The 288358-nt window shown below is 40.3% G+C and overlaps 1 protein-coding gene and 1 pseudogene across 3 annotated transcripts; both read right to left on the reverse strand.

Moving 5' to 3' along the window:
* Positions 1–7759: 7759 nt before the first annotated feature.
* On the reverse strand, positions 7760–228093 carry LOC126251704 (uncharacterized). 3 transcript variants are annotated; one of them, XM_049952297.1, is made up of 19 exons: positions 227974–228001; positions 212638–212863; positions 205368–205542; positions 184634–184853; positions 153962–154247; positions 148675–148919; positions 142617–142779; positions 119155–119500; positions 118817–119073; positions 116752–116923; positions 76298–76569; positions 56249–56360; positions 47881–47967; positions 39138–39272; positions 34401–34533; positions 21283–21424; positions 20902–21026; positions 8382–8543; positions 7760–8289 (listed from the first exon to the last, which is right to left on the reverse strand). In XM_049952297.1, the coding sequence occupies exons 1-19, from the start codon at positions 227984–227986 to the stop codon at positions 8207–8209; spliced, it is 3354 nt and encodes a 1117-aa protein (XP_049808254.1). In that variant the 5' UTR covers positions 227987–228001; the 3' UTR covers positions 7760–8206. The 3 variants fall into 3 exon arrangements, with proteins under 3 accessions (XP_049808254.1, XP_049808253.1, XP_049808255.1); XM_049952296.1 differs by having other exon boundaries at positions 7761–8289; positions 227947–228093; XM_049952298.1 differs by lacking the exons at positions 142617–142779; positions 148675–148919 and having other exon boundaries at positions 7761–8289; positions 227947–228093.
* A 52387-nt stretch (positions 228094–280480) lies between these two features.
* Positions 280481–280598, reverse strand: LOC126253886 (5S ribosomal RNA; annotated as a pseudogene).
* Between the last annotated feature and the right edge of the window lie 7760 nt (positions 280599–288358).

Genomic DNA, 288358 nt, shown 5'->3' on the forward strand with positions numbered 1-288358 from the left:
CTGTATGCTAAAATCTGCCACATATGTGTAGAAGAATGACATAAGAAACAAAGAACTCAGAATACTGTTTTTAATAGTAAGTGAAAGCATCAGAACAGTTCATGACCTCAGCAAACAAAATTGTAAGACCACTGAAAATGCTTTAAAAAAAAGTGAAATATGTTTGGTTTTAATAAGACTCTTATTACAGTTGCAAAAGATGTTATTAACGTATATAGCTGGAAAGTATAAAATTTAATTTTCTGAATATATGAAACAGTTCAATTAAAATTTGGTGTCAACTGCATTGCTTCAAAGTTTGAGTGTCATAAATGTTCTGAGATGCCTGAAGCTTCAGACAAAGAGTTTAAAATATGGACACAGTAAACTGCACAGGAAAATAGACTAATGATACCTTCTATATTTATAAATTATGACATAACATGAAGTACATTATAAATGAGTAAATGTATAAACTGCACAAGTATTCCGTTCTTACACAAAAAAATTCCTCTCATTTTACAACCTCCAATTGAAATGTATAGTTAATTGCAAGTTACATATTTAAAGTCATTCTTTCTGGCACTAGTGATAGTGAAATAATTAAAGTCGAATGTTTACCACTTTTACTACGCATTTATCACTGTAGTCCCTGTTATAGTTCACCTCACTTCTAATAACACAATTTCCAGAGTTTGTTCCTGTTATCATGATTCTTTTGTAATGCTGAAGTTTTGAAGGACCAGTTACCAGACTGTTTCAGTAATCTGTAAAATACTTCCTCCTAGTTCATTCCTTGACAGTTCTTTTACCCACCAGACCACATTTTTTTCTCAGATTCCGTTCGTTGAAAACTATCAGGTGTGATGAATGCATTCCCTACTGCAGAAAATAATAGTATTGTTTTATGTAACTAAGGCAGAGGATATTGAGTCAAAAACTAGCAGAGCATGGCGATGATTGTTGTATTCCTGTTCTAGCTGCTGCAATTGGCAATAGGCTTGCCAGAATCATAGTTTCACAGATGTGTGTTTGTGAACCTGTGGAACAGTGCACCATTGCTGTTTGGTAAGCGCTTTTCTTATACATATTCCCAACTCATACATAAGCATACATTTTTGTCTGTTCCCTGCTTGTTCGGGAATTTTTGGAACAGGATGATTCTTCCACCAGTCACATCTTACTGTTATTTCTCTATCAATCATACATGCTCACAGAATGCTTCAGCTATTCTTTTACGAATATTTAGATCAGTCTGTAGGTTTTGCTTCAGTTCTGTGTCACTATAGGATCTACTCTGATGTAATGTTATAATCATCACCAAAAAATGTTGTGAAGGTGAATTTATAGTGCCAGTTTTCAACTTTCCATTCTTAATACTGTAACCAATTGTTTTAATGCTTAGCTCATTTTGAAGTTTTGCTACCCTAGGTACTACCCACACTGACTTTACCCCCCACCCCCCCTCCCCCCTCCTCTCCCCCGCACCCACGGTCGCTCACAAATAAAATGTAAAACTAAAGCTGATGTTCAAGCACTGTAGCCCAACACTGAATGGAGGGTGCCGGTAAAGCTAAAAGTCCGCCGCAGAGTGGCTAAAAGTGGGCAGTCCAGCAAGAGGTGGACGACTGTCATTTGGGAGCCACAGCGACACTGAGGTGGATCCTCGCAACAGAGGAGGTAACCATGTGAGAGCCATGTATGGCCAATGCAGAGCCAACAAAGGACAACTGATTCCCTGTGAGAAGTCCGCAGAGAAGACTTCCACACATTTTGCAGTCTCCTTAATGACACACAGTTTGTTGTGCATACTGCTATGCCACTCTGTCTCCCAAAGCCGAAAAACCTGGCGGCATAAGACAGAAAGCAGAGACGTCCATCTCTGGGAGTGGTTTCCGCGTAGCCCGTTTGACCAGTCTGTCAGCAAGTTCGTTGCCTGGGATTCCGACGTGTCCTGGGGGTGCACAATAACACCACTGAATGAGTGGACTGTTCTAAGACAGAGATGAACTCCTGGATGTTCACTACCAAAGGATGGCGAGAGTAGCACTGGACAATGGAGAGACTCCGGCCTCCACCAGGACACTGGTCACCGGACTCATTCTAAAAGCTCCTGTCACTAGGCGAATGCCACAGTGGTGCACTGGGTCAAGTAAACACAATGCTGAGGGTGCCGCCAAACTGTAAACCAGACTCTCATAATGAAGGTGGGATTGAACAAGGGCTCTGTAGAGCTGCAGCAGTGTAGAGCGATCTGCACCCCAGTTGGTATTGCTCAGGCAGCAGCGAGCATTGAGGTGTTGCCAGCACTCCCACTTAAGCTGATGAAGGTGAGGTAGTCAAGTCAATCAGGCATCGAAAACCAGTCCTACAAATCGATACATCTCCACTACAGTGAGTGGATTGTCATTAAGATAAAGTTCAGGTTCTGGACGTATGGCACGATGTCGACAGAAGTACATGACACATGACTTCACGGCTGAAAACTGGAAGTCGTGGGTTAGAGTCCATGACTGCGCCTTGTGAATGGCTCCCTGTAGGCGCTGCTGCTAGACTGTTAATGGCAACTAAAAATAGAGATACACTCAATACAGAGCCCTGCGGAATACCATTCTCCTGAATATGGGGGGAACTATGGGAGGTACCGACTTGGACACGGAAAGTACAGAGCGACAGGAAGCTTTTGATAAAAATTGGAAGAAGACCCCAGAGATCCCACTCATACAATGTGGCAAGGATATGATGTTGCCTGGTTGTGTCGTATGCTTTACGTAAGTCAAAAAAGACGGCAACCAGATGCTGACGTCTGGAAGAGGCTGTTCGGAAGGCAGACTCGAGGGACACAAGAGTATCAGTGGTAGAGCAACCCTGGCAGAAGCCACCCTGACATGGAGCCAGTAGGCCACATGATTCAGGACCCAACCCAACTGCCGACACACCATACGTTCCAGCAGCTTACAGAGAATTTTGGTGAGGGTGATGGGCCAATAGATATCCACAACAAGTGGATTTTTACCGGGTTTTAGCACTGGAATGATAATGCTCTCCTGCCATTGCAATAGACAGATGTCATCACACCAGATTCGTTTGAAGATGACGAGGATATGTCGCTTGTAGTCAGATGAGAGGTGTTTAATCATCTGACTGTGAATCCGGTCTGGCCCAGGAGCTGTGTCACATCAATGTGCAAGGGCGCTAAAGAGTTCCCACACTGTAAATGGGGCGTTATAGGGTTCACTGTGGTGTCTAGTGAGCAGGAGGACTTTCCTTTCCATCTGCCATTTGAGGGTGCAAAAGGCTGGGGGGTAGTTCTCTGATGCAGAGCCTCGAGCATAGTGCTCAGCAAAGTGCTCGGCAGTCGCATTTGCATCGGTAGAGAGCACGCCATTGATGTTAATGCCAGGGACACCAGTTGTGGTCTGGTACCCAAAAAGACGTCTTATCTTTGTCCAGACTAGGGAAGGTGATGTATGGTACCCAACGGTCGACACGTACCTCTCCCAACACTCCTGTTTCCGTTGTTTTATAAGCAGGCGAACGCGGGCACAGGGCTGCTTAAAGGCTATTTATTAGGCGCTCTAGGGAAGGGTGCCACTTATCTTGCTGTAGAGCTCACCAACACTCTTTAGTTGCCTCAGTGACTTCCTCTGACCACCAAGGGACTGTCTTTTGCTGGGGGCACCTTAGAGAGAACCGGGGATCGCGTTTTCCAACGCAGAAATTATCGTTGTAGTGACCTACTCAACCACAACATCTATGGCACCACGTAGGGGAGATTCAATGTGACAGCAGAGGTGAAGGCTATCCAGTCTGCCTTGTTTAAAGCCCCTCTGGGTAGGCATCCGTGGGCATGATGCAGGACGAGTGACAGGAAGACGGGGAAGTGGTCACTACGACACAGGTCGTCATGTGCTCTCCAGTGGATAGATGGGAGGAGGCCTGGGCTGCAAATTGATAAATCAGTGACTGAGTAACTACCATGAACTGCAATGAAATGTGTGGCAGCCCAAGTATTTAAGAGGCAGAGGTTGAGTTGGGACAGTAGTTTCGACATCTCGGCCTCGGTCAGTAAGCACGGTGCCACCCCATAAGTGGTTATGGGCATTAAAATCTCCCAAAAGTAGGAAAGGTTTAGGGAGTTCATCAATCAGGGTAGCTAATCTATTCAGGGGTACTGCACCATCTGGAGGGGGGTATACATTGCAGACAGTTATTTCCTGCCTCATCCATATCCTGACAGCCACAGCTTCAAGGGGAGTTTGAAGGGGCACAGGTTCACTACATACTGAGTTCAGGACATAAACACAAACTCCACCTGTCGCTCTATTATATTCGCTATGGTTCTTGTAATATCCCCTGCAGCCGCAAAGAGCAGGGGTCTGCATTGCTGGGAACCAGGTTTCCTGGAGGGCAATGCAGAAAGCAGGTGTAAAGCTTAACAGTTACTGTAGCTCAGCCAGGTGGTGGAAAAAACTGCTGCAATTCCACTGGAGTATGACGTGATCGTGAGACTGGGAAGACATGAAACACTCAATGAGGCAGTTTACTAGAAACCAGACCTGCGATGTAGGGTAGTGGGTTTTCGGGTTCCACTTGATAAATTAATAAGAGATGGTACTGATACCTCATGGTACACAAAACAGGTTAGAACACTGTTGAAGCAATGAAATAAGCAGGCCAAATTTAAAACAACAAAAAATTCCCAAGATTGGCAAAGAGTTACAGATGTTTGAAATTTAGTGTGATCTTCAAGCCAAGATGCTTTTAATAGTTCCCACAATGAAACTTTGGCTTGAAACCTAGCAGAAAACCCAAAGACATTCTGGTGCAATGTTAAGTACACTAGCAGTAAGATGCAATCAATACCTCCACTGTGCAATAGTAATGGTAATGTTATTGATGACAGAGCCACTAAAGCAGAGTTATTAAACACAGTTTTCCAAAACGCATTCACCAAAGAAGACAAAGTAAATATTCCAGAATTCAAGTAAAGAACAGCCACCAACACGAGTAATGTAGAAGCAGATATCCTCAGCATTCCATAGCAGCTAAATCACTTAATAAAGTCAAATCTACCTGTCCAGATAGTGTAAAAATTAGGTTCTTTTCAGAATATGCTGATACAATAGCCCCATACTTAGCAATCACAAACAACTACTTGCTCATTGAAAGATCTATTCCTAAAGACTGGAAAGTTGTACAGGTCACACCAATACTCAAGAAATAAAGTAGGAGCAAACTGCTGTAATACAGACCCATATCACTAACCTTGATTTGCAGTGGGATTTTGGAACATATACTGTGAACATCAGGAATTACCTTGAACAAAATGATTTATTGACAAATAGCCAACAAGGCTTCATAAAATATTGTTCTTGTGAAACACTAATAGCTCTTCATTCTTCTGAATATACTGGCGGTAAGGAAGGTATGAATAATGTGGATTATTTTGAGGTGCGTGGCTGGTGATTGCAGGCTGTGGTGCATCCAGGTATCATTTTCAGGATGAATAATTTAAAATGAAAGGAACTGCCTCCCTTTCCAGAAGATGTAGTGTAGAAACTTTTTCACAAATACACATAGCTGTTCGACACACACACAACATGGCAACCCAGAATCATAGATGGGAAGACAGATAGTTGTAGAGTGAAAATCTGATATCAGCTGAAAGAAACATATGAATATAAATATATGTTCATTTTTCCTTTCATACATCCCTCTTTTTGGCATGCGCATGTTTATATTGCATCTTCAGTTCACATAGCATTCCGATACTTCTTAAATGCTTCATGGCTAAAACAAAATAACATCTATTACATGGAATAATGAGCGCCATTGACATGGAATGTCAATCTGATTCCACATTTTTAAATTTCCAGAAGGCTTTTGACACTTTTCTTCACAAGCAACTTCTATTCTGATTGTCTGCGTATGGCGTATCGTCTCAGTTGTGCAACTGGATTCATGGTTTCTTATCAGAAAGTTCACAGAACATAGCAACTGACAGAAACTCATCAAGTAAAACAGAAATAATTATGGTGTTCTTCCAAGAAGTGTTATTGGCCCTCTGATGTTTCTGAACTACATGAATTATTGAGGAGACAATCCAAGCAGTCATCTTAGATTTTTTGCATGTGGTGCTGTCATCAGATGATCAAAACCCATTACAAAATGATTTAGGCAAGTTATCTGTATGGGCAAACAAAGGCAATTGACTTTAAATATTGAAAAGTGTGAAATCATCCACATGAGTACTAAAAGGAATCCACAACATTCCAGCTACACGATAAATTCATCTAAATATTTAGGGATTATAATTATGAATACCTTAAACTGGAACTATCACATAGATAATGTTGAAGGGACAGCAAACCAAAGACTGTGATTTATAGGCAGAACACTTAGAAAATGCAACAGGTCTGCTAAAGAGACTGCCTACACTACACTTGTCTGTCCTCTTCCGGAGTGTTGATGTATGGTGTGAGATACACTTTGACAGAGGACATTAAAAAAATTCAAAGGAAGACAGCTCATTTTGTATTGTCGTGAAATAGTGGAGAGAGTGCCATGGATATGGTATGTGAATTGGGGTGGCAATCATCAAAACAAAGGTGTTTTTTGCTGTGGCAGAATCTTCACATGAAATTTCAATCACCAACTTTCTCCTCCAAATGTGAAAATATTTTGTTGGTGTCCATCTACATAAAGAAAAATGATCATCATAATAAAATAAGAAAAATCAGAGCTTGGACAAAAAAATTTAATGTTAATTTTTCCCACAAGCTATTTCAGAGTGGTACATTACAGAAATAGCTTGAAGGTGGCTCGACAGGCATGCCAGGCACTTAATTGTGAATTGCAGGGTATTCATGTAGACGTAGATGTAGAAGTTATTGAACGGTTACACATTTGCTGCAACAGAAATGCAATTCAAGTTCTTGGAATAGATTCAGAACATACTTGAATACATGTGAGGACTTTTTATCACATTTGTTCTACTAGAAGACATGTGCAATAGAAATCAAAATATGTATCAGTGTTAACAGGTATTTCATACAGCAGCTTGGAATAGGACTGCAATACTCGAAGAAATCAAAATTCTACCATATTCCATAGAATAGCTACACAGTCATTAAAAAGGAGAATTTAATCAAAATATTCATGAATAGTGAGTGAAATGAGTTTGCAACAGTTATCCAATTAAACTGGTGTATTACTATGTATGTCATTTGATTATGATTATGTCATGATTATGTCAATCAGTTGTACATTTCATTTGCTGCTAGGGACACGACATGTTTTGACACATTACAACCACTGGACATGACATGTTCTGCACAGCTCCAGTATTTCAGTGCATTTTATTTTGTCGATTAAATGGTATCTGCACAGTTCTGCACTTTCAAGATGCGCATTTTGACAAACTATAGTCAAGCTGTCATAAGAGAATCCCGATAGGTGTAGTTGTCCAGCCACGCCAGCTTCACGCACCTACCTCAACCAATCACATACCATGATTTTGTAAATGTCACTATTTTTAATGCCTCAGCACTGATGCAGCTATGCAGATGACTGTTGTTTTTGCCCGCAGTTGTTAGTACTATGTAGGTGAAAGCTCATTAATTATCTCAGTTGCTCATATGCACCTGTGTATGTTCTACACCTTCTCTCACAGCCTTCCATATCATCATAATATGTCTTACAATGTTGAAAAACAATTGATTAAGTTCAAAACTGAAGAACCAATCAGTTTTAATAACTATATTATGGTCTTGGTTGACAGTTACAATTTCAAGGTAAGTACAGATCTGGTTTTTTACAAATTTTTATACAGAGCTTTTCACTAATATTATTGTATTTTAAAATAAATAATGAAGTGATGTTTTGAAGTTCTTATTTGGTTGGCACTATAAGAAAACAGATATACAATAGGTATGTGCAACATTTACTAAATTTCCACATCTCTTCTGCAATTTATAAGTTAATTGTATACAATAAAGGCATTAAGTAGTGTGATGATTTTGCACTTGGCACATATAGCCAAAGTAATTACAGCCTGTTTATACGTAAACAGTTGATAAGGGAACTGTACATACTTTTATCTTTTACAGCACTTCATTCTCTTAGTTCTATTTGCTTTCGTCTTCCTTTAACCAGCAGTTACTAAAATATTAATATACAGTAATTTCAGATATAAACAGCCAATAAAAACAATCTGATTGATACGCTAAAATAAACTGAATGATACAAATAAAAGAAGAAAAGTAATACAAATTGTATCCTTGTGTGTCACTCCACTGCTCTTTGATCCTGGAAAAGATAGGACAATGACAACAAATGCATCTATACTCCATTAGACAAAGAGCAATCTATAGATACTATAATATTTTAACATAACATACTTGTTTTATCTAATGGATCACTTGCTCCACATTGGCGGTATGATAGCTGTGTTTTCCTTTTCGAACTTGGTACATAACCAGGAATGTAAAGACTAGGTGCAGCGAGTCTTCCAGTGCCCAAAAGCCTGCTGAAATCCTGCTCTAATTGATTTGCAATAGGACCTGAAAATTTGTATACAATAATTTATGTATTTTTTTTTCTTTTTGTTACAGAATAAATATACTAAGAAAGTTTTGTGCTACCACTAAATGAGAAATGTAAAGGGCTAATGACTTAAATTATCAAATGTAAGGCCCTTCATTTCATAATTTATTTTCTTGTTGGCTTGAAAACTGTGATTTCAGTGACTTATAAATTTTTTCATAGCATGTATGGTCATCAGATATCCTGAAGCTGAAACTGATCTTTACTCTCCCTAGTGGCAGCCTCCTCTTTCTGTTTTTTATATTGCCTCAGCTGGTTATTCTCTAGCATTCCTGTGGTCTTCAACCAAAAATTTGTGGTGTATCTTATTGCAGTATTTCTTTTCCACATTCTTATGGAAGCTACAAAAAACGATATGTGACCTGATGATTAGGGCTTAATGTCTCATTGACAATGAGGCCATTAGAGACAGACCACAAGCTAAGGTTATTTTTTAAGGATGAAGAAGGAAATCAGCTGTGACCTTTAAAAGGATGTATTCCAGTATTTTCAGGGATCAATTTAAGGTAATCTTGGGAAATCTATCTGGATGGTCAGTTATGGATTTGAACCATCATCCTCCAGAATGTGAGTCTAGTGCACCAACCACTATGCCACCCCCAGTTGATGACTGATGAAAGGAAAGGCTGTCAATCTGATAGTAAGACTGGGAATCACTATACAAGGAGGAGTCCAACAAATGTAAACAGCATAAAATTGGACAAACAAGACTGAGGAAGGAATGTACCTATGTTCTGATGGGTCTGTCTTGAGCATTTGTAGTAATAGGATACAATATTTACAATACTGCTTCAGAATCATATTTAAATGATTAAAATTGCAAGATCACAGATTAATGTTAGTGCAAGATAAGCCACTGCAAATGTGAAATGCTGGTACATTAATAACTTGTGTAACCACAAGAATGTTGAATGCAAGCATGCAAACTTGCATGCATTATGTCTTGCAGGTGCTGAAAGTCAGTTTGTGGGATGGAGGTCCATGTCTGTTGCACTTGCTTGGTCAAAACAGGGTCAGTTAATGCTGTTTGTGGATGTCATCCAATAACATCCCTTACGTCTCCCATATGGAGACAAATCTGGTGATCAAGCAGGCCAAGGCAACATTTTGACACTCTGCAGAGCATGTTGGGTTACAACGGCGGTATGTGGTGGAGTGTTATCCTGTCGGAAAACACTCCCTGCAATGCTGTTCATGAATGGCATCACCACAGGTCACATCACCAGACTGATGTACTAATTTGCATTCAGGATCTACATCTACATTTACATTTATACTCCGCAAGCCACCCAACGGTGTTTGGCGGAGGGCACTTTACGTGCCACTGTCATTACCTCCCTTTCCTGTTCCAGTCGCATATGGTTCGCGGGAAGAACGACTGTCTGAAAGCCTCCGTGCACGCTCTAATCTCTCTAATTTTACATTCGTGATCTCCTCGAGAGGTATAAGTAGGGGGAAGCAATATATTCAATACCTCATATTCGATACGCACCCTCTCGAAACCTGGCGAGCAAGCTGCACCACGATGCAGAGCGCCTCTCTTGCAGAGTCTGCCACTTGAGTTTATTAAACATCTCTGTAACGCTATCACGGTTACCAAATAACCCTGTGACGAAATGCGCCGCTCTTCTTTGGATCTTCTCTATCTCCTCCGACAACCCGATCTGGTACGGATCCCACACTGATGAGCAATACTCAAGTATAGGTCGAACGAGTGTTTTGTAAGCCACCTCCTTTGTTGATGGACTACATTTTCTAAGCACTCTCCCAATGAATCTCAACCTGGTACCCGCCTTACCAACAATTAATTTTATATGATCATTCCACTTCAAATCGTTCCGCACGCATACTCCCAGATATTTTACAGAAGTAACTGCTACCAGTGTTTGTTCCACTATCATATAATCATACAATAAAGGATCCTTCTTTCTATGTATTCACAATACATTACATTTGTCTACGTTAAGGGACAGTTGCCACTCCCTGCAACAAGTGCCTATCCACTGCAAATCTTCCTGCAATTCGCTACAATTTTCTAATGCTGCAACTTCTCTGTATACTACAGCATCATCCGCAAAAAGCCGCATGCAACTTCCGACACTATCTTCTAGGTCATTTATATATACTGTGAAAAGCAATGGTCCCATAACACTCCCCTGTGGCACGCCAGAGGTTACCTTAACGTCTGTAGACGTCTCTCCATTGATAACAACATGCTGTGTTCTGTTTGCTAAAAACTCTTCAATCCAGCCACATAGCTGGTCTGATATTCCGTAGGCTCTTACTTTGTTTATCAGGTGACAGTGCGGAACTGTATCGAACGCCTTCCGGAAGTCAAGAAAAATAGCATCTACCTGGGAGCCTGTATCTAATATTTTCTGGGTCTCATGAACAAATAAAGCAAGTTGGGTCTCACACGATCGCTGTTTCCGGAATCCATGTTGATTCCTGGATAGTAGATTCTGGGTTTCCAAAAACGACATGATACTCGAGCAAAAAACATGTTCTAAAATTCTACAACAGATCGAAGTCAGAGATATAGGTCTATAGTTTTGCGCATCTGCTCGATGACCCTTCTTGAAGACTGGGACTACCTGTGCTCTTTTCCAATCATTTGGAACCCTCCGTTCCTCTAGAGACTTGCGGTACACGGCTGTTAGAAGGGGGGTAAGTTCTTTCGCATACTCTGTGTAGAATTGAATTGGTATCCCGTCAGGTCCAGTGGACTTTCCTCTGTTCAGTGATTCCAGTTGCTTTTCTATTCCTTGGACACTTATTTCGATGTCAGCCATTTTTTCGTTTGTGCGAGGATTTAGAGAAGGAACTGCAGTGCGGTCTTCCTCTGTGAAACAGCTTTGGAAAAAGGTGTTTAGTATTTCAGCTTTACGCGTGTCATCCTCTGTTTCTATGCCATCACCATCCCGGAGTGTCTGGATATGCTGTTTCGAGCCACTTACTGATTTAACGTAAGACCAGAACTTCCTAGGATTTTCTGTCAAGTCGGTACATAGAATTTTACTTTCGAATTCACGCATAGCCCTCCTTACACTAACTTTGACATCGTTTAGCTTCTGTTTGTCTGAGAGGTTTTGGCTGCGTTTAAACTTGGAGTGAAGCTCTCTTTGCTTTCGCAGTAGTTTCCTAACTTTGTTGTTGTACCACGGTGGGTTTTTCCCATCCCTCACAGTTTTACTCGGCACGTACCTGTCTAAAATGCATTTTACGATTGCCTTGAACTTTTTCCTTAAACACTCAACATTGTCAGTGTCAGAACAGAAATTTTCATTTTGATCTGTTAGGTAGTCTGAAATCTGCCTTCTATTACTCTTGCTAAACAGATAAACCTTCCTCCCTTTTTTTATATTCCTATTTACTTCCACATTCAGGGATGCTGCAGTGGCCTTATGATCACTGATTCCCTGTTCTGCGCTTACAGAGTCGAAAAGTTGGGATAGTGCACTCAGCAATGAGTGACATTAGTCACACGATGCTCTGTCCCTACCACCCATCCTAAACATCTGAGTGTCCAAGTCTATATCTGGTAAATTGAAATCTCCACCTAAGACTATAACATGCTGAGGATATTTATGTGAAATTTATTCCAGATTTTCTCTCAGTTGTTCTGCCACTAATGCTGCTGAGTCGGGAGGTCGGTAAAAGGAGCCAATTATTAACCTAGCTCGGTTGTTGAGTATAACCTCCACCCATAATAATTCATAGGAACTATCCACTTCTATTTCACTACAGGATAAACTACTACTAACAGCGACAAACACACATGTGATCTATCCTTTCTAAACACCATCTGTGCCTTTGTAAAATTTTCGTAGAATTTATCTCTGGCTTCAGCCAGCTTCCCGTACCTATAACGATTTCAGCTTCGGTGCTTTCTATCAGCACTTGAAGTTCCGGTACTCTACCAATGCAGCTTCGACAGTTTACAATTACAATACCAATTGCTGCTTGGTCCCTGCATGTCTTGACTTTGCCCCGCACCCTTTGAGGCTGTTGCCCTTTCTGTACTTGCCCGAGGCCATCTAACCTAAAAAACCGCCCAGTCCACGCCACACAGCCCCTGCTACCTGTGTAGCCGACTGCTGGGTGTAGTGGACTCCTGACCTATCCAGTGGAACCCGAAACCCCACCACCCTATGGCGCAAGTCGAGGAATTTGCAGCCCACATGGTCGCAGAACCGTCTCAGCCTCTGATTCAGACCCTCCACTTGGCTCTGTACCAAAGGTCCACAGTCAGTCCTGTCGACGATGCTGCAGATGGTGAGCTCTGCTTTCATCCTGCTAGCGAGACTGGCAGTCTTCACCAAATCAGATAGCCGCCGGAAGCCAGAGAGGATTTCCTCCGATCCATAGCGACACACATCATTGGTGCCGACATGAGCGACCACCTGCAGATGGGTGCACCCTGCACCCTTCATGGCATCCGGAAGGACCCTTTCCACATCTGGAATGACTCCCCCCGGTATGCACAGAGAGTGCACATTGGTTTTCTTCCCCTCTCTTGCTGCCATTTCCCTAAGGGGCCCCATTACGCGCCTGACGTTGGAGCTCCAAACTACCAGTAAGCCCACACTCTGCGACCGCCCGGATCTTGCAGACTGAGGGGCAACCTCTGGAACCGGACAAGCAGCCATGTCAGGCCGAAGATCAGTATCAGCCTGAGACAGAGCCTGAAACCGGTTCCTCAGACAAACTGGAGAGGCCTTCCGTTCAGCCCTCCGGAATGTCTTTCGCCCCCTGCCACACCTTGAGACGACCTCCCACTCTACCACAGGTGAGGGATCAGCCTCAATGCGGGCAGTATCCCGGGCAACCACAGTCGTAGTCCGATCGGGGGATGCATGGGACGAGCTGGCCGTCCCCGACAAACACCCATCCGGACCCCCACAGTGATGCCCATTGGCAACAGCCTCAAGCTGTGTGACCGAAGCCAACACTGCCTGAAGCTGAGAGCGAAGGGATGCCAACTCAACCTGCATCTGAACACAGCAGTTGCAGTCCCTATCCACGCTAAAAACTGTTGTGCAAAGAACGTCTGAACTAATCAACAGAGAGCGCAAACAAATCGACACAAAATTTAAACGGTTATTAAAATACAAGATTGCCTAGTAAATGCAGTAATGCTGTTACTTGCGCACTGCTGACACACTGCTCGGCGGCAGAAGGAGACTATGCGATTTTACACTATTCAGGTACTAAAACGCGATGCTACAACTCTCAAATACTATAATACGCCCGAAATTTATGAATTAAGCAATGCAAGTACCAAAAACACACAAAGAAATTAAGAATTAAACTATGTAACAAATGAGTGAGCTAGGAGTATATGACTTGCTGCTGCAGCTGCTTATCCAACGGCGGCAGGGAGCAGGATGTGTGGGATAACAAGAATGCTCATGCTGTCATACAAAGTTGTGCCTTAAATCATAACTCCAGGTGTAGGTCCAGAGAGCGTAGCCCACAGACAGATTGGTTATAGAACTAAAGTGGCCTCCATCTAACCATCACAAGGCCCTCAATGGAACCAAGGCACAACCACCTTTCACCAGAAAACACAACAGACCTCCACCTTGCCCTCCAATGAGTTATCACTTAACACCATTGGAGATGCAAATGACAGTGGTTTCGGGTCAATGGAATGCATGCTACAGGGCACTTGGCTTTAAGCTGTCCTTGAAGTAATTGACTTGTAACAGTTCATTGTGCCACTGTGATGCCAGCTGCTGCTCAAATTCCTGCTGCAGAAACAGCATGATGTGCCAGAGCTAGACACCAAACAAGATAGTCTTCCCTGTCGGTAAGTCATGTGACCATCCAGAGACCAGTCCTTTTGCGACCATACATTCTCGTGATACCTGTTGCCAGTAATCATGTACAGTGGCTACATTCCTGACAACTCTATGTGCAATATTACAGAAAGAATATCCAGCTTGTTGTAGCCCTGTGATACCTGTTGCCAGTAATCATGTACAGTGGCTACATTGCTGCCAACTCTATCTGCAATGTTACAGAAAGAATATCCAGCTTGTTGTAGCCATATTATATGACCTCATTCAAGCTCAATGAGGTGTTGACAAAGGCATCTTTATTGCCTTAAAGGCACTCTTGAATAACATCCACTCACCATGTCCAATCTCGAAGGGAACTAATGCTCACAACTGTTACAACACATTTTTAAAGCAAATCTGATTTTCATCTTCATAGTGGTATTACTGGTTCCACTGTTATGTGACTGGCATGGAATTTGAATAGACATCATCTTTCAGATGTAAAAGAATGCCTACCAACTTTCATTTATGTTGCACAACTCATTCTTGCTGTTGCAATTATTTCTTCCTTCAGTGTGTACTAACTCTGACCTAAGTTTATCTCTCCATAGAAAAGAAAATACTGTTGCTTCAATGGTCTACCTACAACTTTAATGTACTGAGAAGGTGGTCACGTATTTGTATGGCAATATAATTTGATGGTACTAAAGTTCTGAGACGGAAAGTCTCACTCAGTCTACACAGTAATATTTTAATTAAATTTAATTTATTTAGTTATGTATTCAGTGGATAATTTATAAGATTAAGAGTAATGTAAGAGAATACTCTTACATTTAAACAGCCTTATGAGAAAGACAGCAACATGCAATACACGTAAAACATTGAGCAGACGATAGCCACATGAAACAAGGGACTGAGTGGTTTCATTTCCATCCTTACATGTCAGATACACTCTCTGCAGATTCTTTTGAGTGGGGTGACAATATTACCTGGTCATGAGCAGAATCAATGCAGCTGAAAATGTCTGCGTGCCAAAAAGCAAAATTTGATCACTTGCACAAAAAGCTAAAAGATACAGACAGATGTACAGTAATTAATAATTAATCTCACTAACAAACATCTGGACAAAGAAACAGCAAAGTTTCTTGCCAAAGGGCTAAACTTTAAAACTACTCAAAAAATCCTACCAATAGCAGATTATATCAACTCCATGGAGCATATTGTAGCTTCTCTCGGAAGCAGCAGATGATGTCTGCCACGAAACCTATACAGCACTTTCCAAGGTGCCAATGTTAAGCTCCAACATGTCCAAGAGAGAATGAGTAGCACTGAGAAATCTGTGTGGGTACAAGGAAACTACTTTTACCAGCTGACAAGGGTAATGCTTCTGACCTAACGTTACATGTGGACTACAATATGAAGACTTTCAATTTTTTGAATGACAGTGGTTACAGACAGATAGATGTCAATCCTATGAACAAAATCGAGAGGAAGATGATGACACTTCTCACTGAGGTTCTTAACACATGAGCAGCAGTGCCAACTCAAGAATATGGACTTCTTAAGGTACACAAGAAAGAAATTCTTCTTAACACCCATAAGAGTAACATTGGCACACTTACATAGCAGCTGGCAATGTATCTGAAACTCACTCTCCAAGATTATGTGGGGAAGTGCAACCACCACATTCCCAACTCTGCTGACTTTGTACATCACCTCAGTCAACTATGGCTACAGGATATGGATATTATGATCAGTTTTGATGTAATCTCCTTCTTTATGAGAGCTCCACTTTCTGATTCATTGGAACTAATCACAGAAAAGTTCAACAATTGTTCACAGAATTTTTAGGCACATTATGACGTCAGCTTATTTCCTGTTTTAGAGAAAGTATTATGAACAATCCTATGGTGTGGGAATGGGTAGTCTAATATCGCCTGTCATGGTGAACCTATACATGGAACACTTCGAGCCAAAGTTGAAACCAATGTCTTTTTGACAACAAATTTGTGATTTGTTCACATGGTGCAGAAAAGCTTCAAGAGTTCCTGGAACATGTAAATTTTATCCATTGCAATATAAAATTCATGATGGAATTTGAAAAATAAGGCTAACTACATTTTCTCAAATTTCACTTCATTCATCCTTGCTAGAAAGGATGATAGGATGACAGCCAATATTTATACAAGCAGCAATAAATAAATCAACATTTGTATTTTCCTATCTGATTTATTCCAGAGACAACTGGTTTCTGCATTCTATTGTGCCATCATCAGGCAATACAAAGCTCCACGTCAAATGTAATGTGTGCTGTCAAAGCACAGATAATTCTAACTGAATTCAAACAAAAGAACATAACACTTACAAGCAAAAGAACATAACAGTATGTTAACACCCAGTCAAGAAAACCAAAAGCACAAAAACAAATGATGTTACTTCTCTGTTTTGTCAGCATTTGCGTAAGTGTACATATAGATTACTATGTCATGAGGATTGTGTGCTAAACCAACAATAGTTCAGGTTGGTGTATGGTATGTTTTAAAATTAAAAGTGACCTCAGTCTCTTTATAATAAGATGTTAGATATCTCATGGTCCATACAAGGTTTTCTTCAGTAATTTATGTGTTAAAGTGGGCTAATAAACTTATTTCACATCTGTTTATTATCCAATGACAAACACTAAAGTTTATATTTCCATGTCAACTGTGGAATATACGGGGTTATTACAAATTATTGAAGCGATTTCACAGCTCTACAATACCTTTATTATTTGAGATATTTTCACAATGCTTTGCACACACATACAAAAACTCAAAAAGTTTTTTTAGGCATTCACAAATGTTCGATATGTGCCCCTTTAGTGATTCGGCAGACATCAAGCCAATAATCAAGTTCCTCCCACACTCGGCGCAGCATGTCCCCATCAATGAGTTCGAAAGCATCATTGATGTGAGCTCGCAGTTCTGGCACGTTTCTTGGTAGAGGAGGTTTAAATAAACACTGAATCTTTCACATAACCCCACAGAAAGAAATCGCATGGGGTTAAGTCGGGAGAGTGTGGAGGCCATGACATGAATTGCTGATCATGATCTCCACCACGACCGATCCATTGGTTTTCCAATCTCCTGTTTAAGAAATGCCGAACATCATGATGGAAGTGCGGTGGAGCACCATCCTGTTGAAAGATGAAGTTGGCGCTGTCGGTCTCCAGTTGTGGCATGAGCCAATTTTCCAGCATGTCCAGATACACGTGTCCTGTAACGTGTTTTTCGCAGAAGAAAAAAGGGCCGTAAACTTTAAACTGTGAGATTGCACAAAACACGTTAACTTTTGGTGAATTGCGAATTTGCTGCACGAATGCATGAGGATTCTCTACCGCCAATATTCGCACATTGTGTCTGTTCACTTCACCATTAAGAAAAAATGTTGCTTCATCACTGAAAACAAGTTTCGCACTGAACGCATCTCTTCCATGAGCTGTTGCAACCGCGCCGAAAATTCAAAGCGTTTGACTTTGTCATCGGGTGTCAGGGCTTGTAGCAATTGTAAATGGTAAGGTTTCTGCTTTAGCCTTTTCCGTAAGATTTTCCAAACTGTCGGCTGTGGTACGTTTAGCTCCCTGCTTGCTTTATTTGTCGACTTCCGCGGGCTACGCGTGAAACTTGCCGACCCGTTGATTTCCCCTTACAGAGGCATCCAGAAGCTCTAAACTGCGCATACCATCGCCGAATGGAGTTAGCAGTTGGTGGATCTTTGTTGAACTTCGTCCTGAAGTGTCGTTGCACTGTTATGACTGACTGATGTGAGTGCATTTCAAGCACGACATACGCTTTCTCGGCTCCTGTCGCCATTTTGTCTCACTGCGCTCTCGAGTGCTCTAGCGGCAGAAACCTGAAGTGCGGCTTCAGCCGAACAAACCTTTATGAGTTTTTCTACATATCTGTAGTGTGTCGTGACCATATGTCAATGAATGGAGCTACAGTGAATTTATGAAATCGCTTCAATCATTTGTAATAGCCCTGTACATTGGTTACAGTATAATGACATAGCATCAAAGGTTTTGTAGCCTTTGGCAATCTTCATCTTATGTACCCTCAACTAAGATAAAAAGTCTTGTTTGTAATATTAAAGATGATCAGCATCTCTGAAGGGTAAGTACATAACATATTCCATGCAAATGTGGCATGTCTTATGTGGGCCAGACTATTAGAAAAGTTGAGGAGAGATGCAAGGAACATCAGCAACACACCTGACTCAATCAACCAAGCAAATCAGCTGTCACTGAGCACTGATTCAAATATAATCATGAAATGAAATACAATTGCACCAGCATAATGATAAAAACACCAAGTTTCTGGGAAAGCATAATTAAGGAGGCTACTGAAACAAAGATGTTAGAGAACCTAATAAAAGGGAAAGACATTTCAATTTAAGTAATGCTTAACATCTGGCACTCAAGTTATTAAAATTATGCTGGCCATCACATCCACCAGAGTTAGAAAGAGCTGAGAGAATTTGCGTTTCACAGAATCTCTTACAAACGAAGGAGCATAAGGACATAGTGAGCATCAGGAATAAAAATCAGCTATAAAAAGTAGTGTGAGGCCAACAATATTTCACAGTTTGGTCAAAGTACAAGCAACAAGTACACACAGCAGCAAAACTCACAGATCTAAAGAAGTCATCTGTGCCACCTGTCGAAATATTGTGCAGAAACAGAAAACAACAATCCAATGGGCCAGAAGCACATTATCAAGTGACTGAAGATTGTGTGCAGACACACACACACACACACACACACACACACACACACACACACACACACACAGAGAGAGAGAGAGAGAGAGAGAGAGAGAGAGAGAGAGAGAGAGAGAGAGAGAGACCATTGTAGTCTGACTGAGGCAAGTGGCTGTCTGGCACAGATCAGCTGTGGTAAACATAGAAGATATGAGTGGTAGAAGAAATGAAGGTGTTTTAGAAAATCAGAATGAGAACACAGTAAAATACGATAATCACAGGGACATAAACAGTCTCAGGTCAAGTAGGATGTTTGCTATAGCACTTCATGATGCCGTGGAAGGCAGAATATAGAAGACAGTTTGGAATGGGTGCAGATGCCAAGAAATTTAACTTAAATCAAAGGTGCATAATTAGTGTAAAGCCGGAGTTGCGAACCACTCACTGAAGTCAACTATGTTGCGCTAAATAGTACGCTACATGGCCACTTTCCACTTTTTTTTTTGTAAATTATTTTTTTCCTTTTTTCTTGATTGACATCTTTCTTAGAAGTGAAATATTTTATTGAAATAAATATATTATATACTTTTTGGCACTGATAACAGCAGTGGCCATCATGGCAAAGGAGCATTGAGGCCTTGGTATGATGCTGGAGGGAGTTGGTATCACATCTGCACACACAAGTCTCCTAATTCCCATAAATTTTGGCGGGGGGGGGGGGGGGGGGGGGGGGCGGGTGATGAGCTCTGATGCGACATTCAATCTCATCCCAGATGTGTTTGATCAGGCTCAGATATGACGAATTGGGAGACCAGCACATCAATTAGAACTCACCACTGTGTTCCTCGAACCACTCAATCACTCTCCTGACCTCATGATCTGGCACATTATCTTGTTGAAAAATGTCACTGCCATCAGGAAATATGATCTTCACGAAGGGGTGTACGTGGTCTGAAACCGGTGTACGATACTCCTTGGCCATCATGGTGCCTAGCACGACCTCCAATGGACCCATGGAAGCCTACGTGATGCTCCCCATAGCATAATGGAGCTGCCACCTGCTTGTATCTGTCGCATAGTATAGGTGTCAAGGAGCTGTTCCCCTGGAAGACGATGGATTCGTACCCTCACATCAGCATGATGAAGAAGGTGTCAGGATTCATCAGACACTGCAACACTCTGCCACTGTGCCAATACCCAGTGCCAATGGTCACATACCCATTTCAGTCATAGTTGCCAATGTCACAGTGTTAACATTGGCACATGAATGTATTGTCACCTGTGAAAGTCCATTGTTAGGAGTGTTTGGTGCACTGTGTGTTCAGACACACTTGTACTCTGCCCACCATTACAGTCTGATTTTAGTTCTGTCACAGTTCACCACCTGTCCTGTTTTATCAGTTTGCCCAGTCTATGACGTCCGAGATCTGTAATGAGGGGCGACCGCCCAATCCTACGACACCTGGACATGGTTTCAGCTCGGTTTCGCCATGTGTTAAAACACTCACCACAGCACTCCTTAAACACCTGACAAATCATGCACTCACTGACAAGTCACGCTCTCACTGACACTACATGTGTCAAGCATGTGTCTGACTAGCAGTCATTCCTCGCCAGGTGATGCTGCTACCACCTGGATGGGTTTATATTGATAGTAGGTGGGCAGTAACAACAGTATAACAGTCTGAAATCTACTGACAGTCAGTTGTTTAGTAGATGGTGGATCAGCACTTTAAACAGTAGTAATTTAAATTGTATAATTCACTAAGCAGCCATTTAACATGTATTTAGTTACCTTTAAAGTGAAGTAGAAACTGAATGCATGCACCCGAGTGCAGTATTTTAGTCCTACGACTATCTACATTTAACATCCATTCTGGAACTCCCATTACTTCTCGAACATCCTCAATGAACTGTGCCCTGAAATAAATACATATATATCAGGAACAAAAAGAATGTAACTTATTTTGAAAGACTTGAAGTCATACTTTGAAAGAATGTAAATGAAAGTAGCCAAAATGGAAACAGAGCAAATAAATAAATATATCTCATGATAAAAAGTTAAATGAAAACTAGAATATCATTCTAAAACTGTAATTTTTAGTAGGTGGAAAAGATTATACAATGAGAAGTTCTCTCTCTTTTTAGCAAAATATGTTTGCTTTTTGATACCTACAAAACAAATTTTGGTGGTTTTTGTATGTTGGCATATTTTATGATGTCCTTATCTGGTTCTATATTTGCACATGCAAATCTCTCTGAGCCACGATCCTTGTTCATAATTACAATTGATCTTCCTATGGCTGATACATCACCTTCTGCAAAATACAATAGATACATTGATAACCTATTCTACTTCTATAAACACATTTAATTTCCATATAAATTACTTTAAAATATTAAAAATTCTGGGGTCTAGCATAAAACTGGATTATTAGAAAAATGCATAAGATATAAAGACTTGCTTTTGGCTGCAGTATCTTAATCGCTTAAATACTCTGGATATCTGAAATATTGTAGACACCATCAATATCAACAATTGGACATAGTTGTACCATGTGAAAACTAGAAATCTAGGTAGTGTAGCATTACTACAAGTTAAAAAAGGTTTGGTTTTCATTTATATAATATACAGGGCTCTGAAGCTTTCTTAATGATGTGGACAAGAAGATCCCTTTTTAACACATTACATGGTTAGAGAACTCTATGAATCTTGTTACACAAAATGGAAACTGCAAAAGATAGAATATATGTTTAAATATTATATTACCAATATTATTCTTGGTGTTGGGGAAAAAATGTGCTAACAATGTAAAAAATGGGCTTCCTTGTGTCACCTAAGTGCAGTTCCACCTAGTACCCTTGTACTGAAAGGTTGCACTGACAAAAAATGCAAAGACACTTTGCACTTATCAAAAAGGCAAAAAAATTTCATCACACAGAGAATGTAAAAAACATATAAGAAAAAATAGTTTATGAGCCAAGTGCAATTACATGAAAGTAAATGTCAAATTCATCAATTACAATCTTTCCTGGAAGTTCTACAGCTGTTTGCATGCAGAAACAGCCAATCTTGCATTTGCAGTAGATTTCCAAAATTAAATTATTATGTCCTGAAAAAATAATATTGAACATTAAAATTCAAACTGTTGCCTAAGGATACAATACTTTCTCTCAATAAAGAATGATAATTTGGATTCCTTGTCTTAGGTCCAGCAACTGTAGGTACTTCAATAGTGCCTCAAACATAATGAGCCCATGTTGCTGAGGTTATCATTGGCAGTGCAGAACACTTAAAAAGCTCCTCCCCAATAGTGGAAGCACAAGCCCTGTTAATCAAACAGATGCAATTTCCGTACCACAAGTCTGACACACATCCCTACTATCTGTCACCTTTGAACTCCAGACCATGCCAGCCATCACTGGTGAGTCCCACAAGGGTGTGACACCACCATCTGTACACTCTATGCCACTGGTCCTAGTTCTGCTTCGGACATGACTGTTGCTCATCATCATCAGCCACTTGGTATCCACAGAATTATAAATGCACCCTCTTGACTTTTATAAGCTTTACAATCTTCAGTTATATACCTCAACATAGCTCCTGCGTGCTTTTAATGTCACCTATCCATCATCTAACAGAAAACTTTTGTGGTACATTTGCTGTTCCTTATCCTAGTTACATGTCCTACCCACCTCCATTTCATTTTCATTATGGCCTGAATTGCATATTCCACTGCAGTCAAAACTGGTAACAAACACTGACTGTAAGCTTTCCTTTCCAAACAGAGCAGCCACTTACTTGTGGAAACACTATATTGTTTACCAGAAGCACTGCAGGTCAAGTTAGCATGTTTACTACTCTGTTTATTTCTTTTGCTGTCCATGCAGTTGTTATCTACAACTGCTCTAAAGACAATTCAACTAGTTCTGTGTTTCCACTGGTGATCTTTACTATTTTCTTTTAGCATACCAGCTACACCACTAAACTACAACTGCAAACCACTTTTGGAGCTACTTGGAACATGTTTGACAACATGAAAATGATATATTGTTATTCACCATGTGTTGAGTCACAGACAGGCACGTCTCTCTCTCTCTCTCTCTCTCTCTCTCTCACACACACACACACACACACACACAACCTCTGCCTCTGGCCACTGATGCCAGACAGCTGTGCGGCCCTCCATTGCACAATGCATAATTATAAACTTTCTTGTTCGTGAAGAACTTCAAGTGATGGAAATTTTTTAGAGATTGACTGTGCAGTTCAGTGGTCAAATATTGTAAAGGATGCATGTGTTTGTCTGGCAAAAAGAGTTCAAGAAAAGATGAGATTGTGTGTAAAATCAGCAACACAACTGACATCCCCACACTTGCAATGCAGATTAAAACATTTGTGCAGTTTGAGGCATTCTTGAAGGCTATTGGTGGGTGAGAGTATCAGAAATTGCAGAACATGTCAAAATAAGTTAAGGGAGCTTTCAAGCAATCATCATAAATGAACTGCTGCTCCACAAAGTGTGTTCTAAATAGGTTCCTCATCTCGAAAATCAGAAGTTGAGATGTTTGGAGGTCTGTCAGAGGCTTACAACAAGGTTTGTGAAAGAAGGTGATGCATTTTTGAGTTGGACTGTCACCTGCAACAAAAGGTGTGTCCACAAATACACTCTCCAAGTCAAACGAGCCAGTAATGAGTGGCAGAGGAAAGGGAAGGAAGCCCAAGTGAAAGCCAAGACTTGATTGTTAGTTGGCTAGGTAGTTCAACCATTTTTTTTTAACTGGTGGAGGATTTTGCTCACTAATTTTTTGCAGGAGCGATGTACAATCCGTACTGCATACTACTGCAAGCTGATGAATAAGGTGAGGGGTGCATACTACAGTGAAAAATGAGACCAACCAATTAAATAGGTCACCCTCCTCCATGGCAGTGCCAGGTCCCATAATGCAGCTCTGATGGTCTCCATTTGTTTGGACCAGTTAAAGAAGCTCTAGGAGAGCACCAATTTGAAGATGACAAAGGCGTGAATAAATGAATAAATTCATCCACATGTGGCTCTTGACGCAACCAGTTTCATTCTGCGATGCTGTGATAAAAAATATTCTTCTCACTGGGAAAAATGTATTTCTCAAGTGGGAAACTTCATGAAAAAATAAATTGTAGCTGCCCCCCTCCCTCTTCTTTATTTAACACCCTGGTACATCCACTTTACAATATGTAGGGATTCTTCAACCCAAGTTTTCTAAGGTATTGCATTTTTGAGTTGTGTCACTGTCCTTGATGGGATGTGATATATTAACACATTGCGTATGTATTTGTACACATATTTCTCCTGTATCTCTAGCGAGTTTCATTTTCACACAGCTCAATATTTAAGCCATCATACCTCCCAAACTATGTGTTGTGTGATGATATAATTTAGTAGTGGTATATGTAGATATTGTCTGCAAAACGTGCTGTGAATAGAGTTAGTAGTAAAAATGTAATAAATTAAAACTTTATGTATGATATGGCAGTTTCCCTTGCAGCTCAGTGTTTATGATGTTTCATATCCTGAACTATACATCATACAGTGATATAATTTTGCTGGTACATTCAGTGGTATATGTGAATACTTCCTGTAAAACATTTCATAAACAGACTTAATAGCAAAGAAGCAATAAATTAAAATGTCATGCTTCCTATGGCAACTTAACTGCACTGGCAGTGAAAATGTAAACAAACATTTTTTCCCTTTCATCACTTTGTGGGGGTTCTCAGTGAGAAAAAGTTTCATAAATGTTTGAAATTATTTTGAAAGTTAGCTGCAAGTCAGAAAGTTTTCTCATTCTCAAATACTGGATGAATAAAGTATGGGTGTTTGCGCAGTATGGCAGTGGTTCCTATTCCCATAGCAATTCTTTCCAGACAGTATGTGATATGTCTACCAAGTCTGGTTGAAATTGGTCCAATTGTACAAGTGGAACATACGTACATAAATACGTATGTACATCCCTTTTTATAATAGGTATGGACTCTTCACAAATACACCTCATAATATGAAAAGCTAAAAGAGGACATACAGCCCACTTTTTGGTGTGATAAAAAGTTTATCTAAAACTATCGCTACATGCAAATCCTAAAAAGTTAATACTACACACAAAAATTACCTAACAGTACACACACACACACACACACACACACACAAAAAAAACTGCTTTCTTCTGCTACAAAACTACTACTGATCCTCTAATCAAGTACTGTTAGTAATTCTGCATTTGTGACTAAGATTCTCTTCATTCATTCATTAGGGCCATCATTTTCTTGCATAACTAAGGTATCTAATCTATAGAAGGTTATTTCTTGCTACTGTCCACCCTCAAACTATCCTGGACAACAGTGCTGGTTTCTTTCGCCATATGTTAATGTGCCAGCAGCATTTACACTGTGACATCTCATTCCACAATTCACTGTAACTTTGTAGAATCCAGATTTCTGTAATCACTTACAGTAATCTGATGGAAAGTCCTGAAGACCATTTCCTTCCATGGTTGTAAGACTCAGTTGTTTCCTCTCTAACTGTATAGAATGTTGATTTGCAGGGATGGCACTATCCTGGCACAAAGCTTCATGAAGTCCTCCTTGACCTTCCTGTATATTGTAGGTGCAGTACCTTCAAAGACACATCAGATCAACTCGTTCCTAAGTGGTGCCCTGGGATCCAGTGTCCTTAATGCCTGGTGACATTATCTGCTGCATCCACAATGTAAAGTTCCACAATGTATGCTCCACAGTACCCCTACTGCCATAGGTGCAATTATCATTTGCCTGTCTTTTGAATTCAGATACATAGTATAGAAGCCATCACTGAACAGATAATACATGACTGTCCAACAGGTGAAGTAATCTCAATCTCAGTCTGCCTTGATATTAGGAAGAAGTTCATAAGTTTTCTGCATCTGAAGTGTTGCACTCATTTGGCCAATCACAGAATGTGATCTTGCATTAATTTTTTCATATGGAACTCAGTTACAAGTAGTCTTCAGGCTTATGTTTGACTGCCTGTCTTTAGCCAATACAACAGCCACATTCCTACAATTACCAGTACTGCATCATCTGGGATCATATAGTACATGCCCATTAATCTCAGTAGCACACTTCATTGCACTCTTCTGACTGCTGAAGCTGATTTCATATAGATTCGTGGTATTTCCTGACTGTTCTCAATGGAAGCTCAGTTTGTGATTTGTGAAGTTTATAATTTTGTGCATCACATTTGTACCTTTTCTGTCTGTCTCCTCTATGTGATGTGTGAAATTATGACATTCACATGGAATATCCCTTTATATCTCTTTATTATGCTTCTTCTAATCCTTACATTATTTAATTGTTTTTCAGGATTTCTTGGTAGGTTCTCTTTCAGCAGGTGGTATGTAATTTTGTGAGATGCTGGCTACAATTTGACACCTTGGCACATTCCTTAAAGTTCCTGAATTAGAGCATTATACTTATCTTCTGTAATTATTCTTGAGTCACCACTACAGCATTGTTACACAGTACAGGGACCTTCCCTGTAAGAGACACTCATTGCACAGTTCATGCAGTTGGATATCTAATGATCAATTAAGGCTTGTATTACTTCTGCAGCGATTCCACACAGTCCTGGAAATTCTCTCTTTTTCAGTCTTAAAGTGGTTTGCCTAATTTTCTCTTGTGTGAAAGCAAAAAACTCAAAGTGATAAGCCATATTCTCCACTTGATTCTATAATTATATCAAATGAATGTTAATATGAGAAAACTATGAGGCTGAACTGCAGGCCAGCAATTCTGCTTCATTATTTTATTAAGTTTTATAATTATTTTCATGCCTTGCAACAGTTTCATTTTACTATTTCCACTTCTAAATCCAGCTTGTTCTATTATTTTACTTGTTTTGCTGACTTTGTACACCCATTTCTCCCAAATTTTCTCCCCCCCCCCCCCCCCTTTCTCTCATTTTTTCTTCATCTCTCATGTTCAACCATTGTGGCTTTGTGATTGTTATCATAATTAATCCTTAGTTTGCCACTGTTACTGAGAGCCATGTGCCCTTTTTTCTTTTTAACTCTAATAACTTCATATCAACTCATTGCTCCCTTGTCACAGTTTTCACAAATTCCTTCATCCCCCTCCCCAACCTCTACCTAGGGCAACAGCTCATAACCACAGTCACCACAGTTATAGGTGTGTGCATATTTGTGTGTGTGTGTGTGTGTGTGTTACTGGAGAAACAGCAACAGCTTGAAAAGGGGCAACAGGAAAAGTGTATTTGATGCGAAATAAATAAACACTCCAAAATCTAGAATACAAGAGATGTAAGAGACATGTAGTGATTACAAAGTAAAAAGCACTTCTGTTAGATAACTACAGGTGATCAAAAAGTCGAATTTTAAAGAAAATAAATAGTTACAAAGCAAGTGGATAAGGAGAATCAACTAGAGGGAAATACATGAAAAAGAATACATAAGAAACAGGAAAGAAATGCAAGGTGCAACTACAAGTGAAATGCTGTGAGGAACCGAGAACAAAGTAACTAGTGTAAAATAAAACCAAATGTCCATGAGAGCCAATGACAAACAGAGTGTAACAAGTACCAAAGTCTTTAGTTTTATGTTTGCAGCATGCTCCACAATAGGACACTTAGTGTTGCAAATGTAAATATTTTGTGTTCAGAAATTTATCCTGATTCACTGCTTGATATTAGTTATGTCGTATAAAATTATGTACTTACTGCTAAAAGGAAGGAAGGAAGGAAGATAAGGGATTAACAGCTCGTTGACAGTGAGTTCATTAGAAATATGGAACCATTTAGGACTGAAGAATAATGGAGAAAGAAACTGGAATGTCCTATTCAAAGGAATCTTCCGAAAATCTGCTAAAGAAATTGCGGAAAACTATGGAAAACCTAAATCTGGGTGACCTGATAGTTTATTTGAATCCCACTTTTTCTAAATGTGGGTTCCTAGCCATAACCACCTTGCCTGTTCTGTAGGTAGAGCTCATCTATACAGTGTGTTTCCAAATGTTATGCTAGCTGCTTGTGTTTTTCCAGTGGAAAGGTTGGAACATCTGATACTGGCAGAGTACGCAGGGCACCTTTTACAATGGGGTGACTCACGTATGAGCCATGGGCTAGTTTTGGCACAATCAAATGTTGAGTGAATGGCTGAAGATGATCCTGGAGGTCACTGGGAATATTTTAAGAGGCACTGATCTCATTTTAGCGCATATTTCTCTCTTATAAGCTGATTTATAGGTGAGAGTTTTGGGTTGTATTGCAACGAGAAAGGATAACATCTGTATTGTTGTTTTGAGAAACAATCATTCTGCATAATATAACAGTGGACAGTTCTCAATGGAATACAAACCATGTAAGGAGGACACATAAGTACTCACCATATAGTTGAAGTGTTGAATAGTGATAGTTACTTTTATTTCTTCTACTGCTTGTAATAATTATGTTAAGATTGTGTTACAATAGTCCAAGGACATTTATTTCCATACAACTTTGTTAAGGAAGTTTTGGGATGGAAATACATTTACAAGATTGCTGGTAAATTTATTGAAAGACTATATGTTAAAACGGACCCACTTCCCAGAAAATCCCGTTTTGTGTCAGAGAGCAACAGGTAAAATAAAAATACAATTGCTTGGTGTTGTATTTTTTGCATAAAATTATTGTTATTGGCACTTCCAGCAAGAAAAAATATTAAAGTGAAAATTAGTGTGAGCACTGTAACAAACAATATTAAAAAGCTGCTTTACTAAGTCATATGCATAATTGTATTTATACATGAAAAAAACTAAAGCACCCAGAAGACATGGTCAGGTATCAGTGCAACTTCGTACACGTACACATGATCGGCAGCTATCTAATGATAAAGAGATGCAATTCTCTTGACAGAACAGCCACCAGAGTGCACTACAGATGTTCGTGTTTAGAGTTGTTACAAGATCTGGTAGAATATAGAAGGGGTGTGAATAGCATCAAATGTTAATGAATGATCACTGTGAAGGACACACAAACACCATGCATAGTGCAAGCAGAATGCACAAACAGCACGGCACACATGGGGAGAGCGGTAGTGGTGGGGGTTACAGTGAAGTGCTGTAAGGGCAATGCCAATTGCTGGAGGGGAACTGCCATTCTAAACTGAAGCCTACGCTCACATTTTCTGTAAATACTAAGTAGGGCCCCTCCACATCCAAACATGCATTGTGGCCATTCAAAAAGATCTACTGTCACCTCTGCTTTGGTTAGAATTTCGCCACAAAAGCAGCAATTTATTTTTGCCTGGCTTGTTAACCATTTGTAACTTTCAGAGAAGCATCATGCGTGGAGAACTTTGAGTAAAACCTACACATTTCTGTGGTTGCCAAAACACAATGGAGTTTACACAGTCTCACCACACTAGACATGTCGTTCATCAGGTGCAGTTGCAAAAGAATTCTGAAAAAGCAGTTTATTAAGTGGGGAACTTATGAAAAAGCACATTCTCAGTACAAAATAAATGTGTAATGTCTTCACTTATGTTGTTCCAAAACCTATAGCATTTCTCATTTCACCAGCTTTTGATGGTCCTTAAAAATTGCATTCTTTCATCAAAAAAGTCTGTAGTTGGTGGAATAACACGGTAGATAATGAAGTTTTGCATAATAACCATATTGCAAAATACTCTCCTCCTCGTGTCCTATTATTTGCCCAAATCTCATTTTGAAATATCCAACCCTTTTACGAAATATGAAGAATGTTGTGGATATTTCACCCTGGCTTTATCATTGGCACACCGCAAATGAGGGTGCTATGTTATATCAATTTTCTCAATACTGGTGACAGATGGAGACCTCCAGCCAAGTCTAAAGAAAAATTCAATGTGTCAGCTAAATTTCATATGCTGCAACATAGTATGTAATATGCAGAAAATGCAAAATCACAGTGACATCTATATTCATTACAAACTTTTTTGAATTTTGCGCAGTGTCTTACTTTAACAATAATATCACAATAAGTATGGCAATTAACGAAATGATGGGCATGCCATGATGAACCTGACATACAAAGCTATAAGTAAATCAAAAATGATTTTTTTACTGAATAGTTCCTGTAAAATCATATGAGAAAGACTGCAGAGTGTGTGCCTTGATTCTATCATTGCCCGACCAGTTGGAAGGTTTCAGACACTGTCAGTCTTCTCTTCTGAACAAATGAACGAACTTGCCCAGTGCTTTGAATAAAAATTGGTCACTCCACATCGGCCACTGTATTTTGCATGGGCTATACCCCTGTGAGATAGTATTATTGGCACCTGACAGAGTTTGAAAGGGGCACATTGTGGGTCTCCATCTGGCCAGTTCATTGAAGTGTGCGAGATATAGATTTGTAGGCTATTTGGATATGATAGTGGCTCAATGCTGGAATGCATTGAAATGTTAGGGTGGGCATACTCATCATCAAGGTTCTAGTTGACCATGTCTGACCACCACTATGTATTGTGCACCAAGCACATTACAACCCCTTCACATCTAAGCATGCCATCCGAGAACAAGTAATGAACTCCCTGCAACATTTTGTGTTATCCTACACCACTAGTCAGAGACTAGCAGTAACTAGACCATCAGATGCAAAGGCTGGCGTTAACACCACAACACAAACAATTACATTTGGAGTGGGCTACTGACGAATGGCATCACATCGTGTTCAGCAATAAATCACGCTCTGTACTACACTGGATGGTCATTGTCAGTGAGTATAGTGGCAACATGGGGAGAGATCCCATTTTTTCAATGTTTTGAAGAGACACAGTGCTGTTTCTCCTGGTGTTGTTGAGTGCCGAGCCAATGGGTATGGCTTCAGGTTATGTCAGGTAGTGATTGAGGGAACACTGATGCCACAACAGTACGTCATGGACTTCTTACATCAGGGACGGCCAAGAACGTGGCACGCGTGCCAAGGTTTCACACGCATGCGGATCGCTCCCTTCTGATGTCACATGTCCCCCACTACCATACCAGCTGAGTGCACGTGCATGCGTGGAACTACAAACACGCCACATGCGACAGTGCATTCGCTTAAGGAACACCGCCCTGCTCGCATGTGGCTTAGTGTCATATTACGTTATTTGATAATATTAAACTCTGTACAACACGTCATGTTGAGCAATACTGAATCTTTGTTGGCTGTTTGTACACTACCAGAAAAATAACAATAATGCTGGGTTTGAAACTGCATTACAACAACAATATTGTGCTTCTCACATTGTCACTCGTAAAATTCTTACAGCATTTAAGCTGAGATATAGAAACAGACTTGAAAGTAGTCTACAGAATGCAGTATGATGTGGAATAAGTGATTCCAACTACATGTGAAACAAGCAAATTTTATATTCTGGAACTACTGTACAAAATTTGCAATGACTACAATTCTCAACAAAACAGATGACAAATACAACAAAATTATCACCATTAATTTAATTATTTTTGGTTCACTGTAGACATAATAAAGTACATATCCGGCACAAACTGAGGGTACACGCACAAACGCAGACAGTTTCTCATATTTTTGTCACTCAGATTGCCACGTAATCCTGACTTATTTAGTTTCATAATCAAAATAAACCTTTTGCCTACGTATGTTGATCCAAACACTGATATAGCTTTTGCAGCCTCATTGTGGAGATGGGGAAACTCTTCCCGAGGAAAACCTTCATAAAATTCCTGGACAGTTTTTACGTAAAAAAATTTGTCCTATTAACGGCAATTACACCGCAGATCGATCAATTCCATTTGCAAATGCACTGGAGTATTTTCAACTGAAACGGAAAAGGGACTAGAAAATAGTTCAAAAACAGATGTAGTTCCTCCAACACAGAAACAAATTCATCAGAAGTTGCATTCTCTCTGACTTTAGAGAGCGTAGGGCAATGGGTGGTATTCATTTTCATGAATTGTTCCTTCCACAATGCGAGTTTCTTATTAAATGCATCCACTTTTTTCATCAGATCAGAAATAAGCTGCTACTCACCTTGCAAAGTCTTATTGAGAGCGTTCAAGTGTGCAGTCCGATCAACTAAAAAGGCGAGGTCTGCAATCCATTTTGGATCTTCTAATTTTGGCTCTGCCTTTCCCTTTTCCTTCAGGAACTCAACAATAGCGAGTCTAAAATTGAAAAATCTTTCAGAGCATGATCCTCAACTTAACCAGCGTATTTCCCAGTGGTAAATAACATCTCCGTACTCTTCGTTCAGTTCCATGAGAAACTGTTGAAACTGACGGTGTACTAAGCCATGCGACTTCAAAAAATGTACTATGGTGACTACCAACTTCATCACGTGCTCCAAATTTGCATACTTAGCACAAAGAGCTTCTTGGTGTACAAAACAATGAATTCCATACAAATCTTCTGTCGATTGTCCTAGTTATTTACGCAACAATGCTACTAGCCCATTTTGAGCACCTCGAATTGCTGGCGCTCCATCCGTGGTGACCGAAACTAACATTTTCCAATTCAGGCCAACGGCTTCAACTGCCTCTTCAACTGCTTTTAGCAAGTCAGTACCCCTCGTTGTGTGTTTCATTGGTACTAAATCTAACAGTTCTTCCATCACGTGCAAATTTGTGTCGACTCCACCAACATAAATCGCTAGTTGTGCTGTGTCCGAAATGTCGGTCGACTTGTCCAAAGCCATCGAGAATGCAATAAACTTGCAGGCACTATCAATTAACTGCCTGTAGACATCCGCTGCCATACCAGCTATGCGGCGAGCTATTGTCTGTCTGGAAAAACTAATTTCACTAAACTACTTTACTTCCAGTGGCATCAAGAGTTCCGCCGCCTCAACAATACACTCCTTGATGAAATCACCGTCACTGAAAGGCTTATTCTCTCTTGCAATTTTGAGCACTATTTTGTAGCTTGCTCTTAAAGACAGGTTGCTACGTTCGGTTCCAGGCTAAAAACAGGAAACAAAAATTGAGTGAACTCTAAATTTGAATTCTAACGACAAATATGTACAAATACAAACATCAGAAACACAAAGATTTGTAAGTGGTACTCGCGTTTGGTCCGTCTCGCTGCATAACACTACGTCTTCTTAATTCCGCCAACTTGTTTGATCTATCAACCCAACTAAATCATTAAGTCCTTTGTGTGTGGTGTTAAAATGCTGTTCTATTGCAAATTTGTGGTGCCCGGCAAGTATGCGACTGCATAATAGACATTGAAAATTTTCATCCTTCTCTTCGAAAAAATATTGCAATTACCATTCAGCTCTGAAGGCTCGTGACGTTGTGTCACTACCCCTCCTCTTTGTGAGCATGTGTTCCATTGCAACAACCACTTTACAGTACTTATAAACTTCCTTCGAATTGCTAACAAATAGCGAGGAATAAACATGGCTGCCACTACAAATCAACTAATGCACCCTATGACGGATGAAAACATGTCGTATCGCACAGCTAGCCTAATGTCGTGCCGTGCCGAGCAGTGCCGCGAAAGACTGAGGAAAGCCGAGTAGTGGCGAGGCGGACTGATCCCTGGACGGCACGCGTGCAGCACATCTGTACATGCGTGCAGTTTGGCACACCGTGGCCGTCCCTGTCTTACATCCTCATGCATTACCGCTCATGTGACAATTCTCACTGTGCCATTTTTCAACAGGGAACAGCTTGTCTGCATAAGGCATGTGTGTCTACAAACTGTCTACCTGATGTTGCAGTACTCCCATTGCCAGCAAAATCCACAGATCTGTCCTCAATAGAACATGTGTGGGATCAGCTTGTACATCTACTCCGTTCCAATGCCAATATTCAAGTTATCAGGGACCAGTTACAACAGTTGTGGGCTACCTTGCCTCAGAAGGAGATACAACGGCTTTTTGAAATCCTTTCCAACCAAATCATGGCATGCAACATGGCCAAAGATTGATACATGGGCCTGTACTGTCAAGTTCTTTGAACATTTGACTCATTAATGTAATTAATGGAATAACATCACAAACCCAATCAACCAATGAAGTTTCATTTCATTTTCGCCTCCCCTTCTAGGTGTTCAATATTTTTGTCAGGCAGTGTGGATGATTAGTAATGAGCTGCAAAATGCAGTCGTAGGTCACAGAACTATAATATTGTCTTAGACGAACTAGTTTACACAACAGTAAGCTGATAACAGAATACTTTCAATAATGGTGAAACAGTTATATCTTGAAACTAATGATATGTGAAATATATGCGTATAGTAAAATCTAATTAGTTATGCACAAAGATTGTTATTAATTTACCTAGTGGAAAGTTGACATCAGAAAAAACTTTTCTTTTATCGCCTAAATCTATTGTACCCAAGCGTCCTGAAATATCACCTACATAGCAACGTAATGGGTTGTCAGGTCCACACTCTTGACGGTACAGCTCTTCCTGAAAAAGCACAATATTATACATAAGTAACTGAATGGATGTAACCACTAAGATACATAAAACAAGGGAACAATTTTATGAGGTAATTATGATATTTATTTTCAATAAAATGGATACATAAATGTAATTATACTAAGGAAGTTAGCTCTGGATTCCAAGAGATGAGAACAGAACAAGACAATGACATAATGAAAGGTGGGTAGATGACATCAGAAAATATGCAGGAGCAACAGGGATGTATGTAGCCGAAGACTGTAATGCATGGAAAAGTGTAGGGAAGGCATTTTTCCAGCATTTGAGGTCAAATGGCTGTTGCTGTTGCTGATGGTAATGAAGGAGAAGAAATTTGATAAAGTTACAAAAGCTAATAATTCAACATTTCTTAATTTCTAAGCGTATCAATCCTCCTCCTTATGCAACTGAAGGTGTTTGTGAAGTGTCAATGGAACAAATTACTTCTAGGTTTCTTGGCATGTCAGTTCATTGCATATCTGCACTGTTTCTCTAAGTATATCTCTATTTTCTGATGAAGTGTCAGTGTCTGGCAGTCGGCTCCTTATACAGTCACCAGCAATCACTGAATCTCATTCAGCATCTACTCCATAAGCATTAAACCACTGCCTCCACCTCGCTCTTGCTGTCCACTGCATCCTCACAAACACAAACGGAGCATGTTGTCATTTCCTTCTTATTGCTAAGCAGGTTGTCAAACTGTGCTGAGGATGAAACTGCTGATTTTTTTAATGCTCAACATATTTTGATTGCATCCCACTGCTAGATGAGTAACCGACATCTTATTGAAATCAAATGTGTATTCTTCCATTAACCAGTGTTCAGCCTGCAATTGTATCAAGTGAAACAAGTGCCAAGAAATCGCTGCTTCCTGGTATTGTTGTGAAATAGATACATCAATAACTTCAATTCTTGCTAAGGACATGAAATTTTGTTGTGAGTTAATTATTTGTGTCTTTATTTCTGTTTTGTTATTATATATTGTGAATAATATTCATATGTATGTTCCTTGTTTCTTTGTCTTTCCATGATACCATAGTGTTGTAATAGCCACTCTTTATCAGTCTTATTAAGTATGCTACATGAATATGTACTCAATTTAAGTGTTCTTTGTTGGATATTGTGCAAAACTTATCATTAAAGTTAAACAAGGCCACTGCCCATGTTAAAACTCTGCAAGTGATCTTTCTTGGGAACATCAAAAATTTTCACCATTGTATGGCCTCACATCTGTGGAAGGTGAAAATTGGATGTGTAACTACCTGCTAGGAATAACAAAAGCACACAAGGAGGTAAAAAAAAGTTAAATGTTGTTATGTTCATTAATAAGAAATTTTTGTATAATATTGATGGATTCCATTAAATCACTATTGAGTTTTTGTCAGAGGACCCATACAGAAATTTTAATTATGTCTCTTGCTGATTTAAATCAGACCTAACATTAAAGTCAAAGTAAATGTGCTATATTGAATAGCAACTGGACAGTAAGTTAAAATGTCTGGAAGAGAAATTGAACAAGAAGAAAAGTTTTGGGCTGAGAAAGATCTTGAGACAAAAATTGTTGTAGGTTTGTATGTGAACAGCAAAATAGTCAGGGTAAAAGCAAATTGCAAGTCACCTGTAAAATGTTCCAAAATTAGAAATGTCATATGGCAAGAAACCAGATTTAACAATTGAAGGTTTACAGAGAAATTTCTTTAGTTATAAATACAATCAATACTAGTAATTTAAATAAGACAAAATGTCATGTATGAGGTTTGCAACCATATAAAAGTAACAATATTATAAGTCATCCACCCAAACCTATACACTTCAAGAGTAAAAGCAGGATCTGAGTGAGAATGAGGATAACAAAGGTCTTTTTCTTCAGTTAGTCCCAAGCATGCTCAAACAGACTCATCTTAGCAGGTGCTAAAGGCCATTCAATTCAGTTTATTCCTGCCTCCTGTAGAAATTTGTTTATGTGCTTGGTACAGTGTGATCATGCATTATTGTCTCAAAAACGTTGGCTATAATGCTGCATAATGTAGTGGACAATCCTATACCGATATTGCACATCCTTTAAATTACTCTCAACAGTCATGTGAGGTGTCTGATATCTGTAACTGATACTGGCCCAAAATGTCACTGACACATGTCCCATTACATACCAGAAAAATTCTACATCACTGATACAGACAAACTGAAGCCACTGAGCCAGGTTCTATTCCAGGTGTTCCCTTGTTCACTTCTTTTAAGTACAGGGTACCTGTAAGCTATAATTTGTAAGTAACTGTCATCAGGTGAAGCTGCTCACCACAGGCAACCACTACAAGGCAAGTCTTCAATGTTTTGTGTGGTACAATAGTGGCTGAAAGTTTGAATGACATCACTGTTGTGTACACCAATACAGCAGGCAATTTCCCATTCTGATAACATCTTTCTTCTATGAAGTGACAATGTGTAAAGCTCTAAGCTTGATTTCACCCTTTGAGGGAAGTGGACAGGTAGTCAGAACAGTGTATCATTCACAGCTGTGGACATGTTGTGCTCTACTCAACTGTGCTAAGAATGTGGGTTTATTTTCTCTTCCATTAGACAGATGGCTGCGTGTAGATTTTTCCTGTAGTCACAAAGAGTGCTACTGAGAAAGGTGTTTCTGATAGAAGAAACACAAACTGTGCAAATCATGAGGCTGGTGCAAAAGATATTTTGGAAAATTTATGTAACTCATCAATATATGATATAAAATAGTGCTAACTGCATAAATATTCTCCTATAGTGCAGAGGCAGATAACATGAAGACACTGACAATGTAGTGAAACAATAGTAGTCATCATAAGAAGTGCATATTTGTCTGAAACTGGTAACAGCAATGAAATTAAAAAAAAAATTAAAAGTATTTGGAATGGTTGCAGTCTCCCTCAAAATCTTTTAAACCCTCTGTTTTTCCCCTCCAATCTCTCACTATTCCACTTACTTGCATGTATTTGCTCACTATCTCTGCTCCATAATTTTACTGCCCTCTAATCATAACACTAATGTCCATTACTTTCTATTTTCAGAGAAATGAATTTGTTCTTCCTAAACATGTAACCTTTTCCACCATACGCTTCAGCTCCATAACATGTAAAATGTGTTTTATGAATGACTCTCATTTATATGATAAAATGTGTAATACATCAGACAGTAAGTACATAGTTCTATATTATTGGGACCAAAATGAGGCTTTAAGTCAAAGTGAATATGAAAGTACAGGTATGATCATTTGCTAAGTTGTAATATCTACTATGAAACAATAGCAGAAGTCTAGCTATTTGCTCAACTAATCAACCCCACAAAATACTCACTCCTAGAAATAACATTTCTTATAACTCTAGATGAAATCTTTTTGACACATTTCCTCCTGGTCTCTCTTCATGAGAACTATCCACACCACCACTGTCCATACCACGTCTAGCTCTCTTCATTCGCTGAGCTCTTCTATTCTAGTATTCAAGTTCTTTTCCTTTCTTTAAACCTCTGTCTCTCTACTTCTTCTTCCAATTTTTTAGCCCCTTCTTTTAGCTGTACGTGGTTTGTCCCTCTCAGAACTACTTTCATGGCATCCACACACTGAGTTATTAAGTGTCTTGCAGACACTTCATCATGCTATTTGGCTGTCAGTGTAAACAAATGAGAACATAGATTACCTGGGAGGATAGCAGGAGTGTGGGGCAACAAGCCCTGTATCCTTCTCATAGGACTGGGAGCTTATGCCAGTGTCCTGTGATTCTGTGAAAGCAGAACTGACATAATAGCCATATGGACTGTCAATCTGTCCCATGTTGTGAGAGCCAAATTTGAACCTTACAATGGGGCATGATAGTCTCTTTGTTTGTTTCAAAATAAGAAAAGGAAACAACAAGCAATGTAAAAAATAAAGCAAAGCAGAATACACAAAGCATTCTGTAACAGCAACAGCACAATTGTTTACTGAGGTTGGCAGTATTGTAAATGCAGTAGCACAGGCTCCAGCTCTACTGGTATCTTACACAACCAAATATTAACCCCCCGCCCCCCACTGAAATCAAATTGTCCCACACAATACGTACTACTCTGCAATTAAAGATCCACTAAGTAAAATTAGTTGTTACATTGCTTCAAAAAGTAAATTTTGTTTACTTACTTTGTTTTCTATCTATATACAGTCTAAAAGTGAATGTACACTTTTTATCAAAAACATTTATCATTAATGTTGTTAAAGATTCATCATAAATGAAATTTGCAAAGATACGTTACTTGTTACTAAATGTATAAAGGAATACAATTATGATTTCAGTTTTAGTATAACATAAATACCTCTAGTAACACACATATTTCTAAATGAAATCATATGTGCACTATGTACCAGATTGTACAGTTCTTCATTTCTATTTTAACTACATAGCCACAAGAAATATGTATAATTAATACATTATTACATTTAGTGTATGCGTAAAATGCTACACCAAAATGACAACATGAAAACAACTCTTTTTACATTTCATAAAAATTTTATGTACAGTACAATAGTAGTTTGCACATTCATGTGACTAGGTAAGGTGCACAAGAAAATTTCACAATCAACTCACATTCAAAGGATCGGCAAGCTGGGTATAATATGGATTCCACATATATCCTCCCGCTACACATCTAGTGTTAAGAACTTTAACCGAAGCATCCACACCCACAGGGTTTACATATATTGCCCAGTTGTGATTCCTTGTCTGCAAAATGGATATTTGCATACCATTTAAGAAACACAATTATACAACAAAAACACTATATTCAACACATAAATCAGTCATTTTATCACTGAGTGTACTACAAAATCATTCAAAATAATTAAGCAAGTCAGGTAGTAAACAGTAATATTCATACATTCAAGGAAGAAATTTGCTTAAAGCATGTCATTTGAACGTTGGTGCTGTTTAATCAGTTTGATTAAATGTTTTCTGCAAAGAATCTAAAAACTAAATGATTTCTGCTCACAGACAATCAGCGTTCTGAGCTACTTCACATCCTCACTGGTTAGACTGTTTCCTCCAAATTATAATGGTAAGACAGTTGATTGTTTATTCCACAGATATCTATCTTATACTCATGAAGAATGTTGCTCCATACATAGAAAGTATTTGCAAAACAAATGTAGTTTTACCAACACTATTGCTAGCACAGTGCACCATCATTTCCTTATGGGCTATTTCTGTAGGGTTTTGTGTGTCTGTTCAAGAGTTTCTCTTGCCCAACTTAAGGACTTGTAGTAACTATTAAAAGTTTTTGTAAATATGACAGTCTCTGACTGCAAATATTTTTTTATTCACTTACTGCTTCCAATCATTATGGTCACCTTTGCATTGGTCTGTTTTCATGGAGTTAAAAGAGGAAGCAAATAAAGTTTATAGCCAAAATGGCAGATAGATCGATTTGAAGATGATTATAATAACTGAAACCAGTAACTGAATAAACAAATATTTGCAATTGTCATTGTAGATATTTCATAATGTTGGAACACTGTTGCCTTCATAGTAACTATGCCAACCATCATCAAGTAACCATTAATCATGGCAAGTTCCATTTATAACAATCTATTTTTTACCTTCAATTGCAATTTAGAGTATTTTACATTCCATTTCAAGCAATTAGATGCATACTATACATCAGTTGTGTACAGAATTTCATAAAAAGAAACGTGTTCTATACTAAATATCTGAAGCAGTAGGAGAGAATTACTAAAACATCAGAAAAGCAAAATAGTATAACTAATCCAAACTTCAACCAAGCGCATTGTTCAGATCAAAGTGTCAAGATCACATAACAAACAGATACATCATTACATAAAATCATGCCAAAACCACGACAGGATATTATAAAGACAACTTCAAGGAAAGTGTGACCCTAGCAGTACAAAGATAGTATGAACAACCTTCAGCAGTCTATCTTCAGATCTCATGGCTTTATTACGTACATGGATTCTCGCACTAGCCCGTCTCAGGGCTAAATGTCAAAAAATCTCAGATAATTTTCTGATTCTTCCAATTACATGCTGAAGGTCTTAGCAGAGCTAAGAGTGACTGCATATCAAAGCTCTTGCTAGAAACATAGAAGACCATTATCCCAGAAAGCCACATAGCAGATGAAGACAAACAACAGCAAAGAGGCAAAATACACTGGTGTCCAAAATTTAAGGAATATATGGAAATTTTTCAAGATTGCACTTATTTTGCCACAAAACAGTTTAAACAGTTGATAATCAAGCAGAAACAATTTAAAGAATATAGAATGTAAACAAATGCTACATGGAAAACGGTAGACAAAAATGTTGTTCGTTTTTTTCAACTTAAAAGATTTTCATCCACATTCCGACAACTGGTTAATGTGCTTAGTATGGGGTGTGACCATATCTGGCAGCAGTGCAGGCCTCACTATGATGGGACTTGCTGTGAATGATGTCATCAATCTCATGCTGAGCCAATAGTGCCCATTCGTCTGGCAGAGCTGCTCGGAAGTCTTGGAGAGTGATTGATGGATGCTGACATGATGCAGTTTGTCTCCCTAGTGCATCCCAGACAAGCTATACGGAATTCAAATTTGGAGAGCAAGCAGGTCATGTTTTGCATGTAATATCTACCATTTCCAAGGAAGCATCAACCACTCGTGCACTATGAGGTCAAGCATTATTATCCATGAATACCAAGTCTAGGCACACAGTACCTCATAACAACCGCACATGAGATCCAAAGATCTCCTCACGATACCTGACAGTAGTTAAAACTTGCAGATACACTTGTTTAATTTCATAAAGAGGTGTTTGAATGGCCAACATAATCATTGCCTGTGCTATTAGGGTCCTCCTCAATATCAGTTTTTGTCCACAATTTTTGGGTCCCGAAATCATGTTCCACATTACCTCCAGATGGGAATCTGTTGAGAGTCACTCTCCAGGCCAAATCTGTGCTTATCTGTGAAAAGAACATTGGCCCACTATTCGAGCATCCAGGTGGCATTTTGACAACTCCACTGTAGACATTTCCTTGCATGAAGACAAATCATATGTATGCAGCAGGTCTCCGACAATAACAGCCATTCTGCCAAAGCTTTCTGTACACCGTTTGCCTCAATAGAACATGCCCAGTGGATGCTGCGAGATTAGATGCCAGGTGCCATGTGGTATTGAGGTGGTACTGTCTTACCATTACAGTCAAACAACAGTTTTCTCTTTGTGATGCCACACATGTTCGGCCTTGCCAAGGTCTTTGGGATACACTTTTGGTCTCTTTACCCTGTCGTCACATTCAAGAAACAACAGAACGGTTCACACTAAGCCACCAAGTCACATCAGTTTGTGACTGTCCTGCTTCCATTTTTTCTATGGCACACCGTTGCAGAGAGTCTGCTAGGCAACTTCTCTGTGTATACTGAACCATCTGTGATTGTATGCACAGCAATTGTGAATGTAGAACTACCCAGCAAACACTACCCTGATTTATAGGCGCCCTGACACCACTGTTGGCGTGGTTGGCCATTGACTGGAATGTCATCTTCCATTTAGAATACGATCATCCATTTAGAATACGATGGCCTGAGGACTCTCAAAACTCGCCAACTGCAGTTTCAAGGAGAGTTATGGACAATTTTCGGCACAGTCAAAACCATCCCATTATGATCAAAATTGGAATTCAAATCCCCATCATCCATTCTACACCAAACCCTAAGTAGAATTTTGGAAAGGCTCATTGGGATAAAGTTGTTCCACAGCTAGATACAGTCATCTGATGGATCCCTCCAAAAGGCAGCAGTTACCACAGATTTGTCAAAGCCATTACAACAAAACCTGAAATTCATATACTCCTTTGTTTCTAAAGAGAATATTTTCTGGAATGGAATGATGATACAGAGAGGCTTTGCCATGAGTTTCAGAATGGCAGAGACTGAAGTAGTTGATGAGCTCCTCAACTGTCTAGTAGCATAACATCATAAAAAATGGGAACAAAAACCAGTAACATGTACTTCAAAATTCAAGTAGAAAAACTTGGAACCTCCACAAGAAACTAGGTGGCTCTAACACACCTGTATACACCCTTAAGAAATATCAGCAACCCAAATTGCAGCATGAGTTGCAATGCTCTCTAACCATTAAAAAACAACTGAAAATACACCACCAAGCAACAACTGCTCATCCTATATACTCAGGAATATTTACTGTTGATAATGTAAATAAAGCCTTAGAAAACACTAAGCCTGGCAGACCTCTTGGATTTGATGGAATCTACCCCACATTCCTTAAACACTCTGGAAAACATACAAGAAAATGACTATGCCATTTTTCTTTGACATCCTGCTAACAGGATATACTCCCAGGGCCATCGCAATACAAATCAAAGAATCTACCTGAAAGCTACCTTACAAACTCCTAGAAAGAACAATTTTAGAGTGAATTTGCCTATTAATACCAGAACACTTTACCAAAGGACAGCTGAATTCAGACCGCATCACAATTGTGTCAATCATGTATTCAACCTAACAACATATACTGAGGCTGTGTTTGAGAAATGGTTGAGACCTTAGTGGTGTATAATGACTTGACTGTGGCATACAACATGGTTTGGAGGGAAGGTCTTCTTTATAAACTTCGCAGTGTAGTACAATGTGGCCAAATATAATTTTTATTAAATAACATGATCTATGAAAGGCCTTTCCAATTAATAACAGGAAATACTTAGAGTAAAATGAGACATATAAATAATGAGCTGGCTCAAGGCTGTCCTGTTTAACCTGTATATTTCAGATATACCAAATAATACATTTACAAAATTTATCTTGTCCTTTAACACCCACAGTAATTACTTAGAGGAAGGCAACAACATTTTATTGGAAGACCTTACTGTGCTAGGGAGATACTTTGCCAACTAGAGTCTAATTCAATACAAGAACAAAACTGAGGTGTCATGTTTTCATCTCAATAATAAAAACAAGCATAACTAGGGTCCCAAGCATATTTCAGCAACAACTCAGTTTGCTATAATCTTTTCTCAAAATATTTAGGGATAACAACAGACTAACATTATCTTTTAAAAAATAACTAGAAAACACCACAGTAAAATTCAGTGCCAGGAACAACATAATCCATAAATTGTGTCTTGAGAGGTGAATGCAACCATCCACACAACGTCAGCACTTAATCTTGTGTTGCCAAATACTGCAGTCCAGAACAATTAGTGGCTATCTAAAAACCAGTCCCCTACCTTGACCCCATAGCTCCTTCTCATATTCACAGACAGGAAAGATTAATTAAGGAATACAACAAAATTTTAGCCACTCTCCACCTTCTAATGCACAGTGACCTGGCTGATGCTGCTCTGCAGAGGCTAAAGTCTACATCTCGTCCATTACCATTAGCATAACTACCTTTGAGGGGCAATTGCAAAATCAGTGACATGTGAAGAGAACATTGGGCAGTCCTGAAACCGGATCCCGTTCCACCTGTTATTGACCCTTTTTCACCACTACCAGGTATGGAAATGCCTTACCACATACGGAAAACCCTTAACAGAATAATAATTCATGTGGCATCTGTTGTGATTCATTCTATCAGCAGGGAATAACTGAATCACCTACCTGTGACTGTAGAGTACCTTGTCAGGCTGTTCACCACAGTCACCAAATGCCCCCTTACAGCATAGTCAAGAGAAAAATGTGATTTCTTTGAAGTTTCAAACTCTGGATTGAACTGAATTAATGGTCTCAACTGTAAAATTTAAATTTATATATACAGTGGAACCTTGCTTAACGACCATAATTTGTTCCAGAAACTTACTCGTAGTGCAAAACACTTGTTAAGTGATACATCTTATCACATCAATTAACGTAAAATACGATAATGCATTCCCTGCAGAAAAAGTACTAAAGTTTTATCTTATTCACGGCATTTATTCAAAGAAAATTATACATACAGTATTATGTACTTTATATCTAAAAACAAAGATGATGTGACTTACCAAATGAAAGTGCTGGCAGGTCGACAGACACACAAACAAACACAAACATACACACAAAATTCAAGCTTTCGCAACAAACTGTTGCCTCATCAGGAAAGAGGGAAGGAGAGGGAAAGATGAAAGGATGTGGGTTTTAAGGGAGAGGGTAAGGAGTTGTTCCAATCCCGGGAGCGGAAAGACTTACCTTAGGGGGAAAAAAGGACGGGTATACACTCGCACACACACACATATCCATCCACACATATACAGACACAAGCAGACATTATGTACTTTATTATTCATGATACATAACTAATTATTTTTTACTAGGAAGCTATCTACAGGCTCTGCTGATGCTTCAATACTTGGCAAAAATGTGACACACCGTTATCGTCAAATAAATTTGTAGTGTGAGAAGCTACTGCTTTATTGGGGTGATGATTTTCAAGTACAATGCAGCTGATTGGTTCAAATGGTTCAAATGGCTCTGAGCACTATGGGACTCAACATCTTAGGTCATAAGTCCCCTAGAACTTAGAACTACTTAAACCTAACTAACCTAAGGACATCACACACACCTATGCACGAGGCAGGATTCGAACCTGCGACTGTAGCAGTCCCGCGGTTCCGGAGTGCAGTGCCAGAATCGCATGGCCACTGCGGCCGGCAATGCAGCTGATTCCCATGCTTTTAGCATTTCTCTTTTTGCGCCAGAAGATTGCTGCTTTGCTGTTATTGCCTCCTCCTCCTCCTCTGAAGAACTCCTCTCCACAAATTCCTGCTTTGAAACATACTGCAACTCTATAAGCTCTTCAGTGGTAATTTCTTGGTGTGATCTCCCACAAGCTCATCAGTATCATTGTTATCTACTTCTAGTCCACTGCTCTTGGCCAAAGACACAATCTCATTGACTAAAGGCTCCACAGGTACTGACTCAAATGCCTCAGAGTCACATTCGACAAAGCACTCCCACCAAAGCTTCTTCTAAGAAGAAGTGAGAGTTCTCTTGGTAACCCCTTCCTACGCCTTTTCTATCATCTTCATGCAGGCAACAATGTTGAAGTGATATTTCCATAACTCTCTGAGAGTGCGACTGGTAGCTTCAATCAACTCGAAGCAATGCTCAAAGAGCGTTTTGATGTAGAGCTTCTTACAGCTAGAAATAATCTGCTGGTCCATAGGCTGGAGTAATGGAGTGGTGTTGGCACGCTGAAATTAGATACTGATGAATTGAAATTCTTCAAAGAGGTTGTCTTGTAGGCCTGGAAATGGGCAGGAGCGTTTTCAATAACAAGCAAGACATGGAGTGTCAGATTAAACTCATACAAATAGTTTTTTCACTGAAGGATCAAACATTTCATTGGCCCAATCACAAACAAGATCACGTCACCCAAGCCTTGTTGCTGGACCTCCACATCACATTTAACCTGACCTCCTTGACTTTACACTTCTTGAAGGTTCATGGAGTTGCTAATGGTAAGCAAGCAGTGGTTTAATTTTCAAATCACCACTTGCATTGGTACAGAATAGCAGTGTGAAACAGTCTTTCATTGGCTTGTGGCTGTCCAATGGATTCTCCTTTGCTGTTATAAATGTATGCTTCAGAATCTTTTTCCACAGTAGACCCGTCTTGTCAGAATCTACGAGCATCTTGAAGTTGCTGATAAAGTTCTCTTCTGTCTTTGTGTCAGAGCTGGCTGCTTCACTGTGTCCCACAACACTGTGGATGCCGGTTCTTCTCCTAAATTTCTCCAACCACCCACCACTTCCCTTAAACACTTCTTTGGTTGCTCATGATCCTGGCGTCTTCTTAATGAGGTCAGTGAAAATCATTCTCGGCTTCTCACAAATTATGTTCTTGTTAATAGTGTTGCCTTGCAAATGCTTTTCATTTACCCATATGAGGAGCAACCTTGCTACATCATCCAGAAAAAGAAACTATTGTTTAGATACTCTTGTCACTCCCTTGAAGCATCTATCTCTTAAATCTCGTTCTTGTTCTTGAGGATAGTGCAAATAGTTGATGTAGACTGATTGTACGTGTGTGCTAAATCCGCAATGCTCACACAACGTTTCCATTTTTCAATGATTTTACATTTAATTTCTATGGTCATTTTCTTTCTCTTATGGTCATCTTCTTGAGGATTTATATTCAAGGACATTTCTATGAAGGTTATTAAAATTTGCACACAAAAAAACGCTATGTGAACAAAAGTTTAGAAAAATGTGTGATCACAAGTTGCACTAAGATGGTAGCAAAAAGAGTGCTAAGCCCAGACTTTAGTATATACTAAATACATTGTTCATATGCCACTGCTGACAATGTTGTTGAAAGATTCCCCCCGCCATGTGTGAACGGCTGGTGACATCGCACTGAATTGCTGTCACTCATCATGCGGAAATATGCTCATTAAGCAAGTAATATTTTTTGCAATTTGTTTTGCTCATTATGTGAATTGTGCATTATGGGATGTGCTCGTTAAGCAAGGTCCCACTGTACACTCTTTGTGTGTTCCATTTTACCCTTGTGATTACGTTGTTTTATACCTTGTGTTTTCATATATATTATAGCAAACCCATGAAAATCGTACACTAAATAAGTAAATAGTATGAGCAGAGTCAGTGTAGAAGCCCATATGTAATTTATCTTGAACACAACAAAACAGAACAGTATGTCACACATAGATTGATGCAAAGACAAAAAATAAAAAAAATGTGACAGCCTTAAATGGAATAAAGTGCATTAATAATTACACAAAGGCTGTGGACCATCCCACATCAAATAAACCTTTTTTTAATTATTATTATTTTTATTTAGCTGATTCAGAGTCATAGGAGAATGTCTGCACATATCACTGAAAACTGAAACCACATATTAAGCAGATTTGGGACCGATGACCTGGTTGTTTGGTCCCCTCCCCTGAATCAACCAACCAACCACCAACCTAAGCAGATGTGAGAATGGAAATACTGATTAGAAAAAGAAATAATAAATGGGCCACATTGAACAAAAGGGATTGATATGACTTGTTTTTGAGTGGAACAACAGTTTCCATAAGTTCAGACAGCTCTTGAAGTGGTATGGAAGTCTTTTATTAAATATTTTTGTCGTAAAAGTATCAACATTTTTAATAGCAGTCTAAAACAAACACACACACACAGACACACACACACACACACACACACACACACACACACACACACACACACACACACACACAAATAGATCGACAACCTTGAATATGAACTGTATGACAGTTTATACTATCTTTATGGACAATAGATCTCCATTAATATTACACATTATCAGATATTAATAATTAAAAATAAATCTAGAGTTTTAAGTGATATTACATACAACATTCCTATCATTTTTTCCAGGATGTCTTAGATTCACCTCGATCACTGTGTCACTTTTGCTGCCATCATTATATATCAGTTGGGTCTGAAACAAAAACACACAGAAATATATTGTTTCAAAATGTATATAGTAAGAACAGTAAAGTTTATTGTTATGACATGTTCTTTTGGAAACTATAGGGTATCTCTGAACGAACAAGGACTTGCATTTTTGAAATTATTTTGTTTGGTATATTGCAACATTTATATAGATGAAAGGGAAACTAAAAATGTTCATGAGCGTACATTCATATGAGTCTAACAAAGAATGTGGCTGTTTTCTTCAGATAAGTAAATATAGAGAGTCAGAATATTTTCCATTCAGGAGAAACCAAAGTGCTGATTGTAGATGGCCAAAATGAAAGTAGTCAAATGTATTTATTGTCATTTTCAGACTAATAGTGTTAGAGCTCCCCGCTTTTAACAGTATCCTGATTAGAAGCAACACTTTCAGTAGTTTAAAAAGTTTTGAATGTTGGACTCCATAAGGTTCCCTTTCTGTGCAGTGACTGTGGAATATAAAATTATAAAGAATGTAGCAACTAGTCGTGGAAACATAATTTATTTATCTTGTTGTAAATCGATTTCGACTGATATCAGTTATCATCAGTGTATTTTTCTAACCAGTGCATGCCATAAGTAGAAGTACTATCCTTGGCAGACTTCATGACAGAAATCTGCCAAGGACAGTACTTCTACTTATGGCATGCACTGGTTAGAAAAATGCATAAATGATGACTGATATTAGTCGAAATTGATTTGCAACAGGATAAATAAATTATGTTTCCGCAACTGGTTGCAACATTCTTTATAAGTTTAAAAAGTGATGAATCACAATTAGAGGGAGATGTGGTGTTACACACTACAATAATTATTTCTTGACATCATGCTTGTTGATCACACCTATAAGAAACAATTTGTTGGGATTATGTTGCAATGTTTTGGGAGTAGTTTTTCTGTGATATACTCTTCAAATGAGAACGTGTTTTGTATCTGAAGAAAGGTGAACATACATAGTAGCAAAAATTTTTGCGAAAAATATATGCTCTGAATCAGTATAAGGATTTGTGGCAGTTTCTAGTGCTCATTTACATTATGTCACTATATGACTCCTTACCGAGACATTTCCAGAAAAATTGTTTGAGAGAAGTGGTCCTACACCATGGCTTATCACCAGACTTAACTGCACTATACTTCCGTCTGTCAGTATTTGTTACAGAAATAAGGTATCCCACTAATTAGTCAGTATTGGAGTCAGTGTACTGGCATAAGCTGTCAACAGCACACTGGTCGGCAAAGATGTAGCACCAAGATTAATAGTAGGTGCTGGATCAAGCGTGCCTATCATGAGAAAGGCCAGAGAGACACCAACAAGCAATGTGCCGCCAACACCTCTCGACAGCAAGTATTTAGGCTGCCGACACTGACCGGAGGGCCTCAGTCACTAACTCACTGACTTACACTACTGGCCATTAAAATTGCTACACCATGAAGATGACGTGTTACAGACATGAAATTTAACTGACACGAAGAAGATGCTGTGATATGTAAATGATTAGCTTTTCAGAGCATTCACACAAGGTTGGCACCGGTGGCGACACCTACAACATGCTGACATGAGGAAAGTTTCCAACCGATTTCTCATACACAAACAGCAGTTGACCGGTGTTGCCTAGTGAAACGTTGTTGTGATGCCTCATGTAAGGAGGAGAAATGCATACCATCATGTTTCTGACTTGAATAAAGGTCAGATTGTACCCTATCACGATTGCGATTTATCGTATCGTGACATTGCTGCTCACGTTGGTCGAGATCCAATGACTGTTAGCAGAATATGGAATTGGTGGGTTCAGGAGGGTAATACGGAATGCCGTGCTGGATCCTAATGGCCTTGTATCACTAGCAGTCGAGATGGCAGGCATCTTATCCACATGGCTGTAATGTCTCGATCCCAGAGTCAACAGATGGGGACGTTTGCAACACAACAACCATCTGCACGAACAGTTCGATGACGTTTGCAGCAGCATGGACTATTAGCTCGGAGACCATGGCTGCGGTTACCCTTGACGCTGCATCACAGACAGGAGCACCTGTGAAGGTGTACTCAATGACGAACCTGGGTGCACGAATGGCAAAACGTCATTTTTTCGGATGAATCCAGGTTCTGTTTACAGCATCATGATGGTCGCATCCGTGTTTGGCGACATCAAGGTGAACGCACATTGGAAGTGTGTATTCATCATCGCCATACTGGCGTATCACCCAGTGTGATGGTATGGGGTGCCATTGGTTACACGCCTCTGTCACCTCTTGTTCGCGTTGACGGCAATTTGAACAGTGGATGTTACATTTCAGATGTGTTACAACCCGTGGCTCTACCCTTCATTCGATCCCTGCAAAACACGACCGCATGCTGCAGGTCCTGTATGGGCCTTTCTGGATACAGAAAATGTTCAACCGCTGCCCTCAACAGCACATTCTCCAGATCTCTCACCAATTGAAAATGTCTGGTCAATGGTGGCCAACCAACTGGCACATCACAATATGCCCTCACTACTCTTGATGAACTGTGGTATCGTGTTGAAGCTGCATGTGCAGCTGTACCTGTACACGCCATCCAAGCTCTATTTGACTCAATGCCCAGGCGTATCAAGGCCATTATTATGGCCAGAGGTGGTTGTTCTGGGTACTGATTTCTCATAATCTATGCACACAAATTGCATGAAAATGTAATCACATGTCAGTTATAGTATAATATATTTGTCCAATGAATACCCATTTATCATCTGCATTTCTTCTTGGTGTAGCAGTTTTAATGGCCAGTAGTGTAATATTCCAGTTGGCGTCTGTAAGTTGACATCGCAGGTTATGATAGTACATAGTGACCAGAATTGTGACTATGGAAAGATTACCGATATTGTCTGCAGAAGGACTATTACTGATGAGATTGTACCACAGCACATGGACTCAATTCAAGATAAGTAAATACTTTAAGCTGATGTAAATAAAGAACCATATTAATCCACATGTGCATTTGTGTTGCAGAAAGAGGGTACCGGCCACCCTTAACAGCATCCTCACCCTTGCTTCCTTTGTACAAGACTCTACAGTGGTGACAAGGATACTACAGTGCCGATGAGGATAATTCAGTGGCGACTGAAGTTAATCCATTTAGCTGAAGATTTTGCTTGCTTTTCTTGTGGTTTACCTTACAGGGATGTTTGTGTTCAAGCATTTGTAATTCCCAATTTGTTGTTGTGTTCTTCCATGTATTTCAGGAGGGGAGCCACAGAGCTAACCACATTTCTCTTTTCAGAGGCTTTGCTTGCTTTTTGATATGATGTATTTGTGTAAACCATGAATTCCCTGCCCCCTCCAACCCCTGCCCTTGCACCTCAGCTGCAGATGGCCAATGTGATGGATCTAACGTAAATTTGTCAGTTTCAAAACCAACAAACTTCTGCCCTATTGATGACAGTACAACAGCCACTGCTGCACAAGCTGCATCGGCTACACAACCAACCAACCAACCAACCCAACAATTGCCCGCTGACCTGCATACCGAGCGCTGATGACCTCGATGTTGAGCGCCCATAAGCCCCAACCTGCATACCGACATTCTGGCAATTTAGGGGCACAGAGGAACAATGGCTTGCTTATGTGACTCATCTCCAAGCACATAGTCAAGTTCATTGTGTGCAAGATACTACACAGTTACAATACTTCCTTTTGATTGCAGGGTCCCTGGAGTTCAGGTTCATACAAAAACTATTCCCAACTGTGTCTCCTGACAATCTCAGCTATGACCAAGTAATCTCTGCATTAAGTCAATACTATGACCAGCAAGTCCAAGTAGCTGCAGCCAGATATCAGTTCTTTCACTTGCAGAGAAAGCTGGAACAGACATACTGCCAGTGGTACACAGAATTAATGGGCATGAATAGGAAGTGTAAATTTAAGTGTAGTTGTGGCAACTTTAGAGTAATTTAATAATACACAATGCAATAACATTCAGAGTCCCAGATAGTAGAATACGGGAACAGATCTTAAATTACTCTGATCCATCACTTCCCCAAGTATTGCAAATCTTAGAGTGATATGATTTGGGTGCCACAGCAGCCGATAATTTTGACCAGGCCCCAATTTGTCGGGTCAAGTTGCCACTTGCTCGTGACCACCCCAAGCAGCCACAACAAATAGTGTGTGCACAGCCATGCAGACAGCCACGTAGATATGTAAACAGGACTGTGAATGTAATGAAGTGTTGGCCTTGATGTTTTGCTCGCCATAAAAGACAGGATTGCCCATCCAATAATGCAACATGTTACACGCGTGGAAAAAAAAGGCCATGTCCAAATTGTTTGTTTGCAATGTCACAAAAATGCCAATTTTGCCAACTCCACCCAAGATTAGGCTCATGCACATGCAGTGAACACTGTGTTTTCAAAACCTACAACACCTTCTGTGCAACATCATTCTAATGAACTATTTGTATCATTAGGAATTGCTGGCTGTCTAGTGATCTTTCAATTAGACACACATGCCTCAGTAACTTTGCTTAATTGTGTCACATATGAACAATTAGGCTCACCATGTCTTTCTAAATCTAGAAAGCACCTCACAGCTTACAACAGACAAGAAATTCCAGTGCCTGGACAGTGTAGCTTGCCTGCCACTTACAAATCTCACACTAGGACAGTGATTTTTACTATGCTGAAATCAAGACAGAGTGAGAACATATTCGGTTTAGATGCGTTTGACTTGACTGGTCTTGGAATCCATGACAATGAACTTTCAGTGACTGCTTTTAATCCAAAAAACATTGTAGCTAGCTTGCTTTAAGAATTTCTTGAACTACTTTAAGAAGGAATGGGAAAAGCTAATACCTTTTAGCTCATGTTATATTGAAAGACATTGCACAGCCTAAGTTTTTCTGGGCCTGCCCCATTCCAATTGCTTTAAGAGACAAGGTAGTCAGTAAATTGAAAGAATTGCTACATAATGGTATAATTGCTCCTGTTCAAGCTAGTCACTAGGCCAATGGGCAAGTCCTCGCATTTTTTGACTAAGCCTTCTGGTTGCATTCGCATTTGTGTTGACTTCAAGTCCACAGTCAAGCCACAGACAGTAGTTGACACTTATCCATTACCTTGTCCTGAGGAACTCGTAGACAGGCTTGTTGCAGGACGATACTTTCCTAAGATAGATTTGCATGATGTCTGCTTCCAAATTCCATTGGATGAAGAATCACAGAAAGTGTTTGTTGTAAATAGACACTTAGGACTGTTCAGATATTTGTGTTTGCCCTTCAGCAGTGCTTCCGCATCCACCATTTTTCAATGTTACTTGGAACAGGTGATTGCAAAAATTCCATTTTGTTCAAACTACCTTGAGGATATTGTAATCTCAGATCATACACCAGAGGAACACATTGCCAATTTGAGAACACTTTGTGTGTTGTCAGAAGCAGGTCCCAAATGTTGTCTCGAAAAGTGTGACATTTTTTAAACTGAACTACAGTACTTAGGTCATATGATAAACAGTCAGGGTGTGCAGTCCCTCCAATAGCATTTGTTTGCAATCTGTGACCTGACTGTTCCTCACAATTTGTCTGAACTGCAGTCAGTACTAGGCAACATGACATACTACATTCGGTTTGTACCGAATGCCGCTCAGATTGTGGCTCCATGTATCGCTTGTATCACAAAAATGTACTTTTTGGAAGTTAAGTCCCATAGTGCTCAGAGCCATTTTGTACTTTTTGTGTGAACTAACGATTATCAAGATGTATTTCAGGAACTCAAAAACGCTTTGCTTAATGAAGATGATTAGTGCATTTTGACCTTGCCAAGCCAGTAGTTTTGCTTAGTGACAGATGATTAGTGCATTTTGACCCTGCCAAGCCAGTAGTTTCACAGATCGATGCTTCTTCCTACGGAATCGGCACTGTGCTTTCGCGCAGAATTGGTGCACAAGACAGACCCATTGTTTTTGCCTCAAAGTTGCTCACTCAAACTCAGTGCAATTATTCTCAAAGGGAAAAAGAAGCTCTTGTTATTGTGTATGGTGTGACCAAATTGCATCACTATTTGTACAGTCGCAAATTCTTTTTAGTGACAGATCACAAGCCTTATCAGTCCTTGTTTCACCCATCAAAGCCAGTTCCTACATGCACTGCCCAAAAATTGCAACGTTGGGCTTTGCTGCTTTTGCAGTATCAGTATGAAATTGTGTGCAGATCTACAGCAAAGCATGGCAATGCAGGTGCCCTATCTTGCCTTCCAATTGGCCCGACTCTGATTCTGATGCATCTGTCACATCTTGTTGCCAAATCGATGTGCAGGGCTCTGAATTTCTGGAATCTTTTCCCTTGCACTACAGAAAAATTGCGCAGGCCACGGAAGCAGATCCTGATCTCAAGAAACCAGTCTGTTCCGCCTCTGACATTGGAATAGGACTCAATTACTATGGCATCGGGTGCAAATAGACTTTGCAGGACAATTTTGGAACACTCATTGACTCATAGCGGTAGATTCTTATAGCAAGTTCCCATTTGAAGTGCCTATGGCTTCTACTGCATCATGCAGCACCATTCAAGCATTGTCCTCCATATTTTACATAGAGTGTTTTCCAAAAATACATGTGTTGCACAACAGACTACAGTTCGCTGCATGTGATTTTGAACAGTTTTGTGAAAGAAATGGCATTCGTCTTCTCACAAGTGCTTCATTTCACCCCAGTTCAATGGAGAAGGAGAACACTTTGTATGCACTTTTAAACAACAGATGGCCAAGCTTCACACCACCCACACACAGGAGCAGACACTGCAACTCCTTCTTGCCCTCTATTGCTCCCATCTATGAGATGGACCCTCACCAGCAGAACTTCTGCATGGCCACCGCCATCGGACGCTGCTACACTTGGTACACCAACCGCAGCATCCGGCATCGCCAATGGTCCACAAGTACTGCTTTGTGCCGCACGCTTTTGTTCTTTTCGAGGTTTATGGCAACTGTGGCTGCTGGGAAAGAGATGTGATCTAGGAATGAATTGGCTCTTTCATGAACTTAATTGCAGGTCCCGATGGTTTGCAATGCCACCACCACAACCAAATTTGTGCATGTCATTTGCCCCATGATTCTGTTGCTTTTCTTCCCCCAGATTCACGGCCTCATGGGACCGCACAGCTTTCACACAACCCTAGGAGTAGTGGAAGGATGATGTGCCCTTGCCCCCGCCATCCTCACTTGCCTACCTGATGGACATGGACCCACCGTCACCATCACCGTCATCACCTCAGGGCACGCCCTTAGGCCTGGAGGTGTGCCTTGGCAACAGTTTTCTGGAGGATGTTGCTGTTGCCTCACAAGTCAGATGGCGGGGTACTCTCAGGAGTATGCCATCTTCCACAGTCACGGCTCCCAGCTCATCTCTACATCCAGCATCTTTCCTCCTTTCCCATCATCATCCGCATCTTCCCTATAAGACAATGATGTGGCATTTCAGGGGGGAGGAATACTGGCATAAGCTGTTGCCAGCACACCGGTTGGTAAAGATGTAGTGCGAAGTTCGATAGTAGGTGCTGGATCAAGCACACCTATCACAAGAGAGATACCAACAAGCAACATGCCGCCAACACCCTCTCAACTGCAAGTATTAAGGCTGCCGATGCTAACCAAAGGGCCTGAGTCACTAACTCACTGACTCAATATTCCAGTTGGCATCTATCAGTTCAAATCACAGGTTATGACAGTACATAGTGACCAGAACAGAAAACTGTAGCAAGATTATCGATATTGTCTGCAAGAGGACAATTGAGGCTTGTACCACAACACATGGACTCTATTCAAGATAAGTAAATACTTTAAGTTGATGTAAATGAAGAATCATATTAATCCATGTGTGCATCTGTGTTGTGGCAAAAGGATATCGACCACCCATAACAACATCCTCTCCCTTGCTTCCTTGGTACAAGACTCTACAATCAGAATGACAGGTTATGCCAATGATGCTTTCAGTTTTGCAATAGGCTATCACATAATTTCCAGGTGTAACCGTACTATAAATGACGTGCATGTAAAGGTCTCCTGCTGTTCTATAAGCATTCCTTTCCATCTACACGAACTCAAATACAATAAAGGCATTAATTAAGAGATAAAGAGTCCTTATTGAAAAAAGATGATTTTCAGACACAATCTTTTAAGTTTTAGTACTGTAATTGTTAAAAATAGCACAATGTATGAATATTTATTTCTTGGGTAATAATATTTGTTTGATTATGTTAGAAAAGTAATTATGATAAGTAACATATAGATCAGAGGTGGTACCATTCTGATATAACCATATGCAAATCCCAAGGGATGGTGAAATGATGCAATGGCTCTTAGTTCTCGAGCTTCTGAAGGGGAATAGCCACGTTCAATTGATGAACATGCCCACCTAGAAAAAAATAGCACAAAATGGAATCAATTCAAATTAAAATAAAATAAATGATGGGTACTACATTATGTAAACTGGAAATACACAAGGGAATGAACATATTTAATTTATAATGTTTCCACTTCAATTTCTTATACAGTTCCACACTAATGAAACACAGTGAGAATAAGAAGAACAAGATATTCTACCTGCAGTGGTAATGCTGAATACGGGTTTACACAATAAAAGGACACACTAATAAGTAAGCATTTTAAATATCACAGGGTGAAATATAAGTAGCTGGGTCAATTTAAATGTGAGCAGAATGATCATCTCTGGGAAATTGGTTTACCATACCATAAAATTTCAAATTGTATAGGGTATGCAGTTATGACAGTGATGTGGACGTGGAACCTTGAACATAAATGAGGTAGTGAAAATACTTAGGGGAATATAAATAATGGAAGAATAAAGGTAATGAACCTGCCATATACTCATTGCTGAGGCATTGAGTCATTGATAAAATGTCTTGTTTAAGTGCACAGACAATTCTTGTTTACGTGCCTATCACTGACTCAATACTTGAACTATTCACTGAGTTGTTACCTTTACTCTTTCCATTATTTACGAACCAAAAACATAGAAATTCAGAGCATGCTCACTTCCCCTGACAGGATATTTCCAAATTCTTTTATGAATTCTATTTTTGTCATTCATATTGTTTAGAGTAGAATTACACTGTTAACAACCATGAAACAAAAATTCTTTATAGAAACAAGTTTCTTTAATGAAATATTCAATATTTAAGATTTTATATAGGCCTTGACACCTCAAAATTTTGTAAGGTAAAATTTGATAGCCCGAAGAAGCAGCATATATGACTGCATCCTGTGTAAAATGGGACACTGTCATGAAGCAAAATATCCCCTTGGAGAGCTTCCTATAATGCTTTGTTTTGTTAGTCTCCTGTAAACTTGTCAGTAACTTTCATTTATATGCTTGGTAATGGTTAGCCCCTTATGAGCATAATCTATCACTGCCATGTTATGGTAGTCCCAAAAAACACTCAGGATCACTTTGCTCGACGATCAATCAATGTCTTCGTCTTTTTTGCTGGTGGTGACTCCACATGTGTCCACTGCTTCTTTTGCTCCTTTGTCTTTAGATCATAGTGATACAATCCCATTTGCCCATGGTAATTAGGCAGCCAAACATTGCACTGTTAGCTGCTCCAAGGGGGAAGACATGCATTGTTGTGCTCTACATTTTACACCATTTTTGCAAAATATACTGAAACTGCAGTGTTCATCTTTGACACGTTAATGTAAAAGGTGACATGATACCAGTGAGGTGCAAAATCCATCCGGTCTGCATATTTTCTCACTTATATTTACATATGTAAGCACATTTCTGGTACTTTCTTTGTGTCTGAGAAAAATCCCATATGTCAGATGAATTCACCTCAAAAACTTGGAAGTAAAAACTTAATGTAAAATTTAAAAGGGTTTTCCATGCTGAATGTATTAAAAGTTGGTTTTTGTCACATTATGTTGTGTCTTTTTGTATGATGTGTGCCATGAAAAATGTATTTTGTGCTACAGAATGATTGTATTCGACATTTGTGCTTCATACATTTTAAACATTTAATTGGATGGATAAAAAATCTACTCACCAAGCAGCGGCAGAACACATACATAAAAGACTGTTGTGATAGGCAAGTGTTTGAAGCCAGTGGCTCCTTCTTCATGCAGAAGAGTTGAAGGGGAAGGGAGAAGGGTGAAGGAAAAGGACTGGAGAGGTCTAGCAAAAGAGGCAAATTTTGGGAAAGTAAATCAGAACTGCAGGTCAGGGCAGAGTTACCATACAGGACAAGAAGGAAAGACTTTCCTTCTCATCCTGTGCAGTAAGTCTCCCCTGAGCTGCAATTCTGGGTGACTTTCCCAAACATATGCAAAATGTATGTTGGTGGCAATAGAATCATTCTGCAGTCAGATTCAAATCCAATTTCTCTAAATTTTCTCAATAGTGTTCCTCAAAAAGAACATAGCCTTGTCTCCAGGGATTCCCATTTGAATTCCTGCAGCATCTCTGTAATGCTTGCATGTTTTTTGAACCTACTGGTAACAAATCTATCAGCCTGCCTCTGAATTGCTTCAGTGTCATACTTTAATCTGACCTGGTGTGGATCCCAAATGCTCAGAATAGAAGAATATATCTTTCTAGCATTCTATATGCAGCCTCCCTTACGAATGAACAACACTTTCCCAAAATTCTCCCAGATGACCATTCACCTTCCCTACCACAATCCTCACATGCTCATTCCACTTCATATTGTTTTGAAACATTAAGCCCCCAAGAACCATAGACCTTGCTGTTGGTGGGGAGGCTTGCATGCCTCAGTGATACAGAAAGCCGTACCGTAGGTGCAACCACAATGGAGAGGTATCTGTTGAGAGGCCAGACAAATATGTGGTTCCTGAAGAGGGGCAGCAGCCTTTTCAGTAGTTGCAGGGGCAACAGTCTGGATGATTGTCTGATCTGGCCTTGTAACACTAGCCAAAACGGCCTTGCTGTGCTGGTACTGCGAATGGCTGAAAGCAAGGGGGAACTACAGCCGTAATTTTTCCCGAGGGCATGCAGCATTACTGTATGGTTAACTGATGACGGCGTCCTCTTGGGTAAAATATTCCGGAGGTAAAATAGTCCCCCATTTGGATCACCGGGAGGGGGCTACTCAGGAGGGCGTCGTTATCAGGAGAAAGAAAACTGGCGTTCTACGGATCGGAGCGTGGAATGTCAGATCCCTTAATCGAGCAGGTAGGTTAGAAAATTTAAAAAGGGAAATGGATATGTAAGAGTTAGATATGGTAGGAATTAGTGAAGTTCGCTGGCAGGAGGAACAAGACTTTTGGTCAGGCGAATACAGGGTTATAAATACAAAATCAAAAAGGGGTAATGCAGGAGTCAGTTTAATAATAAATAAAAAAATAGGAGTGCGGGTGAGCTACTACAAACAGCATAGTGAACACATTATTGTGGCCAAGATAGACACGAAGCCCACGCCTACTACAGTAGTACAAGTTTATATGCCAACTAGCTTTGCAGATGACAAAGAAATTGAAGAAATGTATGATGAAATAAAAGAAATTATTCAGATAGTGAAGGGAGACGAAAATTTAATAGTCATCGGTGACTGGAATTCGGTAGTAGGAAACTGGAGAGAAGGAAACGTAGTAGGTGAATATGGATTGGGGGTAAGAAATGAAAGAGGAAGCCGCCTGGTAGAATTTTGCACAGAGCACAACTTAATCATAACTAATACTCGGTTCAAGAATCATGAAAGAAGGTTGTATACATGGAAGAACCCTGGAGATACTGACAGGTTTCAGATAGATTATATAATGGTAAGATAGAGATTTAGGAACCAGGTTTTAAACTGTAGGACATTTCCAGGGGCAGATGTGAACTCTGACCACAATCTATTGGTTATGAACTGTAGATTAAAACTGAAGAAACTGCAAAAAGGTGGGAATTTAAGGAGATGGGACCTGGATAAACTGACTAAACCAGAGATTGTACAGAGTTTCAGGGAGAGCATAAGGGAACAATTGCCAGGAATGGGGGAAAGAAATACAGTAGAAGAAGAATGGGCAGCTTTGAGGAATGAAATAGTGAAGGCAGCAGAGGATCATGTAGGTAAAAAGACGAGAGCTAGTAGAAATCCTTGGGTAACAGAAGAAATATTGAATTTAATTGATGAAAGGAGAAAATATAAAAATGCAGTAAATGAAGCAGGCAAAAAGGAATACAAACGTCTCAAAAATGAGATCGACAGGAAGTGCAAAATGGCTAAGCAGGGATGGCTAGAGGACAAATGCAAGGATGTAGAGGCTTATCTCACTAGGCGTAAGATAGATACTGCCTACAGGAAAATTAAAGAGACCTTTGGAGAAAAGAGAACCACTTGTGTGAATATCAAGAGCTCAGATGGGAACCCAGTTCTGAGCAAAGAAGGGAAAGCAAAAAGGTGGAAGGAGGATATAGAGGGTCTATACAAGGGTGATGTACTTGAGGACAATATTATGGAAATGGAAGAGGATGTAGATGAACATGAGATAGGAGATACGATACTGCGTGAAGAGTTTGACAGAGCACTGAAAGACCTGAGTCGAAACAAGGCCCCGGGAGTAGACAACATTCCATTAGAACCACTGACGGCCTTGGGAGAGCCAGTCCTAACAAAAATCTACCATCTGGTAAGCGAGATGTATGAGACAGGCAAAATACCCTCAGACTTCAAGAAGAATATAATAATTCCAATCCTAAAGAAAGCAGGTGTTGACAGATGAGAAAATTACAGAACAATCAGTTTAATAAGTCACAGCTGCAAAATACTAACACGAATTCTTTACAGACAAATGGAAAAACTGGTAGAAGCCGACCTCGGGGAAGATCAGTTTGGATTCTGTAGAAATATAGGAACACGTGAGGCAATACTGACCTTACGACTTATCTTAGAAGCGAGATTAAGGAAAGGCAAACCTACGTTTCTAGCATTTGTAGACTTAGAGAAAGCTTTTGACAATGTTGACTGGAATACTCTCTTTCAAATTCTGAAGGCGGCAGGGGTAAAATACAGGGAGCAAAAGGCTATTTACAATTTGTACAGAAACCAGATGGCAGTTATAAGAGTCGAGGGACATGAAAGGGAAGCAGTGGTTGGGAAGGGAGTGAGACAGGGTTGTAGCCTCTCCCCGATCCTATTCAATCTGTATATTGAGCAAGAAGTGAAGGAAACAAAAGAAAAATTCGGAGTAGGTATTAACATCCATGGAGTAGAAATAAAAACTTTGAGGTTTGCCGATGACACTGTAATTCTGTCAGAGACAGCAAAGGACTTAGAAGAGCAGTTGAATGGAATGGATAGTGTCTTGAAAGGAGGATATAAGATGAACATTAACAAAAGCAAAACAAGGATAATGGAATGTAGTTGAATTAAGACAGGTGATGCTGTGGGAATCAGATTAGGAAATGAGACACTTAAAGTAGCAAAGGAGTTTTGCTATTTGGGGAGCAAAATAACTGATGATGGCCAAAGTAGAGAGGATATAAAATGTAGACTGGCAATGGCAAGGAAAGTGTTTCTGAAGAAGAGAAATTTGTTTACATCGAATATAGATTTAAGTGTCAGGAAGTCATTTCTGAAAGTATTTGTATGGAGTGTAGCCATGTATGAAAGTGAAACATGGACGATTACTAGTATGGACAAAAAGAGCATAGAAGCTTTTGAAATGTGGTCATACAGAAGAATGCTGAAGATTAGATGGGTAGATCACGTAACTAATGAGGAGGTATTGAATAGGATTGGGGAGAAGAGAGTTTGTGGCACAACTTGACTAGAAGAATGGATTAGTTCGTAGGACATGTTCTGAGGCATGAAGGGATCACCAATTTAGTATTGGAGGGCAGCGTGGAGGGTAAAAATCGTAGAGGGAGACCAAGAGATGAATATACTAAGCAAATTCAGAAGGATGTAGATTGCAGTAGGTACTGGGAGATGAAGAGGCTTGCACAGGATAGAGTAGCATGGAGAGCTGCATCAAACAAGTCTCAGGACTGAAGACCACAACAACAACAGGCCCAGATATTTAAATAACATGACTAGATCAAGCAGGCCACTATTAATGCTGTATTCCAACATTATGAGTTTGTCTTTCCTCTTTATCCACATTAACTTACACTATTCTACATTTAGTGCCAACTGCCATTCATCACACCAATTAGAAATGTTGTCCAAGTCATCTTGTATCCTCCTACAATCATTCAACTTTGACAGCTTTCTGCACACCACAGCATCATCAGCAAAAAACAGCAGATTGCTGCCCACCATGTCCACCAGATCATTTATGTATAAAGAAAATAACAGCAGTCCCATCACTCTTCATTGGGCACTCCCGAGGAACACTCACCTCTGAGGACAACATACTGGGTTGTGTTACTTAAGAAGTCCTCAAGCCACTCATGTATCTGGGAACCTTTTTCATTTGCTTGTACTGTCATTAACAGTCTGCAGTGGGGCACATCGTCAAATCCTTTTCAGAAATCTAGAAATATGGTATCTGCCTGTTGCCCTTCATCTATAGTTTGCAATACACCATGTGAGAAAAGGCCATACTGAATTTTGCACAAGTAATGCTTTCTAAAACCATGCTGATTTGTGGATATAAGATTTTTGCTCTCACACAAATATATGATATTCAAACTCGGTATATGTTCAAGAATTCTGCAGCAAACAGATGTTAAGGACATTGGTCCATAATTTTATGGGTCTATTCTTTTATCCTTCTTGTATACAAGAGTCACCTGTGCTTTCTTTTACAGTCACCTGTGACTTTGTGCTTGGTGGGATATTTGCAATAAAATCAAGCCAAGTAAGGGGCCAGTGCCATAGAGTACTGAAATTGGATTTCATCCAGACCTGGTTATTTATTTGTTTTCAACTCTTTCTGTTATTTTTCTATGCCACAGATGCTTATTACTTTATCATTCATACAGGAAGCTTTAAATGACAGTATGTTTGTGCAATTCTCCTGAGTGAACAATTTCTTGAATGTGAAATTTAAAACTGGCTTTCGTTTTGCTATCTTCTAGCATCATGTCAGATTGATCAACAGGAACTGGATGGGAGCCTTAGACCTGCTTAGTGGTTTTACATAAGACCATGGGACCAGGTTTTAGGATGGACTTAAGGCCTTGAGAATCTGTTTGAGGTCATGTTGGACTTCTGTGATGGGACCATGGTAGTAAGGTTTCTACGCATTCCGCCCCCCTCCCCCCCTCTGTCTCCATCCCACCCCCTCTTCCACCTCTGAACCCCTCTCCCTTCTCTCACCCCTCCCTTCCTCCCTCTTCACCTTTCTCTCCTTTTCCCCCTCACTTTGTTTCCCCTCAGTTCCACCTTCTCCCTCTTCCTACATCTCTTGTTGTAGCCTCTGTTCTTTTTTGTCTTGTTGTGTGGCCAGGAAGTCATCTGTCCAAAGACCTGCCCTTCCCGCTACCCCCTGCTTGCGTCCTTCCCTCCTCCTTCCCCACCTCCACCAGCTCAGGCAGCTGCTTTCAATAATCAAGCATAGTATCAATAATTACTCTTGCCATGCCATGGGAGTGTGCATTTAGGTGTCTGTATGGTGCTGTGTGTGAATGTGTGTACTATTGCTGGTAAAAAAGCTAGTGCTCAAAAGCTAGTATGAATGCTGTTTTCTGTTATGTGTTACTGTACTCCACACATCGATTCACTATAGGTGAGTGGTTGCCTTTCCCATATTTTATGAGATTCTGAATGAAATGCATTTGGCTGTCAAGTGGGCAATGTATGAAGCTTTCAATGATTACCATAGCAAAAAAACAAAAGGCCTAAAGAAACACAGGTCATAGCTGATCCCATATTTAGTGTTCAGACACTCATGGACAAGACAGTGGTTGCTAAAGTTGGTTTTCAACTGTTTCTTCAGAAATGAGAATTAGTATCAGTGGTGTTGAGGAACAGTATAACATCAGCAGATGTAGCAGTAAATTCAGATGTGTCCCAGGGATGTGTGTTGGGACCCTTGTTGTTCATGCTGTATATTATTAACCTTACTGACAATATACAAAGTGACCTCAGACTTTTTGCAGATGATGCTGTTATGTGTAATGAAGTACTATCTAAAGAAAAGTGGAATAAATATTCATTCAGATCTTTATAGGATGTCAAAGTGGTGCAAAGATCAGCAACTTGCTTCAAAGCTGTGCACTTCACAAAATGAAAAAACATAGTATCCTATCACTAAAGTACCAACAAGTCACAAGTGGAATCAGCCAACTCATACAAATACCTGGGTGTAACTCTTTGTGGAATATGAAATGGAATGATAGGCTAGGCTCAGATGTAGGTAAAGTAGCTGGCAGACTTAAGTTGATTGGTACAATATTACAGACAGTAAGTATACAAAAGAGATTTCTTACAAATCACTTGTGTGATCCAATCTAGAATACTTCTAAAGTGTGTGGGGCTCCTACAAGACAGAACTAAGAGGGAATACTGAACGTATACAGAGAAGGGCAGCATGAACAGGCACAGGTTTCTTTGACCTTGCGAGACTGTCACAGAGGTGCTGAGGAAACTGGACTGACAGATACTTGAAGATAGAGGTTCTCACGAGAAAGCCTACTTACAAGGTTTTGAGAACCAGATTTTAATGCTGAATCTACAAATATGATACGCTTTCCTTGCCATTGCCAGTCTACATTTTATATCCTCTCTACTTCGACCATCATCAGTTATTTTGCCCCCCAAATAGCAAAACTCCTTTACTACTTTAAGTGTCTCATTTCCTAATCTAATTCCCTCAGCATCACCCGACTTAATTCGACTACATTCCATTATCCTCGTTTTGCTTTTGTTGATGTTCATCTTATATCCTCCTTTAAAGACGCTATCCATTCCATTCAACTGCTCTTCTAAGTCCTTTGCTGTCTCTGACAGAATTACAATGTCATCGGCAAACCTCAAAGTTTTTATTCCTTCTCCATGGATTTTAATATCTACTCCGAATTTTTCTTTTGTTTCCTTTACTGCTTGCTCAATATACAGATTGAATAACATCGGGGAGAGGCTACAACCCTGTCTTACTCCCTTCCCAACAACTGCTTTCCTTTCATGTCCCTCGACTCTTATAACTGCCATCTGGTTTCTGTACAAATTGTAAATAGCCTTTCGCTCCCTGTATTTTACCCCTGCCACCTTTAGAATTTGAAAGAGAGTATTCCAGTCAACATTGTCAAAAGCTTTCTCTAAGTCTACAAATGCTAGAAACATAGGTTTGCCTTACCTTAATCTTTCTTCTAAGATAAGTCGTAAGGTCAGTATTGCCTCACGTGTTCCAGTACTTCCACGGAATCCAAACTGATCTTCCCCGAGGTCGGCTTCTACCAGTTTTTCCATTCGTCTGTAAAGAATTCGTGTTAGTATTTTGCAGCTGTGGCTTATTAAACTGATTGTTCGGTAATTTTCACATCTGTCAACACCTGCTTTCTTTGGGAGTGGAATTATTATATTCTTCTTGAAGTCTGAGGGTATTTTGCCTATTTCATACATCTTGCTCACCAGATGGTAGAGTTTTGTCAGGACTGGCTCTCCCAAGGCCGTCAGTAGTTCCAATGGAATGTTGTCTACTCCGGGGACCTTGTTTCGACTCAAATCTTTCAGTGCTCTGTCAAACTCTTCACGCAGTATCGTATCTCCCATTTCATCTTCATCTACATCCTCTTCCATTTCCATAATATTGTCCTCAAGTACCTCGGCGTTGTATAGACCCTCTATATACTCCTTCCACCTTTCTGCTTTCCCTTCTTTGCTTAGATCTGTGTTTCCATCTGAGCTCTTGATATTCATACAAGTGGTTCTCTTATCTCCAAAGGTCTCTTTAATTTTCCTGTAGGCAGTATCTGTCTTACCCCTAGTGAGATAAGCCTCTACATCTTTACATTTGTCCTCTAGCCATCCCTGCTTAGCCATTTTGCACTTCCTGTCGATCTCATTTTTGAGACGTTTGTATTCCTTTTTGCCTGCTTCATTTACTGCAGTTTTATATTTTCTCCTTTCATCAATTAAATTCAATATTTCTTCCGTTACCCAAGGATTTCTACTAGCCCTCATCTTTTTACCTACTTGATCCTCTGCTGCCTTCACTACTTCATCCCTCAAAGCTACCCATTCTTCTTCTACTGTATTTCTTTCCCCCATTCCTGTCAATTGTTCCCTTATGCTCTCCTTGAAACTCTGTACAACCTCTGGTTCTTTCAGTTTATCCAGGTCCCATCTCCTTAAGTTCCCACCTTTTTGCAGTTTCTTCAGTTTTAATCTACAGGTCATAACCAACAGATTGTGGTCAGAGTCCACATCTGCCCCTGGAAATGTCTTACAATTTAAAACCTGGTTCCTAAATCTCTGTCTTACCAAAACTAAAACCAGCAATTTCTAACATCTCTAAACCAATCTGGAAGTACATAAATGAGAATATTCACAGATATGTCAGTTGAGACAGTGATAAACAGAACATAGCAGTACCAAAGAGCAAGAAAAGCCCAAGAGGATGACAAAGTTTATTAATGATTATAATGAGTCCCATACTTCTTTACAGAGCGTAGGGGAGCGATGCGGGAGACCCACGCCACCTTACTAGGCAAGGTCCTAGTGGAGGTGGTTTGCCATTGCCTTCCTCCGACCATAATGGGGATGAATGATGATAATGAAGACGACACAATAACACCCAGTCATCTCGAGGCAGGAAAAATCCCTGACCCCCATCGGGAATCGAACCCGGGACCCTGTGCTCGGGAAGGGAGAACGCTACCGCGAGACCACGAGCTGTAGAGCAAAGTTTATTAATCTTGTTGTTTTTGTTGTGCTCTTCAATCAGAAGACTACTTTGGTGCAGCTCTCCAATCAAGTCTATTGTTTCCAAGCCTCTTCATTTCTGCATAACTACTGCAACCAACACCCATTTGAATGTACATACTGTATTCATTCCTTAATCTCAGAACATTTAGGCATCCCAATAAAGTTTGATGGAGACAAGGGGACTGGACTCTTGGACATCAGAACTGTCCCAGCCAAATCAGGATGTCTGGTTACTTTAGGCAATTCACATTCTCTTCTACTAACATCCACCCAAAACACTACAAAACGTGTTGTAATGTGTTACGCAAATTAGATGCTTTGTCTGCCTGGTTATCTGAATTAATATTTCAGTTGACCTCATCACAATACGTCAGCACGTTAATAAGTTGGTTGCCATGGCAACGAATGTCAATAGTGATATTCTCTTAACCGCTTTACCCAATTTGATGCATGAATGTGAGAACACAAGCTATTCTTTTAATTTATTATTCTAGGCATTGTATAAGGTTTCTCAAATACTCTTACATAGGAGGTCTGTTCAAAAAAATTCCACGACATTCGTAATTTCGCACCAATGGTGTGTGTCCTTGCACATGTTTATATCTGTTGGTTATTGTTCACTGCTGTATTAAGTAGAACATTGTATCAGACAGTTTGCAAATTTCAAGATTGCAGAGTTAGAGGAACAACATGTGTGTATTAAATTTTGCAAGAAACTCAAGACAACCTTTACAGAGACACACAAAATGATGCAGAAAGCATTCAGTGATGAGTGCTCAGCCATACTCGGTGTTACGAATGGTTCACACAGTTTAAGAATGGCTGGACGAAAGTTAAAGATGACCCTCATTCAGGATGTCCTCAGATGTCTACTGACAATGCTCATTTGAAGAACGCCAACAAAATTGTGTGTGTCAATCAAAGACTGACTGTCTGTGACATTTCAGAAGAATGTAACATTTCAGTTGAATCTTTTCATGAAATCCTGACACAGCATCTTGGAATGCGTTGTTGCCAAGTTCGTCCCACGGCTCATGAGTCAAGACCAGAAAGGCCTTCACCTTGTAATCTGTGAAGAGCTTATGGATTGTGCAGATGAGAATGAGATGTTCCTTAAGAGAGTTATAACTGGTGATGACACATGAGTCTATGGTTATGATGTTGAGACCAATGTTCAGTCTTCACAGAGGGTCTGGAAAGATTCTTCAAGAGAGAGAGAGAGAGAGAGAGAGAGAGAGAGAGAGAGAGAGAGAAATAAGAGCTCATCAGGTCAGGTCAAATGTCAAAGCTATCCTGATATTTTTCTTTAATCGATGGTACTATTGGGATGTGTTGTGATACCTGCAGGAAAATGTGAAAAGGAAATGGCCTGAGATGTGGCAAAACAGTTCTGGCTCTTGCATCACAATAATGCACCCGCACATTCATCCCTGTTGGTGCGTGACTATTGCACAAAAAATGAAATCACTGGGCTGTCTCATCCTCTGTACTCTCCAGACCTGGCCCCTGTGGACTTTTTATTTCCAAAGTTGAAAACCTTGTTGAAAAGACAAAATTTGCATTGATAGATGAGATAAAATAAAATTTAGAGACAGTGCTTCATGTGATCCAGCAAGAGGAATACCGAGACTGTTTCCATAGAAATGGAATTGGGAGGGGTGTATCAATTGTGTAGGAGAATATTTTGAAGGAGACCATGCCAAATAAGTAAATGGTAAGTGTAGAAAAATTTTGTTGAACAAATTTCTGGAATTTTTTTAACAGACCTCATATACTGTGGTGACTGTAACAACTGACAGATTTACACTCGGGGATACTATACACGAATTTTGAGACATTGTCACAATATACTGATATTTCTCAATATAGAATTCAGATTATTCAATTTAAGAATATATAAACATAAACTGTAAGATTTTGGAGAGGAACCAATATTGCTGTGTATGTGTGCTCCACAGGATATACCACATACACAAGTAGATAGACTGTAATAACAAACAGCTGACACAAAATGAGCTTGAACACTGCTTACAAGTGATAGGATGACTGTGAACATTGAATAAGAGGTGTTGTAATGAAAATACATGCAGAAACTCTTCTTTGGACAAAACAAATAACTGTCATCAGTGCTGGGACCTAGTGAGTATACCTTAGGTGTGTGAACTGTTGTTTGTGGGGGCAGAGATCTTTGTTTCACCAGACATTCCAAACTACACAGCAGTTGACTATAGCTACTTTATTCTTTGTATAGACAATATTTATGGTTTTACTCTAGTATTGTCCGCGGTAGCGTTCTCGCTTCCGGAGTGCGGGGTCCCGGGTTCGATTCCCGGCGGGGTCAGGGATTTTTCCTGCCTCGAGATGACTGGGTGTTGTTGTGTCGTCTTCATCATCATCATTCATCCCCATTACGGTCGGAGGAAGGCAACGGCAAACCACCTCCATTAGGACCTTGCCTAGTAAGGCGGTGCGGGTCTCCCGCATCGTTCCCCTACGCTCTGTAAAGAAGCATGGGACTTCATTTCCATTTTCCACTCTAGTATTAACTTGTTTTACAGAAATGTCTGAATTAGAGGAAATTAAGAATACTTTGAATCAGATATTAATTGATAATAAAGGCAGTGATCACAGGAAAGGAAGAGTGGAACCTAAGAGCGCTAAAAGAAAAGGAACAGACGGCAAAAGAAAGAAAAGGGGACTTGGAGTGCTACAAGCAGCAACTACCATTTTTTAAGGAAGAGGTTCAGGCACATATTACACAGAAAATTAATGACAACATGAAAGAGGCTATGACTACTCTAAAGGTGGAATTTTAAAAAAAATCACTTACTTAATATTACTATAAATTTAAAAGACATTACAGCTGTTGTGTCACATCAGATAAGTGAAAGTGAGAAAATTATGAGGGAAAATCACAAGGACAGGGAAGAACTAGAATCTTTAGATAAGACACTGGAAGAACAAAAAACACATGTTCGAACTTGTGCAATTGAGAAATTGTGTGAATGTGATCTGAGTGTAGAAAGTGAGAGTGTCGGTAGTTTAGATGTATGGAGTAATATAAAGAAAAATTCATGGCATATAACTATATGTCCGTAGTCATCCTCAACCTTTCAGGAACATGATGAGAGTGTACAGAACAATGGGATGTGTAAAGCATCAGGGTCAAATATACATTGGAATTCTGGAGAACATGAACATTGTTATTGGAAAGCTAACTTTAGTAAGGACCCAGTAAACCAAACCAATTCATGACTAGTAGATAATAATTAATTCTGGGAACATTTTGGTTTTGAGTTGGGGAAGTGAGTTAAAAATTTCCTGCATATGATCCACAGGGGAAGATACATCCAATATTATTTTTAAAGGCATTCCATGGGACATTATCCAGTACATGGAGTGACCAGAAGCAACCATGTTTTGTAGTGAATCAGCTAGGAGGGAATACACTCTAGTGAGGATTACATAATGGAGACAGATTTATTACATACTGCCAATTTGAAAGCGAATTCAAATCAAAATATTGGTCAGGTGGGGCACAACAGAGGCCGAGGTTCAGGTTTTATAATGATTCATGGAGTGGACTACATAATTTTGTAGAATGGCATCTTGACCTGTCTAGGTATCTAGATAAATCAATTTGTGAATTGAAAATGGTGAAATTACTTATTTACCATACGTGGTAAAGTAGGCAACAACTGTTAGAGTTGCTAGATTAATTTGATTAGTTAAATAAATTATTGGAGTATGGTAATGCTATGGGGGAGCAGGGTTACAGAACTCAGCAGAGATCAAAATCAGAACAGAATTGGGGTAACCATGTACATCAAATAAAATTGTGTTCATGGGGCTGGAAACAATCACAGAGAGCCTGATTTTTATGATTCATCTTACATAAATCAAAATATGTAGTGACAACAACATAACAAACCCAATAAGACTAGAACAGAATAGTATACGGTTGGAAAACTAAGAATTTGACACGAAGATGCAAGGAACAAAAGGAATAATAAGACAAACTGGTGTAGTAAATGTGGGTGGTGCAACAGGGCTTGTTGGACAAAAGAAATCAAGGGCTGTCTCTAGCATGCAAGTCAGTGTGGGTAATGCAGTTGAGAATCCCACTGAGGCTACACATTGAAAGGGGGCTACTTGCACAACAGCATTCATAAGTTGCCAAATTGGGGAACATTTGAGGGATGCACTCCTGGCTGCAAGAATAGTACACAGCAGGAAACAATTACAACCTATGGTTGAGGGCAATATAAGTAGCAGAAATGTACAATTGCTTACTGACACAGGCAGCTAGACAAGTTTAATTAATCAAGAGCTGTGACAAGAAGTAACAGCAAATGGTGAGGCATGTGGTTCCTATCGAGGGAGTGATTTTGCAAGGGAGTACAGGTAATTAATATAAAGAAATCTGGAAATCTGTAAAGAAGTAGCACTTAAATTCAAATACTGGACACGCAGCTTCAACAGAAAATGTTTGTGATACCAAATTTACAATTCGGTATTTTGCTGGGTGTAAACTGGCTTGTGGCCCATAAGTTAAACATTTCACTGAATGACCAGAAAATGAGTCTTCAGTAGTGGGATACTACTATGAATATAGAATTCATTATACATACTAATTTTCCAGTGGAAGTAGTGATGCCATGGCTAATAAAGGGATATAATTTTTTTCCCCTTTCTTTTACTACCTTGTACTCCATAGATGTATTTCTGATGACATAGAATACTTTTCATTTGGTTCTATAGTGTAGAACATGAAGTGTGGTTGGTTGGTTTGGGGAAGGAGACCAGACAGCGAGGTCATCGGTCTCATCGGATTAGGGAAGGATGGGGAAGGAAGTCGGCCGTGCCCTTTGAAAGGAACCATCCCGGCATTTGCCTGGAGCGATTTAGGGAAATCACGGAAAACCTAAATCAGGATGGCCGGACGCGGGATTGAACCGTCATCCTCCCGAATGCGAGTCCAGTGTCTAAAACATGAAGTGTGTATGACTATGTTTACTGTACTATTTTCTATACGAGTTCCTTATGTAAAAACTTGGATTTTTTTTATGGTGGTCTTTACAATAGTTTTATTAAATGTATTGTGTGAAACGGAACCCAGTAGACAGAAGTTTTGTAAGAACTGTGGAGTGAGAGAGGTATCAATAGTTGTCGGGTGAACACGGTGTAGCAGACAGTTGCAGATGGTGCAAGAGCGTGGCAGTACGAAAGCAAGTACTGTGTGTGGTAATGGTGTGCATTTAAAGCGATACTAATACTGGACTTTCTTTTGTTAGGCCAGTTTGAAATTTGTCTTTATGATGGATATTCAAAATGGACATTGTATTACGCAAATGCTGTTGGTTTTTGCAGAATGATGCTTGTGGCAGTGACAATGCACTCATGAACAGACAGTATTGTCGTCAGTTTAGAATTGATCTGCATTACATAAACTGTGAATTTGCTATTGCTCATTTTCTTGACTATGAAATATGATGCTTGCTAAAACACTAACAGCTAATGTGGAAAATGTGAACTGCATTGCTATGTAAGTGACTGTTTTCGTGGGAACAGTGTTATCATGAACCACGAATTTTTACTGTAGATGGACTGTCTAACTTCATAATTGGCAAAGTGTAGCAAATGAAATGTTAATTTAAATACAGTGGATGGACTGTGCCAAACTATTATGTGTGAAAGTTGCAGCTGACCTGAGGCGAACTTCAAGTGCTGCATAAACAGTTACTTTCTTCCGGCCAATGATGAATGGGTACTATGCAACTTATTACTATCGCCAGCTGAAACAGGATGTAAGGAAAAATGATATATTAATGCCAAGGACACAACTGGATGAACGTATAGGATTCATATCAGCAACTTCAAACTGCTTCTACCACCTTCGCCAAATCACGCCAACCCAGAACAGATAAGACTCAAAACCATTCCTCTCTTCGAGAAACTCACAATTGTAAACAATTTAATTTCTTTCTGCTTTGTAATAGACTATCTCTTAATGTTTCTCTCTGAAAATAAAAGTGTAACAGTGTATTGTAAAGACTGTTCACCTTCAGTCATTGTTGATCCCACCACTAACAGTAGTTATTGATATCATTCATTTGTTTTTGCTTTTCAGTGAATTTTATGTGTTGTACTGTGAAACTTGGCCAGACATGTAAGTTGAGGCATCTGCCATTGAAGTTGTTTACATCGACCAATTACAAAGACGTAGCTTATTCGCCATTGGATTGTGTTATCAGAATTTTAACAGGATTGGGAAACTTCTCTCGTAGAGGTTTGCTTTTGAAGTTTCCAGAAGTAAAATGGGTTCTTGGAGTTTATACAGTATTAATTTACTTCATGCAGTTTTTCTTTAAACATTTTCTGATTACAAATTCACAGTCATAGTAAATCTCCAGGAACTGGTTTCTTCACAAAGTTTAAACTGAGAGTATGTGGAATGTGAATATAAAGACAAACTTAGTAAAACTAGCTGTGTCTGAGAATGAGAATACTAACAGGCAGTCCGGAAATAGTAAAGGGAGAGACAGGCAGGAAGAGAAAGCAATTTGCATGCATTTAGACTGATTAATGACTCAATAGTAAGAACAACTGGAAAACCTGTTGAATAAGTACAAATTATACTTGACAAAGAAATTTATGACTTTTGCTGCAATAGGGCCCTGAAATAATGGCAACAGAAGAAAAATTTGTAGTGGACCTAGATACTATCCTAGATATTCTCCTCCACACAAGCTGTCACCTTAAGCACACAGGCTACCCAAAAATGTCCCTTGACTGACACAAATCTCCATATTATGAAAAGAAAAATTTGCTACTCACCATATAGCGGAGATGCTGAGTCGCAGATAAGTACAACAAAAAGACTGTCACAAATAAGCTTTTGGCCAACAAGGCCTTTGTCAAAAATAGACGACCGACACACGCACACACACACACACACACACACACACACACACACACACACACACACACACACACACACATGACTGCAGTCTCTGTTGTGACAGTCTTTTTATTGTGTCTATCTGCAACTCAGCATCTCTGCTATATGGTGAGTAGCAACTTTCCTTTTCATAATATTTTACATTTCATCCTGGATTTTCCAAACCTCCATATGTCACACACTATAGGGTGGTGTGCAGTATCCATTATTTCTCTTTACTCGCAGTCCTACTTTATTCTTATGAGAGGTTGAACATTATTGTGCTTCTGCACTGAAAGATCGATATGCCATCAGGTGCATATATTACTCATTATAGGTGTGGTGTCTGTTCTTTCAGGCATGCATGTTGGAAAGCTTTTACTGTACCATGGCACTGAAATAACTCAATGACAACTGATGAAAATTTGTGCCAGATTGGGATTCGAACCCAGATTTCCTGCTTCAGCTATCTGAGCTTGCTTCTGTTCTGACCCAGAGCTGCACATGCTGCACACTACAGAGCAGTGTCCTCTGTCCATTATTCCCCTTCACTCGCAATCTTCCTGTATTCCTGTGAGAGGTCAGAAATTATTGTGCATCTGCACTAAAAAGATTGATAAGCGGTCAGGTGCTGTATCTTTTTAAGTCTGTTCTTTCAGACATGCCTGTGTAATATACGTGACAGATAGAAATCCCTTAACAAAGGAAACGAGACGGAACAGCTGGAGGAAATGATAATTTCAGTAAGTTACTCATGACCTCAAGTCAAAAGAGGCATGGCAGGGCAGGGGGCAACAGGAGAAAATGTAAATCAACAACAGACAGACGAACTATCAGTAGATATTTGATTCTTAGGATGCCCTATAAGTCATGCACGCTTACAGCTGCTAATTTTGCAAGATAAAAGATATCAGATATCACATTTGTGCATTATAAAAAGTAACTAGTTCCAGATGCTTGCCATCTTTTCTGGTCCATCCACTAACCAGACATGCTTCTAGCTGAAAATGTATTAAATGTTATCAACTGCTGGTTAATCTGTATCATCCAGCATTCAGTATCAAATCTACTGGTTCAAATTAAATTAGCCTGATAGCATAACCACTAGAGCACATCTATTGTCTATTTAATACAATGCTACAAAGTCCATAATCTCCTTGTGTGGTTCACAGAAACTTCACAAAATACTCCTGGGCATATAAAAATCACTGTTTTGCTATGAAACACAGTTTAGACACATGTGAAATATATTTCACACTTTTGATTTGCAATATACTGTTTTATAAGGGGTATTCAAATGAAACCCAGTGTAAAGTAACGGTAACAATTTTATTAACTCAAAAATGTAGTTATACACAGTACACATACTCAAAAATAGTCGCCAAAACTGTTGGCACATTTATCCCATTGCAACACTAGCCAGTCAATTCCATCCTTGAAGAAGCTAGTAGGCTGCTGTCGGATCCAGGCCTGGACCCAGCCGCACACTTTGTCTTCCATTGCAAATTGATGTCTGCAATTAGCTTGTTTTAGAGGTCCAAACACATTAAAGCCACACAGTGAATGATTGGGACTGTAAGGCGGATGTTCCAGCATTTCCCACCGAAACTGCTGCAATATCGTCTTCACTGCAGTGGCTGTGTGTGGGCGGGCATTATCATGCAGGGGGATAATGCCATTGGACAACATGCCTTGGCATTTCGACTTGATGGCTTGTCTAAGGTTCTGTGAAGTGGCTTGATAATGCTGGACATTGACGGTGGTTCCCCATTCGAGGAACTCAACAAACAGTGGGCGCTTGTGGCCACAAAGAAGGACATCATGACCTTACCAGAACTGGTGTGCACGGCCATTGATTTCTTTGGAGGTGGTGAAGTCACGTTTCCATTGCTTGCTCTGAAGCTTGCTTTTTCGGTTTAAAATGGTGACACCATGTTTCATCACCTGTGGCAATATGCAACAGAAAGCCGTATCCCTCCTCATGATAATGTTGCAGTTGACTCAAAAATAGCACCATTCGAGTATTGCGCTGTTCAGCAGTCTATTGGTGGGGAGCCCACTGTGCACATATTTTTCAAGAGTTCATGTCTTCATGCATTATGTTGTGGGTGGTGACCACACTAATACCTAGCAACTAATGGATCTTGTCCACAGTGATTCTGTGGTTGTCCAAGTCTAAAGCAGTCACTTCTGCAACCATTTCCAGTGTGATGACAGTTGAATGACTCAGACTGTACCCACTGTACACAGCCTTCATCAATCAATACATTTCACAGCCTCCAACTCCTTCTGCTGCCAAAAATCGAATCACTCCTTGTTGTTCCTATTTACTTGCCTGCATGTTTGGTAGTGGATGATAACTTGTGTGACCACCTTCTCTGTGGCTTGAAACCACACGGTGCTATGCAACATCAACTGGTGTGCATGCGTCAGTCTCTCTACCAATAGATGGTGCCACCATAACTGCAGTTATGTGGTGCCACCTTACGTGTAAGGCAAAGATAGATGCACTGACCAGGTTTCATTTGAATGAACCTCATAAATGTTTGATCTAACTACTGAAAACTATTCTCTCACCTGTGGTTTTTGTTCTTTTTATTGATAACTACTGATCTTCCTATGATACTGTATGGACCAAAGAGTGGGAGATGTGTGTCATTGAACGCTGAGTTGAGACTTGTTAATCCATCCAGTGTTCCAAATTTTCCACTTAAATCTCCCATCTGGTACTGGTCTGTTGTTCCAGTTGCAGGTGCAGGAGAGAGATGAAGACTTACATTGTATGGATTATAGTAATCATACAAAGATGAAGCTTCACATGGAAATTCTAGACTTGGATCAACAGGTACCTGCAAAAATGCATGAAATGTGGTAGAGGACTAATACAGGTATGATTTTTAAAAAATTACGCAATATTGTACTTAAAGGCGACATGAAAACAGAACTCAGACTTTCAAGCAAAAGTAAAAGCTGGGTGTCACACACAAATTATGTTAAATTGCAAGGAGACAGAATGTCTGGTCAATAAGCATAATTCCAGTGTCAGTATTGCTGACGACACATTTAAAACTTAAAAAACTTGTCACTGAGTCAGTCTCAATCAGAGGGTTTGATTGATCTGCTAATCCTTCAAAATTTCCTAAATTTATTCTTTTTTCCTCCATGATGAGAAAACAAACAGTTTCAAAAGTCATAAATTTGTTTTCACTTTTAAATGTGCATCACCAATACTGAGTTTTATTTGCTTTAGATATGTACTGGCCAGGTATTTTGTCTCCTTGTAATTTTACAGTTTTCTCAAGTAAATTCTCCTTTTGATAAAGCATGTTTAAATCATTATTACTCATAGTTGGGACAAGAGATGGTGTTGAGCGGGTACAGCCCTCTATGAAACACTGGAAGTTGATAAATGCAGAAGCGCAGTATGCGTGCGTTCTGTGTTTATATGACAGTTGGCACGGCTAGCCTAGTTCGGCCATTTTGCAACTAAAGAAGGGTGAGCTTCAGTAAGGCTGTGGTACAAGAGTCTGCAGGCAATGCTAACAGACAGCTGCACATCTGATGGACACAGTCGATATGAGAAATACCTGTGTCTTGGCCCCTAGCAGTTGTAACACTCAATGGGTAGGAAAAACCAGTGGATTCTGGCTGCTGAAAGGAGGCGGCAGCCATAGCCAACTTGAATAGAAAGAAATTTGATTTAAACAAGTAAATATTCAATAAAAATGGGCTCAGACTAGCTACACAAAAACCAACAGCGTCATTTTAAAGAGGAAAATAAGACTATTTCATTTATTATTATGTGTCTTTAATTGGAGCTGCAGTTTTTGAGATAATTAATTTTAAAAGTCTTGCATACAACATATAACTGAAAAATTAATATCTCAAGAATGAAAAGCTCAATTTTCAAAAAATGTCTATGAATAGGGCACAACAAGCACTATTGGGTCACACCAAGATAATTTTGATAAACTTGTTGCACATTTAATAAATAAATTCTCCTGCAACTCATTTGACATTTTTAGACTTAGAATCAAACAACAGAATAATTACAAAACAGAGAGCAAACATAAATCAAAGAGAGATTGTGTCAAAGATAATCACTGCACGGAGTAAGCACTTGCATGTTTAGCACTGCACAGTTTTATGTAGGCTGCTACAAGGTCTTCAGAGGTAGCCTTCAACATCTCTTGCGACTTATATGTGGTGGTGTAATGGTACTTTGACTTCCGCAAAGTTATAATTTACGATCGCGCACGCAGAAGAGCGCTGCGCCAGCGACCGATTTTATAAATAATTTTGTTCTTTTTTTTTACTTTTGCGTAGTTTTTTGTTTTTAAGAACTAATGGATGTCTCGCTCTCTCTCTCTCTCTTGTCTTGATGAGAAAGACGTGTATTTTTCCGCGATGTGTTGAATGTGCCTTTTGGTGAAAATTAAAATTACATTACAAAGCGATGTTGTTTCAATAGCTAATGAGGAGAAGATAATAAAAAGGTAACACTACAGTGGGCAGCAAATCGACTGATGTATTTGTTGACTCGGTGATACATGTGTCCGTGGATGACTCAGAACTGGTGTAGGAATACTGAAAGATGGTGGTAATGGTGGTTGGTGTAGCCATCATGTCAACCTTGAACATCTTTCCCTCCCTACTGATAACGCAATAAGGTCCATTGTAAGGTGGCTGCAGTGGCTGTGCTCTCCCATCATGCAATACTAAAACATAATCACATCTCCACAGCTCATCAAAAACAAAGGGAGCAATGGGTCTGCTGGTTCCTTGGAGCAAAGGGTTGTAGCTGCCAGATTTGGGCATGTAGATTCTGCATGAAGTCTGATAGTTCAATGTGATCTTCTAACATGATGCTGACAGTCGTCTTGACTGGCCATACGCAAGTTCTGTGATTGTGGCTTTCAGATCTTATTTCATCAACATGAGGAGACCAAGGAGGATGACAGGCAATGTCTCTGCCCACTGCTGCAATTCACAACACCAAAGAGACATTTTCAATTGCTAGTGTACATGCTCAACTAACCCATTTGCTGCCAGCTGGTAAGCTGTGCATTTAATACACATCATACCCAGTAGGACAGTGAGTGCTTTGGACAGGCATAACATGAATTGCTTTCCTTGGTCTACTTTAACTTGTACTGGTACACAGAAGTGGGCAATCCATCCCCAGAAGAACATGGTAGTGACAGTTTCGGCTTTCGGCAGTAATGTCAACCATAGAGAACACCTCTGGCGAGCACGTGTAACACTCAATGGATGTAAGACAGTAGGTATACTCCTCTAATGGTGAGAGTGGTTCAATGATGTCCAGATGCACATGTCAAATCCTTGGTTTGATGGACTTAACATGTCAAGAGGTGCCCTGACATGCCGTCTAAGTTTGTTCCATTGGCAGGCCACACAATGGCACACATATTCCTTACAATCTTTGTCCATGTTTGGTCACACAAAAGCTCACTTCACCATGTTCCTAGTGCCCATACTCCATGGTGTGACAGGTCACAAAAGGATACAATTGCCAGCTGCTGAAAGTCAACAGTGACAAACGGTCGTGGGTTGATGGTTGCAACATCAGAGTACAGTAGCATGTTTGATGGTGGTACTGTAACATGAAGGAACTGTAGGCCTGATGGCTGCATCAAAAAGTCTCGCAGCTCACTGTCCATTTGCTGCACTGCAGCAAGAGTTTTCAAGTCAACTATGTCAATGAATGCTTCAATCCAAGTGCGAGCATCCACTGGCACTGTCAGGTCTCCATCAACATGGACTACACAGGTGGTGAACTGTCCGATACAGTCTAGATGGTGCAGCTGACATGTTGATGCTTTTTCTGGATGATAATGGAAAGCGACCTTCAATGGCTTGTGGTCAGGGTGAACTGCTACCCCTCTAACAAGTGACAAAACTTCTTAATGGAGGCATCTGCAGCAAAGCATTAATGATCATATGTGGTCCAGTTTAATTGTGACAGTGGTAACTTTGGACTGAAAAGGCCAAGGGCTGCCAGTGTTCACCTACTTACAGTTGCAGAGCAGCACCAATCACAGTGGCAGACACATTAAACATTAGGGTGAGAGACACCTGTGGAACTGGGTGTGCTGACATAGTAGCTTCTGTAATGGCAGTCTTGTGCGTTAACGAGCATTGCACTCTCATTTAAATATATGGCCGAAAGAGTCAGCCTACATGAATTGTGAAATAAAACCCTGTCATCCAGGACCGCATGCCACAATGAGCTAAGATTCACACCAAGCGAGGTGGCCGGGTGGTTAGCACACTGGACTCGCATTCGGGAGGACGATGGTTCAATCCCGTGTCCGGTCATCCTGATTTAGGTTTTCCGTGATTTCCCTAAATCACTCCAGGCAAATGCCGAGATAGCTCCTTTAAAAGGGCATGGCCGACTTCCTTCCCCATCCTTCCCTAATCCGATGAGACCGATGACCTCGCTGTTTGGTCTCTTCCCCCAAACAATCCAATCCAATAAGATTCACCATGAGATGGGGAAACTCACAGACGTCTATTGTCTATTGAGGCCATAGCACTGTAGTGTGTGAGCGAGACAAGGAAACATAGCAGTGTTAAATATGGCGGGCCTAAGATTGGCCATAAAGGAAAACATTTATGAAAACTATTTAATTCTGTAGCAATGCAGGGAATCAAGCCACAGTAATTTTAATCTGCCATCCTCAATAAATTTTCATGGTGATCCAAATGAAACTTGAATATTTATCAAATCTATAATACTTTAGGATTTACTGTTAAAGTGAAATTAACAAGTTTTGTAACAAAGACCTGCATGCTAAAGTCTGAATGTTTTGGTCGATCTTAACGATCGGCATTTCATATAGAAGTGCATAATTAAAACGACAACATTGTAAATATCAACTCTGTAACTTTATTTGTTTAAAATATATAGTAAATTTCAATTATCAGCATTTACAGTTAAACATCGGATCATCATTTCCTCCACACAAAAAATATTGAACAATGACAGCATGACACCTTATTGAATCATTAGGTAATAGTATATTTGTTGCAAAGTTGGTGCATAATAGTTACTTTTATTCTTTATTTATTTATCAGAAAGCACATTGGTGCAATGCTACTGGCCGTGGCATTCAAAGCTAAAAAGGAAATTGTATTGGTTTTCTGTAAAAGAATTTAATGTTTATTATGTAATGGATATTATTGTTACTTTATTTAGAATGTGAAAGTGGTCAAGCTTTGATTATTTAAATATGTTAAAATGTAAAGTAATGTAGAATAAGCTGCAGCCAAGGACAGCTTCAGGAAAGGGACTTAGAAAATTTCGCGTTGTGTGGTATCACGGGACTTAGTCTCTGAGCGGTGAGCAGCCGCGTACCTGGTGTGAACTCTAACTTTTTGTGAAGATAACGACGTGGAATATTAGACTTGTACTTCGCAATGAGATTGTGAATGATTGAACTGTGTCAGATGGATATGCACTCGAGTGTAATAGTAATTCTAAATACAGCCACTTTTGCTATTAGTTTGCTTTCTGAATAAACATTATTCTAACCAAATCACAATTGTGTGGCCTACATTGGTATTTCACAAACTTGCCATGAGCCAGACAATTTAACCAGAGGGTCACAAATGTCTAATTTAGGGCATGTAATGCGACGTGCAGTTCAACCCCTAGACAAATTTGAGCCAAGACATTTTGTCGAAGACAAACCACATGTGAGCCCCAACATCTTTGGGATGTTAGCTCGCATTTGGGGACTTGTCCGGGATAGGAACTTGGAAAGTGTTAGTCGAGGGATAAGAATCTTGGAAAGTGTTGGAACAGGATAGGGATTTGGAAAGTGTTAATTGCAGAATATGAACTCTGGAAAGTTTAGAATTGGATTTGAATTCTGCAAAATGTTTCCAAATACATTATCTGAACTTTGATAGGCAGGACCTCTCGCAAAAGTTAAATGTGAGACTGGTTCAAGACTGAATATTAGGTTTCTTTAATAGTTGTGAAATTACAATTGTAATTCTCACACTTAACGACATTCTGTGACCTACGTCCCAAGTCTGTGGCAGTTTAGGCAGTCTGCTTGGGGGCTCTGAGTTGTGAATTTTGCAACAGTTGTGTGCACCAAGTTTATCAGTGGTTAGGAGAGATCAAAAAGTAATGCGGAAGAAGAGGCGACATCAAAAGCACGTGGTTCCAGCCAGCAGCAGCATCTTCAATGGTAATTCATTGCGCAGCAGTGGTTGCGATGCCACAGCAGAGGCTACGAGATCTTCAGCGTTGGCTTCAACTGCAACATCGGCAGCAATACCATGGCAGAAGGATCCTGCAGAACAAAGCTAAGTACCTGCACTGATAGCGAGATTATGTATGATTCTGTAGTTTAGTCACCAATAATGGACATTGCTAATATTAAGCAGTCAGCCAGTTTGTGTGGGTCCAAAAGTACTAGCGAGCCGCTTAGCCCGAAGTCGGAGCGGGAGAGCCTAATCGGCGGTGAATTTAATAGGGCAGATAGTCCGAAATCAGGCAAGGGAGATGAATTTGGGGGAGACAAGATGTCGCAATTAATGCAGATGATACAAGGATTGGGATCAAAAATTGATTCTGTTAACACCGATATGGTTGATGTAAATTTAAAAATTGATTCTGTTAAAACCGATATGGGTGACATAAATTCAAAAATTGATTCTGTTAAAACCGATATGGGTAACATAAATTCAAAAATTGATTCAGTTCAATACGAATGGGTTGTGAAAGATGAAGTAGGTAATATTGCCAGTGTAATCAAAGAATTGATAGATGGAAAATTAAAAACCATTCAGGATGAAATGGGCAAAATTTCTGATTAGGTTGGGATACTTTGTTCAAATAGGGAAAGGGGAGAAAGAAGTAGTTAAAATAAAGGAAAAAGTAGAATCTGGCATTAAAATTGAAATTAGTGAAGTTAGAAAGCAAATGAATGAAATAAAAAGTGAACTGAATTGTTTAGCTGCACATCAAACCTCTACAGTGATTAGTGTTCTATGGATAACTCGGGCTTGGTCAAATGTTTTACAGACGGCAGGAAATATCACCCAGTAAATTTTCTAGCAGCATGCAGGGATGGTTTTATAAGGGAAATGTCTGACGAGGCAAAGATAAAATTCATGAAAAGATATTTGGAAGGTGAGCTGCAACTGTGGGCAATATACACATTGATACATTCACTACCTATGAAATATTTGAAAGCAGTTTCCTGAACAAGTTCTGGAATGAAGCGCAGCAAATGTGACTCCAAAATGAGCTTCTGAACAGGTCAATATTTAAATATGGCAATGGGTCGATGTGAGAATTTTGTAAACATGAACTTGCGAGATTAATACAAGAGAAATGTCCATTGGGAGTGCTGACTGAAATTATGACTTTGAAAAGGCAGTTACTGGAAAATTTGCAGTGGGATCTAGTGCACAGTCCTAGCAACTCAATAGACAAATTTTAGGACTTTGTAGAAAAATTAGAACGGGCATTGAAATTTAAACCGCAAAGTAAGCAGACAAATAGTTTTCAGAGTGGAGATCATAACTACAGTCTGAGTAATTACTATGAAAGACATCTGGGAAGTTATCAATGGAATGCAAACAGCAGTTTTAATAAAGGAAACGGTAACAGGAACAGATCCAATGATAAATTTCAAAGGGGTAATGGGAACAGATACTTTTGTGACAGGGACCAACACCAAGAACGTAGATTTGAGGAATCAGCACCTGGTGAAATGAACCAGTGGAATGGGAGTTTCGCCGCATCAGGTCCGGAGATGGAAAAATAAGCCGGCGATGAATAAGACACGAGTAAACAGGAATTTGATAGGTGTCAATAAATTGGCAGAGGCATCAGAATATTGAAATGAAATTAGTAAGAGATGAGAATCAAAGATGTAAATTTTCAAATCAGACCCTACGTAAAAGGTGTCATCCTAAGATAATGAAAGATAACGATAAAGGTGATGACGACAATTTAGGCCTAAATGATTTATTTTATGAATGTGAAACAAAAGAATGTGTGAATGTTAATACAATGAAAGATTCTATGTGCCAAAAGGAGGCTGAGATGGAGCTGAATTTGGTGGAGTTAGATTGTACAGAAAATTCTAACCAGCGGTAATGATAATAGTGATGAAGGTGATGATGTTTCAGGTGATATCGTGATGTCAAAAGTAGTTAAGGAGGTTAATAAGGGCGGCGTAGCATTAGTCTTGTCAGCTGTTGATGAATTTGTGTGTGTATCGGCGGATATTGGTGAATTAATTTTGAAGGAAGGTAGTAATGATGTTTTATGTGCTGAAGTTACGAAAGTTGAAGCTGCTGGTATTGCAGAGGAAGAAATCTGTGCATATCTTTCTACTAATGGAGGTGAACCCAAAATTCTGGATGGATCTGTGGATCTTGAGTGCTTGTTTGAGAATGAATGTGGATCTGAATTTGATGTGCGATCTGAAATTAATGTGGTGCAGGAGCATGTAGGAGAGGAAAAGGTATTATGCTCAGGCTTAAATCAAAACACAGTGGAATTTAATGTTACTGTTGATTCTGAAATTGCACGATGCTGTAGTTATAATTTATGTGATGTAATGGCAGAGGATGATGAAATTATGAACACTTCTTATATTGGTGATTTGTCGACGGAAGTAAATGAGGTTTAATGTAGCAAGTTGCATGATGTATCAGCAACTGTTGAAAATGCTATTTGTGAAAGTGTTTGTAATGATGTGGAAGTAAAAAGTAATGCTTTATTTCATGATAATGATGTTGTAGCTACTAATGTCAGTAATTTTAAGGGAGAACACTGTGAGTTTGACTCTAATATAGAATATGATATTTGGACAGAATGGTATGTTAAGGAGGAATGTGATTTTACTGTAACTGATTGGCGATGGTATGGTAGAACATTACGATCGTTATTGCCTCATTTGTGGACTCGAGAGAAGTTTAAGATAGCAAGAGGTCTAAAAGGGAGAAAAAATGAAATTGGAGCGAAAGAAGCATCTGATGAATTATTTTGGGATGAATATGTAATTGAGGGGTGGATTGAACAGGATATGTGTGCTCTAGAGATGGAAGAGAAGGGACGAGACATAGAGAATTATTTATTGAGGGAACAGAGTTAAGAACGAAAAGAAATGATTAATGTTCAGCCTATCATTGAAATTAAAGTAAATGACAAGAAAGTAGAGGCACTACTCGATTCTGGAAGTAATGTGTCAGCAGTGTCAGAAGGTGTTGTACATAGGACAAAGAATAAGAAATTAGTAGTACTCTGGTGAGCAAGATGTATGAAACAGGTGAAATACCCTCAGACTTCAAGAAGAATATAATAATTCCAATCCCAAAGAAAGCAGGTGTTGACAGATGCGAAAATTACCGGACAATCAGTTTAATAAGCCACAGCTGCAAAATACTAACACGAATTCTTTACAGACGAATGGAAAAACTAGTAGAAGCCGGCCTCGGGGAAGATCAGTTTGGATTCCGTAAAAATACTGGAACACGTGAGGCAATACTGACCTTACGACTTATCTTAGAAGAAAGATTAAGGAAAGGCAAACCTACGTTTCTAGCATTTGTAGACTTAGAGAAAGCTTTTGACAATGTTGACTGGAATACTCTCTTTCAAATTCTAAAGGTGGCAGGGGTAAAATACAGGGAGCGAAAGGCTATTTACAATTTGTACAGAAACCAGATGGCAGTTATAAGAGTCGAGGGACATGAAAGGGAAGCAGCGGTTGGGAAGGGAGTAAGACAGGGTTGTAGCCTCTCCCCGATGTTATTCAATCTGTATATTGAGCAAGCAGTAAAGGAAACAAACGAAAAATTCGGAGTAGGTATTAAAATCCATGGAGAAGAAATAAAAACTTTGAGGTTCGCCGATGACATTGTAATTCTGTCAGAGACAGCAAAGGACTTGGAAGAGCAGTTGAACGGAATGGATGGTGTCTTGAAGGGAGGATATAAGATGAACATCAACAAAAGCAAAACGAGGATAATGGAATGTAGTCGAATTAAGTCGGGTGATGCTGAGGGAATTAGATTAGGAAATGAGACACTTAAAGTAGTAAAGGAGTTTTGCTATTTGGGGAGCAAAATAACCGATGATGGTCGAAGTAGAGAGGATATAAAATGTAGACTGGCAATGGCAAGGAAAGCGTTTCTGAAGAAGAGAAATTTGTTAACATCGAATATAGATTTAAGTGTCAGGAAGTCATTTCTGAAAGTATTTGTATGGAGTGTAGCCATGTATGGAAGTGAAACATGGATGGTAAATAGTTTGGATAAGAAGAGAATAGAAGCTTTCGAAATGTGGTGCTACAGAAGAATGCTGAAGATTAGATGGGTAGATCACATAACTAATGAGGAGGTGTTGAATAGGATTGGGGAGAAGAGGAGTTTGTGGCACAACTTGACCAGAAGAAGGGATCGGTTGGTAGGACATGTTCTGAGGCATCAAGGGATCACCAATTTAGTATTGGAGGGCATCGTGGAGGGTAAAAATCGTAGGGGGAGACCAAGAGATGAATACACTAAGCAGATTCAGAAGGATGTAGGTTGCAGTAGGTACTGGGAGATGAAGAAGCTTGCACAGGATAGAGTAGCATGGAGAGCTGCATCAAACCAGTCTCAGGGCTGAAGACCACAACAACAACAACTTGTAAATAGTGTAAAAATTAAAATGGCAGTTGGCGGTTTTAGTAAGCCGATTAGGCAAGAAGTGCTCTTGGAATTCAAGTACGAGGAGAATCATTTTCGTACAGGATGCTTTGTAGTGAATGGACTTGTAAAAGATGTGGTGCTGGGAACAGATTTCTATGTGAATATAAAACTTTGCTTCACTGCATGGGAAGGTGCTTGGATTTTGAAATGGAGGATGAAAATAGGAAAGTAAAATTCAAGAATATTTTGACAGGGGACAACAAGATTGCGCACACCATAATTACACATGGTTGGGATGAAGAGAACAATATGTGTGACAAATTTGGAGGGGTAATTTGCAATGTTTTATTTCAGGATTTATTGTAGCTTGTTTGTTGTTTTGTTGCATAAGGATATTTTTGGTACGTCTGTGCATTTATAAAGAGATAGTTTAGATGCTCATTTGGGTGTGAGGAGGTCGGAGAACTCAATTATTTGGTGAACGGTATCAAGTCAAAAATCAGTGCACAGTATGCATATAAATTAGGTTTTTGGGGGTATATAAGGGATTTATTTATGTGTATGTATGTGTTAGGTTGGTCATCTCCACTGCATGTTGTCCCAAAGAAGAACAACATATTGTGCCCATGTGGACATTGCAGACAGCTTAATGTCAGAACCATCCATGACCAGTATCTGATACCATGTGTTGAGTTCCGTAACTCACTTGCCACTCCAGCTGCCATGTAGCAGCATTTTGCAAGACAGAGAGGTCAATCTGTTCAGTACAATATAATCCCTGTTGGGAAATATTGTACCTGCAGCTTGCAGGCATACTGCAAGCAAACTGCATACATTTTTTGGTGCTCCGGGATAAAGTGGGCATGTGGAATAGTTATGCTCACGCGCATGTTTGTGCCAGTATTTGCAAACGATTAAAAAACCATGAGAAGCTAACCACTTGAGAGCTGCAGACATTCAGTAGACATGTGGAATAGTTAGTCTGTGCATGTGTGTGTTCCATTATTTGTGAACGTTTAAAAAACCTCGAGAAACTAACCACGTGAGAGTTGCATACATTCTCAGTTTCATAGATAAGTGCTATTGAGTGTTCCGAGGCCTTTTCGAGACTTCAATGATAACATCCTTATCACCATTGTTCAGAGACATTTCTCACTGATGTTTAATGTGTCTCATTGAACACAAACTACGGGGAGTTCAGATACGGACAGCACCAACCATCTCCTGTGAGATCATCTGCTCCTGCCAAAATATCACACCATTGGAGACTGCAGTCCCAGTTGTGGTCAGCTGCTAGTGTCTGATGTGTCACTGCTGTTCCACTTCTCCCTTACTGCAACCTGGTAAGATCAACTGTTGGCTTCCTGCTTCCTTCTGCCTATTCCCAAAATGGATTCTTCTTTGAGAACACAGTTAGTCAAAGAGGGCAGAGCTGCAAAGGCTGCTCTCACATTCTTAGGGAGTTTTCTGCAGACTGCAGGCAGTGATAGCACTAAAATATTGGAATCAAAATTAAGCAGACTGAAGCAGATTCAGTCTGATTATGAGCCATCTCAAGTTTGGCTGGAAATTGAAAATGAATCCATGTATCACAGTAAGGATAGGTAGGAATTCGAGGATTCCTGGGACTTCATTGAATACACAATCCAGGGTTTAATGAAGAGGTACACTCAGCTAGCACAGTATATGGAACCAAATTCAACAGACAATGTCAGCACTTTGAAACTACCTGCTGTTAACTTGCCAAATTTTGAACGGGAGAATCTTATGTGGTCGACCTATAGAGATGCCTTTCTCAGTTTAATAATAAATGCTAATTCAGTTAATGATGTGCAGAAGTTTCATTACCTCAATTCTTCTTTGCAAGGTGAACCAAAGAACCTATTGAAATATATACCTGTCATGTCAGGAAGGACTTATTGTGTAGAGGTACGACAATCCAAAAATAATTGCAGCCAGACATGCAAAGGCTTTGTTGGGCTTACCACCAGTAGGCAATGGCACAGTAACTGATTATAGACAATTGATTAACCATTTGTGTAGCAATTTGAAGGCTTTAGGGGCTCTTAAACCTGATGCCAACTATGTGAAGTCATTCTTGTGGTAGCAATTCTGGCTGGTTTGCATCCCGCAGATGGTCTTGAGTGGGAGGTAAAAATGTCTGGTCCACGTTCACCACAGTGAATCAACTGATAGATTTTTTTGGAAACAAAATGCCAGGCTCTTGAATGGATCAGATTCAGGAGACATCAGCTTAAAGGATCTGTGAGGAAATGCCAACAACTCAACTCAAATGAGGCATGTAAGGAAGGCTCATCTGGGTAATGCTGATGCTGAGAGGGCATGTCAGTTTTGTAATGAATCTCACACTATCAGCAAATGCTAGGGTTTTCAAGCATTAAATATCAATGATCATCTGGACTTTGTAAAAAAGAAAAAATCTTTATTTTTTGTGTATGTGCCCTGATCACTTCTTGAGTAAGTGGAAAATTTCTCCTTGTAAGACCAGTGGTGGAAGGCACAATATAGTGCCCCACAAATCAACTGATTCAAAGGATAGACAGAATGGTGAACCTGGAAGCCCCCCTTGGCCCACCAGGCTACGAAGGGGAGATGTAACATAAATTGTAATGCTTTGTTGGCAACCGCTGTAGTCAACACTAAAGACAGCATGGGTAGGCAGCAGTCTTATAGGGTGATGCTAGATAATGTGAGCCACCTGCCTCCACAATACTTCTCTGATGGCTGCAAAATAGTTCTAGTCACTGAAAATCTTTGTTGCCAACAGAGTGTTTGAAATTCAGGAACTGAGTTCAGTTTCCAACTGGAGACACATCAAATCAGAAGACAATCCTGCTTATCATGTGGCATTAGTCCAGCACATTTGAGCTCACTTGTGCATTGGTGGTTTGGCCCTTCATGGCTCTCCAGCTATGACCTGGACTACAGCACTTGTCCTTCGCTTGTGGTAGAAGATGCACCGGAAAGGAGGTGTGTGCAATTATCTTTGGTGTCTATTATTAAGCCTGATGATGAATTCCTGTATAAATATTCCTCATTCAAGGAAACCTACGTGGCTTTGGCTTATGCATTGGGGTTTGTTAAAAACAGTAGATTGCAACAAGCAGACAGTTTAACTGATCCACTCACTCCACAAGATTGTCAAAATGCTTTCAAAATGGCCTTTGGCATAGTTCAACATGGTGAGTGTGATAGGGACATCACTTTGTTAAAGGCCAATTCTTCTATTTCACATAATAGCAAATTAAGAGATTTGCACCCATTCATTGATGCAGAAGGTATTTTACGATTGGGAGTGAGGTTGATGGATGCTAACATACTGTATGATAGGCAACATCCTATTATCATACGACCTAAGCATCATCTGACAAAAATTCTCATATGTATGAACATGAAAATCTGTTGCATGCTGCGTCACAGCTATCTCTGTCTATGTTGCGTAGAAGGTTTTGCATTCCAAATTTGTGCAACACAGTCAAAGGAGTTACTGGGAAATGTTTGAAATGCTTTAGGTTCAAGTCCCATGCTGCAGTTCAACTTATGGGCCAACTGTCAGCGTCTATAGTAAACCAGTCTTGTCCTTTCCAGCACAGTGGAGTGGATTATGCAGGCCCTGCCACTGTGAAGCATGGTGGAAGACAGAGTAAGTTTACTACCAATGCCTATGTTGCTTTATTTATTTGCATGGCAATCAAAGCCATCCAACCAGAGTGCCTTAGTAACCAGCTCATTTCTGTCTGCTTCAGGAGATTCATTGTGAGAAGAGGAAAACCATCTCACATATATAGTGACAATGGTACTACATTTGTAGGTGCATACAATGAACTTAAATATTTTTTCCATAATGATGCTACAGTAGATAGTGTGGTGAACATTCCAACCACAGAAGGTATCTGATGGAATTTAATCCACCTCGTGCCCCTTGTTCTTGTGGACTGTGGGAAGCAGGAGTGAAATGTATGAAGTCACATCTCGAACATGTCATTGGCATGACTGACATTTGAAGAACGAACTACAGTGTTAACTCAGGTAGAAGCATGCCTAAATTCAAGGCCATTGTGTGCGCTCTCTGATGACATAGATACTCCATCTGCTCTCACTCCTGGGCATTTACTGATTGAACAGTGACTTTGTGCTCATCCCGAACCTTCCTTCCTTGAGATTCCTTTCAATGGGTTGCACAGGTTGCTACCTGTACAGCACCCACATCAGTTCTTTTGGAAGAGGTGGTCCACTGAGTATCTGCATCAGCAGCAGCTGCACAGTAGATGGATATTGGAAGGAGCATGGCAGCCCCAGATCAGCAATTATGTTCTGGTCAAGGAGGATAACTTGCCTCCCTTGGTGTGGAGGCTTTGTGTTGTCAAGCAGCTGTTTCCCAGACCCGATTAGTGTGTGCATGCAGTTATGGTGAAAACTGCTAATGGGCAGATCAAGATGCTTATAGCAAAATTGTGTTCCCTGCCTAAGCAATGAATCAGTGATTTGTTCTCTCTGATTTGTGTGAAGGTATACAGTAAAAGCCCATCGCCAAATTGCTATTTATAGGAGCAAAATTGTAATTCATAATATCAGCTTGAGGAGCTGTGTATGTTTTCTTGTGGACTGACTGACTGTTAGTATTGGTTTCCTAAGTTTCATATGCAGTGTGACAGAAATGTTTTTGTTGCTTTTGCATCTTAAATGTTGCTACCTTTAATGTCTCTTATGCAGTGTGACATCAATATTAATCATTTTTTTATCTTTTACATAGTAGTACCCTCCATGTTTCATTTGCAATGTGACAGTAATGTTTTGGCAGTTATGTGTAAGATTCCCTGAGCAAGCATGAATGTGAATTTCTGCACTGCTACCTCCAGTTTCTCCAGTGTCAGGCAGCACAGCCGAGCTTGAAGTGATGGTTCTGGTGTGGTTAATATATAGTGTAATGCTGAGTGCTGCACAGATGCTAGTGTGGGTGCCTGGTATGTGATCTGAGGGAATTGCTTTGAGGAGCTCTATGAACAGAGAGTCATCAGTTGTCATCCGCAATGAATTGTCATCCACCCTGAAATGTCATCCACGACATATTTAACCTTGGCTTACCAAGTTGGTAGTGGTATCAAGGATGTGCCACAGACAGGTCAGGTGGGAATCCTTAGAATGATAGGAAGTCAGCTCTAAGTATGGGGTGCTAAGATTAAGGTTTTATGACTTGCCCATATGCCGAGTTGTGAAACTATTGGTGGAAAAAATGCGGCAATCATCATAGTTGTAGTGCGACAGATGTATAAACTGACACATCAGCACCATTTTCTTCCAGGAACTGTAGCTTTGTATAATGCTCTGTCATGAACAGTTGACAGCTGCTGTCTGGAGAGTCAGTGGCCATCAGCACTGACTTCCTGTCAAGTTTCCCTTCTCGGACAATGGAATGCACTTCTGCACCTTGGTGCCGAACCATCTGTGCTGCCAACAGACTCTTGCTGACAAGGCTGAGCGGCTGCACTTTACCAGTGGGCAATGGTGATGGAAATGGTGACTGGTACTCTGAGTTCATAAGGCTGCAACTTGCATGATGACCTCAGTAATCTGTGCTTGTACTGCAGCAAGGGTTTTATCTGCCTGAGGCTTTGCGTAAACTGTGGTGACACTTGTGGATGGAGTCATACCCGCTATGCAATCTGTGGTTTGCACAAGCGCACCACGATCACTAGTGCACATTGTTAATATCTCCTGCATGTCAGGCGGAAATAGGGATAACTAAATATTCCACAGGATGTCTTCATTAGCAACACTGGTCACTAACATATGCAGGCAGTGTAGCAGCTGCAATGAAGTGCAATTCCCTAGCTCTTCAATGTGAAGTAGTTTCTCCAATCTCTTTGCATCAGATTGTGAGAGGAGGGTAATTAGGACATGACACAGTACAATGCATCAGTTACCACTAAATATCCTGTTGAGGTTAATAAATCCACTTTATTGCGACATTTGAAACTATTCCATAACTCATTCAATGCCTTTTAGACAGAGAATCAAGTAACAGAATAATTACAAAACAGAGAGCAAACATAAACCAAAGAAAGATTATGTCAAATATAATCGCTACATGGAGTAATCACTTGCATGTGAAACACTATACTTCACTTAAAACTGTATACAACTTGAATTACAAGCTGGAAAATGCATGCTGAGCCACAGACATCTGGGTTTCACTGAAAGTACTATTTAAACATTAAAAGCAGTGGTAGCAGATAATAGAAACTATACACGCATATACATTTAAGTGCCCAAGAAACTGGTATAGGCATGCATATTCAAATACGGAGATATGTAAACAGGCAGAAACAGTGCTGCAGTCGGCAATGCCTATATAAGATAACAAGTGTCTGGTGCAGCTGTTAGATTTGTTACTGCTGCTACATTGGCAGGTTATCAAGGTTTAAGTGAATTTGAATATGGTGTTACAGTCAGCGCATGGGTGATGGGAACACCATCTCCGAGGTAGTGATGAAGTGGGAATTTTCCCCATACGACCATTTCACAAGTGTACTGTGAATATCAGGAATCCTGTAAAATGTCAAATCTTGACATCACTACAGCCAGAAAAAGATCCTGCAAGAACGGGACCTATGATGACTGAAAAGAAACCTTCAACGTGACAAAAGTGCAACCCTTCCACAAATTGCTGCAGAGTTCAATGCTGGGCCATCAGAAAGTGTCAGTGGGCGAATCATTCAATGAAACATCACTGATATGGGCTCTCGAAGCTGAAGGTCCACTCGTTTACCCTTGATCATTGCACGCCTCACCTGGACCCATCAACACCAAAATTGGACTGTTGATGACTGGAAATGTGTTGCTTGGTCGGACGAGTCTCATTTCAAATTGTATCGAGCGGATGGATGTGTACGGGTATGGGTACAACCTTATGAATCGATGGACTCTGCATGTCACCAGGGGACTGTTCAAGCTGGTGGAGGCTCTGTAATTGTGTGGGGCATGTGCAGTTGGAGTGATACGGGACCCCTGATATGTCTAGATATGACTCTGACAGGTGACACTTACGTAAGCATCCTGTCTGATCCCCTGCACCCATTCATTTTCATTGTGCATCCCAATGGACTTGGGCAATTCCAGCAGGACAATGCAACACCCTACATGTCCATAATTGCTACAGATAGGCTCCATGAACACTCTTCTGAGCTTAAACATTTCTGCTGGCAACAAACTACCCAGGCATGAACATTATTGAGTATATCTAGGATGCCTTGCAATGTGCTGTTCAGAAGAGATCTCCACCCCCTCATACTCTTACGGATTTATAGTGTCAGTTCCCTCCAGCACTACTTCAGACATTAATCGAGTCCATGCCACATTGTGTTGTGGCACTTCTGTGTGCTCGTGGGGGCCCTACATGATATTAGGCAGCTGTATCAGTTTCTTTGGCTATTCAGTGTATTATGTTCTTTCTATTTTATTATTAATTTTTAGTTATGAAACATGGCCAACTAGTCTCAATATGGACAAATTCATTGATATTAAGCAAACTATTGGAAATCTGAGTACAGAAATGGATAAAATTCTTGGCTAAATTGATGTGTAATACACGTGTGTAAAGCAGAAATTAGTAATTTTAAATATTCCCAACAATGGAGGATTACTCATTTGAGTAGTTACTAAGCAATGTCATTAATAGGTGTTGGCCATTTTTATGAATGGGGATCCTTGGGATTTTGGAGCAGTTTTGTCTGGAGTCTGGATGGTTGTTTGGGTTTGTTATGTGTGAGGAGCAATGATCGAATCGTGTTTAGTTACAGTGTGGAATTTTTGTAAGTACTGAGTCTGGGGCTTGTACTTCTCACATTCAGTACCATGAAATACTGAGAATATTTTCAGCCAGTGTCATTGGCTGTGACATTAAAATTTTCAAGTAAGTTGAACTTTAATATTGTTTGTGAACCAGTATAAAGATTTGGACTTGTATTTATCACGTCCAATACTGCGAAATAATTGGAATATTTAATTTATTTGACAATTAGTTGCCACAATCTGGACTTGCAATTTTTGAGATTAATTGCCTGTGTGGAATTTAAAACTTGATTCCTGAGGAATTTTCTGGGACAGTTCACTGATTTTACATAGGATAGCTGCCAAGTTAATTACGACCTCATTCTTTGGTGATATTTGAAACGGTGCATGTATCAGCTAATGTGATAGTGTTCTACATAGTGAATAAACACAATTTATTGTTAAAACTACAAATGCTAGGAGTTGAGTTGTGATTTCTTCACCATAGTAATTCCTGCTTGCATTATGTTTGTGGGATTAGTTCTATGGTGACAGTGACAAGTATTAAAGTTACTTGTAAAGTCCAACCACACATTCTAGGCACTATAAAGGGCGATTTACTAAACTGTATTTCAATTTTAGTTCCTGAAATAGGATGTGGGGGGATCTGAGTATTTTATTACAAACAGCAATCCTCAAAAGCAGTCCAAAAGCAATTCAGCTGAGCAGCAATATGCCATTGCGGGGTGATGGTAACAGAATAGCACATGACTCACAAAAAGAACTTTACATGATCATAATCAAAAACTGTTCTAAATGACTTTTACACTTTAAAAAACCTATCAAAGCTGAAGGCTGGTGCTGTGAAATGGCACATGCACTGATGGTTCACATCTAGCAGCTTATTCTACTTAACACAAAAGGTGACACCTTAGTGCAAAGTAATTCTAAAACTCTCTATTGTTCTTGCTTCAAGTGTCTAACACCATTTTACTATATTATAATTTCTGCCTCAGTTCAAATACTGAAACATAAATTCCCATATGAGTGGATCAGTTTTTGCTGTACAAGAAGTCCACAAGATCTCATGGTCTGCATTTAATGTTTCCCCCTTACTGACATGATCTTTATTAAACATCGATCACGTATGATGTAGACTCTTTTTACTTAATATACGGTATTCTGATGACTGGTTCTCTCCACAAAATTTTCCAGTTGAGGTTACATCTCAATCAGGACATCGAGAATCACAACAAATTAAACGATTTATCACTTCAAACACAGCACCACATTGGATTGGATGCCACTAATTAATTATTATGATAAAATATTGCTTGTGGTCTGCTCTGACAACCATAACAAGGCTACATGACACCACTCACATGCTTCCCTATTCTGTGATTTTTACTACTGGGAGCAGCCCAACTGTAAAATATTCTGTTTGACCCGATGAGCAAAGACGTCAACTTCATTGAAGTAAAACACACTTTATCAAATGTAGGGCAACTTGGATGAGGACACATGTGGCCTATCAACTGAACTGTAAATTCTGTCCAGTATTGAATATTGCAGAATTACAGATGACCTCTTACAAAGATAGAATAGCCACAGCTCAAGTGCCCACACTACGAGCAACATGTCATTCTATGGAGTACAGAAGTAGAGACATGGGAATTGGTGTCACTGGTTAGACCACGGATTTCGTTTTGTAAAAAAATATGTCCTTATCTCTGGGTATTCTACAACACATACAGTTTGAATGGTTTTTATATTGATGAATTATTCTCTTTTTGCTTTCCAAAAATTTTCTTATTACCTTTTTCTACTGACATCCTTCATTCTCTCTAATTGATTCCTATTTTGAAACATTTTTATCTTTTTCATTATAAGCATTTTTCCCACTCTCTTACTTCCAGTTACCTGTCCTTTGTTGCCTTTCCTCACTATCTACATCTACACTACTGGCCATTACAATTGCTACACCACGAAGATAACTTGCTACGGACGCGTAATTTAACCGACAGGAAGAAGATGCTGTGATATGCAAATGATTAGCTTTTCAGAGCATTCACACATGGTTGGTGCTGGTGGCAACACCTACAATGTGCTGACATGAGGAAAGTTTCCAACCGATTTCTCATACACCAACAGCAGTTGACTGGCGTTGCCTGGTGAAACGTTGTTGTGATGCCTCGTGTAAGGAGGAGAAATGCGTACCATCACATTTCTGACTTAGATAAAGGTCGGATTGTAGGCTATCGTGATTGCGGTTTATCGTATCGGGACATTGCTGCTCGGGTAGGTCGAGATCTAATGACTGTTAGCAGAATATGGAATCGGTGGGTTCAGGAGGGTAATACGAAATGCCGTGCTCGATCCCAATGGCCTTGTATCACTAGCAGTCAAGATGACAGACATCTTATCCACATGGCTGTAATGGATCGTGCAGCCACGTCCCGATCCCTGAGTCAAAAGATGGGGATGTTTGCAAGACAACAACCATCTGCATGAACAGTTTGACGACGTTTGCAGCAGCATGGACTATCAGCTCGGAGACCATGGCTGCGGTCACAGACAGGAGTGCCTGTGATGGTGTACTCAATGACGAACCTGGGTGCACGAATGGCAAAACATAATTTTTTCGGATGAATCCAGGTTCTGTTTACAGCATCATGATGGTCGCATCCATGTTTGGCGACATCGTGGTGAATGCACATTGGAAGCGTGTATTTGTCATCGCCATACTGGCATATCACCCAGCGTGATGGTCACCTCTTGTTCGCATTGACAGCACTCTGAACAGTGGTCATTACATTTCAGATGTGTTATGACCCGTGGCTCTACCCTTCATTCAATCCCTGTGAAACCCTACATTTCAGCAGGATAATGCACGACTGCATGTTGCAGGTCCTGTACGGGCCTTTCTGGATACAGAAAATGTTCGACTGCTGCCCTGGCCAGCACATTCTCCAGATCTCTCACCAATTGAAAACATCTGGTCAATGGTGGCCGAGCAACTGCCTCGTGACAATACGCCAGTCATAACTCTTGATGAACTGTGGTGTCGTGTTGAAGCTGCTTGAGCAGTTGTACCTGTATGGGCCATCCAAGCTCTGTTTGACTCAATGCCCATGTGTATCAAGGCCGTTATTACAGCCAGAGGTGGTTGTTCTGGGTACTGACTTCTCAGGATCTATGCACCCAAACTGCGTGAAAATGTGATCACAAGCTCTGTTTGACTCAATGCCCAGGCGTATCAAGGCCGTTATTACGGCCAGAGGTGGTTTTTCTGGGTACTATTTTCTCAGGATCTATGCACCCAAATTGCGTGAAAATGTAATCACATGTCAGTTATAGTATAATATATTTGTCCAATGAATACCTGTTTATCATCTGCATTTCTTCTTGGTGTAGCAATTTTAATGGCCAGTAGTCTACATTTATACTCTGCAAAACCACCTTGAAGTGCATGGCAGAGAGTACATCCTATTGTACCAGTTATTAGGGTTTCTTCCTGTTCCATTCATGCATAGAGCATGGGAAGAATGATTGAATGCCTCTGTGCATGCAGTAATTATTCTAATCTTAGCCTTACGATCCCTACGGGAGCGATATGTAGGCAATTGTATATTCCCAGAGTAATAATTTAAAGCCGGTTCTTGAAACTTTGTTAATAGACTTTCTTGGGATAGTTTACATCCATCTTCATGAGTCTTTCTCTTCAGTTCCTTCAGAATCTCTGTGACACTCTCCCACAGATTAAACAAACCTTTGACCATTCATGCTGCCCTTTTCTACACACTTTCAATATCCCCTGTAAGTCCTATCCATTACGGGTCACACACACTTGAGAAATGTTGTAGAACTGTTCGCAAGAGTGATTTGTAAGCAATCTCAAGTCTATCACTTGATTTACCCATGACTGAACATATGTGATCATTCAATTTCATATCCCTACAAAGCCTTACACCCAGGTATTTGTATGAGTTGGCTGATTCCAACAGTGACTCATTAATATTGTAATCATAGAATACTATGGTTTTTCATTTCATGAAGTGCAAAATTTGACATTTCTGATCATTTAGAGCAAGTTGCCAATCTCTACACTATGTTGAAATCTTATCAAGATCTGAATTAATATTTATGCAATTTCTTTCAGATATTACTTCATTATAGATAATGGAATCATCTACAAAATCCATAATTTTATTATTAATATTGTCTGCCGAGATCATTAACATACAAAATGAACAGCAAGGATCACAACACACTTCACTGGGGCACACCCGAAGTTACTTCTACATCTGACGATGACTCTCCATTCAAGATAACATGCTGTGTCCTCCCTACCAAAAAATACTCAATCTGGTCACAAATTTCACTTGATATCCCATATGATCACACTTTTGACAATAAGTGTAGGTGTGGTACTAAGTGAAATGCTTTTCAGAACTCAAGAAACACTTCATCTACCTGGTGTCCTTGACCTAAAGTTTTCATTATGTCGCGTGAGAAAAGTGCGAGTTGGGTTTCACATGATTCATGTTTTCAAAATCCATGCTGGTTGGCACTGAGGAGGTCATTTTTTCAAGTTGCCTCTTTATGTTTGAGCTCACAATATATTATACAACAAATTGATAATCATAAAATAAAGAATCCTTCTCCTTACGCTAACTTCGACATCATTTAGCTTCTGTTTGTCAGAGAGGTTTTGGCTGCATTTAAACTTGCAATGAAGCTCTCTTTGCTTTCACAGTAGTTTCCTAACTTTGTTGTTGAACCACGGTGGCTTTTTCCCATTCCTCAAAGTTTTACTCGGCATGTACCTGTCTAAAACGCATTTTACAATTGCCTTGAACTTTTTCCATAAACACTCAACATTGTCAGTGTCGGATCAGAAATTTTCGTTTTGATCTGTTAGGTAGTCTCAAATCTGCCTCCTATTACTCTTGCTAAACAGATAAACCTTCCTCCCTTTTTTTTATATTCCTATTTACTTCCACATTCAGGAATGCTGCAGTGGCCTTATGATCACTGATTCCCTGTTCTGCGCTTACAGAGTCGAAAAGTTGGGATAGTGCACTCAGCAATGAGTGACATTAGTCACACGATGCTCTGTCCCTACCACCCATCCTAAACATCTGAGTGTCCCAGTCTATATCTGGTAAATTGAAATCTCCACCTAAGACTATAACATGCTGAGGATATTTATGTGAAATTTATTCCAGATTTTCTCTCAGTTGTTCTGCCACTAATGCTGCTGAGTCGGGAGGTCGGTAAAAGGAGCCGATTATTAACCTAGCTCGGTTGTTGAGTATAACCTCCACCCATAATAATTCACAGGAACTATCCACTTCTATTTCACTACAGGATAAACTACTACTGACAGCGACAAACACGCATGTGATCTATCCTTTCTAAACACCATCTGTGCCTTTGTAAAATTTTGGCAGAATTTATCTCTGGCTTCAGCCAGCTTTCCGTACCTATAACGATTTCAGCTTCGGTGCTTTCTATCAGCACTTGAAGTTCCGGTACTCTACCAACGCAGCTTCAACAGTTTACAATTACAATACCAATTGCTGCTTGGTCCCTGCATGTCTTGACTTTGCCCCGCACCCTTTGAGGCTGTTGCCCTTTCTGTACTTGCCCGAGGCCATCTAACCTAAAAAACCGCCCAGTCCACGCCACACAGCCCCTGCTACCTGTGTAGCTGACTGCTGGGTGTAGTGGACTCCTGACCTATCCAGTGGAACCCGAAACCCCACCACCCTATGACGCAAGTCGAGGAATCTGCATCCCACATGGTCGCAGAACTGTCTCAGCCTCTGATTCAGACCCTCCACTCGGCTCTGTGCCAAAGGTCCACAGTCAGTCCTGTCGACGATGCTGCAGGTGGTGAGCTCTGCTTTCATCCCGCTAGCAAGACTGGCAGTCTTCACCAAATCAAATAGCTGCTGGAAGCCAGAGAGGATTTCCTCCGATCCATAGTGACACACATCATTGGTGCCGACATGAGCTACCACCTGCAGATGGGTGCACTCTGTACCCTTCATGGCATCCGGGAGGACCCTTTCCACATCTGGAATGACTCCCCCCGGTATGCACACGGAGTGCACATCAGTTTTCTTCCCCTGCCTTGCAGCCATATCCCTAAGGGGCCCCATTACGTGCCTGACGTTGGAGCTCCCAACTACCAGTAAGCCCACCCTCTGCGACCGCCCGGACCTTGCAGACTGAGGGGCAACCTCTGGATCAGGACAAGCAGCCATATCCGGCCAAAGATCAGTATCAGCCGGAGACAGAGCCTGAAACTGGTTCGTCAGACAAACTGGAGAGGCCTTCCGTTCAGCCCTCTGGAATGTCTTTCGCCCCCTGCCACACCTCGAGATGACCTCCCACACTACCATGGGTGAGGGGTGAGCCTCAATGTGGGCAGTATCCCGGGCAGCCACAACCATAGTCTGATTGGGGGAAGCTTGGGACGAGCTGGCCGTCCCCGACAAACCCCTGTCCGGACCCACACAGTGATGCCCATTGGCAACAGCCTCAAGCTGTGTGACTGAAGCCAGCACTGCCTGAAGCTGGGAGCGAAGGGATGCCAACTCAGCCTGCATCCGAACGCAGCAGTTGCAGTCCCTATTCATGCTAAATACTGTTGTGCAAAGAACGTCTGAACTAATCTACAGAGAGCACAAACAATTCGACACAAAATTTAAATGGTTATTGAAATACAAGATTGCCTAGTAAATGCAGTAATGCTGCTACTTGCGCACTGCTGACACACTGCTCGGCAGCAGAAGGAGACTACGCGATTTTACACTATTCCGGTACTAAAACACAATGCTACAACTCTCAAATACTATAATACGCCCGAAATTTATGAATTAAACAATGCAAGTACCCAAAAACATGCAAAGAAATAAAGAATTAAACTATGTAACAAATAAGTGAGCTAAGAGTATAGGACTTGCTGCTGGCAGCTGCTTATCCAATGGCAGCAGGGAGCACACTGACTGTGACCAATAGACACTCGCCATTCAAAACAAAAACAGAAGACAGACGACTATGCATTTCAGCTTTTGATTGCTACCCTCAGTTTCAGTTCCTGTCTCATTCACTAAGGACTCGAAACTAACTTTGGTTCCATTAACAGCCTTTACATATGATCAGAATTTCTTTGGGTTCTGTGAAACATCACTTGACAATAGTTAGCTACAGTAGTCACTGAAGGCATCATGCATTGCTCACTTGAGAGCCAAATGCATTTCTTTCAGCATCTCTCTATCTGTAACCCTACACTTATTATGCAGTATTCTTTAGAAGTTTCTTTACAGTGACTGACACCATAGAGATTCCCTCCCATCATGAACTGTTCTACAGGGTACATATTTGTCCAATGCATGGTCAACTGTTCTTTTAAACTTGAGCCATAGTTCTCTACATGCTCCTGCCATGTGTTGAAAGTTTCGAGTTCCTCAGTGACATATGACACTACTGATTTTTTAAAAAATCTAGTTTACTGAACATATATATCTTTCTGCTTGTATTAGTTGTCCTTTGTACTTTGGTAATCATTGTTACCACAATCACGTCATGATCACTGACACCAGTTTCGGTGTAATTTTCCCAATTAAAGTGAACTAAGATTTTCTCTAAAGTTTTCAGTTACAACAGGAGATGAGTCTGTTGGGTGATAAAAGGACCCAATTATAATTTTATGCCCACGTCTAATACTGAGTCTTGCCCTAATGACCTCACATGTAGCTTCAGTTTCCATCTTGGTGGATCTGAGTTTCTTCTATTTAGCAACAAATACATCATCTCCATTTCCCATTTGTCTATCCTTTTGATATATACCTAAATTTTCCCCATAAATCTCACTGCTATCAATTTCAGGTTTCAATAGCTTTCTGTGCCTAGTATTATGTGAGCTTCATTGCTTTTCATGTATGATTCAAACTCTGGCACTTTGTTGTGAATGCTTCAGCAGTTTACCATCAGGATTTTAATACTCTCACCTATGGGAGGCATTTCTTTCAATCTCACATTGATACTTCTGGGTTTCCTGCAGTTACCGTTATCTGGAATAGATGAAGAGTTGCCTAATCTACACTCCTGGAAATGGAAAAAAGAACACATTGACACCGGTGTGTCAGACCCACCATACTTGCTCCGGACACTGCGAGAGGGCTGTACAAGCAATGATCACACGCACGGCACAGCGGACACACCAGGAACCGCGGTGTTGGCCGTCGAATGGCGCTAGCTGCGCAGCATTTGTGCACCGCCGCCGTCAGTGTCAGCCAGTTTGCCGTGGCATACGGAGCTCCATCGCAGTCTTTAACACTGGTAGCATGCCGCGACAGCGTGGACGTGAACCGTATGTGCAGTTGACCGACTTTGAGTGAGGGCATATAGTGGGCATGCGGGAGGCCGGGTGGACGTACCGCCGAATTGCTCAACACGTGGGGCGTGAGGTCTCCACAGTACATCGATGTTGTCGCCAGTGGTCGGCGGAAGGTGCACGTGCCCGTCGACCTGGGACCGGACCGCAGCGACGCACGGATGCACGCCAAGATCGTAGGATCCTACGCAGTGCCGTAGGGGACCGCACCGCCACTTCCCAGCAAATTAGGGACACTGTAGCTCCTGGGGTATCGGTGAGGACCATTCGCAACCGTCTCCATGAAGCTGGGCTACGGTCCCGCACACCGTTAGGCCGTCTTCCGCTCACGCCCCAACATCGTGCAGCCCGCCTCCAGTGGTGTCGCGACAGGCGTGAATGGAGGGACGAATGGAGACGTGTCGTCTTCAGCGATGAGAGTCGCTTCTGCCTTGGTGCCAATGATGGTCGTATGCGTGTTTGGCACCGTGCAGGTGAGCGCCACAATCAGGACTGCATACGACCGAGGCACACAGGGCCAACACCCGGCATCATGGTGTGGGGAGCAATCTCCTACACTGGCCGTACACCACTGGTGATCGTTGAGGGGACACTGAATAGTGCACGGTACATCCAAACCGTCATCGAACCCATCGTTCTACCATTCCTAGTCCGGCAAGGGAACTTGCTGTTCCAACAGGACAATGCACGTCCGCATGTATCCCGTGCCACCCAACGTGCTCTAGAAGGTGTAAGTCAACTACCCTGGCCAGCAAGATCTCCGGATCTGTCCCCCATTGAGCATGTTTGGGACTGGATGAAGCGTCGTCTCACGCGGTCTGCACGTCCAGCACGAACGCTGGTCCAAATGAGGCGCCAGGTGGAAATGGCATGGCAAGCCGTTCCACAGGACTACATCCAGCATCTCTACGATCGTCTCCATGGGAGAATAGCAGCCTGCATTGCTGCGAAAGGTGGATATACACTGTACTAGTGCCGACATTGTGCATGCTCTGTTGCCTGTGTCTATGTGCCTGTGGTTCTGTCAGTGTGATCATGTGATGTATCTGACCCCAGGAATGTGTCAATAAAGTTTCCCCTTCCTGGGACAATGAATTCACAGTGTTCTTATTTCAATTTCCAGGAGTGTAAAAAAACCCTGTGTGCATCCCACACTTTCTTTTTGTTTTCTTTATTTTCCATCTGCATCTTGAGATTTTATTTCTTTTTAGTTTTTGTTTGTGAACCATCAATAAGCTCCATGTTATCATCTGCATCCAAATCTCAGTCATTCCATTATTATTTCTGACTTGATTCCTGAATTTTGTGAGCCTCCTCACTGCAAATCAGAAATCTATGCCATTATAACATTATTACTGTTATTCATGTCTATATACATTCCTGTTTCACCAAATGGTGAGCAACTCCTCTTTAGAGTGAAGTTCAGTCATTCACTCATTCACACACATATTGTGTTCTGTGAGTTAGGAGTTAAGTTATTCGTCAACAGGCAGAGGTAGTCTTTGTAGGCAAGATCTGTAAAGTTTATTAACAAACAATTATGTGTAGTAATAACTGTCTCATATTGATAATTAAGGATATTAACTGTATACTGCTATCTTAGAAGAATGCAGTTTCATTGAAAAAAGTTGCTCTTCTTCCTCCTCTTATTTCATACTTTACACTAAGACTTTTGTAACTTTAGTGATCTGACAGAACACTATTAGCTGTTGATATACAATTAGTGGAAAAGTTCAACTCTGTTTATTTTGTACATTAGCGTTAGTCGAAATTCACATCTTAAGGTCAGGATATTCTGATAAGTTATACAGGAATGGGTAATAAGGACTCTTGCACTTTTTTAATGTGTGAGGACTTCCAATTTCTTTTCTGATGTCTCCTGGCTACCTTTAAAGACTACATTCTGAACTCCTGACAGGTACACATCATCTATATGGGAATTACTTTTACTTCTAGTATTACTGTTGTAAGTTCCACAGTTGATGCTAAATTCACTCTGATTACTAATCACAAATACCTTCTTTTTTCTTGTGCCTTTGTTCCACATTAGCACAGGTTTGGCAATTCTAAATGGATTTGGCATGGTTAATTTAAGAGATGGGCAGATTCCTTTCCTATTGCCAACCCATTACCTCCTGGGATGGAAAAAGTGTACCACAATTGTTTGAATGTGATATCATTCATGTTAAGTGAGTGAATGTTTTCTAAATGTTTGCAGATTGTGTAAATGAGGTGGATACTAGACTGGCATTCACGTAACGGGGTGTAGGAAACTGCCTAAAAACCATGTCCAAGCTAGCCAGCATGCTGACCTTCATCATTAATCCATCATGCATATTTGATAAGAAGCCAGCACATCTGACACTCATCATTAATTCATTATGCATATGCGATAAGAAGCTAGCACACCTCTCCATCCCAGAAGTGGCGCTTTAACATTCATGACTAACCAGACAGTTATTAATCAAAAAAACTGTTGGAGTGTAAATGCACTAGCATATAATTTTTGCCTTGGCTGTATTGCCACAGGACAGTACTGAGTGAAAGTATGCTACCAATCCCATCTGCAGATCAACACATAACATTGCTAAAAGAAAAGCAAGTATTACTGAAATTTTTGTTAATTTATTAATGTGCTGGTGCCAAGTCAGTTTGTTATTCATCTTGGCACCTAAGAATTTCACACATTTAGTATGTTCTCATTGATATCCACTTGTGGTGCCAGTAGGTAAATTTTATTTCTTTGAAATAGCAAAACATAATTTTTTTAAGCTTAAGGCTCAATGGACTTGTTTCGGTCCTTCATCAGTATCATCAGCAAAAACTGCCTTTTTGAAGAGTCTTCCATTGTCTTTGCTAAAAAATTTGTGTAAGTCAAGAGTAGGAGTTGTCCAAGTATTGATCACTGTGGGACATCATGTTTAATGTTTCCATAGTCCAAACTTAGTTTCATTCCCATGGTACCATTTACTAATGTAGTCTTTATGTTTTTTGTTGTTGAGTTATGAGCCTTACAAGAAAAAATGGTAGGGGGGGGGGAGGGCTTTAACATCATTACATTTGTTTCTGTGGCAAAATTTTATGATGTACATAATTATAAGCTTTGGAAAGGTCACGAGAAACAGTAACAGAATAATTTTTTCATGTTTAGCTCTAACAGAATGCAGTTTTTGAGGTGATATATTTCTTTTTCTGTAGATAATCTTTTACAGGAGCCAGATTAAGCAGTTGTTACGAGCTTATTGTTGGAAAAGTGGAAATGAGAAGGAGGGAGATGGGTATATAATTAGGGGTCACATGCTTTTCTCCACTTTCAAAAGGCTATTACAGCTGCACATTTATTCTTTCAGGAAGTAAACCTCAAAACAGGTAATTCAATACGAATGTATAAGGTCAGTAGATGATTTTAGTATATTGGTCAAAGTGTCATCATAGAAGTTACTGCTATTCAGTGACCTGATAATGTCTGAGAATTCTTTAACAGTCAAACTGGCAAAATTGATATCTGCTGTTGGAAAATGCAGTGTCTTTATAAGTAAATTTAATAAATCTGTTCTCCGTGGTTCATTTTTTGTCTGTGTGTTTTCAGATGCTAGTAATAAGAAACTGTTGAATTTAGTAGTCAAAGATTTGGATGTAATTTAATCTGTGTTGCAGCTAAAGGTCATCAGAGATCTATCATTTGTCCAACAAACTTAAATCCTGTCATACCTATCTGTGTTTTCTCTGTTCTTGAAATTTTGTATGTTTGGTGCATAGCGCATGGTTTCTGCTTTCTTTTAAACTTGCATTCGTGAAAAATATCAAATAAATTTTCAGATATGAAACTGCACCGAGTCAATATTATTCACTGCAGTTACTCAGTGATACATTTCACTACTCCTAGAAGCACACAAGAGCTGTTGATGAGATAGCTTTTGATACATTATTTGGCATTTAAGGAAGTTACTGTTTATCTGATTCAGCACAACTCACATAGGGTTCTGGAATTAACTGCCTTCAACCTCTCATTTAACCGATAAAATAGATTTCTTAGCTTCCAGATGTTCATTTAAATCTTACTACATAAAAACCCATAAATTAAAGAAATATTTAACACAAAATTGTTAAGGCTTTTGTTTCCACTTGTCTACAAACTACCTGTTGGCTTCTGTCTGGGGTTCTTTGGCTGATATTTGTCTGATGATTTTTCTGATGTTTCGCTACCACGAGTAGCTAGCATTGTCAAAGCTTCACCCTCCATTGCTAGTGGTGGACGGAAGCTGAGCTTGCAGCTGCCAATGTTCAAGGGCTCTTCTCTGGTCATTTCTGGTGCTGTTCTGCTACCTGCAATAGTCACTTGCCACAGCATGGGAATCCAGGATCTGTTTACCTTGAGGCTTTCTTCTTTCTTGTTGAAGCTATTCTTGTGTTTGTGTATTTGTATAGCTTCTCTGAAAAAACGGGTGTGATAGCTCTTCGCTACAGCGAGAACTTCCATGTTGGTGAATTTTACTATGTGTTTTGCCTCACTCAGCGCCTGCTCTGACACGACCGATTTCTTCACTTGTCGCAACTTGCAATGTCACTTATGTTCTATGAACCTGATGTTGACTGATCATCCAGTCATTCCAGTATAAACTTTTCCACGTATGCATGGTATGTGGTATAGTCCCAACATTGCCACTGGGTCCCTTTTCTCCTTTGCCAATCTGAGACACTCTTTGATCTTTTTTGTCAGTTTGTAAATAATCTTAGTGCTGTGTTTGCAAAATATACAGCCAATTCTGTCACTCTGGGAATGTATGGCAGGAAGACCACACCCAACATTTCTTTTCCCATTGTGTCACTTCACCGAGTGTGTGACTCTGTTATACTTCTAATATAGCTTGTGGAATACCCATTGCTCCTTAGAACAGTTTCCAGATTCTGCATTTCATGCCTGAGGTGCTGCAGCTCACATATTTGTCTTGCTCGCATTATGAGTGTAGCTATACTTCTAGTATAATTTGTGGCATACCCATTGCTCCTCAGAAAACACTCCAGGTGTTACATTTCGTGCCAGAGATGTTGTGATGGACATATTTGTCTTGCTCACATTACGAGCATATTAATCATGCCTCTTTTCTGGCTCGGGTGGTGATTTGACAGTTTATGCAGATATTGGTGCACGTGTGTCGATTTTTAATACACGCTATGTCCCAGGCTTTCACCATCCCTGTTGATCAGCACATATAGAATTGGTAGTTGTTTGTTGTTTTCCACTTTCATGGTAAATTTTACTTTGGCATGGTGGCCATTCAAGTGTCTTAGGAAGTCACTGAGCTGTTCCTCACCATGGCTACACACAACTGGAGTGTCATTGATGTATCTGTACCACCCCTTAGGTTTACGAGGTGCCCAGTCCAGTGTCTGTGCTCCAAAATGTTCCATGAAGAAGTTGGTCACCACTGGACAAAGTGGACTACCCATGATGATGCCTTCCAGCTATTCACAGAAGTTGTCACTCCATGTGAAATAGATCATGGTGAGACATGCATGAAAGAACTTGGTGATGTTTTGCAGGAATATAGAACCAATGTGCTCCATAGATTCACTGAGTGGCACTTTTGTAAACAAAGAAACAACATCAAAGCTGACCAGGATGTCATTTAAGGCAAGTTATAGTTTCTTCAGCTTCTCAATGATATGTCCCGAGTCCTTTATGTACGTGTCAGGGAAACTAGCAATCAGAAATAGGGATGTAGAAATTAATCACATATTTTGAAAACTACAAACAACCTTGCAAAATAGATGCCCTTAAGAATATTCAGAAATGTTGAAATACTTTCATAATGCATTGGAACATAAATGTGATAACTTCAAGCTATCAAAATAATAAAGAAATAAAAATTAATGACTTGCAAATTATTCTGTAAGAAACGCTGACCATGCTCCTGCCATGTGTTGAAAGTTTCGAGTTCCTCAGTGACATATGATACTACTGATTTTTTTAAAATCTAGTTTACTGAACATATATATCTGTCTGCTTGTATTAGTTGTCCTTTGAACTTTAGTAATCATTGTTACCGCAATCACGTCATGATCACTGACACCAGTTTCGGTGTAATTTCCCCAATTAGAGTGAACTAAGATTTTCTCTAAAGTTTTCAGTTACAACAGGAGATGAGTCTGTTGGGTGATAAAAGGACCCAATTATAATTTTATGCCCACGTCTAATACTGAGTCTTGCCCTAATGACCTCACATGTAGCTTCAGTTTCCATCTTGGTGGATCTGAGTTTCTTCTATTCAGCAACAAATACATCATCTCCATTTCCCATTTGTCTATCCTTTTGATATATACCTAAATTTTCCCCATAAATCTCACTGCTATCAATTTCAGGTTTCAATAGCTTTCTGTGCCTAGTATTATGTGAGCTTCATTGCTTTTCATGTATGATTCAAACTCTGGAACTTTGTTGTGAATGCTTCAGCAGTTTACCATCAGGATTTTAATACTCTCACCTATGGGAGGCATTTCTTTCAATCTCACATTGATACTTCTGGGTTTCCTGCAGTTACCGTTATCTGGAATAGATGAAGAGTTGCCTAATCTAAAAAAACCTTGTGTGCACCCCACACTTTCTTTTTGTTTTCTTTATTTTCCATCTGCATCTTGAGATTTTATTTCTGTTTAGTTTTTGTTTGTGAACCATCAATAAGCTCCATGTTATCATCTGCATCCAAATCTCAGTCATTCCATTATTATTTCTGACTTGATTCCTGAATTTTGTGAGCCTCCTCACTGCAAATCAGAAATCTATGCCATTATAACATTATTACTGTTATTCATGTCTATATACATTCCTGTTTCACCAAATGGTGAGCAACTCCTCTTTAGAGTGAAGTTCAGTCATTCACTCATTCACACACATATTGTGTTCTGTGAGTTAGGAGTTAAGTTATTCGTCAACAGGCAGAGGTAGTCTTTGTAGGCAAGATCTGTAAAGTTTATTAACAAACAATTATGTGTAGTAATAACTGTCTCATATTGATAATTAAGGATATTAACTGTATACTGCTATCTTAGAAGAATGCAGTTACACTGAAAAAAGTTGCTCTTCTTCCTCCTCTTATTTCATACTTTACACTAAGACTTATGTAACTTTAGTGATCTGACAGAACACTATTAGCTGTTGATATACAATTAGTGGAAAAGTTCAACTCTGTTTATTTTGTACATTAGCGTTAGTCGAAATTCACATCTTAAGGTCAGGATATTCTGATAAGTTATACAGGAATGGGTAATAAGGACTCTTGCACTTTTTTAATGTGTGAGGACTTCCAATTTCTTTTCTGATGTCTCCTGGCTACCTTTAAAGACTACATTCTGAACTCCTGACAGGTACACATCATCTATATGGGAATTACTTTTACTTCTAGTATTACTGTTGTAAGTTCCACAGTTGATGCTAAATTCACTCTGATTACTAATCACAAATACCTTCTTTTTTCTTGTGCCTTTGTTCCACATTAGCACAGGTTTGGCAATTCTAAATGGATTTGGCATGGTTAATTTAAGAGATGGGCAGATTCCTTTCCTATTGCCAACCCATTACCTCCTGGGATGGAAAAAGTGTACCACAATTGTTTGAATGTAATATCATTCATGTTAAGTGAGTGAATGTTTTCTAAATGTTTGCAGATTGTGTAAATGAGGTGGATACTAGACTGGCATTCACGTAACAGGGTGTAGGAAACTGCCTAAAAACCATGTCCAAGCTAGCTAGCATGCTGACCTTCATCATTAATCCATCATGCATATTTGATAAGAAGCCAGCACATCTGACACTCATCATTAATTCATTATGCATATGCGATAAGAAGCTAGCACACCTCTCCATCCCAGAAGTGGCGCTTTAACATTCATGACTAACCAGACAGTTATTAATCAAAAAAACTGTTGGAGTGTAAATGCACTAGCATATAATTTTTGCCTTGGCTGTATTGCCACAGGACAGTACTGAGTGAAAGTATGCTACCAATCCCTACTGCAGATCAACACATAACATTGCTAAAAGAAAAGCAAGTATTACTGAAATTTTTGCTTAATTTATTAATGTGCTGGTGCCAAGTCAGTTTGTTATTCATCTTGGCACCTAAGAATTTCACACATTTAGTATGTTCTCATTGATATCCACTTGTGGTGCCAGTAGGTAAATTTTATTTCTTTGAAATAGCAAAACATAATTTTTTTAAGCTTAAGGCTCAATGGACTTGTTTCGGTCCTTCATCAGTATCATCAGCAAAAACTGCCTTTTTGAAGAGTCTTCCATTGTCTTTGCTAAAAAATTTGTGTAAGTCAAGAGTAGGAGTTGTCCAAGTATTGATCACTGTGGGACATCATGTTTAATGTTTCCATAGTCCAAACTTAGTTTCATTCCCATGGTACCATTTACTAATGTAGTCTTTATGTTTTTTGTTGTTGAGTTATGAGCCTTACAAGAAAAAATGGTGGGGGGGGGGGGAAGGGCTTTAACATCATTACATTTGTTTCTGTGGCAAAATTTTATGACGTACATAATTATAAGCTTTGGAAAGGTCACGAGAAACAGTAACAGAATAATTTTTTCATGTTTAGCTCTAACAGAATGCAGTTTTTGAGGTGATATATTTCTTTTTCTGTAGATAATCTTTTACAGGAGCCAGATTAAGCAGTTGTTACGAGCTTATTGTTGGAAAAGTGGAAATGAGAAGGAGGGAGATGGGTATATAATTAGGGGTCACATGCTTTTCTCCACTTTCAAAAGGCTATTACAGCTGCACATTTATTCTTTCAGGAAGTAAACCTCAAAACAGGTAATTCAATACGAATGTATAAGGTCAGTAGATGATTTTAGTATATTGGTCAAAGTGTCATCATAGAAGTTACTGCTATTCAGTGACCTGATAATGTCTGAGAATTCTTTAACAGTCAAACTGGCAAAATTGATATCTGCTGTTGGAAAATGCAGTGTCTTTATAAGTAAATTTAATAAATCTGTTCTCCGTGGTTCATTTTTTGTCTGTGTGTTTTCAGATGCTAGTAATAAGAAACTGTTGAATTTAGTAGTCAAAGATTTGGATGTAATTTAATCTGTGTTGCAGCTAAAGGTCATCAGAGATCTATCATTTGTCCAACAAACTTAAATCCTGTCATACCTATCTGTGTTTTCTCTGTTCTTGAAATTTTGTATGTTTGGTGCATAGCGCATGGTTTCTGCTTTCTTTTAAACTTGCATTCGTGAAAAATATCAAATAAATTTTCAGATATGAAACTGCACCGAGTCAATATTATTCACTGCAGTTACTCAGTGATACATTTCACTACTCCTAGAAGCACACAAGAGCTGTTGATGAGATAGCTTTTGATACATTATTTGGCATTTAAGGAAGTTACTGTTTATCTGATTCAGCACAACTCACATAGGGTTCTGGAATTAACTGCCTTCAACCTCTCATTTAACCGATAAAATAGACTTCTTAGCTTCCAGATGTTCATTTAAATCTTACTACATAAAAACCCATAAATTAAAGAAATATTTAACACAAAATTGTTAAGGCTTTTGTTTCCACTTGTTTACAAACTACCTGTTGGCTTCTGTCTGGGGTTCTTTGGCTGATATTTGTCTGATGATTTTTCTGATGTTTCGCTACCACGAGTAGCTAGCATTGTCAAAGCTTCACCCTCCATTGCTAGTGGTGGACAGAAGCTGAGCTTGCAGCTGCCAATGTTCAAGGGCTCTTCTCTGGTCATTTCTGGTGCTGTTCTGCTACCTGCAATAGTCACTTGCCACAGCATGGGAATCCAGGATCTGTTTACCTTGAGGCTTTCTTCTTTCTTGTTGAAGCTATTCTTGTGTTTGTGTATTTGTATAGCTTCTCTGAAAAAACGGGTGTGATAGCTCTTCGCTACAGCGAGAACTTCCATGTTGGTGAATTTTACTATGTGTTTTGCCTCACTCAGCGCCTGCTCTGACACGACCGATTTCTTCACTTGTCGCAACTTGCAATGTCACTTATGTTCTATGAACCTGATGTTGACTGATCATCCAGTCATTCCAGTATAAACTTTTCCACGTATGCATGGTATGTGGTATAGTCCCAACATTGCCACTGGGTCCCTTTTCTCCTTTGCCAATCTGAGACACTCTTTGATCTTTTTTGTCAGTTTGTAAATAATCTTAGTGCTGTGTTTGCAAAATATACAGCCAATTCTGTCACTCTGGGAATGTATGGCAGGAAGACCACACCCAACATTTCTTTTCCCATTGTGTCACTTCACCGAGTGTGTGACTCTGTTATACTTCTAATATAGCTTGTGGAATACCCATTGCTCCTTAGAACAGTTTCCAGATTCTGCATTTCATGCCTGAGGTGCTGCAGCTCACATATTTGTCTTGCTCGCATTATGAGTGTAGCTATACTTCTAGTATAATTTGTGGCATACCCATTGCTCCTCAGAAAACACTCCAGGTGTTACATTTCGTGCCAGAGATGTTGTGATGGACATATTTGTCTTGCTCACATTACGAGCATATTAATCATGCCTCTTTTCTGGCTCGGGTGGTGATTTGACAGTTTATGCAGATATTGGTGCACGTGTGTCGATTTTTAATACACGCTATGTCCCAGGCTTTCACCATCCCTGTTGATCAGCACATATAGAATTGGTAGTTGTTTGTTGTTTTCCACTTTCATGGTAAATTTTACTTTGGCATGGTGGCCATTCAAGTGTCTTAGGAAGTCACTGAGCTGTTCCTCACCATGGCTACACACAACTGGAGTGTCATTGATGTATCTGTACCACCCCTTAGGTTTACGAGGTGCCCAGTCCAGTGTCTGTGCTCCAAAATGTTCCATGAAGAAGTTGGTCACCACTGGACAAAGTGGACTACCCATGATGATGCCTTCCAGCTATTCACAGAAGTTGTCACTCCATGTGAAATAGATCATGGTGAGACATGCATGAAAGAACTTGGTGATGTTTTGCAGGAATATAGAACCAATGTGCTCCATAGATTCACTGAGTGGCACTTTTGTAAACAAAGAAACAACATCAAAGCTGACCAGGATGTCATTTAAGGCAAGTTATAGTTTCTTCAGCTTCTCAATGATATGTCCTGAGTCCTTTATGTATGTGTCAGGGAAACTAGCAATCAGAAATAGGGATGTAGAAATTAATCACATATTTTGAAAACTACAAACAACCTTGCAAAATAGATGCCCTTAAGAATATTCAGAAATGTTGAAATACTTTCATAATGCATTGGAACATAAATGTGATAACTTCAAGCTATCAAAATAATAAAGAAATAAAAAATAACAACTTGCAAATTATTCTGTAAGAAACGCTGACCATGCTCCTGCCATGTGTTGAAAGTTTCGAGTTCCTCAGTGACATATGATACTACTGATTTTTTTAAAATCTAGTTTACTGAACATATATATCTGTCTGCTTGTATTAGTTGTCCTTTGAACTTTAGTAATCATTGTTACCACAATCACGTCATGATCACTGACACCAGTTTCGGTGTAATTTTCCCAATTAAAGTGAACTAAGATTTTCTCTAAAGTTTTCAGTTACAACAGGAGATGAGTCTGTTGGGTGATAAAAGGACCCAATTATAATTTTATGCCCACGTCTAATACTGAGTCTTGCCCTAATGACCTCACATGTAGCTTCAGTTTCCATCTTGGTGGATCTGAGTTTCTTCTATTCAGCAACAAATACATCATCTCCATTTCCCATTTGTCTATCCTTTTGATATATACCTAAATTTTCCCCATAAATCTCACTGCTATCAATTTCAGGTTTCAATAGCTTTCTGTGCCTAGTATTATGTGAGCTTCATTGCTTTTCATGTATGATTCAAACTCTGGAACTTTGTTGTGAATGCTTCAGCAGTTTACCATCAGGATTTTAATACTCTCACCTATGGGAGGCATTTCTTTCAATCTCACATTGATACTTCTGGGTTTCCTGCAGTTACCGTTATCTGGAATAGATGAAGAGTTGCCTAATCTAAAAAAACCTTGTGTGCACCCCACACTTTCTTTTTGTTTTCTTTATTTTCCATCTGCATCTTGAGATTTTATTTCTGTTTAGTTTTTGTTTGTGAACCATCAATAAGCTCCATGTTATCATCTGCATCCAAATCTCAGTCATTCCATTATTATTTCTGACTTGATTCCTGAATTTTGTGAGCCTCCTCACTGCAAATCAGAAATCTATGCCATTATAACATTATTACTGTTATTCATGTCTATATACATTCCTGTTTCACCAAATGGTGAGCAACTCCTCTTTAGAGTGAAGTTCAGTCATTCACTCATTCACACACATATTGTGTTCTGTGAGTTAGGAGTTAAGTTATTCGTCAACAGGCAGAGGTAGTCTTTGTAGGCAAGATCTGTAAAGTTTATTAACAAACAATTATGTGTAGTAATAACTGTCTCATATTGATAATTAAGGATATTAACTGTATACTGCTATCTTAGAAGAATGCAGTTACACTGAAAAAAGTTGCTCTTCTTCCTCCTCTTATTTCATACTTTACACTACGACTTATGTAACTTTAGTGATCTGACAGAACACTATTAGCTGTTGATATACAATTAGTGGAAAAGTTCAACTCTGTTTATTTTGTACATTAGCGTTAGTCGAAATTCACATCTTAAGGTCAGGATATTCTGATAAGTTATACAGGAATGGGTAATAAGGACTCTTGCACTTTTTTAATGTGTGAGGACTTCCAATTTCTTTTCTGATGTCTCCTGGCTACCTTTAAAGACTACATTCTGAACTCCTGACAGGTACACATCATCTATATGGGAATTACTTTTACTTCTAGTATTACTGTTGTAAGTTCCACAGTTGATGCTAAATTCACTCTGATTACTAATCACAAATACCTTCTTTTTTCTTGTGCCTTTGTTCCACATTAGCACAGGTTTGGCAATTCTAAATGGATTTGGCATGGTTAATTTAAGAGATGGGCAGATTCCTTTCCTATTGCCAACCCATTACCTCCTGGGATGGAAAAAGTGTACCACAATTGTTTGAATGTAATATCATTCATGTTAAGTGAGTGAATGTTTTCTAAATGTTTGCAGATTGTGTAAATGAGGTGGATACCAGACTGGCATTCACGTAACGGGGTGTAGGAAACTGCCTAAAAACCATGTCCAAGCTAGCCAGCATGCTGACCTTCATCATTAATCTATCATGCATATTTGATAAGAAGCCAGCACATCTGACACTATCATTAATTCATTATGCATATTCGATAAGAAGCTAGCACACCTCTCCATCCCAGAAGTGGCGCTTTTATCTGTGTATAGAACTGTAAGTGTGGAAATAATGAAACTATTTTTGTTGAAATTCCAGTGCCTCTTGCAGAATGTGTGGCTGGAGCCGAGAGGCCACGTGTTTTGCCAGTCTATATGTTGGTGAGCCCAGAGCATTAAAAATTGGTCTTACTGGAACACTGTTCTTATGGATCTTTGGTAATCTGTACAGCCGAGGTGGTAGGGCTTTTGTGTTGCCCAGGTTATTCTGTAATCCTCCAGCAGAGAAGACGTCTTGATTAACCATTTTGTATTGCACACAAATTTATATGGGAATGACTGGGCGATCAATCAACACCCAGTTCACAGAACATGAGCGACATTGCAAGTTGAGGCAGGTGGAGAAATCGGCCATAGAAGAGCAGGCGCTGAGTGAGGCTAACCACATAGTAAAATTCACTGACATGGAAGTTCTCGCTGCAGAGAAGAGCTATCACATCTGCTTTTTCAGATACACAAATACACAAACACAAGAGTAGCTTCAATAAGAAAGAAGAAAGCCTAAAGGTAAACAGATACTGGATTCCCGTGCTGCAATGAGTGACCGTTGCAGGTAGCAGGAGGAGAATAGCACCAGAAATGACCGGAGAGAAGCCCTTGGACACTGGCATGCCACTTGCACATAGTCTATGGCTGCGAGCTCAGCTCCAGTCTACCAGCAGCAATGGAGGGTAAAGCTTTGACAGTGCCAGCCACTTGTGCTGGCAAAACTTCAGAAAAATCCTCAGACGAATGTCAGCCGAAGAACCTGAGACAAAAGCCAAAAGGCAGGTTGTCAAATATTTATCACTTACAACATGAATATGAAAACCATTTGTGTCTTCAAGTCCTTCAATATTTGCCTCAATGTCGGTGATATCATACTCAGTTTGCTGGAAGTATTCTAGTTTTCCTTTTATAGATGGCAACAAACCATTGCCAAACCAATCTTTCACAACAGCTTTGCGCCTGTAAACTGCTGTTATCCTGGAAAATGAAACATACTGATTAGTCAGTTATTAATTTTTATATAAGTGTACATTGGTATTAGTATGATGATATTCATGGTTATGCCTCATTGTCTGTGACATCGTACTCAGTTTGCCAGAAGTATTAGAGGCTTCCTTTTACAGATTTGCAGAAGAACATTTTTTTTAAAAATATGGCTAATACATCTATAAGTCAAATAAAGTGCTCCACAATATAATATGCAGAACTGTGATCATTGCAAGTCATTGATGATTTTCAGGAACCTTATCAAAGTACTAGTAATTCTGGATTGGAATAAGAAAGTGATGGAAAGTTTGTTACGAAACTGGGCAATGCTGTCAGCTCACTGTTACCTGTGGGCATAATGTGCCCATGGTTGGAACAGCTGTGTGGTTCTGTACTGATACATTCAGATGCTCACTTTTAACATGGAGTACAGAGTAGCTTTGCAATGTTGTAAGTGACTTATTGCTCTGCTGCATACTTTATCTGTGAGTTTTAGTGATTATGTTACATTAAATAAACATTCCACATGGATAAAGAAAGTACATAGCAGAAACTAATTGCAACTAATTACACTAAAAGCTGCAAGAGCGACCCTAGACTGACCTTGCATTCAGCACCTGAAGTAACTGAGTGATATGGCAATGGCTAGTAGAATGTTCGGTCGAGCCTGTTCACTCATAGTTTTTGCTATAACAACTGCCCTTTAAGTAACTAGCTGTCAATCATTTTTTTTATTATGCTCCAGATTGAGTTAAGAATTTCCAGCATTTGGAATCCTCTCTTGTCACCCCAAAGAGGACCAAGCTGGTCAAAACAAGAGTGACAAAATTTCTTGTTCAAAAACGTATTCTTTCCTATAGACTGTGTCCTGCTTTGGTCATTATATTATAATCAATGCCACTATTCTGGCATGTTGTTAGACTGTCCCAGTCCCCAAGCCTCTTGACTATGAGCTGCCCAGTGACACTCTAGAAGAGTATCAGTTACATTGTCACATAGCAACTGACATAGGATGCACTGTATAGAACATGCCATCACCAAAAAAAATTGAGGCCTCCACCCTCCTCCCCTGTTTCCCTACACTAAGGAGACTATTCCAAATTGGTTGAAACACTGGATTTTGTTTTGTAGCTGCTATTAATTTTTGGGCTGCCTTTAGCAGGGAAGTGCTCTACTGACTCACAAGCTTTGTTTGATTGTTAATTGTTAAGGGTATTCAAAAAGAGCTTATTTAATTTTATGGTCCCATATTTACATTTTCATGTCATTTTAGTAACCCACTACCAGTATTAATGCTCATTTTGTTTGTTGTTCAGTTAACTAAGTCAATTTATGACAGTTGGTGGCACATTCACATTCTCAGTTATGCAAGAAAAATACAAAACATTTATGTCTCTTCAGATAAGCATAGCAAGTGATAAAGTAGCTGAAAATAGTATCCAAAAGCAACAAATCTGCACCACTGATTTGAAAATGTATAGGCTTAATCTGATTTAGTTCACATATGTTGATAAATGTGGGAGTCAGTTCTAAGATTCTTCTATGTGAATGTGGAATAAATATCACTTCCTGACAGTAGAAACTTACTGCCAACACATTACTTATAATTAATAGGATTGGATCTTACAAATTCTTGATTAATCTCAAGGCCATTTTCCATGGGGAAAGTTGCTATCTTCATCACCACTGATATCCATTATTTAAAACACACACACACACACACACACACAGAGAGAGAGAGAGAGAGAGAGAGAGAGAGAGAGAGAATGTTTGCACCACAAAAAAACTTGACTTGTAATATTGGTGAAAGAAAAAAAGAGAACTTTGAGAGGTAAAATGATTTGTTAATTGTGCCAACAAATTTGTACATTTCACAATACTCACGGTGAACATGCAAGCCGTTCTCCTCTAGCTTTTGGCCCATGGTCATCATAAATTACTAGAGACCTTCCAAGTATACTTCCAGGTCCGGAAAGAGGAAGATGAGTGTCAGTATACAGACGGCGTGTTAATTTATTACTTTCAGATTTGCGTCCAGCAATGCTTAGTGTGCCATGACGTATTGATAGTTCACCTACTCGACAATAGCCAGATTTCTCTAATGTGCATGGTGATTCAGAATTTTTTGATTGAAGATTCACCTGTACAAGTCAATGAAAATAAAAAGTAATAAAAATAAGTGGAAGTTACAGTAAGAGGGTGTATCAGTAATTACTACTTGCCTCAAATGGATTGTATACGTGACCAGCACTCAAGCAGCGACCAGTCCAGTTATAGAAATCTTTTCCAGGTGGCAAATCATGCACCATCCAGCGATGTTCCTCAGTATTATTTTGTGATGTTCCATCTGCATGTATTAAATATTCCACTATCACTGTAGTATCAGCCCAAGGTTTGTCTTTTGGCTGACGGAAGACAATACGACCTACAATTGGATACCTGTAGATAACTGCAGCAGTAAACATTGGCTCTTTCCATTTGTTCTTTCCCTCCTGGTAATGGGAGAGTGTCCCACATATCCATGGCAACGAAATTATTTCATTAGGACTGCTCTCATTTTTAGTGTCCCTGTTAACAGAAGACATTTATCAATATATGTGCAATATGTCATCAAATTTTTGCCGAAAACAAAGCAGCTGGATTTGTACAATTTTAAGAATAATGTAAACAATTAAAAAGATTTCTTTTTCTAGCAATTCATGTAAATATAAGTGGACTGTGAGGGTATGTTTATTATCAATCATGCATCAATGATTCCTAAATGCAGTGACTTGCTGTCTAGTGTTACAAGGATGAAACAAGCTACATGATGATTGTGAATCAACAAACACAGGTCAAAGAAGTATAAGTATCACCAGACAAAATACATCTGTCTACAAATTGTGTTCTCCCTACATTTTACTAAATAATCACATCAAAAACATGCTGACAACAAAGTAAAATACTTTCCCACAAGTAAATCGCTATGAAAACTATAAAGCTGTTTTCATCATGTGGGGATGATGTCACTTTGAAACAGCACTGTAGAAGAGATCGTGAAAGAAGTATGAAATCCAATCAAAATGGAGAAAAACTGTACCCACAATCACCGAAGGCCAGCGAATGACAAATACAATGACAAAATAAACAACCATATCAGACAGCAGTGCAACAGACATGGTGCAATTTTTGTGCACTCTAATAAATATATTAGTAATAAATGTTTGGGACAAGATAAGCTGCATCTACACAAGTTAGGCTTCACTAGATTCCATAATCTGTACAGTGTTATTTGCAAAGTCATACGTAATAAGGGAAACTAGCAGTCAGAAATAGAGATGCGGAAATTATAACATATTTTAAAAACTACAAACAACCTTTCAAAATAGATGCCCTTAAGAATATTCAAAAATGTTGAAATACTTTCCTAATGCATTGGAACATAAATGTGTTAACTTCAAGCTATCAAAATAATAAAGAAATAAAAATTAGTGACTTGCAAATTATTCTGTAAGAAACGCGGACCATCAAGGTGGTTTTGCTTGAATGAACATTGATTTATAAAAGACAGTATCAAAATCTTAATTACCCTTGGAAATTTACACATTATAGGTAGTTTTTGTAGGAATAATGTAACCCGTGCAGGAATGTAAAGGAATGTAAAGCAAGACATGATTTTGATTCAATTAATACAGAAAGTATGTTTGAAATCTACTATATAGAAAGGACAAAATATCATAATTTTATCTGTGTATGGAATTCTAGTTGCAGAAATAATGAAACTATTTTTGCTGAAATTCCAGTGCCTGTTGCAAAAACTTAAAAAAAGAAATTAAAATATGATCAAACAATGGGAAATCCCAGATAGAATTTACCAATATTATATTAATATATAATACAATACAGTATAATATAATATAATATAATTAACAATATTATATGTGACTTCGTATTTTCATCACATTAAGAAAAGAGTCATAACACCTGCTGATTCCACCATAGATTTAGCTAGTCAAACACAGCTCAACAAAATTCACTGACAAAAGAACCAATAAAAATATCTAGTGCTGGGAAAACACAGCTACACAGGCAACTTACATGCAACAATAATCCTGACTTGGTTAATTATGTAAAAAATTGCAAAATATTTTCCTAAGCGATCAGGGCTGAAACACATACTGACAGCTAGCAGCCGTGATATTTCCAGAGGATATAGATACATGGGAAAACTATTATAAATCATGCTCAAATATCGGAATTGACTAACTAATCCTTTATACATGTAAATAAAGCAAACATTAATTAGAAAATTATTCAGATAAGGTAATTTTTTTTTGGTACTGAGCAATCTGATGATGAACTTTCTGTAAATTTAACAAATCTACAGCAAAAGGTATAGAAAATGCAATACCATCACAACAAACATAAAATTCAGCAAGGTGGGATGGAATACCAATGAAAGAATTGAAAGCAGTCTCTAAAATAAATGCACAGTGACTATCCACAATATGATATTGCTGTGCATTCCTTACGTTATTCCGAATTATGATGTAATGTACCTTCGGACATGTGGTGATCGCAGCCATCATGAAATACATGAAATGTATTCACAGCTGCAAATATGGACCACAATCAGCTGTATAATGGTATGACTACTATGAAAATTTGTGCCGGACTGGGACTCAAGTCTGGATTTCCCACCAATCATGAACAGTCAACTTACCATTTGGTATCTGATCACAACTCACAGACAGACCAAAACTTCCATATGTCATCAACCTTTGTTTGGAACCTGTAATAGCACATCCATTGTATATAATCCCACTTAGGGCAGAGATTTAACGTGAAAATCACTTGCCTGATGGTACATTACATTGTAATTTGGAATAAAACAGACAATGCAATATCACATTTATCTGCTAAAAAATGAAATGAGCGTGTGGCATCGTTGGCCGGGAGACCCCATCTGGGGAGATTCGGCCACCAAATGCAAGTATTATTTCAGTCGATGCCACATTGGGCGACTTGCGAACTGGTGATGAGGATGAAATGATGACGAGGACAACACAACACCCAGTTCCTGAGTGGAGAAATTCTCCAGCCCAGCCAGGAATCAAACCCGGGCCCAATTACATGGGAGGTGGACACATTATCACCCAGCTAAGCAGGCATTTACCTGATGACACTGGGCAAGTGACTTTCAAGTAAAATGTCTCCCCTGTGGAAATATACATAATGGATGTGCAAGTACAAGTTGCAGACACATGGTTGACAACATATGGAAGTTACGGTCTGGCCATGTGTTGTGCTCTGATAGCCAAATGGTAACATGACTGCTCATGATAAACAGGAAATCCGGGTTCGAGTCCTAGTCTGGCACAAATTTTCATTATTGTCATTCCATTATACAGCATGTTCCAGCATATCAACAAGCACTGGCATGAAGAGGAAGAAAGTAAGAGAAAAGAAGGCTGTGAGACGGCATCAGCCAATAGCCTGCTGACAAGGACCACACCACGACAGAAGTGCCCTCCAGCCGAAGAGGATATAAGCGCAGCTCCTGCCAGCCTTGGCCGGACAGTATTCCCACAATATCAGCACAGTACTAGGAGAGCACTATGATAGCAGCGACATGTGATTGATTACATGGATCTCATGTACAGCAAAGGACTTTGACTGTTGTATGTCGCTCATCGCTTGCATCACTGTCGTAAATTCAAAGTTATGTATTGTCAATCTCCTTTTGTAGTAAAAACTATTAATGTGATTTGCTTGAATTGTTGTATAGCATTCTGAGAACGCAGCATCCTTTAAGAACCCTGTACAAGACAAGTGGGCAGGACCCCACATTGGCAATGAAGACTTACAAACAAACCCTGCAACTGACGGCCAAGGAATTTTTTGTTTGCTGAGTGCCATAATTCTTTCTTTTATTTACTTTGTAAAGGCTTTTCTTTGCTTTAAAAGTTTATCATCGTTTTTGCTAATCAGTGTTTTTAGGTGGGCATTTCAGAAAATTTCTTTGTTTGCTTACCTTGTCCGTTTGTTGCATCTGCATCTTTCAGTATGCCCCCCATCCCCACCTCCACCTGTCCCACCCACTGCTCCAGGTGCCACAGCTGCAAGTGTTAGATGCCACACAGCTAACACAGATGTTTCAGTTCCAGATGCAACAGGTCTCCACGTTACTCAATAAGGTGCAGCAGCTACTGGCTAATGCTGTGTGCCTGATAGAACAAGCACCACCTACAGCAACAATACTGCTATACCAAATTTTCGACAGTTTACTGAACAAGAAGAGAAATAGCTCGAATGGTTATCCCAGTTTTAAGCACATCTCCATGTTCACAACATACCAGATACTGTGAAAAGCCGTTATCTATTATCAAAGGTAGGAAGTGCAGTGTTCTGCCCAATCACAAAACTCTTCCCTAATGCCACTGGGAGTGAACTGTCTTATGACAAACTGTTGGACAAGCTAACAAACTATTATGACCAACAAGTGAATGTGGTAACAGCTAGACATCAATTCTTTAATTGCAGAAAACAGTCAGAACAAACTTATTGTCAGTGGGTAACAGATTCGTAGGGTATGACAAGAAATGCAAATTCAATTGTGCTTGTAGTGCTTTATATTCAGATGTTACGTTGCGTGATGTGATCGTGTACAATGTGTCTGGTGTCAAAAATTAATTTGTGCACCATGTATCTTCAAATACTGCTCAATGAAGAATATCAAAAAGTGTGTGTAGTAAATACTCATATGGGCTTGTTCAAATATTTGTGTTTGCCTTTTGGCAGTGCTTCTGCACTCACCATTTTCCAATGATATTTGGAAAAGCTGACTGCACAAGTGCCAAACTGTTCAAACTATTTGAATGACATTGTAGTAGCAGGTCGTACACCTGAAGAACATATTGCAAATTTATGTGCTTTGTTTCATGTATTGTCTGATGCAGGGCTAAAGTGTAGACTGGATGACTATGAGTTTTTTAAACCTGAGTTGCAGTATTTTGGTCATGTCATAAACAGTCATGGTGTACATCCTCTTCCATCACATTTGTTAGCCATATGAGATTTGAAAGTTCCTTGTAATATCACAGAATTGCAGTCAGTCTTCGGGCAAATGAACTATTATATTCAGTTCATACCAAATGCTGCACCCATCGCAGCTCCATTGCATTGCTTGTGTCACAAGAATGTCCCCTTTCTTTGGACAGATGAGTGCCAAGTAGTTTTTCAAAAACTTAAAGCTACATTGCTCAGTGATTGATGCTTAGTTCACTTTGATCCTGACAAACCAGTGATATTGCAAGTTGACACTTCCTCTTACAGAATCAGTGCAGTGCTTTTGCACAGAATTGGTGGTAAAGACAGACCTATTGCTTTCGCATCAAAATTGTCATCCAATGCTCAGTGTAACTATTCACAAATTTAGAAAGAGGCATTGGCTATTATGTACGGTGTCACCAAGTTCCAGCACTATTTTTATGGCAGAAAATTCTACTTAGTAACAGATCACAAGCCTATGCAGTTCTTGTGTCATCTGGCGAAACCGGTTCCTGTATGAACTGCCCAAAAATTGCAAACACGGGCTTCGTTGTTGTCTCAATACCAGTACGAGCTGTGTATTGTCTGACAGCTCGACACTGTAATGTGGAAGCACTTTTATGTCTTCCGACTGGCCCTGATACAGACTTTGACATTTCTTCTGCATCTTGTTGTCACGTCACTGCTCAGGATTCTGAATTGCTTCAATATTTTCTGCTGAATTACAGGAAAATTGTACAGGCCACAGAAGCTGATTAGATCTGAACATTTTGCTAGAATACACTCACACATCTAGGCCTCATTCCTTGCATAGCATAAATAATTCTGTAGTGCACTGATACTTTCCACATCAGCGTAGCCTTGCTGTACAGAAAGGTGTTAGTCTTGTTCAGAATGACAGTGGACACTCACATGTGTTGATTCCTAAAGCTTTGCAAAAAGAATGTTGCAGTCACTTCACCAAGGACACTGGGTGATTGCTCATATGAAACAGTTAGTGCATTGACACTGTACTTGGGAGGGTATGGACACCCAAACAGAACAGATGACGTCACAGTGTCACACATGACGTCACAGTGTCACACATGTGCGGAGAATCAGACTTTGTGGGACCTTTTTGGAACACTCACTGGTTGATTGTGGTTGACTCGCTTAGCAAGTTTCCTTTTGCTGTGCCAATGAACTCGACAACTTCATGTACCACAAAACAGGTGTCATCATCAATCTTTTGCTTTGAAGGTTTACCTGAAGTAATAGTGTCAGACAACAGCACTAAGTTCATGTCAAATGAATTTGAAACATTCTGTGAACGCAATGGCATACAGCACCTAACTAGTGCACCGTTCCATTCACAGTCAAATGATGAAGCAGAACATTCTGTCAGAACCTCCAAGCAGCAGATGGCCAAACTTCACTCCACACACACCAGTGATGAAGCATTGCAACTGTTTCTTGCCTCATATCATTCGCACCCACGAGATGGTCCATCGCTGGTGGAATTGCTTCACGGCCACTCCATCGGACACTGCTCCACACTCCTCAGCTTACAGCACCAAAGGAAGGCCATAGGTTTTGCATCGTGCCATGTGATATTGTCTTTTACAGGGTTTTTAGCAGCAGCAGACGGTAGGCACGAGGTGAGATCGTCAGTCAACTTTGTGCTTGCATGTATCTTCTTTCAGGTCCCGAGGGCTTGCAGCCCCACCATCAAAATCAACTTGATCTCTGTCATGTACATGATGAGCTTTCAGTCTCTCTTCCCCCAGATTCATGGATACAGAGGACAGCATGGCCACAGCAGCCAGCCACAGCAGCCACCAGAGGGTGTCATCACAGCACCACGGTATGACCCCATGGAGACAGAGCCTTCACCTCCTCCGGCTCCTCTCATCCTGCCAATGAAGCTGGACCTGCCCACACCACAGCAGTTGCCGCCTTCGTCATCTGCTTCATGGCAGCAGGAGGCGGACGTGTACCCTTCTGGTCATTTTCAGGGGCACATTTCCACCAGAGCACAGGCTGGATGGCAGGGTACAGCCGGAAGCTTGACGTTCCCTGCAGCCAACAACCAAGCTTCTGGTCCCACAATGAGCCCACACTTCCGCCTCCCCTGTCCTGGGCGCACTCCCTAGATAATGACAGTCTGCCACTTTGGGGGGGGGGGGGGGAGGAATGATCTGGCATATTGACTAGTACCAGTACAAAGACGAAGAAAGCAAGAGAAAAGGACGCTGTGAGACTACGTCAGCCAATAACCCACTGACAAGGACCACACCACGATAGAAGCGGCATCTAGACGAAGTGAATATTAGCACTGCTCCTGGTAGCCTCAGCTGGACAGTATTAAGACAGTACTAGGAGAGCACTACAATAGCAGTGATGTGTGATCCATATCAATTTTTTACATGGACCTTGTATACAGCAAAGGACTTTGATTGTTTGCATGTTGCCCATCGCTTGCGACATCATTGTAAATTTAAAGTCAAGTATTGTCAGTCTTCTTATTTGTAATAAAAACTATTAATAAGATTTGCTTGAATTGTTGTATAGCATTCCGAGAACACAGCATCCTTTAGGCACCTTATACAAGACGAGTGGGCAGGACCCCACACTTACTATGTCCTATACTGGCAGGCATAAATCCTGACCCCCCGCCTCCCCCCCCCCCCCCCCAACATTAGCAATTTATACACATGCACCTAACCATCTGATCATCCCAATCAGCCAATAACATCCCTGATTGGAGCAACGTGACAATATTAAAACTATGAGGCCAGTCCAGGACTCACACTTAAGGCCTTTTCCTTTTGTGAGCATGTGCTCTAACAACTGAGCTATCGACTCACGATCTGTCCTCACAACTTCAATTCTGTCAGTACCTCTTTCCCTAAATTCCAAACTTCACATAAGTTCTCCTCCATACCTTGTGGGGACTAACACTACTGTTATTTATTTGGTCCATGTGATCTGGTATCACGTCCGCCCCTGGTAGCTGAGTGGTCAGCGCGATGGAATGTCACACCTAACGGCTCGGGTTCGATTCCCAGCTGGGTCGGAGATTTTCTCCGCTCAGGGACTGGGTGTTGTGCTGTCCTTATCATCATCATTTCATCCCCATCAACAAGCAAGTCGCTGAAGTGGTCTCAACTCGAAAGACTTGCACCAGGTGAATGATTTACCCGACGGGAGGCCCTAGCCACACGGCATTTCCATTTATCTGGTATTACACAGTATGGTACAAATGTTGAACAAAATTACGTTAATATTCACTTTAGGTAGAGTATGGTTTACAATACACTGCATCAGGTTTATGTAAGATTTGTTTCCATCAATAGTTCATGTGTTGTACTGAATCAGAAGCAGCATATTTACTAATCTAGATATTGTTTTACAGTGTAAAAACAGTGACACAGCACATAAGACTTCACAGCTTTACAATATCAACCAACTATTAAAGCAGGAATTTATCTAGGATGGGTGAGCAGAGAGGAGTCCCTAAAATGTATGGATGGCTTTGATATTGGTTTAAACAGAAGATCTGTGGTCTAGTGTACACTGCATGTTTATCAGGAGGGTGCATGGACCAACATCAGTCTCCTGATTCACACGATGGAAGTTACTTCTTCTTGGTACAGAGTCATGAATAACATATTACCTACTAATGGACATCTATACCAAATTGGATTTAGTGACATGGCTACACATTGTTGATGTAGATCCTTGGACACACTTGTGCCTATATTCTCTTGCAGTGGTCACCCGGAGAAGTGGCTCTGGCAGCAGAATCAACTTGCTTTCTTCCCCAGGACTTCTGTCACTGCTCACACCACCAACATTATTCTGCAGCCGGGTGCCTTCTTCTTTCCGAAGCAAAGTGGAAGATTAAATCTGTGATGTGGTTAATTGTTCATTTTGTTGTTTCTGGTGTGTGTGTGTGTGTGTGGGTGGGTGGGTGGGTGTATGTGTGAAGGGGGGAGAGAGATGGCTTTTTGGCATTTCAGCAGCGCATGCTTACTGGATAATGGGATGCCTCACAACTGCCCCATTATCAGGACGATTTTGCTAACATGACAAATCTCACATTTACCAGACAGGGTGTTTGTTAAAGTAGCCAGTGGGTATGGTCTTCTCCTGATAGAGATGTCAAGACACCCTACTGGTGTATATGGCCCTTACTATTTCTCATTTCTATCTTCGGCAATCTGTTTCGTTGATTGTGTTCTCCGTTGTAAGTCAGTGAGGAAAAAAATTGTTTGGGATATGTTTCGTTCTTTAGCTGTTTGATGTTGCAGTTTCACTTTAACAGAAAAGAAAAGTGGTTAGTACTGAGACTCAATGGTTGGTGGATCGCTGAATTGAGTCTCACTCTTTCTCTCTTTTTTCATCATTGTTTCATATATGTGGCATTTGAGGGATAGTGTAGTGAAAGGACACCTCTGTTTGCACAAGGTTTATTTGGATTTAAAAATAAATAAACACATAAATAGCGATAGTGTCTTTTACTAGTAATCTGAACATCCTGGGTCTCAGATTTGAACACAACCACTGCTTCAATTTTGAATAAAAATCATCACTAAGGGCAGATGGAGACTGCTGGCATAAGATGTCAACTCATTCTGCCAATGGCCTTGTCAAAGAGGGCAGAGGGGTGGGCAGAGGTTCAAAGCATTCTCTTGCCCTTAGGTTGTGAAACTGCCCCTAAAAAGCAGAAGAATCAGCAATCATCAACGGCATGACAATGTGGAAGGCAATGGAAACCACTCCATTAAAGACATGTAAGGTGTATCCATAGGACATGTGGCCTCTAATTTAAAAAGTGTCATGATGATCTTTCCATTGGCTAAAGATCCCGGATTAGTCCGGCATTCAGATTTCTGGGAGAAGACTGCCACCAAGGGGAGGTGATTGAAATAAAAATAGCCTATGAGTCAGAGTGTGAAAAGTCAAAAGTCTGAATATGGTAGGGAAGCTAGAAAATCTGAAGGGAAATGCAAAATCTCAGTATAGATACAGTGGGGATCAGTGAAGTGAAATGTAAAGAAGAGAAGTAGTTCTGGTCAGACAAATATAGGGTAATACCAACAGCCAAAGAAAATGATATAAAGTTAGTAGGATTTGATATGAATAGGAAGGTATGACAGAGAGTGTGTTACTGTGAACAGTTCTGTGATAAGGTTGCTTCCACCAGATTCGACAGCAAACAAAATTGACAATAATAATTCAGATATATATGCTGATATTGAAAGCAGAAAGGTGAAGAGATAGAGAAAGTATATGAGGATATTGAATAGGCTCTTCAGTATTTAAAGGGAGATGAAAATCTAATAATCATGGGAGATTGGAATGAGGTTATAGGGGAAGGAATAGAAGAAAGAGTTAGGGGAATATGGGTTTGATAGTAGAAATGGTATAGGAGAAAGTCTAATTGAATTCTGCAATAAATTTCAGTTAGTAATAGCTAATACACTGTTCACAAGAGGAGGAGAAACATTTGGAAAAGGCCTGGAGAACATGGGAAGATTCCAGTTGAATTGTATCATAATCAGACAGAGATTCTTAAATCAGATACTAGATTGTAAGGTGTACCCATATCAGGAATCGTTCCAGATCACTATTTAGTAATGATGAAGAATAGGTTGAAGTTTAAGAGAATCATACAGAGGACTGAATGAGGATGCAAGTGGGGTACTAAAGTACTGATGAATGATGATACATATTTTAAGTTCGGTAAAGATGTGGATACTGCAATAAGGAATACCACAGTAGGTTGTTCAATTGAAGAGGTGCAGACAGCTTTAGAAAGAGCTGTCACAGATGTTGGAAAAGTAAACAAAGGTGCTAGAAAAGTAGCTGTGAAAAGACTTTGGGTTAACATGAAATATTTCATTGATAGACAAGTGAATGAGATACAAATATGTTCAGGGGAAGATAGGAGTACTGCAATATAAATCACTCAGAAATGAAACCGTTGTTAATGTAAAAATTAACAGGTATTTAATAGGTAATATCTGTTTAGTACTTATCACAATTACAATTACAACCACAAAACAACCACGAGGACCAGATACAGATATAAAAAGGAAAAAACACAGATAATGAAAACAAAGAGAAATTAAATCAAATCATAATTATTAAATTGTCATTACTTCAACCCTCCCCCCCCCCCCCTCTTCAATTTAATAATTTCATTAAGCATCTGCAAATTTCAGTATTCTCATCTCCAGACACAGTTTATTGAACTGTACACACACAGTTGCTTTTGTTAAAATATTTGCAATGAGCTTCTCGGAGCTAATGTATTGAACTTTCAGATGTCCTTCATTGTACAGCTGTTTGCAGGAAATTGTATTTCATATCCACATGCTTCAGTCATCTTCATAAATTGTTGGAGATTTCACAAATATTTTAAAATTCTTCAAGAAGATTCTTCAGCCACAGGGTGTGTGCTGTAGACAGTGAAACACATGTTTGTCTCCTTGCAGTGCAACAAACAGTATTTCTCAAAACCTGGAGTATGTATCCAGTCATAGATCTTCTGTCTTCTTCACTTCTCCAGACAAAATCAACATAGCAGAGAAGAGCATTTGAATTAAGCTTCTTGTAACACAGAGCAACATCAAGTGTTAACATACTGAAGAATTCATATTGAACCTTTTCAGTAGAATTCTGTTGATTTATTTTGATGTCTACTAAAATAGGTCACTGATGCACTTATGTCTAGTCTCATAGCTGTCATTACACACATCAAACAACCTGTTAATTTTCTGGATGGTTTATTTCCAACCATGCCACCACAACTATCTTCACTGGGTTTGACTTCCATCAGTGTTTTACACAGTACAGTCTTCCATGCTGAATTTTTTCAATAAATTTTCAAGATAAACTCATTGATTAAGAAACATTTTGCCACTGGTCCTCTGTATATTTATTCCAAGGAATGATATTGGTCCACCAAGTTCTCACATTCAAAATTTTAATCGTAACTTCTTCTTAATACGAGTAATTTTGCTTTTTAGATTCCCAGCAATTAGAATATCATCCACATACAGTGGCAAATAAGTGTTATAATCATTATGGCTTTCAATATAGAAACATATATCAACTTCAGATTGTCAAAACCCAGTTTTCTTCATAAAATTGTCAAATGTAGAGTACCAGATTCTTGGTGCCCACTTCAGCCCATATAATGCTATATTGAGTTTGCATACAAGTTCTTCCTTAAGCCTTACACCTCAAGGAACTTACACACTTTTTTTTCAGTCAGTTCTCCATGCAGGAATGCATTTTGTTCAACCATTTGTTTCATAAACACATGTTCATTCACCAAACTATGAAAAGTTCTAAATGTTGTGAGTGGAGTAACTGGAACATATGCCTCCTCATAGTCATAAACCTGTATCTAAGCACAACCTTTAATAACTGGGCATGCCTTATATCTCTCAATATTTCTAGACACATCTCTTTTAGTTTGAACATCCACTTACTGTCAATGGCTCTTTTATTTGCTGGAAATGGTGCACAAGACCAAATTCCTTCAGATGAGAGAGAGTTCATTTCTTCCTTTATTGCTTTTGTCCATTCTTCTTCATCATGCTGACTTTTTACATCTCCAAAATTCTGAGGTAAGGTTTCCTCAAATACTTCTGCATTCTAGACTAACACTGAATAATTCTCCAAGTACCTAGGTTTTCTTGTTAATCTGTTGCTTTTCTGCAGAGGTTCTGCTTCCTTCACTTCTTCTGAAGTCACAGGCTCTTAGTTATCTTCAACAGTTTGTTCAGTTTCTTTGAAGTTAGTTTCATTCTGATGTTCTTGAACTTCTGCTATGTTCTGCATTATGTCGCACATTTGACAGTCTGCTTCAAGATCCAGTCATCATTGCTTTCACCTACAAATAGATACTTATATTCTCCAAAATTCCATTTCTTTCCAATAGAATCTTGTGTTGTTTGGGACACCATAATTTGTAACTATAAGACAATATCCAGTCATGAAACATTTTGTGTGCAAGTATGCAATACACCCAAATACAGATAATTTCTCCTAATTTCACTTCCTTCATGCCACAGAATTTCTGGAATTTCTCCATCTAAAGTCGAATTAGTACTATGATTAAGGATAAAAACACTTCTGAGCAAAACTGCTTTCCAAGTTCACATCCAAGAATCATATAATGAGGCTTTTCAATGATAGTACTGTTTAGTTATTCTGCCATTCAATTTTGCTGAGGTGTGTATCTTATGGTAAACTTGAATTGCACCCCCTTTTCTTCAAAGAATTCCATCATTTCATTTGAAATGTGTTCATGACCATTGGCACATCTAAATTTACCGATTTTCATGTTAAAATGAGCAGTAGCCATTTTACAGTATACTTTAAAATAATGAAACAGTTCAGACTCTCATTGAAGAGTATAAGCTCCTGTAAAGTGAGTATAATCATCAATAATTTTATCCTGAAACTCTTATATTGGTCCATGTTTGCATAAAAAAAAAAAATAATATGGAATTGTGGGTCCATCATAACCACCAGTGAAATTCACTATATATTTCTTTCCATCAAAAGAAATGGGCATTATAGGAACAAGGACATCATATGTATCATTTCAAGTGGTAGTTTGGCTCGAACATGAGGCTGAATATGTGGTAATTGTATCTGTTTAACCTCTATGCTGGTCAAGCATTTTTTACAGGTTCAAAAACTTTACTTTGTACAGTCCCTCTGCTAGATAATGATGTTTCTTCATATTTTCAAGGTTCAAATGTCCTACATGTTTATGCCACAAGTCTACATCAAATTCTGAAACACAAGCACAACACACAGAACTCGTAGTATGTATGAATGAAAGGTATATGTGAAAACAATGCAATATCCAGCCATTTCTAGTTTACACTCTGATTATAAATTATTAGTAAATCTGACACAAGAAGATCTTTTATTTTTGTTTGAAGTTTCTTTCCACAAATCATGCTTTCAACATCAACATCTCCAACCTTACTGACAAACAAAGATGTATCTGTTTTGGCAACCTTTATTCTTATTGGATTTTCCAGTTCCTTCACATTCATCAAAGGAAGAGATTCATTAATTAAATGTTATGTTGACCCTGAGCCTATAAACCAGTCTACTTTGCCATCTGGAAATCTTACAGTAACAGCAGAGAAAGAAAAATTATTTTCACTTGCATCTAATTTGCACTTTTTCCTACATTTGCAGAACTGTTACTTTTATGCTTTTGTGACAATTTAACTTTGCATTGTGCCCTAATATGAACTGGCTTCTAACATCTCTAATAGATATATTTACACTGAGCTTTGTTGCATCATTCATACCTTGAGACTTAGGTGTCACTTGCACCTCCTTTAACCTTGCTGTGAGACAAATGCCATAGAAGAAGGCTGTTCATTTAATGACATGTAGAATTATAACATTTTGCTTCTTCATTTAATAGTCTCTTCCTTCCAAAACTCCATTTCAATTGCTTACTTGATAAGGTTTCCAGAGCAGTAAAAACAACTTTGTTTTCTCGAGGCACTGTTAGTAACAAACTAGACACTGCATTAGTTACCTCAATATTAGCACTCAATGCTTTCAAATCAAGTATTAACTTATCAAACTTTAAAAAATGATTTTTCAAGAGTATCATCATTTGCATTAAACTTTATGGTCAACAGAGTCTTTCTGAATTACCTCTCTGCTCAGAAGTTTGAGTTCATGCACTGTACAGATCTTAGGCTCTTTCCTTGTCCTTGGCATATTCTAAGTAACAATCTGAAATTCTTTGGATTATTTATGACTTGTGGTTTTTATCATATTTTTTACGTTCTCCCTTCTGAGCTTTCTTCTATTCATGTTGTTCAGTTGTGCCATCCTGGAGCATAATCAACCATTTTCATGTAGAGCTTTTCCACAAAACTCAATAATTCTAGCTCAATTAAAAGTGTTTCAGTCCTAATGTCGGAGCCATCAAACAATGGTATACTGTATTTCACTCTCTCCTGATCCATGAATGTGAATTATGTACTGAATTAATCAATTAGTTTTTCCAGTTTCATTTCTTGTACAGTAAAACCTAGCACCTAGTTCCATAACCTGTTTTTAAGTCTAGAAATTACCAGACATTTAGGTAAATTACTTATCACAATTACAGTTACAACCACAATACAACTAGGAAGACAAGATACAGACAAAAGAAAGAAAAAAAAAGCACAGAGAAAACCACATATAAAAAGATGTCAAAGCATAATTATGAAATTGTCATTACTTCAACAGGAACTGTAGGGAGGACAAGACGAAATGGTTGCAGGAAAAATGTGAAGAAGTTGAAAAAGAAACGATCAGCGGAAGGATTGACTCAGCATATAGAAAAGTCAACATTAAAGAGTGTGTGGCGTCGATAGGTCACATTGATCACACAAATTACAATCTTTGGAATATTAACTGCTCTGATGAACCGCCATGTTTAATTCAGTCTGCCTTTGTACTTCATGCGGTGTTCATGTCTGTCAGTCTTTATGGTAAAATACATGTGTATATAGAAAACTTGGGAACTGTTTATTACATATATTACGATCCTTATCTAGAACCCTATATTGGTGACCCCAGACAAAAAGTTCTACGTCTTCCACGACTTCCGCGCCCGTCATATAGAATCAACAGGTTTCAGGTCTGGTGCCATGGCTACATCACCGAACATTCTTTACAAAGATTTGGAGGCCCAGCTCTTAAGAACAGGCCAATACAACCCCTCTGCCGTCGGCTATTTCACAACTAACGGACAGTGATCTACGATCTTCGACGAGGATAGCCTCTACTTTAGCGACTCCACAACAACTGAGTGATATGCACTTATCTCAATGGACTCAGGCTTTTTTTGCCGGATTACACACAACAACGAGTGAAAAGTGAAGTGGATGATCTACTAAATAGTGTGACGATCAATAACTCGTACAAAGTTCAAAGGGACCAAAATTCACACACGTGCTTTGATCCTCTACTCGCCAAGACATTGGTTACAATAGTGTCGTGTGCAACGCCGCCATTTGTGCAAAACACACAAGCATTCAACTATCACCAAGCTACGCCAGCCTTGCCTTCCTCACAAATCAGTTCAAATGGTTCAAATGGCTCTAAGCACTATGGGACTTAACATCTGTGGTCATCAGTCCCCTAGAACTTAGAACTACTTAAACCTAACTAACCTAAGGACATCACACACATCCATGCCCGAGGCAGGATTCGAACCTGTGACCGTAGCAGTCGCGCGGCTCCGGTCTGAGCGCCTAGAACCGCTAGACCACTGTGGCCGGCCACAAATCAGTAACAGGCATTTTTATGCATCCAGTTCACCAGAACAAACCACTGGATCGGCAGCCCAATTTCGCGACCACGTGGGTATGAGTGCACCCAACTTAGCCTCTTCACCCAGCAATGTTGTACTACAACAGTGCGACCGCCAACAGGTTTCACCAGTGTTTTTTGGTCCTACCATGAAGGGTGTGTGGCCAGTGTGCGTGGAAAACTCTTGTTGTTGCCACTTTAAGCTCCAGGCCACCCCCCTCCCTAACCCCCTCACCAATGGGGGCCTCGATTCCGACCATACAACCGCTCGCTCCTTCTGCAGTAGTGTCTGCATCTGCTGTGCCAGCCTTCCATGTCATTTTCAAGTTGGACAATGTCAGTGTTATTCCTGAAATTTATGGTCCAGTTTACAGGCCCTCATTATGCGCAGCTCACCCAATCGCTCCCATGGTACCAACCATGCCTGCCACGTCATGTTTTCGTGTGTCTTCAGAGACATTACAACCAGCCGTTGTTCCGGTGAAGCCAGATCCCAGCATGAACTCTTGTGCAGTGGGACCGCAGGCCTTCCAAGACACGCCGAAGCCACTTTCATCTCCACCTCCAGACCGCCTACCCAAGCTACCTCCCCTATATGAGGACAATCCAGTTTCATGGTTCGCACTGGTGGAGCACCTCTTTGAGCTGCACCAAGTGACTGATGACAACTCCAAGTTCCTATGTTTGGTCACACACCTTCACGACCACTTGGATTTAATTTGTGATCTCCTACTTTTGCCTCCACTGCCACCAAAGTACGAGTTCGCCAAGAAAACAATACTGGACTGACTTGCCTACTCGCCACAGGAATTGATAATCAAGATTCTGTATGAGTAGCACCTGGGGGACCACACTACGTCAACTTTGGTGCCACCTCAGGTTACTCATGAGTGAACACATGATGCCAGATATCACTCTGTAGGCGGTATGGTCTGCCAAGTTACCTACTGACCTACAGATACACCTACAGCCACACTTTTTCAAGTCTATTGGTTCTAGCCTAGGCATAGCAGATCAGCTGTATGCGCTCCTGAGCCACAAACACCCAACTTATTCCCCTCACTGTGTGACACTATACCTCCTGTTTACTGGCCGTCTGCAGGCAGGGGCAGGGCCCGTTTGACTTCCACGCTTTCTACACCGCCAGGCAGTACTTGTTCGCTCTCTCCTCTTTCTGAGCACTCAAGACTCGCCCATGCTCCATACATCCCGGTTTATGTCCCAGAACAGATCAATGAGAAGCCTCCCCCACTATCACAGTCACTGCCACCTCCACATCCGTGCTGTTGGTACCACAAGATTTTTGGGGCTGAGGCCAAGAAGTGCAGGTTACCTTGCCAACACCCAAATGCTGACTGCAGGAACTAAGTGACGCCGAGTCCTGCGAGGAACTTCACAGGCATCCCCTAACATTGCACTCCATCCACTCATCCCCTTGGCTGAGCGGTTGTTCATATGTAACAGACATTTCATCACAGTTTGTCTACCTAACTGATACTGGTGCTGACATGTCTATCATACCTCAATCGTTGGCTCCTACCGACTTTTCACCGACGAAGTCTCTCCTACGAGCTGTCAACACATCAACATTATAAACTGTCTGTTCTGTGAAAGTGATGGTGCACCTATCACCTTCTCTGCGTTTCCCATGGACCTTCTATATCGCCTACATTGACAAACCAATTCTCACTATGGATTTTTTGTCCCATTACAAGCTCTCCCTGAACGTAGTCCAGTATTCAGTGTTACACCACCTGTCTACCACAATAGATACCATGCTCTAGCACCCTTACTAACAGTTCTGTTTCCGCCGCAACATGGGATTTAGTTCGCAACTGTTCTGCCTTTGTGGGCAAGATTGTGACCTGTGTCACTAACCTACTTTCAGAATACGACTCAGCGGTGTACCTCCACTGGGAGAACGATGAGCTGAAACAATGCATTGCTCACACTTACAACGAGCTTGTTGTGACCCGCACCTCACTGTTGAAACTGCAATCCACAGTTCCTTCACCAGATCGAACTTCATCACCAAGCATCAGTTCAAACACTCAACAGGTTAGTTAAAAAACATTCATTGCATGTGACGATTCGCGTTCAGTGACCTCTGCACTGCCCAAGCGCCCACTACACACAGTGCTTCGTGTTTCAAACAGTGTCTCTAATAACAATCGTTCACACAGCACGACCACGCTCACTATGCAGGCAGCCACCCCATTTGTTGATAAACATTCCTCCTCTCCAAAACGCCAGCCAAGCAACTCGGCAGCCATCACTGTCCGTCGTGCAACGCCAGCAGCTCTCTCGCCCATGCCGATTACCCAAGGCAAAGTTAACAACAGACAGTCGCTGTGTGCCCCACTCCACTCTGTGCTGTGTGCACAGCTGACCTCTACAAACAAGCACACGCCGCACTCGTGTAATAGGCACGTGACTTTCGTACTGCCTTTTCCCACTCGCGCTAACGGCTACGCCTCATTGCACCCCACTTGTCCCAAAACTCCACATCAGAACGTTACTCAGCCTCGTGTGCAGTTCTCAGTCACTTCCGTCACTGACGGAATGACACACAAGGTAAGTACCACTGCCCACCCTCCTATTAGACACAAGGTTAGACGCCTCAACCCCATTAAGTTGCGCGCGGCCTGGCAGCAAATTAACGAACTTATGGAGGCAGGCATTCTACAGCCATCAGACATCAATTGGTCTTCACCAATTCACCTCGTCACCAAACATGACAGTTCTTTTCAAATGCTTGGTGGTTACAGACTTTTAAATGCTCGCACTGTCATAGACAATTACCCCATGCCAAACACAAACAATTTCACTCATATGTTATCGGGCACCACAATCTTCAGTGAGATTCACTGCAAACGTGCTTATCACCAGATTCCCATAGTGCCGGAAGACATTCCAAGGACTGTGATCATCACGCCACTCGGTTTGTTCCAGTACATATTCATGTCATTCGGTTTAAAGAATGCGGCACAAATGTGGCAACGTTTCATTGACTCAGTCTTACGACAATTTGCATACCTGGATGACGTACTCATTACCAGCAAATCGACTGACGACCATGAAGATTATTTTCCCCAGGTCCTCCAGACTTTGGCATCCAATGGTGTCAAGGTCAACAAAGAAAAATTCCAATTGCGTCAGTCTTCTGTGACATTTCTGGGTTACACTGTCTCCGCAGACGGAATACAGCCTCCCAAATCCCGAGTGCAGGCTATCATGTCATTGCCACTCCCAGCTACGTACAAAGAACTTAGCCGTTTCCTAGGTACTATAAATTACTATCGCCGTCATCTACCTTCTGCCGCCGCCATGCAGGCCCCGCTGACAGACTCGCTCTCCAGCAAACCGGGCATCAAACCAGTCCGTTGGACTGAACCCATGCTAGAGACTTTCAGGGCTCTTAAAACAGCTTTAGCTCAGGCAGCCGTACTCGCCCACCCTGATCCGTCTGCTGATTTGTTCATCACTACGGACACCAGCTGCATCGTGGTCGGGGCAGTATTACAACAGAGCAAAGGTGACACAGTTTCACCATTTCATTTCTTCTACAAAAAAACTGCCTACAGCACAGAAGAAAAATTCTGCTTTTGATAGAGAGCTTCTGGCGGTGTATGAGGCCGTAAAACATTTCAGCACTGACAATGAGGGCCGTCCTTTCTTTATTCTTAATTATCACAAACAGCTGGTGGACGCCTTCTGCAACCCGCCAGAGGATCCCCCCCCGATGTTTTCGCCACTTCGACCTGGTCTCTCCATTTACTATACTACAGACGTATGCTACATCAAAGGTACGGAGAACATCTCCGCTGAATACCTCTCGCACACCAATGCCGTTTCAAGTATTGTCGATTTATCTGAACTTGCCGCTCTACAGCCTTTGGACGAGGATACTCAGGTTCCGCTCAAAGACCCGCAGTCTTCACTCATGTTTACCAAGGCTAAGTTCCTTGGAATTTTGGATGATGTGTGATGTGACTCTTCTACGGGAATTCTGTGGCCTTTGCTCCCACCCATGTTGTGCTGACAGGTTTTCGACGCCTTGCATAAACTCGCCCACCCCAGCGTCTGAGCCACCACTTGCCTCGTCACTCAATAATTCTAGCTCACTTAAAAGTGTTTCACTCCTAATGTTGGAGCCATCAAACAATGGTATCCTGTATTTCTCTCTCTCCTGAACCATGATGTGAATTATGTACTGAATTAATCAATTAGTTTTTCCAGCTTTATTTCTTGCACAGTAAAACCTAGCACCTAGTTCCATAACCTGTTTTTACGTCTAGAAATTACCAGACATTTAGGTAAATTACTTATCACAATTACAGTTACAACCACAATACAACTATGAACACAAGATACAGAAAAAAGAAAGAAAAAAAAGCACAGAGAAAACCCCATATAAAAAAATGTCAAAGTATAAGTATGAAATTGTCATTACTTCAATAGGAAGTGTAGGGAGGCCAACATGAAATGGCTGCAGGAAAAATGTAAAGAAGTTGAAAAAGAAATGATCAGCAGAAGGATTGACTCAGCATACAGAAAATGCAACATTAAAGAGTTTGTGGCGTCAATAGGTCACATTGACCACACAAATTACAATCTTTGGAATATTAACTGCTCTGATGAGCCACCATGTTGAATTCAGTCTGCCCTTGTACTTCATGCAGTGTTCATGTGTATCAGTCTTTATGGTAAAATATATGTGTATATAGAAAACTTGGGAACTGTTTATTACGTATATTACGATCCGTATCCAGAATCCCATAAGTGCATTGGGCACTCCACTGTTAAATGCAGAGGAGAGAGTGGATAGGTGGATAAAGTACACCCAAGGTCTCTATGACACAATAGAAAAAGAAATTTGACTTGATATGGAAAACAGAGGGGATCCAGTATTACGAGACAGGATTTAAAAAAAGGTTTGGATGACCTGAGATTAAATACGGTAGAAAGGATATATAACATTCCATAAGAACTTCTAAAATCAGTGGGGGATCAAATGATGATTCAAATTGGTGTGTATAATCTATGAAACAGGTGCAATACCATCAGACTTTTGTAAAAATATCATCCATTCAGTAGCAAAGATAACAAGAGAAGATAAGTGCAAGAACAATCCCATGATCAATTTAACAGCTCATGCATCCAAGTTGCTGACAAGAATAATATTCATAAGAATTTAAAAGAAAACTAAGGAACTGTTGGATAACAATCAGTTTGGCTTTGGGAAAGATAAAGGCACCAGAGAGGCACATCTAACATTGTAGTTGATAATGGAAGCTAGACTGAAGAAAAATGAAGACACATTCATAGGATTTGCTGGAAAAAGCATTTGACAATGTTAAATGGGGCAAATTGTTCAGAAATCTGAGAAAAATAGGAGTGAGTTATAAACAAAGGTGAGTAACATAAATACCAACACATAAAAGAACAAAGATGGAACAATGAGATTGGAAGGCCTAAAGAAGTCTGCTGTTATCAAGCGTTCTTAATTTGAGGAAGAAATTTCTGAGAATGTATGTCTGGACCAAAGCATTGGATAATAACAGGTATACAGTCTTTCATCCATACTATTCAATCTATACATCAAAGAAGCAATGACAGAAATAAAAGAAATGTTCAATAGTTGGATTATAATTCAGAGTGAAGAACATCAATGATAAGATTCACATTGTTATCCTCAGTAATGATGAAGAAGAATTACAAGATCTGTTGAATGGAATGAGCAGTCTAAGTAGTTTAGAATATGGATGGACGATAAACTAAAGAAAGATGAACATTATGAGAAGTAGCAGAAATCAGAATACTGAGAAACTTAACATAAAAATATAAAAATTAGTGATCTCAAAGTAGAGAAATTTAAAGAATTCTGCTACCTGGGAAGCAAAATAACCTGTGACAGATGAATCAAGGAAAACATATAAAAGGGACTACCACATGCAAAGATGACACTCCTGTCCAAAAGAAGTCTGCTGGTATCAAACATGTCCTTAATTTTAGGAAGAAATTTCTGAAAATGTATGTCTGGACCAAAGTATTCAATGGTAGTGAGTCATCGACTGTACGAAAACTGGAACAGAAGAGAATCAAACCATACAAGATGTGTACTACAGAAGAATGTTGAAAATTAGGTGGACTGGTAAGGAGTGAGGGGTTTCTACTCATAATTATCAAAGAAAGGAATATATGGAAAACACTGACAAGAAGTGATAGGATGATAAAACATGATGAGATAACAGGAAATATCTTCTACAGTACCAGAGGGAGCTGTAGAGCATAAAAACTGTAGAGAGATTGGAATATATTCAACAAATAATTGATGACACAGGATGGAAAAAAAATTAATAAACAGCTTAAGTGCCGTGTGTGTTGCTTCCTTTTGACAAAGTTGTGTATTAGCAAGTAACACAAGTAGGGTTCAAATTTATTTTAATGTAATTTTTGTGAATTTTAGTCTGTATTTAGTTGGCACTATGTGGCATTTTAGGATCTCCAGCTTTCTGAAAAAGGGTTGCAGGAGTCTCCAGTTTTGCTTCCATTAATGATCCTTATAGCTCTCTTCTGGATTCTGAAAGTGCTAAAGGCAGCTGCAGAATTATCCCAGAATATCAAACTATATCTCAGGTACAAAAATTATTGCACCTAAATGGCTTAGCCACAGCCTAAAGGAATGTTTCCCAAATGAATTTCCACTCAGCAGCAGAGAGTGCTCTGATTTGAAACTCCCTGGCAGATTGAAACTGTGTGTCAGATTGGGACCTAAACCTGGGACCTTTGCCACTCACAGGCAAGTGCTCCACTGACTGAGCTATCCAAGCAAGACTAAGAAAATTTCTGTGAAGAATGGAAGGTGGGAGAAGAGGTATGGGCAAAAGTGAATCTGTGAATGCAGGTCTTGATTCATGCTTTTATAGCTCAGTTGGTAGAGGTTTTGATCCTGAAAGGCAAAGGTCTCAGGTTTAGCTTCTGGTCTGGCACACAGTTTTAATCTACCAGGAAATTTCAAATCAGTGCAAACTCCGCTGCAGACTAAAAATTCACTCTGGAAATAATCCACTAGGCTGTGGCTAAGCCATTTTACTGCAATATCCTTTCTTCCAAAAGTACTAGAAATTTCACTATAGATTTTTCTTGTACATAACAAGCAATACATTTCACCAAGAAACATATTTTCAAGCATGCCATCTTTTGGCTGTATAAAGGTCTACCTGCAGCTGTTTTGTCCCATTGCACCATTTCTATGCATGTTGTTATTTATTATTGAGGCAATGAAGGTCACTAACAAAAAATTCCAACTTACTTGTAAAGCACTAAGGATCTGTGGGCAACACTGTATGGACCTTGAAGTGGTAGATAAATATCCCAGTACCTGCCATTCAAATCAGAAAAGGTTTGTTCTTCACGCCACATATTATGTTTTCCACTAAGATCTCCAACACCATATGTATCTTGGCTTGCAGAACCTAAAGGGAAATGTTATAACAGATTGAAAGTAAAAATGTGATATTTTATGAGGGACATGTTTTACCCACTGACTGTAATTAGAATTTTTTAAAAATAAGTTATAATGTAAGTAAACTGAAGTAATGATACTCCTTATAGAAGCATGGAGAAGTTTAACCAAAAAAATATGAAATGATGTGCCAAAGGCGTGCACCATCTCGAAAAGTAAACTGTTCACTCTATTATCAGGTGCTATTGTGCTGCACTGATTGTTAATAATTTCCTCTTGACAAAAATTTTTTCTACTGCAAATACTAACATAAATATTTAGGTTCTTCTGATAATATTACACTCAGCACCAAACTGCTTAAATGTTACTCAAAAAAAGCATTCTTTAAAATATCATTACTCTTTCAAACCTGAGACTTTTCAGCCCTCTGTTTTTCATACAGCCTTTTTTTAATTTAGTTATTAAGCTTATTGCAATACATATGTATACAGAGATAGATGAGCAAGTATGTTTGTACACAACTGCCCCTTTCATTCAATTTGAAGAACATATCAAAACTGAGATTTAAAAATTATGAATGCTCTCTCATGAGGAGATATTCAAGTGGTAAAAATATTCACAACTAATTCCATGCAGTAAGGCAATTTATTGGTCAGCATGTGGTAGCTATGAAGAAAGAAAAATGACAATTATATAGATGTATAAAAATTATGATGCAGAATTGCTGGTACTGCTGACAGACACCTTTTAGCACTTTTGGAAATATTAGTTCCTGTCTCGAGGCATAGTGAGGTGTAGGACAGGGAAGGGTAACTATGAATAGTAGGTAACTTGGACCCCAGGATGACTGGGACCCAGAACCATCTGTTATATATATGTGTGTTTTGAGATTAATGTTGGAAAACAAGTGTTAAATGTTTTGGATACTCCAATATTTTCTTTGATGTAATACTCTCAGTACATATCTCAGAAAGAGACTTAGTGTGACACTCTTGTCCCATTATTAGAGATTCCACGACAACATGGATTATGCCACTACAGATGGATAACATAGGAAAACACAAAAGGTCACTGTATTAGGAAATAAGATGGACAGGTTAATATGTGTAGACAGATGAATTTTGAATTATGTAAAGCACAATAAAACATGGAAACACCTGAATTAGATTTTTGACAGAATGATTTAGTTGGCTAGGTAAAAAATCTACTCACAAAGTGGCAGCAGAACACACACACAAAGATGGTTGTAATTAGACAAGCTTTCGGAGCCAGTGGTTCCTTCTTTCTTCAGGGAGAAGGGTTGAAGGGGGAGGAAGAGGGGTGAAGGAAAGGACTGGAGAGGTCGAGGAAAACAGGTAGATTTTGGGTAAAGTCACCCAGAACCGCAGGTCAGTGGAGACTTACAGCACAGAATGAGAAGGAAAGACTGAAATAGATTTTACATTTCTTGTTTCCTGATGTATAAATTACTGTGTCTGTGTCCAAGAATAAGTTAATGCACAGTTAATTCAACTCCTCCAAATGTTTTACTAGGAAATTGATAAAAATTCAATCACTCTTACACAAAAAATATAATGAAACAATGGAAAATCCTGGATAAAATGTAACATTATTATGAGAAGGAAAGTTGCTACTCACCATATAGCAGAGATGCTGAGTCGCAGATAGGACTCTCACAATTACGGCTTTCAGCCATTAAGGCCTTCATCAACAACAGACACACATACGCACACGCGCACACACTCATGAAAATGCAACTCACACACGCGACTGCAGTCTCAGGCAACTGAAACCATACTTTCAGTAGTCTGAGACTGCAGTCATGTTTGTGAGTTGCATTTGCATGTTTTTGTGTGTGTGTATGTTTGCGTATGTGTGTCTATTGTTGATGATGGCCTTAATGACTGAAAGCCATAATTGTGAGAGTCTTTTTGTTGTGCCTATCTGTGACTCAGCATCTCCACTATATAGTGAGTAGCAACTTACCTTGTCACAAAAAAATATAAAATACTTTGGAGCTGGCAATATCTTCTTTCAATTGTTTGATGCACCAAGCAGGAAAGTAAATATTCCAGGAGGTGAGACAAATAATCATATGAAGCAAGTTCATACAGGCATGTACTGTTACAAAAGTAGATTAGTAATAATACATTTTCAACAGTTAAAGTAAATTTACATTTCACAATCAATTTTAAGTAGGCCAGAATAAATTTTCTGAAGATGTTCTATCAGCTGGAATGTAGTTATGTACCCTCATGAGAACTTGGTACGTTGCTTGTCTTAGAACATCTCCAAATGTCACCTATTTGTCTTTCTTCTGTAAACTCCTACATTCAGATAACTCAATAAATAAAAACTCAAGAATTTAAAGTCTGTAGAGTTTGGTAGCCAAGTAATGGTACTACCCAACCAAACTACCAATTAAGGAAAGTGAGGCCGAGAGGTTGCCTTAGAGAGATGGTAGCAGGATATGATGCTGGAAGTATATTTCATTCTGTGTGGCCAACAGAAAATCCAGTAGTTGTTCAACAAATGTACTTTCTGAAAAATGAAAGTAGTTGTGACTGGCACTTCTTTCCTCGACAACAACATGATCTTTGAACTTATCTTGAATTATGGTACACCACACAACAAGAAAAAACTTGGAAATTTGTTTCCATTGTCATGTTTCATATTGGTGAGACTGCTGTAAATCCCTGTTTGTATCAATACTTGCATTCTCATACAAACAGGGAGTCATTCACAATCTTCTAACATTTCAAAAGAAAATTTATGAATCCTGATAAGAATATGATAAGTATGACACTCATTGAAATGTCATGGTATTTCAACATGGCCATCCAGCTAGAACCATAAGAGCTTTTACCAACAATGTTACACCAAGCCAGTTTACACTCATCCACAACTGATGATGTTTCAGCTGTAAAGCCAAATAGGACTGGTGAAGAATTTTCTTAATTTGCATTACAATTAGGCTGGGAAAAACTGAAATAATAAACAAGATAATAAATCAGGATGGATTCATTTTTAACTCTTGGGTATGTTTTCATATGCCTTAGTGCTTGGAATGTAGCCCTATTTTTTGCTCAAAAGGACTGTATATTTGCTTCTGGATAATTCAAAGAGAGAGGCAAGAAGAGCAATAACAATAATAGTAAACTGAGGAAGGAGAAAAACATTATTAGAAGCAGTTAAATGGCCTTTTCATTGCTTCCTGATCATTTCATACACTGAGAATTCTGTCTAAAACAAAAACTCAGAATTATTTAGAAACATATGTGTCTAGAGACAAGCAGGCAGAAATGATGAAAGAAAATCACTGAGATTACAGAATCATGCCACTTCGAAAAACTGTGTACATTATCTTCGTGCTGCATTACCTTATAAGTTTTTTACCAAGCTACTAACCAGCACCTCACTACCAACTGCAAGTTGCCTACTGAGTGTCTTCCAGGGGCAACAAAAATTTAATTTTCAATATTTCACATAATTATTGGCTGAATATTAAAATTTAAAATACTGTCATAATATAATCATTAAGAGGTATACATTAACACAGTAAGACAAGTATTACAGCTAGAAACTGAGTGTTTGTTTTGAGGCAGCATAACTGATGGTGCACAAATATCTGGGCTTTATTCATACAATATTTGAGAATGAGAGCACTTAGCAACATCCAACAGTCTTTACATGAGATTTTAATTTATTACTTCTCTACTAACAATTCTATTTGCAACACAGTTTCCAGACAGTATCCACACAAAGCTGAATGTACCTGCAAAATCAAATTATTGTACAAGACACAGTTTGGGAGATAAGACTCATAAATGTTGAGATGTGTGAAAAACTTCCTTTCACTTAAATGGAACACAAATTACCAGGCTATATTCATCTAATGTTTCATAATGAGAGCACTTGATGACTTCCAATAAACTTTATGCACAACTTCAAACATTTTCTAGACTTTTTCTTGCTTATATGCTTTAATATAAAATATTTAACACACTAAGTCATTTGTAAAGTAAATACATGTCTGAAGCTGTTTTATCCACCGAATTCAATTCTTTGAAGAGTCAGAGGTGTACTGGAGTAGACTAAATTTTTTGTTATAGCTGTGAATTCAAAGTTCTTCTGTCATACCCATTTGTCCTGTTATAAACTACTGAGAAAAAGTTTTACACCACCCCTCATGATTTGCAAAGTTTTTGTGTTTTTAATCAGGAACCTCTTTCTGGACATTCTTTCGAACACATTACCTGTGTGATGGAGATAAAAGTAAACCTGACTTACTAATACAGCTCAGTAAAGTGCTCTGTGTCTCCATTCACATTGTTCAGTCTATCAACATGCCTTTAAGATACATTTCGATCTTATATTTCCCGTGCACTGTCACTCTACAACAAGAATGGTTGTCTGCATTTTCATGTTGCCTGCCAAATTATCATAAACCATGTCAATGTCATTTAAACATTTAATTGCTATCATTAGACATGAAACAATGGGTATTTAGTAAATAAAATAATCTAGATCACTTAATATATGTCTTTATTTATAACTTCATTTTGGCTACTGCCACCTATCAGATCAAAACTTAGAACTTTTAAAATGTGGTTCAGTGTCTAAAAAACCTAAGCCGAATCTGGCATTGAGCTGACTCTCCCATCAGACATTGGTTTGATTGACAATGAAACTTGTTTTACCTGATGATGGCAATAGCCAAAATGCCATTACAAATAGAGAACTATATTAAGTGACCTAGCCAGTTTTATTCACTAAATATTCACAGTGATCATATACTCACTTAGGAAGTTTATTTCCATTATTAATAACAAAATAATAAAGGATTGCCTCCAAGTGGTCACCCATGGTCAACAACACCAGCTGGTGACTCTAAATACAAATTATAAATTATCAATTTGGTCTCTAGGCATCCACTATGAGCAGCGGTACAAACACCCCCAACACCAACTCTTATGTGTAAAGAAGGTGGGTAAAGGACCACATGAAATGGCACATTTCTATTCACAGATGAGTGATGGGTTTAGCACAAAGATGGGTCTGCAGTGTTTTGAGAGTGTGTCATGTACCAATGTCAGACACCTTTCATTGCTGTTGAGTGTAATTTGAGTGTTAAACATTATTGAGAGAGGATTCTCCAACCTACTGCCCAGCACTACAATTAATATTTCAGTTATGGGTGAACCTTTCAGGATGGAAATACAGAAGCACATAACATCCACTCATGAGTGTCTTCCTCCAGGAGACAAGAATCAAATTAATGGAATCTTCTTCAATATCTGCTGGCATGAACCTGATTTAGAATGCTTGGGACCAGTTTATGACAAAAGGACTGCTGCCGAGGAATGTGACAAAATTGAGCAGCAATGCCTCAAACGCCTTGTGGATAGCATGGCAAGGAGGATCCTGCTGTATCATTCAAACAAGACACAGCCAGGGCAAAATGCACCATAGGCACAAAGATGCAAGCTGTTGCTAGTGCCATAGACACTCACCACTTGTTTCTCCTAGCCTGTTACCTGACCCTGGTGGCATAGCCATGTAATAGTGGCAGGGAGAAATTGTCTTAGCAGTGTACTGCCCCAGAAGACATTTCATGAACTCACAAGCTCGGCCTACGATAACAACAATGACAACTCGTTTTCCACAGCAGAAGTGATGAGGCCTCTACAAAACTGGCGATGAGGGTTTACAAATGATGCAAAAATATTACAATGCACAGGGTGGAACAACATGGTACTGATGTTATCCAGCAGCAGATTTTGATTTTATTCTATGCTCCCATTGAATCTATGCCCACACTCTTTGTGGATATGCAGGTGATGCAAAGTTCTCTTGAGTGCTTTATCAATTATTTTCTTAGCAAAATCATGCAAAATGCACTTACCATCATCTGGATTGATATCAGTCGGATTGTACACATTGCCTGTTTGAAAACATCTATTGCCACTTTTTTCAGCAAAAAAGGATGGAGGTGGCAGTTCATGTATCCTGTACTTCGTCAAATGGAAAGGCCTCCCAAGAAATTTATCATTGTATGATGATAAATTAAAATGTAGCCATGTCGGGTCAAATGGTGAGTGCTGGCTGAATGTCACTTCTCCAGATACTCCTTCAGACTGCATGATGACCCTAGCATAAACATAAAAAAGAAATTGTTGTAACTCAACCAGTTTTTTTTTCATTTTAATCAATGATAATGTAATTGTAAAATTTAAAATTTTATCCCAAATAGCGCAATCAAAAATAATATTGCAAGAAGTATTTACATAATAAAATACAAGCTACCTCATAGAAGATGCCCAGGAGGGATTCACGGGTCACGCGGCACATTTGCCTGCTGTTGCCACTGGGTGTCCCAATTAGTTGTTGCTATGCGTAGTTCTCAGACACCACCAATACTTTTGAGTTTTTTTGTCAAGTTTAATGGGTTCAAATATTGTTGCTATATGTCACTATGCAACTGTGTGAGTCAGGGGCTTACCCTGCCTGTATGTCACTAGGCCTGGTCCTCAGACAGAAACACCAAGCACATGTCTTTATACTGTGTGACTGAGTGTTCAGGTGTTTTGTTTTGAGTTTCCTGTGGAGTTTACATTCAGTACGGTACACACGAAGGTTCAACAAGAGTTACTTGTGTTGAAATATGCAAAAACAGAATTGTACACGGAATGCCGGCTTGAATTCATACAAAAATTTCCCAGTGTGCATATTCCCAATGATTTGACAATGTGCAGATTACTGAAGAAATTTCAAGAGACTGAATCTGTGTTACACAAATGAAGGCCTAGAGAACACCAAGTTTTAACTGAAAATGGAGGCTTTAGAAAGAAGTCCGAGAAAATCTATGCACTGTTTGGCACTTCAAACTGGTGTGCCAAGATCATCTGCTCACAGAGCTGGGCAAAAACTGAAATTGAAACCACACAAAAAGCAATACTCCATCAATTGAGGAACTCAGAAACAGTTGCTCAACATTATTATTGCAACTGGCTGATCAAGGGATCACCAATTTAGTATTGGAGGGCAGCGTGGATGGTAAAAATCATAGAGGGAGACCAAGAGATGAAGATACTAAGCAGATTCAGAAGGCTGTAGGTTGCAATAGTTACTTGGAGATGAAGAAGCTTATGCAGGATAGAGCAGCATGGAGGGCTGCATCAAACCAGTCTCCGGACTGATGACCACAACACACGACACACACCACTAACAAAGAAAAATCGCAAAAGTATAACTCCTACAGAGATTCCACCAGGCCATGGAAAAGTAATAAATCTGCTGTCTATATTGGTGTTTCTAGTAGAATATTAAGATCTTGTTCTGAGTTTATGAGTCTATCCTTAAACTGTTTTTATAGTCAACCAATGACCCAGGAAATTTTTCTTCACAGAGTTAAATATGCTGTAGTTACACTCTCATACAAAACTTGAGACAGACAAACTACAGACCAATTTCACTCCTCCATGTCATTTCAAAAGTTTTTAAGAAAGTGGTCACAACAGAATCCTGTTTAATTATTCCAAGCAAAACTTGTTAATTGCCTCTTAGTTTGGTTTTTGCTCAGCATTATCCAGACAGAAAGCCATACAAGTCTTCGCAAATGAACTCTTGGCAGAGCTAAGCAAGAAAGATATCCTTAAAACGGTTGTGTAGTGGTCACTGACAGCTCTAAGGTACTTGAGAAAATTCATTGTTTGTTTACACAGCTGCACTTCTTTTTTTATTAAACAATTGATTTTGGTCTCCTTAGGAACAGCACCAGGTTATCTGTATCAAAAGAAAATGTCATTACAAAAAGTGCATACATATGTACTATGTTTCCTCTGTATTTAATGACATTTTCTTTGCAATACAGGTGACCTGAAGACAGTCCCAAACTGACCAAAATCAGTTGTTCAATAATGAATAAGTAAACATACAATGGAGTTTCTCAAAAAATTATCCTGCAGGTATATGTGCTAAGACTGTGACACCATATATCACACAATTCTACTTGACAAGTTACAATGTTATGCATGAAGCAAGTCTTATCTTCATAACAGAAACCAGAGTGTCACTTTATCAGGCATGGAACTTGTTAACAGTCTATATAAATGATAATCTCTCTTTCTCAATCTGTGAATGATTTTTTTTGGCCATGTCTTAGAGATATCTACTGTGGTTGTTTATAATCATGGGGATTGCACTGTGATGTAATGCTGTTGACTACGTAATGGGAACTATCAGCTGTCAAACTCACCAGCCTGTTATGTGTATATTTTGCGGAGTGGGACATTACACAAAATTATTGATTCAATTTCACTTATCTTTAGTTAAAGGCACATGTCCAGTTAAATGGGATGCCTCTGGTTCATAATTTGTGTTGGGGATAAGTGATTGCCACATTGCCACCGCATATGGCAGGAATTTTGCTTCATAATTTATCTTGTCTATGGACATCTATAAATCTTTTTAGTTCTAGAGCAAAGGAAAGTTATTAATGGCAACTACTCTCTGCTACTCTGGGGCATATGCCTTCTTTGCTTAGAATGTAGTCAACATATCTTACATTTATTTGGGAAAACACTCACTTACAAAGGTTATACCATAGGTCAGAGTCCTGCAATTTCTGGAATATCATACAAAGAGAACTGAGGTGTTTCCACTGCTTGAATCTGGTAGCATTGTCATCCAGGTAGTTGAAACATAAGAGGAAAGATCAAATAAGCATAAGTTAATGTTGACTGGTAGTTTTTTGTATAGCATGAACAGTCTCTTGATTACTGGTTAACATAATGGATGTTCTTAAGTGGCACTTCCAAGCATGCTTCAAGCAGATCAATCTAGAAGCTTCTGCTTGATGAGTTTGGAGCAAATTTTCTCAGGCTGAGCAGTGGAATAAGTATTAATCGCTGACTGGATGTAAACAGATGTTTGAACATCTTCTTCACATATTATACCACAGCCATAAATTTATTGATAGTAAAGCATGGTTTCCACGAAGGGTTTGGTAAATCAACACACTACAAATTCTCTGACAAACATTGGTTTATAGCTAAAGTAACATTTGGTGGAAAAACATTGTTAACCCTTGTTTACTTTAGTCACTACTGATGTATTAATTTGGCAATAGGTTACTTGATGACAAATAACATTGGCGCTACTAGTTTTACTGGCATGACTGGTTCACTGGCTCCTTGTGTATACAGCATGTTTAAAAAAAGGAATATAAGGGTTTAACGGCTTGGTGGAATTTATTACATTCAACTTATAATTATAAATAACACATCAAATGACAGAGCAACTCAAACAGATTTGTTTTTATACCTGTGTGTAAAAGGGAAGAGTACGGAACAACAAAGAATGAATGAAAAACATCTGAACAAGTGAGAGTCTATCACGGGTAGTCCCAAAAAATCAGTTCATCCTTGTTATTCGCATTTGTTACAAGCTCTAAAGCCTGCAAACTATGGTTTATGTACCAGCTTTGCAAACAAAATTTTGCTGCATGAGATGACAATTTTCACCTAAATGGAAATGTGAACGCACATAACGTGTGTATCTGGGGGTAAGCAAATCTCCACGAGATGGTACAGTTGCAACGAGACTCCTCTTGACTTTTTTGGTGAACAACTGTAACTGGTGTTCCTCAGCAGCAAAATGGTGCACCATATCACTAGCATAACTCAGCATGCGAGTAGTTAAAAGACGTTGTACCCGACCGCTGGATTGGTCGCAAGGCGCTGGACAATAGAGTTGGTTTTATATGATCTTCATGTTCACATACGATCTGACCCCATGCAAATTTTGCCTTTGGGAGTTCATAAAGGATGATGTTTATTTATGTCTCTGCTACCAGGTGATCAATCCGACTTCAGAAACAGTACTGTTGCAACAATTATTACAGACAAAGTGATAAAAGTTTTGGAAAAACTCACCTATGGACTCGATGTATGAAGATGGTGCTCACATTGAACACTTTTAAGATAAACTGTTATAGTTGCTCTTTCATTTGCTGTATTATTTATAATTGTAAGTTAAATGTAATAAATGCTACAAAGCCTTAAAGCTATATTTTCATTTTGAAACATCCTGTTTTATCTGGTTTCACACCCTGTATTATCTGGTTTGTCACACATTACAAACCCTGTGTAAAAAGGCACTGAAACTGAATTCTTGGTGGCAACTATCAAGAGACTGGAAAGGAACCATTTTCAAAATGTGTTTAACCATCTCATAAAATGTAAAACCAAAAGCCATGAAGACATTTTAATTCTTTCATTGGGATTAAATGGTTTTTAAGGCTGATTAACATGTATGGGACACTAGATAATGCAGATGAACAAAGCTAATTGTATAGCTCTGGATTATTAAGAGTGTCTGGAGCTTTGGTGGCTAGTTGATCCTGTGTACCTATCCAGGGAACACTATAAATGCAGAAGTGTCATATCTGGGCCTGTTGGCTGCGGAGTAACATTGCTGATCTCCATTCTCCTGGAAGAGCACTGTAGATGGGAGTTTGGTTGGCTCTGCAATTACACTGCTGTATTTTGACCTTATCTATGACATTTCATATACTTATCTAAACAATAGGGCAACAAGATTTATCATGATTAAACAGTTTTGTCAGCAAATGAAGCTATATTCAAGACTCAGTAGGAGGAGGATGAAAGTCCTGAAAAAAAAATCAGTGTACATTTTGCTAGGCCTGTGCTTGTGCTGCTTCCACAGGAGGCTGTAACTACTAGATGATGGCCTGAATTACTTTAAATGCATATGCTGATGAACGCATTTCCTCCAAACTAATTAAAGACAGCAGGCTTCCTTGTCTGATACATCCCAGATAGCTGTGGCATCACTGGTGGTAAGAGTGCACCTTTAGACTTGAGAACCTTCAGTTCTGGCTCACCTTTTCACCCTTTGAATTAGGAGTGTCTTACTGGGGCACTAAAAATTTCTGCAGAGCATCTCCTGTATAACATACAGCACACCAATTCTGTGTGCATTGAATTACTATTATAGTTCATGGTCAAACATTAACATTTCTTCTTTATGGCTACAAAACAGGAAGCAAATTATTAAGTGAAATTAGATGCAATAATCTGCTGCTACTGTAAGATTATATTCTAAGTATATTCGTTAACAAATTATTACAAATTTTATGGCTTTTGACATTAACTGGGATAATTACTTACTTCTGTGTGTAAGGAGTTATTTGCCTAATTCTTGCACATGCTAAAAAACTGTCTGGGTGTTTTGAGTCAAATATTACAATGTACAGGCTCCGTTGCCCTGTTGTTAAGTCAAATGGTACAGATGTTAACTCTGAGTCATGGTAGGTGTTTATAACATTGGAGTCTGGACTGCCTGAAATCTGCACTTTACCCAACCGTTTATCAATGTCACCAACAGTTTGTCCTTCTTTTGCAGATGCAGGATTAAACACGAACTGAAGAAAGTTGCAGTTGCTTCTTGTCTTTCCTGTATAAACAAAATGAAAAAAAAAGGTATAGCAACAAAGTCATATAAATAATCATTGTGGTTAATGGATGCAGGATTAAACACAAATTGAAGAAAGTTGCAGTTGCTTCTTGTCTTTCCTGTATAAACAAAATGAAAAAAAAAATGTATAGCAATAAGTCATACAAATAATCATTGTGGATAATGAGTCCTCCCCATTCAAACTTCAACTGCAGCAGTTTCTTCTTATATCACTACTAGCAGACATGACGATATATGTATCATAAATCAGTATGCATGAAAAACAATATTATGAGGAACGTGTTACACTACCAAAAGTTGTATATGTCTCTTAAAAACATTCATATTTATATGAGACCATACCGGCCTTTTCAATTCAAGAAGGCCTCTATGGCTCGTATGGAGTTATCAATAAGAAATAACTTTAATCTGCATTTAAAGACATTATTCCTGTCTGCCAGACAATTTTATTTTCATGGATAGGTTGTCAAAGAGCAAATTTTATTAGGCAAATCTGCTCCAACAATACTACACAGTTTTTTATTTTGGCCAGATCACAACAAGTTGACTATCTGTACAAATGACCACCACTAACTGTTGCCAACAGCAAAATTGACCACCACCCATGTGTTAACAAGGTCTGTTTCAGTATTGCATCACAGCCTGTGTCATCTGGTTTCCAACCACATTTCCCCAAATAACATCCCTGAATTGGGTAGGTGGGAAATCTCTACAATATATCTCTCAGTCTCACAATTCTCTTGGCATCAAAGTTATAACACTATATATACCTCAATACAGCCTTTCTATATCCCATTTCCTGTGAGTGCGGACATTCTGTAGAAGACAAATTTAAATCCTGAACATCACAGTGTTATTTCTCATTTCTATGCCTACGTATTCCTAAGTGAAGCCACATGTAGTGAATGTTGAGTTTCATATAACAACTCTTATGTAGGCCGGGATGACTAACTTGCCAAGAGGCATGGATTAATATTCATAGATGGAGACGAGTATTAAGTCAATTAAAGTGTTTATTTCAGGAAAATTAGTAAATAAGAATGCTGTATAAAATGGAAGCCAATGGCCTTGCCGCAATGGTAACACTGGTTCAAGTGAGATGACTGAAGTTAAGCGCGGTCGAGGTGGGCTAACACTTGAATGGGTGACCATCCAACCTGCCGAGTGTTGTTGGCAAGTGGGGTGCACTCAGCCCTTGTGAGGCAAACTATGAACTGAGGACCTACTTGATTGACAAGTAGCGGCTCCAGTCTCGTAACCTGACATACAGCCAGGAGAGCAGTGTGCTGACCACATGCCCCTCCATATCCTCATCCAGTGATGCCTGTGGGCTAAGTATAACACAGTGGCTGGTCAGTACTGTTGGGCCTTCATGGCCTGTTCGGGCAGAGTTTAGTTTAGTTTAAAATGGGAACATATTTCTTTCTTTCAGACACTACTTCGAATGGTGTTAACTCTGAAACAGCAAAGGTATTTACTCTACAGAAGAATACAATAAAAACATTATGTTAAGTTCATATCTGAACATCTTGGTCTTAGAATTGTGTACCAATCCATTTCCTCCCTAATGAAATTTGTTGTGATCAATAAGACAGAATTTAGGATAAACTGGAGTTCACAAGCACAATACTAGAAATACATACAGAGCTGGGCAAATAAAAATAGTGCAGAGAACAGAGTTCCAGGGTACAAAGAAACACAGTAGAGGAAAGGAAATACAGTACTAATCTGACTACAGCAGATGCTGAAAGTGGCCATCATTCTTCTCTTGGCACTTTTGGACCCTCGTCAGCAAGTTGCTGAAGGCGGTTCGAAGCTGGACTGCTGTAACAGCTGCATACTCACCTGAAATGTTTTGCTGCAGTTCTGGAAGACTATGAGGGTTGTTGCAGTACACCTTAGATTTGAGGGCTCCCCACACAAAGTAATCACACACTGACATATCAGGTGACCCGGGTGGCCAGCCAGGACAATGACCACACTGATCTCTGCTAACAACTCTGTCAGGCTTGAAGACTATGTAAATGTGCTTGAAGGTTCACCTGGCCATAAGGGCAGCTGCTCCACCCTGTTGGGGTGTGATTATATCCATACATTCACGTCCATTCGCATCCACTTATTTGGGCCACTTTTATTTGCCCCATCCTGTATGATTTCCATGTAAAGTATGTATAACTGTTCAAGTGTTCAGAATAGGTTTCTATATTTTGCAGACGTCAAGCAGGAAACTGGAAATCTCCAGATATTCAAAATCTATCTGATTAGATATGCCTATGACTTATCAGAATATTTTGACTTTGTGATGGAAATTACAGTTGACACCAATGTTTGTATCAAACAGATGTTAACTTTTCTAGCATGTATATAGCTGATGGTGTTCTATCAAATTAGTTAAATTACATATGTGCTTAGTATTGTAAAAACTGATAAAACCAGCAGCTGAGCAGTGTAAGAGGAAGTGCAATGGATTTTTTTTTTTTTTCAAAGTAGGTGCTTTTCTTTTAATTTCATAATATAGAAAAATTTTCATAATTATACACTTTTATAGATTAGCACTAGCTCTAGCTGTTTGCTATACCTTACAGAAGTAGAGTGCAGTACCAGTACATGTATATATTTAATGCACTACCCATATGAAAAATAATATTACATGCTATTGTGTCACAAGAGTTTGGACCTTGTCGAAAATATTTTAAGCAACTACACAAATTTTTAATTTGAAGAACTTTGTTTTCCTTATTCCAGAAGCAGGTGTGAAAGATTTCCATTTCACTAAATTTTCTCACCACTGTTTCTTCAGTCTTCAGCTATTCATGTAGGGTGATCTATATGTGACGTTGATTGATGTGTAAATAGTAAAATTAGTTCAAAATTTAGAAATTTATTGCATTTGTGAGTCTGCTCTTACACTTTCAGGTGTGATTTTATATCACTCAAAAGTGCACAGCAGTGATTTATTAACATAAGCAGGCTGCTTTTATCTGGAATATAAAAACACTACTTCAGTAATAATCACACACCATTGCAGCTAATCTTTCATCTCACAATCCCACACCAAGTAAGTTGCATCCACAGCTTTATGCCTTCTGCAAAATGGCAGCATCATGAAGTAATTAGGTTTGATCTTTTGTTAAAAATAGCCCTACATTCATATTTGATTTCTGATACTTTGTCAAAAGAGTTCTTTAGCTCACGTTTTCTTTTTTTAACCTTCTTGCAAATCCATCAGCATAAGTAATTACATGATTTTGGGATGGAATGTATGTCAAGTTTATTGCAGATAGTCTCAGCACACATACAGCCAAATAGTGGTTTCATTTTCAAGCCAAATTGTTTTATGCAGTGAGCAACAAGTCCCAAAGGTGTCAACATCATAATCATGACACATTCAATTTTCCATCAGTAGCCAGCCACATAATCCAAGGTCCAATAACCGGTAAAGACATGGAAAAAACATCTAATAAACTCAACACAGTGTAGTTTACAAATGAAGTGAATTGTGATATGGCCATTGCTTTGAGGCAATCTATACCGTGAGATTATCCTCTGTGACACTACAGCGGATGATTTTCTGAGTACTGCTGTCATGCTGTGGATGCAACTCCAGGATGCAGGTGATGTTTATTTCTGGCAGGGAATCTAAACCTATACCTTCTTTCAACTGATATAAATGATTTATCCCCCCCCCCTCTCCCCCAATCTCCCCATGTAATTGGCACAGAAGGATAAACATGCCCAACCCTGCACTGATTCAGTTGTGGTGGGGATGAGATGGTGGTGAGCAAGTGTTTCAGTTAGCACTGTTCTGCCCAAGACATCTGGTATGGGTCAATGTTCAGAGATGATAAGTACCCCCCCCCCTGCTCCCCCCACTCACACACACACACACTCGACACTGGGAGTATGCCAAATGGACTCCTGGAATAGTATATGCTGATAGAAGTTCCCAGATCATATGACTCATTGTCATGCAGGGCGATGACAGATTGGTGCACCCCTCCAAAGAAAGGCAGAGTCTGTATGGGCAAAGCTGTAGGAATCCACGGATATGGTCATTATATGTTCTATACAGTTGAAGAGGACTGCATTGGAGGAACCTGTGGCTTATGTTGCTAAAGTCATCGCAGCTGCAGCCAGTACACATGATGGCTGAAAATTTTTCCCAAAGAGGCAACTGTGTACATCATCGACAGGAACATATTGTTGTGACTCGCTGATCATTCAAAGCACCGCCGCGCAATTACACGCGTCCTCTACGTGCGGTGCTGTCTGCCAGCCATGCAGCAGCTGCACCACCTAAGTGGCCAGCCGAGCAGCGGCCGCTAGATTGCGACTCAGTGCTCATTCGAATGCTAACGTGTACACATGTCTTGCTTGTCAACTTACTCTGTGACTTATATGTGTTGTGTCGTTCTGAAATATATGTGTTAAACTTGACGTTATAACAATTGGCGACGAGGTAGTGGATTTTTCCTTTTCACCGTTGACCCACAGGTTTCCATGGCTACTGTCGAGCAACTATTGCAAAATCTCCTTGAACAGCAAACGCTTCTAACAGCGGCGATTCGTGATTTCATTGCGGCGTCAAATGCGGGGCATTTCTCGTCGTTGGCTATACCTCCTTTTCCTCCTTACGACGAGACAGCGGAAGACTGGTCTGATTATGAAAAACGTCTTTAACAGCACTTCTTGGCATTTCATGTCACGAACGAACAACCATGTAAGTCTCTGTTCCTTTCCTGGATTTCACGTCAAATGTATCGGTTGTTGTTGCAATTGGCTCCTTTGAAGGATCCTGCGTCTTTGTCCTTTGCTGAAATGTGCTCACTTCTGTCTGTCTATTTTCAAAAGCAAACGCATATGGTAGCCTCTCGTGTTGCCTTTTATCATTGTAACAAACAGCCACATCAATCCTATCGTGCTTGGGCTGCTGAACTTCACGGCCTCAGTTGAAAGTGTCAATTTGTTGCTGACGTTCACAAAGAATCCTATGCCAATTCCATGGTACGGGATGCTATTATCCGGTCGGTGCCTGACAAAGAAGTTCGGCAACGAGCCCTTCAGTTGGCAAATCCGACTCTAGATGAAGTTCTCTCCATTGCGCAGTCTTTTGAAATTTCTCGCGCCGCTTGGGCGCAAATAGAAGCATGGGGTGATGTCGGGGAAATACAACCTCTGTGCGCTGTTGACGATGCGTGCGGCGTGTTCCCGCCAGCCGACGTGGCCGCAGTGCACTCTCACGCACAGCCTCGGCCTAACCGTAAACAACCTGCTAAGAAACTGCAGAAAAACCCCCGGCAACTTCCTTCATGTCCGCGGTGTTTTACGAAACATTCACGCGAGGATTGTCCCCAACGTTGGGCTGTGTGTCAAAATTGCAATAAGAAAGGTCATGTGTTTTCCGTTTGCAAATCCGACCGCATACATGATGTTCATGAACATGACGCTGATTCTGATTCCGTGTTGTCTGTCAATTGCACTTCTTCCCTTTCAGGGAAGTTATTCCTCACTGTCCAAATCCTTGGTCGAGATGTTCGCATGCAGTTGGATACCGGTTCTGCTGCCACTATAATTAATTCTCAGACGTATATTCAGTTGGGTTCTCCACTCCTGTCACCTGTCACTCGGCAATTAAGGACGTACAATAAACAGAAGATTTCTCTCTTGGGACAGTTTCATGCTGAGGTATCTTACAAATCCGTCATTTGCACTGTTCCCATATTTGTGGTCGACCAGAGCAACGCAGAAAATCTTTTTGGTTTCAATGCCTTTCGCGTTTTTGGGTTCTCCATAGATGACTCTGTCAATATTGTCTCTGATGCTATTCCTTATGCTCAACTGGATTCCTTGTCGACGACATTTTCGTCTCTTTTTTTCTCCTGGGTTAGGCCGTGCAAGCGACTTTGAAGCTCATATCACGCTCAAACCCACGGCTCGGCCTAAGTTTTTTCAGGCTTAGCCCATTCCTGTGGCCCTTCGTGATCGGGTAAAACAGGAGTTGGATTGTCTCACTACTTCAGGGGTATTGCTTCCTGTCACTTCCAGTGAGTGGTCCTCTCCTGTTGTTGTCGTTGTCGTTGCTAAGTCAAATGGTGATATTCGTCTCTGTGGCGATTTCAAAGCCACTGTAAATGCGCAATGCCTCATTGACACTTACCCTATGCCCCGTCCTGAAGAACTGTTCACTAAACTTGCTGGAGGCCAGTCTTTTTCTAAAATTGACCTGTCAGAAGCTTATCATCAACTTCCTCTTGACACTGCTTCCCGGCAGTTTCTGGTCCTTAAAACGCCTTTCAGCCTCTATCAATACCAATGCTTGCCATTCGGGGTTGCTAGCGCCCCTGCTCTCTTTCAGCGATTCTTGTAACAATTATTGCTCCCTGTCCCTGGGTGTATCAATTACATGGACGACATTGTTGTCACTGGCTCCACCACTGAAGAACATCTTCAAAATCTCTGCACACTTTTTCATGTCTTACAGATTGCCGGTCTTAAGTGTAATCTTCAGAAATCACAATTTTTTCAGGCATCTATCACGTACTTGGGGTTTCAACTCTCTCGGGATGGTATTCGTGCACTTCAGCAAACTGTCGCTGCGATCGATGCCCTTCCTCGCCCCACATCTGTTAAGGAACTGCAGGCCTTCTTGGGGAAAATGGCATACTATCACAAGTTTTTACCGTCTGCGGCTTCGGTGGCTCAGCCGTTGCATCGCCTGTTGCATAAAAACGTGCCTTTTCACTGGTCCGCGTCATGCGATACGGCTTTCCAGAATTGAAGACTGCTGAAACAGGCCCCGTGCCTGACTACTTATCGACCTGGCCAATATCTTGTTCTTGCCACAGACGCCTCTCAATACGGGGTCGGTGCAGTCCTTGCGCACCGTTTTTCTGACAGTTCGGAACAACCCATTGCTTATGCCTCCAAAATGCTCACGGATGCCCAACAAAAGCATTCTCAAATTGAGAAAGAAGCTTTGGCCATTATTTATGGTCATCATAAGTTTGGTGTTTTTCTCTATGGCTCAAAATTTCATCTTTTTACGGATCACAAACCACTTGTTTCCTTGTTTCATCCATCAACGTCACTTCCCGACAAGGCTGCACACCGCCTCCAGCGTTGGGCTCTTTACTTGTCTCGTTTCAATTATGAGATTCATTTCCGGCCAATGGCTCAACATGCAAATGCTGATGCTCTGTCTCGCCTTCCCATGGGTCCTGATCAGGCATTCGATAGTGACGAACTTTTGTGTTTCCACCTGGATGTTGCCGAGCAGTGGGTTGTGGACAGGTTCCCCATCACTGGGGACAGGCTGGCGGCTGCTACGTGTTCTGACCCTATCCTCTCCCAGCTTCTACGCTGTATTCAGAAGGGTTGGCCAGATCGCCCGTCCGCTAAGACTTCTGATCCGTTGCGGAACTACTATGCTTTGCGCTACCGCCTCACGGCTAGGGATGGTGTTATCCTCCTTTCCACTGACAATGCTTCGCCGCGTGTTGTGGTACCTGCGTCTTTGCGTGCTTCGGTCTTGCGCCTCCTTCACCAAGGGCACTGGGGTGTGACTCGCACAAAATCTCTGGTGCGCCATGATGTGTATTGTCCTGGCATCGACTCTGAAATAGCACACATGGTCGCTGCCTGTGGCCCTTGTGCGTCACAGGCCGCTGCCCCGAAGTCATCTTTGTCACCATGGCATTCGCCTGAGAAGCCCTGGGAGTGCATTCATGCTGACTTTGTGGGACCCTTTTTAGGTACTTATTGGCTCCTCATAATTGACGCCTACGCTAACTTTCCTTTCATTGTCCGTTGCATGTTGCCTACCACTGCGGCAACCACCAGTGCTCTCGCCCGCATTTTTTCTTTGGAAGGCCTCCCCTCTACTCTTGTTACTGATACTGGTCCGCAATTTGCCTCTTCCGAATCTGCAGATTTTTGTGCTCGTCACGGCGTTATGCATGTCACAGCCCCGCCATTCCATCCACAATCCAACGGTGAGGCTGAACGACTGGTCCGCACATTTAAGTCTCAGATGCGGAAACTTCTGACTTCTTCTGCTGCTGATGATGCGCTTCTCCAGTTTCTGGCGTCTTACCATTTCACCCCCATGGGCGACCACAGCCTGGCTGAGCTCTTACATGGCCGACAGCCCCGCACGCTACTTCATCTTCTGCGGCCTTCCACCTCATGGCCGCGGGTGCCTTCACTTGGCCGGTTCACCGCCGACGACCTCGTCTGGGTACGGGGATATGGCAGGCGGCCAAAATGGAGCCCGGGCTGCATCTTACGACACTGTGGCAGACGCCTGTATGAAATCCAGATGGACACGGGTGTTGCAGTGCGTCATTCGGATCAGCTTCGGCCTCGTGTGCAGGCAACGCCTGTTCCGAATGCCGCTACACCACCTTCGGCTCTACCTGACGCTCGGGATCTTTGCATCTCTCAATACTCACAACGCAGCCCTCTCACCGTCATCGCGATGCCAGCACAAGAACGGACGCCACCAGGAGACGTGCCCATGCAGGAACCGGATGACCATCCTCTGTCAGAGAAAATCTACTCGCCTCCTCCTCCAACGGATGCCGACACATTGCCCATGTCTTCTGTCATATCAACTGGACTTGCCGCAATGGGCAGATTGGTGCAGGGGGCCCCAGCAGATTCGACCCCTACGTCTCCTGTCATCTCGACCCGTTATCATCGGGGACACTTCCGTCCGTACGGGAAGCCTCCTCCTCGAGACTTTACAGCGAGTCAAACAGCGCCTATGGACGTTAGCCATCTCCAGGACACCTCCATCAAGACCAGTGCAACAATTTCAAAAGGGGGAAAAGTGTTGTGACTCGCCGATCATTCAAAGTGCCGCCGCGCAATTACGCGCGTCCTCTACGTGCAGCGCTTTCTGCCAGCCATGCAGCAGCTGCACCACCTAAGCAGCCAGCCGAGCAGCGGCCGCTAGACTGCGACTCAGTGGTCATTCGACTGCTAACGAGTACACATGTCTTGCTTGTCAACTTACTCTGTGACTTATATGTGTTGTGTCATTCTGAAATATATATGTTAAACTTGATGTTATAACACATATCATGGTTGATGTCCAGATATCAGATGCAACCATTGGTACTGATGTGGTACTGTACTTACTAAGGCTTTGCCGAGTTGGGATCACAACATTAGGTAAAGCATGTACAGCAACATGTGACTGTTACCACATGTACAGCATCTTCAGTGGATATTCCTCACTTACTAGATTGACCACTATGTGTTTAGGAATAATGTCACAACTGTTTCCATTAACTAATCACCAATGGTCTTCTTCATGTGCTTTTTATAGATTCTGACCATTCACTCCAGATTCACATAATGGAACTGGGGAGTCACCAAATAGTCACCGTATTTTCCTATCAAAAGTCTCTGAAATGGTAATTTGTGAACAGTGGGCTGTTATCTGTGAAAAGGGTTTATGGCGCACTCTTGTTAATAACAGGCCCACAAGAAACAAAGCATGTTTAGATAACATCTTTGTAAACTTCAAGACCACTGAAAACACATGTGAAGTTGTAGTGTTCCCATTCTCTGACAATGACTCCGTATCTCTAAATTATGCAAGTAAAATTCCCCTCAATAGGAGCAATGCAAACAGACCTGTCCCAACAGTTGTGATTACCAGACCCGTAACTGAGGATAAAATTAACACATTGTCGATGGACATTACACATCAAGTAATGACCTGCCAGCCAAAATAATATTTGATAGATTTTTTAATGCATTGTTGACCCTATTTAACCATAGTATTCCCATAAAGAAAATCAAAATAATGGACAGCAGCCACAAATCCAGATCTCAAAACAGACAAAATATATGGTACACTAAACAGCTGACAGATCTAAAGAAACAAGTTTTGTTACTGTACAACATATACAATAGTATGAAGTCTGACTGTGCCAAATCAGCCTATGTGGAATGCAGGAATGAATACAAAAAAGCCATCATGCAAGCCAAAAAAACCTACAATGCCAACAGCATACATAATTCCACCAATAAATTCAAAACCGCTTGGAAAGTAATTAACAGTGCTGCCACAGGTACTAAAAAAGACAAAATTAATATCCCACCACAAACACTCAATGAGTTTTTTATTAATTCAGTGAAAGAAATAGGAGACGCAATTATCAAACCAGACATTAGTCCATCAGAGTTACTCTCCCAAAATTGGGGTAGACAGTCACTAAATACAAGCATGCTAACCTTCTCCAAAGTATCGCCCCCCCATGAACCATGGACCTTGCCGTTGGTGGGGAGGCTTGCATGCCTCAGCGATACAGATGGCCGTACCGTAGGTGCAACCACAACGGAGGGGTATCTGTTGAGACGCCAGACAAACATGTGGTTCCTGAAGAGGGGCAGCAGCCTTTTCAGTAGTAGCAGGGGCAACAGTCTGGATGAGTGACTGATCTGGCCTTGTAACATTAACCAAAACGGCCTTGCTGTGCTGGTACTGCGAACGGCTGAAAGCAAGGGGAAACTACAGCCGTAATTTTTCCCGAGGGCATGCAGCTTTACTGTATGATTAAATGATGATGGCGTCCTCTTGGGTAAAATATTCTGGAGGTAAAATAGTCCCCCATTTGGATCTCCGGGCGGGGACTACTCAAGAGGACGTTGTTATCAGGAGAAAGAAAACTGGCGTTCTACGGATCGGAGCGTGGAATGTCAGATCCCTTAATCGGGCAGGTAGCTTTGAAAATTTAAAAAGGGAAATGGATAGGTTAAAGTTACATATAGTGGGAATTAGTGAAGTTCGGTGGCAGGAGGAACAAGACTTTTGGTCAGGTGATTACAGGGTGAAAAAAAAAAAATCAAATAGGGGTAATGCAGGAGTAGGTTTAATAATGAATAAAAAAATAGGAGTGCGGGTTAGCTACTACAAACAGCATAGTGAACGCATTATTGTGGCCAAGATAGACACAAAGCCCATGCCTACTACAGTAGTACAAGTTTATATGCCAACTAGCTCTGCAGATGATGAAGAAATTGATGAAATGTATGACGAGATAAAAGAAATTATTCAGGTAGTGAAGGGAGATGAAAATTTAATAGTCATGGGTGACTGGAATTCATCAGTAGGAAAAGTGAGTGAAGGAAACATAGTAGGTGAATATGGATTGGGGGGAAGAAATGAAAGAGGAAGCCGCCTTGTAGAATTTTGCACAGAGCATGACTTAATCATAGCTAACACTTGGTTCAAGAATCATAAAAGAAGGTTGTATACCTGGAAGAATCCTGGAGATACTAAAAGGTATCAGATAAATTATATAATGGTAAGACAGAGATTTAGGAACCAGGTTTTAAATTGTTAGTCATTTCCAGGGGCAGATGTGGATTCTGACCACAATCTATTAGTTATGAACTGCAGATTGAAACTGAAGAAACTGCAAAAAGGTGGGAATTTAAGGAGATGGGACCTGGATAAACTGAAAGAACCAGAGGTTGTAGAGAGTTTCAGGGAGAGCATAAGGGAACAATTAACAGGAATGGGGGAAAGAAATACAGTAGAAGAAGACTGGGTAGCTCTGAGGGATGAAATAGTGAAGGCAGCAGACGATCAAGTAGGTAAAAAGACGAGGGCTAGTAGAAATTCTTGGGTAACAGAAGAAATATTGAATTTAATTGATGAAAGGAGAAAATATAAAAATGCAGTAAATGAAACAGGCAAAAAGGAATACAAACATCTCAAAAATGAGATCGACAGGAAGTGCAAAATGGCTAAGCAGGGATGGCTAGAAGACAAATGTAAGGATGTAGAGGCTTGTCTCACTAGGGGTAAGATAGATACTGCCTACAGGAAAATTAAAGAGACCTTTGGAGAGAAGAGAACCACATGTATGAATATCAAGAGCTCAGATGGAAACCCAGTTCTAAGCAAAGAAGGGAAAGCAGAAAAGTGGAAGGAGTATATAGAGGGTTTATACAAGGGCGATGTGCTTGAGGACAATATTATGGAAATGGAAGAGGATGTAGATGAAGACGAAATGGGAGATAAGATACTACGTGAAGAGTTTGACAGAGCACTGAAAGACCTGAGTCGAAACAAGGCCCCGGGAGTAGACAACATTCCATTACAACTACTGATGGCCTTGGGAGAGCCAGTCCTGACAAAACTCTACCATCTGGTGAGCAAGATGTATGAGACAGGTGAAATACCCTCAGACTTCAAGAAGAATATAATAAGTCCAATCCCAAAGAAAGCAGGTGTTGACAGATGTGAAAATTACCGAACTCTCAGTTTAATAAGTCACAGCTGCAAAATACTAATGCAAATTCTTTACAGACGAATGGAAAAACTGGTAGAAGCGGACCTCGGGGAAGATCAGTTTGGATTCTGTAGAAATGTTGGAACACGTGAGGCAATACTAACCTTACGACTTATCTTAGAAGAAAGATTAAGGAAGGGCAAACCTACGTTTCTAGCATTTGTAGACTTAGAGAAAGCTTTTGACAATGTTAACTGGAATACTCTCTTTCAAATTCTGAAGGTGGCAGGGGTAAAATACAGGGAGCGAAAGGCTATTTACAATTTGTCGAGGGGCATGAAAGGGAAGCAGTTGTTGGGAAAGGAGTGAGACAGGGTTGTAGCCTCTCCCCGATGTTATTCAATCTGTATATTGAGCAAGCAGTAAAGGAAACAAAAGAAAAATTCGGAGTAGGTATTAAAATTCATGGAGAAGAAGTAAAAACTTTGTGGTTCGCTGATGACATTGTAATTCTGTCAGAGACAGCAAAGGACTTGGAAGAGCAGTTGAACAGAATGGACAGTGTCTTGAAAGGAGGATATAAGATGAACATCAACAAAAGCAAAACGAGGATAATGGAATGTAGTCAAATTAAATCGGGTGATGCTGAGGGAATTAGATTAGGAAATGAGACACTTAAAGTAGTAAAGGAGTTTTGCTATTTAGGGAGTAAAATAACTGACGATGGTCAAAGTAGAGAGGATATAAAAAGTAGACTGGCAATGGCAAGGAAAGCGTTTCTGAAGAAGAGAAATTTGTTAACATCGACTATAGATTTAAGTGTCAGGAAGTCGTTTCTGAAAGTATTTGTATGGAGTGTAGCCATGTATGGAAGTGAAACATGGACGATAACTAGTTTGGACAAGAAGAGAATAGAAGCTTTCGAAATGTGGTGCTACAGAAGAATGCTGAAGATAAGGTGGGTAGATCACATAACTAATGAGGAGGTATTGAATAGGATTGGGGAGAAGAGAAGTTTGTGGCACAACTTGACTAGAAGAAGGGATTGGTTGGTAGGACATGTTTTGAGGCATCAAGGGATCACAATTTTAGCATTGGAGGGCAGCGTGGAGGGTAAAAATCGTAGAGGGAGACCAAGAGATGAATACACGAAGCAGATTCAGAAGGATGTAGGTTGCAGTAGGTACTGGGAGATGAAGAAGCTTGCACAGGATAGAGCAGTATGGAGAGCTGCATCAAACCAGTCTCAGGACTGAAGACCACAACAACAACAACAACATGGACAAGGGGTCATAAAACAACTGAAATCATCTGATAGCTTAGATATATATGGCATATCATGCAACCTGCTAAAAAAAAGTGTGTGATTGCATTCTGTACCCTTTAACCCATTGCATAAACAAGTGCTTACTTGAGGGATATTTTCCTGATGAGTTAAAACTGTCTAGGATCGTCCCAGTATACAAAAAGGTAGATAAAGACTCTCCATCTAGTTACAGGCCTATTTCAATACTACCCGCATTCTCCAAGGTAACAGAATGCATCATGTACCAACAATTATCATCTCGCTTTGAGAATCTAGGAATAATTAATGCTACACAATACGGGTTTAGGAAGAATCTGTTGACCATTGATGCAATCAACACGGTAGTCAGTTACATCCTCAAAGTTTCTGAGAATAAAGGCTTTGCTCAGGTCTCATTCTGTGACCTAAGCAAGGCCTTCGACTGTGTTGAGCACACGCCACTACTAGAGAAACTAGAATTCTACGGCATCAAAGGAAATAGTCTCAGACTATTAAAAGCTTATCTCGACAACCGTAAACAGGCAGAATGAGATTTTCACTCTGCAGCGGAGTGTGCGCTGATATGAAACTTCCTGGCAGATTAAAACTGTGTGCCCGACCGAGACTCGAACTCGGGACCTTTGCCTTTCGCGGGCAAGTGCTCTACCAACTGAGCTACCGAAGCACGACTCACGCTCGGTACTCACAGCTTTACTTCTGCCAGTATCTCGTCTCCTACCTTCCAAACTTTACAGAAGCTCACCTGCGAACCTTGCAGAACTAGCACTCCTGAAAGAAAGGATATAGCGGAGACATGGCTTAGCCACAGCCTAGGGGATGTTTCCAGAATGAGATTTTCACTCTGCAGCGGAGTGTGCGCTGATATGAAACTTCCTGGCAGATTAAAACTGTGTGCCCGACCGAGACTCGAACTCGGGACCTTTGCCTTTCGCGGGCTGTGAGTACCGAGCGTGAGTCGTGCTTCGGTAGCTCAGTTGGTAGAGCGCTTGCCCGCGAAAGGCAAAGGTCCCGAGTTCGAGTCTCGGTCGGGCACACAGTTTTAATCTGCCAGGAAGTTTCGTAAACAGGTAGTTTGTGTTGGTAAGGAAATGTCAAACATAGAAAATGTTAAAGTAGGTGTGTCTCAGCGATCTGTACTGGGGCCCTTCCTGTTTCTGATAATGATCAATGACCTCCCCTCGTTTATTAGATCCACCACTGTGTTGTATGCAGATGATAAGACTTTTCTTCATAGCAATAACAATCTTAATGATCTTAAAACCTGTGCTGAAAATACACTCACTCATGCAACATATTGGTTCAGAGCAAATGGTTTCCTGCCAAATGAAAATAAAACTCAGCAGATAATCTTCACTCTAAGAGACAAGCCACTATCTGATGATCCTAGTTCTGTTAAATTCCTGGGAGTTTATTTAGACGAAAAGTTATCCTGGGGCCAACATGTAAACTATATTAGTAGTAAGCTATCTAGAGTAATTTATTTATTAAGACAACTCAGAAATTGTGTACCTGAAACATACATCAGATCATCTTATTTTGAATTTTTCCAAAGTATAATATCCTATGGCATTATCTTGTGGGGGTAACTGTCGTCATATACATGACATCCTATTATTGCAGAAGAAAGCCATTAGGATAATTACAAATTCTTCACATAAGGCTCACTGCAAACCCTTATTTAGTAAACAAAAAATTATGACAGTAATAAACCTCTATATATACAATGTCTTAATCTTTACGAAGAAGAACCTACAAGATGTGAAACGTAGAGAAAATGTACATTGTTACAACACAAGAAGCATCAAACACATATACACGCCTTATCACAGACTATCAAAATCAATAAATAGCTACGAAGTCACAGGGCATAAACTATTTAATAAGCTGCCACATGCTATACAGGATCTTCCTGAGCATACATTCAAAGAAAGACTGCATGAATGGTTTATTGCCCACCCGTTCTATGATATCAATGAATTCTTCAACTGTAAAATGCAGTAATCCAACAGATGACCCACTGTACATTTATTGTAATATAAGCTAAAATATTTCAGTAGTCAATACCTTATCACACTGTATTATAAATTGTAACTTCATTTGACATTGTCAATTGCTGTAATGGCCTAAAGACAATACAATATTTATTATTATTATTATTATTATTATTAGTGTTGACTTTTATGGCCACCTCTGTGCTGGTGGGAACAATCTTAACAACTTAGAGGAAATTTAACAGTGTGTCTACCAAGACAAGTCACATAGACCGCAGGACTGGGCAATGTGCAGATCCTACCCACTCACATGGTTCCTGAGGTTTTGGCTGAGGAGGCAAATGTTTTCGATACTGTTGCCTGGTAATGAGGTCATCCTGAGCATTTCTGTACTATTTTTCAATACAGGCTACACTGTCCATTCAGTAGATATGCGTATGGGCTAATTTCTCATGTGGGTCTTTCCCACACGGTTCCTAAGTAGGTGATGGAGACATTTTGCCTGAGAATCTGGAGAATGAACATTCTCTTTATCAAGATGATGACCCCATGTTTTGCAATGAGTTGGCCACTCTAGGGTAACCATCCAACATCTTCTGGTTGTCTCTTGTTGACACTATGCCCATAGGATCAATATGAATTTACATTAGTAAGCAATTAAATAAATATGAGATTAAAAGCTGCTTTCCAATATTTCTTGTTAATATGAATACAATTTAAGTGTAGTACCACTGATGGACATGATAGAGCAGGGATAAAAAAGGTAAAACTGTGCAAAAAGTGTGTATTTCTTTTCAGCTTGTGTGACATGGGAGGATGTTGCCATAGATTAGACAAACTGGGAGAGTTCCACAAAAATTGTAGCTTTTAATTCCACTGGAGCATTAGCAATGGAGAAAAGAATGGTATACTCAATGAAGTTCTTACTTGAACTATGGAGCTACAGAACAGAACAACATGATCAATACAGTGTTAGAAGACATGAAATCTCAATCATGAAAGTTAATCAAATCTGAATAACAATAGTTAATGGGCGCAAAGGTGGCAAGCGAAAGGTGGATATGTGACATTTTAGAAGCAAATTTGAAATTTGTTTATCCAGTACCCCTGCCAGCAGACACATATATGGACTCAGGTGAGCTGGCATGAGTCTCATAGCAGAGTAGTACCAAAAGCTATCACAGACTGCGTGCATAGAGTGATGTATGGACAGAACCACTGATCCATGTGCTTACTTGCCAGTAGCGATTGGCTGAGCCAGTCAGTCTTTATGCTGAGATTGACTAACACGGATCTGGCTTTCATATCATGCCATGCTCTCAATTCCGCACATTAGCTGTTTCAGTCATTTGCGCTGATCACATTTTGTGCTTTTCTCTGTACCAGTCTCTATGCAGTATTCGGACTATCCGTTCCCCTGCAGACTGACCTGAAGATCAAGTTTTTTCTCTTATAGCATTTGTGCAGGCAGTATGGTTTCACAGCATCACCATGCCTGTGCAGGTACAAAAGTAGTGACCGATGTTCTTATACATATGACACTTTTATTTTTTGATAGTTTTAATTTGTGGCCACTGTGAACCCCAGCATTTAGCAATGATGGTAGGAACAGTTGCATCTCCAGAAGCAACAATAACAGCTGTAGCAGAAGCAACTGCAGGAATGGCTCCAACACAGCACGGAACTGATCTGCTCTCACACAGCAATGGTGATGGGCTAGGGGCCTGCAGAGATGCTTTCTCCCACCTGCCCCCCACGCTTTTCACTAGTTTTGACAAGGCTACGGAAAGGTGGGAGAATTACCTCCACCAGCTCTTGCCGCACTGCCAATAAGGCATATCATTGATCCAGCTGATAACGTTGCCTTTTTATTGTCCAATGGTGCAGGGTGGTACAACATCATACAAATTCTCAGCTCTTTTCTAATCCAGAAACTTAACTTTGTGGAAACCTGTCAGCTGCTCAGACAGTATTTTGGGCATCAAACCCATGTGGTGGTGGCAAAGCTGCAGTGCAATCACCATCATAAATACCGTGGGCAGTCATATACTGCCTAGACTGTGAGGTCTCTTGCCAAGTGTCAGTTTCAGTGTTCCCAATGTGGTATCTTGTATAAGAACTTGCTAATTAGCAACATAATTATCTAATTAATACCTGATCCTGCAGTCCAAACTAGGACACTTGGCCTTGTCCAACCATTTTTTAGCCAAAGCTGCCCAGATTGCTGAACTTACAGCAGCAACAAACAACATACTTTACGATAACTGGCAAGTGGCAAAATCAGATATGCATGGTGAACAGCTCTGGTGCCCAGAGGGGTTGGCCAGGCAAATTTGCCTTCTGCTGAGCCACTCTGTGAGGACACAATGATGATTCGAGTGCAATGACCTCATGACACTGCCCATCTTTGCACATGGCAAGCTTTGTAGGTATAAGTAAGTCAAAGAGTGAAGCTCCCTGCTCATGACGTTTTGCAGGCTCTTGGCATCTTTTTCCTTCCGCATCTTTTTCCACTAATCAGGCAAGTTAGTGGTCCTCCTCCGATCGTCTTTGGTGCACATTAGGCATAACTGCCCGTACCTAGATGCCATGTGTAATGTAAGCTGAGAAGTATGCAGTTTGCCTCAGTTTGTGAGATGCAAGGTGGTTGTCGGAGATGGTAGTGTTTTTGCTGGACTCAGTGGATGTCTCTGAAGCCCCACAAGCAGTACCCCGATGTGTTCTGCTGACAAAATTAACTTACACATGTGCAGGCTTTTGAGCTGCCCTGTGCTGCAATGACAGCTGTGTAAAGAAGTGTATTATAGTAAACAGCATATTTCATTGTGTGGGCACTTCTCCATCTCAGCATGTTATAAGAATGTAGAATGAAAACTTACATTGTCAGTGGCAAATTCAACATTGCCACAAAATATTTTTGAGCTAGACACATATTCTGTTTTTGGATTCCAGATCATTGACTAAGTTTAATTAATGTCCCATTCAGAAACCTTCAAGATTTGGTCTTTTTATTAAGGTTTATGATGAGCTGTTTCAGAACACCTTGGTCGAGTAGAACATTAATTTTTGTCATCCACATTCCATTCCCTTCACCATTTGCGACAAGATCAAGTCTGAGTTGTAGTGTTGGCAACAACTTGGCATTGTTTTCTCTACTTCATCTAGTCATTGGGCCACCCCTCTGGTTGTGATTCAGAAGCCAGATGGTGCTGTGCGCTTTTGTGGCAATTTTAAACAGACTCATCACGCTTTCTGCATCTGGAGCAGCTGTTGCCGAAGTTGTTAGTGGGCCACACTGACTTGGACAACGTGTATCTGCAGTTGCCACTGAATTCTGCTTCTCAGCATTTCTGTGCTCAACATGTCCTACACCTACATCTACATTCTGTAAACCACTGTGAAGTGCATGTCAGAAGGTATATCCCACTGTAACAGTTATTAGGGCTGTTGCCAAAGTTCTTAGTGGGCCAGCATTTTTCCCACACCGACTTGGGCAACGTATATCTGCAGTTGCCATTGAATTCTGCTTCCCAACATTTCTTAGTGCTCAACATGTCCTACACCTACATCTACATTCTGTAAACTACTGTGAAGTGCATGTCAGAAGGTACATCCCACCGTAACAGTTATTACGGCTTTTTCTCATTCACACATATGGAGTGTGGGGAAAAATGATTGTTTAAATGCTTCTGTAATTAATTTAATCTTATCCCCACAAGCGATGTGGGAGCAATATATAGGGGGTTCTAATATATTACTAGACTCATCATTTGCAGCTGGTGCTTGAAACTGTGTCAGTAGATATCTCAGGATAGTTTCTGTCTATCTTCAAGAGACTGCCAGTCCAATTCTTTCAACATGTCAGTGACACTTTCCCACAGGTCAAATAAACTTGTGACCATTCATACCCCACTTTCTCTGTATAAGTTCAACATCCCTTGCTACTCCTATTTGGTACTGGTCCCACATACTCAGACAATATTCTAGGATGCATCACACAAGTGATTTGTAAGCAATCTCCTTTGTAGAATGATTGCACTTTCCTAGTATTCTACCAATAAACTAAAGTGCGTTATCTGTTTTACTCACAACTGAACCTTTATCATCATTCCACTTCATGTCCCTACTAAGTGTTAACACCCAATATTTGAATGAGTTTGCATATTCCAACTGTGACTCAGTAATATTGTATTCATAGGATACTTTATTGTTTCATTTTGTAGATTGCACAATTTTACACTTTAGAACGTTTAAAACAAGTTTCCAATCATTGCACCACTTTGAAATCTTATCAAGGTCTCACTGAGTAATTGTATAGTTTTGTTCAGAATGTAACTGCATCATCTGCGAATAGTCTGAGGTTACTATTAATACTGTCCACACAGCCTTTCGGCAATACCGGTTTAGTCACTTGTCCTTTGGAATTTCATCTGTCCAAGGATTTTATCAAAGGTATTTGGAACAATTGATTAAGGATATTCCCTGTTGTGTCAATTACTTCAATGACATCTGGATCACAGGCTTCACAGGAGATGAGCATTTATGAAATCTGTTGGCAGTTTTACAATGCCTTCTGGAGAGTGCCCTTCATTGCAATTAGAGCATGTACTTTTTTCCTCAAAAGTTTATTTTCTGAGACATGTGCTTAGCAAAGATGATTTCATCCCTGTGTATGATCACACTAATGCCACTGTCAACATGCTGGCACCCAAGAATCTGAAGGAGCTCCAGTCCATTTTGGCAAGAGTACCTACCATTCATTGACCAGGTCTTGCACATCTGCCATCCTCTTAATGGGCTTTCCACTCCCTCAAGCGATGTTTGGGCTCCACTCTCTGTAAGGCTTCTTTTATCCCAGGTAAGCCGTTAACTCTGGCCACCAGTGTGTGCCAGTATGGTATTGGTACAGTCCTGTCATATCAGAACACAGATGGCATGGCACTGAGCAGCAAAGCACTTATGCATGAAAGATGTTTTCAGCAGTGTAAAGTAAATTTTTGCTGGTAGGAAAGGAAGCATCAACTATTATTTTTGACATTAAAAAGTTTCATGGCTTTTGTACGTAGCAAGTTCCTCCTAATCACTCATTGCAAGCCACTGATTTCATTATTCAGCCCTCGTTCTATGCTACCATACAGGATTGCCCACTACTTGGAGATGTGGGCACTTTTTCTCATTAATTATTGCTATGACATCTGTTACCAGTCCACCATCTAGCATGCTAATGTAGGTGTCCTATTGCTGTTGCCAGTGAAACCCAGTTCTGAGTTTGATTGACAGGAGGTTCTCATTTTTTCAATGATGATACCTTGCAGCAAACATTGCTGGATTTTTCTGTGACAGAGCAGAAGGTTGTAATTGCCATATCTGCTGACCTGTTTTTCTGGAAAATCATCTCAGCAGTCCATACCAGACAGCATGAGTGCACTCCTTTGGGATCAGATTCACCGGGGCATACATTTTCCCTATTGCGCAATTGACTCAATGTTGCCCAGGGGGTCCTTTTCATTGCTACAGAGGAGAAAAATGGACAATCTGTCCCTCTGGCATTATCTGCTCGTGTACTCTAGATGCTGCATGCATAGCACTGGGATGTGTCTTGTACAAGGCTTTGGCGTGACAACACATTTACTGACCAGTGACAAATCACAACATTGAACATTTTGTGTGAGCTTGCACAGCCTATGCACAGGACCAGGCTGTGCCACCATGTCTGTTTTTTCCTTGGCCAGTCCCAGAGTACCCTTGGTTATGGGTACACATCAGCTTTACAGGCCTTTTTTAAAAAATCATGTGGCAACTGGTGATGGATGTGTTGTTCAGTTTTCTGTATGTAGCCAAACTGCCCTCCATGATGTCCACAGCAACTATTTGTGTGCTGTCACTAATTTTTGCTACTGAGGGCTACTGAGAACCTAGCTTTCACATCACATCAAGCTCTTGGTTCTGCTTGCCAGTTGTTTCGGTTGTAAGCGCTGGTTGTGTTTTGTGCTTTTCTCCATGCCAGTCTCTGTGTGGTGTTCAAACTATCTGCTTCCATGCAGATTGATCCACACATCAAGTATTTCCCCTTCTGGAATGTAGCTCCATGGCTTCTGGCTCAAATAATCACTGCAGACTAGAGTACTGACATTTGTACTGACAGGAGAGTTTTGTGGCATTGTCATGCCTGTGCAAGTACAAAAGGTTAACCAACAGATTTTGCAGAGAAAAAGAAAGTTTTATACAGGCATACAGGAATATAGAATGTAGCAAAACAATGCTAGAAACCTTACTGATAAGTTGGGAGCAAAAAGAATAAGAAGAGATGAGTTATGCTTCTGGGTAGCGCTCGTGGGTAGGTGGGGGAGACTTAGCCCAGCTGTAGAAAAAAATGGGTTTGGTGTATCAGATCACATATTTTGGGAAATCAAAGAATAGTCTTAGCCAGGTAACAGAAAACATAGGATGACAATCCAGGGGTTTTTGCAAAGACTCTCAGGTGGTAAGAGGACTGGCAATGCTAAACGGAAATCATTCATGTTTATATAGGTTAAAATATGTGTTGATTAATATTGAGTTATGTAATTGCTTATATAATGGTAATGAAGTAAACATGGGAAAGGCTTATCTTGGAGGAATATTGAGCTCCTGCTAGTTCCTGTAGCAAGAACTAACGAAGTGCTTGTGTTATCTAGGACACACAAATGTAATATATGTAAACATTCCACAGAGGTACGACTTACCTCACTCGTCTTGTGTGAACAGAGAGATCAAACTTGCAAATGAACAGCTCTCAAATGTATGTAAACAGTTTAAAAATGTAAATGTTCTAGATGTAAGTGGTGTTGGTTGAAGATTCCATACCTCACATGGGCTTCATTTGAACAGTCTTGGGAAAAGGTTCCTAGCACAAAAACTAATTGAAATAAGCACAGGCAACAGTTTTACTACAAATTCAACAGTAATGACAAAATTTGTTTCATCGCCAACTACAGAAAAGAAAAATAGTGATTTTTTTCCACAGCAGCACATTCCAGTAATAGTCAACATTCAAATTAGATCTTTTTTAGGCTAAAGAACAGAAGAGAGCACAGTGTAAATGTTGTACCTTTTGATAATTTAACTTGTGTGAAAACTAACATTAAGGAACCGGTTAAAAATACAATTGATAAGCTATATTGTTTAAAAATATTTCATCAGAATATAAGAAGTCTTTTGAATAAAAAAGAAGAGTTGATGCTTTCACTGCAAGAAACAGCTGACATAGATGGAATTAATCCTGATGTGCTCCGAACATCACTTGGAAGCCACAGAAACTAATCAGCTACATTTAAATAGTTATAAAATTGATTCTTCCTACTGTCGGAGCAATTTAAGACAAGGTGGTGTGGCAATTTACACACACAATACTATTAGGTCACAAGTTATAGATGTATCTAAATATTGTATTGAACAGCACTTTGAATGTTTTGCAGTCAAATTAGAGCTTGAAACACAGTTCCTAGTCATAGTAACAGTTTACAGGTCACCTATGGGAGACATTCAAAAATTTCTCTCTCAGCTAGAAACAGTTGTTACTAAACTTTATAGAAACAATAGTAATGTCATTGTATGTGGTGGCTTTAACATAAACTTACTGACAAAAAATAACAACCAGAAACTATTAGAATCACTACTGTTAACCTTCAATCTGCTCCCCATGATCTCATTCCCAACAAGAGTATATGGGCACAGCAAGACCCTGATTGATAATCTGTTGCTAGATCCCACAAATTACAATGAAGTGATGACACGGGCAGTAACAAATGGTCTGTCTGATCACAACAGTCAAATGACAACCCTAAAACTTGCCAGCAGAAAAACAACATATGGGCATTGTAACCAAGTTAAATATGTTAGATCAATAAATGCTGAATCTACTTGCTTGTTCAGAAATAGTTTATGCCATGAACAATGGGAGGAAGTATACCAGGCTGACACAGTAAATGAGAAGTTCAACTCATTCCTGAACTTATTCCTTAAACATTTTGAAACTTCTTTCCCCCAACGACAGATTAAAATCAAACCAACCTGTAGTACAAGGAAAGAGTGGCTAACTACTGGCATAAAAATATCATGTAACAAAAAGAGAGATCTGTATGTACAACAGAGGACTAGTACAGACCCAGCAGTAAAGTTACATTACAAGAAATACTGTTAAATTCTAACAAGTGTAATCAAGAAGGCCAAACAATTGCACTATGCACAAAAAATTAGCAATTCAAACAATAAAATAAAAACCATATGGCACATCATAATAAGTGAGACATATAGGAACATAAAACCTGACAATAATAAACACAAAGCTGCAGCCTCAAATTTGAACAATTTTTTTCTCTCTGTAGCTGAAAAACAGTGAACCATAATAAACAGGCTCACACAGAAGCTATTGAACTACTTAACCACATGCAAATAACATCTAATTAGCACTTCATTTCAGGAGTACAACCCCTAAAGAAATTGAAAAAACCATAAAATTACTCAAAAACTCAGATTCCTGTGGATACAATGGCATATCAAGTACGATTCTAAAATCATGTGCAGACTTAATCAGTTATATATTGCGCTATTTGTGTAACCAATCTATGGAAACTCGTGTGTTCCCAGATAGATTAAAACATGCAGTAGTGATGCCAATCCACAAAAGTGGAGCAAGGGATGAAATATCCAACTATCGGCCCACCTCCCTGCTGCCAGTATTCTCAAAGGTATTTGAGAGAATAGTGTATGATAGGATTTATAGTCACACTACACAAAATGGCTTACTGGCTCCTACACAGTCCGGCTTTCGTAAGGGCTCCTCCACTGACAGAGCTATATTTAACCCAACACATGAAATTTTAGGTGAACTAAATTACAAAAGGTATCCAGTGGGGATATTTTGCGATCATGCCAAGGCATTTGATTGTGTAGATCACAACACACTCTTAAAAAAGCTTCCACATTATGGCATTAAAGACAAATCTTTCACTTGGTTAGAATCATACTTTCAGAACAGGAAGCAAAGAGTTGTCTTGAGGGGGACAGGAACAGCATTAACATCAGGCTGGGGAAATATAAAGTATGGAGTCCCACAGGGCTCAATTCTTGAGCCATTAATTTTCCTGATCTACATTAATGATCTACCAATCACAATTAACAACAGAGCAAAAATAGTAATGTTTGCCGACGATACAAGTATCCTCGTAAAAGGACCCAACTCAACAATGCAGGATACAGCCATGACAGTCTCTACTCAAGTACACAAATGGTTCACTGCGAATAGCCTAACCTTAAATATTTCAAAAACCAATATGATACAGTTTCTGAGAAAAAATAAAAAAATTAAAGCTCCTGAAATATATGTCAACAATCACAAAATTAATGAAACCACACATACAAAATTCCTAGGTATCCAGATAGACAGTCACCTAAGATGGAAAGAACAAATTGATCAGTTGGTCAAGAAACTTAGCTCATCGTGCTTTGCACTAAGAGCTCTCCATCAGTTAGTAGACAGAGAAATAATGTTGTTGTCATACTTTGCGTATTTCCATTCTGTTCTCTCCTATGGCATAATCTTCTGGGGAAATGCTGCACGTGTTGAAAAAGTCTTCAGAATACAAAAACGAGCAGTGAGGTTAATATGTGGGGTCCCTAATGGGACATCTTGCGGAGGTCTCTTCAAATCTCTCAGGATACTCACCACCACAGGTCAGTATATATACTCACTGATGTTATTTGTAGCCAACAACAGGGAACTGTTTCAGAAAAATTGTGACATCCACAACCATGACACAAGACAGGTGAAAAATTTTCATCAAGGCTCTGTATCCCTCACTAAAGTACATAGGGGAGTTACTGAGTCAGGTATAAAGGTCTTCAATAAGCTCCCCATCAATATAAAACAGGAAATAAATAATGTACAGGTTTTCAAAAGGAAACTACAATTATTTCTCATCGAACAAACTTTCTATAAAATGAGTGAATACTTAGAGTTATGATGTACAAGAGTGGGGGAAACTGCCTAAGAAACGCACTCCCTTAAAGATAAAGTGTGATGCTGTTACTTGTAGTTTAACTGAAATTGTGGTGATAAAATGTAAATTTATCTGTTTCATTATGAGAAAATGTGAACTCACATGTATCCCGCTCTCTTGAGCATTCACTTAAACCTCTTCTTAAGGAATGCAGTTAAAACCTGTATTCATTCAAACCATGACCATGAAGAAAATTTACTTCCTTATATATGTCAGTAGCATAAAAATATGCACTGTCACTTATTCTACTATTTTAAACAATCACTTAAACTGTTTTTGGCATAATGCAGGATTTAATACTGCATGCAAGTAATTGTTATTGTAAAATAAACCAATGTCTGTGCAATGTGATGGATACATGTTAATGTACTACTGTAATTGCATCAATTGACTTGTCCTATATTACTTGTACACTGGCTGTATAATATGTAATCAACAGGACCAAATAAATAAATAAAATAAAAATAAATAAATTCTATCATTAGACACACTGAGTGTAAACTTACTGTTAATTGTGAGTTGAGCTCTTATTTTTAACTATTCCTGTAGCAAAAATTTTACTGCCTGAACACTATAGAACTGCAAAAGCATTGGCTACTTTAATGTTATGTGTGCCATGAAACTGTATGCACATCCCAACCCAGGAGAAAAAAAACGAATGATACTCACTACACACCTTATACAGGTCATTAAAAAGTGAATATAATAGAGGGCAACATTCCACATGGGAAAAATATATCTAAAAACAAAGATGATGTGACTTACCAAACAAAAGCGCTGGCAGGTCGATAGACACACAAACAAACACAAACATACACACAAAATTCAAGCTTTCGCAACAAACGGTTGCTTCATCAGGAAAGAGGGAAGGAGAGGGAAAGATGAAAGGATGTGGGTTTTAAGGGAGAGGGTAAGGAGTCATTCCAATCCCGGGAGCAGAAAGACTTACCGTAGGGGGAAAAAAGGAAAGGTACACACTCGCACACACACGCATATCCATCCGCATATACACAGACACAAGCAGACATCTGTAAAGGCAAAGAGTTTGGGCAGAGATGTCAGTCGAGGCGGAAGTAAAGAGGCAAAGATGTTGTTGAAAGACAGGTGAGGTATGAGCGGCGGCAACTTGAAATTAGCGGAGGTTGAGGCCTGGCGGATAATGAGAAGAGAGGATATACTGAAGGGCAAGTTCCCATCTCCGGAGTTCTGACAGGTTGGTGTTAGTGGAAAGTATCCAGATAACCCGGACGGTGTAACACTGTGCCAAGATGTGCTGGCCGTGCACCAAGGCATGTTTAGCCACAGGGTGATCCTCATTACCAACAAACACTGTCTGCCTGTGTCCATTCATGCGAATGGACAGTTTGTTGCTGGTCATTCCCACATAGAAAGCTTCACAGTGTAGGCAGGTCAGTTGGTAAATCACGTGGGTGCTTTCACACGTGGCTCTGCCTTTGATCGTGTACAGCTTCCGGGTTACAGGACTGGAGCAGGTGGTGGTGGGAGGGTGCATGGGACAGGTTTTACACCGGGGGCAGTTACAAGGGTAGGAGCCAGAGGGTAGGGAAGGTGGTTTGGGGATTTCATAGGGATGAACTAAGAGGTTACGAAGGTTAGGTGGATGGTGGAAAGACACTCTTGGTGGAGTGGGGAGGATTTCATGAAGGATGGATCTCATTTCAGGGCAGGATTTGCGGAAGTCGTATCCCTGCTGGAGAGCCACATTCAGAGTCTGATCCAGTCCCGGAAAGTATCCTGTCACAAGTGGGGCACTTTTGGGGTTCTTCTGTGGGAGGTTCTGGGTTTGAAGGGATGAGGAAGTGGCTCTGGTTATTTGCTTCTGTACCAGGTCGGGAGGGTAGTTGCGGGATGCGAAAGCTGTTTTCAGGTTGTTGGTGTAATGGTTCAGGGATTCCGGACTGGAGCAGATTCGTTTGCCACGAAGACCTAGGCTGTAGGGAAGGGACCGTTTGATGTGGAATGGGTGGCAGCTGTCATAATGGAGGTACTGTTGCTTGTTGGTGGGTTTGATGTGGACGGACGTGTGAAGCTGGCCATTGGACAGATGGAGGTCAATGTCAAGGAAAGTGGCATGGGATTTAGAGTAGGACCAGGTGAATCTGATGGAACCAAAGGAGTTGAGGTTGGAGAGGAAATTCTGGAGTTCTTCTTCACTGTGAGACCAGATCATAAAGACGTCATCAATAAATCTGTACCAAACTTTGGGTTTGCAGGCCTGGGTAACCAAGAAGGTTTCCTCTAAGCGACCCATGAATAGGTTGGCGTACGAGGGGGCCATCCTGGTACCCATGGCTGTTCCCTTTAATTGTTGGTATGTCTGGCCTTCAAAAGTGAAGAAGTTGTGGGTCAGGATGAAGCTGGCTAAGGTAATGAGGAAAGAGGTTTTAGGTAGGGTGGCAGGTGATCGGCGTGAAAGGAAGTGCTCCATCGCAGCGAGGCCCTGGACGTGCGGAATATTTGTGTATACGGAAGTGGCATCAATGGTTACAAGGATGGTTTCCGGGGGTAACAGACTGGGTAAGGATTCCAGGCGTTCGAGAAAGTGGTTGGTGTCTTTGATGAAGGATGGGAGACTGCATGTAATGGGTTGAAGGTGTTGATCTACGTAGGCAGAGATACGTTCTGTGGGGGCTTGGTAACCAGCTACAATGGGGCAGTCATGATGATTGGGTTTGTGAATTTTAGGAAGAAGGTAGAAGGTAGGGGTTCGGGGTGTCAGTGGGGTCAGGAGGTTGATGGAGTCAGGTGAAAGGTTTTGTAGGGGACCTAAGGTTCTGAGGATTCCTTGAAGCTCCGCCTGGACATCAGGAATGGGATTACCTTGGCAAACTTTGTATGTGGTGTTGTCTGAAAGCTGACGCAGTCCCTCAGCCACATACTCCCGATGATCAAGTACCACTGTCGTGGAACCCTAGTCCGCCGGAAGAATGACGATGGAACGGTCAGCCTTCAGATCACGGATAGCTTGGGCTTCAGCAGTGGTGATGTTGGGAGTGGGATTAAGGTTTTTTAAGAAGGACTGAGAGGCAAGGCCAGAAGTCAGAAATTCCTGGAAGGTTTGGAGGGGGTGATTTTGAGGAAGAGGAGGTGGGTCCCGCTGTGACGGAGGACGGAACTGTTCCAGGCAGGGTTCAATTTGGATAGTGTCTTGGGGAATTGGATCATTAGGAGTAGGATTAGGATCATTTTTCTTCATGGCAAAGTGATATTTCCAGCAGAGAGTACGAGTGTAGGACAGTAAATCTTTGACGAGGGCTGTTTGGTTGAATCTGGGAGCGGGGCTGAAGGTGAGGCCTTTGGATAGGACAGAGGTTTCGGATTGGGAGAGAGGTTTGGAGGAAAGGTTAACTACTGAATTAGGGTGTCGCTCCTGGGATTGGAATGACTCCTTACCCTCTCCCTTAAAACCCACATTCTTTCGTCTTTCCCTCTCCTTCCCTCTTTCCTGATGAAGCAACTGTTTGTTGCGAAAGCTTGAATTTTGTGTGTATGTTTGTGTTTGTTTGTGTGTCTATTGACCTGCCAGTGCTTTTGTTTGGTAAGTGACATCATCTTTGTTTTTAGATATATCATTAAAAAGTGAACTTGACAAATGAAGAAACCTAAAGCAGCGAACAAACCTAGACCAAAAACGTTTCTGGCAACTGAAAATCAATCACTAGAACAGTTAATGTCTGGCTGCCCCTTCTGTAGGAAGTATCTATTTTCATCTTTCCTTTTCAAATGATAATTTGTTACTACAACTGAGTAGATGTCTGATATTATCTGTTCTGGAGGCAAGGAGCCTAGCTGTCCGTTTTAACATTTTTAAGAAAACAGGAGCACATGGATCTACCTGTACCTTGTTGATTTATGTACAATAAAAATTGTTTATAATATGGATGGTGGTAAAGTTTGTGTGTTTGCTATCATGTTTATTGCAATAAACATAAGCAGACTCCTGTTGAAGCCTGTGGGAGCTGTGAAGGTCAGTTTATTTTCTATAACGTGTGCTTATAGATTGGCTGTGCAGACAATGATTCTGGTCATGTCTACTGAAGTACCAGCATTCCTAACAGTGACGAAGCAAATCATCAAAGTGTTAGGCACTTCAGGTTCTCAGCCTGAACATGTAGATGATGCTGGGAGAGAGGGGAGGGAGGGGGGAGGGGGGAAGGTGAAAGAGGTGTACCTGCATTACGCTTACTTGATTTTAAAAAATTCCTGGCTGCTTCAAAGTATTGCTTGTCAGTTTGAAATGATACTGTTTAGAATGTGGAGTACTTATTGATCTAGTAAGTGAATTACTATGTGGAACTGAACAAACAGATCATTAGTTAAACTCATACTGCAGTCATCATTACACAGATTGCAGTAATCTGATGGAAATACTTCTTCAAGATTGAGTTCAATAGTTTTTATGCTTCTATTTGAACATCCTTATTTGAGGTAAATTTAATAAATGCATCAGGTTTAAAATATTTCTACACAAATGCTGATGATATGGCTTGTTTGTGTACATAAATTGACAACAGTGATTAATGCAGCATAACTCAACTAACCAAGAGTTATATTACTATCTTAGTAGATTATGATGTTGATGCAATTCAATAACATATTGGGGTTCAAAATTTATACAGCCACTTACAAGTGAAGAACAGTTGTGATAATTACAAGTAAACTAGTTTGTACATCCCATCATATTGTAAGCAGAGCTGACTTGAATGTTTCACTGGCTTAAATGTAATATGTAATACAGAAATTTTATCATGTCTACCTGCTTCTGCATCTAAAATATCTGTTGCATAGATCTTCCAGTGGTGTTTTGTATCTTTTTCTGGACTTCCTTTCTCTTTAGTTACCCAGTAAAGATTGGTGTGAATGAGTGCATCTATGGAATCAGAATGTAGGCTTCCAATCCATCGCATGAAAACAGACCCAGCAACTGGAGAATAGAATTTTGCTTCAGCCAGTTTTTCATCTGTTTGATCTGAAACCTTAAAATTAAAAATCCAATGAGATATTTTCATGGCTATTGAGCTAAAAACTAAGTACTAAAACACATATTTGCATACATCTACCATGTAACAAGTCTGAAAAACCTTTCAGCTTTTTAGCTCTTTGTCTCCACTTAACACAATCTTGTGCATAGGGTTAAATTTTTGATCTGATGGAAGTACACGTCCATAACACCGTAGACAGTTTTCTCTCATCTTCTCAATGAGAGGTGTTGATCTGTACAGCCTATGAATTTTTTCATTGATCATATGGTCATGAATAGTCATGCCAAGTGTCCACAGGAGCATTTTGGTTTCCATTACAGCACAACACTGCTCTGCTTCTTCTGTAGTGAGCCAACATTATTCACTGTTCAAGGTACCTGGGCAGATAGCAGTGCAGTACATTTTTCACTTAAGTCAGTCTGAGATCTTCTTATTACAAAGCTCATTAGTCATTGCAGGTCATGCATTGCTTAATGTAGTCTATGATTTTGGGACAAATGGACAGCCAGCATTGATTTTTGAGCAAAGTTACACGAAGATATTTCTCTTTGTGAGATCTATACTGTTATTATTTGCACCTTTTGATAGGTATTAAGTCATGTTTGTACTGAGCCTCAGTCTGGATGTTCAAAGTGGTTCTTCCATGCTTGAACTTGTTGTTGTCTTCAGCAGTCAGAAGATCGTCATCAGCATAAAGCAATCTCCAGGGCCCTAATTTCTGAAGATCTCTGGTGACTGTGTCCATTATTATGCACAGGTACAAACATAAAATGACACAAATATTACCTTTTGGAACAAGGTCCTCTCTTGAAACAGGGACATGAGTGACATTTACATTTCATCCAGGAGTGGCTTATTTCGTCCAATCCTCATTTTTGGCACCTTTTGTTATTACACATGTTATGTAGGTATATTCTTATAGCTATATTTCTTTTTCTAAGAATTTATTCTTACATTATTGTCAGTACATTAATTGAGCAATCAAATCAAAAATGTATTGTAGCTGATATTTTGAGAAAAAATGGCCGGCCGGAGTGGCCGTGCGGTTCTAGGAGCTACAGTCTGGAGCTGAGCGACCGCTACGGTCGCAGGTTCGAATCCTGCCTCGGGCATGGATGTGTGTGATGTCCTTAGGTTAGTTAGGTTTAATAAGTTCTAAGTTCTAGGCGACTGATGACCTCAGAAGTCAAGTCGCATAGTGCTCAGAGCCATTTGAGAAAAAATAGACAAGTAAATGAAAGAAATATTAAAATATGTAGACATCACAGAGTCATTAAAACATTCATAGTAACTGTGAACACAAGATCAAAGAAAATGATCAAACCATTGTCATTGTAACTTTTTGAAAATATTTTATTTCATGCAAGCAGTCAACGTGAAAGAAATAACTACTATTTACATAGTTGCGACATGAAGTCATGAAGGGGGTGTGTGACCATATTGAAAAGTATGTGCAATTTGCAAAATGCTGAATAGGTCAAGCTGACTTTATTAATCTATTAGTACACATTTTGGACATCGCAGATACCTGTATAAAACAAGATAAAAATACACAGCTATATAAAAAATAAAAAACTCAAATAATGGAAAATCCAGGATGGAATGTAACAATATTATGAAGTTGCCACTTACCATATAGCAGAGATCGGCATCTCCTCTATAAGGTGAAAGGCAACTTTTGTTTTCGTAATATTGTTAAAAAATATATGATTTACAAAACTAAGATAATCACACACATAAAAATATTACAAACCATTAGAAGACACATACCCTGGAATGTCATGTTGCACATAGAAAGAAAATTACATGTTGTAGTAGTAATGATCATAAGCAGATTGATAAAAGGTTGCTGGTTGCCATCGTAAGATACAAATTTTCAACACCACACCATGTTGATGTGGTCAGTATGAAACTACGCAGTGCCAAAGTATAAACTATATATGATTTACAAAAAAGTACACTACTGACCATTAAAATTGCTACACCACGAAGATGACGTGCTACAGACATGAAATTTAACTGACAGGAAGAAGATGCTGTGATATGCAAATGATTAGCTTTTCAGAGCATTCACACAAGGTTGGCGCCGGTGGGGACACCTACAACGTGCTGACATGACGAAAGTTTCCAACCGATTTCTCATACACAAACAGCAGTTGACCGGCGTTGCCTGGTGAAATGTTGTTGTGATGCCTCATGTAAGGAGGAGAAATGCGTACCATCACGTTTCTGACTTTGATAAAGGTCAGACTGTAGCCTATCGCGATTGCAGTTTATCGTATTGCGACATTGCTGCTTGAGTTGGTTGAGATCCAATGACTGTTAGCAGAATATGGAATCGGTGGGTTCAGCAGGGTAATACAGAATGCCGTGCTGGATCCCAATGGCCTCGTATCACTAGCAGTCGAGATGACAGGCATCGTATCCGCATGGCTGTAACGGATCGCAGCCACGTCTCGATCTCTGAGTCAACAGATGGGGACGTTTGCAAGACAACAACCATCTGCACGAACAGTTTGACGACGTCTGCAGCAGCCTGGACTATCAGCTCGGAGACCATGGCTGCGGTTATCCTTGACGCTCAGATCAAAAAAGAACATGGAAATGTTGATATGGTAAAGTTACTATAAATTCGTGCAACAGTAAAAAGATTGAAGTGTGAAGCATACAACAACTTAGCAAATGATATTGCCATGAACTTCACAAAAATCTGATTTTATATGTAATCACTGAGCTGATTAAAGGTTTCTATCTAGTAACTCTTCAACCAGTCTGGTTTGGCATTAGAAGACAGTGAAATCAAAGCTGAAGTTTTAAATTTCATGTTAAAAAAAAAAAAAACACTCACACAGGATAATTGTACAGACAGACACCATGCGATGCAAAGTATCTGGACACTTGGCTGAAAATGACTTACAAGTTCGTGGTGTTCTCCATTGGTAATGCTGGAATTCAATAAGATGTTGGACCACCCTTAGCTCTGATGACAGCTTACCCTCTCACAGGCATACATTCAATCAAGTGCTGGAAGGTTTCTTGTGGAATGGTAGCCCACTCTTCATGGAGTGCTGCACTGAGGAGAGGTATCGATGTCGGTCGGTGAGGTCTGGCATGAAGTCGGCATTCCAAAACATCCCAAAGGTGATCTATAGGAGTGAGGTCAGGACTCTGTGCAGGCAATTCCATTACGGGGATGTTGTTGCCGTGTAACCAATCTGCCACAGGCCATGCATTATGAACAAGTGCTCAGTGTTGAAAGATGCAATCGCCATCCCCGAATTTCTCTTCACCAGTGGGAAGCAAGAAGGTACTTAAAACATCAATGTAAATGTAAGCCTGTGCTGTGATAGTGCCACGCAAAACACCAAGGAGCGCAAGCCCCCTCCATGAAAAACATGACCACTCCATAACACCACCGCCTCTGAATTTTACTGTTGGCACTAAACACACTGGCAGATGATGTTCACCGGGCATTCGCCATACCCACACCCTGTGATTTGTCACTCCATATAATGTTTTTCCTCTGTTCAATCATCTGATGTTTATGCTCCTTACACCAAGCGAGGCGTCGTTTGGCATTTACCGGCATCATGTGTGGCTTATGAGCAGCTGCTCGACCATGAAATCCAAGTTTTCTCACCTCCCGCCTAACTGTCATAGTATTTGCAGTGGACCCTGATGCTGTTTGGAATTCCTGTGTGATGGTCTGGAGAGATGTCTGCCTATTACACATTATGACCCTCTTCAACTGTCAGCGGTCTCTGTCAGTTAATAGACGAGGTCAGCCTGTATGCTTTTGTGCTGTGCAGGTCCCTTCACATTTCCACTTCATTATCCCATTGGAAAAAGTGGGCCTGGGGATGTTTAGGTGTGTGAAAATCTCACGTACAGACATATGACATAAATGACACCCTATAACCTGGCCACGTTCGAAGTCCATGAGTTCTGCGGAGTGCCACATACAGGATGATTTAGACAGAATTTATATTTGTTGTGATGAATGGCAGTTTTATCTAAATGAAGAAAAATTTAAGTTAATGCAGATGAGTAGGAAAAAGCAATCCTGTAATGTCCAAGTACAATATTAGTGGTGTGTTGTTTGACTGTCATGTTGATTAAATATTTAGGCATAATATTGCAAAGTGATATTGTGTGTGTGTGTGTGTGTGTGTGTGTGTGTGTGTGTGTATACGAGCATGTATGCATGATTTATGTCTGCTCAACAGTGATGTTATCAGTGCTCATGTTTATTGGGAGAAATTTAGGAAAGTGTCACACCTCTACAAAGGAGATGACCATGTATGGAACACTTGTGTGATCCATTCTTCAGCAGAGCTCAAATGTTTAGGTCATATTAATGGAAGGCATTGAAGCAATTCAGAAGCATGCTGCTAGATTTGTTACTGGTACATTCAATCAACATGCAAGTATCACAGAGATGCATCATGAACTTAAATGCCAATCCCTGAGAGAAGATGACATTTTTTTCATGAAGCGCTGATGAGCATTTGCAGCTAGCTGCAGAACTATTCTGTTGCTGTCAACATACATTTCACATAAGGACTGTAAAGGTGACGTAGAAGAAATTAAGGTTCATATGGAGGCATACAGACATTCCCTTTCCCTTGTCCCATTTGCAAGTGGAATAGGAAAGGAAATGACCAGTAGTGGTACAATGTATCTTCCCCTGTAAATCATATGGTGGCCTGTTGTATATGTATGTAGATGTACATGATTCTGGTCACCCATGTCTGACCACCGCAAGAGAGGATCGCAGTAATGTGCACCAACCACATTGTAACTCCTTCACATCTGCACCTGCCACCCAAGAACAAGTAATGAAATCCCTGTAACATTCTGTGCTGTCTCATGCCAGTGGTCAGAGACTGTTGGTAGGCAGACAAGGGAATTACCATCCCATGCACAGACCGCTGTTCACATCACAACACAAATGACTAATTTTAGAAGTGCTGCCATGCACTGTGTTCAGTGATGAATCATGGTTCTGTACTACTCTGGATGACCATCATTGGTGCGCATGGCAGCAGTCTAGGCAGAGGTCTCATTTTTCCACCATTTTGGAGAGGCACAGTAGTATTACTCCTTGTGTCATAGTGTAGAGAGCCATCAGGTATGATTTCAGGTCACAGCTGTTAGTGATAGACAGACTGAGGGCACAATGGTGAGTTGAAGACATTCAGCATATGCGTGTTACTTCTCAAGTGACAGCAGCATGGTGACATTTTTCAACAAGACAATATTTTTCCACATACACTTCATGTTGAGGCACTTCCATGGCAAGCAAATTCCCCAGATCTGTCTCTGACAGAACATGCATGAGATCAGCTCAGATGTCAACTCTGTCCCAGTGTCAGTATTCAGAATATCAAGCGACAGTTACAACAGTTATGGATCAGCTTACCTCAGGAGAGCATACAAAGCCTGTAAGTCATCGTTTCCAACAAAATCAGAGCACACATTTAGGCCAGAGTGGATGCTATGTATTCTGATAAGTGGACTCCTACTGCCACATTCTTCGTAAATTAGCCTCGATTTTGTTATCACTGAAATAAGATCACAAAGTTTCATTTGGTTTCCTTCACTCCTTCAGGTGCCTCACTTTTTTTCAGGTAGTGCAGTTTCATCTGCTTGTGATAACTATATTCATTATGAATTGCCCTTTATATCTTATTATTTGTATCTAATTATTTTATATGGGCTTGTTCAGTGTAGTTTTGCAGTGGACAGCTAATACAAACTTAATCAACATTGACCACTTAACCCTCACATCAAATTCCTACATGCACCTGGCCAAAAGCACGGCATTTCACTTGGCAAAATTGCTAAGACTTTTCAAATAATAGTTAACAGATTTTTGGCAGCTGAAGTGAATTCGATTTCACAGAAGGTTTATTTCTTATGTATCTTGTTTCAACCAAAACAGAAACACAAAATTTTTTATGCAGAAGCTTGTGCAACTGAAGCTGCGGAAAATCAATTTCAGGTAACTTAATTCAACAATGAGATATTACAGGAAAGATATCTTAAAGTCCATAACATCTGATACATAGGTTATTTACTTAATGTCATAGCAAAGTAAGACAACACCTTTGAGAATTGTTTTAGCTGTAATTAAAGAGTCAAAGAAACAAATGCTTTTCTTTTTTAAATTATAAAGTCAACGAAAAATACGAATGTATTTTTAAAAAAAATATGTTTTGATCATAATAATTATTGTACTTACTACCAACTGGAAACAACTCCAAAAACGTGTCAAATCTATATTACAGCATTATAATGGTTGTACCCATCATTGTAGCACAATACACGAGACACTGATGTGATGGCAGTATGCATCATTGTAGACAAATAACAACATCATAACTGCAAAGTGAAGCTATCATTGTCACAAGATGTTTTTGTGTTGTTTCTTGTAATTTATAATTACGGGCCTATGTAAATACACTCCTGGAAATGGAAAAAAGAACACATTGACACCGGTGTCAGACCCACCATACTTGCTCCGGACACTGCGAGAGGGCTGTACAAGCAATGATCACACGCACGGCACAGCGGACACACCAGGAACCGCGGTGTTGGCCGTCGAATGGCGCTAGCTGCGCAGCATTTGTGCACCGCCGCCGTCAGTGTCAGCCAGTTTGCCGTGACATACAGAGCTCCATCGCAGTCTTTAACACTGGTAGCATGCCGCGACAGCGTGGACGTGCACCATATGTGCAATTGACGGACTTTGAGCGAGGGCGTATAGTGGGCATGCGGGAGGCCGGGTGGACGTACCGCCAAATTGCTCAACACGTGGGGCGTGAGGTCTCCACAGTACATCGATGTTGTCGCCAGTGGTCGGCAGAAGGTGCACGTGCCCGTCGACCTGGGACCGGACCGCAGCGACGCACGGATGCACGCCAAGACCGTAGGATCCTACGCAGTGCCGTAGGGGACCGCACCGCCACTTCCCAGCAAATTAGGGACACTGTTATTCCTGGGGTATCGGCGAGGACCATTCGCAACCGTCTCCATGAAGCTGGGCTACGGTCCCGCACACCGTTAGGCCGTCTTCCGCTCACGCCCCAACATCGTGCAGCCCGCCTCCAGTGGTGTCGCGACAGGCGTGAATGGAGGGACGAATGGAGACGTGTCGTCTTCAGCGATGAGAGTCGCTTCTGCCTTGGTGCCAATGATGGTCGTATGCGTGTTTGGCGCCGTGCAGGTGAGCGCCACAATCAGGACTGCATACGACCGAGGCACACAGGGCCAACACCCGGCATCATGGTGTGGGGAGCGATCTCCTACACTGGCCGTACACCACTGGTGATCGTCGAGGGGACACTGAATAGTGCACGGTATATCCAAACCGTCATCGAACCCATCGTTCTACCATTCCTAGACCGGCAAGGGAACTTGCTGTTCCAACAGGACAATGCACGTCCGCATGTATCCCGTGCCACCCCACGTGCTCTAGAAGGTGTAAGTCAACTACCCTGGCCAGCAAGATCTCCGGATCTGTCCCCCATTGAGCATGTTTGGGACTGGATGAAGCGTCGTCTCACGCGGTCTGCACGTCCAGCACGAACGCTGGTCCAACTGAGGCACCAGGTGGAAATGGCATGGCAAGCCATTCCACAGGACTACATCCAGCATCTCTACGATCGTCTCCATGGGAGAATAGCAGCCTGCATTGCTGCGAAAGGTGGATATACACTGTACTAGTGCTGACATTGTGCATGCTCTGTTGCCTGTGTCTATGTGCCTGTGGTTCTGTCAGTGTGATCATGTGATGTATCTGACCCCAGGAATGTGTCAATAAAGTTTCCCCTTCCTGGGACAATGAATTCACGGTGTTCTTATTTCAATTTCCAGGAGTGTACAAACTACTGACCATGAAGAGGAATTTAAAAGCAATAGTGCCAAATGTAAGATTACAACAGAAAAAGAAAAGAAGAATGAAGACGTTATAGTTAAGTCATGTCATATGACAGATTACATAAACTTTAATCAAGTCCATGTGGTGCTTTTTTTAAAAAAAAAAAAAAAAAAAAAAAGAGAGAGAGAGAGAATATTGATATGCTTTCACCTGCCATCCAGAGCCACAATTACAACTTTGAAAATAGTGAAGTTGTATGTTTAATACCTACATACATATCTACATAGTAACTGTTCAACTCACATTTAAGTACAGGGTGTTCCATTTATCTGATGATTGCCTGTGTGGCGCGTAGATGCCGGGCAGTGAGCAATCTGTTGCCCAGTGATCAGATGCAGTGTCGCCCGTCTACTGCTGCAGTGCAATGTGACTACATTTAAAATAGCAAATAAATTTTATACTCACCCATGTCATGCAAGGGGATGCTGGAACTGCCTGCCATTATTTTCCATGCATTTTTGACATCTACTCAAGAAATTGTTATTCACACCATGTAATTCTCTCTGAGATATTGAATTAATTGATTCACGGATATTACCCTTGAGTTCCTCTATTGGGCAAACATTCATTGTGTACACTTTTTACTTCAGTGCACCCCACAAATAAAAATTGCACAGATTTAAATCAGGACTTCTAGCGGGCCAGATATTGTAACTAATCACTCTTTCATCAAATACATCATGAATTGCATGCAAAGAAGCATGGGCCATATGAGCCCTTGTCAAATCTTGTTGAAAAAATGTGAAGCTCTATTCTCTTTCACTCAATTCATTAAAAAATGGTCAAAAATAATTTGCACATATCTTTCACTTGTAACCGTATCATTAAAAAAAAATTATTCTGTCACCACTAAATGCGCACCACACCCCTATTTTATGATTATCTTCATGAAACACAACAGGTCTATCTGCGCTCCAATGTTGACAGTTTTAGGAATTAACATACCCGTGCAAATGGAACCAAGCCTTGTCTGAAAACAGAATGAGATAAGGATGCATTTCACTGCCATGCACTTGTTTTAAAACTATTTTCAAAACTTAACCCTGTGTGCAGGATCATTAGGTCAAAGTTCTTGTACTACTGATAACTTTATAGGGCCTTAGTTAAAGCAGCTTAGCACCTCTTTGTACATATGTGCACAATATTTTTGTTTTCTGTGAAAGACGTCCAAAAGACTTTTTAGAAAAATTTTCCAGGCGGTATGCAATGTCATCGAGATGAGCTTCTGTGAGCACTGTATGCCATCATTTATGTTTCTTGTCTTGAACACTTCCCTTTTGATGAAATTTATTCACTAACTTGTGATCTTGATCACAACTTGGAACTTGAACACCTGGAAACTTCTGTTCAAACAATATCCAAACAGTACAAGCAGACTCTGTATGCACATATGGATCATAAATAAACATTCGTTGTGGAATTGAACAATTCACTCTTGCGATTTTTGCATTTGCAAACTTCATTGTTATACTCGTGATGCCTGTTCAACTCTTGAATGACACAGGCCGACAAGGCACATATGTCTGTATGGCCTTCAGACATATATATTAATTTAAAAAAAATAAATAAATAAAAATAAAAAAATAAAAATGTGAGAGCATATTGCAGTCACGCGGGACTCATTCAACTGGCAGGTGTGGCTTCCTTGGCCGGCCTGCAACACCCCAGGCAGCCAGTCATCATATAAATGGAACACCCTGTACTTGTCACCCATGGCATTTCTGTGTCACTAGCTTAATCAAGTCTGATCTAATATGCAAGAAGTGTTTTCTGTAATTTGCTTGTAGTTTGCTATGTCGATTTTGAAGTGGCATTACCTAAATATGTTATATAATTGTTGTTTTAATTTGTCTAGAGTACTCTTATGATGGAGTGGAGTGTTCATCATTTTGTGTCGTAGTTTCTTTCTGTGGCAGGTCTTGTCATGCACGGTAGTGGTACTCTACCATGTTCTAGTATTGGTCTCTCAAATGTCTTGGATGCGCATACAGAGATTTTCCATGTGCAGTCTCAGTGTCTGCCTTGGAATAGTTTTATCAGTCTGTGTCTCTGTTGTATCACTTTTAATATCCATCTTATGTATGTCTCTCAGTTTAAGATTTGGTCAATATGTACACCCAGGTATTTGGCTGTATTGTAAATTATTAGTCTTTTGTCTTAGGTCTTTTTAGTTTACTATTACTTTTTGGTCAGATTTTGGTGTGGGTAGAAGATGTTTGTGTCTTTCCCAGGTTTTATTTTATCCTCCATTGTCTTATTCAGGTTTACAGTTTGTTGATGCTGGTTGATGCACGTCACTGGGTGATCATTGTGCATAGGATGGACAGCTCACAAAAAACCATGCACACTGTGGAAGTGGTCACACAAGCTCCTTTCATCAACACACAAAAATTTATAGAGTTTTATGGGGATGTTAACATATTTTTACATCCTCAACTAACAGGCACAGCTTTCCAACCATTGCTTGAAAACAGCAGATACTCTCAAACTCATTCTCATCCCAGTAAAGATAACACTTAGTCATTAGACACTGATGCAACAAGATCAATCTTGCAAGGGTATACAGGAATAAAGAAGGCACTTTTTGAAATTTCAGATGACAAAGAAGAGTCAGGAAGAACCAGGCATTGTTCTTCTAGGTTTCCACAACTTAATGTCAATGAAGGAAATAGGTATCTGCGCAGTATTTTGTAGTAATGCCTAGGAAAAAGTACAGTAAAATTCTTCATAACCCTGATCTGGATGTGAAAACGACTTTATCAGAACTGACAAGCTTAACAGAAATGAAAAGGAGTAGCTTTGAAGAATATGAGGTGAAAGCTGTTGAGGTAGCTGACTGCACTGACTATGAAAGTGAAAACAGCAAAACTGTAAAATAAGTGTATGTTTGGCACCTCTTGACTGTGCTGAAGGACCAGAAGTCAAGCTAACCACATCAGAAAAATTACAAACCTAGAGTTTCCATCCTATCATACATCAGTTTAAATCTACATTGTGTTAGAGGCTTGAAGCAAACAAAATAGGTGATTCCCATTTTAGGTTACTCAGCAAGTTGCATACACTTACCAATGAAGAGATAATTACAGCAGCTCAAATTGTATTTAAGACTTACAATGATAACTTGGATGATCAACTGGGCAATGAACTATTTCATTTCAAATACTTTTACAAACTTCACCTAGACTATGAGAAAAATTAAAAAGTACTTAGTTAAGAGAGGTCATGCTAATAATGTACCTGCCACTGATGATCATAAGCAACAATGGCAACAGGCATTTTCAAAATTGAAGTTGACCACCTCCATGTAGAAAACAATATCAATTATTTTGGTTTCTTCAGTAATGAAAGTGGCATTTTAAGACAACTATCCAATGTAGGTATTACAAGTAGCCTCACTAGTATGAAGTGCTGGCACAAATCATTTAGCCAATGAGATTATCTGAGACTTTCATTTATAGGCTGTTTCTTTTCAGAAAGTACTGCATTTGAATTAAATACAAGTAAAATTTTCTTGGCTGTTTCACTCCTTTTGTTATTTACCATTCATCTAACAAACATATCTTTTAGATGCAATATGTTATTCGCAAAACTGGAAAACCAGGATACTGATTCTGCATAGACATGAATCTCAACTCTTCATACCACAAAATGTTGTTCATAGTAATGTTAATAAATTGCATTAAATACCGTTTTTAATTTTTTTAGTTCATTAAAATCTAGTTAATTAAGCCTTATACACTTAAATGATGGACCTTAAATACCGTGTCATAGGGTTTTATTTCAAAAAACTGCTCTACAATGCTATTTTTGCCAGTTAATGGCAATATCATGGAAACGATAGATTATGACTCACCATATCATAGAGATGCCGAGTGCAGACAGGCACAACAAAAAGATGGCTAAACAAGTAAGCTTCCAACCTAAAAGGCCTTCTTCTGTATTAGACAAAACACACACACACACACACACGCACACACACACACACACACACACACACACATATATATATATATATATATATATATATATATATATATATATATATATATATATATATATAAACAGAGGGAAACATTCCACGTGGAAAAAATACATCTAAAAAGAAAGATGATGAGACTTACCAAACAAAAGTGCTGGCAGGTCGATAGACACACAAACAAACACAAATATACACACAAAATTCAAGCTTTCGCAACAAACTGTTGCCTCATCAGGAAAGAGGGAAGGAGAGGGAAAGACGAAAGGATGTGGGTTTTAAGGGAGAGGGTAAGGAGTCATTCCAATCCCGGGAGCGGAAAGACTTACCTTAGGGGGAAAAAAGGACAGGTATACACTCGCACACACACACATATCCATCCACACATACAGACACAAGCAGACATGTCTGCTTGTGTCTGTATGTGTGGATGGATATGTGTGTGTGTGCGAGTGTATACCTGTCCTTTTTTCCCCCTAAGGTAAGTCTTTCCGCTCCCGGGATTGGAATGACTCCTTACCCTCTCCCTTAAAACCCACATCCTTTCGTCTTTCCCTCTCCTTCCCTCTTTCCTGATGAGGCAACAGTTTGTTGCGAAAGCTTGAATTTTGTGTGTATATTTGTGTTTGTTTGTGTGTCTATCGACCTGCCAGCGCTTTTGTTTGGTAAGTCTCATCATCTTTATATATATATATATATATATATATATATATATATATATATATATATATATATATATACGCACGTTCACACAAACATGACTCACGCACACATGACCACTGTCTCTGGTGGCTGAATATGAGCAACTGCGCACGACAGGAGAAGCAATCTGGGCATTGAGCGTAAGGAGGAGGCTGAATGGAGGGTAGGGGGGGGGATAGCAGGGTGGGGGTGTGAGGGTGTGAAGTCATTAAAATGAAGTTGTGTTGGGCAATGTGCACAGCGACTGGATGGTCCGGCTGTTTCTTGGCCATAGTTTGTTGGTGGCCACTCATGCAGACACACAGATTGTTGGTTGGCGTGGCCATATAGAAAGAAGCACAGTGATTGCAGCTTAGCTTGTAGATCACATGACTGATTTCATAGGCAGCTCTGCCTTTGATGGTATAGGTGATGCTTGCTACCACAATGGAGGACAATGTATGGGACAGGTCTTGAATCTGGGGCTATTACAGGGATATGGGCCATGTGGTAAGGGTTTGGGAGCAGAGGTTGTGTAAAGACAGATGAAAATGTTGGATAGGTTTGGAGGGTAGCAAAATACCACTGTGCACTGTGGACGGGGTGGGAAGGATAGAGAATAGGGCATTCCTCATTTCAGGGCACGACGAGAGGTAATCAAAACTCTGGCGGAGGACGTGATTCAGTTGCTCCAGTCCCGGGTGCTATTAAGCCACAGGGGAATGCTCCTCTATGGCTGGATGGTGGGACTTCAGGAGGTGGTGGGTGACTGAAGAGATATGGCACAGGAGATCTGTTCCTGTATAAGGTAGGGAGGGTAATTACGGTCTGTGAAGGCATCAGTGAGACCCTCAGTATATTTCGAGAGGGACTGCTCATCACTACAGATGTGACTGCGACTACCACATGTGGCTAGGCTGTATGGAATGGACTTCTTGGTATGTAATGGGTGACAGTGGTCAAAGTGGGGGTATGCTGGTGGTTGGTAGGTTTGATATAGATGGAGGTACTGATGTAGTCATGTTTTAGGTGGAGGTCAACATCAAGGTAGGTGCTTATTAGGCTGAGAAGGACCAGGTGAAAAGAATAAGGAAGATGTTGAGATTCTGGAGAAATTTGTATAGGGTGTTCCCATCCACTACCCAGATCACAAAAATGTCATCAATGAATCTGAACCAGGTGAAGAGTTTGGGATTTTCAGTGGTTAGGAAGCATACCTCTAGATTGTCTATGAATGGACTGGCATAGGATAGTGCCATGTGGGTGCCCATTACCATACCCCAGAATTGTTTGTAAATGCTGCCTTCGTGTTATGGTGACCAGGAAGGAGGTTGTAGCTTTGGAATCCGTCGGGTGTTGGGAAAGGTAGCGTTCAATAGTGGCAAGGCCATGGGCATTAGGGATGTTAAAGGGAGGTGGCATCAATAGTGATGAACAGTGCACCATGTGGTAAAGGAACAGAAACTGTGGAGAGACTGGTTGGTATCTTTTATATAGGAGGGTAGGTTCCTGGTAATACGCTGAAAGTGTTGGTCTATGAGAGCAGACATTCTCTCAGTGGGGGACAGTAACCAGCCGTCATGGGGCTTCCGAGGGGGTGTGTTTATGGACTTTTGGGAGTGTGTAAAAGGCAGAAGCCATGGGGAGTGGTAGGGGTGAGGGAAGGTAAACTCAGGGGAGAGCTTCTGGTATGTGCCTAAGGATTGGAGGAGAGACTGGAGACCCAGCTGGGTTCCTGGACTGCAGTCACTGTAGTAGGGTTTGTGGGTGGATGAATCTGACAACTGGAGGAGTCCTTTTCCCAGGTAATCCTTGTGGTTCAAAACAATAGTGGTGCAACCTTGGCCAGCAGGTAGGATTATAAGGTCAGGACCAGGTTTTAGGTAGTGGATTGTGATTCTTTCTGAGAATGTAAGGTTATCTTGCATGTTGAGGGATTTGGGGAATGATGTGAGGCAGGTTTCATGGTTAAGAAATGCTGAAAAGTTAACAGGGCATGATTTGGGGGCAGTGGAGGTGGATCACAGTTGGATGGATGAGTGAACTGAGTCAGGTATGATTCAACATTGGTCTTTGGTTGAGTCTGATTGGTAGGATTGGTGGCAAAAAAGCATTACCACTGTTGGGACCATGAGAAGGAGAGTAGGTCTTTAATAAGTCCACCATGATAAAATCTGGGAGTGGGGCAAAAGGTAATGCCTTTGGAGAGGACTGATACTTGTGTGAGGCTTTTGAAGGAATCTGACGGTAAGGCCATAAGGGTGAATTCCATGAATCAAGCAACAATTCAGGAACAGTATGTAGTACTGGCTTCTGGCTAGGCATAAAGAAACTTTTCTGTATTGGAAGGAGGAAGGATGAATGGTTGCGGATCAGAAAATGTCAAAATATATAAATAATATGGAAATAAGTGAGAAAAGTTGCAAATTCACAATTTTTTCATGCATACTTTCAGAACAATAAATTCATTATTGGATATTATAGTGAACACCATAAGAGTTTTAATGTGACATGGAGAAAATTAAATGCTTCAACATTGATATGGGTCAGTACAAGATGATCAATAATAAGGGCAGGCTCATTCTTTCACGACATGTGGTATTACACAGATGCATATTCTAATTTTAAAAAAAATCATGCGTACTCTAGGTTACAATTGCTAACTGAACAAAATGCTAAAAGAACAAACTTTAGTACTCCCACCAACGGGTATCATGATGGAGGCGGAAGAGCTGGCATGGGCTGCACAGTAGGATAGTGCAGAAATCTGTCATGGAGGGGGCACACACAATGTGTAATATCAGCAGATATGCTGGCTGAGGTGGTCACCTGAGAGTGGTAGTTGGCCGGGCTGGCCAATGCTTGAATGGAGTTCAACTACTGCTGATCTTGGCTTACACTTCATGCTTGTTGCTGAGTACTTAGCCATTAGCTGTCCACGTTGGTTGTGTGCTGAGTCTTTCCATCTCCATCTCTATGTGGGTTTGGACTCTCTGCTTACTGCAGATTGACTTGCACGGAGAGTTCATTTTCCTCTTGTGGGGTTCTGTTCCTCAACTTTTATTGAGTCATCGTCTGTTCATGAAGTATTTGTGCTGACCGTGTACTACAGCAGCATTGTCCCACCTGAACAGATACTAAACAAACCTTGCATGATGTTGTGTAAGAGGAATGTTTGAGGTATTTTGGTGAGATGTGCTACAGTAGGCCTTTAAGATGAACTATTTTTTTAATATGACTCTTCATTTTTTTACTATTCATAGATTTTATTCTGTAGAGCAACTATGTATAGGTGTGAATCTATTGAGCCTGTATATATCTACAAGAGGGGACCATTTGTACCACTTCGTAGTGGAACAAACATCTTAGTTTTATGGTATTTGTTTTTGAAACTTCAAAAACAAGCACCATAGAATTAAGATGTGTATGTCATCTGGAAACGGGAAAAATAGTACTTTTGTTTGGCAACTAAAGTCTCAACAGAACCACAACTATTGTACACTGATGAGCCAAAACATTACAGTCACCACCTGCTGCTAAACTGAATACTGCTTGGTCGTGTTACAGGCAAATACTGTGGTAAAGAATGTACATAAACTGAGCAGAGACAAATGGGAATTGTTGTAATAATGAGATGCCACAAATGGCGAAGTCCATGCAGTTTTGACAAAGGGCAAATTGTTGTAGCCTTGTGCACGGTAACAAGCATCTTGGTAATGATGAATTTGGTCATCTGCTCACCTGCTACTGCTGTGAACTTTTATGGAAAGTGGTAGAAGGATGGAGAAACCATGAATAGATGATAAGATGTTGGATGTCTACACCTCATCACAGAATGTGGAGGCCAAAGGTTTACCCTCTCTTTAAAACAGGATAGGCAGTGTTCTGTGACAGATCTGGCAACAGAGTACAATGCTTGTGCAGGCAGAAGTGTTTCAGAGCACACTGTTCAGTACACATTGTTGAACATGGGGCTCCACAGCACATGACAACTTTGTGTTCCCCTGTTGATACAGTGACATCATCAATTATGATTTTGAAGGCATAGGATCCTTGTGATTGGACTGTGGACCACTAGAAAATTGTTGTCTAGTTAGATTACTCAAGGTCAATGGGTGTGTCCGAATACATCAAATGTCTGATTCAAACATGCACTATGCCATGCATGCAGCCCAGTGGCAGCTGTATCCTGAGCTTCTGTGGTAGTAATCAAAGACACAATGACAGTTGTGGACTACATGAACATTATTGTACACCAGTTACATTCCTTCATGCTAGGTGTCTCCCTCATGGCAATAGAATCTTCCAGCACAGTAAGTGCCTGTCTTGCAATGCCAGACTCGTGCAACAGTGGTTTGAGGAGTATGATGATGAACTCATGTTGACATCTTGGCCACCAAATGTGCATGATCAGAACCTGAAGGAACTCATCTGATATACTATCAGGTACTAGTTCAGCACTTATAAACCATCAGCCCCTAATTTACAGGAGTTGATTATCCTGTGTGTAGACATCTGTTGTCACATATAACTGGAAGCATTCCAATAACTTGTCAAATTCAAGCCACACAAAATCGCTGCTGCACTGCATTCCAATGTGTATCTACATGAAAATAAGCTGTGTGAGTGGAGATTGGGTGGTGGGGGGAGAGGGGGGAGGGAGTGTGGGGGGGGGGGGGTAAAACTGGGTCAGGCAGAGGATAAGTGTGTGACATATGAGAGATTGTGCAGTTTTCACCCAGATATGGTGATGTGACCAAAAATTTTGTTAGTTAGTATGTGTTCCATTGATCAATCTCATGGTAACCATTATGATGTGGAATGTGTCAACTGCATAAGAAATGCACACATGAATCAAATGTTATCAGCCATTGTGGTCGAGAAGAGACTCAATAGTGACTGACACAAAGTGAATCTCTCTTTCCATTAAGTAAAGGTGACTGCATTACGCAGCATGTATGTACATCAAAATCAGAAACACACTCACCATGTTAACTGCCTGACAGGGAATGAGTTGTTTGGCTGTATAAGGCTTTCTGGTTGTATCTTCATATACTGCACTGCCTACTTCATTTCCCATTAAAGTGAGATTGTTTGAAATTCTAAGAATAAGCAAAAGTTTGAGGAATTTCTCACTCAGTGAGAAGGAGCTGGATATCTTCACATATCACTACAATTTTCTGATCAACAAGTGGGCTACAGCTGTTTTAATACCTGCCTGCAACACATTCACATGCCATTTGTCTACCAAAATCACTGATAATTATTATATATTTGGCAGAAAGATATTTTGTTTCCCCAAACAACTTACAGAAATGTAGCTGGCTGACATTTTTGACAATTGCTGTTATTCTGACAGCTGAACTCCCATCATTTTCAAGGCTCAAATGCAATGAGGGAGTGTTGTAAAAGAAAATTTAAACCCTTGGGGGGTGGGCCACATTAACCAAGAAGCAAAATACAGCATATGCAGAAAAACAGAACAAACAAACACACACACACACACACACACACACACACACATACACACACAGTAAATAACTGATACCACCACACAACCAAAGATCACCAACATCACAATTATTGATGGTGAATAGTAATTACCAGTGGGTAAGCAAGTAGCATTAACTCTGCCCTCTATTGTTTGACTAGGGACAGAGCAGAATTTAAGCAAAAACCTTTATATTTATTTGTAAGGTCACTTGCTAATATAATCTCCATTACTTCTTTAATAACATTATCTCAGTCACTGAAGGGCACACCAGAATCTCTATGTTGCTGTATGTCATGGGATGAACAGTATCAAGGCAACATTCTGCAACAGCAGGTTTACTTGGTTGTTGTAAGCATGTATGACTCTTACATTCTGTACATTGGTTCTCTGCAGTCCTAATGATGTGATCAAAGTATGACATGCCACAACTGCAAAAGATAAGGTAGACATCTGACTTAGGCAAAACAAGCTCAGCCATTATGGACACTTAAAGGACCCTAATCTTAGATGGTCATAAAAAAACACACTTGACACTGTTTTTGCACAGAATATGATCAGTCATGTTGGAAATGCTACCTGCACAAGGCAAAAAGGCCCATCATGCTGAAGCTGCCAATCATGTATGCGTGAGGAGTGCTTGCTTGTGTGTATGAATGATGTGTGCTGATGAAGGCTGTGGCCTAAAGCTTTATGTAAGTGTCTTTTAATTGTGTCCGTCTGTAACTTAATGTTTCTTCTTTACTGTAAGTAGTAATCTGTCTTTTCCCACATTGTAGACATTCTATTGTGAAATTCCAGCTATTGTAATATGATAATTGAGAAAGCTGTTGAGACTAAATTAGAAAATGACCTTATAAATAGAGGTGAAGGTTTCTGATTAAATGTTGCTAAGAATTCTGCTATCTCTGTGATCAAACAATAGATGGACAGAGTTCATGGTACATACTCACTAACTGGTAATTAATATTTGCTATGAATAACTTCTGACTTTGGTCAGCAATGGCTTGTGGTACACTACCAATAACTTCTGACTTTCGTCATCATTGATTGTGTGGTGATGGTGGTGGTTGTAGTTGTTAAGTGTGTGTGTGTGTGTGTGTGTGTGTATGTGTGTGTGTGTGTGTGTGTGTGTGTTCTTTCTGCATTTGCTGTATTATGGTTCTTAATCAGCCTATTGAGGAATTCAGTTTCCTTGTACAATGCTCTCTCACTGCATTTCAGCCCTGAAAATGACAGGGTGTTCACCTGTTGAAATATCGACAGTAGTCACAGACTTCACCCAGCAGCAGTCTCATAAGTTGTTTGAACATTTTATTTGCTGAAAAAAACTCATGTTTCATATTTTGAGGGCTGATGCCCATTCTGAGTACCGTCATTGGCACAAGTATCCACTTATGTTTTCACAACGCTCCCACACATCCATGGTGAGCCACACCTCCCGTTTACTACCAGCGAAGCATGCATGCAATCACTTAGGACTCCACCTATGCCTACCTCATAATATAAAGAAACTCTGCTGCACCAGAAATGCACATAGATACAACATGCTATCACCTTATAACTGTATGCTTCCTTGTTGACTCAGATCATATTGTTTTTGCAACTTTGGGATGGCTTCAGAGGCAAACTTTGTATTTCTGAAAATTAAATGTCCAAGTGTATCTTATCATTCCATTGAATTTGTAATTAAAGATATAGCTCTGTGGATTAGACAAATGATATAGCTTTCTTATAATAACAGAAGTTATAACACATCTCTTAAAGTTGATCAGTTTTCAGAAACTGGCGGGTCTTTCATCAAAATGTGAAGGCCATGCACCAGACAAACATAGCACACACACACACACACACACACACACAATCTCATGGAGGATACATCACTGTCACACAGGAGCTGTTTGCCAAGCAATACAGTGAGGCCTCAATTTTTAGATTATCAAACTTTTATTTTGTGGTAGTCATATAATTGAAGGAGTAAAGGGAACAACTCCATATAGTTGAGGCATAGAGTTGTCAATAGGAACATAAACAAGACAGTAAATGTTCCTAAGCTTTCTGATGATAGTTTTGTTCAGAGCTAACTAGTACAGAAAAGACACACATAATCATACACACTCCTCCACCACCACAACCCCCTGTAGTACACATGTACAGATGATTGTGGAATATAGTTTCTTACGTTGGCTGATGACATACAGAAGCATTACAAAAATTAACTGAAAAATTTGATATTATCTTTTGAGAAGCATAACAAATGTCACATGAGCACAGTCCAGTTTATCATTATAATTAATTTCTAGTGATTTTCACCTGTAATGAATCCATATACGTAAATAAATAATACTTTCTCTTTAACAATATTCATGTAAGAAATAATTTCAAAAGTACTACAACATCTTCACATCTTGTACTTACACTAATTGTACCACAAGCAGCATGGATTCTATAGCCTTCTTCAAAGATCAACAGAGATCGGCCCCATAAGCCTTTTTCACCAGTTAATGATATCAAATCTGTGGGTATCAGTAAATCACTGGTGTTTTTCACAGGAAATTCAAGAAGTCCAACAGTGTCATCTAGATTCAACAACCTGTAACAAAAAGCTAAAGCTCTTATATAATATCACACCTAAAATTAGGTGTAAAATATGATAAAAGGCATACACTTTACCTTACTACTGATGGTATGCATAATGTGCCCAGGAATAAGAGTCATGCTACACATATTAGTTATTGCCAGTAATGTGGAAGTAATATGTGCAGTCTTACTTTGACCTAAATATGTAATTTGCATACTAAGTATTAATATCACTTGTTTTTCCTTCTTTTTAGTCCAATCTGTGCATAACTTTAACTTAAGCTTGTACTGAATTATTCTATTATTACTCATCTGCTTTCCATACATGTGTGGAATAAAGAAACACAGGTAACCCAACATTGATAGAAACTTCAAAGATAACCCTTGTATCAGAGGTAACACACATTACAGTCAGCTGCTGGATCAATTACTCCCAAGGAGCCTCTCCTCTCCTACAGAGTGGAGTACTTGTAATGTAAGGAAATTGAAACTTTATTTGCTATCCAGCTATTGTGCAGACTGCTGGCCACAGCAGCAGCACAGCTACTGGATGCAGCAATAGTGTAGCTGCTGGACAGGGGTGATAACCACAGGTGATGTCTCCACGGGCATGGTGAGGCTTCAGGCATTGGCATGGTGTCTTGTAGGAGTGGAGATAAGACCCAACTGAGGTGACCTGCACAATAAAGGCCATTGTGGTTTTCACATTTTGCAAGATTTCAATGTAACGGTCTCCCATTGGAACATTGGAAAGGAACTGGCACACTACAGTTGGTTTCTGAATTGCTTATGCCCACAGACATACAGCCATTACTAGGCATGGCACCAATTTTTTGTACTTCTCCTCACCAATTTTTGAAATTTATATGCTGTACTGACTGTACTGCTGTACTGGTTTAATACATAATTTATAACTTTAGATCTAGTATCCTCCACTCACAGGTGGTTATAATGAAATGTTTTCTCCCTCATTAGCTCAACCTGCCTTCCTACACCTGGATCTGATCATCACGAGTGCCATTCCATTCTACTTTCTTCAGGAAAAACTGTTTGCTCACAATTTATTTCAAATTATTTTTCCTTTCTCAAAATAATGTAGCTGAAACTTACACATGACAGAATAAGTATTATCAGTTCACATATTCTGTGTTAGTAAAATCAAAATATCAAGTCTCTGAAAGGTGGGTCAGTTACAGATGGGAGATAGTGATAGAATTACTGGAGGAATTCTAGGACAGGATAGGGCAACTACAAAGGATACTCAGTACAAAATTCTTATTGAACCTATTCTTTTTTAATTTTCTATTTTTGACTGTATTTTGATTTTAATTTGTAAAAAAGTGTCTTGGTCTAGTTATGAAATATTTCTAAACAAGCTTCTAAAGAATGCATAACACAGAAGCTTCACCAAAAAGTTTAAGAGATGCATTTGCTTCATGTAAAGTACTGTAAGAAGGTGTGATAATATTTTTTGGAAAAGCTAGAATTAAGTTTATAGCATCTCTGTTTCTTATCTTATTTTTGCACCTTCATAAAGTGAGAAAATCCCAAATTGCGAGTGAAAGTCATAATATATATATACCAAAATTCTACTCAGTTAAGTGGACAATAGATTACTTTGAAAGATTGTTTCACACCAGTTGAATATGAGGTGTAACTTTAAGAAGTGATATGTTATTGAATAAATGCATAAACTAATTTAAAGGGAGACAAAATGAAAGATTGATTTACTGTATCAACTGTAGGAATGTTTAGTGCACCTACACATGTAACACAGACCACAAACAATACTCCGGTACTATCTATAATTTCAAGTACTGTTCAGTTATCTGAGATTCTCACTATGCAAACTTGATGAACAAACCCAGGGGCACATTCTGATGGTTATTACCACAGTCAGCAAGAGTTATGGAGTGGTTTTGGGTACTTGGGAAGGAGGATTATCTTTACATTATTGGCTTAACATTTGAACAGTGTGTGTGTGTGTGTGTGTGTGTGTGTGTGTGTGTGTGTGTGTGTGTGTGCCTGTGTGTGTGTGTGTGTGTGTGTGTGTGTGTGTGTGTGTGTGTGAGAGAGAGAGAGAGAGAGAGAGAGAGAGAGAGTGAGAGAGAGAGAGAGAGAGAGAAATGTACAAATGGATCACCAACCTGACCAAAACAAGATCTAGTATTTAATTGCTTGAAAGTAATTAGTGTGAGAGTTTCAGGGAGAGCATAAGGGAACAATTGACAGAAATGGGGGAAAGAAATACAGTAGAAGAAGAATGGGTAGCTTTGAGGGATAAAGTAGTGAAGGCAGCAGAGGATCAGGTAGGTAAAAAGATGAAGGCTAGTAGAAATCCTTGGGTAACAGAAGAAATATTGAATTTAATTGATGAAAGGAGAAAATATAAAAATGCAGTAAATGAAACAGGCAAAAAGGAATACAAACGTCTCAAAAATGAGATTGACAGGAAGTGCAAAATGGCTAAGCAGGGATGGCTGGAAGACAAATGTAAGGATGTAGAGGCTTATCTCACTAGAGGTAAGATAGATACTGCCTACAGGAAAATTAAAGAGACCTTTGGAGATAAGAGAACGCCTTGTATGAATATCAAGAGCTCAGATGGAAACCCAGTTCTAAGCAAAGAAGGGAAAGCAGAAAGGTGGAAGGAGTATATAGAGGGTCTATACAAGGGCGATGTATTTGAGGACAATATTATGGAAATGGAAGAGGATTTAGATGAAGATGAAATGGGAGATATGATACTGCGTGAAGAGTTTGACAGAGCACTGAAAGACCTGAGTCAAAACAAGGCCCCGGGAGTAGATAACATTCCATTGGAACTACTGACGGCCTTGGGAGAGCCAGTCTTGACAAAACTCTACGATCTGGTGAGCAAGATGTATGAGACAGGCGAAATACCCTCAGACTTCAAGAAGAATATAATAATTCCAATCCCAAAGAAAGTACCAATCCCAAAGAAAGCAGGTGTTGACAGATGTGAAAATTACCGAACTATCAATTTAATAAGTCATGTTTGCAAAATACTAACGCGAATTCTTTATAGACGAATGGAAAAACTAGTAGAAGCCGACCTCGGCGAAGATCAGTTTGGATTCCGTAGAAATATTGGAGCACGTGAGGCAATACTGACCCTACGACTTATCTTAGAAGCTAGATTAAGGAAAGGCAAACCTACGTTTCTAGAATTTGTAGACTTAGAGAAAGCTTTTGACAATGTTGACTGGAATACTCTCTTTTAGATTCTGAAGGTGGCAGGGGTAAAATACAGGGAACGAAGGGCTATTTACAATTTGTACAGAAACCAAATGGCAGTTATAAGAGTTGAGGGGCATGGAAGGGAAGCAGTGGTTGGGAAGGGAGTGAGACAGGGTTGTAGCCTCTCCCCGATGTTATTCAATCTGTATATTGAGCAAGCAGTGAAGGAAACAAAAGAAAAATTCTGAGTAGGTATTAAGTTCCACGGAAAAGAAATAAAAACTTTGAGGTTCGCTGATGACATTGTAATTCTGTCAGAGACAGCAAAGGACTTGGAAGAGCAGTTGAACGGAATGGATAGCGTCTTGAAAGGAGGATATAAGATGAACATCAACAAAAGCAAAACGAGGATAATGGAATGTAGTCAAATTAAATCGGGTGATGCTGAGGGAATTAGATTAGGAAATGAGACACTTAAAGTAGTAAAGGAGTTTTGCTATTTAGGGAGTAAAATAAGTGATGATGGTCGAAGTAGAGAGGATATAAAATGTAAACTGGCAATGGCAAGGAAAGCGTTTCTGAAGAAGAGAAATTTGTTAACATTGACTATAGATTTAAGTGTCAGGAAGTCATTTCTGAAAGTATTTGTATCGAGTGTAGCCATGTATGGAGGTGAAACATGGACGATAAATAGTTTGGAAAGGAAGAGAATAGAAGCTTTCGAAATGTGGTGCTACAGAAGAATGCTGAAGATTAGATGGGCAGATCACGTAACTAATGAGGAGGTATTGAATAGGATTGGGGAGAGGAGAAGTTTGTGGCACAACTTGACTAGAAGAAGGGATCGATTGGTAGGACATGTTCTGAGGCATCAAGGGATCACCAATTTAGCATTGGAGGGCAGCGTGGAGGGTAAAAATCGTAGAGGGAGACCAAGAGATGAATACACGAAGCAGATTCAGAAGGATGTAGGTTGCAGTAAGTACTGGGAGATGAAGAAGCTTGCACAGGATAGAGTAGCATGGAGAGCTGCATCAAACCAGTCTCAGGACTGAAGACCACAACAACAACAATTAGTGTGATCAAGAAAAACTTACTTAGTGACTTGAGAGAAAACTGAAATATTCCTGAGCATCTGCCACTAGCTAGGTAAATGAAGTGTTAAAAAGTTAGTCTTCAAGGCCTTGCTATTTGGCAAAAAAAGTTGCAATGGTGTGATATTTAACTGTCAAATGCTTCATTTGAATCATGTACTAAATTTACGGCATTTTGACGTCTACATTGACATAATTACTCTGTGATTCACACTTAAATACCTCCTGCAGGGTCATCAAACAACCATCGGATTATGTCTCTACCATTCCATTCTCAACTAGCACACAGAAAAAATGAACACTTAAATGAACTGTGTGAGTTCCAATTTCTCTTATTTTATGACAGTGATCATTTCTACCTGTGTAGGTGGGTGTCAACAAATATTTTCACATTTGCAGGAGGAAGTTGGTAATTGAAATTCTGTGAAACAATCTCGCCGCAAAGAAAAATGCCTTCACTTCTAGTATCATATCTGTGACACTCTATCCCATACTTCAAAATGATATAAAACAAGTTGTCCTTCTTTGAACTTTTTCAATGCCCTCTGTCAATCCAATCCAGTAAGCATCCCATATCATGTGGCATTTCAAGAACAGAAAACACTAGGAAGGCAAATGAGGCGACAAAAAAAAAAGATTATAGAAACATTTGACTCGCTCATTGAATGATGCTCAAAATCACTAACAGCAAATGAGGTGCCGATTAAGAACTTAAATTCAATGTTGAACTTGGGATCTTAGAATTTTAAAGAGTACTAGAGGATAGTTATCTGGTGGATTATACAGCCTGTGCAGTCTACTGTTGTGGGACCTTGACATTCTTGTCATCTATGCCTGCATGTGTAAAAATTTCCAACAATTTTTCAGTCTCAAAATCTTTTCAATAGAAAAACCTTCAAAAATCAGCAGAAGGTATGCACATTCTCAATTAGCATCTCATTTGCTGTGCTTGATTTCAAGCATCATTCACAGGTATCAAACATTTCTGTAATCTGTTTTATTTCTTACTTGTATATTTTTCACAAAACATTTGACTTCATTATTATTACTATTATTATTATTTAAATAGCTAATACAGAATTTGCATTTTATACAGTCTGTAAAATAATTCTGCTGCCTCCATCATACATTTCAGGTAAGGAATGTAAGGAATATTAATTATTGTCATTATCTAGTTGCATTTTCTTCTGTTCCTTCTGTGGCTATAGGTATAATATAGATACTGAAGTGAACATAAATTCACAAATAAAGAAATAACTATATTTTGTACAGTTCAGTATATAGAAACATGTAGTTGTGAGTTAAATATTAAAAAACATAATGCCTGTAACTGTTAAAATGTGAGTTTCAAAATGGAAAACTTAGTTAGAATAAAGATTACTAATTTGTGCTCATTAGAATGCGAACTTCTAAAACTGAGTCTGAGATACCTAGATACTCTCTTCGACACATATGTGATGCCGCGAAGTTAATAACATAGTTTTTTAGCAAAAGAAAATTAAAAGTGAGAATGTGATTATTACATGCAGTTCATTAAAAGAACTCTATTAAATATGCATTTATTATGCTCTAGACAATGCTCAAGCAGATAAGTAGTAGCTTGAAAGAAAGCACTTTCAATAGCCAGACTGACAGATTTGTCCTAGATGAGACAATGGGAAATGTCTCTCACTGTAAACAGCCATCTACCACTTGTAATGAAAAATCCAGGATGGAATAATGATAATATTAAGAAAAGGATAGTTGCTACACACCATATTGTGGAGATACTGAGTCACAGATAGGCACAACAAAAAGACTGTCCAACAAGGCTTACGGCCACACAGGTCTTCATCGAAATAGTCAACATACACACATACAAACACTCATGCAAATGCTTCTCTCTCTCTCTCTCTTTCACACACATACACACACATGCGTGAATGGGTTGCACTTTTTTTTTTTTTTTGTGTGTGTGTGTGTGTGTGTGTGTGTGTGTGTGTGTGTGTGTGTGTGTGTTTTGTCTATTCTGATGAAGGCCTGTTTGATGAAAGCTTTGATTGACAGTCTTTTTGTTGTGTCTCACTGCAACTCAGCATCTCCACTATATGGTGAGAAGCAACTATCCTTTTCACAATATTATCATCTACCACTTGTCTTTTGCAGACATAACTTTCCAAGACAGTAACAAACCTGTTGTTCCTGAAATAATGGTTGTTAAATTGTACTGCAAGAACTGGATTATTCCTCCAGAAAGTGGTTTTTTTTCCCACAGAACAGAGCAGACAGGACAGAGAGAAGAATACTGATCATATTAAAATAAGTTCTTCAGTAGAATAGAAGTGGGAAACTTGAAACCATTTGACACCAACAACAAATTTCACTATTTCATTAACTATAGATAGTAACACCCTGACAGGTACAATCTTCAAACTTTAAGGAGGTTCCCATAAACTATGAATGTTGTATACTATACAGAGCTCCACACCATGAATGAAAAACCATTAACTGCAATAGAGAAAAAAACAGATTTACCCTCTGGCTTGAAAAGGAGAATTGACATTCCCTTCTACTTTTAATAGACACAATAATAAATCTTATTTTTGCCCCTCTTTAGATGACAGAGGTGGATTCATGCCTGCAGCAGGCCTAAACACCTAAAAGCACACATCAGCTATTCATCATTCTGGAACAGAGCATCTTTCTTTGGAAGCTGTACATAAAAGAATGAGGGAGGACTGGCAAGGAGAGGAGATGAATCAGTAAAAAATACAAATATGAATTTTCTATTTTACTCTAAACAATGCATTATATAACAGAAAATACTAACTTACACTGGCCCAAGTTTCTCATCATTGCACCGATCCTGTAGTGTACTATAATAAACTGGAAATTTATGTATTCTCCAAGACCATTTGGAAACTTCGTTGACAGTCTGGAGTGATGTGTGGACATGAATTTTTCTGTTGTCTGCATGATTCCTCCGAAAAGTTATGTGGCCGTGTAGTCCACCTTGTGATATGTAGGCAGTCAGTTCTAGACCACCACAGCATTCTAAAACTGAAAGAAAAAATGTTACAAAGCAGATAGTTAACACTGCAAACCTTTTTTGAGAAGCAAAGGCTCTAATAATTATTAGATCTTCCCCTCTTCATACATATTACAGGGTGAAAAGCTCCACAGAACAAAATCAATACTAACAAAACAGCACAAATGCAATAATGATGTTTTACTTGAATTGAAGTGTATTATTAAAAACTTGAAACTAGTTTGCCACTTTGACAATAATTGACAGATTATAAGCAGATAGTCTGTGCTTTCTAAATTCTATATAGATGAAAGTTTCTGTTTGCACAAATAATCAAAAACTATTTTTCAAAAAATGTATCAGTGGTTTAGTGGCTGTGTAGCTCCATGGAAAAGTCCAAGGCTATAAATAAAAAGACCCCAGAATTTTTTCTACCACTTGCAGATTCTTTCACTCCTGCCAGTTATTTGTTAATGTGAAAAATGCCATGTGCATCATGGTTTGGATTCCATGTAAAACTGTAGGTTCCCCTATAACTGACTGGGTAAGTCAGTCCAAATTTCAGAAGAAGGCCTGAGAATACCAACTCCAACAGAACTATTGTGAAATGGTTATGGTTGTAGACAGCTATGAGTTAAGTGTGTCACTTTTCTATAATTAAAGGGACATCTTGTTTATAGTGATGTCATTAGATCGATCAAAAGAATTATCTTCAACTACCCCCCCCCCCCCCCCCCCCCCCGTGCACCACAATCACACAAAAAAGTACTTGTCAATGATTCTATGATTTCATTACAAATCTGTACTATTTTCTCTTCAATGAACACATTCTTTCAGTCTGCATATCTTCAAACTTGTTCTCCTAAGTTCTTAAACTCAATATTGAAGTTTACCTGCACTACAGGCAATCAGTACAAAACCATGTCATCAACAAAACAAAGCTGGTTAGTTAGTTCCATGGTCTGTGGATCATTTGTATGATTAATCATAATGATGTGGAATGAGTCACTTTAAATTCACATTCATATGTAAATATGGCTACATACTGATCATCTACAACAATTTTCACACATCACAAAATTCATGTAATTGATTGTCACTCCCCAAGATTTTCCATGCCTTAAATTGCAAATGTCGCTCAACTAAGTTGTTTGTGGAATTCCAAAATGTACTTTTCCTAGTTTAAATTCTTCTCAGTAGGGCCACCTAAAATTTTTGAAGTTTCCACCTTATTTATTGTCTGCCTCTAAACAGCTAAGTGGTCAGTGTGATTGACTGCCATGTGGGATATGCAAGTTTGATTCCCGTCACTGCCAAAGACTTTTTCCTTGGTTGGAGGACTGATACTGGGTGCGCATGGCCCCATGAGGCCATCTGAGGAACTACTTGACCAATTAGTGGTACTTCTTAGGTCAAGAAATCTGACAATGGCTGGGACAGCAGTGTGCTGACCACAAGCCTTTGCATGGCAGAGGATGACACGGTAGTCAGTCAGGTCCAGTTGTCTCGTCTGTGACCAGAAAGTGGAACTTTTAATTTGTTCACGCTATTTGTTATTTCCTCATTATGTGTTACACTTATCACTAGTGTAACAATATTATGGGAAGGAAAGTTGTTACCATATAGTGGAGATGCTGAGTTGGTGATAGGCACAACAAAAATACTTTCACAATTAAAGCTTTCAGCCATTGGCCTTCATAAAATAAATGTCATGTGACTAGGGCCTCCCGTCAGGTAGACCGATCGCTGGGTGCAGGTCTTTCGATTTGATGCCACTTTGGTGACTTGTGCGTTAAAGGGGATGAAATGATGATGATTAGGACAACAAAACACCCAGTCCGTGAGTGGAAAAAAATCTCCAACACAGCCAGTAATTGAACCCAGGCCCTTAGGATTGACATTCTGTCGTACTGACCACTCAGCCACCGGGGGCGGACATTGGCCTTCATCAACAATAGACACACACACACACACACACACACACACACACACACACACACACACAAACGCAACTCACACACCACATGACTGCAGTCTCAGGCAACTGAAACCACACTGCCGCAGTCATGTGTGTGAGTTGCTTTTGCTTGAGTGTGTGTGTGTGTGTGTGTGTGTGTGTGTGTAGTGTGTAGTGTGTGTGTGTGTGTGTGTGTGTGTGTGTGTGTGTGTGCGCGCACATACGTGTGTCTATTGTTGACAAAGGACAATGACTGAAAGCTTTAATTGAGAAAGTCCCTTTGTTGTGCCTATCTGCAACTCAGCATCTCCGCTGTATGGTGAGTAGCAACTTTTCTTCTCATAATATTGTTACATTCCATCCTGGGTTTTCCATTGTTTGATTATCACTAATGTAGTACCTCTAGGAGTGCAGAACTGAATATTGTGTCTATTTGAAATTGAGAGTGAGACCATTTGCAAAAAAACAGTCAAAGGTAGTTTTAAGAACATCATTTACCATTTCTCCTATTACTGTATTTATTTTTGGATTGATTACAATAATAGCATCATTCATAAAAAGAACTAATTCTTCTTGTTGTATATTAAATGGAAGATTATTTACATATTTGAATTTGAAGAACAATAGCAGACCTAACTTGGAGAACACCATATGTGGTTTCTCCTCTGTCAGCAGAATCTTCCTACATGGGTTTAATTACTAAGTACAACCTTCTGCATTCGTTTGGTTAGATATGACATCATCCACTGTTTGGCTGTAACACAAATTCTATAAAACCTCTATTTACCTACGTGAATATTGTTATTCAGACATTTTAAAAATTGATGAATGGATGTGTACATGGTATTCTTAGTTGAGCATCTCTTCTGAAATTCAAACTGTGATTTACTGAGGGTGTTATTGTTGTTCAGTTGGAATACTATTCTAGAACACATGACCTTCTCAAAAATTTTGAAAAATTATGTAATTAATGGAAAAGGTCTGCACTTATTGTCATCTCTCCTATCATCTTTCTTATAGAGAAATTGAAAAATGGCATATATTTCTGGAATAATGCGTTAACTTACTGATGTGTTACATATTTCTGATAATGCAAGGCATATTATATGGGAACAGATTTTTATTACTCTTTTGGAAACACCAACAAATCCAGATGAGCTTTTATTCATGAAAGAACATATAGTTAGTCAGTTAGTTTAATGTTCCACAGATCATTTGCGAAATACACAATAATAATGTGGAACGAGTCATTTTATATTCACATCACAAATTAATTTGTAGCTATGGGTACATGCTGAACATTTATAAGATTTTCTTAACTGTACAGAAATGAGTTAGTAATTCCTACCATCACCTTTTACAGATTACAATAACAGAAATTCTTCTATGTAATTGAAGGCATTGTAAGGAGTACTTTTTCAGTTTCTTTCCATATTTTACTTTTCTATCTGTCAGACACTTTATACCACTGCGTAAGTGATCAAAACTTTTAGTTGCGGCACTGTGCACCCCTTCTTTTTGCTAAATAAACTGTAATGTGGAGTAATGAATATCATATTTCCTTCTAATAGTGTAGTTAAATGCATCATTGTTATTTTGAACTGCAGTTGATTGTTTACAACAAAGATCTTGAAGGAACATATATACTGAAAATCACTAATCAGAATACCCATCTCCTTAAAGAGATGTCTACAAGATGATCATGGGTGAGTACCACATATTATTCTTACACTACATTTTTGAGAAAAGTACTGAACACTTTCTTTCTTAAATATGAGTTACCCCAGAACATTATTCCATATGACATTACTGCATCAAAAGATGGAAAATATATCATGTTACTGGTTTGTCTCTCTCCAAGATCTGTAATGATTCTAAGTCCAAATGTGGCTGAATTAACTTGTTTTAGGAGTTCAAAAATGTTCTTTTTCCAGTTTAAATTCTCATGAATACAGACACCTAAGAATTTTGGAGTTTCTACCTTATGTATTTTTTCTCATCATGTGTTACATTTATCAGTGGAGTAGTACCCCTAGATGTGCATAACTGAATACGCTGAGTCTTTTTAAAGTTGAGGGCGAGACCATTCACAAAAAACTATTAAGGACACATTGTTTACCATTTCTTCTGTTTCTGTGTGTCTAGCTTGGACTGATTACAAAACTAGTGTCATTTGCATAAAGAACTAATTCTGCTTGTATATTAGATGGAAGATCGTTTACATACATGAAGAACAACAGTGTACCAAATACAACTTCTTGGTTATATATGGCATTGTCCTTTGGATGGCTATAGCACCAATCACATACAATTTCAATTTATCTATGAGAATAATGTGATTCACACAGTCAAATGCCTTAGACAGGTCATGGATGATACCAATCCATGCTATTTTATTATTTAATATTTGTAAAATTTGGTGATTGAACATGTAAATGGCATTCTCAGTACAGCATCTCCTCTGAAATCCAAACTGTGATTTTCTGAAAATATTACTGCTGCTCAGGTCAGATACTATTCTGGAATACATCAGCTCCCCAAAAAATTTGGGAAATGATGTCAGCAGTGAAAAGGTCAGTAATTATTGACATTTCTCCTATCACATTTCTTAAACTGGTTACACAATGGCATATTTCACTCTCTCTGGAAACATGCCTTGAGTTAGTGATGCATTGCACATTTCAAATGAGAAAGAGCTTAGTATATGGGAACAAATCTTTAGTGCTCTATTGGAAATACCATTAAACCAGGTGAGTTTTTATGTTTGAGAGAATGTACAATTTTATTAATTTCAGAGGAAGAAGTTGTAGTGATACATTCATATGACTGAATTTTATAAGAGTTACTTTTTCAACACACTGCTGTTACTTTTCTCTTGAACTGTTTATTCCTATACTTTCTACTATATTTAAGATATGTTTATTAAATATATTTGCTACTTGTAACTAACATTCATAGCCCTTCCGTTTAGTTCAGCAGTCACATCATGCTCTGTGCCTTGTTGTCCTATCTCTCTTTGCACTACATTTTATATAGCCTTTAGTCTGGTGACAGAATTATTGATTTCTGACATTATGTGCATGTTCCTTGATTTTTAATAACTTTTCTCAGTAATTTGTTTTCTGCAGGTATTGTTCTTTTCCTTTCACAATGTACAACAATAACATGAGTTTCAAAATGGTATATAAAGTATTCAATCAAATAAGGTATGATTATTTACAACACTGCCTGTGAGCTACAGTATGTCAGTATTCTACTGTTTTAAAGGAGTCAGTTAGCTTTCTATGGTGGATCATTTCATACTGTTTCTTTAGTGCTTTTTTTGTTTTATGCTCACCAGGTGCAAAAACTCAATTTGGTTCTCTTTGTTGCTCCATCAGTGTAATTGCTTTGTTTATATTATCCAATATTTCATACATCATCTATACTTTTTTCTTCAGCTTCATCCTTGACTGCTTCACTAGTCCCATTTCAAACAGCGACAGTAATGTCCTTGTCATCTATGACCTCAGAAATTGGTACTTCATAGCTGACGACTACCCAGCAGTTCAAGTTTTCAAGATCAATGTTGCGCTGCAGAACATCATGTGCAGACTGAATGTCACTGCTGCTGAAATCTGTGTCACTACACTGTTCATCTGTTGCATTTTCTTCAATGGAACACTTGTTCCAGCATTTTCTAATAGTGGTCGGACTGATGCTTTGCCATGCCAGGCCTACTGAACATGCAGCACAGTTAAGATTCAAGAACATATCTTTTGCTACACTGAATTTACTATTGAAGTGAGCAGTTTACAGTGATAATGAGCCTTAAATGTATGTATGATGCCCTGATCCATCAGGTGAATTAATGCAGTTATGTGTTTTGGCAAAAACAAACCTTTTATTTTTCCATCTTCTGGTTGCATGGATTAGTAGAGCTTCTTCTCTCAGCTTAAGTGACCTTAGGTGCTCTCTCATTGACATAACAACTCTTCCTGAAACCAACTGGTGAAAATGTCATGTCATCCAAGCATTCTTTGAATCCCTGTAAATGATTTGTAATGATGACCATTTACATGCTTGAAACAGGCTTTTACTTTTACTCCCACAAATAGTTTTCAGCTTATGGCTACCTGATTTATTTGTGACAAAGAGGAAGGTTATTCTGTCTTTATTCATTTTTAAACCCATCTTACTTCTCGATCTTTTTGTAACAAGAGTTCTGGTTGGAAGCAATCGATAATAAAGTGCCATTTCATCACAATCATACACTTGATGATGATTTAAATTTTTATCTACCATTTCTTTGTGTAGAATTTCAGGAAACTGAATAAGATTCACTGTCACTGGATCTCATTTCTGCTTCAATGGTCATTTCGTGAATTTCATTGTGACATCTCCATTTTGAAAACCATCTGTCGGAAGCTATAAAATTTTTGCTGGCATGTAAATCAAAGTGAAATTTTTCAGCTTAGGGTTTAATAACTGGTCTCAGAAGTGGCACACCTTCACTTCACCACCTAACCACCTATAAACACATTTGTTGAGATCATTGTTTTTTTTTTCTAATTTAATCCCCTTTTCTCCATTTCTAGATCACTTTCAATTGTGTTTACAAAGATTGTAAGTCTTTTCTCTTCTTTTACCCATCCCAGTTGTTTCTTCAGGTACACCACATTCGTGTGATAAAATTACTTTAGTTTCACAATTTTGTACCAATCAATAATTTTTAGTTTATCACCCACAGAATAAGCTTTCTGTTTTTTGATCTCATAACAAGTACACAGAAATCTAGACAATGAATGAATGAATAATACATGACCCACATGATGGTTGTGCTCATTTCGTTTATTGCCAAGTGCTGTTGCAGAGTTACTTTGTTGACTGTGTCACAATGTTAACTGTGAGATGTGTATTCAAATCTTCTGTCCAGCAACAATCATATGTCGATACGACAAAATAAAGGTTGAGTTTAATTACACCCATCTATTTTGGTTATTTTTTTTAAAGAGCTTGGAGGTTATAGTAATAAATTATACTGTAGAAAGCCTACATGCAGATTGTACAAAGGTTTTTTCCTTTTTAAAAAAATTACACTGAGAGTGCAAAAATCATTCATAAATGATAGTTTATTTTGGGTAACATATTTTATACAATGTCATTTCTGAATCCACAGTGTACTGGATCGCAGTACATCGGGCTTCTACAGTACTGTAATCCATCGATTGATCCATGCTTTTTTTCATGGCTGTTTAACGTCCTTTCTAATTAATTTATGTGGAAATGGTGTTTTGAAATAATGACATAAATTTATCATGGAACACATTAAATTTTATGTTCACATTTGGTTCATTATAAATTTCATGTCGGATATTCACTTGTAGACTGTTCTTAAAAACATTTGTCCAGGAGTCTTTAATTATTCTAATTGATTTGCAGTGAGAAATATCTATGCTGTAAGGCACAAACAGTGCATCATGATCAGAGAGCATTTTCTACAGGGTAAACAGTTATTTTCTTGGTTTGAGAGTTTCAACAAAGAAAACATTACAAATTAGGGTCCTTGTGTCTTTCTCCATCTGTGTTGGAAAGTTAATTACTGAGATCAAACTGGAGGATCAAAACAAGATTTCCAGATCATTTTTCCCATCAGAATCCTTTACAAAATCTATACTGAATTCACTGCACACTATTAACCGCTAGCTGCTGTCTGATGGATAGCACGGTAAGAAATCCAAATATCTCATAAATAGTTCAGATTCCTGGTGGGGATCTATACACATTTACAATTAAAAGTGAACTTTTTTTCAGTATAAATTCACAAGTATACACCTCTATGTGCTGATCACTACAATATCTACTTGTATCAATGTTTTTGAACTTGTATTCCATCTTGATATATGTAACAACTCCTCTTTCCCCTATTAGTTCTGCATGAGTAAGCTCCTGAAGTTTAATCTTTTATATGTAAGTTATCTAACGCTGTGGTGGTCAGATAGGCACAGGATGTCTATCTTTTCAGAGCTTTCTAAATTTTCTGAACAGACAGGAATCTCTTAATTTCAGAAGGAGAAATTGGTGACCCATTCATAGTATTGTATTTTTATCAACTCAAAATTAACATTTCCATTGCTACATTATTACTATCATCCAGGGTATTTAATTATTACTGCTATTTGCAGGACTTCATTCAATTCCTGGTAATGTAAAGGATTTGGCGTTGGTGAGAAGACTGGAATGGGGTACACTCAGCATCATGAGGTCAACAATTGAACTACTGTATTTGGAATGGAAAAGTAGTGGTTCCAGTTTGGGTAAGTTGACATTAATGGCCAGAAGAGTGGGATGCTAAGAACATATCTCTTCATACCAGTACCCAATGACTTATGAGGCAGAGTATGCAATAGCATGGTCTGTGAGGTCTGAACATGAGGTTTCTTTTTTTATCTTCCTCCTTCATGTAAAAGCATGTCCATGATCATATGGAAATATCAAAGTAGTGCTGATGCAAAGCTGTCTGCAACCTGAAGATTATAACTCCACAGAGGGATGATCCCAATGGATGTAGTACAACTTGGCTCTCCTCCAACTTGATAACCGACTTACCTAGCCAATTACAAGAGGACCTGTATTGCAACGAGAAATTCAAAATTACAGTTCAACTTGGCACCCACTCATCAACTTTCTTCTTCTTATTATTATTATTATTTAAAGGTTTGTTCTATACATTTTTCTAGCCTGTATGTAATAGCAAGTTTTACATGAAGGCACTGCTGGACATCTGCAGATCCAGTTACCTAAAAATCAAAACACTTTGTATGAGTGCTTGATAATATTGATATTTTTAAATTTATACATAAATAGGTACTCAAACTCATGTTTATCTTAAGTACCAGCACCTTAGCTTACCATAATCAACAGTATCAACTAGTGATAGAAAGAAACTGTGACAACAATTCAAGTGTCTTGAATTAATACTTCTTCTATTTCACAATTTGTCTCTTTCAAATCATCAGCTTTGTTTGCAGAATCAATACTTAGAATAAGAACAATGCTATTCCCATTGACTTAGTCATTTATTTTGGTCCACACAGATGTCTGCCTGTTTTCAATAATCTGCCAACAACTACGAAATGTTTAGTTACTTATAAAGTAATATGGAGGAGCCTAGAAGTGTACTACATGCTTGAACACATAAATGATTAGCATTTCAGTGCCACCACACATAGTAGACAGAAGTGATGCCCTGTACATTCTGTATATAAGGGAAGTCTATAGGGTGGTTTTCTCATTCAGAAATCACATTTGAATATACAGTTGTTTGTGACAGTATAGTGTTTTGTCTTATGTAAGAAAAAGAAACATCTACCAGCATATGACAGAATTTGAAGGCTGCTCGATCAGTGTCTTTAAAGGTTGTGGTTTATTGTTCTGGACACTGCTGCACATGTAGTTCACCACCACCTAACTGTCATGTTATTTTGAATTGATGGTTCAGGAGAACAATACTCAAACCACAGGGGATCGGAGTGGCCCTGTGCGACTAGTGCCTAAGAAGATGGACATATTGTTTGCTCAGCTGTACAAGATCATACAGCGAGTCAGGAAATTGGCTTCTTTGCCGCTAGACAAATGTCCATACATCAGTGCAACAATATTTGTAGAATCATGTACTGTCATCATTATTGCAGTTTCCCTTGATGCTGCAGCAGAGAATAGTGTGCTGGTGCCAGCCACTACAACTGATCAATTCTGGTTGAAGCAGCATGGAATGACATACCCGTATTTATAACCCAACCTCAGTTCGAGTTAATACCTGACCGAATTATTGTCACTGCTGCAGCTAGACAGTTCTATACCAAATTCACACCCTGTCTTCCAGCAGATCACCCGCAAATTTAATTATATCTTCTTCCTACTACACTGTATATGTGAAATAAGTAAAATTTTGTTATTATCTCTGGTCTTGCAATTTTAATGGCCAGTAATGTATCATTAAGTATATCCTGTAACATATCTCAGGTTGATTCCGTATTTCTGGATTTCCGGAAAGCTTTTGACACCGTTCCTCACAAGCGACTTCTAATCAAGCTGCGGGCCTATGGGGTATCATCTCAGTTGTGTGACTGGATTCGTGACTTCCTGTCAGGAAGGTCGCAGTTCATAGTAATAGACGGCAAATCATCGAGTAAAACTGAAGTGATATCAGGTGTTCCCCAGGGAAGCGTCCTGGGACCTCTGCTGTTCCTGATCTATATAAATGACCTGGGTGACAATCTGAGCAGTTTTCTTAGGTTGTTCGCAGATGATGCTGTAATTTACCGTCTAGTAAGGTCATCCGAAGATCAGTATCAGGTGCAAAGCAATTTAGAAAAGATTGCTATATGGTGTGGCAGGTGGCAGTTGATACTAAATAACGAAAAGTGTGAGGTGATCCACATGAGTTCCAAAAGAAATCCGTTGGAATTCGATTACTCAATATATAGTACAATTCTCAAGGCTGTCAATTCAACTAAGTACCTGGGTGTTAAAATTATGAACAACTTCAGTTGGAAAGACCACAGCCAGCCGCGGTGGTCTAGCGGTTCTAGGTGCTCAGTCTGGAACCGTGTGACTGCTACGGTCGCAGGTTCAAATCCTGCCTCGGGCATGGATGTGTGTGATGTCCTTAGGTTAGTTAGGTTTAAGTAGTTCTAAGTTCTAGGGGACTGATGACCACAGATGTTAAGTCCCATAGTGCTCAGAGCCATTTGAACCATTTTTGGAAAGACCACATAGATAATATTGTGGGGAAGGCGAGCCAAAGGTTGCGTTTCATTGGCAGGACACTTAGAAGATGCAACAAGTCCACTAAAGAGACAGCTTACACTACACTCGTTCGCCCTCTGTTAGAATATTGCTGCGCGGTGTGGGATCCTTACCAGGTGGGATTGACGGAGGACATCGAAAGGGTGCAAAAAAGGGCAGCTCGTTTTGTATTATCACATAATAGGGGAGAGAGTGTGGCAGATATGATACGCGAGTTGGGATGGAAGTCATTAAAGCAAAGACGCTTTTCGTCGCGGCGAGATCTATTTACGAAATGTCAGCCACCAACTTTCTCTTCCGAATGCGAAAATATTTTGTTGAGCCCAACCTACATATGTAGGAATGATCATCAAAATAAAATAAGTGAAATCAGAGCTCGAACAGAAAGGTTTAAGTGTTTGTTTTTCCCACACGCTGTTCGGGAGTGGAATGGTAGAGAGATAGTATGATTGTGGTTCGATGAACCCTCTGCCAAGCACTTAAATGTGAATTGCAGAGTAGTCATGTAGATCTAGATGTAGATACACTCTAGTACTTGGTCAGGTCTTTGATCGCGTGGGTCATGAAATTCAGCTTGGCCAACTAAACTGCTACAACATTAATGGAATTCCTCTTGCATGGGTGAAGTCTTACCTTCATTATAGAAAACAAAGGAATCTTATTGATCACCCTAGCAAACACCATGCTAAAACCACATAACACCACTTCTAGACTTGATAATGGTGTCATTTTGGCAAGGAAGAGGGTTCACTAGTTTGTCAGGTATGACATATCCAATTGGAGCCACACATTGGTGATTAGATCTGGCAGAGCTATCAAACTATAGAGCATCTGATTGCCACATTGGACACAATTCCAAATAATTCTAGACATTTTCTATGCAATTTCACAGGCTAGTTGAAGTGTGTTTGGGTGCCTGAAGTTTGTTAAACCCAGAATGTATGCAGCCTTGTGAACACCACTGTTGTTGCCTTGGAAGATGGGAGTGTCCAGAGCATACTCACCATGAAAACGTCGAAGAAAGGGCAGCATTTGGTCACAGACAGAATGTTGAAATAAACATCTGGGTGCACATTCTTGGTAACTTGAATGAGTGGGCCCAGGTCAGGGTACAAAACAAATCCCCCTAACATTACAGAACTACTCTCTGCCTGTACTACACTCTTTACAAACAGCTAGTTAAAACAACTCACTGGCCCATTGTCATACTTGACTTCTTGCATCTTCAGAAACAGAGGCAAAATCACAACTTGTTACACTACACTACATGCCTCAATTTCGCTACTGTCAAGTTTGTGTGTTGTATAGCACATTGAAGGCATGTAGCTTTATGTGCCACTGCGAGCAATGGCCTTCTGTAAGGTATCCACCTACAAATGTCAACTGCTTACAGTTACCTCCATACTGTTCACTTGGCAATAGTTGAGGTTGCACTGCATTCACTGAAAGCAGCAGTTCCTAAATTTTGAAACTAATTTTCACTGACAAGCAGTAACACTCTTCTCTAGTACTTGTTCGTTAGGAGCTTTTAATGACCACTGTGCTTACTCCATGTTATATGGCTGTCAGTCATACACCATTCCTTGTAGTCATGTTGAACAATTTACAGTTTGTGTTGAGACAACAACAAATCAGGCAGCTTCACTCATTGTGTGGTCACGAGCAAGTCCAAACAAAATAGCTCCATTTTTGGCATTCTGTTATGTTTCCAGGTCAACCGATCTTACTGCATTGATTCCAGACTGGCACATACATAAAACTTCACTGTCATGGCTTGTGTCAGATGTGGAGTGTCACACAATTACCTGGTACAGTTTCTACATTATCTGTAGTACTCCAAAGCAACCTGGGTACACTTTTACAAAGATGTCTAGTTAGAATTTTGTCCAATAAGCTCAAAATGAGGCATCTGATATGGTTCAGTAGTGGGACCACTATTGTTCTTAGCTTACATACATAATAATCCACTGCCCTTTGCAGGTGACACAATAATCCACATACAACTTCAGCAGATAAAACTTAGATGATAGCTGAAAAGGCTTAAAACTGGTTCTCAGTTAAAAGTTTGGTAATCTCACAATGATTCATATTATGCTATCTTAAACAATAAAAAATGTTTTCTAGCACCAGAAGCTAAGATTACTGACCATACACTAAATGAAAAACTTTTTCTTCTTTGTCTTCAACTCTCATGTGCTTTGAAGCATCAGTGCAGCCAGGGCTTCTCTTCCTTCTCCGAATCACTTTTACCTATACATTTGGTTATTAGGCCAATGGAGAGTGTTTTGATGGGGCACCTTCCCCATTGTTCAATTGAACAATTGAACAGTATATGCCCGGTAGTCATGGTTTAGGCAAGACATTTCCTCTTACCCATTTACGTATGGTTTTCCCACAAATTCTCATGTGGCTGACTGCAGTCAGTGGTCGCCAGCTGGGGTCGCCAGATCCCTATGCCAAAAATCTAAATGAAATACCCTGTGTAAAATTACTTTGGCTCCAGCTGGATAACAGGTTAATCAAAAAACTCAGTAGACCATGTTTTGTCCTTAGAAGCACCTCCCATTGTGATGGCTTATTCATTCCCTGTTGCCCTTTGGAATTATCTTCTTGGGCAGTGCACATAAAGTGTTTATTCAGCAGAAGCAGCCAATAGGAATATTGTATAGGCAGTATTGCATTTTGCATAGGCCTAATCCTTTTTAAGGGTATTGGAACACACACTCACTTGCTTATGCGTTTGCATCTTAATGCTTTTTGTTAATGAGAAAAAATGGTGTAAGCTGAACTGTGTGTTTACAATCACAAAAAACAATTTCCATTTCGACTTTGTCTCCTTCTTAAGAGTTCAGAGTGAAGTTATGCACTGGTGGATAGTTATAAATAAACCCCTGCCTAGCAAAATAAGGAACTGAGAATCTCAACCAGTTCAAAACAAAATTAAAACATACCTTATTAGCTACTTCTTCTACAAATTATGTGTATATCTAGACTTAGGGATTTAACAATTATGTTGGCTTCAAGGCAGTAGGTGTAAAGCAGCATGATAAAGTCTTTCACAACTAGGTTTTTTGCTTTTACATTTGTTGGCTCCACCAAAACACATCCATAATGTCACATTCCAACCTAACCTAGGCCTTGGGCTAAGCCACAGATCAGTCTACCACCACAACCAGGTTCTTTTGCTTTCACATTCATTGATTTCATGGACTAACAGCCAAACTGTGGAAAAAAAAAACTGAAAGGTCATGTCAGAGCAGCCATTAACATTATGTCACATGTCAAAGCCGACAACTAGTATCGAATTTTCCACTTGACTCATATGAATAGCATTAGAACATGTGTATTCTAATGGTGTAGTATACTGATTAAGTTTCCTCAATTTGTGTTTTTTCAATGTATACCTTGACTCATTAACATCCCTTAAGGTTTTACTTCTTGGTGGAACCTACAGAAATGATAAATTAATGAATACCTGACTTTGGGACAGAAGCAGTGTAATAATGTGATCTGCTTAAGCCATCCCTGTAAACTATTCTTATTTTGGCATAGCTTGGCTGCAATAGCATATGTACACATTATCTCTCCTGTAAACAGGCACTTACATGTTTGTTGTTAGCCTAAACTTTTTAATTATGTAAATTAATACATATAATTTTGGACTTTTTCCACATCTTTGAGCACTATCTAAATTAGGGTCTGTGAAAGGAAAATTAGTACATCAGTTTTTTGGTGTGTGGTGTGTGTGTGTGTGTGTGTCACTTCCTTAGGAATTATTTTCTCGCTACACATCTGTGGAATGATTAGGGTATCTGGTTTCTTTTAATGTCAAACACAAATAAGTTTAAATATGGGCGAACGTCCTCTCTATGAGTCCATCAGTAAAAAAATTATTTATTCCTCTTTATCAATGTGCTTAGTCCAGTTATTTATTCGTGTTACAAGTGTAATTAGGCAATTCTTCCTCGAATATCAGGGTTGTTGATTTGGGTGGATCTACTTTGCTAAAGCGATCGTGCCGACAGAATATACTGCAGCAGGCACAGAAATTTAAGGCATAGCTCAAGTATACTTAGTGCCGTCACATGGGTACATTTTGTTCTGGTCTTTACGATAGTACTTAAAATAAGTGAACCGGACACAAAGCGTATAAAAGTCAAATCTGTTTTTCTTTTCTACGAATAAACAGCTTAGCAGTTACATTCTTTGAAGCAAGACGTGCTGGTTATTGTTTCTACGCTCGCCAAGTGCTGCTACCTACGCTTGTTGGAGATTTCAATGCGTGAGTAGCACAGACACACATACATGACGAGCAGCTTACACAGCGACGCAAGTCGTTAAGGATTTTTTTCAATAAATATTACTTACTTGTGAAAAAAGTAAAACAATAGATACCCCACTCCACCATTACAACACGCTGTCCCGTTATTAAACGCAGCCAAAAACCTCTCGATCAGCTGTTGCAACGGAACTTCCTAACGTCACAGAAAGGTCGCAGCAGACATACAGTATCTAGGCCATGTTGTGGTGCACAGTTCCGAAAGTCTAGTTTATACTTTATATCAATTTCAACTACGCGCAGTGTACGAATAAACAGTTTGTGGTTAATCCAAGTGTGTTATTGTCATCTCTAGAGCGAAATGAAGTGAAAGTTAAACTCGCAGATCAACGGAGAGCACACCTTCTTTCACTCCCTCTCATTTTCCGAACAGTTTGTATTCGAATGCGGACTGTTGTACATTATTTTGCTGCGGTACATCGCGCCATGAATTCTTCCCTATTGTTCGTATAGCCTAAGCTAAGAGCTTTATTTCCGGTAGCTCTCCTACCAGCAGGTTGTGAAACACGTGCTCAGGAAGGAAGTAGTTTTGTAGTATGATCAGGGCACGTCTCAAATAATCAAAGTTACTCGACAAATTCTAAATCAAATGGAAATCATAACCGAACGAACATTACAGTCGCGAAACTGGATTGTGATTAAGACGCTACCCATTCAAGTTAGTTAAAGAATGCTTGGAAATCAGTTGTTACTTGTATAAAATATATTTTAAATGACTGGAGGAGCGCTCCTTTGCAGTTTTTATGTACCAATAAGCAATTTACTTTCTGTTCTCCTTAATGTAACTGATTTTTTTATGAATCTTGACGACAATGTAGTCCTATATTTTGAAGAGACCTTTTTTTCTTTTGGAAAATATATGTTGTCATTCATAAAAGCTCTATGGATTTTGACTCCCGAACAAAATAAAGTGTTGAGGGACATAAAGTGACTTATTACCAGTACAAAGGAACTGTGATTTATGTGGATTCCGTCAACGGTACGAGACGCAAGAGATTTAAACTTGCACCGAGATCAAGGTGATTTACTTGTATGCTGCTATGATGAAAATTAAAATCATGATTCGATAAACCTGCAGACGGCTTTGGCACTGGTTATTGAAACTCAAGTAGAAATACCGCTACATTGTTAAAACGGTTACTACAGCCACACTGTGTCCGCCCCTGGTATCTGAGTGGACGCCGGCACGGTAGCTCAGCGTGTAAGGTCAGAGAGCTGGCTGGCCTCTGCAATAATAATAACTGAGTGACAAGATCAACAACGAACTTCAAAGGATGTCATGTGACGTCCACTACGACGAAATACAACGAACCATAACGAAAAAAAAAGTTGTCAGCGCGACGCAATGTCATACCTAACGAGCCGGGTTCGATTCCCAGTGGGTTCGGAAATTTTCTCCGCGCAGTGACTGGGTGTTGTGTTGTCCTTATCAGCATCATTTCACCCCATCGACACACAAGTCGCCAAAGTGACGTCAACTAGAAAGACTTGCACCAGGCGGAGGCCGTAACCACACGGCATTTCTATTGACGCCACATTGTTATTTTCACTTCTGTTGAACTTTCTGGGTGAAGGAGCGGAACAATTGCCCTCCGGTCTCGATAAGGTGTTCACGTTTAGCGCTTTATGCTTCGCTTTGATAAGAGAGTGGTTGATGTTAAGCTTTTTCTTTGATTTTGCTTGTTAGGCTTTGCCTTCGGTACTCCCATACAAAAACGATTTTGGGTTTTCAATTTTTTATAGTACGTAACCTTAGTAAAATCTTTATCTGGCACTCTGCGCTGGAGACTCTTAGCTACTACAGGTGTTCGCAGGAACACAATTACTATGGAGGGGTCTCCCAGATCGCCTTTTTATTTTATGCCAATAAAACCATTGTTTTGGTGAATATATATTTTTATGACTTCCAGTTACTCGTTACACTTCTTGGAAACAGGCTTTATGGAAATTTGAATTTTTTAAACAATGTAGAATTTAAAACACTTTGAAAACTAAAGCATAAAAAATTTATTTTAAGTATTACTAAAATAACAGCAAGTAGTTACCTCTCTAGTCACTCAAAGATTATCATCAGGGAGATAATATTACAGATTCGGAACTTAACTGTATTGAAAAACATTTCATCTATGACAAATTGTGTTTGGAATCAGCTTTGAGTTTACTATTCATCGTTTCAGCCTTAGAGCGATTATTCCACCCCATAATTCTATCAAGCGAGAAATTTCGCCAAATTTTTATTTTAAAAATCAAGAAGACAGCCTTATGTATTCTCCTGAGGCCCCGAATAAAATTTTGATTATAGTCAGCATGCATTTCACGCAGACCCTCCTACAATTTTCCAAACAAATCGGAACAGCACCCTGTTGAACGGACAGCTTGTTTCCCACTTCAAACAAGGACAACAAAAGATTGGTGTTATTCGTTTTTCAAAAAATTATTTCTGTATTTGAGGCTCGTAATCTCCAAAACAGCAAGTTTACGACGAGGCTTTTTGGAATCTGTTGCAGTCCAGGCAGCTGCGATGCAACGTTGAGTTGCTTTGTTCTTACGTTACTTAGCGGCTTCTGTTTTCTCCATCGAAAACATCTTTCTATTCTTACCAAAGACATACGCTTCTCCATCATCATCTGTCACATCTTGGTCACTTTCAGTCTTCTTCTACGAATTAGTATCGTAATCACTAAATTCTCGAAATCAGGGTCATTATCACTGTCACCAAAGTTTCATCTGAGAAATCACTAAGGTGTCTCGCATAGAAAACGTTACATGGAAGGTCTACCTTTCCTCACCATGGTGAAATGGTAACGTTCAACAAAAACACGACACGCAAACACTATGGTACGTCTGTGAGACATCTCAAGGACTAAAAATAAGGAACAAATTGCAACAACAATGCCAGATTTCTGGCACACATCCAATAGGACGATACTCAGAAGAGTCGACTTCAACTCACAAGGATTTACGATACTCATATTTACCACATAATGCTTGCTCATACCCTGAACAACAGTAGCATGATTTCCTTTGCATGTGGCGCGTCGTTAGTGTCTGCACGAGCCTGGTCCGGCTCTCAAAATAATGGTTCAAATGGCTCTGAGCACTATGGGACTTAACATCTGAGGTCATCAGTCCCCTAGAACTTAGGACTACTTAAACCTAACTAACTTAAGGACATCACACACATCCATGCCCGAGGCAGGATTCGAACCTGCGACCGTAGCAGTCGCGCGGTTCCCGACTGAAGCGCATAGAACCTCTCGGTCACCGCGGCCGGCAGTCCGGCTCTCTATATCTTACTGATACTCGAAGCTCTTCGCACAAATCAAAAATATACTTCCGCCTGCTAAGTCGCTTACCAGTCACTTCCTTATACAATTCCTAGGAATTTATGGGAGCCAAATCAAGAACGTTATAAAACACGTGCACTGTCCAACGTCTTGTACTGACTTTTATGGAGTCCTTGCCATTTGATCCACGATGTCCACCCCAAATTTTGTTTCATTGTAAAATTGAACTGTTTGAGGAGTATTCCTCTGACTTTCGGACAGACATACATGAGAGTGAAGTGAACTCACTAACAAACATTATTATTTGTTTTCCTTTGATAAACTGTTGGGATTGTCACATCATCATTTTTATACACAACAGTCGAGTGGAGTGATTGTTTGTACTGTCTTTGCAGTAGGAAGCACCTCCCTCCGATTATGGTCCAGGGTACCTACTAAAGTCGTGGATGCTGTCTTCGATGGTTTGCAAGGTTTAGCGAAGTAAAGTAATTGTCAGTAGTGACATTCAAACTTTTGCGTGGGTGTGGTTCCATAAGCCAAAGAAGGACATTTTCAGCTACGCCTTGGTCATGTGGTGGAGGAGGATCAGCACCAGTGTATGGGAATCCATTCCGTATGTGTTATTATGGAGACAAAAGCATACAATTCTTCAATATCTACTGTCCAGAAATCGTCTTGTAGTCGACGACGAGCCTCAGCTTCAGTGCAGCGCTAATGTAGCGCATCATGGAAGCACTGAAAACTAGCCACCAAACATTAAGAAATTTCCCACTTTGAATTTTCCTTTTAGAATATGAAATTGGTCCTAGGCTGTCCCGCAAAATGTTATGACTTTGCAGGCGAATTGAAAAAAATGACTGTATTTTTATAATGTATAATGTACTGATATTAGATGAGTACAGCAGTTCTTATATTGTATGATATCCTATTTCGTTACACAACAGCACACTAAGTTATTATGACTACTATTTACTATAAAAGCTTTTAATTGTATTAGCCTTTATTGTAATTTTACAAACCAAAACTGTACACGAAGAGCAAAAATATTTCTGACCTGCATTAGAACCCACTGGTACAATTTCCCACACAGTGCCCACTATCAGATTTTGACTGACTTCGCGGGGAAGCAACTTTGTCCGGGTTGTTAATTTTACAGAGCTAGAACTTGAAACATCAGAAGGCATACTGGATGGAGAAGCTTAATTTTTCCATAAACTTGGCGGAAAAGTATCTTGGACCGTGTTTATATCAACTCTTTCGTTGCACGAATCACTTTCTTCATCTGCAGACTCCGGTCCTATGACACTTTCTTCATTGTCCCGCTCGCTGTCAGAAAACTCAAACTCTTACCTTTCCTCAGTTCTTGTAGTATTTCAGCGTCTGTTGGACGCTTCCTGTATTCACAACTCGTGATTGCAGGGACGAGTATTACGTTCAGTCATAACACACAATAACTGAAAACCTTGCTTCAACTAACCAACAACCAGCACTGGATTGAATGACATTGTTGTTGCATATTTTAACAAAAAATGGCAAGAGTTGATGTGTTTTCATATGCATGATTGCAAAGACATAGTCTAAAAATATAGAGAAATGTTGTGAGAGCCGCGAAATTGGCCCTGCCCTCCTAGGTAGTAAGCTTCATATTTCATAACCTCAAAAAGAAAAAAAAATGTAGGAAACTCGAAAAAATGTTGGTAAATGTCTCACGTACCTGATGAAAAAGCACAAAATATCAAGTTAGTCCAGTTTACGATTTTCACAGAAAACAAATGAAAGGGTCGAAAAGGGCCCCTCGGTTCTTCTAGTATTAATACCTAACCAGCAGAACTTTAGACTCGGTTGTGAAAATCAGATTGTGATTGCATACGACCAGCACATAGATAAGCTCTTGGCTATAAAACCGTGTTTTGAGCATCATCATGAAATTTCTAATGCATTGTTTAAGTCCCCCAGGGGACTTCCGCTAGAAGTCCGCGGGTGGCGACCGCGGGGACCCGAGCTGAGTCTGACATTGCTTCCACTTACTTGTGTCAGACTCCTTCTTTCTCCTTCCCTGTCGGCCTCCCTTGGCCAACTCTTGCTTTTTCGACCCCAACGGTATTAGGTTTCGAGGCCCGAGGGCGTCTTTCCAATTTTCTTATTCCTACTTATAACCCAACTCCTGAGGGGAGCCCACCCCTTAAGAAAAGCCAGTAGTCCTGTAAGCTGTGAGGGTAACACCGCAGGTTGGACGGGATGCCAGCACCCTCTCTTCGTAAAAAATTAAACATGCTTTCAAGACTACAAGTAAGCCTCGGATCATAACTGATAAAAATAGACGACGTCAATGGCAAAGAAACGGTATACGATTTGGAACGTGGAATGTAAGGAGTCTGTACAAGACAGGAGCTGCAATCAGTGTGGTCAAGGAAATTCAGAGGTACGAACTAGACCTAGTTCCACTGCAAGAAATCCGGTGGGACGATGCTGGGAGCATGATGTTGAAAACTGTACACTTCTGTATAGAGCCTGTGAACGAGGTCATCTTTTAGGCACTGGTTTCTGCGTCAGTAAGACGTTGGCCACTAATGTTTCAGAATTCTTTTCAGTCAACCCAAGAATATCTATTCTAACACTGGACGTAAAGCATATTAAGGCGACTTTTGTGAACTGTCATGCTCCCACGGAGGAGAGCGAGTGTGAAGTGAAAGACGAGTTCTATGCACAACTAGAGGCAGTGATGGACGCTATACCAAATGGACACCTGAGGATCCTCCTTGGTGATATGAATGCCAAGGTTGGGAAAGAACAAATATTCCAAGACACAACAGGAAGGCACAGTCTACACAACCTAAGCAATGACAATGGGGTTAGGTTCATCAGCTTCGCTACACCATTAGGGTTGTTCATCTCCAGCACAAACTTCCAGCGGAAAAACATACATAAAGGAACCTGGGTGTCACCAGATGGGAGAACTGTAAATCAAATAGACCAAGTTGCCATTGATCTCAGAGCCAAGAGATGGGTGTTAGACGCTAAGACAGCGCGAGGTGCCGAAGGTGGGAGTGATCATTTCCTGGTCAGAGGCCGTTTAAACATACAGTGTAAAGGAAGAACGGGGCCTAGGTTAAAAAGGGTGGAAAGGTACCATGTGGAGAAACTGAAAGATGAGGCAACGAAGACCGGATACCAGTTGCAACTAAGTAACTGCTTTGAAGCACTCAGTGAAATTGACGCGAATCAGGACCTTGAACTAATGTGGGGAAACATCCAGAGCTCAGTTAGGGATACAGCAAAGGAAGCACTCATGGGAAACCCAGTGGGCAAGAAGATCTGGTTTGGAAAGGAATGTGCAGATGCCCTGGAAAGGAGAAAGGAAGCCAGGAACAAGTGGCTCAAGGTGACAAATCTGGCACAGGCCGAAGCATAATTCGAGGAGGTCCGAAAGACTACACAAGCAATTCTGAGAAGAGCAAAGAGGAAATACATGAGGAATATCATCATTGAAGCAGAAACAGACTTCAGAGGACAAAAGACGGGAAATGTTTCAGAAGGTGAAGTACCTCTGCAAAGGTCACCAGGCCAAGCAGAAATTTGTCAAAGATTCCCGTGATAAGATCCTGATGAACTATAGGGACATAGCTGAGAGATGGAAAGAGTACTTTCGACAGCTGCTAAATTGTGATGAACCCGAACTGCAGTTTGATTTCCAGTACCCAGTTACAGCCGATGCAGACTATCCCCCACCTACCCTGGATGAGATAAAAACCAGAATCAGACACCTTAAACAGGATAAGAGTTCAGGTGAAGATGGAATACAGGCTGAAATGATCCTGGCAGGAGGAGAGAAACTTGCAGAAAAAATACACCGACTGATACAGACAATATGGACTAAAGAAGAACTACCAGGAGAATGGAAAACAGCTCTGATTTGTCCAATACGTAAGAAGGGCGACGAACTGAAGTGTGACAACTATCGAGGAATCGCCCTACTTAACGTCTGCTATAAGATCCTGTCCAATTGCCTCATACATAGAATTCAGCCAGTGGCAGAATCGGTGATTGAGGAGTACCAGGGAGGTTTCCGGCCAGGACGGTCAACAGTAGATCACATCTTCAGTCTCCGGCAGCTCACTGAGAAACTGGGTGAATATGGTAAAGATTTGCATATTTTATTCGTTGATTTTAAGAAGGCCTATGATTGCGTACATCGCAGGAGCCTGCTCAACTGTTTAAGGGAGTTTGGCATAGCAGAGAAACTCATCAATCTGATAAAGATCTGTCTGAACGAAACACGCGCAAAGGTGAAGATGGGAAATCGCGTAACTGAGGAGTTTGAAATTGTGACAGGACTCAGGCAAGGAGATGGGTTGTCCCCTATCCTGTTCAACTTTGCCCTCGAGAAGATCGTACGCGAGACCTTCCAAGAGAACGAAGGGATTGAAATCGAAGGAAAGAGAGTGGCATACTTAGCTTATGCAGACGACATCTGTTTACTCTCTAGGTCGGAAGAGGAGTTGAAGCAAATGACCAAAGCACTAAAGGAGGCTGCCAGCAAATTTGGGCTAAACATAAACGAAGCCAAGACAGAGTACCTCGTTATGACGCGTGGTCATTGTCAGACTGCTGATCATCTACAATCACTGCAGGTTGGGGACCATTCCTACAAGAGAGTGCAAGAATTCAAATACCTAGGGGCACTTTTCACTGAGAACTCGTCATGTGAAGCAGAGATCAATGCCAGAATACAAGCAGGAAACCGATCTTACCACAGCCTAGCACAACTGCTTCGGTCCAAATATCTCTCCAGTCAGTTCAAGATTCGACTGTGCAAAACCCTGATCCAGCCTGTTGTTCCATATGGCTGTGAGACATGGAGTATCCGGAAACAGGACTTCCATAAGCTCCTTGTTTTTGAGAGAAAAGTGCTTCGGAAGTTCTTCGGTCCAGTTCTGGATGCAGACACAGGGGAATGGAGGATCAGATACAACCAATAGCTTGAGGAACTATACCAGCAGCCCAACATAGCAGGAACTGTCAAAGCCAAACGAATGCAGCGGACCAGCCATGTGGCCCGGATGGAGGATCACAGATGGCCTCGGAAGCTCCTGGATTTCACACCTACAGGAAAGAGACCGCCAGGGAGACCCAAGAAGCGTTGGAGGGATGGACTCCATGAAGATTTAAACCAAGTGTCAATAGATGTGAACGGATGGCGGATAGCAGAAATGGACAGAATACAGTGGAGGAGGAAACTTGTTAGATGCGTGCGGTCCACTGGGCCTGATCACGTAGTAATAGTAGTAGTATTGTTTAAGCTTTATCCTATGCAGAGAAGGTTAACTGAAGAAGCAGCTGAATTTGTGAACAGCACGGCTGAGCTGCGCGCTAATCAGAAACTTGTTGCCAATCACGTCAGGACAGTATTGGGGTTGAAAGCGACTTCGTATGATGTTGTCAATTTTGCTGCTAAAAAACTGAAAGTGTCGCCATTAAGCGATGTAGAGAAAATTGGAAGGCGTTAACAATCACGACACGCTTGCGTTCATTTTGTCAGTGATTTTGCGACAAGCTTGGTTGCACTCATTTTCTTTCAGACGATTAAAATGCGCAAGTGGTACTGGCAGGATCCTGAACTTGTGGGAGTAGACAGAACGTATAGGCTAAATCATTATCGATAGAATCGTTAAAGGAACAGATACAACAGCTTTCGCCGAAAGTGCTTACTTAACACTCACAATACAACGATTTTTGAAAATGCTTTGTTTAAATTACTGAGTGACATGCTGATACCCTCCAAATTTAAGGAACGGTTTAAATCGAATTTATGTGACTGTTGTGAAATGTGAGCATACATTTTTGGAAAGAAATTGCAAAACTTCTTGATAAATGATATGAATCCTATAGAAACTCAGAACAAACACATTAAAAGTAAGAAACAGATATTCATAAATGCTGGAATGTATGAAGGTCTTGTGTTTTTTCCTTTTTTTTTACAATGTTCATAAATTTAAAGCTGACTATCGTAAACAGTAAAACTCCTTTAGATGTTAATCCTGAGCCTTTCCTAAACGAGGCGAAAAAACAGCTATCTGACTACAGCACAGAAAAAGTTTTACAACAATATGGACTTTCTCTGGCAAATGAATCAAAATTGAAGATAAACCTTGAGGAAAAGGCTCAAATAGTGCATTTCACTAGTATAGACCACACTGTGACCCATGAACCATATTGTACCTGCACTTGCGATTTTATCTGTCACCTCGGTCTGCCATGAAGGTACATATCAGTAGTGGGGAAAGGCTGCTTTCAGGGCGTTTTGTTAGTGCAGCCTGTCTACATTCAGGGCAAGTATATATTCAGGGGCAAATCTATTGTTCTCTTTCGATTGACAAGCCCTTAACCTATTGTTCTGCTAAGAGTATTATGACCCCCTGTGGATAATCTGTCCTTCTGAGAAACCTCCCTTACCCCTACCCCTCCTCCCCAACCTCTCAGGAAACCTCCAACCCTACCCCCTACCCCTAACTCATACAGGTACACTTTCAGGCCTGAGTTATTCAAGGAGCCCCTCTCACTCTATCAAATTGACTGACTACTTAATTAAATTGATCACTAGTTAATCCCACCCTCTCTAGTAAACCCCTAGCTCCCCTGCCCTCTCTCCTCTACCTGGAGAGGAGGGATCTCATGACAGGAAATTCAATTACGTAGCAGTGGGTATATTGTTTACTTATAAAAAATTCATTTCACAGAGGTGGGATCTCTCTTGCTCAGCATTCCAATTGTGCAAAGAATACCATCCAGAAACACCAATCAGCCAGCCACGGTGGCCGTGCGGTTCTGGCGCTGCAGTCCGGAACCGCGGGACTGCTACGGTCGCAGGTTCGAATCCTGCCTCGGGCATGGGTGTGTGTGATGTCCTTAGGTTAGTTAGGTTTAAGTAGTTCTAAGTTCTATGGGACTTATGACCTAAGATGTTGAGTCCCATAGTGCTCAGAGCCATTTGAACCAACACCAATCACACATAATTACACTGTTATAAATCATTCAATTGCAAAGCACGCACCATCTGCTGGACCACACCCTGTACCACCTAGAGCCACCCACATAGGCTGCCCTGAGTCGGGGTGCCATGGCAGCTACATGAACCAATGTGTCTGTCAGTGGCCACACTATGTGCCTATGTCCAAGAGATGTCCACTCAGGCCCCACAACTGACAGACTGGATGACAAGCTAAACCCTGAACAAAAGCATCAAGTGGCAGTAGCCCACTGATGCTTGATATTCGACAAATTCATGTCTAAACATGTGCTCTCTGTCTCCCTTTCCCCTCCTGTAGGATGCCACTGCTGGGCTTGCATGCAGCTTCAGTCGTGGTCAGACCAATCTGCAAACAAAACAGCATTTACCCGGTAAACCACTGTGGAATACCGACACTCATGAGAACTGCTTCCAAGGCAAATGCCTGACTGAGAATGGATTCTGTCATGGGCTCTAAGCTACTGTCTGTGATGGAGAGGAAGGATTTAATGACAGGAAATTCATTTATTTAGCATAGGATATACTGTTTATCTATAAAATTCAATTCGTAAGTGCTGGATCTCATGTTCATTTGGTCGGAAAAGCTCACATCCAGCAACTGCATATCCCAATTCCTATTCCTGTCTCTGTCTCTCTCAAGAGGCCACTCTCTTCTTGACTGTGAACAAATGTCTCCAAACATGAAGATGGGGATGATCATTTTTTCTCAGAATACTATATTCCTATTGGCTAATGCTGGAGACAAAGGTAGAGCTGATGCAAATTCGATAACAAAAAGTAGAGTGAAATAATCCATGTGCACTACACTATGAAATTAATTGTTTAACAATTTACAAGAGTCAAATAGCTAACTTAAAAGATTCACTTACAACTTATGATGACCCTTCTTCATAACGAAACATGTTTCCAACATTTGAGTATTACTTGCAAACATTCTGCAAATCAAGTAATGAAATTTCCGTCACAAATAGGATGTAGTACTACATACAGGGTATACATAAAGTCTGGGAACATTTTCAATTATTTATTGAAGAACTAAACGTTGTACAGATCTAATACATATAGAATTTTGAAGAGAAAACCTGAAAGTTTTTTTTTTTAATTCGATATGTGAACCATGAGTGACCTGGCAGTTGTCAATATGGTGACTGAATTACTGCCATACCCATCCCAGCACGGCATTGTCGACTGTGGCAGTCGCTTCCCGTATTCCCTCCTGGAGCTCAGCTACATCACGTGGTAGAGACGGTACATACACCAGATCTTTAATGTGTCCCCACAGAAAAAAATCACATGGAGTGAGATCTGGTGATCGGGGAGGCCATTTCATGAAACAACTGTCCCTTTCTGTAGCGGCAGCTCCATGTTTAGGTACCCACGAACTTCATGATGAAAATGGGGTGCAGCCCCATCCTGCTGAAAGATGAATGGAGAGTCCAATTGCATTTGAGGCATCAGCAATTGCTGCAACATGTCCAAGGAGGAATATCCAGTGACAGTGCTCTCAGCAAAGAAGAATGCCCCTTACAGTTTTCGATGTGACAAGGCACAAAAAACTTTTACCTTTGGGGAATCACACTCAAATTCAATTCATTTGTGTGGATGCTTTGTACTCCAAATTCGACAATTATGCCTGTTCAGTTTCCCATCAATGTGAAAGCTTCGTCACTAAAAATTAAGCGATCAACAATGCCATCCCCACCCTCATTCAATTGTTGCAACTGCGAACAAAATTCAAAACGCTTGTCTTTGTCATCGTCATTGAGCTCCTGCACTAGCTCCAATTTGAATGGTTTCATAGACAGCTTCTGTCACAGGACTATCCAGACTCTTATTGGAGTCATTTCAAGTACACGGGATGCACGACACACAGATTTTTTTGGACTCCTTATGAATATCTCTCATATGCGCTCCACATTCACTTCACTCACACTGGGACATCCTCTTCTCTTTACCGGGCACAAGCAACCCGTTGTAACGAACTTGTTGTGCCAGTGATAAATGCCTTTCCTTTTTGGTGGCTTCTTACTGTAATTGGTTCTAAACATCCGTTGATCAACTGTAGCACACTTGTTTTTGTCGAACTCCAACACACAGAAAGCTCGCTCCGCACCTGAACTCGCCATGTTTGCGATCAGTGCTGACTATCGGCAAATTACCAAACTACGCTGTGGCGGTATACATGAAAAAAAACTTTCCGGGTTTCTTTTCAAAATGACGTATGTATGATACCTGTACAATATTTGGTCCTTGTGCAATAAATAATTGAAAGTGTTCCCAGACTTTACGTATGTACACCCTGTACATCCGATGTCTTGTATGCATCAACGTTTGAGAGCACAAACACTATCCTCCCCACAAAGTTTCCACTAAGCATATCTGGTGGAAAAAAAGATCCTGACTCTCACATAAACTCGCGATCATGAAGCATGCCATCCGTCGACTGCAGGGTAGCCCCGTCCATGCCAACTGGGAGAGATGGCATGGACCCACACCCATACTGACCATGCCGACCCATACCAAAAGTATGCCTGCGTGCAGTACGAATATTGGAAGCAGTAAATTGATCAATCAGGAATTTGATGTCACAATTGGGTTTTCAAAAGTACTATAAACTTCCTAAATTGGTTCTCTCCACTACATTCGGAAGGAGGGAGCATGGTTCTACGGCATGATAGTATAGAGACAACAGCAAATAGCACTACAACATAGAGTCCACTGCAATGTATTGAGAAGCACTAAACACGACACACTTAAACCATGATCCAGTCCATAGCAATAAGTTGTCACAGCTAGATGTCAGAGATCGCTATCAGTTGGGAATTTGATGTCGCAATTGGGTTTTTTAAGCTCTACAGAATCCCTAATTGGTTCTCTCCACCACATTCGGAAGAAGGAAGGCTCTGCTGCGTGATAGGATAGAGACAACAGCAAATACCACTGCAAGACAGAATCCACTGCGATGTATTGAGAAGCACTAAACATGATACTCTCAAACCATGACCCAGTCCCTAACAGTAGATGCTATGGGTAGATGTCGGAGAATGCTGAAAGACTTGCACTATCCACGCACTCACCTCCCAGACGTCTACACACAGTGCGCCCGTGCACTCGTACACCGCCAACATTCAGGGACCAGAGGAAACTACAGCCATGGCCACAGCCCCAGCTGTGGTTGGCGTGTATGTCAGAGTGCACTGCCCCTGACCATGGAGGGCATCCAGGAGTGATTGGAGTGGTAGGAATTCAGTTGTTATCAATATGTCCAGCGCAAACACCCATCATTTTAAATCTTCTCTCACACAAAACACTCACGTCCACCTCTGTCGCGCTCACCCAGCACACTGGTCGCTTTGCCAGCCCTTGCTGCCATGGACAAAATCAGACAGGCCAGCACAATCTTTGAACCCAGCCCAGGCTGAGCTAATCCGTTACTTCCTGTCCCCGACTCCTCATGACCGCTGCTGCAGCCAACCACAGTGTGCTGCGAAACAAGCAGCTGCAGCTTGGACATATACAGCAGTTCTAAGCAATTCCATCCCAACATAGACCCACCAGTTTAAAAATTTTCTTCACTCAATCTGAGGCAGTGATGACCGTACACCTAATTTCTCACGAGAAATGTAGATTTACCCCTTTTACACGAGTTATTTTCGTAGATTGATGAAATGGGACAATACAAGCGTTTTCACATCACTAAAGTATCGTTACTTGTTGTGAAAATCCTGTACATGACTATAGCATAGGCTATATTCCGGCTAAGTATCCTCTCACCAGGTAGAAAAGCGTCTTCTCTTACTTGTGAAGTCCCGCATCACAGGACTAGAATATTAAACTCATTTTTGGCTCATGATGGAATGCCAAGACCTACCACTGTCACAGGACACCTCCTCACTTTCAGACTCTCTCTTAAGGTAACAGCATAGAGAAGTTGTAAACATAAGGTTTATACTGCATATCACTTTGTAAACTCGCCAATACATCTGATTTTACTACTATGCTCGTCTCTCCCTGTGTAGCGAGAGATTCAAATATCTTTCAAAGATATGTTCGTCCTATCCTAAATGCATGCAAGTGGATCATTGGGGAGAGGGCAAGTCACGAACATCTGGAAACCTATGTAGTGTCTGTGTTGTAAGGAATCGAAATTTTCTTTGGTGTGCAAGGTAGTAGTTTTATCATTATACAGATTGTTGCCATAGTTTATCGTAGAGAAACTTGCATGGATAATATATGTCATGCGCTGGGGATATATTTCTTACATTGTAGTATTAACAGTATTGCATTCCATACGATTAATCAGTCGGAAGCCACATCACTCTAGTGTTATTGTGTGTTTTAAGCGCATAACTGTGTAACCTTGGGAATGCATGTGTTTATATTCTCTCTCACCAATATCTCCTTTGTACTGACCTCTGACACTAGAATAATATTTCTGAATTGATAGCACAGTAGATTTATGTAAAATGCTTCAGACTACATCTGTTTGGTGCTTCATCATGCATAAACCACACGTTTCTTCTTCTTAACCATCTGTTATATCATCACAACACTTTCATATCTACTACACACCGATAAGGGATGCCAACCTCCTTGATATGCACGCATCTGGAGAGATCTTGTGCCATGAGTAAGATTGGTGCAGAACAGCAGTTATGGACTCGGCTCACTCTGCTCCTTCACGATACATGGAATGTAGCAGTCTACTTCTGGTCAGCTGCAAATTAAATCTGCGATTGTCCTAAGAATGCGAGAATGCTCTGTAACTCCCCATAGGGAAAGATTGGCAATCATGATCATAAATTACGCCCTATGATCGAGGTGCTAGAAACACGTAGATCCTTCTCTGGTTTTTATATATATATATATATATATATATATATATATATATATATATATATATATGGTAATTGCAAGGTAGTGGAGGGGTGATTTAGTGACGATACAGAAACTGGGAAGCATGTTACTGTGTCACTGGTTGACATTTTGGCATTAAAAAATGGTAAAAGTGCTAAAATTGATCACACTATCAACTGTGATGCTTATTACAGTACATTGATGGTGTCTTTTCCATTCCATCTGCTCACTGGTACGCTGCTGATTACCACCTAGTGATTGAACGACATCACTTGATGGAGATGGGAAAAGAGTTTTGGTAGAGAGACAACACCTTCTGGGGATGGCTAGATCTGAAGCAGTGATCTCATACGTGACCAAAATAGGAAAAAATTAATCGAAACAGGACACCGAGCCATCTGCTACCCCATCACTGTGAAAGATGAGTTTAAATGTAGTGGTCATCAGTCACCTTCGGACAGCTGTTTGGAATGCTCCACAATGCCAGAAAACTCTTCCAGTTTCCTTGTGTTATTACTGTTTTTTATTTAAATCATCTAGTGTGTATGTGTTGTTGGAGCACAGCAAAATAATTTTCAGTGTGCGATGTCCAGTTTTATGTGAGAGCCAATTGATCAAAACATGTTAATATCAGTTTAGAACCTGATACATACTGTACCTTAAAGTCGTGGTGGAAGAAACAACATGTATGGCTGTGTGCAAAGCTGTAGTAGTGCAATTCTTGGGTGCATTACAGCAGAAAAAAACAGTGTATCAAACAACAAGAAAGGACCCTCTTTTACGGCTGGTAGTCTATGAGATATAGCCCTTCTACAGTACTGGCAATGGAACTTTACACTGGACTATGTAAGTGACTTTGATCACTGCCCATGTGCTCCAATGGATCAATACCTGCATACTTAATAGGATCGCCAAAATATTCTCGATGACAGCATGCAGACAGCATTTGTTTTAGATATATATGTATATATCAGAAGACAGAGACACAGCAAAATCTTATCGAGTTCTCTGTCGGATGATGTTAGTGGAGCGTTTGTAGTTCGTAGTTTTTCTCTGTTGGATGGTACAGAGAATGTTTTGGTGAAAGACGTGAATCCACCCGTGAGGGACACAGAACTCCTTTGGACTGCAGTGCCTGTATATAGTTTGCAGATGCACCACAATGCAATAGCAAAATCCTCATCCTACTTATAGTTCCTGTACTGTCTATTTCTACTATTAGCTCGTGTTGCAGAAGAAAGCTTCGTTTAGTGCTGACCTTACACACTGTACACCATTGGCAGAGCTATAACAACACGGCACCATTTCCACTGAGTAGCCAAAAAAGACAGTCCTGTCGCATTAGCTCAGCCCAAACTCTTTCTACACAGGTTGTAGAAGGTGGCAGATATAGTGCTCTCCAACTTCTGCTCACAAGGGAACCTCCCCATCGCACCCCCCTCAGATTTAGTTGTAAGTTGGCACAGTGGATAGGCCTTGAAAAACTGAACACAGATCAATCGAGAAAACAGGAAGAAGTTGTGTGGAACTATGAAAAAAATTAGTAAAATATACAAACTGAGTACTCCATGCGAAGATAGGCAACATCAAGGAGAACGGGAGTCAAGGAGCGCCGTGGTCCCGTGGTTAGCGAGAGCAGCTACGGAGCGAGAGGTCCTAGGTTCAAGTCTTCCCTCGAGTAAATAGTTTATTTTTTTATTTTCAGTTTATGTGACAAACTCTTATGTTTTCATCACTTTTTGGGAGTGATTATCACATCCACAAGAAAACCTAAATCGGGCAAGGTAGAAGAATCTTTTTACCCATTCGCCAAGTGTGCAAGTTAGGTGGGTCGACAACATATTCCTGTCATGTGACGCACATGCCGTCACCAGTGTCGTATAGAATATATCAGACGTGTTTTCCTGTGGAGGAATCTGTTGACCTATGACCTTGCGACCAAATGTTTTCGGTTCCCAATGGAGAGGCACGTCCTTTCGTCTACTAATCGCACGGTTTTGCGGTGCGGTCGCAAAACACTGACATTAAACTTATTACAGAGAACAGAAACGTTAATGAACGAACGGACAGATCATAACTTTGCGAAAATAAAGAAAGTAAAATTTTCAGTCGAGGGAATACTTGAACCAACGACCTCTCGTTCCGCAGTTACTCACGCTAACCACGGGACCACAGCGCTGCTGAGCTCAGAGTATCCTTTATGTTACCTATCCTGCGCATGGACTACTCAGTTTGTATATTTTACTAATTTTTTTCATAGTTCCACACAACTTCTTCCTGTTTTCTCGATTGATCTGTGTTCAGTTTTTCAAGGCCTATCGACTGTGCCAACTTGTAAGTAAATCTGAGTGGGGGTGCGATGGGGAGGTTCCCTTGTCAGTTCCAACGTACATTGGGACAATTACACTGACTAAGCTGTAGGGAGGACAGGGCAGAGACTGAGGAACAGTTGCAAGATGGAGAAGGACTGACTAAAATACCATATTGGAGTTTTGCTGTAGTAGAGAGGTTCGAAAAAGGTGACTTGTTTTTCGATATGAGAGTGACATGAATATGATTCACCAGTGGTTGTTATCATTAAAAGACATCTCCACAGGATCCAACACAGGTATGTGGTTGAATGGAGAGACTTGATTCCAAATCGCAGAAAGCATTTCTAACAGAAAGCGTAACGCTATCAGCGACTCTTGTGTGTGCCTGTAGAATCAAGATCGCTTTTTTTGCACGGTGACAGTAACATAGTCGTTGTGATAGTGTTTTTAATAGCGCGGTTCTTGTATGAAATGTATGTTGCCGGCGGTGGAATCGTTCTGTGGCCAGTTTCAAATGTCAGTTCTCAATACTGTTCCTCGAAAAGAACATCGTCTTCCCTCCAGGGATTCCAATGTCAACTACCTGATGAGTGTAATCCGACTACTGAAAAAAGAAAAGAGAGTCGGAAAGTGAGGAGGTGTCCTGCAACAGTGGTAGATCTTGGCAGTCCATCATGAGCCAAAAATGAGCTTAATATTCTAGTCCTGTGATGCAGGACATGACAAATAGGAAAAGACGTTTTTCTACCTGATGAGAGGATACTTAGCCGGAATATAGCCTATGCTATAGTCCTGTACAGGATTTTCACAACAAGTAACGATACTTCAGTGATGTGAAAACGCTTGTATTGTCCCATTTCTTCAATCTTCGAAAATAACTCGTCTAAAAGTGATAAATCTACATTTCTCGTGAGACATTCGAGGTGTATGGTTAATAACATTACTGCCTCGGATTGGGTGAAGAAGATTTTTAAACTGGTGGGTCTATGTTGGGGTGAAATTGTTTAGAACTGCTGTATATGTCCAAGCTGCAGCTGCTTGTTTCACAGCACATTGCAATTAGCTGCAGTGGCAGTGACGAGGAGTTGCGGACCGGAAGTAACGGATTAGCTCAGCCAGGGCTGGGTACAAAAATTGCGCCCTCCTGTCTGATCTTGTCCATAGCAGCAAGGGCTGGCGAAGCGACCAATGTGTTGGGTGAGTGTGACAGAGGCGGACGTGAGTGTGTTGTGTGAGAGAAGATTCATAATGACGGATGTTTGCGCTGGACATATGATAACATCTGAATTCCTACCACTCCAGTCATCCCCAGATGGCCTCCATGGCCGGGGATGTTTAGTGCTTCTCAATACATCACATCAGTAATATGTTTCGTTATGAAGAAGGGTCATCGTAAGTTGGAAGTGAATGTTTTAAGTGACTTATTTGACTCTTGTAAATTGTTAAACAATTCCAATAGGAATAGGGTATTCTGAGGAGAGATGATAACCCCCATCTTCATGTTTGATGACGTTGGTTCACACAGACAATCAGGGAGTGGCCTCCAGAGAGAGACAGAGACAGGAATTGAGTCTCTAATTTGCTGATCAACAGAATACCGCCACTTGATGCTTCGTTTGCGAACTGTGAGATCAAAGGAGGCCGATATCGGGTCCATGGTTGATGGTGTTTAGTAACGTGATCTGTAATCGGGACAATGGACTGTTTTCATCTTCGTGGCGGCGTCCTGACGATGGATACAAGTATGGGAGACCCCAAATGGTGACTGCTATACTGAACTTCATTTAATTCTCTGGTGATTACAGTTATTATGTTACAGAGAGCAAGGATGGAGGGTGCAATCATGATGTTTATCACAGTGGAGGAACCCTGTCTCCTGCAAACTGATTAAATAAAGAATATGTATCAGTATATTATTGACTTTGATTTGAATTTCGTGTCGTGATCTCCTTCCTCTGAAGCACAGAGTGAGTTTTTTCCAACCATATTTTTTTTTTTTTTTTAAGGGGTGAGGAGGGAGGGAGCCAGAGGTAGAGGGGTGGGACATCCTCTAGTGGTGTCACTGCGCACTAGCTCAGTCGAACCCTGCATGTCAAGCTGAGTGATAAACATTACATCATATGCTATATAACTGAATTTTCTGTCATGAAATCCGTCCTCTCCAGCACAGACAGTAGCTTAGATCCCATGACGGAATCCGTTCTCTGTCGGGCATTTGCCTCAAAGCAGTTCTCGTGTGTGTCGGTATTCTGCAGTGGTTTACTGGGTAAATGCCGTTTTGTTTACATTTCATTCCAACCACGACCGATGGCGCATGCAGGCCCAGTGTTCACATGCTACAGGAGGAGAAAGAGAGAGAGAGTTTGTGTTTTGACAGGAATTTCTCAGATATCAAGTATCAAAGGGTTACCACCATCTCACGCTTTTGTTTGGGATTAGCATAACATCCAGTCTGTCAGTCACGGGGCCCAAGCGGACAGTTCTTGGAGACAGGTGCGTGGTATGGCCGCTGAGGGACACATCACTTCACAGAGCTCCCACAGCACCCTGACTCCAGGCAACATGCACAGATGGCATGAGCTGGCACTGGTTATGGAACAGCGGAATGTGCGTGCTTAGTGATCAAATTATTTTCAACAGTGTAATTAAGTGTGATGGGTGTTTCATGATGGTATTTCTTGAGTGACTGGAATAAAAGAAGCGTTCAAAACACCAACGTCATATTATGGCCCCCATTGTCCCATGCAACTTTTGTCCGATAAACTTTTCAGCTCCTATCATACTTTGTGAGTTATTCTTGGTGGCAATTGTTAGTGACTCACCCTGTATATGCATACACATATACCTCTTGATTTATCAATTGTGGTAGGTCTTTTTTAGTTTTATAACTTAAAATGTTTTTTACGTTGATAAACCTGCTTCTCATTTACAAACTTTTACTGTTTTATTCGATACAGCCCGTCTACACTTGTATTGACGAAATTTAAACTAGCTAATAGTGCTTATAGAACAGTTGTAATATCGAGTTTGCAATACGTTTTATATTCTTTAACGTTTGTGAATCATTGTAAAATTAGGTCGTCTGAAATTAAAAGGGCTAATACAAATTATGTCATACATCCTCATAAATGTAGGTATCCTTTTTTTAATATTTGAAGATGGTTCACGGTTTCACAAATTTAATAGGCGACCGATCGAGCGCCAGAATAGTTATAGGCCTACGAGAAACTGCTCATGAAGGGAGGGGGGGGGGGGGGGAGGCACCTCCAGGCTGGAAATAGAATTCTGATAATCATCAGTATCTTTCAGAACTCTGATCTTTCCCACAGAGTCATAGCGTGTACATTCAGAAGAACTTTTGTGAAACTGCTGTTTTAAGTATAGATTACTCTTTTTTGTTTAAAAGTGAGTGCCTACTGGTTCTGTCGTAAGAAAATCGGCGAGTAGGGCAACGTCTTTGTCGCCAGACCTCTCCTGCAAACTGCTTATATCTGCTTGTTGTTGTGCAGATGACACTGATAACCTTGGACATCAACATTCCACTCGTGCTGAATGAAATATTTGACTCAGTTTTGCAGTAAGAGTGAGCGAGGGATTTGTAGATGCGAGGGTGGCATCCGTGTCGATCCAGAATAATGGGCGCCAACGTTTTCCAAGGGACTTTTTTTAGCGATTTTTCGATCAAATGATTTATCTTTGGTCCACGATACGGTAACGCATTGCCCCATCGTCTGTCAGAAGCAATCGACATCCTAACGAAAGAAATTTTAGTACCTGCTAATGAGTGTTGACGTGTTCAAATCTAACTTGTGTTCATGTTTGCACATGAAAGACAGTATCCAAGTGCACGCACGAGACAAGAGACCGAATGGAAAATTACTTGTTGATAAAATAGGGTCATGAAGTGACGAAGCTAACTTTTTGCACAAAAGAACATTTTGCTCCATTTTATGAATTGTGGTATAATCTGCGGTATTTTAACGTTACTCGAAGTATCTGTATCGTTTTTTTGTCTCAAAAAGTCCACAAAGTTCCAATCGTGTAATGAGGAAAGATGTCAAAACCCCAGCAAAGTCGAAATATCCTGTTGGGCGAATGTATGCCTGACCGAGTACATTATTGCATATCATGTGCATTAACTGCTTGAATTTGGCTCATTCTGGAAAAAAAAGAAAAAGTCACGGGAGTTCTTTGCGTATTTGCTTGTGAAAGTTGCGTCTGTATACAAAGAAAGCCAATGGAGTTACGTGTGTAAATCGCAGATAATTCACAAATGACTTGAGGTTTTGCAATAGGATCAAATATTATGATAGGTGTTTGCCTTCTTTTGAATACGAGGTAAAAGCGAGTGCCTTAAAATAGGGTTAGTTGAAACAGCGGGATAACGTGAAATGATTTGCAGCTGCACTATCTTATTTTTAGTTTGTATCTAATGATGCGCATAATATAATTGTTTGTTTTTTCGCGATACTGAACAACCATATGACGAGCAGTAGTTTTAGCAAGAAATTGAAATAAACAAATAGGTTACTATACTCTAGGTATCGCTTACGTAACTGATAATTTATGTTGGTTATCAGTAGTGCGTTTTATTTCTGTGTATTATTTCTCTTATGCACCAATCGCAATAATGAGGTGAAAAGACTCCCAACGAGTAGACCAGTATTAGAATCTTGCAGTAATAGCAAATCTTTTGCCTCAGATCAGTGTCAGCAGGCATTCAATGTAAAATCCGTAAATTCATGATTTTATAAGAAAAGAATGTTTCAAGTGCTCTGCCATCCCAGTTCTGATCGCTAGATGTCGGAAGAAGATTAAATACGTGGCGTGGCCGTTTACAGATTTACTGTTAAAGCTGACTGCTTTTATAACTATCGTTTTTTAAACGACTCTTTTTCAAAATCACCACGTCATATATACCCTATGTGATACCAACTGCTTTTGAATACAAATAACCGTTTGGTTTCTCCATGATTATTTCTGAATTATTAAATGTAGTGAACCAGCCTCCGTGGCTGAGGACGCGCTCAGTGTGTCAATATCGATGTGATGCTGTTGCCACTTCAGGTGCAGTATGAGTGTTTTACAAAATTCAGTGACCTAGACAAGATAACAATTTTGAAAAATTTCCATGAATTGAAACTAAAATGGAGCAAGATAGTTTCCTACAAGGCCAGCTGACTTTTATCTGATGTTCATCGCCATAGATCACAGAACGATAATCCAAAGGCCAGACTCCACAATGTTTTATACAGCATTACTCTTGCAGGTAACAATCATTCTGTTTGCAAAAAAGCGTTCATCAGTTTGTATGGAGTATCCGAAAAGAGAGTGAGAAGACTTGTTGACTTGCTGGCTGCAAGGGAATCTCCATAAGAAAATCGAGGAAAATCAGAAAACTCTAGAAATAAAGCTGCAGCAGGAGCAGTTTGTGAAAAAATAAATTAGCACATTTCCTCTTTCTCAGTAAAGGAAACACATTATGCAAATCGAAATATCAAGTATTTGAATGCTGAGATAAAAGTAAGAATCATACATGCACTTTTTTGCAAAAAGTATCCAGACACTAAAGTTACTTATTCATTTTATTTGAAGTATTACAAGGAGAACTTCGGCTATGCATGTGGAAGGCCACAAAAAGATGTGTGTGCTACTTGTGAGCAGCTCGCTCAAAAACTTATAAGTAATTTTCTAAATGATAACGTGAAGCGTGTTGCAGCCTCAGAGCTGTTGGTACATAAGCGTAGATCACAAAAGTTCTACAACAAAATGAAGGAAGTAACAGCAAATTGTGTTGAACAAGATGACATCGCAAGTACTTGTTATGATTACATGTCGAATTTGCCCTTGGGGCACACTCCAGTGCAAGAGATATTTTACATGAGACAACTACGGATGTACTTGTTTTGCATCCATGATATGAAAAAGGGAACCTCAGTATATCATTTACATCATGTGAGCTTGTACTGTAAGGGTCCCAATGAGGTGTGCTCACTTCTAAATCATTACATATGTAATAACATACCTGACAGCAGGAGGTTAATTTATTTTCAGATTCCTGTGGTGGTCAAAACCGAAACCACACAGTCACACATTTTATCATGAGTCTGGTTGCAACATGGACATTCAACAAAATTGTACAATATTATCCTACACGGGGGCACTCTTTCCTCCCCTGTGACCATGAGCTTGAGGTAATTAAAAGATATACATAGTGGAGTGATCATGCATACTCACCTAGAAAGTATGCAATGAAAGTAGCTGAATCAAGTTCAAAATGTAAATTTGCTAGCGTACTACATGAAAAATCGTTCGGTATTGATAATAAAGGTTGGTGGGCAAAATTTTACTAAAAGACAACCAAGTCAACTGAATGTTTGGGAAATAAGGTGCCAAAAAAGGACAAACTTTGTTTTAATATATCAAAGTATTTCATGTTGCAGTGTCCAAAATATAATCCTGGTGTGTTAAAAGCTTATCAACATATTGATGGGTTAAAAGAACACTTTATTCTGACTAAGGCAGGAAACATTTCGCTACCAACAGAGGAGGCTTACCATAACAAGTGGCCAATCAACAATAAGAATGTTCAAGATATTAAAAAGTTGGTAAAGTACTTTCCACAGGAGCATCTCCATTTTTTTGAAGAAATAAGTGAATGGACGACACAAGACAAAGTACTCAATGATGACTGAATATAAAATATAACCTTAAAATGCACATATTTTGTCATTTTTTATTGATAATCCAAATAAGCAATGATTTTTTGATACAATGTTAACATATTCAAATTTTAATATTAAATAAAAACACACTTTCTTAGAAAGTGCTATTGTCCAAATTTTATTTTATTTTTTTGAAAAGGGCATAAGTCCACTTACTTTAAACTTTTTTTTGCAAAAACAGAAAAAGATAATCACTTGTAATTTTGGTACACAATAGATGTTAAATATATACATTGATGAAAAATTCTTAAAAAAATATAAATCAAAAACTTATTTTGAAAACAGTTTTAATCGATTTCCCAAAAACTGTTTCTTGTGGAGCCATGCCCTTTTCAAAACCACTGATTCACTTACTGATTTCACCTTATAACAAAAGTACTAACTAGGAATAGTCAAAATAAATTAGAAAATCAATTACATACATAAAAATAAGCACAAAATTAGATCTCTTGTTATATTCTTTAAAACTGAGGGTCAACCTTTCTCTATTATGAAAATACAGATTATATTCAAGTATGTTAATGGTACTTAATTCCAAATTGAAAAAAATGAATTTTAAGGAGGCAAATGGCAAAACAAGAGGGGAAGTAAAAATATCCCAGCTTTCTTCATCACACACTCCAGTATTGATATCTACTGCCGATGGCTTTTCGGTCTTCGACATGGCGCTGCAGGAATCGTGAGCAGTCTGACAGGCGTATTCTTCAAAGATAAGCCAATATTCTCTGCAGACGGTAAATATAGATTCGCAATGATTCTGAAGAAATAAGTGTGGCAAAATAAGTGTGGCAGGTTGTACCTGTAACTGTTACTTGGGATGACATGTCTTGTGGGCACATAGAACTATGTTGTTCTCGAGACTATCCATGTTTGTTACGAGTTTTGTCATCCCAGATTGTCGTATAAGATCAGTCGGAGAAATCAAACTGTAACAGGCTGCTGTCCACCATCTTCCAGGCCTAGTTATATTAACTAATTAACCAGAAAGGTGGCAGAAAAGAGAGGCAGTACAGGAGTTTGCTAGAACGGCAAGGGTAATATGGAGAAAGGCCCAGTGAGCAAATACTAAGGCGCTGAGGAGCATTACCTCAACATAAAGTGGGCCAATGGGTGGTGTTGTCAAGGCCACATACCCCGAAGGGAAAGGCGAAAAAATATATAACATGGCACCAGGGCACGTACCAAACAACTGAAAGTATCTCCAGCAAATGTTACACTACAGCTGCCGGTGAGGACAACCGCGTTGGGCATCTATGACCATTTTAAGGTACGCTGGAGGCAACCCCCATGAGAGATGTTGGGAAAATCGTGGAGAAAGGAAAAGAAGAAGAAACGTAAGGATGAGCGAAAGGAGAGAGAGCTCCAGAAACCTCAGGCTCGTTATGCATTAAGGCAAAGACATTAACTGATACTCGTATGTCGTGTGAGTTTTTCGATCACGGACTATTTTTCTTCTGTGTATAGTACAGGGTGTTTACGTTGTTTTAGGTAGAGTTTTATGGTTTATTGTGGTAGATCTTATCGTAAGTGTATTGAGACGTGCTGTTCGCAGACAGCAAGTTTCGCGGGGAGGGGAAGTGATACTGGTCCCTGTCCTTAGGTTGTCGTATGGGAGGACGGCCGAAGAAGAAGAATGCTAGTTTTGCCGGAACTTGGAAACTTTGTGCAAGTAAGAAAGCAGAATGGTGCTGCTATCAGCGGAAGATGATGATCAACACTTGATAATGACTGAGAATGAGCTCCAGCATTGTCCGAGCAGCTAGTCACCTTATATCCGACTATCTAAGCTGTGAGCAGTAGTAGTACATGCATCATAAAAATCAACAAGAATAAAACAGAGGGCCGTCCTTTCCAAACAGATATGACTGAACCGGAAGACCGGTCTACACTGGATATACTCGGTGTACAATGACGTAGATGGTTATGAGCAGGGAAAACTAATGGGGGCGAGAGGTTTGGAATTACTAGGCAATGGCTTGTTGATCAACAGGACTATGAGAAAATTTTGGAACTCACATTTCATTTGACAGCTACTATGACGAGAGTTACTCTACTACGATTACCTGATATTGTCAGCTGTATTGGAGGCGATCTCAGAATGTAAACACGGTTGTTCTTTTTATTATAGAAGTGTATTCGCCCAGATAGCTTAAATATACACAGTGATTACTAGTTTCAGCGAAAGTAAATTGCGATCTTCAGATCAGTTTTTTTTTTTTTTTTTTTTACAAGGCGAATCCATTTCTTCGACTGTTCACAGTTATTAGACACAACTGCAAAGCATGTAAAGGAACACGTATGGAAAATTCTAACGTCAGATCAACATCAAATGCATACAAATTCACAGTAAACATACCTTTCAAAGACAATATTCCACAGTACTGTCTCACAACAAGAGAATAGCTCTGCAAACAGTGCACAATATTTTCTTATGTGTTACATAATTGTAAGTGATATTACAGATATTACACTGTAAGGTGCTGCAAGAGATTAAAATAGAGCTCACCATCATGTTTTCTAAATAATAAATATATACTAACTTTTGTATTTTTATGGTTCCACCTTGCAGCCCTTCTCTCCCATTTTGTGTTTAATGTGTTTTTGTTGTATAATGAGTCAATATGTAACACGTATCGTAACGTAGACCATGGATCAGGCAACAAAGTTAATAAATTGGAGCATAACCTAGACATCGAACTACTCAGCACACATCAACTGATCTTTGAAGACACATTATTATACGAGACTACACTCACATGTGGTAAAGTCACACAACACCATTTTCATATTTTTAATAACTGTATGTTACTGTATATTACTGTGACATTAATAGTTCACCCCTTTACGTATCTGGTAACAATGACCATAACACCGATACAAAATACTGTAACATAAGACACAGTAATTTTTTGGTGTATACATTTGGAAAAGCTGGTATATAATAGTTTTATACGTATGAAGATTATAAAAATATAAAATTGTTTTCACTGTATTTCGAATATATAATCGTAAGTTGTAAAAGACTGCTGCCATCTGGTGGCACCTCAAAACGCAAAGTATTCCGTTGATTGCCTCATAAGTTTTCTATCAGATGTCAAAAAGGACAGAACATAAAAGAATTTTATACACGTCTTATGCATTTTATTTATGACTATTATGCGCTGTTCGCACAACTATTCTCTCGTTGAAACTTCCTGGCAGATTAAAACTGTATGCTGGAGCGAGATTCGAACACTGGACCCTTGGCTTTAGTGGACAAGTATTCTACCGACTGAGCTATCCACGCACGATTGACGATCCCTCCTCACAGCTTTACTTCCGCCTATACCTCATCTTGTGCTTGGATGCTTTGTCTGTAGAGCAGTTGCTCGTGAAAGGCAAAAGTCCTCAGTTAGGGTCTCGTTTCGGCACACAATTTTACTCTTCCAGGAAGGTTCAATAAGAGAACACGTGTGCGAACTCTGCATAATAGTCAGAAATAAAATATATAAGACGTGAATAAAATCCTTTCATGTCTTGCCCTTTTTGGCATCTGATAGGCAATTTATGGATAGCTCAGTCGGTAGAGAGTCGAATTCGAGAGTACCATGGTTCAGACTTGTGTCCGGCCATCCAGATCTATCAGGCATGGTAGCTCAGCGTGTTTGGTCAGAGGGTTAACTGCCCTCTGTAATAAAGAAAACTGCGTGAACGGACCAAGGATGGACCTGAACGGATTCATGAAACGTCCATCTCGAACAAATGCAACAAACAATAACAAAATGAGATCAACAAAAAAAAGTTTGGTAGAGCACTTGCCCGCAGCACAGGCCAAGTTTCTTGTTTTGGCAACGTGACTAGGACTGGATTTTAGTGAAATAAGTAGGCACTGGAGACATGTAAATAAGTATGGATTTCAAGGCAGGGATCACTCATCATCAACATTTTATCTGTATTTTTGGTTAAGGAGCATGGAAGTTGCACATTTGAGAGTTCGTTGTTCACCTATTGATAGCTCCTCACAATTCAGATACATTGAAAGTTAATGTAAGTAAGGAGCAGTTGCCCACCCAGCTAGCCGAGTGGTCTAATGCACACCTTTCCATAGCGGGAAGGAGCGCCTGGTCCCTGGCACGAATCTACCCGGTGGACTTGTGTCGAGGTCGGTGAGTCGGCCAGTCTGTGGATGGTTTTTAGGCGGTTTTCCATCTGCCTTGGCGAATGTGGGCCGTTTCCCCTTATTCTGCCTCAGCTACAGCTCGGCGATTGCTGCGCAAACAGGTTCTCCACGTACGAATACACCACCATTACTCCACCACTCGAACATAGGGGCTACATTCGTCTGGTGTGAGATGTTCCCTGGGGAGGGGGGGGGGATACACCGTGGGCCGAACCGCACAATAACCCTTGGTTCGGTGTGGGCGGCAGAGGGTTGAAGTGGACTGCGTAGTCGTCATGGGGTTGTGGACCACTGTGGCTGCGGCGGGGACGGAGCCTCTCCGTCGTTTCTAGGTCCCCGGTTAAGATACAACATACATACAAGGGGCAGCTTGCCATACTAAATGTTTGTTGATATGGTGTTATGACGGTAGCATGAGACAAAAAGGACTAATTCAAGGATAGTATGAGCGCAACAAAGAGGACACAGCAAGAAGGAAATTATAAGAAGGGATTCAAAATCATTCTAACGAAGCATGAAACGTGATCACGTAAGAGCATGAACAAGATATGAAAATTTGTATCAATCTAAGGATAGTATATATTTTGTTACATAGGTACGGAACAACGACTACACCAGTAAAATATGTATGTCTTTTCTCGTTTTTTGATTAATTAACTGATTTATTTTTTATACGGCTTTCCACAGATGAGATCTATGTTCTGATGGATCAGAAGGCCGAAAAAGACAAAAGAATGATTTACAGGACTATAGTTTTACAACTGATGAGAGCAGGATTATGCATAAGATGAGAGGAGAAAAAAAGGACAGATACATAGTAAATGGTCCATACGTGACAGAGAAGGTTTCCTGTTCTTGTACAACTGATTAGATCAACAATAATTACTATAGTTTAAAATGGAACTACTGACAGCGAAAAAGTCAGCATGGTGTTGGATGTGTATAATATGGATAGATGATAAAAAAATGTTTGCAGACTTACTATAAAAGTTGAAAGCTTATGCCAAAAGTTACACGGAGCTTAGCGGCCACAATAACAGCGGGAACCGCAAGAATTTTTTAAAAAAAATGTGCCTCCACCAGTTGAGTTGCAACTATCTCAACAAATTGAATCAACTGAAAAAAATGCAGAACTGTTCATTAATTTAGAGATGAAATGTTGTTACCAGAAATGTTCGTGAAATTTACATAACTTGCAGATCTCCATTCTTGAGGTGTAGTAGGTTCACTGCAAATACTCATGAGCTCTTCTGCTATGCTGTTGTGCATGAAAAACTAATAGTGCAATGTACGAAATAAACTCCAGGTAGAGATTTCCCACAAAATTGCTTTACTCGCACGCAAGGTGTTCGGCGGCGAAAAATATGTAAACAAAGATCTACATGCTATGTTGTTGATGGTTGGTAACAAACTGCCTCCCTACTGTACGCAAACAGCTGGTATTTATGTGATTTACAGCAATAATTGACAATCAGGGAATTTACAAATTTCAAGAAATGACAGTTGAAAGGGTGTAACAGAATTAATTCGCATACATATTATAGAAAAGGAACTAAAATCATGCTTTACAATTTTGTGTGGACACCCACATAATTTCGTTAAGAATACAGAAGTAATTTACAAGTTTCCATAAAAAGACAATACATATTACATTTTAGTTAATCACAATAGACAGAAAGAACGGAAAGTATCCCTGCCATTTCTATAAATTCCAAATAATGTGTTTATCAAAAATACCTAGCCGACATCACGAAAATAAATTTTAAGCTGGAAAATGCATTTTGTTTCTGTAGGTCATTAAGGCTTTTGATAAATATAATCAGCAGACTCATTGGTGTAGGAAGTTTACATCAGCTACTTAGTAAATATTGAAAACAAAATATTCTTAGCATGTTTACAAACTCGTTATTGAGAGCAGAATACTATAGCAAACTCAGATTTTACCTAAGTTGCCTCAAACAAACTAATTGCTGGTATAGTTGGATTTGCAACATTCTAAATTAAACAATTAATGAACTATAAAATAAATGTAGTCTCTTGGGGGGGCGAGGGAGGGGGGGGGGGCGGCGGGAAAGGATGACCAAGAGGCTGTTTTATTACAAGTGTAAGACATGAGTTGTATGATATGTGAGCCGTGGTAAAAATTGCTGTTTTGAAGAGTGCGCCGCAGCGCGTTGTGTGAAGCAGTCGCCCTCCATTTCTGGCGGTGGCGCCACTGTGGCAATCGCAGCTTTGGTGTTTCCCTCTGGTGGAAAAGGGGAAGAGGTTGCCTGTTCACATGCATCTAAGGGACGCTATCAGCTCGGCGGTTGGTCAGTCGGAGTGAGTCTGGGTCAGTCTCACGTCACCAGTTGCTGGTCTGTCTCTCGTTCGCATTTGTGCGGCAGTTAGTGTCTGTCTGTCGTCGGAGTGCTAGTGCTCCGCTCTGTCGTTTGCATCAAACTTTAAAGCCGGCAAATGAGAGTCTTGCCACTCCACTCGCAACAGAACTCAGCTAGTGGTCGCCCGGTCGGGGCTGTGTTCCTGCATCTGAGTCTGCGCGTAGGCCGCCAGTCTGCTGGAGTTGCTCGGGCAACGGTCGTTGGCGATTGGATCGATTGGTTGGTCGGTCGCGCAATGAGACACAAGATGACCTGTCCGCCTTGAGCGTCGGCGCGTGTGAGGTCATCACGTGAGTCCAGTGGGCCGCGCCGTATAGTGAGGGGTAGTGGCTTCGCGGTCGACACGAGAGCAACAGGAGTCAACCCACAACATCGGGCTGGCCGGTGCGAGCTGCGACGCTGTGAGACGGGAGATCGGCGCGCCTTCCTGCGTCCGTTGAAGCGGCTGGCAGCGGACGGTTCGGGAGAGCGTTGGGGGTGCTGCTCCAGGTCTTCGCCAGAAATCGCAGTTTATTAGAAGTTAAGTGACTGGAGATATGTTGTTTCATTTACTTGTTAAATTCTACTTGTTTTCTTGGTGATGTCACCAGCCGATTTGTTATCGGGTCGTCCCACCATTCTTCTCCGTTTCCCCACCCGCGGGAAGGTGGTTATTTATGAAGTGGGTGGTCCGTTTTTCCCTTGTGGAGTAGGGGCGGGTTAGAGCAACCTGCGGTTCGGGTTGTTCAGTAATCACCCCGTCAATCTGCCATACGTTAATAGCTGCCTCTGTCATGTTTGTCGGATTCGGTGTTAACGAATTTGTTGCTTAAGGTGTATAGGCCGAATTCCTGGAATATGTTTTTATCTTGCCTATCATCCTGATAGGCGGTATATGTGTAATGTAGAGCATGTTTGTACATTTTATCTAAGACTGCATTTCATGGTTTTTTATTTAAATGGTCAAATAAAGTTGCCACCCTTCTACTGTAAGTGTTTTCTTTTAAAAACAAGTTGCACTTCCGTTGGCCAGTAATTTTTTAAAAGTGAGTGTTTTGTACCATTTCCATCCCTCCTACGTGGTGCATAGTTTATGTGTTTGTGTGAGTTGCTAACATTTTTAGTTTAAAGTAATCTGGTGTGTTGCAGATTTGCACCAGTGTAGTCTTTCATAGGTTGTTGTGATCGGTCGTGACTACGCCCGTGTTAAAAGGGAGTGGCAAGGTTCTCAGTCCGAAAGCTCATACTGTCAAAAAAAAAAATTGTTATTTCTGCCTCTGAATAAATTGTAACTTGATATTTAGAAGGTGTTTCTCGCTAGTAAATAAGGTAAATTCTTTAAGAAAAGATTTTGAAAGTAAATTTCACGGCTCAATATGAAGCAAGTACATAAACTTAAAAAATCACATGACAAAAAAGAAAATGCCATGGTTGATTACTAACAAACTAAATAAGACTAACTACTAATAATCCAACAGTCACTTGTCTGTTAATTTAATATTATGTAAGTCCCATACGAATTATATCCAGTTACCTTCATTATTTGATCACTGATTTTCATCAAAAATTATCAGAAAGAATTTTTACTATAAGAAATGTACTCTCATTGCGAAACTTTGTAATTCGTCAGTGCAAATACTCCTGGGATCTTCTGTTGTGCTGCTGTACATGAAAAACTAATCATGTAAAGTACGAGGTAAATTCCAGGTGAAGATTTTATTAGTAGTATTAAATGTTATTAGTAGAATTTATTATATAATTTATGAGCTCTGTGCAAATTGGCATGCGGATGAACGGAGGAGCGAACAGCGGGGAGCGGTGGCATCACAGAGGGCAAGGAAGGCTAAGCGATGGGCCAGCTGACCTGTCCCACTTTTACCGGCGACTGGAGGGATGGCACAGCGGCGCAGAAGCAGAAGTCAACAGTGGCGACCGGAGATCGTGTGGCTAAGCGGACCATCTGTGAGACCTGGGTGTAGCCAAACCAACGGGAGATTTCCGACTGCTTGACGACAAGAAGTGCCACGTACTACCAAGTAGATGGCACATCACGGTGGTACTTGAGACTTGCGCACGGCAGAGAAAGGACATTTTCTTTTTTAGACTCTGCACACAACGGCAGAAAAAGCCAATAAAAACGAGAGCTGATACAGTATCTGGTTTGAAAGCGGCAACATGGTTCAAAATGGTGCAAATGGCTCTGAGCACTATGTGACTTAACTTCTGAGGTCATCAATCCCCTAGAACTTAGAACTACTTAAACCTAACTAACCTAAGGACATCACACACATCCATGCCCGAGGCAGGATTCGAACCTGCGACCGTAGCGGTCGCGCGGTTCCAGACTGTAGCGCCTAGAACCGCTCGGCCACCTGGCCGCCAAGCAACAGGGGGAGGCTGCGCTGCAAATAAAAAGTTCAATGCAGAATACCAATCTCATTCGTCTTTTTCACGCCTTACAGGCTGTACCGTGTAAGCGGCATCAAACGGCATGTCCTCATTTACCTATCCTTTGCACCAATACGCCTAGTGAGACTCCCTAACACGTGGCGAAGAGGAAAGCTGGAAAAACCCTCTCCGCACCACTAACATCAGCAGACTGAGCAGCAATACGACGGGGCCTTATGTCGCTTCGCAAGCCACCTCATTTGGCTGGACCTGTAGGGAAGGACTTAACCTGTCTGAGGACAACAGGGAGATGCAAGAACAACAGTGTGTGTCATGCCAATACGTTCATGCCTCTCGACAACGACCCAGAGCATGCCCATGATATCCTGCTCCTGTTGACGCCACGAAGTTGGATGATGATGATGGTTGGTTTGTGGGGCACCCAACTGCACGGTCATCAGCATCCGTACAAAGTCCCAATTTTTACACAATCCAATTTTTTCACACCGTCCAATCTAGCCACTATCACGAATAATGATTATGATGATGAAATGATGAGGACAACACAAACACACAGTCCCCGGGCAGAGAAAATTCCCAACCCAACCGGGAATCGAACATGGGACCCCACAATCGAGAGGCAGCAACGTTAGCCACTAGACCACGAGCTGCGGACTCCAAGATGGAGGGACAACAACATAACACACGGCGTGACAATGTGCTAACCTGTCGACTCCTGCACCCAACGAGTAACAGTGTCCGTGTACTGAACCGCTTGCCTCTCTCAGCAATACGCTGACAAAAAACAGTGCATACCTGTTTTGTGTGACTGTTTCATCTATGAACAACATGTTTAGTGTGTGAAGCAAACTTGGTTTTATTACTATCAGGAAAACGCCTATTATGGTGATTCCTACTTATTTTTTTTCTTTATCGTACATCTACACTGTGTACAGTGCAAACAAATACACACAAATCAGACAATTAAATTACTTGCAGTCGTGATCTGGACTTGCAATTTGCTAAATTCTTATTTTTTATTTTTATTATTATAACCATAGATCTGCACGCCCGGTTGGCCGTGCGGTCTAACGCACGGCTTTCCGGGCGGGAAGGAGGGCCGGTCCCTGGCACGAATCCGCCAGGCGGCCAGTCTGTGGATGGTTATTAGGCGGTTTTCCATCTGCCTCGGCAAATGCGGGCTGGTTCCCCTTATTCCGCCTCAGCTACACTATGTCGGCGATTGCTGCGCGAACAAGTTCTCCACGTACGCGTACACCACCATTACTCTACCAGGCAAACATAGGGGTTACACTCGTCTGGTGTGAGACTTTCCCTGGGGGGGGGGGGGTCCACCGGGGGCCGAACCGCACAATAACCCTGGGTTCGGTGTGGGGCGGCGGAGGGGTGAAGTGGACTGCGGTAGTCGTCGTGGGGCTGTGGACCACTGCGGCTGCGGCGAGGACGGAGCCTCTCCGTCGTTTCTAGGTTCTCGGTTAACATAACATAACCTTAGATCTGATAAGTAAGAACTTATTTCTGATTGTTTATTTTCTCCTTTACCAACAGCCTTGCCACAGTGGTAACATCGGTTCCCATCAGATCACCAAAGTTATGCATTGTAGGGCTTGGATGCACTTGGATGGGTGACTGTCCAGTCTGCCGAGAGCTGAGCAAGTGTGGTGCACTCAGTCCTGAGGCCAACTGAGGACCTATTTGACTGGGAAGTAGCGGCTCCGATCGGAGCGGCTGGGAGAGCGGTGTACTGACTACATGCCGCCCCCCCCCCCCTTTTGGCGCATACAGTGCCGCCTGTGGACTGAGGATGACACGGCGGTTGGTCAGTACCGTTGGGCCTTCAAGGCCTGTTGAGACAGCGTTAAGGATTTTAATTTCTCTTTAGCGTAAATATTTTGTCAGTCTTCATGTAATATAAATGTTGGGTTTTTCTCTCCTGTGCAACTGATATATTCTGTAATGTGATGTTGTTCTTGTACTGGTATGCACCTGCGCGTTTATAAATGCATTGGCAATGTTTCACATTCCAGCCTCATTTGCCGATAACTCATGAGTTTCTCATATTTTCCTTTCCTCTCATAAATTGAGCTCTAATATAGGTGGCATATGTATGTGTGGAGCTCACATCAATGATTACTTTTTGTTTTGTTTTTTTTTTTCATGTAGACTTTTATTTCCAGGAAGAGTGGTTACCTAGTAATCATTTGTAAATGTGCCCTCTTTCCCGAGCTTTCGTGCTTGCTGAGCCGACCTAAATTATTATTGTAATCATTTTCACGTTCGAAGTTGTTTGCCACAAATTAATAATTCTGTACATTGAATGCAACATATAATTAAACGCCTTTTGCGAAATGATCAGCTTTAGTACAGGAGGCGCACAAGTAGTTGACACATTTAATATTGCACAACATTCTTATTTCAGAGATGAAAATTTACAAATTTTACATACAGGCAGTATGGTCTCTGGAAATGCATTTTACTTCATCATATGTTCAATATGGGCTTCATTGTGGCAGACAACTTCGCGAAGGCGCGTACACATATTTCTTACAACTTTGCGGCACAAGTCTTCATTTATCTCGCTGCACAATTGCACTATCCGGACAAGTATTTCCATAATATTATTTGGTCTCAAAGAAATCAGTTTCATTTTCAAATATCCCCACGAAAAAAAAAAAAATCACGTGGGTTTAAATCTGGGCTTTGAAGAGGGCAAAAGAATCCCACATTATGACGTTGTGGGTAACGATGGAACACCACACTATTGTCAGATATATCCTGTAGAAAATCCAGGTGTTGTGCCATCTTGCAAAAAACCGTTGTATGTTGGTTGGAAGATTGTAGGCAAGTCATTTCCCGACATTGTACGGTATCGGTCGGCACTGACAGTTGCATTGAAAAACATTGGTCCAGTTAGGCCATGTCTGGAGATATCTACCCATACTGTCACATTTTCCCCATGCGTCGTTGTTTCAGGAACATAAACATTTTGCGGTTTTTCTCCACCCCAAAATGGAACATTTTGTTTGTTTACTGTTCCACTGATGTGGAATAAGTTTCGTACGACAATACGTTGAACATTATTTCATATTTTCCTTCTGTCCATAATGAACACTCCAGTCTGTTTTTTTCGGCTCAGTCAGCTTCTGTTCAAATCAAATGGCTCTGAGCACTATGGGACTTAACTTCTGAGGTCATCAGTCCCCTAGAACTTAGAACTACTTAAACCTAACTAGCCTAAGGACATCACATACATCCATGCCCGAGACAGGATTCGAACCTGCGACCGTAGTGGTCCCGCGGTTCCAGACTGTAGCGCCTAGAACCGCTCGACCACACCGGCCGGCCAGTCAGCTTCCGTAACAGAGTCATTTTGTAAGAGAAAAACTTGAGATCACCCTGTAAAATTCTTTGTAACGAACGACGAGATATTCCAATTTCTCTAGTTGTCTAGCAGGATGACTTGTTTGGACTTCGTTGAATGGTGACCCATAATGCTGCAATGTTTTCCGAAGAACAAACGGTCGGTGTCCGACGTCGTTTCCTTTCAGGAAACTGCCTACTTCTTCAGATTTTCTCGTTAATTGGAGGATTATATTCCTTGATGGAGCGAAACGCGTGTGAAATATGTCCTAAATTTTCTTCGCGTTGCTGTCACACTTTTCAATTCGGAGTAAAGGAGAGCTGCCTTAATACTCTGCTGAACAGATGAATATCCATACTCGGTCAAGGCGAAACGCTAATTGCGAATCAAAGGACTGGTGATACTGCAGCAACTCGACCTCTCCCGACATTTCCATGAACAAAATGCCTTGGAGCCGAATGTGAATGAAATATAACTAGAGGTACAATTTTTATTCACTGTTAAAATGTGTCAACTATTGGTATGCTATCCCGTGTGAGTAAGGTAGTGGTTCCTACTGGTATGTTTTGCACTCTATAAGTCGGCAAGATGCACCTTCCTTTACTGTCATAATTTTTCAGCTCCTTTGTAAGGAGAATGATTCCGTCAACCATGGTAACTACCAACTGGAAATAAATATACATGTCGGGGACACCTTAGATTTCACAATGTTTATCGTCGAATGAACAAATTTTTTGAATAGGACGGAAGGTGACGATAACTGTAGAAGCAGCAGGCCTCTTCTTTTTTTCGTACCGCAATACTTCTTCATGTGAACAAGCCACTTTTTATAAGCAAATTAGAATCAGTTTTATATGCAAATTAATTACATTCAGATTAAAGCCAGCCGAAATCGGGGAGACTGCAGAAATGTGTGTTTATTTCCAACTGCAGTACAATAACAGCGACGGCGCAGGTGATTTCCTCCTTTTCTTCCATCTCGACCCTTCTAGATATTTCTTTGCGTGTACTGGGTACAGGATAAGACGATTTTTGCCTGCTATGCCAGCTGTAGAGCAACCTTGGCAGTACAATAGAAGAAAGGTACCAAACCCTCGCTGGTTTAGCAGGCAGCGTAGGGGCCGGCCCCTGGGTCTCGACTAAGGTAGGGGAGGGCGGATTTTAGAGATAGCTGGTCATTCTGCTCTGCCCACTTTCTGGAGAGATATTACTGCAAACGCACATTTTTCACATTTTTCTGCCAAGGACATCTGAGAAACGTTTCCATGGTAGAAGTAAGAGCATGTGGGCTATCAGACCAATTGTATGATTGGATTAAAGAGTTCCTAGATGACAGATCGCAGCATGTCATTCTCAATGGAGAGAAGTCTTCCGAAGTAAGAGTGATTTCAGGTGTGCCGCAGGGGAGTGTCATAGGACCGTTGCTATTCACAATATACATAAATGACCTTGTGGATGACATCGGAAGTTCACTGAGGCTTTTTGCAGATGATGCTGTGGTGTATCGAGAGGTTGTAACAATGGAAAATTGTACTGAAATGCAGGAGGATCTGCAGCGAATTGACGCATGGTGCAGGGAATGGCAATTCAATCTCAATGTAGACAAGTGTAATGTGCTGCGAATACATAGAAAGATAGATCCATTATCATTTAGCTACAAAATAGCAGGTCAGCAACTGGAAGCAGATAATTCCATAAATTATCTGGAAGTACGCATTAGGAGTGATTTAAAATGGAATGATCATATAAAGTTGATCGTCGGTAAAGCAGATGCTAGACTGAGATTCATTGGAAGAATCCTAAGGAAATGCAATGCGAAAACAAAGGAAGTAGGTTACAGTACGCTTGTTCGCCCACTGCTTGAATACTGCTCAGCAGTGTGGGATCTGTACCAGATAGGGATGATAGAAGAGATAGAGAAGATCCAACGGAGAGCAGCGCGCTTCGTTACAGGATCATTTAGTAATCGCGAAAGCGTTACGGAGATGATAGATAGTCTCCAGTGGAAGACTCTGCAGGAGAGACGCTCAGTAGCTTGGTACGGGCTTTTGTTAAAGTTTCGAGAACATACTTTCACCGAAGAGTCAAGCAGTATATTGCTCCCTCCTACGTATATCTCGCGAAGAGACCATGAGGATAAAATCAGAGAGATTAGAGCCCACACAGAAGCATACCGACAATCCTGGAATAGAAGGGAGAACCGATAGAGGTACTCAGGGTACCCTCCGCCACACACCGTTAGGTGGCTTGCGGAGTATGGATGTAGATGTAGATGTAAATAACATAACCAGTTTTTTGAACCATTCTGAAGAGAAAACTTTCTAGGAGATATACCCACTTCGAAAGCTTTCTAAAAGACAAAGACAGTCTCAGGAAATCATAGTAACACACTTCGGCCGCCTGCTCGGCATCTAGCCCAACATTTTCCCCTTTCTTCTTTTTCTCTTTTCATGTTCCTAGAAAACAGTGCTCGAAAGGCTCCAAAGATAACACATGTGGATTGGCTGGAGAATCGTGACGTAAAAGTTTTAGACACAAGTCTCTGGGAGAGTGGTTTTCAGTGCACTTGATTGGAAGGGCCACTTTTCCTATGGTGGTGGGAGTACAGTGACGTCTGCTTAATTTTTTTCATTGGTGGGACAAAGATATCGCTTTCTTCTTGGGAATTTCTGTGTGAGACGCGGGTAACGTCCGCAGATCTGACGCACACTGCTCTCTTTTGAAGCTTCGGATCCCACTCTGAGTAGCGGACTTCAGACTCTGGCCTCTGTTTGCAGCAGAAACACTTTGCGCTTTACACTTAAATAGAGACACTCCGGGTTCCGCACACAGCCAGGAAAATCTTCTGCCAGTAAGCTCCTGGCGGAGTCATCACTCAGCATCGTCCCAAGGCGGCGCAGCAGTGGCGCTCGCACAGGTCCGCCACCTCCTACAGCCAGAACATGGATACTCCAACGATGGTGAGATTTACGGGCAGCACCAGCAGTATACGTCGTGATGAATTTAACTACCCCCAATAATTTCTTGGTTAGGTTCCACCTGGTCACAGTTGCATAATGACTTTGAATGTTGTCGAGTTGCGGATATGAGTCAGTTAAAACTTAATATGTTAGAGAGCTGAACTTACTAATACGTGCTTCCCTTCCTGAACTTCGCCACCGTTAAGTCATTCCAGTTTTATCTTTTTTGTTTTTGTTATTATTTTCGTTACATCTGGAGTAACTTTCGCTGTATTACTTGACGACATTTTTAACGAAATCAACTAGTGCTAATAAACTCAGAAATTTATCGTACCTTCGAATTTCATTTAATAGCTACTCATCCCTGTTCATAACTATGTGATTACCCCCTCATCGATCCATTGCTGGGTAAAATATTAGCGTTTATCAACTCCGTTGTGCTCAGTTTAATTGGCATGGTTCCTTGAAGGAAAGATCTAGATAGATACCTAACTAGCATCATGTCTCACTCTCTTTAATAGCAAGCGGAGAGGTTGCGTCTGGCGCGTACCTTTACGAAGTTAGACTGTGATTAGTCGAGGGCTACTAAGTACTTCACATACTTGTCAGGCGGTGGGTTTCTCAGTCGTGCAGTGGATACTGAAGTGGTAGCTGACTGTAATCTTCAATTTATTAATAAATATGGGTGCTGCATTACTTGCTATTTTTACTTGATGTTGAATGGCACTACGAATTTGGAGTCTACTATTACATGATTTTCAATTTGTCTTTAACTAACAACAGACGAAACTGTTCAGTTTTTCAGTGTAAGTTAATCAATGTAGCGATGTTATTTTGAACAAGTAACATCTTTCTACTACGCCTGTTCATTTTGAGCTTGCACTTCGTATTTAACAGCCTGGAGGTCGCAAAGGCATTACTTTCAACCTGCATTTTCTTTAACTTCCTTTTGATTCTTCAAGACAGACTCTGGAGAAGTAGAATGTGGCTACTTAAGGCATTAATTCCGACATTCATTTTTTACAAAAGTTTTAAGATGCCAACTTTTTTATCCTAAATATTGACCAATCTCAATGAAATTTTTGCAGGCAGTGGTACTGAGGTACTTACATACTCGTATGTACTAATATTATTGAGACTGCAGTTTGTTTATTTTATTGTCACATTTATGTATTGATAATCAAAGAAAATTTAAGTTTGAAACTTGAAAAAAAAATACTGAAATTAAGTTAATAACATGTCTCATAACATGAATGCATTGAACTATAGAACAACATCTTGTGAATGTACCTAGAAATCTGGAATGTGAAAACTGAGGTTTGTGTACCAAAAGTTGCTTTTGAAAAGCACTATTTAAATCATATTAAAAATTCAAATCTCAAAAATCAATTAAGTTCTTGACTTTAGAGCTTAGGTATTACTGCATCTTTACGTGGTAGACATGATCTTAAAATTTGGTTGAAATCCTCAAAGTAGAATAAAAGTTATATTTCTGTGTGGAGTCCACCCTCAAGGCAAATGCCAGTGTGGTTCCTTTGAAAAAATCAATATCGATTTCCCTTCCAGTCCTTCCCCATTACGAGCTTGTGCTGTGTCTTTAATAAACTCGTTATCAAGGGGACGTAAAATCCAAATCTTTCTTCTAGATCCAAAGTAGATTCGAAGCAATCTTGCTTCACCTTTTCTACTCAGTGATCATAATCACCAGATAAGACTCCTTGCATGTGCTTCTGTTCTCATATTCCCTCAGTCCTTCTCTGCGGGTTTTATAAGGTGGAAAATATGCCGGTATTGTAAAAATCATCTGCCACCGGTGTGTTACATGCGGAGTACGTGGGCAGACGTGCCTTCTCGCTGCACGTAAATTCGCTGCCGCGTGCCCTGAAATACATTGCACCGAACATCGGTCCGGTGAGCTTGTGCGGGTCTCCTAGGTACGTAGCCGTGACTGGTCCGCTGGGATTGGATTTCTTGCAGGAGGCCGGACCTGCGAACGGCCAGCTCCTCGCTCTAAATATATCGCGGCGGGCCACGCGCCCTCCACCTCCGCGTCAGCTCCGCTTCCCCTCCGTAACTCCCATCCCGCCCCGGATCATAGCAAGAACGAGCGACAGTGTGTGCCTAACAGTCTGCAAATAGCAAACTTGCTAGCGACCTTTCTAATTGCCATTTAAAGCTGCGCGCCCTGAAGAATCAGCGAGTATGCTATTCCGGAATCAAATCCTAAGACGATCATCAAGTTTTACGAAAATACGTTCGTTGCAAAGTCCTTAGAATGCTCAAAATCTGTCCAAAAGCGCAGTCTGTGACACAAATACTGAAAGGTCACGCAGACTTAATTATTATAGCGCGGCATGTATCAACTATATTCCGTACCCTATAGTGCCAAAAATAAAAGATGCGGTTTTTAATCAATCATCATCGCCACCCTGGTTACAGGCCGTTTCCAAATTCCTCCACATTGACGTTCTACAGTTGTATACATGTCCTATTTCCTGAAGTCGTCTTCCCATCTTCTCTTAGATCGTTGCCTATGCGTTTGTTATACAAAATACAACAAAAGGACTTCCTTCTTCTGTCTTCCATCAGTTCGTCAGACAGCTTATATTGTGAAGGCGATGATGCCGATTATTGCGCCAGTTCTTGAGTAACTTTATCACGCATTTCGCTGCGATAATGTCTGGGGAACGAACAGGTCAAAGAGGACCGACACAAGCAGTGCTGAGGATATGCAGATTTCTTGGTGTTTTGGAATCATTGTTTACTGGAACTCAGTGGCATGAGAGCGCTCGTTCTTCTTACACCTTTCTACATGTGGAGGCTGTTTCTGATATCATCCTTGTGCTGCCCCCATTGTAATTTCATATAATCATAGGTTTTCCAGAAACGCAACTTGCTACCAGCGCGATTGAATAGTCTGTCTTCATGCACCCATCATAGCATGACGCTTCTGCGGTTTATGTTTAAGTTGGAGAATCGGCTGCACATCATGTCACATACTGTGGGACACAACGTATGTTAGACACTCGTGGTTTGTCGGTACAATGAATGGCAATCGCTACTGCAGACAAGTTATAACATGCTTATTTAGAGAACATATGCTCGTGCTCCTCACTGGACGTTGTCCAGGTACAGAAAGTCCTCTGCGCAGCATTAAAATGGTTCAAACGGCTCTGAGCACTATGGGACTTAACATCTGAGGTCATCAGTCCCCTAGAACTTAGAACTACTTAAACCTAAGGACATCACACACATCCATGCCCGAGGCAGGATTCGAACCTGCGACCGTAGCAGTGGCCCGGTGCCGGACTGAAGTGCAGCATTACAAGTTGCAGTTCGTACCTCGCCATCCACTGGCCAGGGAATTCGCTAATTGAACATGTATGCAATTTGGTCAGATGGCTACTAAGTCATCAGTGATCTCCGTGGACCAATACCATGTAAAAACGACTCTTATTAAAGCTCGCGGCAATATCCTAGAAACTTTATATTGCATCTGTGCCATACGGTTCTTGAGACAGTCGCGCATTGGTATTATTTCGTAACTGTATTCTTGCATTATATCTGTACATGCAGCATAAATGAAATGGTTTAATGTAATACATAATCTGTTTTGCAATGTTAGAAAGTAATGTCACAATTAAGTTGTGGCAGACACTTTTTTTATTTACCGAGCTTCATATATGTAAAATGCTTTTACGTCAGAATATTCTGTGAAATGAGGTACAAAACAAGTCTATGTACGTAGCTTCCATCGATTATAAGCTGTTTGAATACATGGAAATTGACAACATCACCGGAAACAAGAGAACTTACTTACAGTTTCAAGGCTAATACTCCAGTTTACGCTTAGTATCAGTCCCTTTCCCAGAGATACTGTCGCTTATATAACCTGGTAATTTTTGTAAAAAATTATGATCCTTCTTTCTTTAACTCACATATTCATTTAGGTATAATCTCTTTCGAACATCTGATTGCAGTAAACATCAAACTGATATTTTCAGAAATAAATAAATCCGTTTATCCTTTCCTTGACATTCTGCTACGACACTTGAAAAATGGAAGATATTGAAGTAATGAAAAACTCTCACGACGAAAGTGCGAAATTTTATGTATGTACAGTGATCCAGAGCATCAGTCGTAGTATACTGATACAACCGTGGGGGAATGCTGGGCCTATGACAGCTTAAAGAATAGCTGAAGAAAACAAAAAGAGTATTTTTTACGCCTTAGACGACAATATTTATTGGTGGGTTTTTAAGTCTCTATGAATTGTAAGTGTTCGCTAATATCAATGGAGTAAGTGTTCGCTATTATCAATGTAGAGACGTCTACAGACGTTAAAGTAACCTCTGGCGTGCCACAGAGGAGTGTTATGGGACCATTGCTTTTCACAATATATATAAATGACCTAGTAGATAGTGTCGGAAGTCCCATGCGGCTTTTCGCGGATGATGCTGTAGTATACAGAGAAGTTGCAGCATTAGAAAATTGTAGCGAAATGCAGGAAGGTCTGCAGCGGATAGGCACTTGGTGCAGGGAGTGGCAACTGACCCTTAACATAGACAAATGTAATGTATTGCGAATACATAGAAAGAAGGATCCTTTATTGTATGATTATATGATAGCGGAACAAACACTGGTAGCAGTTTCTTCTGTAAAATATCTGGGAGTATGCGTGCGGAACGATTTGAAGTGGAATGATCATATAAAATTAATTGTTGGTAAGGCGGGTACCAGGTTGAGATTCATTGGGAGAGTCCTTAGAAAATGTAGTCCATCAACAAAGGAGGTGGCTTACAAAACACTCTTTCGACCTATACTTGAGTATTGCTCATCAGTGTGGGATCCGTACCAAATCGGGTTGACGGAGGAGATAGAGAAGATCCAAGGAAGAGCGGCGCGTTTCGTCACAGGGTTGTATGGTAACCGTGATAGCGTTACGGAGATGTTTAACAAACTCAAGTGGCAGACTCTGCTTGCTCGCCAGGTTTCGAGAGTGTGCGTTTCTGGATGAGGTATCGAATATATTGCTTCCCCCTACTTATACCTCCCGAGGAGATCACGAATGTAAAATTAGAGAGATTAGAGCGCGCACGGAGGCTTTAAGACAGTCGTTCTTCCCGCGAACCATACGCGACTGGAACAGGAAAGGGAGGTAATGACAGAGGCACGTAAAGTGCCCTCCGCCACACACCGTTGGGTGGCTTGCGGAGTATAAATGTAGATGTAGATGTAGATGTAGAGTTCAAATAGAAACGAATGAAGATGGTGCAACGACTCGGCAGTGCCTTAGTCGTACTATTATTTCTGGTGAGGAGCGATTGGCAGGAAGAAACCGATCGGTTGAGCGTGAGGTAGAAAAAGTCTTTTACCTTTTGTTCACAGAGCGTCGTAGCATGCCACTGTAAGCGACTCATCTGCTGTGATTAGTGCAAATACGAAAGGGACACTGACAACCAATGTAACAATCCTAGTTTTCTGTGGAGATGACTTCTATGAGCACTGGTTCGTAGTACATATTCGCTAAGCCATCCGAGGCTATACTGCCAAAGACACTAATGAATATTGTGATAAGGGCATACCGAATGGAAGGGCAAGAATAGCGAAGGGGACGAGTGTGTGAGTTGAAATTATTATTGGCTGGCATATTAATCTCTAGGTCAACAGAAACTATTTCTTCTTCTTCTTCTTTCTGTACCTAACGAGGTGCTGCAGTGGTTAGTACACTGACTTGCAGTAGAGGGACTCATATCCCCAAGTGGCCACACTGATTGAGGTTTTCCTTGAATTCACTGGATAGATTAAGAGGAAAGCTAGGATTTTCCTTTGAAAATCACAAGACCAGTTCTCTTCTGCATCCTTGTACAATCCGAAAATGAATGCCGTCTCTAACCAGTCCGTAGTCGAAGAGCGTTAAAGTTTCTTCCTTCCTTCTTCCGAAATGTTTCTTTGAGGTCTCGAAGCTCCAGAGCAGTACGTGATCCAGACCACAAGAACTAGTCTGCAGATGCTGTGTGCAAGTAGTGTGACACAACTGTTGTTAACAAGAGTTTATTTCCGCAGCAATGTATGTATACCGGGTGGAGTCATTCCAGATGTGGAAAGGGACCACCTGGATGCTATGAAGAGCACAGGGTGCAGACAGCTGCAGGTGGTTGCTCACGTCGGTGCCAATGATGTGCGTCACTTTGGATCAGAAGAAATTTTCTCTGGTTTCGAGCGGCTAACAGAAGTGGTAAAGGCTGCCAGTCTTGCTTGCAAGATGAAAGCAGAGCTGACCATTTGCAGCATAGTCGACAGGAACGATTGCGGACCTCTGGTACAGAGCCGAGTGGAGGGTCTGAATCAGAGGCTCAGACGGTTCTGCGACCGTGTAGGCTGCAGATTCCTCGACTTGCGCCAAAGGGTGGTTGGGTTTCGGGTTCCACTGAATAGGTCAGGTGTCCACTATACGCAGGATGCGGCTACACGGATAGCAGGGGCTGTGTGGCGTGGACTTGGCGGTTTTTTAAGTTAGAGGGTCTCGGAAAAACGCAAGAAGGGCTTCAGTCACAGAGGGTGAAGGCTGAACACAGGAAGAACGTAGATACAGGAACCATTGGTATAACAGTTGTAAACTGTCGTAGCTGTGTTGGGAAAGTACCAGAGCTCCAAGCGCTAATAGAAAGCACTGATACTCAGATCGTTATAGGCACTGAAAGCTGGCTAAAGCCGGAGATAAGCTCAGCTGAAATTTTTGCGAAGAACCTAACGGTGGTCCGAAAGGATAGGCTAAACACGGTTGGCGGTGGCGTGTTTGTTGCTGTTAGAAGTAGTTTATCTTGTCGCGAAATTGAAGTAGATACTTCCTGTGAGTTAGTATGGGCAGATGTCATTGTTGGCAACCGGAATAAAATAATAATTGGATCTTTTTACCGACCTCCCAATTCAGATGATACTTTTGCTAAAAGGTTCAAAGAAAACTTGAGTTTGATTTCAAACACGAACCCGACTCATACGGTAATAGTTGGTGGTGACTTTAATCTACCCTCGATATGTTGCCGAAAATACATGTCTAATTCCGGAGTTACGCATGAAATATCATCCTAAATTGTGCTAAACGCATTCTCTGAAAATTATTTCGAGCAGTTAGTTCATGAGCCCACGCGAATAGTAAACGGTTGTGAAAACACACTTGACCTCTTAGCAACAAATAATCCTGAGTTAATAACGAGCATCAAAACCGATTCAGGGATTGGTGAACACAGGGTTGTCGTAGCGAGACTGAATATTGTAATCACCAAATTCGCGAAAAATAAGCGAAAATATACCAATTCACAAAAGCAGATAAAAATTCACTTGACGCCTTTCTGCGAGACAATCTCCACTCATTCCAAATTAATAATATAAGTGTAGACCAGATATGGCTTAAATTCAAAGAAATAGTATCGGCAGCAATTGAGAGATTTATACCAAATAAACTAACAAACGACGGAGCTGATCCTCCTTGGTATACAAAACGGGTTAGAAGACTGTTGCAGAAACAACGAAACAAACATGCCAAATTTGAACAGACGCAAAATCTCCAAGATTGGCGGCATTAACAGAAGTTCGAAATTTAACGCGGACTACAATGCGAGATGCTTATAACAGTTTCCACAACGAAACTTCTCGAAACCTGCCAGAAATCCAAAGAGATTCTGGTCTTATATGAAGTACGTTAGCGGCAAGAAGCAATCAATGCCTTCTCTGCGCGATAGCAATGGAGATACTATCGAAGACAGTGCTGCCAAAACAGAGTTACTAAACACAGCCTTCCGAAATGCCTTCACAAAAGAAGAAGTAAATATTCCAGAATTCGAATCGAGAACAGCTGCCAACATGAGTAACGTAGAAGTAAATATCCTCGGAGTAGTGAAGCAACTTAGATCACTTAATAAAAGCAAGTCTTCTGGTCCAGACTGTATACCAATTAGGTTCCTTTCGGAATATGCTGATGCATTAGCTCCGTACATAACAGTCATATAGAACCGTTCGCTCGACGATAGATTCGTACCCAAAGACTGGAAAGTTGCACAGGTCACACCAATATTTAAGAAAGGTAGTAGGAGTAATCCACTACATTACAGGCCCATATCGATAACGTCGATATGCAGTAGGATTCTGGAACATATATTGTGTTCGAACATTATGAATTACCTAGAAGAAAACGGCCTATTGACCCACAGTCAACATAGGCTTAGAAAACATCGTTCCTGTGAAACAGAACTAGCTCTTTATTCACATGACGTGTTGAGTGCTATTGACAAGGAATTTCAGATCGATTCCGTATTTCTGGATTTCCGGAAGGCTTTTGACACAGTACCACACAAGCGGCTCGTAGTGAAATTGCGTACTTATGGCATATCGTCTTAGTTATGTGGCTGGATTTGTGATTTCCTCTCAGAGAGGTCACAATTCGTAGTAACTGACGGAAAGTCATCGAGTAAAACAGAAGTGTTTCTGGCGTTCCCCAAGGTAGTGTTATAGGCCCTTTGCTGTTCCTTATCTATACAAACGATTTGGGAGACAATCTGAGCAGCCGTCTTCGGTTGTTTGCAGATGACGCTGTCGTTTATCGACTAATAAAGTCATCAGAAGATCAAAACAAACAGCAAAACGATATAGAAAAGATATCCAAATGGTGCGGAAAGTGACAGTTGACCCTAAATAGCGAAAAGGGTGAGGTCATCTACATGAGTGCTAAAAGGAACTCGTTAAACTTCGGTTACACGATAATTCAGTCTAATCTAAAAGTCGTAAATTCAACTAAATACCTAGGTACTACAACTACGAACAACTTAAATTGGAAGGAACACATAGAAAATGTGGGGAAGGCTAGCCAAAGACTGCGTTTTATTGGCAGGACACTCAGAAAATGTAACAGACCTACTAAGGAGACGCTTGTCCCTCCTCTTTTAGAATACTGCTGCGCGGTGTGGAATCCTTACCTGACAGGACTGACGGAGTACATCGAAAAAGTTCATCGAAAGGCAGCACGTTTTGTATTATCGCGAGAGAGTGTCACAGAAATGATACAGGATTTGGGCTGGACATCATTAAAAGAAAGGCGTTTTTCGTTGCGACGGAATCTTCTCACAAAATTCCAATCACCAACTTTCTCCTCCGAATGCGAAAATATTTTGTTGACACCGACCTACATAGGGAGGAACGACCACCACGATAAAATAAGGGAAATCAGAGCTCGTACGGAAAGATGTAGGCGTTCGTTCTTTCCGAGCGCTATACGAGATTGGAATAATAGAGAATTGTGAAGGTGGTTCGAAGAACCCTCTGCCAGGCATTTAAATGTGATTTGCAGAGTATCCATGTAGATAAAGCTGTAGACTAAACTGTGGCCAGATGCAGTAACTAACGCCATTACGCGATAGACTGATCTCAGTGTGTTCATAGGATAAGCAACAAATTCAGTTGTGAACTGACACGGAGACAACAATCAGAGGTAGTGACCCACCAAAACTGGTTGGCATAATAATAGTTCAAGGAAGAAAAAGCTCAGTTAGAAACAGTGATCATCGAAACAAGAAAAAAGTATTTATTATCTTATATCAATTAAAGACGAACACAAAAGGCTAACGTATTTTATAGGTACATTGACCGTGTGGTGGGTAAAACAAAAGCAATTTACTTGCTTTTGTCGACGACTCTTGTCCCGGAATACTAGTAACAGTGTTTTGGTTGTGTTTACAGCTTTAGAAGATCCACCTATCAGGCACATCCTTGCGTCATTGAAAACATTTCGCTGGAAACTAGCAGCGGAACGATATTTCTGTCAGATCTGAACAGTTGTTGTGTACCACTCACAGCAGATGTGAGATAGGTAGGTTACAAGACCATTCAGTTTCGGCTAGTACTGTAACTTCCAGTTTTAACGTACTTTGCTGTTATGTCTTTAGTGATATATTAAAAGACGATCGGTTGCGTGTTCAGTTTCTAAATTTACTAAAAAGCAATGTAATGCTTCTGTCCAACAAACAGTATCATTTTCATGGCTTTGTGACAAAGAAATTCATTCTCTGAACACCTTACATCGTCCTAAAGTGTCACTAACTAGTTCGCAGTCTTTATCTACGAACTGTGGGGGAAAGGGGAACCAGTATCGACACGAACGAAATTCCCACTCAGTGGCTGAGCGTGCACTGGAGTTAATCTTTGTGGTAGGTGAAAAGTGCTATCAGGAGCAGTGCTCCAACCCATTCATGTGCCAGTATTAATCAGTCATCTGAACAATCCGTCCACGACAACGAAGTACAATTTTCCTCCAACCTTTATTATTCTCTTCCTACTTCAGTAAGCGCACCACGAGTGAGAACATCATCCTGAATTCAACTGTTACATTGACATACAATAAATGGAAAGTTTTCATGAAGCGCCAGTTACGTATTTATCAATATTTGTGGAGATGTTCATGATATAAAAGGTTTTCAATGATTAAACTTTGATTGTACTCGGAACAGAGGTCCATTATAACGTCAGTATGAGATATGACCCTCAGAGGCTCGAGTACACTCTTCTGTTCGCATGGAAGCAAACTACCTGCGAATGTCATCTTGAGGAATTTATTGCCCTTTCTGAAATACATGCTGTGTCAAGTCATGAAGGTTGCTGACACGGATGCGTCAGTTCATGAAGGTTGCTGGCTAGGGGTTGGAATGAATGTACACGTAATCCCTTCGTACGGATGACAAATCAGAGTACCGGCAGACCAGTCAAGGATCCGCACACTTCTAGGCGTTTGTGGCTGAGCATCAGTGTGGAGAGTTGCATTATTCTGTTGGAATATGCCGTATCGTACACTGCTCATAGAGTGAGTGACAACAGGATTTACCAGCCTTTCTATAAACTGTCGAGCCTTCAGCCTATCTTCAAAAATGTTCAAATGTGTATGAATTTCTAAGGTACCAAATTGCTCAGGTCATCGGTCCCTAGGTTTACACACTACTTAAACTAACTTACGCTAAAAACAACACACCCACCCACGCCCGAGGGAGGACTCGAACCTCCGGCGGGAGGGGCCACGTAGTCCGCGACATACCGCCTCAGCCTATCTTCAACAATTACTAAATGAATCCTGTTATCATATCCAATAGCGTTCCACACCATGATTTCAGGAGTTGGAAATGTATAAGTCTTGAGAATCGCTGCTTTCTCTGACCTTTCACTAGCGTGATTACGGACCGTAGGCTATCTGACCGCCACAAAAGGAAGTGGTGTGATGTACTTTTCGTCCCAGTAGATCCGTCCAGGAGGTAGAACATGTCAGAAAATTAGAATAAACAATAAATATGTACAAATAAAACAGACATGGCAATGTACCTGCCGTAGGTCCCACGTTAAGTGGCCCTCATGGATTCGAATAAGTAAAAAAAAAAAAAAAAAAAAAATTAACATATTTCGATGTACAAGGCAATAGCAACCTTGTCACAAAAAATATAAATCTTCAATACACTAAGGTGCATATGATAATTCTTAGGCTCTTGTAGCCATACATTACCAAATACAAAAATTATTTTACGACCTTTATTTACAATGATCGCTTTACTGCACTGAATTTATATAGGAGGACCTGAGTTTGGTTTCCGGTATTGTCAGTGACTTTTTTTGATGCATTTTGAAGCTCTTGGATTCGATGCCATCCATCCTTCTTAGTTCTGACGGGTAGAACGGACCGTAGTGGCCAGACCTCGGGTTGTCACCCCTGCCCACATCCCCCCCCCCCTCTTAGCAATCCCCCCTTCCCCCGCTCTCCCCCAAAAGTAATACATTATTTGATATTGTTAGTAGCAAAAAAGTAATACATTATTTGATATCATTAGCAGCAAATACACGTCAGTTGAATCTACTAGAAATTTGTCAGCAGAGTGAAAGGAGTAAGCCACCAATAAATCCTGTTCGCTCATCTTAAGTTGAATTTTATTAGTAGCTAAGCTTTTTATGTGTCCTGAAAAGTTATGGAAAATGGTCTCTCTGAATATCATAACTCGTTTTCGGACTCGTAACACTTTAGCTTGCTTCGTGATTTACGCAAAAAACTAATAACGTCTACATCAAGGAATGAAAGTAAGCTAGCTTTTTTATTTTTGTATCACCTATATCTGACAACATCCGGATTGCAAACAGAGATTTGTTTAGGCGCTTCAGCAGTTCTATGGTATGCTCCTTCCAGCAAAATTCATTATCAAGCTGCAGTCCCAAGGATTCGACACTGTCTACTTTTTGTCATAATATTTTAGGCACATACTCTTACGAGTTCTACAATGCATATAGTGTGTTTTTTCAAAGTTTAGTGGCAAAGAACGAGACTCATTGTTGAACGCCAAGGAATGCCGCTAAGTGTCTGAGTTGATTTTGGCTATACACCATGCAAGTCTCTCTTGGCTGTGGTGTGGTGCCAGAGATAAATGGCGCAAGGCAATTCAGATCTCAACCCAGCTTCAAGTACTCTGTTCCATACGGTTCGTTGTGGCACACTGCCTGTAACCTCTGCACGGATTTCAGCTGTTTTCGTCCATCTATTCACGAGAGCCAGTAGAAGAATCGGACTATCATCTCGTGCTGTAGTCCTTCTGGAAGGATCCGTGTCTACACTTGTCATTACACTGTTGTCCTGGATACATCTCGTTATGAGTCTTCTGCAGCCATGACCCTTCATCCAGTGATTCAATCTTTCTCAAAATCCGAAAGATGGCGACAAGCTGTGCGGGCAGGACGTATTCTGTGGGTATGCTGAGTTGCGACCTTCACGTTAAAAGATGCAATAATGATAGATTACACACCTAATAGCCATCATGTACTCAAACTATTCTTCATCTGTTGGAATAGCTTTTATCTGTGTTGAAAATATGGAATACAATTCACGTAAGCACCCCGTCTTCAGGTCACAAGTGACCCATCGGGACCATCCGACCGCCGTGTCATCCTCAGTTGAGAATGTGGATAGGAGGGGCGTGTGGTCAGCACACCGCTCTCCCGGTCGTTACGATGGTTTTCTTTGACCGGAGCCGCTACTATTCGGGCGAGTAGCTCCTCAATTGGCATCACGAGTCTGAGTGCACCCCGAAAAATGGCAACAGCGTATGGCGGCCTGGATGGTCACCCATCCAAGTGCCGGCCGCACCCGACAGCGCTTAACTTCGGTTATCTCACGGGAACCGGTGTATCCACTGCGGCAAGGCCGTTGCCCAGCTCACGTAAGGGTGAAATGTTAATCTATAGATCCACGGGCATGGAAAGATTGGTAGCATTCGGTCACGTCTTCATGGTGTAACGCTTTCCAGTCCTCTCAGAGTAGATTTCAGAGCAGTCATAGTATATGGTATATTTTTTCTACCATTTGTGCTGGTCTTGCTTGTCTAGCAGTAGAGTCTCTGCGCTTAGCTTGGGACGCAAGCCTTGGGTGTAACTCTGTTGCTGGAATGCTGTTACCAAAACACCTTAAGTTCGCTCTGGAATCCTACACCTGCAAACAACACTGTTACGACACAATGTTCCCACTTCTAGAAAGCGCTGAGTAAGTCAGTCTTCGAACGTAAATGGTACACACTTTTGACACGCGAGGAATCCCTCGTGTCGCTGAAACTGAAACTTTCGGAATCTCTTAATCGCGAGGCCTTGGAAGCGACAGACGAACGAGTGAGTCAGTAGCAGCGGCAGCTGGCAACCAGCGCAGACGCCTGTGAAAAATAACTCGGGTGTAATGCACGCCGCGCAGGAACGGGTAGCACCGTTTTGACATTTTTCCATTATTGGATTTGCAGTACAATCAGAGGGCCTCTTCATTAAAATAATCTTGGTAGCCTACGGTAAATCATGCCCGACACACGCCGATGTCTCTGTGCATCACCTTGATGACGAAGGAATGTATTTTTACTGTGTTGTCTTCTGGTCACCAGCAGACAAGGTACCGTTATTGCGTGACTTCATTTATAAGATGAAGGGGAGGAATGCTAATATCTCTCTTAATTGGGCTTCTTGCGTGTCTGCCTTTCGTATTTATAGCGATGTTCAATCCCTTAGTACTTGCTGGATTTAGTTTTATTGTCTGAATTGATTTTTTTAGAACTGTACAATAATTTGTGGTTAATTGTGCTCTTTCTTACTACGACGATCTAGGCACCTACACCTTTCACTAGTCTGTATCCTTCGTCATGTTTTCAAGACCAGAAAAGCAGTTACCTATGTTCTCTATCTGTGCTCAAATTGTCAGGTTTATTTTATTGTATTTTTTTTATTACGAAGATAGTAATTTGTCTTTCATAACGAGAAAGTCATTGATTTCAGCAACACCAATATCAGAATTTTGAAATTACTCATTCCATAGATTTTCTTTTCTTTGTGTAACTTTAGGTAGAGCAATTTTTATGCCTCGGCTCTTTCTCCGTAAAGTAACCCCCCCTCTCCCCCCACTTAAGTGTTATAGAAAACTACTCGTTTATTCAACTCTTCATTTTGTGTTGAAAGTCCACTGGTAAAACGCTAACAAGACAAGTCTTCACAGATTTTGGACATAGCTAATCTATACCAGAATTAGGCATATGTAATCCTCCTACTACCAGTGACTGCCTGTTGGGTCATATAGATCACCAAGTACACGGGATAAACTGGCAGTAAATGATGACTAACTGACAGCCTCAGCTGCCGACAGGTGTTGTTGATGTACCTCGATGTGGGCAGCTGAAAATGTGTGCCCCGACCGGGACTCGAACCCGGGATCTCCTGCTTACATGGCAGACGCTCTATCCATCTGAGCCACCGAGGACGCAGATGAATAGCGCGACTGCAGGGACTTATCCCTTGCACGCTTCCCGTGAAACTCACATTCCCAACTGTCCACAATTCTACATATGTATTGTACCTTATAGATATTTGCCCACCCACTCATTACTCGCGCACGCTTTGGCGATTCCACACCGAGGTACATCAACAACACCTGTCGGCAGCTGAGGTTGTCAGTTAGTCATCATTTATTCCAGGGAAAAGCTGCACGGTCATCAACAGTAACTGTTCTTTCGAGAACAAGTTGCTGTCTTCGTATGTATATAGTTAAAGGCTACCCAGCCACTGACCTTCGTCTGTGCGAATGCGCACAGGTTGCCCAAACTCTTACGGGAATCGCCAAAGTGTGCGCGAGTAATGAGTGGGTGGGCAAATATCTATAAGGTACAATACATATGTAGAATTGTGGACAGTTGGGAATGTGAGTTTCACGGGAAGCGTGCAAGGGATAAGTCCCTGCAGTCGCGCTATTCATTTGTGTCCTCGGTGGCTCAGATGGATAGAGCGTCTGCCATGTAAGCAGGAGATCCCGGGTTCGAGTCCCGGTCGGGGCACACATTTTCAGCTGTCCACATCGAAGTACATCAACAACACCTGTCGTCAGCTGAGGTTATCAGTTAGTCATCATTTATTCCAGGGAAAAGCTGCACGGTCATCAACAGTAACTGTTCTTTCGAGAACAAGTTACTGTCTTCGTATATAAACTGGCAGTATTTTAATAAGGTAACATAAAAACATGTAATACAGTCACACAGTGTAACAGTCGTCATTCTACTTTCATAAGAGTTACATTCAAGGGAAAAAAAGAAATTTATGATGGGGTCATATTGACCCCAGTGACTCTCAGTGGAAAGAAAACCATGAATAATTTTCAATGTGTTGTAAATATGAACCTGAACAAAACCGCACTGGATACCATTAACTCAGAGGACGTCAGCTGTTTTGAAAATAACAGCTTTGAAAACAAGGGAGATATACATTTCCAGCGTTCTTATGGGGTCGCAATGAACCTGGTAGTACTAAGAAGGGTACAAAAACAGCAAAGGCACGGAACCCAAACAATGGGCACAAAGGTAATCAGGAAATAATATTTTCATTATAGCAGGAGTTTCGTATAACAGCTGTTCAACGTAACAGTAATAATTTTGTTTTCATAAATGTTATACTCAGTCGACCGATGTGGCCGAGCGGTTCTAGGCGCTTCAGTCTGGAACCGCGCGACCGCTACGGTCGCAGGTTCGAATCCTGCCTCGGGCTTGGATGTGTGTGATGTCCTTAGGTTAGTTAGGTTTAGGTAGTTCTATGTTCTAGGGGACTGATGACCTCTGATGTTAAGTCCCATAGTGCTCAGAGCCATTTTTTTTTTTTTTGTTATTCTCAGGAAACAAAGAATTTAAATTGAGGTCATAATGACCCCAGTGGCAGTCCTTGCAAAAATATCTAATAAATTTTAATGTGTTGTAAATATAAAAAACGGATGAAGCATCATTCGATACAATTGACGGACAGGGAGAAAGTCATATATTTTGAAAACATCAGTTTTGGAAACAAGGGACACATATATTTCCAGAGTGCTTATGAGGTCATATGACCCCAGTGGTAGTAGGAGGGTTAAACTGAAGTATTCCCTTTTACAGGTCTCCTTTCTGCACGTCTGTAATTACAAATGCATAAACTTCAAAGCCCATTCCCATGTTGTGGTTGTACAAGTGATTACGTTAATTAATTTACTTATTTATTTTGTTCTACTCAGTGGAATCTAATACCTTGTTAATATATTTATTAGCCAAGTTTTATACGGGAACACATACACTCCTGGAAATGGAAAACAGAACACATTGACACCGGTGTGTCAGACCCACCATACTTGCTCCGGACACTGCGAGAGGGCTGTACAAGCAATGATCACACGCACGGCACAGCGGACACACCAGGAACCGCGGTGTTGGCCGTCGAATGGCGCTAGCTGCGCAGCATTTGTGCACCACCGCCGTCAGTGTCAGCCAGTTTGCCGTGGCATACGGAGCTCCATCGCAGTCTTTAACACTGGTAGCATGCCGCGACAGCGTGGACGTGAACCGTATGTGCAGTTGACGGACTTTGAGCGAGGGCGTATAGTGGGCATGCGGGAGGCCGGGTGGACGTACCGCCGAATTGCTCAACACGTGGGGCGTGAGGTCTCCACAGTACATCGATGTTGTCGCCAGTGGTCGGCGCAAGGTGCACGTGCCCGTCGACCTGGGACCGGACCGCAGCGACGCACGGATGCACGCCAAGACCATAGGATCCTACGCAGTGCCGTAGGGGACCGCACCGCCACTTCCCAGCAAATTAGGGACACTGTTGCTCGTGGGGTATCGGCGAGGACAATTCGCAACCGTCTCCATGAAGCTGGGCTACGGTCCCGCACACCGTTAGGCCGTCTTCTGCTCACGCCCCAACATCGTGCAGCCCGCCTCCAGTGGTGTCGCGACAGGCGTGAATGGAGGGACGAATGGAGACGTGTCGTCTTCAGCGATGAGAGTCGCTTCTGCCTTGGTGCCAATGATGGTCGTATGCGTGTTTGGCGCCGTGCAGGTGAGCGCCACAATCAGGACTGCATACGACCGAGGCACACAGGGCCAACACCCGGCATCATGGTGTGGGGAGCGATCTCCTACACTGGCCGTACACCACTGGTGATCGTCGAGGGGACACTGAATAGTGCACGGTACATCCAAACCATCATCGAACCCATCGTTCTACCATTCCTAGACCGGCAAGGGAACTTGCTGTTCCAACAGGACAATGCACGTCCGCATGTATCCCGTGCCACCCAACGTGCTCTAGAAGGTGTAAGTCAACTACCCTGGCCAGCAAGATCTCTGGATCTGTCCCCCATTGAGCATGTTTGGGACTGGATGAAGCGTCGTCTCACGCGGTCTGCACGTCCAGCACGAACGCTGGTCCAACTGAGGCGCCAGGTGGAAATGGCATGGCAAGCCGTTCCACAGGACTACATCCAGCATCTCTACGATCGTCTCCATGGGAGAATAGCAGCCTGCATTGCTGCGAAAGGTGGATATACACTGTACTAGTGCCGACATTGTGCATGCTCTGTTGCCTGTGTCTATGTGCCTGTGGTTCTGTCAGTGTGATCATGTGATGTATCTGACCCCAGGAATGTGTCAATAAAGTTTCCCCTTCCTGGGACAATGAATTCACGGTGTTCTTATTTCAATTTCCAGGAGTGTATTATAAGCAATGAAACAAATTAAAGTTTTTTCAATTTTGTACACATTGATGTACAAATGAGCCCTATGCACCGATAAATATTTAATTAAATGTGTAAATTAGCAATAAACACATTTATTCAAGCATACAGAGTGGGGTAACAGGGGACTGTTGGTAACAGGGAGTTACAATGTCTTAGGGAAATAGCATCACGGAAGAGAAATGAACCAATTGTGCACTCAGTGTGTATCCCAGGAGTAGGTTGCTGGTGTTGCAGAAGAGACCATTCTGGAGAGCAATTGTGAGCACAAGTTGTAGTTAACTGATTGTCGCTTACATCGGCACCGACGACCTCTGTCGCCTCTGTTCTGAGATCGTTCTCACTTCTTTCCGTTGATGGAAGGGAGTGGTGAAGATAGGTAGCCTCAGTTGTGAGGTCTCAGCAAAGCTGTCAGTTTGCAGCATCGTTCTGAGCACTGATTAGGGGTTTGGTCTGCTCTGTCACGAGATCGGCTGAAGATTCCTCGACCGTCCCTGTACAGTGAAAACTTGTAAAAGTTGCCCTGAATAGGTCAGGACTCCACTGTGCACTGGAAATGGCCTGTGGTATGGCAAAGTACATGCCGAATACACATGGTTTCTTTAAGTTAGGCGAAACTCCGAGACTCCAAATGGAAAAATCAGCATCAGATAAAGCAATAAACATACGTAGGGAGTGATAAATTGTTAATTGTTAACTGACAGACTATTCGTAGGATATTCCAAGAACATAACTCTCTCCTAGATAGCAATCGCTCACACCATACTAGGGACTGAGAATTGGTTGAAATCCAAGGTACAGAATAAGGACATTTTCGACAACACGTGGAATGCATATCGGAAAAATAGATTAGACTTCCCAGGAGGAAGAGTGTGAATACCGACAAGAAGAAATACTAGTATTTGATGCGACGAGGTCTAAAATGAATCCGATTGCGAACTAACAGAGGCAAGACTAACCGAGATAGGAGGACTTAGATTAAAAATCGGACGTTTCTACGGACTATCAGATTCAAGCATATCGGTCTGAAGATACCCACATGATAGCACGAAAACACCCCGAGCTTACACTGGAGTCGGTGGTTACCTTAAACTGCCCAGTATCGACGGGGAAAAACTACGGGTACATTACCCGCCGTAAGGACAAACAGTCTTGAAAGGTAATGCTGAAAATAATATCAGCCAGCTGCCATGAACAACTAGTCAGACAACAAACACGCGAAAGAAAAATGTTAGACCTACTGGCTACAAACAGACTCATTTTTTTCGAGAGTGACACCAATGAGAGGCGGACATTACAGAAAGCATGATCACCAAAGGAAGAAAGATCATTAAGAAAACTAGAAGAGTATTTGCGTTTAGTCTACTGATACGCACAGTCACTAACAACCCACGTATAAGACGAACTGAAAGCATTTGGATTGGATCTGGTAAACACAAAACACTTGTGGTTAAAACTGGAAGATGTTACAAACTACTGCCTACATAAATACCTATCAAGTAAGGCAATAAAAGACGGCACTGACACCCCTTGGTTTAATGATACCATTCTGAGAATGTTGCGAAGACCGCACTCCAACACACTCGTTACGGAAGACTCAACTCCATAGAAAATTTAAGAGCAACTCGTGCATTCGAAAGAAGGGTTGTGCGCGAAGCTTTGCAATAATATCCACAGTCAGATCTGGCAAAAGTCCATTAGAAAACAGGTAAATCTCAGGTAAGGCCAATAGACGGATCCAAACCTTCCACCTAGTCTCCCTTGTTTTAGTCTGGAACTGGAATTCAAAACATACGAAAAGCGTAATTGTTAAATTTCGCATATAAAGATATACACGCACCAACAAAAGTGTTACATCACACCGATGTGTCCTGCAGGTGTGTTGCTATCTTGAATGTTCCTGTACAGACCGGTAGGTCATTCCTGACGTTGTCTGTAAACATACACTCTGTTTTACCGTGATCACTACCTACGGGCAGAACACCGTACTTGAATGGATTGCAGCATTTCGGCTGAAGGTAAAGCTCTAACATTAGAGACGTCTGTGGAACAGTTGTGAACATCCATCATGTCTCGAAAGACAGTTCCGACCAATGACCGGATACGCATGATCACGTTACACGTAAAAGGCTTGTCAACCAGGGAAACTGCCTGACGTGTGCACTAGAACTGAAGTGATGTGATGCAGACATGTAATCGGTCCCAGTAGACAGGTAGCGTTAAGGACTGACACCGCACATGCCGTCTACGTTCAACAGGTGCACAAGATGATAGATATCTTTGACATTTGAGTCAAAAGAACCGTGGATTGAGTGCTCCAAAACTGAATTCGGTGTTTGAAGAGGCTACAGATCGTCATGTACCACACCAAACGTCTTAAGAGACGATTGCACGATGCGAACATTCGCGAAAGCCATGTCGAACATCAAGCCGTACACCATAACACTGTAACTCTGTTACAGATGGGCAAGAAATCACGCAGGATGGGCGTCGGATATTGTTTACGGACGAAACACGGATCTGTTTGCACCATGATAATCGCAGACTATTTGTCTGGAGACAATCTACAAAGTGGTATTATCGGTACAAAGTAGTATTATCGAACGCCTCCAGTACCGTGCCCCACGTGTGCAACAAGGTGGGTGTGGACTGGTGTTCTAGGGTGGCTTTACATGGGGCCACCGTGTAACTCTTGTGGCTGTTGAGGGCAACGTCAGTGCTTTACAATAAAGAGACGAGTTCTGCGACCAACAGTGGGATCGTATCGCCAAAATTTTTGTGGCAAGTTCATCTTGATGGACGATAACTCTGTGTGCTCCTCGTGCTGTTCTCGTGAACACGTTCCTTCAGCATGCTGGGATCACCAGGATGGAGTCGCCTGCCTGTTCAGCAGTGGTTAGCACACTGGACTCGC

This window comes from Schistocerca nitens, chromosome 4 (assembly GCF_023898315.1).
Source record: "Schistocerca nitens isolate TAMUIC-IGC-003100 chromosome 4, iqSchNite1.1, whole genome shotgun sequence".
Classification (NCBI taxonomy): Eukaryota; Metazoa; Arthropoda; class Insecta; order Orthoptera; family Acrididae; genus Schistocerca; species Schistocerca nitens.

Bases quoted from the DNA above. Each gene is read 5' to 3' on its own strand.
- LOC126251704 (XM_049952296.1), bottom strand. From the start codon at position 227,986: ATGGTGGAGTGGGGTATCTATTGTTTTACTTTTTTCACAA. The intron at 39,273-47,880 runs GTATGTAATATC...TCCATTTTGCAG, and splicing joins GAAAAAATGATAGGAATGTT to ACAAGGAATCACAACTGGGC. The intron at 21,027-21,282 runs GTAGGTATCAAA...TATTTATTTCAG, and splicing joins AAACCACCAAAATTTGTTTT to GGCACAGTTCATTGAGGATG.